This window comes from Chiloscyllium plagiosum, unplaced genomic scaffold (assembly GCF_037043375.1).
Source record: "Chiloscyllium plagiosum isolate Xiang-an unplaced genomic scaffold, Cpla_swu_hap1 HiC_scaffold_19, whole genome shotgun sequence".
NCBI lineage: Eukaryota > Metazoa > Chordata > Chondrichthyes > Orectolobiformes > Hemiscylliidae > Chiloscyllium > Chiloscyllium plagiosum.
In genome coordinates this window covers 15019873-15308230 of record NW_028270157.1, presented here as the reverse complement: position 1 = coordinate 15308230, position 288358 = coordinate 15019873, and the positions used below count along the sequence as shown (strand labels likewise).

At 43.1% G+C, this 288358-nt stretch overlaps 2 protein-coding genes across 2 annotated transcripts; one reads left to right on the top strand and one right to left on the bottom strand.

Annotated features, from left to right (window-relative positions):
- The first annotated feature begins 47475 nt into the window (after nucleotides 1–47475).
- On the top strand, nucleotides 47476–229710 carry stab2 (stabilin 2). The gene is made up of 68 exons (XM_043709921.2): nucleotides 47476–47621; nucleotides 48591–48727; nucleotides 48852–48967; nucleotides 73132–73217; nucleotides 76393–76462; nucleotides 78863–78958; nucleotides 80703–80828; nucleotides 82389–82585; nucleotides 84748–84881; nucleotides 87574–87707; nucleotides 90044–90126; nucleotides 91429–91578; nucleotides 94489–94632; nucleotides 97659–97721; nucleotides 97975–98091; nucleotides 99508–99561; nucleotides 101824–101904; nucleotides 104609–104767; nucleotides 110886–110948; nucleotides 112283–112378; nucleotides 118098–118184; nucleotides 120689–120800; nucleotides 120897–121077; nucleotides 122864–122957; nucleotides 124237–124395; nucleotides 126484–126579; nucleotides 129086–129181; nucleotides 132899–132946; nucleotides 133099–133235; nucleotides 135427–135538; nucleotides 140670–140747; nucleotides 141669–141767; nucleotides 141864–141971; nucleotides 146818–146949; nucleotides 148184–148312; nucleotides 149972–150028; nucleotides 150133–150228; nucleotides 152357–152552; nucleotides 159418–159513; nucleotides 162800–162845; nucleotides 162962–163038; nucleotides 166214–166339; nucleotides 167460–167533; nucleotides 170949–171020; nucleotides 171142–171261; nucleotides 171376–171423; nucleotides 173910–173993; nucleotides 174086–174232; nucleotides 176491–176631; nucleotides 178974–179033; nucleotides 181626–181802; nucleotides 183774–183863; nucleotides 184828–184974; nucleotides 186054–186110; nucleotides 187370–187493; nucleotides 192126–192275; nucleotides 195705–195809; nucleotides 199713–199820; nucleotides 203838–204031; nucleotides 207482–207623; nucleotides 212424–212557; nucleotides 214882–215047; nucleotides 215124–215230; nucleotides 216392–216511; nucleotides 221164–221430; nucleotides 224937–225074; nucleotides 226869–226982; nucleotides 228937–229710. The coding sequence occupies exons 1-68, from the start codon at nucleotides 47523–47525 to the stop codon at nucleotides 228976–228978; spliced, it is 7695 nt and encodes a 2564-aa protein (XP_043565856.2). The 5' UTR covers nucleotides 47476–47522; the 3' UTR covers nucleotides 228979–229710.
- A 2477-nt stretch (nucleotides 229711–232187) lies between these two features.
- nt5dc3 (5'-nucleotidase domain containing 3) lies at nucleotides 232188–268166 on the bottom strand. Its single transcript, XM_043709930.2, has 14 exons — nucleotides 267870–268166; nucleotides 265309–265493; nucleotides 260168–260242; nucleotides 256668–256723; nucleotides 253708–253798; nucleotides 251650–251787; nucleotides 251247–251307; nucleotides 247182–247284; nucleotides 246789–246890; nucleotides 246589–246670; nucleotides 243774–243860; nucleotides 242255–242395; nucleotides 236606–236670; nucleotides 232188–235127 (listed from the first exon to the last, which is right to left on the bottom strand). Exons 1-14 carry the CDS (start codon nucleotides 268141–268143, stop codon nucleotides 234866–234868), a joined length of 1722 nt encoding a protein of 573 aa, XP_043565865.2. The 5' UTR covers nucleotides 268144–268166; the 3' UTR covers nucleotides 232188–234865.
- Between the last annotated feature and the right edge of the window lie 20192 nt (nucleotides 268167–288358).

Here is a 288358-nt window from a genome sequence, read left to right as displayed (position 1 = left end):
CCCAAATGCAACAGCTTTACTGAGCAAATTCTATCTTTCAATCGACAGTTTGAATTCCCAGTAGTAGAATAGGATAAATAGACAAAGTCTTTTCTCTGGGGTAGAGGAGTCCCGAAGTTGAGGGCATAGGTTTAGGGTGAAAGGGGAAAGATATAAAAGAGACCTAAGGGGTAACCTTTTCATGCTGAGGGTGATATGTGTATGGAATGAGCTGCCAGAGGAAATGGTGGAGGCTGGTACAATTACAACATTTAAAAGGCATCTGGATTGGTTATGTGAATAGGAAGGGTTTGGAGGGATATTGGCCAAGTGCTGGCAAATTGAACTAGATTAATTTAGGATATCTGGCTGGCATGGGCAACATCCTCCACCATTTCCGCCACTTACAAGTGGACCCCACCACCAGACATATATTTCCCTTCCCATTCCTATCTGCTTTCCGTAAAGACCGTTCCCTCCGCGACTACCTCATTAGGTCCACGCCGCCCAACAACCCACCCTCCCCTCCCGGCACATTTCCCCTGCCACCGCAGGAATGGCAAAACCTGTGCCCACACCTCCTCCCTCACTTCCATCCAAGGCCCCAAAGGAGCCTTTCACATCAAAGTTTTACCTGCATTTCGAGGGGTGACCTTATAGAGGTTTATAAAATCATGAGGGGCATGGATATGATAAATAGACAAAATCTTTTCCCTGGGTTGGAGGAGTCCAGAACTAGAGGGTATAGGTTTAGGGTGAGAGGGGAAAGATATAAAAGAGACCTACAGGGCAATCTTTTCACACAGAGGGTGATACCTGTATGGAATAAGCTGCCAGAGGAAGTGGTGGAGGCTGGTACAATTGCAACATTTAAGAGGCATTTGGATGGGTATATGAATAGGAAGGGTTTGGAGGGATATGTGCCTGGTGCTGGCAGGTGGGACTAGATAGGGTTGGGATATCTGATTGGCATGGACGGGTTGGACAGAAGGGTCTGTTTCTGTGCTATACATCTCTATGACTCTATGATTCTAAATGGCATTTATTGTATCCGTTGCTCCCAATGCGGTCTCCTCCACACTAGGGAGACAGAACGCCTACTCGCAGACCGCTTCAGGGAACATCTCCAGGACACCAGCACCAACCAACCCCACTGACCCGTGGGCAAGTATTTCAATTATCTCTCCCATTCTGCCTAGGACATGGAGGTCCTGGACCTCCTCCATCGCCACTCCCTAACCACCCAACGCCTGGAGGAAGAACACTTCATCTTCTGCCTTGGGACCCTCCAACCCCAAGGTATCAGTGTGAATTTCACTAGTTTCCTCATTTCCCTCCCACACTTTACCCCAGTTCCAACTTCCAGCTCAGCACCGTCCTCATTACATATCCCCACTTATCTGCACCAACCTCCCTTCTGACCTATCACCATTACCCCACTTCCATCCACTTATTGCACTCTCAGCTACCTTTCCCCAGCCCCATACCCCTCCCATTTATCTCTCCACCCCCAAGACACTCAGCCTCATTCCTGATAAAGGGCTTTTGCTCAAAATGTTGATTTTCCTGCTCCTCGGATGCTGCCTGACCTGCTGTGCTTTTCCAGCACCACATAGCAGAGCATAATAGCCAATGGATACTTTTAGGCTGGAGAAAGGTTTATCTTGGAGTTCCCCAGGGGTTGATATTGGAACCTTTGCTTTTCCTGATGTATAAATTAAAGATATAAATCTTGGTGCACAGAAAACAATATCAAAGTTTGCAGATGAAATGAAACTTGGAAGAATTGTAAACTGTGGGAACAGTATAGATCTTTAAAAAGACATTGACAAGTTGGTGGAATAGTTGGATAAATGGTAGGTGACATTCAAAGAAGAGAAGTTTGGAGTGATGCATTTTGATAGGAAGAATGTTGAAAGACAATATAAAATAAGGGATACAATTCTAAAGGGGGTGCTGGAGCAGAGTGACCTGGGTGTATGTGTGCACAGATCATTGGAGATGGAAGTGCAGGTGGAGAAAGCAATTAATAAATCATGTAGTGTTCTCAACTTTATTAATACAGGCATAGGGTGCAAAAGGAGGGAATGTTGAACTTGTATAAGACACTTGTTCGACCTTAATTGGTATATCGCGTACAATTCTGGTGCTACCTTACAGGAATTATGTGAACATATTGGAGAGAGTGCAGAGGCAGTTCACAAGGATGGTTCCAGGGATGAGGAACGTCAGCAATGAGGGTGGTTGAAGAAGTTGCTATTAGTCTCCCTGGAAAGAAGAAGGTCAGGAGGAGATTTGATAGAAGTTTTCAAAATCATGAGTGAGCTGCATGGAGTAGATATGGAGAAATTGTTTCTGCTGTAAAAGGAACAAGAGTGAGAGGGCATAGATTTAAAGTCATGATGTGGAGACGCTGGTGTTGGACTGAGGTGTACAAAGTTAAAAATCACACAACACCAGGTTATAGTCCAACAGGTTTATTTGGAAGTACAAGCTTTCGGAGCGCTGCTCCTTCATCCGACAACCACCTGATGAAGGAGCGGTGCTCCGAAAGCTAGTGCTTTCAAATAAACCTGTTGGACTATAACCTGGTGTTGTGTGATTTTTAACTAGATTTAAAGTGAGTTCCAAAGAACCAAATTTGATGTGAGAAAAGTTTTCCAAAGTAATTAGGGTATGGAATGTAGTGCTTGGAGGTGTCGTGGAGACAGGTTCTACTGAGACATTCAAGAGGGCATTGGAGGATTATTTGGGTAGATATAATGTGCAAGGACATGAGAGAGAAACAGGAGGTTAGCACTAGGTAATGATACTCATTTGTAGAACCAGGGCAGGCATGATTTGCCAAACAGCCAACTTCTGCACCGTAACACCTCTATGATTCTGTATTCTGTGAAGTTACAAGTTTAGATAGAAAGCTGTCCATTTTCTGCAACTGTGCTTTGTAGAACATTGTATTAATTTGTGAGGGCACAGTGCTTCATTAACATCGCTGTAACAGAGTTTCTGGTCATTATCACATTGTTGTTTGTGACAGCTTGCTGCGTCCAAATGGGATGCTGTTTATTTTTCTACTTTACCAGAGTCACTACATTTCAGAATAGCACCTTACTGATTCGAAAGCAGTTTGACAAGTAAGTGGTGTTATATCAATGCATGTTATTTCATTCATTCATCTGCAGCCTTTTAGGGAGAGATTTGCAGATTTCCATTACATTTGTGTGGAACAAGTGTTGCCTGAATTCTGTCCTAAATTTGCTAGCACCAATTATTAGACTATGCCCTCTTGTTCTGCATTCCTCCACGTGGAATTAGCTACTCTCAACCTACCCTATTGATTCCTATTATGATTTTAAATGCCTTGATAAAATCATCAATTTCATAAATGTAAGAGAAAACAGATTATAAAACCTGTCGTCATAATTTAATCTTTTAAACCCAGCTGCTGTGATTTGTGGATCGTAGGACAGAGGAGATGGTTTATACTTTCTGTGCTGTCTTTCCAAACGCCCACGTCTCTCACAAAGGATGTGCATTTTGTGAATGGTGTAGTCCCTGTGTGCTTTTAGCACTCCTATTTTGTTTTAATTCTCTCATGGGATGTTCACTTCCTTAGCTGGGCCAGCGTTAGTTGTCCATCCCTAGTTGCCATTGAGAAGGTGGTGGTGAACTAATATCTCTAATTGCTGCAGTACATTTGGTGTAGGTAGACAAGTGGAGCTATTAAGGAATTCCAAGATTCTGACCCAGAGACACTGAAGGAGCGGCAATGTATTTCCATGATGTGGAGGAGCCGGTGTTGGACTGGGGTGGACAAAGTTAAAAATCACACAACACCAGGTTATAGTCCAACAGGATTACTTGGAAGTACTAGCTTTCAGAGCGCAGCTCCTTCATCAGGTGCTACCTAGTGCTTCCAAATAAACCTGTTGGACTATAACCTGGTGTTGTGCGATTTTTAACTAAATATATTTCCAAGTCAGCACTATGAGTGGCTTGAAGGGAACTTGCTGGGGGTGGTGTTCCCATGTATTGGTTGTCCTTGTCCTTCCAGATGGAAGTGTTTGTGGGTTTGGAAGGTGCTGTCTGAGGATCTTTGGTGAATTTCTTCAGTGTGTCTTGCAGATAACGCAAACTGCTGCGACTGAGTGTCAGTGGTGGAGGGAATGGATGTTCATGGATGTAGTGCCAAACTAGTGGACTGCTTTGTCCTGCATGGTGTCAAGCTTCTTGAGTGTTGTTGGGGCTGCACCCATCCAGGCAAGTGGACAGTATTCAATCACACTCCTGACTTGTGCGGTGTAGAGGGTGGATAGGTTTTGGGGAGTCGGGAGGTGATCTACTCACTGCAGTATTCCCAGCCTCTGACCTGCTCTTGAGCCACTGTGTTTATATGTGAGCCCAGTTGAGTTTCTGGTCAATGATAACTCTGAGGATGTTGACAATGGAGATTCACTGACGGTAATGCCATTGAATGTCAAGGAGCAAAGGTTATGTTCTCTCTTGTTGGAGATGGTCATTACCTACCACTTGTGTGGCCAAATGTTACTTGCCGTCAGTGATTTCACCATCATCTCGCCTATGCTTCCAAACAACACACACAGGTTAAAGGCATGTCTCCTTACAATGGTATTGGAAAACATATAGAAATTTCAATTCACATTTAATTTAAGTGAAGTATATTTGCTTCCGTCCCTGAGCTGGAATAATTCTATTCAGGTAGTAATACAGTCTCAAGTGTTACATCTCCATCTGTTGGTCAGGCACAGAATTGCACATTGATACTCAGTGCAGTGAACTCATGCAACAGCAACTTACGTTTATGTAGCCCCGGTTACATCCCAAGTTGCTTTACAGGTATGCTATCAGACAAAAGCTGACACAAAGAATGACACATTAAGACAGGACCAAATATTTGGCCAAAAAGGCAGGATTTGAGAAGGTGTTGTAAATGAGGAGGTGAGTTAAGAATTTTGGTGGGGAATTCCAGAGCTTCAAACCCATAAAGCTGACAATGCAACCACCAATGGGAAATGAAGGAAATGGAAGAGGTGTTAGACTTTGCTGTGATCAGTCAGCAATGGTAACGTTGGCATAGTTACCATCTGACCTCACATGACCACTGCATCAAGCTGAACTATGCTGTCTAAATGAGCCAATATTCATCTCCAAATATCCATTGTACAAGTTCAGTATGAACTAAGTTCTAGTGCCCTTAGAACAATGAAACTATATAAAGTTCTAATCTTTGCTGAGGTGATCTAAGAGTACATTTTACAAATCAGCTCTCCTGAAGCAATGTGTTGCGTTGCAACAGGAGTACGATTAGATATCAGAACCTGACTAGTAACTCCAATTCAGTAACTTGCTCTGAACCTAAACTACCTGATTCCCATTTCCATTACACTCCTTGGAATCTTTATGGGGTGAACACTTTGGCTTTGTGGAGTCAATTGAGGGGGTGGTGGTACAGTGATGAAATTGGGGGCTTGTGGTGCAGTGGCAGTGTTCCTATCTCTAGACTAGGAGACCTGGGTTCAAGTTCCACCTGATCCAGAAGTTTGCAGTACGATCTCTGAACAGGTTGGTTAGAAAATATCTATAGTGATGATGTTGGGGTGGTACAGTGTACTGTCCCTATCCCTGGCCTGGGTTCAAGTCCCACCTGCTCCAGGGGTGTGTAATAAAAATCAATATAATGATGAACTTGGTGAATTAGTAATTCAGTGACTCAGGTTAATGTTTTAGGACCACTGAATCAAATCCCAACATGGCAGATTGTGAAATCAGATTTCAATAAAATCTAGAATTTAAAGCATACCCCAATGATCATTATGAAACCCTTGCCCATTGTTCTAATAAAAACACTGATGCCCTTTTGGAAGGAAATGTGTCATCCTCACCTGGTCTGGCTTATACGTGATTCCAGATGCCAGATCCACAGCAATGCATGAGGGACGTTGGTAGGGTAAATAGACAAGACCTTTTCCCTGGGGTGGGGGAGTCCAGAACTAGAGGACACGGGTTTAGGGTGGGAGGGAAAAAATTTAAAAGGGAATTAATGGGCAACTTTTTCATGCAGAGGATGGTACGTGCATGAAATGAGCTACCAGAGGAAGTGGTGGAGCTGGTACAATTGCAACATTTAAAAAGCATCTGGATGGGTATATGATTAGGAAGGATTTTGAGCAATATGGGCTAAGTGCTGGCAAGTGGGACTAGATTAGGTTGGGATATCTGGTTGACCTGGACGAGTTGGATTGAAGGGTCTGTTTCCGTGCTGTATATCTCTATGACTCTATGCCTCTTTAACCGCCCTCTATGCACGTACAGAGGGTGACAAATGCTGGCTTGGCCCACAACATCCACATCCTATGAGCAACCTTTTAAAAGTTTGGGAACTGTGTTGGGGATGTATTGCAGAAACTGGAAAATCTTTGAATTTACCCTGAAACTCCTCGCAGAGATACCACAGTAAGATAGAACTGCATGTGTAACACTTTTTGTGACCATTCACCATCTCGAAGCATGTTCGAGCCTTAATGCTGAAACTCAATCGCTGCTAGAAGCAGAGCAGCCAATTAGGACACAGCAAGCTCATACAAACAGCAAAGTGGGAATGACCAGATAGCATATTTTTGTGATATTCATTGAACTTAAAAAGGGACGATTAACTCAAAGATTTGTGTCTTGCATTCATTAGGACTATAATACTCACAAACCAACTTGGAAAGGAAACACCAACCTTACAATTCAAAAGTGCAAATTAATTTGCTGGTAGGCGGCATGGTGATGTGGTTTTAACCGAGTTGATTAACTGGTCCAATTGAAACCAGGCAAATCGGTTCTCAGCATAGGGACACAAGAAGGTAATTTAGCCACTTGAGTCTACTCCAACATTTGATGAGATCATGGCTTATTTGTAGCCTAACTCCACATACCTGCCTTTGGCCCAAACCCCTTAATACCTTTGCTCAACAAAAATTTAATCTATCTCATATTTAAAACTAACAACTGATCCTCCATCTACTGCCATTTGTGGAAGGAAGTTCCAAACGTCTATCATCTCTATGATGGGGTGGCATCGTGGCTCAGTGGTTAGCACTGCTGCTTCACAATACTAGGGTCCCAAGTTCAATTCCAGCCTCAGGCGACTGTCTGTGTGGAGTTTGCACATTCTCCCTGTGTCTGTGTGGGTTTCCTCCCACAGTCCAAAGATGTGCAGGTCAGGGTGAATTGGCGATGCTCAATTGCCCATCGTGTTAGGTGCATTAGTCAGAGGGAAATGGGTTTGAGTGGGTTACTCTTTGTAGGGTTGGTGTCGACCTGTTGGGCCTGTTTCCACACTGTAGGGAATCTAATCACCCTTTGTGTGTGGAAGTATTTCCTAACGTCTCTCCTGAATGGTCTAGTCCTAATTCTCAGACTATGCCCCCAGTTCTAGAACCCCCAACCACTGGAAACAGTTTCTCTTTATATACCCTGATCTTTCCAGTTAATATCTTGAAGACTTCCATTGGATCACTGCTTAACCTTCTAAATTCCAGAGAAAACTGGCCTATTTTGTATAATTTCTTCCTGAAGTCCACGTATCATTCTCGTAAACCTTTGTTGTTCACCCTCCATGGCCAATCTATTCTTCCTAACATAGCGTCACTTGATTCAAAACGTAAACCCTGTTTGCTCTCCACAGATGCTGCCAGACTTGCTGAGTTTCTGGTATACTTTCTATTTCTGTCTGATTGTTCAGGGCATTGCCATGGGGATGCAGCAGGAACTGGTTATTTCCAAAGCCCTTTCCTCAGTGAAGGAGGTACAATATGGAGATGAAAATGCGACAACTCACCTGGAAGAACTCCCCTGTTCTTCTTAGGATCTTTTGCATTCAGATGAACAGACTGACAGGGCCTCAGCTTAGTATCTCATCTGAAATCCAGCACAAGAGAATCCAGCACTTGTTTGGTACTGGGCTGGAATATCAGCTAAAAACAAAATTGAAAACCAATCCTTCTTGAACAGATTTATGATTTATGTGTATGTAATGCATATATTCTAGTCCATTTCTTTATAAACAGATGTATTAACCATAATAAAGTGATAGTAGGGAGCACTTCTACACTCAAAAGGTGGCAGAGTTCCAAATCTCTTCCACAAATCCCGGACAAGCCCTTGGTTTTTGGGCGGCACGGTGGCACAGTGGTTAGCACTGCTGCCTCACAGCGCCAGAGACCCGGGTTCAATTCCCGCCTCAGGCGACTGTCTATGTGGAGTTTGCACTTTCTCCCCGTGTCTGTGTGGGTTTCCTCCGGGTGCTCCGGTTTCCTCCCCAGTCCAAAAATGTGCAGGTTAGGTGAATTGGCCATGCTAAATTGCCCGTAGTGTTAGGTGAAGGGGTAAATGTAGGGGAATGGGTCTGGGTGGGTCGGAGTGGACTTGTTGGCCCGAAGGGCCTGTTTCCACACTGTAAGTAATCTAATCTAAGAAAAATGGCAGCTGATACGAGGTTAGTTGTTAATTTAAAAATCTGAGCAGATACGTTTTTGTTTAACAAAGAAATTGTGGGCTATGGGCCAATGGCGATACATGGAGTTAGGTCACAGATCAGTCATGACTTCACTGTATGCTTGAGGAGCTAAATGGCCTACTTCTGTTCCTGTGTTCCCATGTTCCTATGTTACTGTACAGTTTAATTACAGATTATGTAGGAGGAGAAAGTGAGGTCTGCAGATGCTGGAGTTCAGAGCTGAAAATGTGTTGCTGGAAAAGCGCAGCAGGTCAGGCAGCATCCAGGGAACAGGAGAATCGACGTTTCGGGCATAAGGGCTTATGCCTGAAACGTCGATTCTCCTGTTCTCTGAATGCTGCCTGACCTGCTGCGCTTTTCCAGCAACACATTTTCAGTTACAGATTATGTACACAAGTATTATAAAACAGATCCTTATAAATTTATGACTGAGCTATAGACAGTACAAATTAAGGTGGTAAATGATTTCTTCATGAAGGAGTTTATGATTTAATTATTGAGACAACACATCGATTGTGAGTTGAATAAAGTTTTATTATTTTACTACATTATCACTGACAAAGATTGTAAATTAATTCCTAACTTAATTGATGGACAACACAGTTAGAACTTGTAACTGGGTCTTAACAAATGGCTTAGAATCAGCGAATTATCTGGACTGCACAGAGATCATTCTCAGTGTTGTTTCTTTAAAACAGCTCTCCATTAGCCCGACTCCTTTGTAACTGCTCCACAGAATGGTGTGGTGAATATTGTAGTGCCGGGTAACGAGGTCACCCAGGAGGTCACCCGCTCATAGAATATGAGTTCCCTGACTGGGACTGTTAGTCTGGTCCAATCAGGGAACCCTGGCTGACAGATATAAACAGGAATGTCAGAAGTTCTGGGTCGAGGGAATGGAGCTGGAAAAGCACAGCTGGTCAGGCAACATTCGAGGAGCAGGAGAGTCGAATTTTTCCTGCTCCTCGGATGCTGCCTGATCAGTTGTGCTTTTCCAGCACCACACTCTTGACTCTGATCTCCAGCATCTGCAGTCCTTACTTCCTCCCAGTGTCAGAGGTTCTGTCCACTCTGAGAGCTGGTACTGAGGAAGCCGGATCAGTGTCATATACTGTGCATATATAAATAAAGGGTGAATTGATGGTGGGATACTGGAGTTATTTCAATCATGTTACTGGATTAATGAAGCTAGGCTATTACTTTGGGGTCATGGGTTCAATTCCTGCCACAACAGCCACTAGAACTTAAACTCAATTAATAAATCTGGAATTGAAACTATTATCAATTGTCATAAAAACCCATCTAGTTCACCAATATCCTTGAGGGAAGACAATGTGACTTCTGCACTGAGCTGACATGTGTCTCCAAATTCACAGTAATGTTGTTAACCCTGACCTGTCCTCTGAAATGTCCAGGCCATATAAGGACAATGGGGTAAAAACAATGACTGCAGATGCTGGAAACCAGATTCTGGATTAGTGGTGCTGGAAGAGCACAGCAATTCAGGCAGCATCCGAGGACAGGCAAAATCGACGTTTCGGGCAAAAGCCCTTCATCAGGAATAAAGGCAGAGAGCCTGAAGCATGGAGAGATAAGATAGAGGAGGGTGGGGGTGGGGAGAGAGTAGCATAGAGTACAATAGGTAGGTGGGGAAGGAGATGAAGGTGATAGGTCAGGGAAGAGAGGGTGGAGTGGATAGGTGGAAAAGGAGCTGGGCAGGTCGGACAAGTCCGGACAGGTCGAGTTACTGGAGGTTAGAAACTAGGATGAGGTGGGGGAAGGGGAAATGAGGAAACTGTTGAAATCCACATTGATGACCTGGGGTTGAAGTGTTCCGAGGCGGAAGATGAGGCGTTCTTCCTCCAGGCGTCTGGTGGTGAGGGAGCGGCGGTGGAAGAGGCCCAGCACCTCCATATCCTCGGCAGAGTGGGAGGGGGAGTTGAAATGTTGAGCCACTGGGCGATTTGGTTGATTGATGCGGGTGTCTCTGAGATGTTCCCTAAAGCGCTCTGCTAGGAGGCGTCCAGTCTCCCCAATGTAGAGGAGACCGCATCGGGAGCAACGGATACAATAGATGATATTAGTGGATGTGCAGGTAAAACTTTGATGGATGTGGAAGGCTCCTTTAGGGCCTTGGATGGAGGTGAGGGAGGAGGTGTGGGCACAGGTTTTACAGTTCCTGCGGTGGCAGGGGAAAGTGCCAGGATGGGAGGGTGGGTCGTAGGGGGGCGTGGACCTGACCAGGTAGTCACGGAGGGAACGGTCTTTGCGGAAGGCGGAGAGGGGTGGGGAGGGAAATATATCCCTGGTGGTGGGGTCTGTTTGGAGGTGGCGGAAATGTCGGCGGATGATTTGGTTTATGCGAAGGTTGGTAGGGTGGAAGGTGAGCACCAGGGGCGTTCTGTCCTTGTTGCGGTTGGAGGGGTTGGGTCTGAGGGCGGAGGTGCGGGATGTGGATGAGATGCGTTGGAGGGCATCTTTAACCACATGGGAAGGGAAATTGCGGTCTCTAAAGAAGGAGGCCATCTGGTGTGTTCTATGGTGGAACCGCTCCTCCTGGGAGCAGATACGGCGGAGGCGGAGGAATTGGGAATACGGGATGGCATTTTTGCAAGAGGTAGGGTGGGAAGAGGTGTAATCCAGGTAGCTGTGGGAATCGGTGGGTTTGTAGAAAATGTCAGTGTCAAGTCGGTCGTCACTGATGGAGATGGAGAGGTCCAGGAAGGGGAGGGAGGTGTCAGAGATGGTCCAGGTAAATTTAAGGTCAGGGTGGAATGTGTTGGTGAAGTTGATGAATTGCTCAACCTCCTCGCGGGAGCACGAGGTGGCGCCAATGCAGTCATCAATGTAGCGGAGGAAGAGGTGGGGAGTGGTGCCGGTGTAATTACGGAAGATCAACTGCTCTACGTAGCCAACAAAGAGACAGGCATAGCTGGGGCCCATACGTGTGCCCATGGCTACCCCTTTGGTCTGGAGGAAGTGGGAGGATTCAAAGGAGAAATTGTTAAGGGTGAGGACCAGTTCGGCCAAACCATCATCTCCCAGACCATACACAACCTCATCACCTCAGGAGATCTCCCACCCACAGCTTCCAACCTCATAGTCCGGGAACCCCGCACTGCCCGGTTCTACCTCCTTCCCAAGATCCACAAGCCTGACCACCCTGGCCGACCCATTGTCTCAGCATGCTCCTGCCCCACTGAACTCATCTCTACTTACCTCAACACTGTCCTATCCCCCCTAGTCCAGGAACTCCCCACATACGTTCGAGACACCACCCACGCCCCCCACCTCCTCCAAGACTTCCGTTTCCCCGGCCCCCAACGCCTCATCTTCACCATGGATATCCAATCCCTCTACACCTCCATCCGCCATGACCTGGGCCTCCAAGCCCTCCGTTTTTTCCTCTCCAGACGTTCCCAACAGTACCCCTCCACCGACACTCTCATTCGTTTGGCCGAACTGGTTCTCACCCTTAACAATTTCTCCTTTGAATCCTCCCACTTCCTCCAGACCAAAGGGGTAGCCATGGGCACACGTATGGGCCCCAGCTATGCCTGTCTCTTTGTTGGCTACGTAGAGCAGTTGATCTTCCGTAATTACACCGGCACCACTCCCCACCTCTTCCTCCGCTACATTGATGACTGCATTGGCGCCACCTCGTGCTCCCGCGAGGAGGTTGAGCAATTCATCAACTTCACCAACACATTCCACCCTGACCTTAAATTTACCTGGACCATCTCTGACACCTCCCTCCCCTTCCTGGACCTCTCCATCTCCATCAGTGACGACCGACTTGACACTGACATTTTCTACAAACCCACCGATTCCCACAGCTACCTGGATTACACCTCTTCCCACCCTACCTCTTGCAAAAATGCCATCCCGTATTCCCAATTCCTCCGCCTCCGCCGTATCTGCTCCCAGGAGGAGCGGTTCCACCATAGAACACACCAGATGGCCTCCTTCTTTAGAGACCGCAATTTCCCTTCCCATGTGGTTAAAGATGCCCTCCAACGCATCTCATCCACATCCCGCACCTCCGCCCTCAGACCCAACCCCTCCAACCGCAACAAGGACAGAACGCCCCTGGTGCTCACCTTCCACCCTACCAACCTTCGCATAAACCAAATCATCCGCCGACATTTCCGCCACCTCCAAACAGACCCCACCACCAGGGATATATTTCCCTCCCCACCCCTCTCCGCCTTCCGCAAAGACCGTTCCCTCCGTGACTACCTGGTCAGGTCCACGCCCCCCTACGACCCACCCTCCCATCCTGGCACTTTCCCCTGCCACCGCAGGAACTGTAAAACCTGTGCCCACACCTCCTCCCTCACCTCCATCCAAGGCCCTAAAGGAGCCTTCCACATCCATCAAAGTTTTACCTGCACATCCACCAATATCATCTATTGTATCCGTTGCTCCCGATGCGGTCTCCTCTACATTGGGGAGACTGGACGCCTCCTAGCAGAGCGCTTTAGGGAACACCTCAGAGACACCCGCATCAATCAACCAAATCGCCCAGTGGCTCAACATTTCAACTCCCCCTCCCACTCTGCCGAGGATATGGAGGTGCTGGGCCTCCTCCACCGCCGCTCCCTCACCACCAGACGCCTGGAGGAAGAACGCCTCATCTTCCGCCTCGGAACACTTCAACCCCAGGGCATCAATGTGGATTTCAACAGTTTCCTCATTTCCCCTTCCCCCACCTCATCCTAGTTTCTAACCTCCAGTAACTCGACCTGTCCGGACTTGTCCGACCTGCCCAGCTCCTTTTCCACCTATCCACTCCACCCTCTCTTTCCTGACCTATCACCTTCATCTCCTTCCCCACCTACCTATTGTACTCTATGCTACTCTCTCCCCACCCCCACCCTCCTCTAGCTTATCTCTCCATGCTTCAGGCTCTCTGCCTTTATTCCTGATGAAGGGCTTTTGCCCGAAACGTCGATTTTGCCTGTCCTCGGATGCTGCCTGAATTGCTGTGCTCTTCCAGCACCACTAATCCATATAAGGACAATGCATATTGGCTCTGCCAGGCAACACCCTCATGAAATAATAAAAGAAATTCTGCAAATTCGTTCCTTTTGAAGTATTCATCCAACTCCTTTTCAGAAGTTGATGCAAAATATGCTTTTACTATAGGCAGTGAGCTCCAGATTAAATAACTGCAGCATAAAAATATTTCTCTTGCTGTCTTATCATTTTGTTTTTACTAGTTACCTTTGAAGTGTGCCCTACACCTATGGACTGTCCTACAAAAGGAAACAGTTTCTCCTGCTTTTCTCAATCAAAACTCTTTGCCACTTTCAACAGTTCTATTAAATCCTCTCTTAAACTTCTATAGCTTAATTGCAAATAATTATTTAATTACAGAAAATTATTTAATTATGGCTAAGATTACGATGAGTTCTTTCACTTAACGGCTGTTTGATCATTTGAATAATATTAAAACTCATTTTTGATGCGTTAATCAGCGAAGATTGGGTGAGCTGGGGCAGATGAGACTGAGGGGGTGACCTGCTAAGATTATGAAAGTTCTTGCTAGGCAAGCAGATAGAAGATGTTCCCACTTGTGGGTGAGACCACAACCTGAGGCAATAAACATAAAACACTGACTCATAAATTCAACAGCAAGTTCATGAGAAATGTCTATTATCAGAGAGTGGTGAGAAAATAGAATTTGTGACCACAAGTTCAGACACACAGCACTGATTGATTTAAAGGGAAGCTGGATAAGCATGTGGAGTGTGGGAAATGGGGAAGTGTTACACTGAAGCAGTAGGAAGTTTTGCAACACAAAAGAACCCCACAGCAGATGCAATGAAAACGGAAAGATTTTTATGTTCAGCAAATCCTTTCATAATCGTTGCGACGTCTGTTGAGCCTCAATCTTTTCTCTCCTGGAAGAAACCGGCAGATGTTTCTTACACCATTTTTGAAATGGAGCTGACCTCATCAATGATGGTAACAGGGACATTAAGGCTAGTGACCCCACTTTAAAGTCTGGTAATGCCCTGTTAAGGCTGGAAGATTTAAGTGGATGTTAACCATGATAACCCGATGGACACAGCATTTCAAAAGCGGCACATTAAGCTCCACCATTACTTTCTCTGACTACGTCATGCTCAGCCCCAGTGTGAAACAGATAAAGATTCAACGAGTGGCAGGACTATGTGTTAATCATTGTAAATGGGAGGTTTACTTAGGCCGTCTGTTCCAACCCTTGACCCTCAATGTAAACAGGAAATTAGAGGGAAAGCAGTGAAGCTTATCCAGAGGGGAGTCATATTTTAACCAGTACACTTTCAATTAAAGAGCAGGCCAGTGACCCTTCCTTTTCTTAAAAGCATGTAAGGCAGACTGCTCTTTGTACGAGTTTGATTTATGATCCCTCTGGATAAGCTTAAGCGAGAGCCACATTCCAACTCCTCATCCCTGATATACAACACAGAAACACAAGGCTGGTCAGCTAAAGGAGAAGTCATAAAGGCAGCAGTCACACTGATGAAGGTTGTTACTGCAAGGGAAGTGAGGAAACTACGATGGCAGGCAGGAGGATTCAGTTCCTCTTGAAGACAATGCACCAACAGACACTGCAGCAGTATACATCAGCAACTAATCCCTGGGAAAATGAATCTTGTGAAGGAATCCCCAGACTTATTTCTCATTAATTTATTCTTTCACAGGATGTGGGCGTCATTGGCAAGGCCAATGTTTGAATCCCATCCCCAATTTGTCTTTGAGAAGGTGGTGGTGGGCTGCTTTTATGGACCTGGACTGTTGCAGTATGTCTGAAATAGGGACAGTGCTAATAGGCAGGGAATTCCTAACCCAGTGACAGTGAAGGAATGGCAACATATTTCCAATGCACTTTGTTGCAACTGCTTGGAGGGGAACTTGCAATTGGTCATGTCCCGATGTGTCTGATGCTCTTGTCCCCTTCAGTGTTAGGGCTCACACAGTTGGGAGGTCTTATCAAAGGATGGTCAATGATTTGCTGCAGTGCATCTTGTAGACAGTACACACTGCTGCCACTTTGCTTTGGTGGTGAAGGGGATGAATGGTTAGATTACAAAGCCTAAAGTTTAGTAGACTGCTCTATTCCGGATAGAGTCAAAGCTTCTGGAGTGTTATGGGAGCTGCACTCATCCAGACTAGTGTTGGTGAAAAAACTCAGCAGGTCTAGTAGCATCTGTGGAGAGAAATCAGAGTTTCAGGCCCAGTGACCCTTCTTCAGAACTGATGGTAGTGAGGAAAAGGTTGGTATATCTGCCAGAGAAGGTATGGGGGGGGAGGGAGAGACAGTAAATGATAGGTGGAGATGGGTCCGAGAGAGAGAGAGAGAGAGAGAAAGACAGTTGGGCAGACAAAATACTGGGTAAAGGTCAGCCTGGGAGAATCTGGGAGCTGCTAATGGGGTCTCCTAGTGGCTGACAATGAGTGGCATGTGCTAGCAACTCATGTCAAGGTAAGGCCTGGTGTGTAGAGTTTGGGGTAAAATTATTGAACTCGATATTAAGTCCAGAGGGCAGCAGGGTCCCCAGTGGAAAATGAGATGCTGTTCTTCCAGCTTGCACTGGAGCACTGCAACAAGTCTGAGAGAGAGAGAGAGATGTTGGCCAAGGAACATGGTGATGTGTTGGAGTGACAGGCAACCGGAAGCTTAGGGTTTTTTTTGTGAACAGAATGCAGGTGCTTCACAAAACAATCACCCAGTCTACACTTCATCTCCCCAATGTAGGGGACACTGTCTTTTGAGCATTGAATACAGTCGACTCGACCGAGTGGGGTGCAGATAAACTGTTGCTTTACCTGGAAGGTGTGCCTGGGGCCTTAGATAGTGAGGAGGGAGGAAGCAAACGGACAAGTGATACACTTTCTGCGATTTCAGGGGAAGGTGCTGGGGGTGTTGGGGGATGGTGTTGGGAGTGAAAGAGAAGTTGACCAGCGTGTCGCTGAGGGAATAGTTCCTGTGGAAGGCCGACAGGGGAGGAGAGGAAGGTATGTGTCTGGTATGGCAGCTTGCTGGAGGTGATGGAAATGGCAGCTAATGATCTTTTGGCAGTGGATGCTGGTGGGGTGGTAGGTGAGGATGAGGGGGACTCTATCACTGTTAAGAGAGGGAGTGAGGGCTGAGGTGCGGGTGATGGGTCAGAGCCAGCTGAGGGCCCTGTCAACCACAGCAGGGAGGCCCCCTTGTCGAAGCTGACATAATCAGAACAGAGGAGAAAGTGAGGACTGCAGATACGGGACAGTCAGAGTCAAAATGTATGGCACTGGAAAAGCACAGCAGGTCAGGCAGCATCCGAGGTGGAGGAGAGTCAACATTTCCGGCATAAGCCCTTCATCAGGAATGTGATGCCCAAAACATTGACTCTCCTGCTCCTCGGATGCTGGCTGACCTGCTGTGCTTTTCCAGTGCCACACTTTTCAACTCATCATCAGAAGAGATACGATGGAGATGTATGAACTGGAGACTGGTATCGAGTCATTACAAGTGAAGCCGGGTGTGAGGATGTATAGTTCAAGTAACTATAAAGGTCAGTGGGTTTGTAGAGAATATTGGTGGCCAGCTTATCCCCAGAAATGGGAAAGGTGAGAGCAGGGTCAAAATTGGAAGTGGAATTGATAAACTGTTCCATTGCTGAATGAAACAGGGAAACAGCGTCGATGATGTCATCGATACAAGAAAGAGTTATGGGTGGGAGCCAGAGTAGGATTGGAACAAGGAGTATTCCGCATACCACACAAAAAGACGGCAAAACTATGGGTATCCATAGACCTTTGACCTGAAGAAAGTGAGAGGAATTATACTTGTTCAAAGTGAGGATGAGCTCAGTTAGGTGGAGGAGGGTAGTGGATTCAGTTCGGTTATGATGAGTTACTCATAAAAGGCAAGATTACTGTTCCTGTATAGGACAGAAGGAGTGTTGCAGCACTTGAAATGGTGTCTTTTGAGAAAACAAGATATTTCGAAGAAGCAACCGCGAGAGAATGTTTAATACCATGGCACTACTTTACAGAGGAGTTCTACTCTTTGGCTAATAATTACCCTTTCATTATTGCTGAAAAAGAACATATTTTGTTGTGGCTTTTCATCTTGCACTCAGGTCAATATGCAAGAAAATTACACCGGCACCACTCCCCACCTCTTCCTCCGCTACATTGATGACTGCATTGGCGCCACCTCGTGCTCCCGCGAGGAGGTTCAGCAATTCATCAACTTCACCAACACATTTCACCCTGACCTTAAATTTACCTGGACCATCTCTGACACCTCCCTCCCCTTCCTGGACCTCTCCATCTCCGTTAATGACGACCGACTTGACACCGACATTTTTTACAAACCCACCAACTCCCACAGCTACCTGCATTACACCTCTTCCCACCCTACCTCCTGCAAAAATGCCATCTCGTATTCCCAATTCCTCCGCCTCCGCCGGATCTGCTCCCAGGAGGACCAGTTCCACCACAGAACACACCAGATGGCCTCCTTCTTTAGAGACCGCAATTTCCCTTCCCACGTGGTCAAAGATGCCCTCCAATGCATCTCATCCACATTCCGCACCTCCACCCTCAGACCCCACCCCTCCAACCGTAACAAGGACAGAACGCCCCTGGTGCTCACCTTCCACCCTACCAACCTTCGCATAAATCAAATCATCCGCCGACATTTCCGCCACCTCCAAACGGACCCCACCACCAGGGATATATTTCTCTCCCCACCCCTTTCCGCCTTCCGCAAAGACCGTTCCCTCCGTGACTACCTAGTCAGGTCCACGCCCTCTTACAACCCACCCTCCCATCCTGGCACCTTCCCCTGCCACCGCAGGAATTGCAAAACCTGCGCCCACACCTCCTCCATCACCTCCATCCAAGGCCCTAAAGGAGCCTTCCAAACCCATCAAAGTTTTACCTGCACATCCACCAATATCATTTATTGTATCCGTTGCTCCCGATGCGGTCTCCTTTACATTGGGGAGACTGGACGTCTCCTAGCAGAACGTTTTAGGGAACATCTCCGGGACACCCGCACCAATCAAACACACTGCCCTGTGGCCCAACATTTCAACTCCCTCTCCCACTCTGCCGAGGACATGGAGGTCCTGGGCCTCCTTCACCGCCGCTCCCTCACCACCAGACGCATGGAGGAAGAACGCCTCATCTTCCGCCTCGGAACACTTCAACCCCAGGGCATCAATGTGGACTTCAACAGTTTTCTCATTTCCCCTTCCCCACCTCACCCCAGTCCCAAACTTCCAGCTGAGCAATGTGCCCATGACCTGTCCTACCTGCCTATCTTCTTTTCCACCCATCCACTCCACCCTCCCCCGCCCCCGACCTATCACCTTCATCCCTTCCCCCACTCACCTATTATACTCTATGCTACTTTCTCCCCACCCCCACCCTTCTCTCATTTATCTCTCCTCCCTTCAGGTTCTCTGCCTGTATTTCTGATGAAGGGCTTTTGCCTGAAACATCAATTTTACTGCTCCTCGGATGCTGCCTGAACTGCTGTGCTTTTCCAGCACCATTCTAATCTAGGCTGAGTCCACACCATTGGGGACACTGGTGTTAAGCAAACAGCTATTTGTCTCTTAATAAACATCACAAAAAGAATGATCAGATCATTATTACGTTCCTTTTTGTGTGAGGTTCCTAAGTGCAAAATTGGCTGCCATATTTCCTACTTTGCAACAATAAATGCTTCACAAAGGAATTCATTGGTTGTCAAGTGCCTTGAGACACCTGGTGGCAATTAAAGGTATTGCATAAATGCATGTCTTTATTGCTTCTGGGACCTCCAATTCTGGCCTTTCTGTGCAGTCAATTCTCAACAGTTTCATACTTGGTAGCTGTGCTGAGGCTTAAACTCAGGAATTCCCTCCTTAAACCTCTGTGCTTCTCTCCCCTCCTTTAAGGCAGCCTTGACCAAGCTTTAAGTCATAGAGTCATGAAGTCATATAACATCGAAACAGACCTTTTGGTCCAACGCATCTGTATCAATCAGACATCCCAGTCTAATCTAGTCCTATTTTCCAGCATTTTGAGTCATAGAGTCATAGAGATGTATAGCATGGAAACAGACCCTTCGGTCCAACCTGTCCATGCCAATCCAATATCCCAACCCAATCAATCCCACCTGCCAGCACCAGGCACATATCCCTCCAAACATTTCCTATTCATATACCCATCCAGATGCCTCTTAAATGTTGCAATTGGACCAGCCTCCACCACTTCCTCTGGCAACCCATTCCATACACGTACCACCCTCTGTGTGAAAATGTTGCCTCATGGTCTCTTTTCTATCTTTCCCCTCTCACCCTAAACCTATGCCATCTAGTTCTGGACTCCCCCACCCGAGGGAAAAGACTTTGTCTATTTATCCTATCCATGTCCCTCATAATTGTGTAAACCTCTATAAGGTCACTCCTCAGCTTCCGATGCTCCAGGGAAAACAGCCCCATCCTGTTCAGCCTCTCCCTACAGCTCAAATCCTCCAACCCTGGCAACATTCTTGCAAATCTTTTCTGAACCCTTTCAAGTTTCACAACATCTTTCCGGTAGGAAGGAGACCAGAATTACACACAATATTCCAACTAACCAATGATCTGTACAGCCGCAACATGACCTCCCAACTCCTGGACTCAGTACTCTGACCTATAAAGGAAGGCATACCAAATGCCTTCTTCACTATCCTAGCTACCTGCAACTCCACTTTCAAGGAGCTATGAACCTGCACTCCAAGGTCTCTTTGTTCAGCAACACTCCCGAGGACCTTACCATTAAGTGTATAAGTCCTGCTAAGATTTGCTTTCCCAAAACGCAGCACCTCGCATTTATCTGAATTAAACTCCATCTGCCAATCCTCAGCCCATTGGCCCATCTGGTCCAGATCCTGTTGTAATCTTCGCTGTCCACAACACCTCCAATTTTGGTGTCATCTGCAAACTTACTAACTGTACCTCTTATGCTCGCATCCAAATCATTTATGTAAATGACAAAAAGTAGAGGACTCAGCAGTGATCTTTGTGGCACTCCACTGGTCACAGGCCTCCAGTCTGAAAAACAACCCTCCACCACCACCCTTTGTCTTCTACCTTTGAACCAGTTCTGTATCCAAATGGCTAGTTCTCCCTGTATTCTGTGAGATCTAACCTTACTAATCAGTCTCCCATGAGGAACCTTGTCGAACGCCTTACTGAAGTCCATATAGATCACATCTACTGCTCTGCCCTCATCAATCCTCTTTGTTACTTCCTCAAAAAACTCAATCAAGTTTGTGAGACATGATTTCCCACACACAAAGCCATATTTACTATCCCTAATCAGTCCTTGCCTTTCCAAATACATGTACATCCTGCCCCTCAAGATTCCCTCCAACAACTTGCCCACCACCGAGGTCAGGTCACTGGTCTATAGTTCCCTGGCTTGTCCTTACCACACTTCTTAAACAGTGGCACCATGTTAGCCAACCTCCAGTCTTCCAGCATCTCACCTGTGACTATTGATGGTACAAATATCTCAGCAAGAGGCCCAGCAATCACTTCTCTAGCTTCCCACAGAGTTCTAGGGTACACCTGATCAGGTCCTGGGGATTTATCCACCTTTAACCGTTTCAAGACATCCAGCATTTCGTCCTCTGTAATCTGGACATTTTGCAAGATGTCACCATCTATTTCCCAACAGTCTATATCTTCCATATTCTTTTCCACAGTAAATACTGATGCAAAATATTCATTTAGTATCTCCCCCATTTTCTGTGGCTCCACAGAAAGGCCGCCTTGCTGATCCTTGAGGGGCCCTATTCTCTTCCTAGTTACGCTTTTGTCCTTAATATATTTGTAAAACCCCTTTGGATTCTCCTTAATTCTATTTGCCAAAGTTATCTCATGTCCCCGTTTTGCCCTCCTGATTTCCCTCTTAAGTATACTCCTACTTTCTTTATACTCTTCTAAGGATTCACTCAATCTATCCTGTCTGTACCTGACATATGCTTCCTTCTTTTTCTTAACCAATCACTTTAAATCTCAGCCCTTTAATTTTGTATTGTCCCATCCTAGAGTAAGGACCTTGGCAATTCATCCTATCTATGCCAATCATGGTTTTATAAACCTCTGTAAGGTCACCCTCAGCCTTTGACACTTTCAGGAAAAAAATGCCCCAGCCTACTCAGCCTCTCCCTTCAACTCAAATCCTCCAATCCCGGCAGCATCATTGCAAATCTTTTCAGTGCCCTCTCAAGTTTAATAACATCCTTCCTATAGAAGGGTGACCAGAATTGTATGTAGCATTCCAGAAGTGGCCTCATCAATGTCCTGTAAAGCTGCAACATGATGTCCCCACTCCTACACTCAATGTTCTGACTAATGAAGTCAAGCATGCCAAATGCTGACTTCACCGCCATCTCTACCTGCAACTCCACTTTCAAGGAACTATGAACCTGCAACCCTCGGTCACTTTGTTTGGCAACACTCCCCAGAACCCTATAAGCCCTGCCCTGATTCGCCTTATCAAAATACAACATCTCACATTTATCCACATTAAGCTTCATCTGCCACTCCTTGACCCATTAACCCATCTGATCGAGGTTGTGTTGTACTCTAGGATAATCGTCTTCACTGTCCACTATACCACCTATTTTGGTGTCATCTGTAAACTTACTAGCTATGCCTGTTATGTTCACATCCAAATAATTTATATAAATGACTAAAAGTAGTGGACCCTGCTCCGGTCCTTGTGGAACACCGCTGGTCACAGGCCTCCAGTCTGAAAAGCAACCCTCCACCACTACCCTCTGTCTCCTACCTTTGAGCCAATTTTATATTCCAATTAGCTAGGTTCCCCTGGATGTCATGTCATCTAACCTTACCAAAGAGCCTACCATGCAGAACCTTGTCGAATGCTTTGCTGAAGGCCACATAGACAATGTCTATCACTCTGCCTTCATCAATCTTCATTGTCACCTCTTCAAAAAAACTCAATCAAGTTAGTGAGACAAGGTTTCCCATGCACAAAGTCATGTGGACTATCCCTAATCAGTCCTTTCCTTTCCAAATGCATGTAAATCCTGTCCTTCAGAATCGCCCCCAACAACTTGCCCACCAGCGACATAAGACTCACTGTCTCATCTGACCAAAGTTATCTTTTTACTTCTCTTGGGATATTGGCATCATTGACAAGGCTAGCATTTGTTGCCTCTCCCTAATTGCCCTTGAAGTTGAAAATGGTTTGATAGTCATTTCAGAGGGCAGCTAGCCTTCACCTTCACCTTCATCTACATTGTTCTAGGTCTGGAGTCACATGTCGGGCAGCCCAGATAAGGATGGCAGACTTCCTTCCCTGAGTCTTTCTGACAATTGATGATGGTTTCATGGTCATCATCACTGAGACTGGCTTTTGATTCTTGTTTTTTTCATTAATTGATTTCATTTCCATCAGCTTCTTATCCAGAGAGCATTAGATTAGATTAGTTTTGATTCGCTACAATGTGGAAACAGGCCCTTCGGCCCAACAAGTCCACACCAATCTTCTGAAGAGTAGCCCACCAGGACACTGCCATTTGCCATCATCTCCCCATGTATGTCCTTATGTGGCTCACTGTCAATTTTTCCAGATAATCCTGCTGCAAAATAGCTTGGGATATTGAAGTTGTCCTTCCCATTCAAAATCCAAACCTCAACATTTACTCCCTCCGCCACTGATGTTGTGGGGGGTGTGTACCATCTAAAGATGCATTGCAATGATTCACTGAGGCTGCTTCAAAACCCACAAATTTAACAACAAACGAGGACAAGCATGGCAGATGCATGGGGATACCATCACCTACAAGATTCCCTCCAAGCCACATTCCATCCTGTCTTGGAAATATGTTGTTGCTGTCACTGCCATTATATTATTCCACAGATCTCAACAAGGCTCTGCGTCTTTAACACCAATAGATGACATCACGACATGTGATCTCTGGTGTAAAGATTTACAGAGACAAAAAAACTGCAGATGCTGGAGTCCGAAGTGGACAAGCAGGAGGCTGGAAGAACACAGCAAACCAGGCAGCACCAGGAGAAGGAGATGTTTGGGTATAACCCTTCTTTAGGAATGGAGGTGGGGTTAGGGGGGGAGGTGCAGATAAAGAGAAGGGTTATGGGTGGGGAGAGGGGCAGAATGTGAGGTGGTGATAGGTGAACACAGGTGCTAGGTACGACACGGTTGGTCAATAGGAGAAATTAATCCGGGTTGGTAGCTGGAAGGAAGGGTCAGTCGGAGAGATGGAAGGGAGGGGGAGAGGCTGGAAAGGGAGTTGGGGATGGGTGGAAAGGTTATTTGAAATTGGAGAACTCAATGCTGAGTCCTCCAGACTGTAGGCTGCCTGTAAAAGATTTAAAAGCAGTCTGTTCAAATCTTGTTGGTACAGTTCAGTTCACATGGTTAATTATGTGTTTAGTCTGAGTAATGGGGGAGGCAATGGTGGAGTGTGATTGACACTGGCTGGTATCCAGAAACCCAGGTCATTCTCCAAGGATCTGGGTTTGAATGTCACCACAGCAGATGGTGGAACTTGAATATAAAAAAAATCTGCAAGTAGAAGTTTAATATTAACCATGAAACTATTTTAGTTCACTCTAGATTACTTACAGTGTGGATACAGGCCCTTCAGCCCAGCAAGTCCGCACCAACCTGCCGAAGTGCAACCCACCCAGACCCATTCCCCTACATTTACCCCGTCACCTAACACTACGGGCAATTTAGCACGGCCAATTCACCTAACCTGCACATTTTTGGATTGTGGGAGGAAACTGGAGCACCCGGAGGAAACCCACGCAGACACGGGGAGAACGTGCAAACTCCACACAGTCAGTCGCCTGAGATGGGAATTGAACCCGGGTCTCTGGCGCTGTGAGGCAGCAGTGCTAACCATTTCTCTAGTCCTTTCTGGGAGGAAAACTGCTAGCCTGTATGTGACTCCAAAATGACAGCGGTGTAGTTGACTGTGAAATGCCCTTTGAAATGGCCCAGCAAACCAACTAGTTTGAAAAGTCTCACTAAAGGAATGAAAATGATTGAACAGCTGATTTCTCCATCCTGCATCCCCTCATCTGATGAATCAGCAACACTCGCCTCCTGTCTCCTGAAAGCCTGTCCACCATCCAAAGGCACAGATCAGGAGTGTGATGGAATATTTGTCTCTTGTTAGTGCACCTCCAACAGCCCTCAAAAAGCTTGACGCCATTCAGGACAGAGCAGCCTGCTTGATTGGCAGCAAATCCATGAACATACACTCTCTTCATCAACAATTCTCAGTAGTAGCAGGGTGGAGCAACTACAACAGGCACTGCTGAAATTGATGAAGGAGCCTTAGACAGTAAACCTGCAATCACTACCATCTAGAAGGACAAGAGCAGCAGATACAAGGGATCACCACCACCAGCCAGTTCCCCTCCAAGCCACTCACCATCCTGACTAGGAAATATATTGCCATTCCCTCAGTGTGGCTGGATGGGCAATAAATGTTGGCACAGACAGCAAGGCCCATATCCCGTGAATGAATCTAATTCAGCCTAGAACACTGACTGTACATGTAGTCTGAGATACTATATCAGCGTACATAGTCAGTGCTATTAATCAACTTGAAGACACCTGTCTGAATGAGATTGCAGCCATTGTGGTACCTGCCATAAAGGCAAACATATAGAAACCACCATCAGCTGGGTCAAAATCCTGGAACTTGCATCCTAACAGTACTGTGTGGGCACCTACACCAGATTGGCAGTAGCCATTCCCTGCCATCTTTGCAAGGACATTTAAAAATGAGCAAGAATGCTGGCCTTGCCAATGTTGCCAACATTCCATGAAGAAAGTCAACAAAAGAGTAAATGTGAGTAGTTGATGTCTTTAGATCTGGTGCAGTCGCTATGGCACAGTCTGTGGCCTCATGGACTGTATCAATTCTGGTGGTATGGGCTGTGGGCAATGTTGAGCATTTTCTAATCAATCTGATCGGAGATGTTACAACATACCTCTGAGCTCGGTGGGACTTGAACTTATGGCAGCCTGGTCCAGAAGTAGGGACACTACCACTGTGAAAGAAGAGTCCTTTGTTCTACGCTAATTAATTTCTAACCAACCTGTTGCAAGATCTTCTTGCACACACCTGCAGCAGACCAGACTTGAACATCAGTCTCCCAGCTCTGAGGTAGGAACACTACCGCTACACCACAAGAGGCAACTTTCTACTATGCTATCCAAATCCTCTTCATTTGCAGCACCTTTCAGAAATGCCAAGGAAAGCTATTGCCCACCTAATGTCTGATGGTGGGAATATTACCTCGACAGCCTCCTGAATGATAGGATGCAATACAATGAAGAGTAACAACTGAGAAAATCCAATATGTTTAAATTAAAAGTAAAAGTAAAGAAAGTTGCAGAAAAATATCAAGATCCCAGACAGGTTTAAAGGAGATAAAATTAAGTATTTAAAATAGTGGTGGAATTGGATTCTGATAATTATTTGAGGTGGGTAAGAGTGAAAGTTACAAAGAAAGAGAATGTAAAGAAAATTGTTTTATTTCATGATTTGGAGATGCCGGTGTTGGACTGGGGTGTACAAAGTTAAAAATCACACAACACCAGGTTATAGTCCAACAGGTTTAATTGGAAGCACTAGCTTTTGGAGCGCTGCTCCTTCATCAGGTAGCTGTAGAGGACACAATTGTAAGACACAGAATTTATAGCAAAAGTTTACAGTGTGATGTAACTGAAATTATACATTGAAAAATACCTTGATTGTTTGTTGAGTCTCTAGTCTGTTAGAATGACCATGGTAGTTTCACTTCTTTCATATGTAAATCACAAAACTTTTTTTATAAGTTACATTCTCAGGTTAACTCTAACAATTGGTCGGGACAGTGATTTCTCAATTTCCTGGTCTTAAAACGAGGACAACGAGATTCTCTTTCATGTACTCTTCAGGCCCAACATGTTAAGTAAACATGAAACACAATTTCCCTCCAATTGGAGGGAAATTGTGTTTCATGTTTACTTAACATGTTGGGCCTGAAGAGTACATGAAAGAAAATCTCGTTGTCCTCGTTTTAAGACCAGGAAATTGAGAAATCACTGTCCCGAACAGTATTACTGTGTGCTGAGGTCGTAATAGAGTGAGTTTTCTTGGTGGGATATAAATCCATTGAATCCTTTAACAATTGGTGTCAGCCCAGATATGTTGAAGGTGTTAGCCCCCTGTGTGCTGTTGTCTGTACCATAATGTTTAGACTGATTCTAATCTAAAAAATGAGTTAACAGAGTCTTACATGAATTATTGCAGTTTTTGAGCAATGTACATTGTAACTCTGCAAGTACAAATTCAACCCACAAACGTATATGTGTATGTGTGCATATGGGTGTGTGTGTATGTGTGTGTGTCTGGAGTGGCGGGTTGTGAGTGTCTGTGAGAAAGAGTGTATATGTGTGTGTGTGAGTGTAAAGGGGTCTAAGTCTGTGAGACAGTGCATTTGTGAGTGTGGGAGTGTGAGTGTCTGTAGGAGTGTGCGTGAGTGTCTGTGTGCGTGTCTGTGTATAGGAGTGTCTGTGTGGGAGTGTCAGTGTGTAGGAGTGTCTGTGTGTGTATATAGTGCAATGGTGGTCACCTATAGTGTGACATGAACCCAAGGTCCCGGTTGAGGCCCCCCCTATGGGTACCGAACTTAGCTACCAGCCTCTGCTCGGCCACTTTTTGCTGCTGCCTGTCCCAAAGTCCGCCTCGGAGGATGGTCACCCAAAGGTCTGAGCTCCTTCCTGATGAAGGAGCGTCGCTCCGAAAGCTAGTGCTTCCAATTAAACCTGTTGGACTATAACCTGGTGTTGTGTGATTTTTAACTTTATTTTATTTCAGGTTACCTTCCATTAGATCATTTCTCTGCACATTACTGGTCTTTGGCACCATCTGGTGGATTTGAGTTAAAAATCACACGACACCAGGTTATAGTCCAACAGGTTTATTTGGATGTACAAGCTTTTGCAGTGCTCCGAAAGCTAGTGTTTCCAAATAAACCTGTTGGACTATAACCTGGTGTTGTGTGGTTTTTAACTTTGTCCACCCCAGTCCAACACCAGCACCTCCACATCATGGTGGATTTGAGTTTGCTTACATAATTGAAGATACCTGAATCAAAGGGCTAAAAATTGGAGTTATACAGCTTTTGGGCATTGGCATCAGATTATGTGCCCCTTCCTGTTGATGCAGACAGCGCACAGACCGCGATTTACACTCATCCCTAACCCTACATGCTGGGGAATGCCTTTTCAGTGTGTAATATATCTTTAAGAACACAATGTGCTGGGGAGAATTCTGAAAGAGGATATTTTTCTTTGCCCGATTATGATATTATGATCTCAGAAATTTTCATCTGACCTGGGGTTGCCATAGTGATGGGCAGCAAAGAAGCAAAGGGTAAGCTAATTGCATGTTCTTGGGCCTTTCAAACATCCTTGTTGCAGTGAATGCAGGACCATTGGGATAAAAGCGAAATGGTTCGGATTGTGGAGATTTGAAATGAAAACAAAGTATTGGAAAAGTCTCCCAGCATCTTGGAGAGAGGGCTAAAGAAAATCCCTACAACACTGGGAATTGTTGCAAAGAAAAACTGGGCTCTCTCCAAAGGGCGAAGTTTTGTGTTTAGCAGTCTTCAAACAGATACTGGTATTGAAGCAGTTCTCTGAGAATATAATGGAGATTATGTTACTGTTGTGTTATACAGTTGGAAAGAACAGAATAAAGATAGAAAGAGCAAGAGATCAGGAATTCTATAATACAGATTGCTGCTGTTTTGGTGTTGCCTCAATGCACCAGAAGTCTTTGGACATTCTGCATCACCAGGAAACTTATGACCTGTGTAAGAAAAGGTGGCTAAGGAAATTCAGCATGTCCTTAAACACTTTTGCCAATTTTTATAGATGCGCCATTTGAAAAGTTCTATCCAAATACATCACGGCTTGGTGTGGCAACTGTTCTGCCCAGGACCGTAAGGAACTACAGAGAATTGTGAACGTAGCCCAATCCATCACGCAAACAGCTGTCCATTCACTGACTCCATATACACTTCTCACTGCCTCAGGAAGGTAGCCAACATCATCAAAGACCCCTCCCAACCCAGTTATAAATGCTTCCAACCTCTTCCATCAGGTAAAAGATACAAACGTTTAAACACACATACCAATTGATTCCAGAACAGCTTCTTCCCTGCTGTTATTAGATTTCTGAATTGACCTCTCAAATTTAAATTTAATATTGATCTCGCTCTTTGTGCACCTTCTCTGCAGCTGTGTCCTTCAAAGTTTGCGCGAAGACTTGTAGCTCGGGTGCTCATTGTTGTGGTTCTGTTCGCCAAGCTGGGAATTTGTGTTGCAGACGTTTTGTCCCCTGTCTAGGTGACATCCTCAGTGCTTGGGAGCCTCCTGTGAAGCGCTTCTGTGATGTTTCCTCTGGCATTTATAGTGATTTGTCTCTGCCGCTTCCGGTTGTCAGTTCCAGCTGTCCGCTGTAGTGGTCGGTACATTGGCTCCAGGTCGATGTGCTTATTGATTGAATCTGTGGATGAATGCCATGCCTCTAGGAATTCCCTGGCTGTTCTCTGTTTGGCTTGTCCTATAATAGTAGTGTTGTCCCAGTCAAATTCATTTGTAATCATTAAAAACACAGAAATAGGGAACACACACCGAATCATCAACGCCACACTCACAGGAATCCGATTCACGAGAGAGGAAGAAAAGGACAACCAACTCCCATTCCTAGACGTGATGGTACAGAGAACACCTAATGGAGAATTCACCACAAAAGTATACAAGGGAGCCACACACACAGACCAAGTCCTGAACTACGAAAGCAACCACCCCAACACACACAAAAGAAGTTGCATCAAGACACTATTCAAAAGGGCCACAACACACTGCAGTACACCAGAACTGCAAAAAGAGGAAGAAGAACACCTATACAATGTATTCGCCAAAAATGGATACCCGCGCAATTTCATCAACAGATGCCTAAGGGAAAGACAACGGAACGAGGACATGCCGCAACCCAAAGGACGAGCCACACTACCATACATCAGGAGCATTTCCGAACTGACAGCCAGACTACTGTGACCACTAGGACTCATAACAGCACACAAACCAACAGCCACTCTCAGACAACAACTCACCAGAACGAAGGACCCGATACCCAGCATGAGCAAAACTAATGTGGCGTAAAAAATCCCATGCAAGGACTGCACAAAACACTACATAGGACAAACAGGAAAACAGCTAACGATCCGCATCCATGAACACCAACTAGCCACAAAACGACACGACCAGCTATCCCTAGTAGCCACACACACAGATGACAAGCAACATGAGTTCGACTGGAACAACACTACTATTATAGGACAAGCCAAACAGAGAACAGCCAGGGAATTCCTGGAGGCATGGCATTCATCCACAGATTCTATCAATAAGCACATCGACCTGGAGCCAATGTACCGACCACTGCAACGGACAGCTGGAACTGACAACCGGAAGCGGCAGATTCAAACCACTACAAATGCTGGAGGAAACATCACAGAAGTGCTTCACAGGAGGCTCCCAAGCACTGAGGATGTCACCTAGACAGGGGACGAAACGTCTGCAACACAAATTCCCAGCTCGGTGAACAGAACCACAACAGCTGTGTTCCTTGTTCTGTTCTATTGCCCTAACACACTTTGTATGATGTGATCAATCTGTACACAAAACAAGCGTTTCACTGTACTTAGGTACATGTGACATTAATAAATCAAATCAAATCAAATCAAATTTGTGACTACCTTATGTTGATGATAACAATATCCAGGAACATTAGATTGAATATGATTACTGGTGAATGTTGCTTAAAGGCTGAAACAATTCAACAGAAAGTGAGACATTTTTCAAAATGGAGGCTAAGCTGAAAAGATTGTCACATCATGCAAGATTTGATATTTATGCAGACAGTAATGCGAGTGGTTGTAACTACATGTTACAACATTGACTATTTAATGCAACATTGATCTTTTTAGAAATATCATACACCGTTTAATTACTGTTAGATTATGTTGATTTTTTGGCTGCTTTGTTACTGTAAAAGTTTTAAAAAGTAAAATCTTCTCCAGCAGTTGTTGTCCACTCTCATCGCAAGGATTCCTTTCTTTTCCAAAAGTTGTCAGCCTCTGTGGGGATTGTCATACTCCCCATTTCCATGATTTCTACTTGAAGCTGGTTGTGATCCCCAATACTGTGTGCTTGCATGCAAATAGTTGGCCTATAACTTGTGTCTCTGATATCTTACAGCTCTTAAAGGTAGTCTGTCCTTTTAAAAGGGGCATTGGCAAACTGAAAACTGAACGTCACTGAAATGGAAATAAAGAAAATGGGACATCAGACAAGGGAGATGTGTCAGAGGTAATCAGCAAGAGTTACAATATGTCGACAGAAAGGGTAAGCAGTTGGACTAGAGCTAAATGCTGGGAGGTAAAAACAATGATTGCAGATGCTGGAAACCAGATTCTGGATTAGTGGTCCTGGAAGAGCACAGCAGTTCAGGCAGCATCCAAGGAGCAGCGAAATCGACGTTTCGGGCAAAAGCCCTTCATCAGGAATACAGGCAGAGAGCCTAAAGTGTGGAGAGATAAGTGAGAGGAGGGTGGGGGTGGGGAGAAAGTAGCATAGAGTCCAATAGGTGAGCGGGGGAAGGGATGAAGGTGATAGGTCAGGGAGGAGAGGGTGGAGTGGATAGGTGGAAAAGGAGATAGGCAGGTAGGACAAGTCCGGACAAGTCATGAGGACAGTGCTGAGCTGGAAGTTTGGAACTAGGGTGAGTTGGGGGAAGGGGAAATGAGGAAACTGTTGAAGTCCACATTGATGCCCTGGGGTTGAAGTGTTCCGAGGCGGAAGATGAGGCGTTCTTCCTCCAGGCGTCTGGTGGTGAGGGAGCGGAGGTGAAGGAGGCCCAGGACTTCCATGTCCTCGGCAGAGTGGGAGGGGGAGTTGAAATGTTGGGCCACAGGGCGGTGTGGTTGATTGGTGCGGGTGTCCTGGAGATGTTCCCTAAAGCGCTCTGCTAGGAGGCGTCCAGTCTCCCCAATGTAGAGGAGACCGCATCGGGAGCAACGGATACAATAAATGATATTAGTGGATGTGCAAATAAACTTTGATGGATGTGGAAGGCTCCTTTAGGGCCTTGGATAGAGGTGAGGGAGGAGGTGTGGGTGCAGGTTTTACAGTTCCTGCGGTGGCAGGGGAAAGTGCCAGGATGGGAGGGTGGGTTGTAGGGGGGGCGTGGACCTGACCAGGTAGTCTCGGAGGGAACGGTCTTTGTGGAAGGCGGAAAGGGGTGGGGAGGGAAATATATCCCTGGTGGTGGGGTCTGTTTGAAGGTGGCGGAAATGTCGGCGGTTGATTTGGTTGATTTGGTACGGTGGAAGGTGAGCACCAGGGGTGTTCTGTCCTTGTTACGGTTGGAGGGGTGGGGTCTGAGGGCGGAGGTGCGGGATGTAGACGAGATGCGTTGGAGGGCATCTTTAACCACGTGGGAAGGGAAATTGCGGTCTCTAAAGAAGGAGGCCATCTGGTGTGTTCTGTAGTGAAACTGCTCCTCCTGGGAGCAGATACGGCGGAGGTGGAGGAATTGGGAATACGGGATGGCATTTTTGCAAGAGGTAGGGTGGGAAGAGGTGTAATCCAGGTAGCTGTGGTAGTCGGTGGGTTTGTAAAAAATGTCAGTGTCAAGTCACTCATCAATAATGGAGATGGAGAGGTCCAGGAAGGGGAGGGAGGTGTCAGAGATGGTCCAGGTAAATTTAAGGTCAGGGTGGAATGTGTTGGTGAAGTTGATGAATTGCTCAACCTCCTCGCAGGAGCACGAGGTGGCGCCAATGCAGTCATCAATGTGGAGGAGGAAGAGGTGGGGAGTGGTGCCGGTGTAATTACGGAAGATCAACTGCTCTACGTAGCCAACAAAGAGACAGGCATAACTGGGGCCCATACGTGTGCCCATGGCTACCCCTTTGGTCTGGAGGAAGTGGGAGGATTCAAGGGAGAAATTGTTAAGGGTGAGGACCAGTTCGGCCAAACAAATGAGAGTGTCGGTGGAAGGGTACTGTTGGGGACGTTTGGAGAGGAAAAAACAGAGGGCTTGGAGGCCCTCGTCATGGCGGATGGAGGTGTAGAGGGATTGGATATCCATGGTGAAGATGAGGCGTTGGGGGCCGGGGAAACGCAAGTCTTGGAGGAGGTGGAGGGCGTGGGTGGTGTCTCGAACGTATGTGGGGAGTTCCTGGACTAGGGGGGATAGGACAGTGTCGAGGTAAGTAGAGATGAGTTCGGTGGGTCAGGAGCATGCTGAGACAATGGGTCGGCCAGGGTGGTCAGGCTTGTGGATCTTGGGAAGGAGGTAGAACCGGGCAGTGCGGGGTTCCCGGACTATGAGGTTGGAAGCAGTGGGTGGGAGATTTCCTGAGGTGATGAGGTTCTGTATGGTCTGGGAGATGATGGTTTGCTGATGGGGGTGGGGTCATGGTCGAGGGGGCAGTAGGAAGAGGTGTCCTCGAGTTGGCATTTGGCTTCAGTGGTGTAGAGGTCAATGCGCCAGATTACCACTGCGCCCCCTTTATCCGCTGGCTTGATGGTGAGGTTGGGATTGGAGCAGAGGGATTGGAGGGCTGCGCGTTGTGAGGGTGAGAGATTGGAGTGGGGGAGGGGGGTAGACAGGTTGAGGCGGTTAATGTCCCGGCGGCAGTTGGAAATGAAGAGGTCGAGGGCAGGTAATAGGCCAGCGCGGGGTGTCCAGGTGGATGCAGTGTGTTGGAGGTGGGCGAAGGGGTCCTCGGAAGGTGGGCGGGAGTCCTGATTGTGAAAGTAAGCTCGGAGGCGGAGGCGACAGAAGAATTGTTCGACATCATGGCGTGTATTAAATTCATTGATGCGTGGGCGGAGGGGGATGAAGGTGAGTCCTTTGCTGAGGACTGATCGTTCGTCCTCAGTGAGGGGGAGGTCTGGGGGGATGGTGAAAACTCGGCAGGGCTGGGATCTAGTGTGGGTGTGGAGCTGGGAGTGGGGGGTGGAACCTGTAATTGGAGTGGGTGTGATGGTGGGGGGAATGGGTGTGGAGTCATGAGCAGGGGTAGTGTTCTCCTCGGGGTTCTGGGGGGTGGGGATAGTGACAGTGGGGTCTGTGGGGGGTGTGTCAGCAGAATGCAGGTGAGTAGCGCTGGTGGGGGCGGAGTTGAAATACAGTTTGTTGAGAGTATGAATTCTCCTGAGGATGTAGTACAGAAGGGGTCCATTGCAATTCTGAGAGAGTGTGGCCCTCAGCTGAGGCAGGGCAGACTGTAGAGAGGTTAGGTGCCGGCGCATTGCTGCAAGCGTGGAGCGGAGGATCTTGAAGGAGAACTGTTGCTGGTGTTTTTGAATCTGCAGTCTGTACTGTTTGTCCTGTTCGGGTCCAAACTCTGCTGGTTTAAAGGTGATCCAGAGTCATCCCACGCAGCCACATTTGCTTCCTCAGTGCCAGCCTCCGTAACCAACTCATCCCACCTTCGCATAAACCAAATCATCCGCCGACATTTTTGCCACCTCTAAACAGACCCCACCCCCGGAATATATTTCCCTCCCCACCCCTTTCCGCCTTCCGCAAAGACCGTTCCCTCTGTGACTACCTGGTCAGGTCCACGCCCCCCTACAACCCACCCTCCCATCCAGGCACCTTCCCTTGCTACCGCAAGAACTGTAAAACCTGCACCCACACCTCCTCCCTCACCTCTATCCAAGGCCCTAAAGGAGCCTTCCATATCCATCAAAGTTTTACTTGCACATCCACTAATATCATTTATTGTATCCGTTGCTCCCGATGCGGTCTCCTCTACATTGGGGAGACTGGACGCCTCCTAGCAGAGCGCTTTAGGGAACATCTCTGGGACTCCCGCACCGCCCTGTGGCCCAACATTTCAACTCCCCCTCCCACTCTGCCGAGGACATGGAGGTCCTGGGCCTCCTTCACCGCCACTCCCTCACCACCAGACGCCTGGAGGAAGAACGCCTCATCTTCCGCCTCGGAACACCAGAGCATCAATGTGGACTTCAACAGTTTCCTCATTTCCCCTTCCCCCAACTCACCCTAGTTCCAAACTTCCAGCTCAGCACTGTCCCCATGACTTGTCCGGACTTGTCCTACCTGCCTATCTTCTTTTCCACCTATCCACTTCACCCTTTCCTCCCTGACCTATCACCTTCATCCCCTCCCCCACTCACCCATTGTACTCTATGCTACTTTCTCCCCACCCCCACCCTCCTCTCACTTATCTCTCCACGCTTCAGGCTCTCTGCCTGTATTCCTGATGAACGGCTTTTGCCCGAAACGTCGATTTCGAAGCACCTTGGATGCTGCCTGAACTGCTGTGCTCTTCCAGCTAAATGCTAGGAGTCTGGCTAGAAGGAACTGACAGCAGGAGCTGAAGAAGCGGAATGGCCTGACATGTGCGGTCACAATTAACAAATGCAATCTTCACTTCCCATCTCAAGACAATCAAGTCACCACCCTGTAATCGTGAGCAGAGTTTGAAAATATGTTCCCCCACATGCTGTCTGATTGAAAGGAGTATAATCTCTGCCTTCCCTTCTCCAGTGATGGGTTCTGTATCCATGAAGATAATAGTTACATCTTCTTAATGGCAAGACAGTGGGGGTTTCAGCGGACAGCCACAAGACTCACTGTGATATGTACCTGGTAACAAAGGCAACAGATTAAGCAAGCTGTGGAATGTTGCACAAATAGTACTTTCTACCAACAGGATGCTGCCATCAATCCTGGAAGATGCTCTGATCAGCACACAATTGGGTAATATTGCATATGAGTTTCAGTGCCAGTGTGATGCCAGGTACACTGGCCATATATCCCTATGAGTGTCTAATTGAACTAAACAAGATATTCCTTCAGTTGATGTAAAAGACAGATTATCCCAGTCAGCAGGTGTTGCAAACCCATGTTACAAAATGTCTGTTGTTAGATGTGATTCCATGATTGGATAGAATGTGCTGAATAATTCTGATTGTGTCAGTAACTACACCAATAACCAATATAAGACAATCAGACCATTTGGTAATTTGGCTCATGTACACTTTCTGATGCATTCACTGTTGGCAAAAGGAAAGTCTTTTGCCTTTTTTGAATTACCCGGAAGTTTAGGGTACCAATAATTCCCCTTCAATTTGTCTACAGCAAATCCTCAGGTCATCAGGGTAAACTTACCAAACAATTAGCACCTTTTTTCTTTTGAACGACAAATTGTTATGGTTGTTTGAAATTTGGCATTCTTGATTTGTTCTGCTGAGCAATAAGTGGAAGGTAACTTGTTGGAATTCTTTGGAGAGTAACTGTGGATAAAGGGAATGCCATGGATATACTATACTTAGACCTTCACCTTAATGAGATGCCACATCAAAGGTTATTGTGGAAAATAAGGGCTTATGGCATAGGGGTAGCATACAAGCATGGATAGGAGATTGACCAGCTAACAGGAAACAGGTAGGCATAAATGTTATGTTTGGCAAGATGAAATGAGTGGTATGCTGGGGTTTCAACTTTTTACAATCCTCATAAATTGCCTGCATGAAAGGATAAAAGTATGGTTGTTACATTTGCTGATGACACTAAGATTTGTAGTAAAGTAAGTTATAAAGAGAACATAAGAAGGTACCAAAGGAATACAGATAGATTGTCAAAGGACAAATGGACCACAATGTGGGAAAATGTGAAATGGTCCATTTTGGTGAGATGAATGAAAAAAGGAAGCATATCGCTTAAATAATGAGAGATTGCAAGAAGCAGAAGGATCTGGATGTCCTCATATAAGAATCACAGAAGGTCATCATGTAATTAGGAAAGAAAAGAGAATATGATCATTTACTGCAATGGCAATTGAATGTCAAACTGGAGGCTATGCTTCAGCTACATAGGACATTGATGAGACCACATCTGGTACACTTATGTTGGTCATTGGTGAGACCGCATCTGAAACACTGTATATTGTATTTGTCTCGTTATTTAAGGAAGGGTGTAAATTTGTTGGAAACAGTTCAGAGGAGATTTACTTGAGTAATTACTGGAATGGGCAGATTGTTATATAAAGGAAGGTCAGACATGGTAAACTTTTATTTGCTGGAGTTTAGACAACTTGATTTAAATGCATAAGATTCACAGGGGTGACAGATTGACAGAATGCATGTGGAAAGGATATTTCCTCTTGTGGGAGAATATAGAACAAGGGGTCACTGTTCAAAAGTAAAGACTCACCCATTTCAAACAGAGACAAGAGTAATCTTTTATTCGCAGAGCATTCTGTGTCTTTGGAATTTTATTCCACAAAAGACAGCAGAAACAGTGTCTTTGATTATTTTGAAGGCAGGGGATGGATAAATCCTTGATACTCAAGGAATTGAAAAGTTTTTGGGGTAGGCAGGCATCTTCAGATCAGTCAGACTCTTACTGAGTAGCAGAGCAAGCTCAAGAAGCCAAGTGGCCTATTCCTGCTCCCAACTCATTAAAGATTAAGCAACATGTCTTCAACACCATGTTAAACTAGAAAGATGCCAGAAAAGATTTACTATGATGTGACCTGGACTGGAAGGTTTGAGTTATAAGGAGAGGCTGGATAGGCTGAGACTTTTTTCCCTGGAATGTAGGAGACTGAGGAGTGATCTTATAGAGGTCAATAAAATTATGAGATGCATAGATAAGGTAGACAGTCGACAGCCTTTCCCCATGGTAGGGGCATCTAAAACTAAAGAGCATGGGTTTAAGGTGAGACGGGAGAGATACAAAAGGGCCCAAAGGAGCCAGTTTTTCACAAAGACGGTGGTGAGTAACTGGAATGGGCTGCCAGAGATAGTAGTGGAAACGAGTACAATTTGGTCATTTAAAAAATATTTAGACAGGTACATGGGTGGAATACATATGGAGAGATATGGACCAAATGCATGCAAATGGGATTATATTAATTGGAAACTGGGTAGCATGGAAAAGTTGGGCTGAAGGGTCTGTTTCCATGCTGCACACCTCTATGACTAGTATAAAATATCTAGTAATTGCAAGTGAAGCTCTAATGATCTTTTGAATTTAAAGGTGCAAAGTTGTGCTCAACCAAAGGACAACTATTTGGGTTACAGTCACACAGTTTAAAGGGAACCTCGGAAGAAAATTGTAGCTTATCTCAATGATTTGATTGTCAGCTTTTCTGATAGATATGGATGTGTATTGTATTTCCTGTTAGAGGTCAGCTTTATACAAAGAAGCAATTTGCTTTCCATGTCCTCGGGCTATCCCAGAATAAACAACATTACTTTTGAAGAGTAGCTTCTTGTTTGGTGGATGAATATGGCAGGTAAAGTAATTCATAAGACTGCACAAACAGTGGTGATAGGAATGATTTAGAACATAGAACATAGAATATTACAGCGCAGTACAGTCCCTTCGGCCCTTGATGTTGCGCCGACCTGTCATAGAACATAGAAGAATACAGCGCAGTACAGGCCCTTTGGCCCTCGATGTTGCGCCGATCCAAGCCCACCTAACCTATACTAACCCACTATCCTCCATATACCTATCCAATGCCCGCTTAAATGCCCATAAAGAGGGAGAGTCCACCACTGCTACTGGCAGGGCATTCCATGAACTTACGACTCGCTGAGTGAAGAACCTACCCCTAACTTCAGTCCTATATCTACCCCCCCTTAATTTAAAGCTATGCCCCCTTGTAATACCCGACTCCATACGCGGGAAAAGGTTCACACTGTCAACCCTATCTAACCCCCTAATCATCTTGTACACCTCAATCAAGTCACCCCTAAACCTTCTTTTCTCTAATGAAAACAGCCCCAAGTGTCTCAGTCTTTCCTCATACGATCTTCCTTCCATACCAGGCAACATCCTGGTAAACCTCCTCTGCACCCGTTCCAGTGCCTCCACATCCTTCCTATAGTATGGCGACCAAAACTGCACACAATATTCCAGATGCGGCCGCACCAGAGTCTTATACAACTGCATCATGACCTCAGGACTCCGGAACTCAATTCCTCTACCAATAAAAGCCAGTACGCCATATGCCTTCCTCACCGCACTATTTACCTGGGTGGCAACTTTCAGAGATCTGTGTACATGGACACCAAGATCCCTCTGCTCATCCACACTACCAAGTATCCGACCATTAGCCCAGTACCCCATCTTTTTGTTATTCTTCCCAAAGTGAATCACCTCACACTTAGCTACATTGAATTCCATTTGCCACCTTTCTGCCCAGCTCTGCAGCTTCTCTATATCCTGCTGTAACCTGCCACATCCTTCCTCACTGTCAACAACTCCTCCGACTTTCGTATCATCCGCAAACTTGCTCACCCAACCTTCTAACCCCTCTTCCAGGTCATTTATAAAAATGACAAACAGCAATGGCCCCAAAACAGATCCTTGCGGAACACCGCTAGTGACGGCACTCCATGAAGAAACTTTGCCATCAACTACTACCCTCTGTCTTCTTCCATCCAGCCAATTCCTAACCCAAACCTCCAACTCACCCTCAATGCCATATCTCCGTATTTTCTGCAGTAGCCTACCATGGGGAACCTTATCAAACGCCTTACTAAAATCCATATATACCACATCTACCGCTTTCCCCTCATCAACCTCCTTCGTCACCTTTTCAAAGAATTCAATAAGGTTTGTGAGGCACGACCTGCCCTTCACAAAACCATGCTGACTATCCTTGATCACATTATTCCTATCCAGATGTGCATAAATCCTATCCCTTACAATTCTCTCTAAGACTTTGCCCACAACAGAAGTGAGACTCACCGGCCTATAGTTACTAGGGTTATCCCTACTCCCCTTTTTGAACAAGGGAACCACATTTGCTATCCTCCAGTCTTCTGGCACTACTCCTGTAGACAAAGAGGACATAAAAATCAAGGTCAATGGCTCTGCAATCTCCTCCCTTGCTTCCCAGAGAATCATACCAATCTGAAGCCCATCTAACCTACACTATTCCATTTACGTCCATATGCTTGTCCAATGACAACTTAAATGTACTTAAAGTTGGCGAATCTACTACCATTGCAGGCAAAGCGTTCCAGACTACTGTCTGAGTAGTCTCTATAATTGTAATCTTCAGGCGCAATTTTGATCTCCCAGATGCTTACTCCATCATTTCCCATCCCATTCCCTCTCTGTTGCTTGTATCAGTTGGTTAGATGGCTAGAGTGTGGTGCAGAATAAAGCTGATGATGATACCCATCAAGTTATGTAGCTATTGTTCTCTTTCAAAGCGAGATGCTAATGGTCCCTTGTGCACTATGGCTAGTTATTTAACATTTAGCATCCTAGACCATTCCATCAAACACCATTGGAAACCCAAGAAACAATGCTTCATCTATTCGATATGCAGTTTACAACCAGCCAAATAAAAACAAAGTCAAAGCAGAATATGTTGGAGAAACCTAGCAGGTCTGGCAGCAACTGTGGAAAGAAACAGAGTTAACATTTCGAGTCCAACATGACTCTTTTTCAGAATTGATACATCACTGAGTTCAATAATTTCAAATTAAGACCACTGTTATTATTGTCAGACAGGAGATACAGTCATGGATTCTACTGTTGCCATTCACACCTTCTCTAAGCTCATCTAGGGGTAGCATAGCAACTCAGTGGTTAGCACTGCTGTCTCACAGCGCCAGGGACCTGGGTGTGATTCTAGCCTTGGGCACAGGGAGTTTGCACCATCTCCCTGTGTCTGCGTGGTTTCCTCTGGCTGCTTTGATTTTCTCCCAGTCCTGGGGGATTGGCCATGATATATTGCCCATAGTGTCCAGGAATGTGCAGGGTAGGTAGATTAGCCATGTGGAAATGCAGTGATAGAGTGGGTCTGGAAGGGATGCTCTTCAGTGTGGATTCGATGGGCTGAGGCCTTCTTCCACGAGGGTAGGGATTCTATCCTTTTGCTTGTTCCATTATCATCCACTGTGGGTTTGCACAATCAACCCCATCCTTCTTTACCATGCTCCTACACTCTACACTTCTGCCCTTTGCCCTATTACTGACCTTCTCTTTTATTCATACCTTTGCTCACCCCCTTCCCTTGCTTAAAAATCTGTTACATCTCGCCTTCTAGATTATTGGCCTGAAATCTTCTCTTTGGAGATTCTGCCTCATCTGCTGAGTGTTTTCAGCATTTTCTGCTTTTATTTCAGATTTCTAGCCACTGCCGTTCCTAATTTATCTATGAGATGTGGGGATGGCTGTTACACCAGCATTTATTGCCCATTCCTAATTATCCTGGAGGAGGAAGTGGTAACCCGTCTTCTTCAACTGCTGTTAGAAAGGGAAATACATATATTTTTTGGTGCTTGAATATTGGATAAGACACCATGGAGGACATCTTTTTTATCTTTATTGAATAATGCCATGTGACGTTTATGTCCATTTGAGAGCTCATTTGAAAAACAGCACCTCCAACAGTGAAGCACACTGTACTGCACTAAAGTGGCCTGGAATCTGCGCTCAAATCCTGGAGTGGAATTGAATTCCTAACCTGGTGACTGAGAGGCAAACATGCTGGCAAGAGGTAACCAATACCATAATTTATAAGCATTGATTTGTAGGATATGGGTATTGCTGGCATCTGTAATCCATTGTCCTTGAGAAAGTAGTGGTCAGCCACCTTCCTTAAGTGAATGTGCTCCCACAGTTCGGACAGAAAACCAGAAGAAAACGAGTAACACAAAAGCAAACTAAACGCTGTGGCTGCTGGAAATCTGAAACAAACACAGAGAAAGCTGGAGAAACTCAGCAGGTCTGACAGCGTCTATGGAGAGAGAAAAACAGAGTTAATATTTGGAGTCTTCTTCAGAACTGATGGGTGTTGGGAGATTTCTATTACTATTTTTGACAGAGGCAGAGGAGAGGGAAGGGGACAGATGGTGTAGAGACCCTATAAAAGGGGTTTGTTCATGGTAGCGAAAGAGAAAAAGAGACGTAAAATGAGTGTAAATTAGGATGTGAAAGGGAGAGAATGGGTCCTCTCTACTAAGAGTAAAGTAAACAAGAGAAGGTGGTGGGGCTATGGTGGGGAGTGGAAAGAATGTAAGAAAAATACAGAAAACAGGCATAAAATAATCAGTTTCTGAAGTTATGGCATTTACTGTTGAGACCTCGAAGTTGTAAAGCTGAAATGGAAAATTAGGATTTGTTCTGAGCTTGTGTTCTGCTTCTTTGGAACATTGCATCAGGCCCTGGTCAGTAATGCTAGTGCGAGAACAAGGTGGTTTATAGAAATGGCAAGTGACTGAAAGGTTGGGGGGATCTTCTTCTGGGCAGAGCAGAGGTGTTTTCAAAGTGGTCACCTAATCTACAGCTGATTTCACTAACGTAAAGGAGATTGCATTGAGAACAGTGAACACAGCATACTAGACTGAAAGAAATACAAATAAACTGCTGCTTCACCCTGAAGGTGTGTTTGGGCCCTTGGACAGTGAGGAGGAGGGAGTTGAATGGGCAAGTTTTAGGCTTTCAGTGATTGCAGAAAGAACTAGTAACGCTTGGAAATGAATGTACTGGTCATACAGGGGTTCCACTCTGAACAATACAAAATAAGTAGAACCAGTACATGCCAATCCCATGTTTTATTGGTTTTCCTAAGTGAGTCCCAGCATTTTGACCAGTTCCATTGCTTGGATGTCCTCTGGATTGACACCATCTGTACCGAGCCCTCAGCGGTATTTTAGATGGATGGAATTATACTGCAAGCCTTCCAGCACTTCCTGAACACCTACTTCCTGTGCTGTTTTCTGTGTTTACCATAGAGTTCCTGACAGAGGCATTCTGCACTCAGCAGGACCTTGAGGGATATTGCTCAGAGACAAAAACACTTAAAATAGAGCTTCCCGATATTTCTGGGTAACCAGCTGTAATAATTCTGAGCTGAGAGAAGCCATTTCTCTTGCAAAGTGAACTGAAGCCTTTTGTGTATTGTTCAATAGTGGCATAGGCACTGTGAATAATTACAAGAGTACAAGATAAACTACAGTGAAATTATGCCTTACTGCTGATTGCCAGCTCTGCCCACAAAGTACTGCTCCACAATAAATCATAATGCAAACAGTGTAAAGATGGGACAAATTACCATTTGATGCCGTTTCCACCCTTTATTTCTATCCATATCGATCTATTGGATCTAACAGGATCTTCATATGATTATAATGTTGTTGCCAATCACAATCAGGGAGCCTGGGTGTTGCTATGGTTTGGTGACAATATTTCTTTTAACAAGATAGCTACTGACAAAATTTGTGTAATTTCAGAATCACTCTTCCTTCCAACCTCTCCCTGGTGTCTGAACAAAATCTATCATTCAGCCAACATCACGGTGGCACAGTGGTTAGCACTGCTGCCTCACAGCGCCAGAGACCCGGGTTCAATTCCCGACTCAGGCGACTGACTGTGTGGAGTTTGCACATTGTCTGCGTGGGTTTCCTCCGGGTGCTCCGGTTTCCTCCCACAGTCCAAAGATGTGCAGGTCAGGTGAATTGGCCATGCTAAATTGCCCGTAGTGTTAGGTAAAGGGGTAAATGTAGGGGAATGGGTGGGTTACGCTTCGGCGGGTCGGTGTGGACTTGTTGGGCCGAAGGGCCTGTTTCCACACTGGAATTAATCTAATCTAATCACTCAAACAGATTATCTGAAATCAATCATATTCCTGTTTGCAGGACCTTGTTGGGTTTTCCCAGCAACTATATTTTAAAAGTATTTAATTGGCTGCAAAGTAGTCCTCAGATTTTAAACGACGCTGTATAAATGCACGTCTCTCTTCTTTTGATTCCTAGTGCAATAACTATCCGTCATAGCTTCATAGGAGCTGTGACAATACTACGACTTTAAGAGGTGTACTTTCTCCTGGTTGGTTGTATGAAGAAAGATTGAGACATAGGCTCGAGCAGTCTGCTCAAAGCCAAAAAAAGTATACAGCTTGTCGTGTCTTGTTTTTCTTAAAAAATTGGAACAATAGAAGCAGTCTGAATGGGTGGGGACCCACACAACCAGGGTTTTTAGTTTCAGCTTTCTGCAACTACTGCGGTCTTAAAGCTGGATGCAGAAGCTGTTATCCATCTCTCTGTTACAGCTAAAACCTGGGTTCTCTTCCTGCTGCTGGAATTGCATGTGAGACAATCTGTTTTACTGAATTTACCTTTTCCAAGTATTCTTTTATGAAATATTACTATACAGGAACAGTTAATTAGTAGTTCTTATTTAGTCAAGCATTTTATTAGAGTTACAGTTAAATCAATTCCAGGATTACAGGGTAAAGGCATCTCATTGAATGCTTAGCTATCATTAAAACATAACATAATAAAACATAAGAGCAGGAACAGGCCAACCAACACCCCCAAGCCTGCTCCAGCATGCATAATGATTGTAGCTGTTCCGATTGTGGACTCAACTCTATTCTGCTTCTCCACAAGCCTGGATCCCCTTGTCAATCAATAATCTGTCGAGCCCATACTTGAATTTACTCAATGACCCAGTCATCACTGCTGTTAGGGAAAGAGAATTCCAAGAAGTCACAATCCTCTAAGAGAAGAAATTCATCCTCTTCCACCTCTTAAATGATAGACTCCTTATTCTGAAACTTTATTCCCTTGTTTCAGATTTTCCAACAAGACGAATATCCAATCATACCTAGGAGAAAGTGAGGACTGCAGATGCTGGAGATCAGAGCTGAAAATGTGTTGCTGGAAAAGCGCAGCAGGTCAGGCAGCATCCAAGGAGCAGGAGAATCGACATTTCGGGAATGATCCCTTCTTCAGGAACCTGGAAGCCCTTCCTGAAGAAGGGCTCATGCCCGAAACGTCGATTCTCCTGCTCCTTGGGTGCTGCCTGACCTGCTGCGCTTTTCCAGCAACACATTTTCAGATGCAATCATACTTAGTCTAGTCCTTTCAAAATCCATTATCTTTCAATAAGATCATCTTGTGTTCTTCTGAACTCCAGTGAGCAAAGGTTCAACCTGCCCAATCATTCCCCACCAGACAACACTGGAAGAGCTGAGGATGAAATTGAATTTGCTGCATCCCAGACTAATGACGTCACGTAGACTTTGGGTGAAGAAAATGGACTGGCCTCTATACAACATCAGAGAGTCCTCAGTAACTATATCTTACTAGTAATTTAAATTATTGGAGGAGGAATTTAATAGTATTGGAAGAAGTTGGGAGGAGTTTCACTTGATTGATTCCAGAGATGAGAGGTTTGCTTTATAAAGAGAGACTGAGCAGTGCAGGCCTATATTGTCTCGAGTTTAGAAGATGAAAGGAGATTGATTTGAGGTGTATAAGATGCTAAAGGAGATGGACAAAATAATCTCGAGAGAATGTTTCCCTTGTGAGGCAATATAGAATGAGAGGTCATAGTTTTGCGATCAGGATTAGCAAACATAGGACCAAGATGAGGCGAAGTTACTTCTCTCAGAGAGTCATTAATCTGTGAAATTCACTATCTCAGAGTGTGGTGGATGTTGGAACATTGGGAAATTTAAGGAAGAGACAGACAGACTTTAATTAGTAAAGGGTTGAAAGGTTATGGGGAGAGGGCAGGAAGCAGAGTTGAGGCCAAGATGAGATCAGCCATTGTTGTATTAAATGGTGAGGCAGGCTCAGGTCTGAATTGCACACTCCTGCTCCGAGGTCATAGAATCCCTACAGAGTGGAAACAGGCCATTCAGCCCAACAAATCAACACTGACCCTCCAAAGAGTAACTCACACAGACCCATTCCCCTACTACTTTATATTTCCTCCTGACTAATGCACCTAACCTACACATCTCTGAACACTATGGGCAATTTAGGATGGCCAATTCACACAAACTGCACATCTTTGGACTGTGGGAGGAAACTGGAGCACCCGGAGGAAACCCACGCAGACACGGGGAACACGTGCAAAGTGCACACAGAGAGTCACCTGAGGCTGGAATCGAGCCTGGGTCCCTGGCACTGTGAGGCAGCAGTGCTAACCACTGAGCCACTGTGCTCATAAATGTTATTATATTCTTATGTCCTTACACTTAATGCTGCCATGCAAAAAACTATCTTGCTAATGAAGACATCTGCCACTTCCGTGTAGATGTCCCAGAGGTCTATCCCCTCTCACTAATGATTAGATAGGCCCAAGGCAAAAGGAGCATCAGTGGCAACAAACTACCTCACCCATCCTTAGTCCAATAACATATACTAACAGTGAGGCAAATATCACAAATATCTTCATTCCAGAATTCAGTAAGTGTTTTCTGCACTGCCATCAATTCCACCTTAAATACAGAGACCCAAAACTATATGCAGTGCTCTAGGTGTAGTCTCATTAATGCCTTGCACTGCTGTAACAAGGCATTCCTCCATTTAGACCTCTTGCAATGAGTTTAATTTTCAATGAGTATTGCTGTGCCTATGTGGTAATGTTTATGTATAAAGACACCCAGATCCCACTGTGCTGCCACATTCTGCAGTCTCACCCTGTTTAAATAATACTCAGTTTTTCTATTCTCCCCTCACATTCACCCATGGTCATAGCACCTCTGCTAACATGACGCCACATAGTCAGCCTTCTGATATAGGCTGCTGTCCGGACAATCTTCCCTCTGCAAACAGTGAGTCATCCCGCACCTTTCAGAGAAGTGAGCTGCCCTCACGTGATATCACAGGAAACAGCGTGTGTGTTTTTGGAAGAGATAATCTCTCCTTCGTGACTGGGAAGCAGAATTGCGGCATCTTTTACTATGATAGGCTAGCTAGAAAGCTGGGTTGTTGCCGTATGAGTTCATCGAAGAGAGTGGGGTGGGGAGGTGGTTACATCATTGGGTTGCACTGGGTTTCACATTTCCTGTGTTCCTGAGTTAGTCCAGCAGCCTGGAGCTCTCCGTAATGCCTGGCGTGGTTGTCCTCACTGGAAAACCCAGCAAATTCCGCACAGCCACTCGGCGAGGATCCCACAGTCCGCAAAGGGGCAGGGGGCGGTTTCCTGGAAAACTTCCAGCACCAACCCCTCCGCCTTTGCAGAAAAGGAAGATCCTGCATTAGCATAACGCCTTCCGCTGCTGTGGGCAGGGCCCCAAAGCACTGCACCTACTTTATGTTTGGACACGTTGTGATTCTAGAAAATAAATGGCGGCCAACTTGAACACAGCAAGATCCCATAATCAGCCATGTTTGGCAGTGTAGCATGCATTACCCTGACACACACACACACACCAGCGCACATACGTCCCACCCCACACCCCCTCCCCCCACACATCTGGACTGTGGCTGTCAGTTAGCATCATGTGTCTGAGCCCTAGAGTGGGATTTGAACCCCTCCAATCCTCCAACTCAGATGCGAAAATGTATTGTGAGAGCCTCAGCTCAGCTCCCAGCCAGTGTAACCCTCGAGGTATCCCAGAAACCAATGGTTGCCCTCCGCGTTGCCACCCTCCCACCCCGCCTGCCATTCAAAGCCACCTGGGGGGCAGGGCAAGTTCCCTCTCAAAATAGGCGGAGCTGACAAGGAAATCCTCTCAATTTCCAGCCTCAGTTCTGCCGTATTGTTTACAGTAAAAATGACAAAAAACTCACGAGGAGAACGAGGTGTCAGGCTTGCAGTTTCTGCAGCCTGTTGACAGCTAGCGAGTGTCCTGCAGTTTTAGATAGCAAGTACAGCACTCGATGGTACGTGTTTGCAGGAAAAGGGGGGGGGGGGCAGTTGATGTTTCAAAGGTGGGGGGGATGGGGGTTGGTGGGCGGAGGACGAGAGGGTAGACTGTAAAAAGGCAAGGCGATGGGAAGGAAGAAACTGCACAGGATGCCACAAAGGAAAGCAGCAGAGGAATTCAGTCCAGTTTAGTTTTGTTTTAAAGCGACAAGGAAAATAGAGAACGAATTCTAAAGGGGACTGGGGACACTGATGGGAGAAATGAGCGGACAGTGGATTGTGAGCTTCCCAGTCACTCTGACGTTACTTGTGATGACGGCTTGCATGCCTGGAAATTTACTTGGAGGTGCGGTAAGTCAGAATTTCATCTCTGGTGAGAGGTTGCTTGTTCATTAACAATATTACACCCAAGAGCCCCCCCAGTTAGGGGGCCACATTCTAACACTGCCATAAGCTGAAAGGGGATGAACACGGGCAAAGTCCATTTTAAAAGACAATTGGCTAAAAGTTCTGGTGGAGGCAGATATGGGGCATTTTTATTTTGTGGTCCAGAATACATTGCCTTAAGAGGCAGTGGAAGCAGTCTCATTAATAATCAATAAATGGAAATTTAGTTATATTTTTGAAAATGAAATGTTTGCAGGGCTGTAAAGAAATTGTGAGACTACATGAATAGTTCTCTCATAAGCACCAGCAAATGTGCTATGGGTTGTATGGCCTCCTAATGTGCTGCAACACTCTGCAATGTCAAGATTCTTGTCATTAGGTCCATGTTGCATTGCGTTGTGATTGTACATTTTCCAGTAGATTGTTTAATTTGTAATTGTTCTGTTTAAAATGAATCAAAGTTACTTGCATCCAATCATAGCTTTCTAAATACTTTGTGGATAAATTCGGACCATGTACCACAGTGAGTGTCTCTGTGTGTATGTGTATGTCTGTCTGTGTGTGCATGTGTGTTTGTATGTGTCTGTCAATGTGTGCGTGTGTATGTCTGTTCATATCTATCCGTATATGTGTGTGTATTTGTATCTGTCAATGTGTGTGTGCCTGTGTCTGTGCATATCTGTCCATGTATGTGCATGTATCTGTTTGTATGTGTCTGTCTGTTAATGTGCATGTATATCTGTTTGCATATGCTGTTTGTCAGTGTGTGTGTGTCTCCCACTGTGTATATATCTGTCTGTGCATGTGTGTATATCTGTTTGTAATGTCTGTCTTTCTGTGCTACATAACTAATCACCAATTCACACTCTGAGACATAAGGATTAAGTCCGATTAACGATGATGGTTACAGTGTACATCTCTTTATAACTTCAGCCTCAACCAAATCGCTGTGAGCGGCGAACTCTCATCACGAGCAAGACTGAATGTCACTCCTGCACCTTGAACACAAGGATCCAATGTCCAAACGGTTATACTAAGGTTACGAATAATACCGGTATTAAGGACTGCAGGTACAGTACCAGAGAGACATAGAGCATGGAAAAAAATCAGATGCAAGCGTTTGCTGCTAATGTTTGAGTTTCTTTTATGATTAAGTGGGCTGCAATGTTTCGTTTTTTTAAAATTCTGTGCAAGGTATTTCATTCCACTCCGGATTTATTCCCTGGCTGTGCAAGGCTGTCGTCACACATGCGTGAAGGATTTTGCAGACATTGAATGCTGTGCTGGCTATTGGGGACCTGATTGCATAGGTAAGGATCTGTTCATGACTGGTTCACACCAGATTTCATTATTACAAAATTGAAATCCCAATGATTTAACAGTGGTCCCCTCTGTCCCACTTTGAGTGAGAATAAAAGGGCAAAGTTAGGGATTTTCGTTGCCTGAAGGTGTCAGCTATGGCTCAATAGGTAAGACTTTCCTCCTTTGTGTTCAGGGTCCTTCCCAGAGACTTAAACACAACAGTCAAGACTGACATTTCAGTGCAGTACTGGAGGAGTGCTGCACACCCTAAGATGCTGTCTTTCCCCTGAGACATTAAACCAGAGTGTATGTGTTATCTCAGGTGGAAAGCAATTATCTGATGGCATTCTTTCAAAGAAACAATAAAGGTTCCTCGGTGTCTTAGCTAATGTTTATCTTTATCAACACAACTCGCATTTAGGTAGCCTTTAACTTTTAAGCTAACAATGTGTTGTCTAGTCATTGTAATTTTTCTATTAATCTCAGGGATGTGGGCATTGCTGACCATGAGAAGGTGGTGCTGAGCTGCCTTCTTAACCCGACGCAGTCCACCTGCTGTGAGTTGACCCACAAGGTCATTAGGGAGGGAATTCCAGGATTTTGAACCAGTGACAGTGAAGGAACGATGATATCTTTCCAAGTCAGGATGGTGAGTGGCATTGAGGGGTGGTGTTCCCGTATCTGCCGCTCTTGTCCTTCTAGATGAGTTAGTTAGTTGATAGCTTTTCACCACAATGTGGGAAGGTAACGTCTGCAGGTGATGGTTTTGGAAGGTGCTGTCTGAGGATTTTTGGTGAATTTTACTCATGTACCAGTTGGTAGGAGCTTGCTTTGCACAAATCGAGTGGGGCACTCTACAACCCACAACCATGACTACACTTCAGAAAGTATTTCATTGGTTAGGAAGAACATCGGGACTTCCTTAATTTGTGAGTGGTGCCTAATCAATGCAAGACTTTGTTTTCTTACTGATGAGCAGCCAGGGTACAGTTCAGGGAGAGTGCGGTCATTGAAGATTGGGTACAAATAGGGCAGCGCATTTTCCAAATTGGGGTTTGGATTGAGAATATCAAGTTGTCAAGTTGCACTTCATTGGGTTATGGATCTTTATGTCGAGTGAATATTTGTAGGAGTTGGTGACGATTTCTGATAATGCTCAGTAGCTGCTTGTTGACATTTTTCTTTGAGGTGAATGGTAACTGTAATATTTGACTGAAATGTAACTGGTCTCAGGGAATGGATGCACTGGTTACTTGAAGAGGCCAGGAGGCAACAGGAAGAAGGGATTTGGGGAGATTAGCACATTAGTGAAGGAGGCCATTTGGCCCATCACTCCCTGTACCAAGAATTGGGGCTGGAGTCTTCTGCACTTTAGCTCAGAGCATGACTCAGGACTTGGGCCTCAACCCCACTCTGACTGTCATCCAATTGGGAGGCTGCCTCTGGTGTCACCAACCATCTCAGGATGGGGCTAATGAGGAGGGGTGTGGGACCCTGAAGTTGGGAAATCAATTGAAAGTCCTGAACGTTTAGAAAGAGGGGAAGTTCACTTGCCAGTGGTAAGTGCCTTTGCTGTCATAGGAAATTACAAGGTCAGCTCCATCTTGAGGCAGCCCCTGACTAAGTTTGTATCTCACTAAGGCTAGCTGGTTGAAACCATGGTTTCAGTTGAGTTAGGGTTAGGGTTACGGATAGTTGGAGTGGGTGGGGAGGTAGGGAGGTAGTTGGTGATTTTAGGAAGCCTTGCCAAGACCCTAGGCCAGCCACCGCTGACCAGCTCCCTCCAGGCCCTACCTGGGTATGGCCTCAGTAAGAGGCTTCATATTCTCAATCAGCCTCCAAACACGAGTTGGTTAGTTGATAGCTCTTCACCGCAACGAGGGAAGGTAACCTCTGCAGGTGATGGAGAAAGTGAGGACTGCAGATCAGAATCGAGAGTGCGGTGATGGAAAAGCACAGTCCAAGAAGACTACATTATTATTAGAGAGAGGCAACTAATGTTGATTTAGCCTGAAGGTCACCATACCTCAGGCGAGGGGAGAGGTTGGGGCCTTCATGGTAACCTCAACTGATGCAAGGATTGAAGTCACACTGTTGGTGTCCCTCTTTATTGCAAACCAGCCAACAAAGCTAACTGGCAACTATAAAGTAAATGCAACAGAGTGACCCATAATACATGGGATCCCCAGTTTATGAATGTCCAAATTATGAATGCTCGTACTTATGAATGTGATCCCATACAGGGTCGTAATTTTAAAGATGTGATACACAAACTTTTCTGTACTTAACAACAGGTACATTATATTGTCCTGCACTGTGTTTCTGAATTGTGTACAAATTGACTATAAAATCATGAGGGGCATGGATAGCATACATAGACAAAGTCCCCCCTGGGGTGGGGGAGTCCAGAACTAGAGGGCATGGGTTTAGGGTGAGAGGGGCAAGATATAAAAGAGACCTAAAGGGCAACTTTTTCACACAGAAGGTGGTGCATGTATGGATGAGCTGCCAGAGGAAGTGGTGGAGGCTAGTACGATTGTAACATTTAAAATGCATTTGGATGGGTATATGAATAGGAAGGGTTTGGAGGGATATGGGCCAGGTGCTGGCAGGTGGGACTAGATTACGTTAGGATATCTGGTTGGCATGGACGAGTTGGACCAAAGAGTCTGTTTCCATGCTGTACATCTCTATGACTCTGACTGGTGAACTTTGTTTGCACAGAAGTCTAGTGCTCGCAAGGATAACTTTGTACTACAAGATATTATTGCACCACAACCCCTACAGGTATTCACATAGCTCTGCAATCTCTGGTGGCTCCTGCTCAAACTCCTGACTCTGTTACATCTCAAACAAGTTAAGAAAGCAGGAACAACCAAATGATCAGCTTTACAGAAGTAGGGCTGTTCTGCATGCTGGATTATTTTTAAAATATATTTGCAGGATGCAGGTGTTGTTCATTCTAAATTATTAATTGCCCGAAGGAGGACGGTACTGAATGCCGGTCTGGATCATTTCAGAGGAGAGTTCAGAGTCTATTACATTAGTGTGGAGTTAAAGTCACAGACTGGGGTCGATGGCAAATTCTCTTTTCTGGAGGATATTAGTGAATAGGTTTTTTTCTAACAATGCAGTAGATTCAGTGATAATTAATTTATCGTAAAAAAAATGTAAGCAGTCAAGTTACCCAGCTACTCACAGAGGATGAGAACTATGTACAGTAATTGTTTAGTTCAGGTTTCTGGATGACTACCCTAGTATCAGAACCTGAGGCTGCCATATCATTAAACAACCCATTTCAGAACTGATTGAGGAATCACTGATACGGTAACTGACGGCCACTTTTTGTGAAAATTATCAATATTATAGGACACAGTATTTATAATATACAGTCATATTCTGCTGGTAAACAAGTACACACTTGTTAATATCAGTAATTAAAATTAGGTGATTTCACACAGGAATACACTTGTTAAAATGAGGAAGGTACTATTAAATCTATCTATACTGTGTTACTATCTTCATTCTCTTATCCATTTACAAACTCTTTGATTCACATTCTTTAAGGATAAACTTTTGTAATCAGATTTGCCATATTAGAATCGTCTCATCTTAAAGCTCTTAAGAAACATAAAACCATAGAAAATAGGAACAGGAGTAGGCCATTCAACCCTTCAAGCCTGCTCTGTCATTCAATATGATCATGGCTGATCATCCAACTAAGTCCCCTGTTCCCACTTTCTCCCCATACCCTTTAATCCCTTTAGCCCTAAGAAACATGTCTAACTCCATCTTGAAAACATACAATGTTTTGGCCTCAATCACTTTCTGTGGTAGAGAATTCCACAGGCTCAGCACTCAATGGGTGAAGAAATCTTTCCTCATCTCAGTCCTAGTTGGCCCAGATTGTATCCTTAGGCAATGATCCTTGGTTCTGGACTGCCTGGTCATTGGGAACATCCTTCCTTAATCTAGTCCTGTTAGAATGTTATAGGTTTCTCCCCTCATTCTTCTAAACTCCAATGGACATTGCCCTAACTAATCTAGTCTCTCTTCATACCTCAGTCCTGCTATCCCAAGAACCATTCCAGTAAACCTTCACTGTATTCCCTCTACAGCAAGACCTCCTTTCTTAAATAAGGGGACCAAAACTGCACACAGTATTCCAGGAATGGTCTCACCAAGGTTCTAAGCAATTGCAGCAAAACATCCCCACTCCTGTACTCAAATCCTCTCGCTATGAAGGCCAGTATATCATTTTCGTCTTCACCACCTGCTGCACCTGCATACTTACTTTCATTGACTGGTGTGCAATATCACCTTGGTCTCATTGCAACTCCTCCTATCCTTCCTGGTGTAATGTAGAAATGTATTGTATCTATGTTATGTCTTTCTTGATTCTAATGAACCTTATCTAGCTTTAAAACATCTCTTACCAGCTTACAGGGGCAGCATGCTTGCTTCTAAGGATCGGCTCAAGTCTCACTGGATTGTTGAGTATATAGTCGTGAGTTTGGTGCTGGAAAAGCACAACAGGTCAGGCAGCATCCGAGGAGCAGAAAAATTGACATTTCGGGCATAAGCCTTTCATCAGGAATGAGGCTCATTCCTGATGAAGGGCTTATGCCCGAAACGTCGATTCTCCTGCTCCTCGGATACTACCTGACCTGTTGTGCTTTTCCAACACCACACTCTCGACTTTGATGTCCAGCATCTGCAGTCCTCACTTTCTCCTAGTTGAGTATATGTTCCAGGTTGGCACGTCAGTGCCATACTGAGGGAACGTGTCCTGCCTTTCAGATGAGATGTTAAATTGAGACCAAGGGTGGATTTGTACAGGGGTCTGAACACCATGGGAAATGATGAGATGTGTGTCAGAATTGGGAGAAACAAGAGACAAGACCCATTTCAATACTGAGAAGATCTCACTCCATCATCCATGCTTTTCAGGAATGGCCTGGCAAAATTGTCACTGGTCAGGATCCTGCTGAAGAAGTCACACCCGATTTTGAACATTAGCTTTGTTTCACTCTCCACCAGACCTGCTGAGTTTCTCTAGCATTCTCTGTTTGCTAATTTCTTTTAATGTGATACTTTCATGAAGACCTTTAACAAAAATTATGAACAGGAGGGCTCCTAGCTTGGAATTTTTGTAGGATTGCACTGTGATAGCCACTCCAATGGTCTTTTTTCTCTGTTCTCTACTAAACCAATTGAGCAACAAATTTATTATCCTGCTTTATTCTTTTTTAGTCTCAGGAAGAATCTTTGCAAATATACCCCAAAAGTGTAGTTCTATGGATCTCCATTCAACACTATTACTACTCAAAGATTTTCAACAAAACCTGATGGAACTATTTTAAATATAATTGATTGCGTCTACATTTGTCAAACCAATGACTTTTGTTTAATCAAACTCCAATACAATATATCTATTTCAAACACTGTTGCACAAGGTGTTTTAATATTCAGTCCTGAAGCTGTTGAGGATTGGGAACAGCTCTGTAGGGGGGAAGACATGAACGAGCAGGTAATAGTCAAGTGTATAAACTTGATAGAGGGTGTGGGTGAAAGCACTGAAGAGGGCAAGGTAAAGATTTTGAAGAATGATAGCAGATATAAGAGATTGAAAAGTCTCTTACTCGAGAAAATAGAAGAATAAGGTGTAAACTTGAAACAGGTCTTTACAATTATGAAGAAGTTTGATTGGTTAGAGGGAGTTTTCCTCTTGAGGTGGATTTTATATGTTGGGCAAGACCCAAACTAGATATGAGAAATGTAAGTTTGTCACTAATAAATCCCATGAGAATTTTAGGGGAAACTGGTTTATTAAACAGTGGTTAGACTATGGAACTTAGTACCACAAAGAAATAGATGGATTTAAGGGGAAGCTAAGTATTCATATAAGGCAGCAAAGAACAGAAACATGGGGGTGGGAGAAGTCTAACATGGAGCATAAGCACTTGGCAGAGAGAGACAGGGTGATTGTAACTTATTGATTGTAGGATGATCGTGGATCTGAGAGTGGTGTAAGATGGATGTGGGGCAATGGTGGTGTCGTGCTCACCTCACTGGACAAGTGATCCAGAGACCTTGGCTAAAGCTCTCAAGACATGGGTTCAAACCTCACTGTGGCAACTAATGGGTCTTAAGTTCAAATTCAAATGATTTCTCTGCAATTGAATGCTAGTTCTAGTCATTCTGACCATGAAACTATCAGCGATTGGTGTAAAGTCACGCCTGATTGACAGATGTCTTTCTGGGAAGAATGTCTGCCATTCCCACTTGGACTGGTCTACATGCAGACGCCACACCCACAGAAAAGTAATTGACTTTAACTGCCCTCTAGAATGGCTCAGTAAATCACTGAATCATGGGAAATTGGGGATGGGCAACAAGAGCTGGCCTTTCCAGTCATGCCCATATCCCATGGAAGAATGCAGAAAAAAATGGCATCTAGTCTCTTGGTGGGAGTAGATGAAAGCAGTATTGACAGGACCTGTTAGGTTGAGTGATGTGTTTCTATGTTGCAAGTAGTTTGCAACTTTCTTTATTGCAAGACTTAACAAAAATTGAGATGTAAAACTAGGCCTGGATCTCATGCAAGCAAAAGTCCATTGATTTGCACTGGGGAAGCTCCAAGAAAGACTGGCAGACCCAAGAGGGCTTGCAATCTCACAGAAAAGATTGCTTTTCCATTTTCCTGTCATGAACTGATTAAGGTTAATCCTCCAAGGGCATGGAAGTGGAACATGCTTCCCATGTTCCTTCCTTACAGTTCCAATATCATTGCCAGCAAAAGTTGAGGAATCTGGCACCTTTGTAACTGATTAACTCCATTCCAGAGCCTTGTGTTAAAATTCCAGGTTGACCGTTCCAGTGCGCTGTGCTCCACTGGCGAACATGCCATTTTTCAGATGAGGTGAAGGCGGCACGGTGGCTCAGTGATTAGCACTGTTGCCTCACAACAACAGGGACTTGGGTATGATTCCAACCTCAGGCATCTGTCTGTGTGAGGTTTACATTGGTCTCCCTGTGTCTGCGTGGATTTCCGCCTACAATTCAAAGATGTGTAGGTTAGGTGAATTGGCCATGCTAAATTGCCCATAGTGTTAGGTGCATTAGTCAGGGAGAAATATAGGGTAGGGGAATTGGTCTGGGTGGGTTATTGTTCAGAGGGTTAGTGTGGACTTGTTGGGCCAAATGGCCTGTTTCCACACTGTGGGTAATCAGATCTAATGTTTGCTTTTTCAGGTGGATGGGAAAGATCCCATGGGGATTATTTAAAGACTGGACAGGGAAGTTCTCCCTAAATACAGTCTTTGACTGTATTTAACTTTCAACCAACATCAGCGAGACAGTTGACATCATTGTTACTTCATCACCGTTTTGGGATCTCACTGTGCCCAAATTGGCTGCTGCATTTCCTTACATTGCAACACGTCAAAGATATTTAACTGACTGCAAAGCGTTTTGGGATGCTGTAGAAAAGTGCTATAGGAATGTGATTACTTTTCTTCATTTTTTTTCCAAACAAGGCATTTGTAAGCATAGGCTGAGCATGTTTAGACACAATCTCACAAACAATTGCATCAATAATTAACTTGGTGAGGCAGGGTGCACCATAGAGAGTTCTGTCTTCCTGGCCTTATCATTGTTATCCTACTTGATGTTTCCTTATTGATAACGGGGGCCCATTAATCCTTCTGTAGGTTATGTCTTCTACAGATTTTAAACATCCTGCTTTTAGGAAACAGTTGTAATGATTACTGTCTGTGAGAAAGAGCTGAGGGGCATGGGTGAACAGTTGTTAGCTGCCCATCATTGACCTGAGGAAGTCCTGGAAATCCTAATTCACAATGCTGGTGATTGCCACTGATGAATATTTGTCAGTTAAAGAGTTTTCAAGCAGTTGACTTTGAATTCAATTAATTTGGAATTAAAATGAAAAGCTAGTCTAATGGTGACTGTGGAATCCATGTCCAAAAGCAGCAAAACCTAGACAACCTCTAGGCTTGGGCTGACAAGTGTCAAGTTACATTCACGCTGTACAAAGGCAGGGCGATAACAAATCTCCAACAAGAGAGAATCCAACTATTGACATCCAATGGCATGACCATGGCTAAAACCACCGACATCAACATCCTAGGGGGTTATAACTGACCAGAAACTACATTGGACTAACCATATAAATATAATGGTGACAAAAGCAGGTCAGATTCTGGGAATTCTGTGATGAATAACTCTGCTCCTGACTCCTCAAACACAGTCCAGTATCTACAAGGTACAAGTCAAAAGTGTGATGGAATATTCCCCACTCACCTTGACGAGTGCAGCTCCAACACCACTCTGAAAACTCAACACCATCCATGACAAAGCAGACCACTTAATCAACACCCCATCCACCACCTTAGTCACTTTCTATCCCTGACACACAGTTGTAACAGTGTATACCATCAACAAAATGCACAATAACTCATCAAAGCTTCCTTTAGCACCTTTCAAACCTGTGATCTCTACCACCCAGAATGACAAGGGCAGCACAAGCATGGGAAGCGATCACCTGAAAGTTTCCTTCCAATCCTCACGTCATTTTGACTTGGAAATATGTCATTGTTCCTTCACTGCCGTTGGGTCAAAATCCTGGAGCTCCCTTCCTTATAGCTTGTGGGTATACCTACACTATGTGGATTGCAGTGGTTCAAGAAGGTAACTCAAGGGAAGTTAATGGTGTCTCAATAAATGCTGGACTAGCCAATAACACTTACATCCTATGAATAAATGAATTAAGTTAAACAATTTGTCAATGTATAATATATGCCTATAAAGTACTGAATCTACTTACAAATGAACCGTACAATATTCAAAATTGCTTTTTACTGTGGATCAAAATGAGGCATTGAACAGACTGTAACAGGTGTGCCACAGGGATCAGTGCTGGGACCATAATTACATACAATGTGTATTAATAACTTAGATGAGGGAAGTCAATGTACAATGACCAAGTTAATGGATGACACTGAAATAGAGGGAAAGAAAATGGTGAGATGACACAAAGAATCTGCAGAGGGATGTAGACTAGATTAAGTGAGTGGTCTATCACTTCACAGATGAAGTATAATATGGAAAAATATGAGGACATGTACTTTGGCAGGTGGAATAGTGGAATGGATATTATTTTTTTAAATGAAGAAAGACTGTGGAAAGCTACAGAACAAAGGGATTTTGGAATCCTCGTGCATAAATTTCAAAACGCCAGCATGCAAATTCAATGGGTAATAGAGAAGACAAATAGAATGCTGGCCTTCAAAAGAAATAGATACAAAACTATGTTTAGCTAAAACTACATAATGTGTCAGACTACAGCTGGAATCCTCTGACAAGTTTTGGGCCCCTTATCAAAGGAAATATATTTCTGGTATTGGAGACAGTCCGGAGAAGGTTCACTAGGGCTGATCCCAGGTATGGAGGGACTGTCTTATGAGGAGAAGTCAAGTAAGTTGAGCCTATAATCATTGGAATACAGAAAAATGAGAGGTGACCTAATTAAAGCATTCAAGATTCTTGGTGGACTTGACAGGATAGATGCTGAAAGGTTGTTTTCCCTTGTGGGAGAATCTGGGACCAAAGGGAATAAACTCAGTGTCAAGGTCATATATTGAAGAGGGAGATGAGGATGAATTTCTTTTCTCATGGAGTAGTGAATCCATGGACTACTTTACTATCGAGGATTGTTGAGGTTGGGACATTAAGTATATTCAAGGCTGAAATAGATTTTTTTTTAGTCAGTAAGGGAATCAAGAATTATGAGGAAAAGGCAGGAAATTGGAGTTGAGGGTTATCAGATAATCTCATTGGATGGCAGAGCACATTCGATGGGCTGAATGACCTACTTCTGCTCCTATAGGGTTTAGATTGAAATGCTTTTGCTCTAATCCAGCAGCTAGTGGATAGTGCTAAAGTGAGATGAGGCCATGGGTCAGCCATTATCTCATTGAGTGGCAGAGCAAACTTAAGACACTGAATAGTCTCCTCCTATAGTTGGTGGAAGAGGTTAGAGGAAAATATCAATCCATCCAGATTCACATCAACTTCTATTCCTGCTGTAATGTGCAGACGAAGATCCTGAACATGAGTAAAGGGGAGGCAAAGTGAAGACTGGTCCCACAGCCTGAAAACTTAGAATCCTTGCAGTACAAAATGAGGCCGTTTATCCTATTGAAGTCTTCACTGACCTGCCGAAGAGAATCACACCCAGACCTAGTCCTCCATCCCATCCAGGTACCCCTGCATTTGCCAAAGCTAACCCACCTAGCCTGCTCACTATAGGGTAAATCAACATGGCCAATCCATCTAACCTGCACATCTTTAGACCGTAGGAGGAAATCATAGCGCCCAGTAGAAACCTATCCAGACACAGGGAGAATGTGCAAATTCCACACACAGTTATTCAAGGCTGGAATTGAACCAGGGTCCCTGCTCCTGTGATGTAGCAGTGCTAAACACTGATCCGCTGTGCTGCCCCAAGTTATTGGATGAAGAGTTTTAAGAGTAGGGAAGAAAGTGGCAAGATGATTGGCAGCTGCAGCTAACATCACACTTAATAATCCAAAGGAGGAGTAAGAGATACTCAAGCCCTTAGACTTGTTTCATTACTCAATTCAATAACTTCTCAACTTTATCTCAACTCTAATTAGTCACATTGCTGTTCTTACCAACCAACAATCAACTGTAAAAGGCTGGCCGTTGAGGAAGGATATTAATACCTTTGTATAGAGGTACAGTGTACCAAAACATTGGAGCACAATTATGTCACTGAGTCACTTGAGCCTGCTCCTCTGTTCAGTCAGAACCTGATTACTCCACAGATCCGCCTACCTCAGCAACCCTCTTGCTTATCAAGAATTGATCGGCCTCTGCTTAAAGACATTCAAGGATTCTGCTTCCACCACCTTTTCACAAAAGTGATATAGAGGAGCTGGTGTTGGACTGGGGTGGAAAAAGGAACAAATCACACAACATTAGGTTATAGTCTGACAGGTTTGTTTGGAGGTACTAGCTTTTGAACTGCTGCACCTTTATCAATTGGTTGTGACACCCCTGATGAAAAAGCAATGCTCCGAAAGCTAGCGCTTCCAAATAAACCTGTTGGACTATAACCTGATGTTGTGTAATTTTTAACTTCTTCAGGAAAAGATTTCCAAATTTGCACAACTCTGTGTGAGAAAACAATTCTTCTCATCCCTCTCTTAAAAGGATGACCCTCTTGAATTTTAAAGAGTGACCCCTACTTCTAGATTGTCCCACGAGAGCACATCCTTGTAAATCTTTTCTGAACTCTTTCAACTTTCACAACATCTTTCCGATACGAAGGAGACCAGAAATGTACGCAATATTCCAACAGTGGCCTAACCAATGTCCTGTACAGCCAAAACATGACCTCTCAACTCCTGTACTCAATACTCTGACCAATAAAGGAAAGCATACCAAATGTCTTCTTCACTATCCTATCTACCTGTGTCTCCACTTTCAAGGAGTGCACTATGAACCTGCACTCCAAGGTCTCTTTGTTCAGCAACACTCCCTAGGACCTTACCATTAAGTCCCACTTAAGTGTATAAATCCTTAATGGTAAGGTCCTCGGGAGTGTTGCTGAACAAAGAGACCTTGGAGTGCAGGTTCATAGCTCCTTGAAAGTGGAGTCGCAGGTAGATAGGATAGCGAAGAAGGCGTTTGGTATGCTTTTCTTTATTGGTCAGAGTATTGAGTCCAGGAGTTGAGAGGTCATGTTGCGGCTGTACAGGACATTGGTCAGGCCACTGTTGGAATATTGCGTGCAATTCTGGTCTCCTTCCTATCGGAAAGATGTTGTGAAACTTGAAAGGGTTCAGAAAAGATTTACAAGGATGTTGCCAGGGTTGGAGGATTTGAGCCATAGGGAGAGGTTGAATAAGATAGGGCTGTTTTCCCTGGAGCATCGGAGGCTGAGGGGTGACCTTATAGAGGTTTACAAAATTATGAGGGGCATGGATAGGATAAATAGGCAAAGTCTTTTCCCTGGGGTGGGGGAGTCCAGAACTAGAGGGCATAGGTTTAGGGTGAGAAGGAAAAGATATAAGAGAGACCTATGGGCAACTTTTTCTCACAGAGGGTGGTACGTGTATGGAATGAGTTGCCAAAGGAAGTGGTGGAGGCGGGTACAATTGCAACATTTAAGAGGCATTTGGATGGGTAAATGATTGGGAATGGTTTGGAGGGATATGGGCCGGGTACTGGAAGGTGGGACTAGTTGGGTTGGGTTAGCTGGTCGGCATGGACGGGTTGGACCAAAGGGTCTATTTCAATGCTGTACATCTCTATGACTCTAAGAGGAAACATTCTTTCCAAACTGGTCCTGTGAAGATCCCTCCGGATCCGACACATTTCAGTCAGGATGGCCTTGAACTCTTCTAACCCCCAGCCTACCCTGTCTAACTTTGCCTCATAGTATGACCTGTTTTTAGTCCAGTAAATCTTCAGTGAATTGCTTCCAGTGTTCTTACACCATCTGTTGCATGAGCCTCGCTGCCTAGTTCTTGTTGACCAAGTAAAGTGGATCCATTAAAGTTTTGTGGAACCATCAACAAAATTTCACAATAACCCTGAGCCCATTATCTATATCAATTAGTGTGCTGCCTAAGCAGCTGCTGCTGGTGTTGTTGTTGACATTGGTGAGAGAGGCTTCCTTCCTCAGGACTGAAAGCCTGACTTGCAGTGTGCTTTCACAGTGGTGACGGTAACACTCATTCACGTCACCATCTCTATTGACTGACTGCCACCTCATGTTTCCTTATTGATAAGATCACTGTTGAATGCTCGCAAAGAGTTAAATCATCAGTAAAAAGACATTGAACCTGTTATGATTTTACTTGTGGATTGGCCACAAAGCCAGAGGACATGCAGTGTGAATCAGAGAAAGATTGAAGGAAATATTTTGCAACTCTGGCAGCTTCTGTGAAAGTAGAAGCTGCTAACATGTCATGGTCAACAGCCTGCAATGATTTGCTTTTGTATTTGTGAAGCAAAAATGCGTTTCTATAAAGTATTTCATGCTATGGGCTTTTCTTAAAATGGGCATCATCCGAACTCAGTGGTTTGTTTAGCCATTTTGGAGAGTTCTTAAAATCAGCCACATTGCTGTGGGTCTGGGGTCACATGTAGACCAGACCAGGTAAGGATGACAGATTTCCCTCCCTAAAGGACATTGGTGAAGCAGATGAGTTTTTATAATGATCAGTAATGGTCAATATTAGGCCAGCTTTTGTTTTTATTTTTAAGTCAGTTCAAATTTCATCATTTGACATTGTAGGACAGAAACAACAGAGTCTAAGAGCTGGAGTAGGCCATTCAGCCCTTTGAGTCTGCTTTGCCATCCAGTATGATCATGGCTGATCATCCAACTCTATACCCAATCCGATTTTCTCAATTCAGTGCTTTGGCCTCAACTGCTTTCTGTGGTAGAGAATTCCAGAGGCCCTTCACTCTCTGGGTGAAGACATTGCTCATCCTCTGGGTTCTAAATAGCCTACACTGTATCCTCAGACTGTGACTCCTGGTTCTGGACTCCATGGCAATGACAAACATTCTACCCTGCATTTACCCTTTCAAGTCCCATTAGAATTTTATAGGTTTCTCTGAGATCTTGCCTCATTTTCCTAAACATCAGTGAATACAGACAGTCTCTGGGTTGTGAATGGGTTCCGTTCTTAAGTCCGCCACAAGTTAACTTGTTCTCAAGTCAGAACACAATGCAGGACAATGGAAAGCAGCTGTCTGTAAATATATGAAACATTCATGTGTTGGGTCTTTAAAATTACACCCCTACATGGGATCGTTTGTAATGATGAACATGCATAAGCTGCAGATCCCCTGCATAGCCGCCAAACTAATCGAGTCTGTCTTCATACGTTGGTTCTGCTATCTCAGGAATCAGTCTGGTAAACCTTTGTTGCACTCCCTCCACAGCCAGAGCATTCTTCCTCAGACAGGAAACCAAAACGGCACACAAGACTCCAAGTGTGGCCTCACCAACGCCCTCAACAATTTTACAGTGCCAGGCTTTATCAACTCTGACTCTCCAGCATCTGCAGTCTCACTTTCTCCTCTACAATTGCAGCAAGACAATCTGTGCAAACTCTTTCTCGCTATGAAAGACAATATACCATTTACCTTCTTCACTGCCTGCTGCACCTGCACACTTACTTTCAGTGACTGTTGTTCAAGGTCACCCAGGTCTCATTGCACCTCTTCCTAGTTCCCTATTTAGATAATAATCTGCCTTGCAACCAAAGTGGATAACCTCACAGTTAATCACATTTACACTTTATTTACCACGTATTTGGACACTCACTCAATTTGTCCAAATCACACTGAAGCATCTCAGCATCTTCTAGACAGTTTATCCTCCCACCCAGCTTTGTGTCATTTGCAAATTTGAAGATATTACATTTAGTTCCCTCATCTAAATCATGATATATCAAGTTATTTGAACATCTGGAATTCGGACATAGTGATGTAGCGATATATCATTGGGCTATTAAGCCAGAGATAATGAGTCTGCTGCTCTGTGGATATGAGTTCAAATCCCACTATGACAGCTGGTGCAACTTGAATATAATGAATAAAATCAGCAATCTGAAGTTAGTTTCTAGAATGATGATCATGAAACTATCATTGCTGGTTGTAAAAATCAAAGCTCTCATAAAAATATTTATAAAAAAATACCAAAGCTCTGTCCTTGCCTGCTCAGGCCTAATGTGTCTCAAGCAATGTGATTAGCTCTGATTGTCCAAGTGTTGCTGAACAAAGAGATGTTGGAGTGCAGGTTCATAGCTCCTTGAAAGTAGAGTCACAGGTAGATAGGATAGTGAAGAAGGCGTTTGGTATGCTTTCCTTTATTGGTCAGAGTCTTGAGTACAGGAGTTGGGAGGTCATGTTGCGGCTATACAGGACATTGGTTAGGCCACTGTTGGAATATTGCATGCAGTTCTGGTCTCCTTCCTATCGGAAGAACGTTGTGAAACTTGAAAGGGTTCAGAAAAGATCTACAAGGATGTTGCCAGGGTTGGAGAGTTTGACCTATTGGGAGAGGCTGAATAATAGGCTGGGGCTTTTTTGCTCCTGGAGCGTCGGAGGTTTATAAAATCATGAGGGGCATGGATAGGATAAATAGGCAAGGTCATTTCCCTGGGATGGGGAAGTCCAAAACTGGAGGGCATAGGTTTAAGCTGAGAGGGGAAAGATATAAAAGGGACCTAAAGGGCAACCTTTTCACACAGAGGGTGGTGCGTGTATGGACTGAGCTGCCAGAGGAAGCGGTGGAGGCTGGTACAATTGCAGTATTTAAAAGGCATCGGGATGAGTATATGAAAAGGAAAGGTTTAGAATGATATGGGCCAAGTGGTGGCAAGTGGGACGAGATCAGGTTAGGATATCTGGTTGGCATGGATGAGTTGGACTGAAGGGTCTGTTTCCAAGCTGTTCATCTCTATGACTCTATGGCTGTACAAGTGAGCCACTCAGTGCAAGGGGCATTTACAGCTGGGCAACAACTGCTCACCCTTCCAGTGATGCCCCCATCTCATCATCAAAAAAAATCTAAATTTAGGATTAAATATGATTATAATAATTTGTACATACCTGAAGGAGGTAACCAGAAACATGCAAGTAAGTTATTGGCTGAATTATTCCAATTGGTCGTATTCCCAACTCTCAGTCAAAAAGTATCGGCTCAAAGTCCTATTCCATAACTAGAGAATAAAACACTAGGCTGGCACGACCAAGTGAGTGCTGCATTGCCAAGATGTTGCTTTTAAAGTGTGACATTAAAACTGAGGTTACTCTCCTTGCTGAGATGGATGTAAAGATCTCATGGCAGCATTTGGAAGTTAAGCAAAAGGATTATCCGCAGTCTCCTGGTTAATGCTTATCCCAATACCAACATACAAAAATTAACTATTTGTTATTATCTCATTGTTGATTGTGGGAACTTGCTGTCCATCAGATGGCTGCTGCATCAGACTGAGATTTTGTTGAGACAGATGCCTTGAAGTTTATTAACAACACTAACTATTTAGCCTCTAATGATATGTCAGACTTAAAGACAGTCTGGGTTGTGTGCTTCCTTGCTATTACAGTATTATTACGTGTACATAACTGACTGAATACATTACACTGGCTCCATCACGCTGAGCAGGGGGTTACAAGAAGTGAGGACATTTGTACTGGAGCATCACATGTTGTAAGGTTATGTCACTATCTTAAAGCTACATTCTTTTTCCAGGCTGGAATCTATGCAATAATACACCAGGGAATTGTGGAGATGAGGAAAGGCATTATGTAGAAACTGGATGTTTTTCTTTTCTTGAATGCTCACCACTGATTAGATTCAATTTTCAATTAACTATAAATGTGCGTTCTACGCATCCATTTCCACCAAGGTATGGAGTGCTGTGATGTGCTCAGAAGGTTTCAGGATGACCTAGCGACAGCCACATTCTTGGATACAGAGCAGGAGGTGCTGGTTAAGACACTCCAGGGGAAGAGGGCTATCCTGCAGTGGTACAGAAGTCCACTTCACCTTTCTGCCTATCCTCCAACAGCAGGACCTGATGATAGGTTGCAAACTAAGTGCTGATTCTACAGCATTGTGTCTGTTCTCAAAAAAGCCCGACTCAACTTCACCTCATATATTTTAAATGCACGTTCTCATTGATGGGTGACATGGTGGCTCAATGGTTAGCACTGCTGCCTCACAGCGCCAGGGACCTGGGTCCGATTCCAGCCTTGGCCAACTGTCTGTGTGGAGTTTGCACATTCTCCCTGTGTTTGCGTGGGTTTCCTCCGGTGTTCCAGTTTCCCCCACAATCCAAAGATGTGCAGGTTAGGTGAATTGGCCATGTTAAATTGCCCGTAGTGTTCAGGGATTTATAGGTTAGGTGCTTTAGTCAGCGGAAATCTAGAGTAATAGGGCAGGGGAATGGGTCTGGGTGGGTTACTCTTCAGAGGGCTGGTGTGGATTTGTTGGGCCAAATGGCTTGTTTCCACACTGTAGGGATTCTATGATTATTTTGAATTCATCTCAATGAAACAGCTGCTGTTAGTATAGAATCCCGACAGTGCAGATAGAGGCCATTTGGCCCATCTGGCCTGGACTGACCGTTTGAACAGCATCTCGCCCAGACCCATCCCATCACGGTAGCCCTGCATTTCCCATGGGTAATCTACCCAGCCTGGACACACTGGACAATTTAATGATGTCAATCCACCTAGCCTGCACACCTTTGGACTGTGGGAGAAAACCAGAGCACCCAGAGGAAACCCACGCAAACACGGGAAGAATGTGCAAACTTCACACAGTCACCCAAGACTGGAATTGAACTTGAGTCCCTGGCACTGTGAGGCAGCAGTGCTAACCACTGTGCCAGTGTGCCACCCAGTATGACCATTCTAAATTGGTTTATTATCCATCAGACTAAAATACCCCTTCTAAAAGCCTCACCCCATTCAATTCAAGCAGCAAAATGAGACATTCAACAATGACAAAAATAGGCTATATCAATGCAGTTTGTGTTGTTGAGTGAGAAACAATTGTTTAAGGAGATTTGAACTTTCTGAAGAATTGCACGTTGTACTTACTGCTCTTATTGTGAGGTACTGGGCTGCTGCACTGACGAAGGAGCCATATTAAACACACACCAGGCAAATACAAAGACTAAGAAAGTGATGATGGTAACATTTTGTGAAAAAGCAATAACCCGTGCTCCTTATCTTTGACACCACATGAGAAAAGGATTAACTGAGAGGTCATATGATTGGTAAGGTCTTTGTCGGAAGTGGTAAATCACTGATAAGGAGGCTTCTAAAGTGGCAAATCAAGGATAGAGATTCTTCCTTTTGATAGAATTGCTGAAAGTGATGACAAGAAAAGAGCAAAGAGTACAGAGTGAATAAATCAGAAAAGTTCCTGCTATGACTCAAGCTGTGTCAGCCTATTGCCAATCTGGGTGCCCCAGGGCTTGATAAGAAAGACTCCAGTACAGGATAGAAAACAGATTCATTTGCTTTAATGAGGATTGTTAACACCTTTTCAGCATTGCGATACCTCATTGATTTCAGACTGCTTAAATTGTTCAATGCGCATCTATTTCATATGAAATCGTTCAAGTGAGAATCGAAGTTTCAGCTTTGTCATTAAACAACAACTCAACGCATATGTTCAGGATCTGGATTAGTAGTGCTGGAAGAGCACAGCAGTTCAGGCAGCATCCAAGGAGCTTTGAAATCGACGTTTCAGGCAAAAGCCCTTCATCAGGAATAAAGGCAGTGAGCCTAAAGTGTGGAGAGATAAGCTAGAGGAGGGTGGGGGTGGGGAGAAAGTAGCATAGAGTACAATGGGTGAGTGGGGGAGGGGATGAAGGTGATAGGTCAGGGAGGAGAGGGTGGAGTGGATAGGTGGAAAAGGAGATAGGCAGGTAGGACAAGTCAGGACAAGTCATGGGGACAATGCTGAGCTGGAAGTTTAGAACTAGGGTGAGGTGGGGGAAAGGGAAATGAGGAAACTGTTGAAGTCCACATTGATGCCCTGGGGTTGAAGTGTTCCGAGGCGGAAGATGAGGCGTTCTTCCTCCAGGCGTCTGGTGGTGAGGGAGCGGCGGTGAAGGAGGCCTAGGACCTCCATGTCCTTGGCAGAGTGGGAGGGGGAGTTGAAGAAGATGGCCTCCTTCTTTAGAGACCGCAATTTCCCTTCCCACGTGGTTAAAGATGCCCTCCAACGCATCTCGTCTACATCCCGCACCTCCGCCCTCAGACCCCACCCCTCCAACCGCAACAAGGACAGAACGCCCCTGGTGCTCACCTTCCACCCTACCAACCTTCGCATAAGCCAAATCATCCGCCGACATTTCCACCACCTCCAAACAGACCCCACCACCAGGGATATATTTCCCTCCCCACCCCTTTCCGCCTTCCGCAAAGACCGTGACTTCCTGTCAGGACCACGCCCCCCTACAACCCACCCTCCCATCCTGGCACTTTCCCCTGCCACCGCAGGAACTGTAAAACCTGCGACCACACCTCCTCCCTCACCTCTATCCAAGGCCCTAAAGGAGCCTTCCACATCCATCAAAGTTTTACTTGCACATCCACTAATATCATTTATTGTATCCGTTGCTCCCGAAGCGGTCTCCTCTACATTGCGGAGACTGGGCGCCTCCTAGCAGAGCGCTTTAGGGAACATCTCCGGGACACCCGCACCAATCAGCCACACCGCCCCGTGGCCCAACATTTCAACTCCCCCTCCCACTCTGCTGAGGACATGGAGGTCCTGGACTTCCTTCACCGCCACTCTCTCACCACCAGACGCCTGGAGGAAGAACGCCTCATCTTCCGCCTCGGAACACTTCAACCCCAGGGCATCAATGTGGACTTCAACAGTTTCCTCATTTCCCCTTCCCCCAACTCACCCTAGTTCCAAACCCAGCTCAGCACTGTCCCCATGACTTGTCTGGACTTGTCCTACCTGCCTATCTCCATTTCCACCTATCCACTCCACCCTCTCCTTCCTGACCTATCACCTTCATCCCCTCCCCCACTCACCCATTGTACTCTATGCTACTTTCTCCCCACCCCCACCCTCCTCTATCTTATCTCTCCACGCTTCAGGCTCTCTGCCTTTATTCGTGATGAAGGGCTTTTGCCCGAAATGTTGATTTCGAAGCTCCTTGGATGCTGCCTGAACTGTTGATCTCTTCCAGCACCACTAATCCAGAATCTGGTTTCCAGCACCTGCAGTCATTGTTTTTACCTCGCATATGTTCAGGAGTTAGTTGAAGAAAATGTCCCAAGGGCTTTTACAGAGGACCGTTCTGAACCACACATACATTCAGGCAAAAAAGACATAGTAGGTAGCTTGGTCACAAAAATGGGTTGTAAAGGGGAGCTGAAAGGACAAAGTCGACATGGTGTCTTTTAGGGAGAGTCATGTTCACTCATCTGCCAAAACATTAATGAGAAATGCTGGAAAGCGATGTACATTTCCCTTATATGTATTACTTTGACCAAACTGGACACTTACCACTTTTTTTGCTTTGATAAATTTTCTATTATCTTTACATCTAATGAAGAAGATGGATAGATAGATAGATAGATAGACAGATAGACAGATGAATGGACAGTAACAAAAGACCGTACTACTGTACTGGGAGAGTCCGCCTATATTATGTGTTCAAAGCTCTGAATTGGGGTTTAAATCCATGTCTACATTAATGCAACAAAAACAGAAATTGCTGGAAAAACTCAGCAGGTCTGGCAGCATCTGTAGAGAGAAATCAGAGTTAATGTTAGTTCTGAGGAACTGTCACTGGACCCAAAGCATTAACTCTGATTTCTTTCCACGAATGCTGCCAGACCTGCTGAGCTTTTCCAGCAATTTCTGTTTTTGTTGCATTAATGTAGACATGGATTAACCCTTGTTAATCAAGGGTATTATTACGGCAGCTGACAGAATGTTCGAGGACACATCCACTGAGGTAGCTTGGGCTGAAGTTAGAAACAGGAAAGGAGAGTTCACCCTGTTGGGAGTTTTCTATAGGCCTCCTAACTGTTCCAGGGATGTAGACAATAGGATAGCAAAGATGATTCTCGACAGGAGCGAGATTGACAGGGTAGTTGTTACGGGGAATTTTAACTTCCCCAATATTGAATGGGAATACTATAGTCCAAGTAGTTTAGATGGGTCAGTTTTTTTTCAATGTGTGCAGGAGGGTTTTCTGACACAGTATCTAGACAGGTCAACAAGGGACGATGCCATATTGGATTTGGTACTGGGGAGTGTTAGATTTGGAGGTAGGTGAGCACTTTGGCAATAGTGACCACAATTTGATTACGTTTACAATAGCAATGGGCAGGGATAGGTATATACCGCAGAGAAAGAGGTATTACTGGGGGAAAGACAATTATGCTGTGATTAGGCAAGATTTAGGATGCAAAGGATGGGGAAGGATACTGCAGGGAATGGACACACTTGATATGTGGAGCTCATTCAAGAAACAGCTACTGCGAGTCCTTGATAAGTATATACCTATCAGGCAGGGAGGTAATTGTTGAAAGTGGGGGCCATGGTTTACTAAAGAAGTTGAAGCTCTTGTGAAGAGGAAGAAGAAGGCTTATGTGAGGATAAGTTGTGAAAGCTCAGATAGGGGGCTTGCGTGTTATAAGTTAGTCAGAAAAGATCTAAAAAGAGGGCTAAGAAGAACCAGGAGGGGACATGAGAAGATGTTGGTGGATAGGATCAAGGAAACCCTAAGGCTTTCTCTAGGCATATCAGGAATAAAAGAATAAAAGATCAGAGATAGTAGTGGAAAGTTGTGTGTGGAATCTGAGGACATAGGGGAAGCGCTTAATGAATACTTTTCGTCAGTATTCACATTGGAAAAGGGCAATGTTAATGAGATTACGGAGATACAGTCTCCAAGATTAGATGGGATTGAGGTTGACAGAGAGGAGGCTTTAGCAATTTTGGAAGATCTAAAAATAGATAAGATGGGATTTATCTTTGGATTCTCTGGGAAGCCAGGAAGGAGATTGCAGAGCCTTTAGCTTTGATCTTTATGTCATCATTGTTGACAGGAGTAGTGCCAGAAGATTCGAGAAAGCAAATGTTGTTCTCCTGTTTAAGAAGGGGAGTTGGGACAATCGTGGTAATTATAGGCCAGTGAGCCTTACTTCGGTTGAAGTAAGGTGTTGGAAAAGGTGATAAGAGATAGGATTTATAATCAACTGGAAAGGAATGATTTGATTGGGGATAGTCAACATCGTTTTGTGAAGGGTAGGTCGTGCTTCACTAACCTTACTGAGTTTTTCAAGAAGGTGACAAAACAGGTGGATAAGGGTAAAGTGGTTGATGTGGTGTATATGGACTTCAGTAAGGCGTTGGATAAGGTTCCACACAGTAGACCATTGCCCAAAATACGGAGTTTTGGGATTGAAGGTGATTTAGTGGTTTGGATCAGAAATTGGCTAGCTGAAAGAAGACAGAGGTTGGTGGTTGATGGGAAATGTTCATCTTGGAGCTCAGTTACCAGAGGTGTGCCACAATGATCTGTTTTGGGGCCACTGCCATTTGTCATTTTTATAAGTGATCTGGATGTGGGCGTAGAAGGATGGGTTAGTAAATTTGCGGATGACACTAAGGTAGGCGGAGTTGTGGATAGTGCTGAAGGATGTTGTGGATTATAGAGGGACATAGATAAGTTGCAGAACTGAGCTGAGAAGTGGCAAATGGAGTTTAATGTGGGAAAATGTGAGGTAGTTAACTTCAGAAGAAATAACAGGAATGCAGAGTATTGGGCTATTGGCAGTGTAGATGAATAGAGAGATTTCGATATCCTGATGCATAAATTCCTGAAAGTTGCCACCCAAGTCAATTGGGCTTTTAAGATGGCATATGGGTGTGTTGGTGTTTATTGATAGGGGGATTGAGTTTTGAATCCATAAGGTCATGCTTCAGCTGTACAAGACACTGATCAGGCCGCACCTGGAGTATTGCGTGCAGTTCTGGTCACTGCGTTATAGGAAGGATGTGGAAGCTTTGGAAAGGGTTCAGATGATACCTGATGTGGAAGGATGGTCTTACGAGGAAAGGCTGAAGGAACTGAGGCTGTTTTCATTAGAGAGAAGAAGGTTGAGAGGCGACTTAATCGAGACGTACAGGATAATCAGAGGTTTAGATAGGGTGGACAGTAGGAGCCTTTTTCCTTGGATGGTGAAGGCTAACATGAGGGGACATAGCTTTAAATTGAACAATGATAGATTTAGGACAGATATTAGGAGTAGTTTCTTCACTCAGCGAGTAGTAGGGGCCTGGAACAGTAGTAGCCTCACCAACATTAAGGGCATTTAAATGGGCTTGGACATATAGATAATAATGGATCAGTGTAGGTTAGGTGGGCATCAGATTATTTTCACAGGTTGGCGCAACATCGTGGGCCGAAGGGCCTGCACTGTGCTGTAACATTGTATGTTCTATGTTCTATGCTGTCGGACCTCTGAGCTTTTCCAGCAATTTTTGCTTTTATTTTTGATTTCTAGCATTAGCAGTTCTTTCAGTTTTTGTCTCCATTGATACAGCTCTTTTTGTAATTTATACTTTCCTCACACTTTTAAGATTTCCTAAATGTGAATCTTATTGTGTTCTGCAAAAATGTGCAATATTTGCGAACTTCCAGAGGAACTTGAGGATTTAAATAGAAATCTACATTGTAGCCAGTGTACAGTGTACAGGAATTAACCTCGTATTAACTAACGTTTGTAAATGTTTGTTCTACCCAGAGCTTTATTCATAATAAAATGCTAATTATATTTTCAATGATATGAAACCAGTTTAATTTTGAGCTGTTTAAACCGCTTGGAGAATATACAGAAGCACATGGCTGTAAACATAAGATAGTGATTGCTAAATCTGATGGAGAATCAAGGAAAAGCTTCTTCACCCAGAGACTGGTAGGAATGTTAAACTCAGAGACTGGTTAAGGTGAACACCCATAGATAGATAGATTCAAGGGGAAGTTGTGTGAGGGAGAAAGGAATAGAATGGTCATCCTGATAGGGGGGGAGCTTGACACCATCCAGGACAAAGCAGCCCACTTGACTGGCACCTCATCCATTCCACCAACACTCAGTAGCAGCAGCGTGTACTATCTACAAGATGCACTGCAGAAATTCACCAACGATCCCAGAGTGCACCTTCCAAACTTGCAACTACTTCCATCTAGAAGGACAAGGGCAGCAGGTACATGGGGACACCACCCCCTGCAATTTCCCCTCCAAGCCACTCACCATCCTGACTTGGAAATATATCGCTATTCTTTCACTGTCACTGAGTAAAAACCCTGGAATTCTGTCCCTTAGGGCATTGTCAACCTACACTACAGAGCTGCAGTGGTTCATGAAGGCAGCTCACCAAGGGCAACTAGGGACGGGCAATAAATGCCGGCCAGCCAGTGATGCCCACGTCCCACGAGGGAATGAAAATTAAACACCAACATTGGCCTGCTGGGCTGAATAGCCCGTTTCTTTGTTGTTGATTGAATGTAATCTGTCTAGAGGTCTGATACTTGGTTTGATATGATTACAGAATGCCCAGGAGGAGCAGCATCCCCTTGTAATAAGAAAGGAGTATGCTTCGATGGCATGGGAGGAACTGGCACATGTAATTGCATGGTAGGTTGGAGCGTTAACTGGTAAGTACAAACGAACATCAGAAATAGGAACTGGAGTAGCCCATGTGGCCTGCCAAGCCAACTCCGGCATTCTATAAGATTCTACCCAAGGTAGAATCCTCTCCTTTGCAGCTCCTACCAGCCCGCCTCTCTGATATTTCAATAATCTACTTCCTACTTTATGACTTCCAGTGATCTAGCATCCGCAACTCTCTGGGACACAGACTTCTAGACATTCACTACCCTCTGGGAGACTAAAGTCCTTCGCTTCTCAGTTTTAGATGGACTTCTCTTTATTCTGTAACTGCATCTCCAAGCTTGAGATTGCCTTGCTAGTTGAAACATCTCAGCGTCTACCCTGTCAAGCCCCCTCAGAATATGGTCTGTTTCAATAAGGTCAACCACTCATTCTTCTAAATTCTAATGAATAAAGGCCTTAGCTCTTAACTCCTTCTTGCTAAGTCAATCTCTTCATCCCAGCAATCATCCTAGTGAATCTCTTTTCAATTGCATCCATTGCCAGTGCATCCTTTCTTAAATAGAGCCCATTCATTGGACAACTATCACTGTCACACAAATAACTATATATGGTGTTGGTGAGGCCGCATCTGGACTCTACACAAGTCTACACTGTACTCCAGGTGCGGCCTCACCAACACCATATATAGTTACTTGTGTGACAGTGATAGTTGTCCAATGAATGGGCTCTATTTTATTGCAAAGATTGCAGTGAATGGTTAATACTACAGTCACGATAATGAGCTACTTTATCACAGTCATTATCCCCATTGCCAATACCACTCACAATACACTTCTGTTCAATCTCATTCTTCATCAATGCTCCATCGCTGTTGGCATGGTGAGGCACCACTGCGGGTCGCTAGACTCTGGCATTATGAATGCAGAACTTCGGAAATTGGCATGAGATAGTCTTCACCATGTTGAAGGGAGTGACGTTGAGAAAAGGGATTACAAACATAGGTGGACTGGCCAGAAAAGGTTCGCCTTCCCTCTAGAACCCATCAGGGGCTCCTGATTGGGAGAACACTGCAGGATAATGAAGATACAAAGGCCCCCCGTGAAAGCGATCAAGAAATGAGGGAGGAGGATAAGAATTCAAATGTAACATCTTCCCTTCAGCTATCCTGATCCACATCTCAGTGAAGCAGCTCCAACCAGGCTCTTAATGCAGCCCCTACGGACAAGCAATGTATTCCGACGAAAATCCCAGAAATACTCACCCAGTGAATGGCGATTCCACGATCCAAGCCCTTTTCCTGATCATTGTGCCCATGGAACCAAAGGTCAATGTGAGAAATTTTCAGCCATGTCGATTCCTTAGTTTGTGAGGATCCCAGACAAGGGCAGTGTTTATGGACTTACAAAGGCATGCAACGTTAAGCACAGTTCTGCTCTGAGGACAAGGGGAAACTGGAAAAGCTGTGAAAAAAACATTTTCAAGTATGACATAGGACTGGCAGATTACACCGATTGAACAGACTAACATTCTTTTATCTAGAAAGGGGAAGACTGATAGAGATCTTTAAAATTATGGGAGGATTTGATAGAATCAATGTAGAAAAGATGCTGGTATTTCTTGAGGGAGTCCAAAACCTGGTACTTTAAGTATGAGATGGTGATGTTTTATAGCTCACTCAGTGAGCCTAGGGTGCTCTGGCAGTATACACGTTCCCATGGATAGAAACATAGAAAATAGGAACAGGAGTAGGCCATTCAGCCCTTCGAGCCTGCACCACCATTCAATATGATTATGGCTGATCATGCAGTCTCAGTATACCACTCCCATTTTCTCTGCATATCCCTTGATCCCTTTAGGGAGTCAAGCTCTTTCTTGAATGTATCTAATGAACTTGCCCCAACAACTTCCTTTTGAGGAGAACTCCACAGGTTCGCAACTCTCTGAGTGAAGAAATTCTTCCTCATCTTAGTCCTGAATGGCTTACCCCTTATTTTTTGACTTTGACCCCTTGTTCTGGACTTCCCCAACATTCTTCCCACATCTAGCCTGTCCTGTCCCATCAGGATTTTATATGTCTCTATGAGATTGCCCCCTCAATCTTCTAAATTCCAGTGAGTACAAGCCCAGTCAATCCAATCTTTCCTCATATGTCAGTCCTGTCATCTGGGAATCAATCTGGTGAACCTCAATCAAAAGAATGTTCTTCCTCAGACCAAAACTGCACATAATACCCAAGGTATGGCCTCACCAAGGCCCTGTATAACTGCACAAGGCAGCTGTACTCCAATCCTCAAATCGTTTCGCTGTGAAGGCCAGCATGCCATTAGCCTTTCTCATCGCCTGGACCAATAGATAGTGATAGTAGAGGCTTCAATGTTCTTTCCATCAGACAGCTGATAGTCAAACTCAGACGTTTAGTGGCATTACCATATCATTGGGTCCTGATACGGGATTTGAACTGACAGCTTCAAGCTCAGAAACTGGGATGCTGCCCATGATGCCACAAGACTTCCCAAAATGGGATTCAGGGCATGCTTCTGTAATCAGTGGTGAGAAAGTGGAACTCACTACTACAGGGAGTGTTTCAGCTGAATAACAGAGATCAGTTTCAGGGAAGGTTAAATAAGTACACAAGGGAGAAAGGAATAGAAGGTTCGACTGATCGAGTTAGACGGAGAGGGAGGGGTGCAGTTCATGAGAACTGTAAATGCTGGGCTGAATGGACTGTATCAAAGTGAATTCAGTGGAATTTAGCGTGTTTGTAAGTGTTCGGATCAACTGACCCCGAACAGTCAATTGTGATCAGTGCTCCTTACAATGGTTTATACATTAAAGAGTGGGGGTAAGGGTTGGAGGAAGTGACTAAGTAGCTTGATGAGATCTGAATGAATTTGCAAGGGTCACCAAGTCTCAAAACCAAATCCAGCTTCCTGTTTTGACATGTTTCATTGAGTGTTTTCAACAACACTCATTGTTTTTCATGAGACCTGCCTTGAATTTTGATGACTTTACACATTCCATTACTTGTGAACCATCAAAGCAAAAGCAAAGACCCACACTGGAAACTCTGGTTTGAAAGGAATTTCTCTGTCCACCGCCTCCAGTTGGCTTATCAGTCACGTATACAATAAATTATTAACTATTATTCAATGCTAAGTGCCCCTACCTTACAATATTTTGATATTAATTATTGCAGGATGGCTATGCGGGATTAGCGTGTGAGAAATGTGCCAAAGAGACCTCATACGGACCTGATTGTGTTTCTGGTGAGATACAGCATTTTATACATTCTTTCATTTGCTCTTGGGTGTGGACATCACTAGCATGGCCAGCTGATATTACCCATCCCTGGCTGCCAATGGGAAAATGGTGGTAAACTGCCTTCTTGAACCACGATGGTCTACGTGTGTATCTGTTAGACAGGGAGCATCAGGATGTTAACCCAGTGACAATAAGGGAACAATGATCTTTTCCAAAGCAATTTGTTGTTTGACATGGAGGAGAATATTCATGTGAATAGATTCCCTTGCGACTGCTGCCCTTGTCGGTCTCGGCAGTAGTGGTCATGGCTTTAGTAGGTGCTGGTGAAGAAGTATTGGTCACATTTTGCCCTGCATCTTATAGATAGATGGGTGCACACTGTTGCCACTGTGCATTGGTTGTGGAGGGACTGAATGCTTAAGTTAGGGCATAGGTACCTACTGAACAGCTGCTTTCTCCAGGTTGATGTCAGGTTTCTTGAGTGTTGTTAGAGCTGCAAGTGGGGAGTATTCTATCATATTCCTGATGAAGGGCTTTTGCCCAAAACATCGATTTTCATGCTCCTCGGATGCTGCCTGACCTGCTTTTCCAGCACCATTGTAATCTAGACTCAGTATCCTATCATACTCCTGCCTTGTGTCTTGTACATGGTGGGCAAATAGCAGGTCAGTCAGTTCCTACAAAATTCATAGGCTTCGAGCTAAGTTTCTGAAGTGGCAGTCTAAACATGAAAGATAATAAATGTTAAAAATATATAAACACAGAAAATGTTGGGAATACTTAGCAAGTAGAAGATTTTTTGTCAGACCTGTGAAAAGTTAGAGAGGTAACGAGTTTTAAGAAAGTGGAAAGGTGAGGGGAGTAAGGAGGAAAATGGAGAGACTGAGATAATGGAGGGTATAATTGAGTAAAAACTGATGGAAATGGCAAAGTGATAATGGAACAGTAAAGATGCAAAAGATGGGTCTAGTGGAAGTGCAAATGACAATGCAGATCCAGTACAAGTCTGGAATGTGGATTTGCCGGATGTGTCAGCTGTGGTGCAGTAGGTATCATTTTAGTCTCCGAATGTTGAGATTCTGAGTCCAAGTCCCTCGCCAGGCCTTGACTGCAACGATCAACGGTTTGGCGGAGGCACTTTCTTTCAGACACAATGATAAACTGACGCCTTGTCTACCCCTCAGGAGGGTGTAAAAGATTCCCTGGCTCTATCTGATTGAAAGCAATGGAACTATCTTCAATATCCTGGGTCAGCATTGACCCCTCAATTAACACAATTTGTTCACTGCCACATTGTTGTTTATGGAATCACTCTGTGCACGAATGGGCTGTGATATTTCCTGCAAACTGTAATTCTGTTTCAGAAGTACTTTGAGATATCCAATGAGTGCAAAACTCAAAGATTCGTAAAGGTTGTAAAGTGCCTCATTGGAACATGAGGTGTCAGGACTTGACCTTCAAAAGTAGCAACATTAGAATTGGAATTTCTGAGGTGTCAGAGAGCATATTTCTGATTCTACTCATGTAAGAGATTGAGAATAATGTCCAGAGCTTGGCCCAGTGGCATTCCAGTCTACTTCAGATGGTCCACTAAATTCCATTTGGAGAGTACTTCTTAAGGAAATCCAACTGCCTCAAGTCATAGGGATGTACAGCATGGAAACAGACCCTCCGGTCCAACCCGTCCATGCCGACCAGATATCCCAGCCCAATCTAGTCCCACCTGCCTATGAAACATCACTGGGAAATATTTTCTTTTTGTACTCTTGACAGGCACATTGTGACTTGCTGTGAATCCTCTTGGAGGCCTTCTATAGGCTCTGTGCCTTTACAAGATTCAGATGTCAACTCTCCAGGGATTTTCAGGAATTGAACATAAATCTGCTGAACACTGTGGCAAGCAACATTTAGGAGAACATCATAGGGCCCTTTAAAAAGTGGGTTCCTTTGCCAGTTAGCTGTGGGGATGCAGGCGACTATGAGGTTGGACATGCAAGAGCACTAAGAGTGGATATGCTCAGCTGAGCTGCCTGAGATGGAACTTTATTGATGAAATCAACATAAACATGGCCCAGCAGAGTTTGAAGCTCCATTATTAGGTCAAGCTAATTAATGCTGAAGGACAGGTTGGCGGGGGGGGGGGGGGGGGGTGAGGGTTTGATACCTCCTCCAGAAGTGGCGTAGCGGTGGTGCAATTGAGACTGAGCAACATCTCATTTTAGCATCTTTCTCTTCTGTCCTTTTGAACGTCCTCAGGGATTCAGAGTGACAAGGATCCAATGAGTGCATTACGTTAATCATTGTTAAAGTCCCAAGAGACATCAGAGTGAGAAATGTCACATGCGTTGTAAAATGTTGCATCTATCTCTGTGATTTCAAAGAGCATCGATCTCTTCCTTTCGCAGAATGTGAATGTGTTCATGGAGTCTGCAAAAGTGGAATTGCTGCAGATGGCACATGCACGTGTTATTCTGGCTACACAGGAGCCAAGTGTGACCAAGGTAAGGACAATACAATGATCTGTTAGAGTAAAAACATCATGTACCATCAATGTAAGGTAATATTCGTGGGGCACATTTTATATCAGCATTTATCCTTAGTCAAAAAAACAGCTCAAAGGACCAATGCGTATGCTATTGAGCTGGGCTGTGATTACTCGGTGTGTGAATTTTTGTACCTGGAGGCAATCATTTATTAGCGTCTGAATGTTGCTAATAGTCTTAGGAATTCGTACTATATTTATCAGGACAAAGTTACATCATTGTGGGGTCACTCACAAGTTTACTTAAGGCTGGAGCCCATATTATGGGTTAGCATTAACACTCGTTCTGCTAAAGTGAAGCCAGATTCACGGAGCGCAAGAGCAGCTCAAGACCAAGAGAAGGTATTGTCAGTTACACTGAGAGTCACTAATAACTAGCAAAGACAGTATCCTTATGTATCAGTGCTCAGAACAAAGAACAAAGAACAAATCAGCACAGGAACTGATCCTTCGGCCTTCCAAGCCTGTGCCTAGACATTTTGCCCTTCCATATTAAAATGGTCTTCACTTGTAGGATCCATATGCCTCTATTCCCTTCCTATTCATGTATTCATCCAAGTGTTTCTTGAATGCTGCTATTGTGTCTGCTTCCATCACCTCGTCTGGCAGTGTGTTCCAGACACTCACCACCCTTTGTGTGGAAAACATGCCTTGCACTTTGAACCTGTGACCCCTCCATTCTGGGAAAAAGACCTCATAATTTCCACTCTATCCATGCCAATCACAATTTTATAAACTTCTATCAGGTCGCCCCTCAACGTCCTGCGTTCCAGTGAAAACAAAACCAGTCTACCCAAACTTTCTTCCCAGTCCAGTGTCCTGGACAAATATATCCCTCAGCTAACACCTTTGGAAAATCTCTGTTTGTGGAAGAGAGGTGTTTGCCAAAAATTGGTTACCACAATTCTTAAATTACCTCAATGACCAGATTGTAAATAAAAGTACAAACTGACTGGTTGTTTATGGTGCTATATAAATGCAAGTTTATTCTCTCTCTCTCTCATGCACCATCCAATACAAAAGAACAACTTGCCTTTGGTTAGCACATTTAACATGTTCTGAGACTTTCATAGAATCCCTACAGCATGGAAACAGGCCCTTCGGCCCAACAAGTCTATACCAATCCTCTGAAGACTAATCCACCCAGACCTAATCCCCTACTCTATTATTCTACATTTGCTCCTGACTAATGCACCTAGCCTACACATACCTGAACACCATGGACAACTTAGCATGGTCAAATTCACCTAACTTGCACATCTTTGGATTGTGGGAGGAAACTAGAGCACCCAGAGGAAACCCATAAAGATACGGGGAGTATGTGCAAACTCCACACTAACAGTCGACAGAAGCTGGAATCAAATCCGGGTTCCTGGCGCAGTGAGGCAGTAGTGCTAACCACTGAGCCAGCATGCCACCCTCAAGTGTGTTACCAAATGAAACGTTACACCAAGCCATGTAAGCACCACTGACAGCCAAACAAGGTGAGTTTTAAGGAGGGTCTTGAAGTTGGAAAGAAAGATCGAGATAGTGGACTGGTTTAGAGAGGGTCTGGGCAGCAGAATAAAAAAGTCTTTAGTGATGGAGTGATGGAAATCGGGGCTGCTCAAGAGGTCTGAACAGACGCAAGAATCAACTGGAATCTCTGCAACATTCCTGTTGCGTTTGCAAAGTGTGTCAAGTCTCTTTCTTGATCTTTTAAGCCATACCCGCTTGTCGGGCACTACAGTGTCCAGAAAATACAAGATGTTCTGAAGAAGCAGTAACTGGAAAGTTAGTGTGTGAATGTTTACCTGGCTATCATACCCAAGGAAGCACAACATGTGAACGTAAGTGCTTATTATGCTATTGACTACAAGCGAATGTGTAAAACCCTTATGTTTGTGGAAAAAAAACATAAATGGGGAAAAAAACCAGAAAGAACTGTGAATGCTGGAAATCAGAAACAGAAGCAGAAACTGCTGGAAAAGCTCAGAGGGTTTGGAGAACTGAAGAAGAGTCACTGGGCCCGAAACGTTAACTCTGATTTCTCTTCACAGATGCAGCCAGACCTGCTGATTTTTCCAGCAATTTCTGCTTTTGTTCCCATTAATAATTGGGTTTAGTAATTTTAATTGTACTAGAACATTTTAGAATGAGTAACATTTGCGCCACACATATGCCAAGCAATGGCCAACTCCAATGAGAGACAACCTAACCACTGCTCTTGGTTTCAATGGATTACCATTATCAACATCCTGGGGTTACCATTGACCAGAAACTCACTGGACTCACCAAGTAAACACAGTGGCTACTACAGCTGATGAGAAGCCAGGAATACTATGGTGAGTAATTCAGCCCCTGACTCCCCAAAGCCTGTCCACCATCTACAAGGCACAAGTCAGGAGTGTGATGGAATACTCACCACTTGCATGGACGGATGCAACCCCCACAACACTCAAGAAGCTTAACACCATCAATGACAAAGCAGCCCACTTGATTGGCACCACATCCACAAGCATCCATTCCCTCCACCACTCAGTAGCAGCAGTGTGTACCATCAATAAGATGCACTGCAGAAATTCACCAAAGATCCTTAGACAGCACCTTCCAAACTCCCGACCACTTCCCTCTAGAAGGACAAGGGCAGCAGATACTTTCAAGTTCCCCTCCAAGCCACTCACCATCCTGATTCGCTGTTCTTTCACTGTTACTGGGTCAAATTCCTGGAACTCCCTCCGTATGGGCATTGTCAGGTGGACCAAGAAGGCATCTCGCCACCGTCTCCTCAACAGCAACAAGGGACAGGCAATAAATACTGGTCCAGCCAGTGACAACCCACAGGGAATTTAAAAAAAAGGAACATGAAGTAATAAATGAAGGAATTAGCTTGTTTAGCCATGGCCTGTTTGAATTCAGTTTGCCTCTGAATTCCTTATCGAGTTCTGGGTTCAAGCAGCAGCCTGGGAGTTGAGCTGAAATGTTCAGGCTGACAGTCCATGCAATACTGAGGGACTGCGGTACTGTTGGAGATGGATTAGACAGTAAATCAACACTCTTTCTGACCGTCTAGGTTGATGTCACTGTCTTAAGAGCTCCCCCAGTGTCCTGGCCAATACTTATCCTCAGATGACAGCACTGAAACAAATGGTCATTATCATATTGCTGTTTGTTGAATCTTGCTGTGCACAAATTGGCTGCTGTATTGCAGCAACAACTACACTTCAAAAAGACTTTTGTTGGCTGTAAAACGCTTTGTGAGAGTCTGGCGATCATGTAAAGAGCTATAGAAATGCAATCCTTCCTTTCTTTTGACTAAGTGGGTAACACAGATTTAGTTCATTGTATACAGTTTGATGTCAAATGTGTACAAAAGGAATTAAATATAAGCAACAATATTTTTCTTTCAGCCATTAATCCTTGTCTTCAAAATCCCTGTGGCTCCAATGCTGTATGCATTTACCTGGCACCTGACACTTATACCTGCTCTTGCCATGAGGGTTACCGTGGTGATGGACAGATCTGCCTACCCATTGATCCGTGCCAAAACCATTTTGGGAACTGCCCGACGAACTCAACGGTTTGCCATTATGATGGCCCCGGAAAGGTTGGTTCTTATCCTGTTTACAGTGAGCTCCTGTGGTCCACTTCAGGATTCAATGAGAGTCTCCCTACGCTCCAACCAAGTGCTAAGTTAGGCAGAACACAATTATGTATGTGCCCGCTAATGGTTATTAAACCAGACCCTCCACCCACACTCATTAGGGCAGTGGGTAGCAGGCATGATGTTTTCAATCAATATCATATTTCCAAAAGTGAAATGGGCCCTAAATGCATAGCTGCTTGTATTGGTTTTCCCTCATGGTTTCAGAGTCTGTTATCTGTTGTGTAACTGCAACAGCTTCTAGTCTTCAAAGTCTGTGAGAAGATTTGTAGCTCGGGTGCTCGTTGTTGTGGTTCTGTTCGCCGAGCTGTGAATTTGTGTTGCAGACGTTTTGTCCCCTGTCTAGGTGATATCCTCAGTGTTTGGGAGCCTCCTGTGAAGTGCTTCTAGTCTATAGCACAGTTAAGTTGATTAAGATTATTCCAAGGTTTTTAGTGGAGGAAAATCAAGCAAAATTTGACACCGAGCTACATTAAGTCAGATGAACAAAAGCTAGGCCAAAAACAGAGGATTTAAGGGGTGCATGAAAAGAAAAGGTTGAGAGAGAGAAGACATTTCAAATGGGGATTCAAAACTTACGGCCTTGGGAGCAAAACACTGCCACTGTTTGTTGGGGTGGAGGGTTAATAATTGGGAACGACAAAGTCCTGGACTTGATTGAAAAGAATGATGCGTGCTTGAAAATGAAGGTGACTCCAGTCTGAGAGTCAATGAAGGCCAATAGAAGGCAATGGGTGAATGGGACTTAGTACAAATTACTGTATGTACTCAATTAGTTGTCAGCTTTCCAAGAAAAACGCTTTTGGCACAACATTAAAGGGTGGATTTATACACAGGTAATGTTTCTGAGGGGCTTGCTTAATGAAAAGGTAATGAAGGAAGCCATGATTAAGAGGAATGGACACTCCCAATCAGAACTCTCATTGTTTGGGTATGTTCTATACAAATGTGTTGATTCAAATGCATGGATCTTTGCTTCCAAACAAGGTACCAGGGCTCAATCAATCTGAATTTTCACTTTGTCAATCCCATGAGTTTTGAACTGGATGTGGGGTTCCCACTCTCCAGGTAGCGCAGGTTCCAGGTTGATCAGGTGTCCGGTGAATATAATGCTACTCACGGCAAAAACCCATCAAGGCATTGAGCTCCAGCCCACTTTCTGACACGGCAATGGCAAGCTTCAGGGAGCCCCTACCAACTTCCCCTATATCTCAGGAGAGGAAACATTTACTGGGCTTGTGATTTCAATGCTGCTCAGGGGTCAGGGAAAAGGGGAGGCCAGCATCATTGGAAAATTGTACTATATTAATGAATAATAAATTGAGGTTTGTGAAATATTAAGGACTTTAGGGCAAAAGTCAGAAGTTGTCTGTTACATGAGATTACATGAAATCAAATTTATAGCGTCTGGCTCCTTTACTCTTTCATGGGACGATCATCGCGAGTAATACCAATGTTTATTGCCCAATAGCCCTTGAACTGAGTGGCCTGGTAGGTCATTTCAGAGGGCAGTTAAAGGTTAACGACACTTATGTAGATCTGAACTCACATGTAAACCAGAATGGGTAAAAAAATGGAGATTTCCCTCTCTAAAGAGCATTAGTAAACCAGATGGGCTTTTGTAACAATTCATGATAGTTTCATGATCTTTATTAAGGGCAATTTTCAATCCCAGGCAGAACTAAATCCAAATTCTACCTGTTGTTGTGGAGTTTGACCTCACATCCCAAGATATTAGCCTGGGTCTCTGGATTACTGGTCCAGTGACATTACTGTTTGGCCACCATCCCGCTTTATTTAGTTGCTAGGCTGGCTAGGAGGACAATAGAATCCTCAAGTCCGTAAGTTAAAGGGAACAGATGAGAATTCCAGAAGATCCAGCTTTTTTCATTGTTTGCTGATCTATCGATCTGGAACTTTTTGTGTAAGCCTATACAAGATATTAATACAAATATAACATTTAAATGAAGAATGCTTTATACTAATTAAAACACCATTTTCATGTCCAAGGAAAGAAAGGAAGGCCTTCAAATTTTGACATACTTTCTGATGGAGAGTACACTGCAAGACTTAATCGATGTTTCATATTTTCGTTTCTTTTGCAGTCTCATTGTCAGTGTCAGGAAGGCTATGAGAATCTGTCACCCGGAATTGGATGTGAATTGACTGATGTCTGCAAGAGCAACAACACTTGTGACAAAAATGCCAACTGTGTTACAGTTGCCCCAGGCCAGATCCAGTAAGCAGTTCATGTAACGTCTGTTCAGATGGTAATGATGTCTAATGATAACTGGGGGGAGACGTGGGAGCAGCAGTTGGCCATTCAGCCCGAGGAGTCTGTTCCATCATTCAATGAAATCATGGCTGGTCTGATAATTGTCAGCTCCACATTCTTGCCATTTCCCATAACTCTGGATTACTTTAATGATTAAAGATCTGTCTATCTCAGCCTTGGATATACTTATTGATCCAATCAGGACAGAATTAACAGACTCGATACCCTTAATGAATATATCAAGGGTGTCCTGACACCTTGGTATGCAACCTGCCTTAAATCAAATGCATCTTTTTGGCTCGGGTTTGATGGTATAGCCTGGCCCTGGCAGCCAGGCTGGGCTTGTGACCTCTATCAGTCCAGAAACTGGTCCTGTTTTTGGGTCAGTGGATGTTTGCAGGGTTAGTAGGTATGACATCCTAATTTCTCAGGGAGGGTAATGGTCATTCACGTTATGTTGGGACAGCTCAGGTACATGCCTCACCCCAGATGGAGTGAACCTGGAGTTGAGCTACAAGGTTAACCGTGACCTTATTGCCCTACTCTGATCCTATTTTTTACATCAGTAGTCGTTTAGTAATGTGAGTATTGCTGAAAAAAAAGACACATTAAGTGCCAAAACTTTTCATCTCGCACACATCAGGATATTTTGCAAGAATACAAATTCATGTTGAAAACCAACATTTATACCCCATGAAAGGAGAGTGCTTGGCAAGTGAACTCTGATTGGTAGAGGCATTGCCATGGAGAATGCACCCATTAATGTAGATTGACAGTTAACAGCTGGGTTTTCTTAAATTGTAAACCAGGCATTGGTCAGGAAAATTGCCCTGAGAAGCAACGAAAGGCTGTCGTCTATTCTGTTGAAATAAGCACAGTTTTTTTTTTCATTTGTGGGCCTTGGGAATTGCTGGCTGGCCAGCATTAATAACCCATCCCTATAGGCCCTTGAGAAGGTGGTGGTGAGCTGTCTTCTTGAATCACTGCAGTCCACTTTTTTTTAGATTAGATTAGATTAGATTACCTACAGTGTGGAAACAGGCCCTTCGGCCCAACAAATCCACACCGACCCTCCGAAGAGAAACCCACCCCTCTATATTTACCCCTGACTAATCCACCTAACACTACGGGTAATTTAGCATGGCCAATTCACCTAACCTGCATATCTTTGGACTGTGGGAGGAAACCGGAGCACCAGGAGGAAACCCACACAGACGCGGGGAGAATGTGCAAACTCAACACAGACAGTTGCCCAAGGTGGGAATTGAACCCGGGTCCCTGGTGCTGTGAGGCAGCAATGCTGACCACACTTACTATGGGTTACAATTGATACAACTGAGTGACTTGGTAGGCCATTTCAGAGTCAACCACATTGCTGTGTCTCTGGAGTCATATGTAGGCGAGACCAGGTAAAGATGGCAGATTCCCTTCCCCTAAGGACATTAATGAACCTTAATGGGTTTCTCCAACAATTGGCGTTGGTTTCATGGTCATCAGTTGACTCTTAATTCCAGATTTCTTTTTATCGATTTCAAATTCCACCATCTGCTGTGACAGGATTCAAACGTGATTCTGGATTTAAGGATTAATAGTTGAATGATAATACCACTAGGCCATCACCTCCCTCTAGAGCATCTATATTAATCTATCTGGCTTCCAGTACAGCAAGTCCACCATCCTATGAACCTGACTGATAATTTAGGAGTTCATGGGTTGTAGGCATTGCTGAAAAGACCCGAATTTGTTGCTCTTTCCCAATTGCCATTGAACTGAATGGCATGCTAGGCCATTTCAGTGGGCAGTTACCAGTCACATGTAGGCCTGACTGGGTAATAACGACAGATTTTCTTCGCGAAAGATATTGGTCAACCAGATGGGTTGTTATGATAACCAGTGTTAATTTCACAGGTGTACTATCTGTACTGTGACATTTAAGGCTATGGGATGAGTGCTGAAAGTAGGACTGTTGCAGATTTAGAGTGGTTTATGTTGGTGCAATGTCTGTGGGCCAAAAGGCCTCTTCAATACTGAATAACTCTATGACTCCCACCATAACTGTGGCCAATACATCACATTGAAAAGGTGCAGGACAGAACAGTATAAGAGACAAGAATGAGAGAAGCTCCATACAGCCCATTATTCTTCCATTGCATCCAATCATGGCTGATTTTGGGTTTCAACTTCGCTTTCCCAGTCTCATCCTCAATCCGTTGACTCTCTGAGAGAAAAAAAAAATCAATGTATCAGCGACCATGTTGTGATGCTGGTAGTGTCACTAAAACCAGACATCCAGAGATCCAGGTCAATATTGGAGACCATAGCAACTAATGGAACTTTAATCTGAAGAATCTAGAGATTGACAACTAGCCTCAGTAATGGTGACCGTGTCATTAATTGTCATAAAAACCCATTCAGTTCAGTAGAGTCCCTTGGGGAAAGAAATGTGCCACCCTCACTTGGTTTGGCCTACATGTGACTCCAGACCCACAGCAATGTGGTTGGCTCTTAACTGCCCCTGAAATGGCCTTACCAGTCACACCCATATCCCATAAAGAATTTTTAAAATTCATGACATTTAATATGCAAAAAACAAGTAATTTTGATGTATGTTAATGCTAATGAGGGATTTAATGCAACAAATGATCATCTTACTCAGGTGCAGCTGCAGTGAAGGATATACAGGAGATGGCTTTGTCTGCTATGGAAGCATCATGGAAAGAATCAAGGACCTGAACACCCAGTCTAGGGGTCCGTGGCAAGGACAACTAACATCAGCCATGTTGTTTTTCGGTAACCTCCTTCTCCCTCAGTTTTTTGTAAAGATTTTATCTTCCCCAGATTTGGGGTAGACAGTATAAGTTTAATGGAGGCCATTGGCTAAATCATTTCTCTTTTGTCTGCTTGAGAAAGCCTCACAACACTTACTAGTCTGTCTAAAAACTGTAAAGATTTTATACCAACTCTGTGACCTCATTATAACCTATGGGCACATTTTGCTGGGATGGGGAATTAAGTCAGTTATACACCCATCCATTCCAAGGAGTGAGGCAAGTCATCACTCAGAACCAGATGAAGGGAGGAATTGTCTTCAGGGACTGTCTCCTGGTCGGGAAAGGGTGAGGTCCATGTTAGGGGGAAGGACCATAATAGCATAAGAATTAGGAATAAGAATAGGCCATTCAGCCCCTTCAGCCAATCGCAGCTGATCCGGCATTTTTTACGTCCACTCTCCTGCCCTTTCTGCATAACCCTTGGAAGTTGGAGTATGACTTGGTATTCCCAAACCGGCTCCCACCAACCGACAGGAGACCCAATGATTGCTATGGCGAGGGAGGCCTGACCAGATGAAATGCCTGTCAGTATCAAATCTGCCCTGGATTTAGGACCCCAGCCACTGAAATTCCACCCATTGAGAACTGCCAGCCAATTAGAGTATGGCAGTTCTCGAGTGCAGAAACACTATCTGCATTAATTTTATAAATTACATATCTCAAGTCAGTGATTCATACCAGACACTTCCACATTATAAACATTGATCGTATAGGAAATACATTCATGTAAAGTATCCGAATATAGCTTATCATCTCATCGTAACAACCTGCTGAGAAACTAATACTGCACTTTTATAGTCAGCAATAAGTAATCCTATTTATAAACTACATTGTTGGCATCAATGGTGATGAATGTGGAAATCACTATCATTATGTGACACCATATGAGTGATCAGGATGAGGGCTCTGTCCTGTTCCTTCACAAGGTCTTGACTGTGGTGCTGAGGGTCAATGACCTGTAGTTTACAACAGGCTGCAGATGTCCAGCACCACTGTTGGTCAATGGACCACACTTGAGAAATGTTGGGAAAGTGTGTCTTCAGCTCCCCATCTGTATCCTCATGGAGTTGCGTAGCTGTTAGTAATAAGGGGCTTGTCTAAACGTTTAGGTGTAATGATGGACTGTTTCCCTTATCAAGCATTCCTGGGCAATATTAGGAGGTGGTAAATTAGGAGGTATTGAGTCTGCAGTCTTTCGCTGTAAATTCCTGACAGAGTTTAGAGCTTGTTTAAAAAGAAAATCGCAACCTGGGATACACTGCCAGATGGATATGAGACTGGCATCTAGTGAGTGGACCTGACATGGGAGTAACAAGTCACTTTGCAGGCTTCCACCTCTGGAACTTTCCCTCACCAGGTATCTGGCTCTATTTTAGATATCTTTAACCAAAATTAAAGCAGCCATAGTCCCACCAGAGCGTAAGGCTGCTGTCTCATTAGGGAGACAACTGGTCGTGGTTTAACCTGACCGTCACCATGCCTTAGGCGAGGGAAGAGGTTGAGAAGGAGAGTAACCTCAGCTGGTGTGACAATTGAATTCATGCTGTTGGCATCACTCTAGATGGCATGCGAGCCATTCCAGCTAACCAAACCCCTTTAATTGGTTTAGGGTAAGAGGGGAAATAATGAAAAGGGACCTAAGGGGCAATGTTTTCACGCAGAGGGTGGTGTCTGTGTGGAATGAACTGCCAGAGGAAGTGATGGAGGCTGAGACAATTAAAACATCTAAAAGGCATCTGGATGGGTGTATGAATAGGAAGGGTTTAGAGGGTTATGGACCAAGTGCTGGCAAACGGGACTAGATTAATTTAGGATATCTGGTTGGCATGGACGAGTTGGACTGAAGGATTTGTTTCCGTGTTGTACATCTCTATAATTCTATCACTCTAATTAACAAGTTCAGATATATTATAGTACATCTCTGAATCCAGGTCTCCTCACTCAGAGGTACGGACACTACCACTGTGCTATACAAACCCTAAAACACCTTGAATCTACAATCTTCAGATAGCTTCCCAATTCACAAAATTTAGAAACCTCTTCCATTTGACCATGCAAGCTGTACCTTTGTAAACTCATTCATAGAGATCAGTTGCAACAAATAGTCAGTGACTCCATTGTTGTATTGGACAACCAGGAAGAGGAAAGTGAGTTAGATGGAACTCAGTCTCTCTCATCTCGCAGTTCCTGATTCTGAAAATTAGTTCCAGTTTTGATATACTCGTCAAAGAATATACATTTTCAAGTATCATTAGAATACAGTTTATAATTGTACATTTTTCTTTCTCTTACCAGGTGTTGGTTACTCAAAGCCACTGACCAATTTAGGTCCTTTTACTTTATTTGTGCCCACCAACAAGGCCTTTAAAGCAGTTGATGTAAGTTACTTGAAGTGAACTAATGACAATCATTCCTCTTTATGATTTTTCTTTGGGAGAATTTACACACAGCAAGAAGAGGGAAGTGACTGCTGGAGCATGGACACCTGAGCCCTCACTTTACACTGCATCATCAATAGCATGTAGGATGTGTTAGCACAGTCGTTAGGCCACGCACTAAATGTCACATTCCCCATCTTGTCAAATTTGGATGGTTGAGGGTCCACATGCAAACAGGGGTGAGGGGAGAGGTGTGCAGTTCTTAGCGAGTAACCATAATATATTCAGCCAGAAGCATTCCAAGTTGCAACTACATGCATGGTTATACTAAAAAAAAAGTATCCTTTTAATTTTATTAGACTCCCTCTGCTGGCACATGCATCTCTGATAGCCTCAAGTGGGCAAAATGCACAATGTAATACACTGGTGATGGGTGTTTGTATCAGAGAATATCATCGTTGAATCCCTTTTAGTGCAGAAAGAGGTCATTCAGCCCATTAATTCTGCACCAGCCTTCCAAAGAGCATCCCACCCGCCTATCCTATCCTTGTAATTTACCATGGTTAATCCACCTAGCCTCCACACCCCTGGACACTATGGGCAATTTCCCATGGCCAATTCACCTAACCTGCACATCTTTGGACTGTGGGAGAAGCCTGAAGCATCCAAACAAAACCCACACAGACGGAGGGAGAACATGCAAACTCACACAGACAGTCACCCAAGGCTGGAGTTGAACCTGGATCCCTGGCACTATGAGACTGCAATGCTAACCACTGAGCCAGCCCGGGAGAAGGAGGTTACATCAAGTCAGGTGAAGGGGTTCCATTTAAAGTTACAAAGAGCCAGACCTTCCTGACATCTTTTTGCAATCTAACATCTCCTGCTCACCCTAAGCATTTCCAATCATCATTGATTATTGGGTATTGCATTCGGGCCTAATCTATGCTCTTTGATGGCCGTATGAGAGATCCTATGACAAGTGGGATCTCCTTTGTGCTTTTTTAAAAATCCCTAAATCAACACCATTAAATAAAGCAAGTTACCTGTCACCTTGCTCATTCTGGAATCTTGCTGTGCACAATTTGACTACCACACTTCCTGCATTACAACAAAAGCAACTCAACAGCTATGAGGTATTTCAAGAAGCCACGAGATTGTGAAAGGTGTTACACAAACACAACATTTTTCTTTTTTTCTTATGCTAGTGTTCGACCCCACAATTGTACAGAAGCTCATCGGCTTGGTAACAGCATGTAATATAAATGTTTCTCCTAATAATTATCTCACATTTTAATCCAGTTAAACAGGATCTTGACAGACAAGGACAGAACACAATACCTTGCAAAGCTGCACATCATTGCTGGCCAGCTTAGCATTGCAGATTTAAACGCCACCAATTCATTTTATACTTTGACTGGGAGATCAGGAGTGACCATACTTAGAGAGAAGGTGAGCTTGTGATATGAAGGAAGTGTGTTTTAATAATTGCAAAGAAAACCATATTTACTGCTAATCTCTAAACTCCTTTCAGTGGAGAAGCAAGTTTGATGACTATTGGACTACTGCTGCTCCTGGTTCTTATATTCTTAATTAAATCACTATTTATTCGGGACAATAAATATTTTTTATTTATTCCAGTAAATATTTCTATTTTTGTACCTAATCTATTTTAGTGGCTGAGATTGGTACCTGGGTACTTTGTAAGTAAGATGGTGTTGCATGCAACAACATTATTTACATTTTACTGTACTTCTGTACTTTGTACTTGAGTGCACATGACAATAAACCTAATTCTAATTTCTTGATATTTGTGCCGAACAAATTCAACTGTGCAGGAACCTTTAATTGTGAGTGTCAGTCCAAATTCAGGGTTTATTTGGACTTATGAAAAGTGGGAAATGAAACTCCTGGCAGGGGATAACTTTGCTCCAAGTGCAATACCAAATATCAAAAGTAAATTCTACTGTCTCATGTCAGGCTTTATCCCTGGGAAAATTCTGGCAGATTTTGGGACAGCAACTGTAGGTGTTTTCTATTACACACCTCTGGAGCAGTTGGGACTTGAACCTGGAGCCTCCTGGCTCAGAGGCAGGGATGTTACCAGGGTTATACCAAGAGATTACAGTGTAAAGGAAGTAACTGGATTGTCAGTTTTCATGACACATTTCAATGTAATCATTTGGTCTCACTTTGAACATCTGAAGGGTCCAAAGAGGAATTCGGTATCCCTTTGGTCACTCCCACAAGATTCCAAGAGGTTGAGGTATGTTTTGTAGGGGATTTGTAGGAAGTATGCAGGTATGAGGGCATTATGTTTTGTGGGATAAGGTTGATAAACCAACTAGTTTTTTATCTAGCAGTTTCCATTCGATCAAATATCAGGCTGGTGAATAATCAAGAGTGCACAACAGAGATCCCAATGATTATTCTTATCCAGTGGTCATTGTGTGTTACCGTTCACTGACAGGGCCTGGGTATCTGTGGTACAATGGATAGTGTTGGTACAGGCTCCTCTCCATTATGCAGCTGACCAGGAATTCCTTACTCCCTGTCCTTGACATGTGTTGGGAGGACTTACAAGTTAATAACAACCTGTGTGGCTGCATTAACCAACGGTGGCATTGTGGCAACAAACTAGGGACAACAAGCATTTCAGAAGCTTCCCAGTCAGAATCATAGAATCCCTACTGTGTGCAAAAAGGCCCTGCGGCCCATCAAGTCCACACTGACCCTCCGAAGAATAACCCACTCAGCCCCATTCCCTACTATCCGATAGTTACCCTGATTAATGCACCAAACTTACACATCCCTGAACACAATTTAGCTTGGCCAATTCACCTAACCTGCACATGTTTGGGTTGTTGGGGGAAACCGGATCACCCAAAGGAAACCCAGGCAGACACAGGGAGAATGTGCAAACTCCACACAGACAGTCACCCAAGGGTGAGATCAAACCCGGGTCCCTAGCACTGTGAGGCAGCAGTGATAACCACTGAGCCACCGATTTGTATAATCAAATGCAAAACATGGGCCATTATCTCTAGATAAACAAAGCAAGGCTAAGCACTGATGGACTTCATTCACACAGTTTATCTCGATTGTATGTCTCGTTCTACAAGCTTAAGGATCAGGATAAAGTTGTAATGCTGTAGCATATTTGATTGATTGGAAATGTGTACAAACGTGCATTCACCTCGGGCTGTGTTCATACTACAACCATAATGGTGTAAAGCAGTTGGATTCACACAAAATTAAAAAAATGCAATTTATATCTAAATTCAAGGTTCAGTGGCTCAGATATGAAGAAGAGTGAGATTCCACAGAGGGGGAACAGTTGCTGTCTCACTCCTTATGAATAGGCTGTGCCCATAACACTACAGTTATAGTGTAAATGCAGTCCGAAAGAACAACAATGGGAATAGAATACAAGAGTAGGGAGGTGGTGCTGAATTTGTACAAGACACTTGTTAGATTTCAGCTGGAGTATTGTATACAGTTGTGGGTGCCACATCATAGGCAAGATTTGAATGCAATGGAGAGAAGGCATAAGCAATTGACCAGAATAGTTCCAGGAATGAGAAACTTCAGCCATGAAGACAGATTGAAGAAGTTGATTGTTCTTCCAGGAGCCTAGAAGGCTATCGGGAGACCTGATTGAAGTTTTAAAATCATGAGCAGCCAGACAGAGCAGATCAGCTGAAGCTCTTTCCACTTGTAAAAAAAAGTAATGAGAATGCGTAGATTTAATGAAATACAAGTGATATGAGGAAAAGCTTTCTCCCACAGTGGATTGTTGGGCTACGGAATGCACTGCCTTGAAGTGTGGTGGAGGCAGGTTCAATTGGGGCATTCAAGAGGGAGTTGGATGATTAATTAGATAGTAATGGTGTACAGGGAAATGGGGAATAGGCAGGAGATTGGCAGCAGGGGATAGTATCAGTGTCGGTACAACGGGCAAAATAGCCTTCTTCTGCACTGTAATAATTGTGATTCTGTGACTCAGAGGAAACTGTAAGTAAGACAATGTACTAAGAGTTGTAGGTGGATTCTCAAAATTCATGAACTTCCTTCCTAACCCCATATAGCCTTCATCAGTTCAAGAACACAGCTCACCCCCACCTTGTCAACAGCAATGAGGGAATGGGCAATAAATGTGGGCCCAGCCAGTGATACCCATTGCCTATGAAAGAATAAATAAAAAGCAGTCCCAAAGAAGACTGGGCTGAAAATGTTAACTGTTTCTCTCTTTACGCATTCTGCCAGATCTGCTGAGTTTCACCAGCACTGTCTGCTTCTATATGTATTTCTCTATGTGTTTTAGTTGTGTTTATGGTTATCTTTTGTGTTTTTCTTTTTTAGTCTAACCAGCTAAAGCTGCGCATTTACGGAAACAGTAAGAAAGCACGGATCCTGACTGGGAATGTCATTGCCTCTAATGGTTTGCTACACATTATTGACAAAGTGATGGATGGTATTGAACCCACAGTTAAAAGCAGCAAAGAGGTAAAGTCACATACCTGCTTTATGTCTTTAATTATAAGCATGAAAACTACTCTGTTTGAATGCTTTATCCCATTGCACCATAAGACATAGGAACCAAAGAAGGCCATTCAGCCTATCAAGTCTGCTCTGTCACTCAATGAAATGATAATCCTGATCTCTGCTTTCCTGCATTAACCCCATCATCCTTGATTCTCTTAATGATTAAAAATCTCTCTATCTCAGCATTGAATATATTTAATGACTCAGCCTCGACAGTCCGCTGTGTTAAAGCATTTCACATATTCACCACCACCTGAGAGAAGAAATGCCTCCTCAACTCTATCCTAATTGGATGACTCCTTTCCTTTGGTTCGAGACTGTCCTGCAAAGGGGGAGAACTCTTTGGATCTGCCTTGTCAAGCCCTCTATGAATCTTATATGTTTCAATAAGGTCACAACTCATTTTTCTACTGATTCAACAGTCTAACAGGACATTGCTTTACAGTGGCAACAAATATTCTCTTTTCAGGATGGGCATTATGTAGGAGATTTGACTTGATTTATTATTGGCACATGCACCTAGGTACAGTGAAAAGTTTTGTTTTGAATGGAGGACAGGCAGAATATACAATACAAAATGCATTAGGGTCATAAAACAGAACAAAGAATACAATGTTATGGCTGCAGAGAAAGTGCACAAAGAGTGAGATCAACATTAAATTTAAATTTAACAGAGACTAGTTTGGTGATTAAGGATAAAACAAGCAAACCTAAATTTATGGGTTTATAGTCCCACAATGATAAATGGTGAAGCTGATTAGGAATCAGCCAACACTAACAAAGAGTGGTGAAAGTTGATGCACTGTCATAAAAATCCAGCTGGTTTGCTATGTCCTTCAGGAATGGGAGTCTGTCCCCTCATTATTCTTTACATGATTCCCATCTCATAGCATGCAATTGATTCTTAGTCCCTATTGCTAATTTAAAGATTGGCAATAAATTATTAGTTTGACCCACATCCCACGACTAAATTAGAAGAACTACCTGGATGTGATTCATCAATGCGAATTAGTCTATAATCACTGATTAATGAAATCAAAAATTGCTGGAGAAACTCAGCAGGTATGGCAGTGTCTGTGAAGAATGTAACAGAGTTAACGTTTCAAGTCCAACATGGCTTTTTATCAGAACTGAAAGGTGTTGGAAAATTGTGCTTTTTATGTGATTGACAGACGGGGAGGAAGAGCGAGTGGAGCAGATTGTGAAGATATCCTGAGCAAAATGGAAAGACAGTGCTTATGGTAATAAAGGAGAGATAGAGTGTAAAATGGGTGCAGATCATGGGTTCTTTTGATGTTTCCTCTCTGATGACAAACGATCTGTGCTAAGCAAAGAAGTTTGTTCTATATCTTTACATCCCCAACTCAAAGAATTTTGGGCACCAAATAACACTGAACTCATCTTTCATCGTCTTCGCTGACCTCTTTGAACAGGAATCCTCCCCTTCCACCCTTTCACCCATCTCCATTATCCCCTGACCATGTGAACCCCACTCTATGGCCTATCGCCAGCCCATGATTTCTTTATTGTGACCATTATCACAGCCTTGGTCTTTAGCTCTGAGCACTCTCACAATCTGTTCCACTCATTCCTCCTCCACCTCTGTCAACAGCTTTAAAACCACCACTTTACAACCCCTTTCCATTCTGAAGAAGAGTCATACTGGACTTGAGATGTTAACTCTTGTCTCTCTGCCCACACATGCCGAGTCAAAAAGTGTGGTGCTGAAAAAGCACAGCAGGTCAGGCAGCATCCGAAAAGCAGGAGAATTGATATTTCAGGGAAAAGCCGTACATCAGGGCTTATGCCCGAAATGTCGATTCTCCTGCTCCTCGGATGCTGCCTGACCTGCTGTGCTTTTCCAGCGCCACACTTTGCGACTTTGACTCCAGCATCTGCAGTCCTCACTTTCTCCCTGTCCACACATGCTACTGAGTTTCTCCAACACTTTTAGATTTTATTTCAGATCGCCAGCATTTGCAGAATTGCGCTTGTATTTTTATGTGAGTCTTACCATGTCTTTTGCCACTTTAACTAAAGCAGACAGAAAATCTGAGTGCACCTCACATGCAACCTTTCCTGTTTGATTTTCTCTACCTGCTCAATGTATGTAGCATTACAGGATTAGGCCATTCAGCCCCTTCAGCTTGTTTTTCCATTCAGTCCAATCCATTTCCTTGACTTGGTAGTATATCCATCAGTGCCCTTGCACAGCAAGAAGCCGTTAGTCTAAATTTCAACATTTCCAATTGATCCAGAGCTTCAAGAGCTTTTTAGGAGGACAGAGATCCAGAGATTCATTACAACTTGTGTAAAGCAGTTCTTCTTGTCGCCCTCACCCAGAAACAGCCTGCTTTAAACTTGTATCTGTTTATTCTGGTCTGCCGCCTCATTGGGAGAACATCTTCTATCTTTCTCTCTCCTGTCAATTCCTGTAATCAACTTCAACACCTCGATAAGATCACCTGTAAATCGTCTATACACAAGACCAGCCTGTGCTCAAATTTAACCCTTTCATGTTTCAGCTCTGATCAATTCCACTTCCCTGAGCTAAAGAGGAAAATCTTTCTATCTTATAGGAATGGCTCAGTGGTTAGCACTGCTGCTCACAGCGCCAGGGACCTAGGTTTGATTCCACCCTTGCACGACTGTCTGTGTAGAATTTGCACATTCTTCCCATGTCTTATGTGGGTTTCCTCCCACAGACCAAAGATGTGCAAGTTAGGGTGGATTGGCCATGTTAAATTGCTCCTAGTTTCCAAGGCTGTGCAGATTAGGGGAGGATTACATGGATGGGGGTGGAGGTTGAAGGTGGTTCTGGGTTGGATGCTCTTCAGAAGGTTGGTGTGAACTCAAAGGGCTGAATGGCTTGCTTCCACACTGTAGGGATTCTATGATTCTTACGACCTCTTGATTTGTATCCAATATTGGGCAGGTTTGTTTGTCCAAGTGATTAATAAGGTTGTGTTTTTCCCTTGCTCCCTCAGAAAAGCCTGTACACAATAATTTCAGAAAATGGAAAGTTTAAGAGGTTCATGGAATTACTGCAGGTAAGAGTCCGTCAAACAGGATATCGCAACTTTTCAGAATAACTAATGATATCTTCAACTGTCTTCTCAAAAACCGCATTCCTTTTGGCTTCCTTAAGTCAGAACTTCAACCAGTTAATGCCACTCTTATACTGAAGTAAGAAAACTAATAATGGCCACAGCTCACCTACACAGCTTGTTCTGCTCAGTACACAATGCCTCGTGGTGGCTTTCTGTAGAACTCCCTTCATTCACAATATCCTCTTACAAACAGAAATGTGATCTTAACCAACTCCTCGAGACCTCTGGACCACATACAGTTTTCGTCCCAAGCAGTAGTGCCCTGGACGGGATGGAAGATGGAGGATTGGATTATTTGCTTTCAGCAGAGGTAACAAAATTATAGATTTCTGACATGGAGATTTTATTGCAATGCGTACCTCTTCGCAGGGAGGTCTGTTGGCATATTGTCTGGCACTTTGGCAAGGGATCAGCTTTTGCAGAAGCAGCAAATTGCCAGTTTGTGTAATCACAGAAACTATGGTTTCTCTCACCCCTTGGAGTTATTTAATTGCATGTTTAAAATGGGGTGTCTGAGTACTTTATTTTGGTATCAACCTTGACTTAGGCACAAAAGGTCATGATTCAAGACTCACTTCTTTAGATTAGATTACATTACTGTGTGGAAACAGGCCCTTCGGCCCAACAAGTCCACACTGACCCGCCGAAGCGCAACCCACCCATACCCCTACCCCTACATTTATCCCTTACCTAACACTACAGGCAATTTTAGTATGGCCAATTCACCTGACCTGCACATCTTTGGACTGTGGGAGGAAACCGGAGCACCCGGAGGAAACCCACACAGACACGGGGAGAACATGCAAACTCCACACAATGGAGCCTGAGGTGGGAATTGAACCCGGCGCTGTGAGGCAGCAGTGCTAACCACAGTGCCACCGTGCTGCCCACGCCACCGTGCTGCCCACTTCTGAGCCTTATGCACGTAACCTAGGCAGCCATGACTAATACACTGACACTATCTCACTGTCAAAGTGCCATATATCAGATGATACCAAGACCTATCACCCTGTTGAGATAGATATAAGAATCTCAGTACATGGAAGAAGAGCAGTAGAGATGCCCCATTGTCCTAACGAAACTTATCCCTTGATCAGCCCTCCCGAAAGGAGGTCCTTCCCTCCTATTATTAGACTGCTCTATGCACCTCCTCTGCATTCATAACCTTTTATGCCTCACTCTGTCTAAACACCCTCTGATCTGTATGTCCTTGTTTGATATGATCTGCCTGTACTGCTCGTAAAACAAATATTTTCACTGTACTTAGGTACATGTGACAATAATAAATCAACAAATCAATAATTGTTGCTGTGGGCAATTTTATTTGGTCAACAAAACAGCAGAGACTGTGCTTCAAAGATAATTCATTCACCATGAGGGACTTTAGCATGTTATAAGGATAAGAAAGGCATTCTAAAAAGCACCAGCAAAATACCTCAGATGCTGTAAATCTGAAATAAAACAGGAAAATGCTGAAAATACTCAGAAGATCAGGAAGAAATTAGAGTCAATTCATTTCAGATGGATGGCCATCAAAATGCAAATCTTTTGTTTAAATGGGATTCTTTTCTGAGTTTGTGAATATAAGTGAATGATAAGCTCCATGAGTCTGCCTACTGAAAGTATAATTTTGAAATGTGCCCCTCTCTATGTATGTAGTAATCTGTTCTATGCAGTATAAGAACTTTTTTGTGCGCATTGGTAACATCATCTCTTTCCTGTTCAGGGAAAGCAGAAGCTTAAGGAGTTGGTGAAACATCACATTATTCCTAAGACTGAGGTGAGTTCTTCTCTACTCAGAAAACATTTGTGGAAATAAAAAGCCAAAAGAAAAAAATACCATGGATACGGGAAATCTGCAATTAGAACAGAACATGCTGGAAAAACTCAGCTGGTTAGGGCAGCATCTGTGGAGAAACAGAATTATTTCTCCCCCCTTCCCCCGAGGCTCCCAGCCTCATTCCTGATGGAGGGCTCTGGCCTGAAATGTCGATTTTTCTGCTCCTCGGATGCTGCCTGACCTGCTGTGCTTTTCCGTAACACATCCTCAACTTTAATGTTTCAATGACCTTTCATCGGAAAGGAAAACTAATTTAGAAGTGGACAGAGAACTTGGGTAAAAGATGGGGAGGCAGGAAAGTGTGATGAAGATATTAGATGAAGGAACAAGAGGGAGATGGCCTTTGGTAAAGAAGAAAGGCAGGAAGGGTTAAATGACAAAATGGATGATTGCGTGAGCTAAAAGGAACAAAAAACAAGAGGTAATCACAGAACAGTTCCATACAGAAAGATGCCACACAGCCCATTGTGTGTATGATGGCTCTCCAAATGAGCATTCACTCAGTGCCATTGTAGTTTTGTATTTTCTTTCTTTTCAGATAACCATCCTATTCCCATTTGAAAGCACTAATTGAACCTGCCTCACCACACACTCAGGCTGTCCATTCCAGACCCGGATCACACATTCAATGAGGAAGTTTCTTTCCCTCATATCACTTCTGCTTCTTTGATGAATTACTTCAAATCATAGAATCCTGCAGTGTTGGAAGTAGGCTATTCAGCCCATCAAGACCACACCGACCATCCAAAGAGCATCCCTCACAGACCCACTCTATCCATGTCACTCTGTATTTCCGTGGCTAATCTACCTATCCTGAACATCCCTGGACACCATGGCCAGTCCACCTAACCTCTACCTCTTTGAACTGGGGGAGGAAACTGGAACAGCCAGAGGAAACTCCACACAGACATGGGGAGAATGTTCAAACTCTACACAGACATGGGAAGAATGCCCAAACTCCACACAGACACTCACCTCAGGCTGGAATTGAACCCAGGTCCCTGGTGCTGAGAGACAGCAGTGCTAACCACTGAGCCACTTTGCCACCCCAGTGCAAACATTTACTCACTATTTTCTCTGTTGTGCAAACCTTTTGTGATTTCGAATGCTTCAGTCATTTCTGCACACTGTCATCTCTTGTCCAAGGAAGAATTGTCCCAGCTTCTATAATCTTTCTTCAAATCCGAAACTCCTCATTCCTGGAACTATTCCTGTAAACTTTTTCTATATTCTCTCCAATGTCCTCACGCCCTTCCTATAGTGTGGTGCTGATAACTGGTCACTCGAGTCAAGCTGTAAACGGCAACATCAGAATCAATGCTAGTATGCACTGTCCGATGAAATGGGATCAGTGGCTATGGTCTAAAATTATTATGTGCTGTGAAGACTATACAGTACCTTCAGAATGCATGCAGTATGAGGAATTAATTTTTATATAGCGATCAGAAATACAATGTTTGAAAGGCTAGAGGTTTTTTTACGACCTCTACCATCGGGGAGAAGGTACAGAAGCCTGAACACATGCACCAGCCGGTTTCGAAACAGTTTCTACCCAACTGTTGTTAGAATACTAAATGGACTCACAAACTCTTAACATTCGCCTGTACCTGTGTTTTTGTTTTTGCCGCTGTTTACCTATTATCTACTTATCTATGCTACTTAACTCTGTGATCTGCCTGTATTGCTCGCAAGGCAAAGCTTTTCACTGTGCCTCAGTACACGTGACAATAAATTCAATTCAATAGAGGAAACAGATCTTGCAATGCATTCAAAAGAGCATTTGGGAAATACTTGCAGTAAAAAGTCAGGGGATTAGGGTCAACTGTAAATCTTTATCAAAGATCTGACATTGTCATCGCTGATTATAATGGATGGCAAAGACAGAAATGTCACAAATTGCAGTAACCCAGTGGAAGGGTAATGCTAAAATTGATCCTGAGATTGTTCTTGTGTACAAGATCAGGGACAGGGATGTTGAAGGGAGAATGAGGCAGAGGTGTTTGTTAAAATGGGAAGTTACAAACAGCTGAGCACCAGGGCTATTGCAGACAGGATGAAAGATTTAGACACAGCTAACACCCATTCTGAATGTGGTCTCCCAAACATAGAGAAGGTTGCACATTAAGCAATGAAAACGGCATATTGAATTAGCTGAACAAGAGTGATTTATTCCTCACACTGTTTTTCTTCTGTATAAACCAGCTGGAAGTTTCAAGTCTTCTCTCTTCACCCACCATCCTGAGCTTAGCAAATCAGCGGGTGACATTGAATGTGAGCTACAATGTAAGTCAATCCTTTCCTCAGTACCAAGCCTACATTCACTTGTTTTAATGTACTTTATTTTATCAGAAAAGATTGTAAGTAAACAACACAGGCCATCTACTTTGATATAACTTTAGAACTTTGTGTGATGGTACAGTGTGAAATGTAAATGACAGCCTATCTAACCTCTCTCCGGATTCTTATTCCCATTGATTTCAACAAAAATCAGGAAAGATGAGGAACACTAACAAATCTGTCAATAATAGCTCATCCATAGTTGTCACTGGGAAAGTGGGAGTCTGCCATCCTGAACCTTAAACTTCCTCCATCACTGATGCTCAGTAGCAGCTGTATGTACCATCTACAAGATGTACAGCAGAAATTCACCAAGACTTCTTCAAAACCATCTTCCAAACCTACAACTTCTACCAATCCAGAAGGACAAGGGGAGAGGATATTTGGGAACACCACCCCCTGCAAATTCCCTTCCAAGCCACTCACTGTCCAGATTTGGAAGCATATTGCTGTTCCTTCAGTATCACTGGGTCAGAATCCTGGAACTCGCTCCCTAACAACCCTCTGGATCTATCTAAATCCCAAGGTTCAAGAAGGCAACTCATCACCACCTTCTCCAGGACAATTAAGGATTGGCAATAAATGCTGACCTCTTCAGAGATACTCACATTTAGTGAATGAATACAAAAATTACTTAGCTCCAGTACTGAAGGTGTTCTAACAGAGATATTCATGAGGAAAATACAGGATTTTGATCCAGAAATTACATTTATTGAGTCAACTGTTAGTTTTTTTTCTCTTACCCAGCTGGTGCCACACAAATTGTGGTTAATGAAGGACCTGGAGTACCCACAAGCTCTCGCAATTCGGCCACCAAAGCCCAGGAATCTCTATCTGTGCTTGTATTTCTCATTCTCTGCTTCATTCCCATTTGAATTATGAGGGACCTAATACATCCCACCATGATCTAATGCTGTCAGTGTTTTGAGTGGTGTGCAGTTTGCTGAGAGTGTGAAGTTAAGGTGGTCCTTGAGGCTCCTTTGTATAACCACCAAGCATTTTACATACATACATACACATATAAATAACAATATACACACTGAGAACAAAACATGAGCACTCCTTGTGTATTATTTCTCATGTGAAACATAAATAAAGAAATGGAAATGTACAGTGCCTTAGGTGCTCCCAAGATAATGTGACCACAGTGATGCTTTTCCATTCATGGATGAATCAAATATTGGTGGAATGTGAGTGCAGCAATCTTGTTGATTTGCTTCAAAAATGTAGCATTTATCATTTGTGTCAGCTGTGGCTGTGTTGACAGCAGTCCCAACTCTGAGCTTTCCAAGTTCAAGACCTGCTCAAGGCCTTTATCATAAACACAATAGGCTGGCATTGAAAAGACCAGCCTGACTCACCATTGAAGTAGGGTCAGCACAGAAGTCCGAGCCCTGCTCTTGACTTACTTGCCAGAGGTAGGAAATGGGAGTATTAGTCCTGTATTTTGCCACCAGGAATGTTTCTTGGTGCCTTGAATCGACTGGCCTTTATCTCAAAACCTTCCCTTCGACATTGCAGCGCTGTTGGGCATGCTGCTTTTCAGATGAATGAGGAGGATTCTGTGGGACTGGTTCTGAAGGAGAGCAAGAGAGTTATCCATGGTGTCCTGGCTAATATTCATCCTTCAATCAATATGACGCAGACAGATTATCTTGTCAATGAACACATTGATGCTGGTGGCAGCACACTAAGTCTTTCCTATGTTATAGCAGCAACTACCCTCCAAAAGTATTTTATTGACTATTGTATTGTTTGGCTGAAAGTGCCTAATAGGTTCTTTTAAGGTCTTATCAAAATGAATAAAAGAAGACATGTGGACTTCCATACAAAGCAAATTTATTAGCTTACTCTGTTTTAGATTGATGCAAACTATTAAGTGAATCTATGTCTGCTTTACACATATGCAACAAGTGAGTCTCACTGTCTTCTGCCCACTGGCTTACAGCTAGCACTTGGAGCTCTATCTCAGTTTCCACAGGTCCACGAACCCCAGTCCAATAGTAAAAGGTCCCCAATATCAACGTTATTCTGAATCTCATATTACGTGCTGTATTTCCAATTCTAAGTCCCTTACCTAAGCATTCGTTTGTGAAGCAAATAGGCCCAGGTGTGTTACAAAGCAGGCCGAAATGTGTACTGCAGTTGCTGGAGATCAGGGTCAAGATTAGAGTGATGATTCCGAGATGCGGTAGTGTGCTTCCAATTAAACCTGTTGGACTATAACCTGGTGTTGTGTGATTTTTAACTAGATTAGAGTGGTGCTGGAAATGCACAACCGGTCAGGCAGCATCCGAGGAGCAGGAGAATCGACTTTTCGGGCAAATTCCTGATGAAGGGCTTTTACCCGAAACGTCAATTTTCCAGGTCTTCTGTTGTTACAAATCAGTCTGTCCCCAAGACAAGGCAAGATCACTGCAGTTACCTTCCAGCCAAAACAGGCTGCTTTTACACTGAGCATGTTTTTAATGTATATTTCTCCAATTGATTATTGCCATGTCCAATTAATCCTTAATAATTAACCCTTAACAATCTAATTTGGAGATACCATTTTTAAGCCTAACATGGCAGCTATAAAATGCTTTGAGCAATGTTCAGAGATCCTGAAAAGTGCGATATAAATGGTGAGTCTTTTTTATCTCTTTCACAGGGGCAGATCTTGCTGGGGGACCATGGTGCAGCTGTTGATGACACAAATATACTTGGCAAGAATGGCAGGATATACTCTTTGACTGGTGTCCTAGTTCCTCCATCCATCGTCCCAATCCTTCCACATAGATGCGATGACAAAACGTACAGGGTTACCAAGGTAACAGCTGGAAACGACGCAACATTAGTTGAAGTGTGCTTGTCATTTTCTGAAAGGTCAAGAGTGTAGTTTGGGAAACAGTCCAATTTCCGCGAACTGTCTGTCTAGATCTGGTGAGTGGACAGAAGCAGGAACCGAAATCCACTTTGTCAGTTACCTCAAGGCCAGGTTTGAAATGAAACTTCTGTCTGTGTTGGCAATGAGGGATTTCCTGAGCTAGGATCTCTCTTTTGTCCCTGATCTGAGACCAAAGACCAACTCATCATGAGGGGTCCAATCATTGACCTTGACTTACCTGCCTGAGGTTAGAAAATGTGGCAGTAGCACCTTCTCATCACCAACCCCACCCAAAGCAAAAGATTTCTGGGACGTTGTGAATCACCAGGCCTTTGCCTATGTTCCCTGGCTCCCATGATAGTGGCTTCTACAAAGCACAGACATCCACCAGGTAGAGAAAGCTTTAGCCTTTTGGTGCTCTCCCTAAAGGAAGATTTTATGCTGCACCAATATAACAATACTTGGACAATATCCAGGGCTGACAAGTGGCAACTAATATTTGTGCCACACAAATGCCAGCCAAAGACCATTGCCAATGAGACAATCTAACCCTTGACATTCAATAGCATGACCATCACTGAATCCCTCACTATCAACATCCTTGGGGTTACCATTGACCAGAAATTGAACTGGACTCATCATATAAATACAATGGGTACAAGATCAGGAAATGTTTGCTGTCTGACAAGACCATTCCTGAATTTGAATGCCCCTACCAAATCTCCTCTCGGTTTTTCCTTCTCGAAAGAGAACAGCCCCAGTTCTGCAATCTATCTTTGGAACTGAAGTTCCTCATCCTTGGAACTATTCCTGTGAATCTCTTCTACAATCTCTCCAATGCAACATTCCGAAAGTGCAGAATCCAACATTGGTCGCACATTCCAGCTGAGGCCAAACTAGTGTCTTAACAAGTTCAACATAACCTCTTCAATCATGTGACCCTATCAATAAAGCCTAGGATACTGTCCAATTTATTAACTGCTGTTTGCTACCATTGATGGCTAATGCACATGTATAAAGGTCCTTCGCTCTTACATTCCCATTACAATTGTGTCCTTTATTTCATTATGTCTCTCCATGTTTTTCCTCACAATGTAACACATTCCATTTCTATGCACTGAACTTCACCTGCCCCCGTCCATCCAATCCACCAATTTGTCAATGTCCTTTTCAAGTTTAATGCTATTCTCTTCACAGTTTACAATGCTTCCAAGTTTCATATTATCAGAAAATTTTGAAACAATGCCCTGTACTCCCAGATTTAGACCATTAAAATATATCAGGAAAAGCAAGTATTTCAACACTAACTCAGGAAAACGTCTCACTGGTTAGCATTACTGCCTCACAACGCCAGGGATCCAGGTTTGATTCCAGCCTCAAGTGACTGTCTGTGTGGAGTTTGCACATTCTCCCCGTGTCTGTGCGAGTATCCTCCGGGTGCTCCGGTTTCCTTCCACAATCCAAAGATCTGCAGTTTAGGTGGATTAGCCATGCTAAATTGCCCATAGTGTCCCGGAATATGTAGGCTGGGTGGGTTAGCCGTGGGAAATGCAAGGTTACAGGGATGGGGTGGGTCTGGGTAGGATGCTCAGCCCATCGAGTTGGCATGAACTCGATGGGCTGAATGGCCTGCTTCCACATTGTACAGATTCTATGATTCTATGAAGTCTTCCTCCAGTCTGAAAAATAATCTGAACCATTACTCTCTGTTTCCTATCACTAAACCAATTTTGTGTCCATGTTGCCTCTGAACCTTTTATTCCATCAGCTCTAACTTTATTCTTATGTCTGTTGTATGGCACTTCTTCAAATGACTTCTGGAAGTTGATGTACATAAATCTAACTATTCTCCTCGGAACAGCTTCTTCCAGAGGCAGTGGAGAGAGAAACAGAACTAGGGGGGTATATTTTTAAGGTGAGTGGAGAAGGATTTAAAAGGGACCTGAGAGGCAATGTTTTCACACAGAGGGTGGTTTGTATGTGGAATGAACTGTACCTGCATCAACTGTGCAGTTACACCTTTAAAAGACATTTGAACAGGTACATGAATAGGAAAGGTTTAGAGGGGTATGGGCCAAATTAAGACAAAATGGATGAGTTGAGTTTAGGGAACTTGGTCAGCATAGACTGGTTGAACCAAAGGGTTTGTTTTTATGCTAAATGACTCTATGACTCTTAGTCCAATGACTCTTCTTCAGATCAAAAGGCAAATTTGGACATTCCTTCCAGAAAGGACATTAGTGAACCAGATGGCTTTTAATAATAATTAATGATAGTTATAACTCCAAGTTTGTATTGAATTTAATTTTTACTTTTTGCCTTGATGGACTATACCTACCTTACTGCCTCACTCCCAAATCAAGATTTGTACTAATGTATTTAACCAGCCAACAGTTACTTGCAAATGTAGATAGCTAACACATTCTTGAGATGCCAATAACAAATGTGATTCCAGTAGATTCCAAAAGTCAAAATAATGAAGCATTTGGCAATTTCTGTAGTATGCAAATACATATCCATATAATATCAGTGAATGGTTACTATTTTAATAGGTTAGTGTCATCTTCATACAAGGCCAACCTTGTAACATTCTTTTAAACAATGTTTATTAACAATTTTTACTTGATGATAAAGCAGCAGAGCTCTTTGCTCACAGCTACATTAATTCCAACCATTTGGCAGAGTCCTATCACATGACTACTGAGGTCACAGTTCATCACAGCATATCTACGTATTCATTAGACACTATTTCTACATCTTCAGCACAGCAGGAGGCAATTTATCCCATCATGACCGTGCAGGCGCCCAGGAATCACAGATCTGCATTGAACCTGCAGATGGTCAGACGTGGAGCAGACACACACCCAAGGAACATTCACAGTGCAATGGCCATCGGCTCTCTAGCCCACCCTAGTTCCCACTCCGCTCAGTACAATATTGCCTGTTCCAGTCACTATTCCACCTCAGTCCCCACTCCGCTCAGTGCCCTACTGCCTGTTCCAGTCACTGCCTAATGGGTGGCACGGTGGCACAGTGGTTAGCACTGCTGCCTCACAGCGCCAGAGACCCAGGTTCAATTCCCAACTCAGGCGACTGACTGTGTGGAGTTTGCACATTCTCCCCGTGTCTGTGTGGGTTTCCTCCGGGTGCTCCGGTTTCCTCCCACAGTCCAAAGATGTGCACGTCAGGTGAATTGGCCATGCTAAATTGCACGTAGTGTTAGGTAAAGGGTAAATGGAGGGGTATGGGTGGGTTGCGCCTCGGCGGGTCGGTGTGGACATGTTGGGCCGAAGGGCCTGTTACCACACTGTAAGTAATCTAAATCTAAATTTAGTCCCCACTGCGCTCAGTGCCTTACTGCCTATTGCAGTCACGACCCCACACTTGTCCCCACTCCGCTCAGTGCCCTACTACCTGTCCCAGTCACTGCCTGACACTAGTCCCAACTCCGCTCAGTGCCTTACTGCCCATTGCAGTCACTATTCTACCCTAGTCCCCACTCCACTCAGTACCCTACTGCCTGTTCCAGTCACTAAATGACACTAGTACCCAATCTGCTCAGTGCCCTACTGCCTGTTCCAGTCACTGCCTGACACTAGTCCCCAATCCGCTCAGTGCCCTACTGCCTGTTCCAGTCACTGCCTGACACTAGTCCCCACTCCGCTCAGTGTCCTACTGCCTGTTCCAGTCATTACTTGACACTAGTACCCAATCCGCTCAGTGTCCTACTGCCTGTTCCAGTCACTGCCTGACACTAGTTCCCCACTCCATTCAGTGCCCTACTGCCTGTTCCAGTCACTGCCTGACACTAGTCCCCACTCCACTCAGTGCCCTACTGCCTGACACTAGTCCCCACTCCACTCAGTGCCCTACTGCCTGTTCCAGTCACTACGCCACACTAGTCCCCACTCCGCTCAGTGCCCTACCGCCTGTTCCAGTCACTGCCTGACATTAATCCCCACTCTGCTCAGTGCCCTACTGCCTGTCCCAGTCACTAAATGACACTATTACCCAATCCGCTCAGTGCCCTACTGCCTGTTCCAGTCACTGCCTGACACTAGTCCCCAATCCGCTCAGTGCCCTACTGCCTGTTCCAGTCACTACCTGACACTAGTCCCCACTGCGCTCAGTGCTTTACTGCCTATTGCAGTCATGACCCCATACTTGTCCCCACTCCACTCAGTGCCCTACTGCCTGTTCCAGTCACTGCCTGACACTCGTCCCCACTCTGCTTAGTGCCCTACTGCCTGTTCCAGTCACTACCTGACACTAGTACCCATTCCGCTCAGTGCCCTACTGCCTGTTCCAGTCACTACCTGACACTAGTACCCATTCCGCTCAGTGCCCTACTGCCTGTTCCAGTCACTACCTGACACTAGTACCCATTCCGCTCAATGCCCTACTGCCTGTTCCAGTCACTGCCTGACACAAGTACCCAATCTGCTCAGTGTCCTACTGCCTGTTCCAGTCACTGCCTGACACTAGTCCCCACTCCACTCAGTGCCCTACTGCGTGTTCCAGTCACGACCCCACACTAATCCCCACTCCACTCAGTGCCCTACTGCCTGTTCCAGTCACTACCCCACACTAGTCCCCACTCCACACAGTGCCCTACTGCCTGTTCCAGTCACTGCCTGACACTAGTCCCCACTCCACTCAGTGCCTGTTCCAGTCACTACCCCACACTAATCCCCACTCCACTCAGTGCCCTACTGCCTGTTCCAGTCACTACCCCACACTAATCCCCACTCCACTCAGTGCCCTACTGCCTTTTCCAATCACTGCCCCACACTAGTCCCCACTCCACTCAGTGTCCTACTGTCTGTTCCAGTCACTGCCTGACACTAGTCCCCACTCGATTCAGTGCCCTACTGCCTGTTCCAGTCACTACCCCACACTAATCCCCACTCCACTCAGTGCCCTACTGCCTGTTCCAGTCACTACACCACACTAGTCCCCACTCTACTCAGTGCCCTACTGCCTTTTCCAATCACTGCCCCACACTAGTCCCCACTCCACTCAGTGTCCTACTGCCTGTTCCAGTCACTACCAAACACTAGTCCCCACTCCACCCAGTGCCCTACTGCCTGTTCCAGTCACTACCAAACACTAATCTCCACTCCACTCAGTGCCCTACTGCCTGTTCCAGTCACTACACCACACTAGTCCCAACTCCGCTCAGTGCCCTACTGCCTGTTCCAGTCACTACCAAACACTAGTCCCCACTCCGCTCAGTGCCCTACTGTCTGTTCCAGTCACTGCCTGACACTAGTTCCCACTCCACTCAGTGCCCTACTGCCTGGTCCAGTCACTGCCTGACACTAGTTCCCACTCCACTCAGTGCCCTACTGCCTGTTCCAGTCACTGCCTGACACTAGTTCCCACTCCACTCAGTGCCCTACTGCCTGTTCCAGTCACTACCAAACACTAGTCCCCACTCTGCTCAGTGCTCTACTACCTGTTCCAGTCACTGCCTGACACTAGTTCCCACTCCACTCAGTGCCCTACTGCCTGTTCCAGTCACTACCAAACACTAGTCCCCACTCTGCTCAGTGCCCTACTGCCTGTTCCAGTCACTGCCTGACTCTAGTCCCGACTCCACTCAGTGCCCAATTGCCTGTTCCAGGCATTACCTGACACTAGTCCCCACTCCGCTCAATGCCCTACTGCCTGTTCCAGTCACTGCCTGACACTAGTTCCCACTCCACTCAGTGCCCTACTGCCTGTTCCAGTCACTGCCTGACTCTAGTCCCACTGCACTCAGTGCCCTACTGCCTGTTCCAGGCATTACCTGACACTAGTCCCCGCTCCGCTCAGTGCCCTACTGCCTGTTCCAGTCACTGCCTGACACTAGTCCCCACTCTGCTAGTGCCCTACTGCCTGTTCCAGTCACTACCCCACACTAGTGCGCACTCTGTTCAGTGCCCTACTGCCTGTTCCACTATCTCTTGTGCCTTGACCTTCTTAGGAACGACAGGGTTATCATAGTAAGGTTTAAAAACGTGTGTGGCTCCTGTGCGATAGATTGCATTACACTCGTTATTATATTTTTGTTGTTCAGGGTTCCTGTGGAAGTTGTGCTAAAATTTTTCTCAGCTCTTGTCCACCTGGAATGGCTCCAATGGTAAGTGATAATTTGGGTAATTACAGTAAACAAATGACATGCTGATTTAATCAGTTAGTTAATGGTTTCTAGGCTTGTGCACATTTATCTGGTAAATGTGTTTTGTTCTGAACAAGGTGAAGGTGGAAGTTACAGAAGGATGTCTGACTGGTCAATGTTTGTAATGATCCTGCTATCTACAGGAGAATTCGTATTCTAAGTGTTTACATAGGAGGTTTCAATATTGATCATTGACCTGAAGACCAGCATAGGTCTTTTTACATGTTCTCCCCCTGTCTGTGTGGGTTTCCTCCGGGTGCTCCATTTCCTCCCACAATCCAAAGATGTGCATGTCAGGTGAACTGGCCATGCTAAACTGTCCATAGTGTTAGGTGCATTTGTCAGAGGGGAAATGGCTCTGGGTGGGTTACACTTCAGAGGGTCGGTGTGGACTTGTTGGGCCGAAGGGCCTATTCCCACATTGTAGGGAATTTAATCATAAGAGACGGAAGCATCTCATTTAAAAAAAATTAAGAACAAACACTCTCCATTTAGGCAGCACCCTCAAGGTAGAAACACATGTAATTACAGAAAAACTGACGGCAAGCATGGAAGGAGATTTGACCCCTTTCATTTTGGTGAGTTTGCTAGGGGCAGGGGAGTATTTATTCAGGGAGGAGGAGGAGATTCTGTCTCCCTCCATCTCCATCTTAAACCTGTGATGGAAAGTGAACAATCTTCCTTTCTCCTCCAACAGTTAAGGTTCTTAAGAGGGTAGTTAATGCCCACTTAGGGGCTTCAACATGCTGTCACCAATATTAGGCCTATGGTTGGGAGGGGCTAATGTCTCATTGAAAGGCACTTGATGCCTGTTTGAGGGGAAGTTGGGGGCCTCACTCCTGAAAGTCAAGCCATTGCCCCAGTTGCTGATTCTACTATCCCTTCATTTACCTTCCGCCATCGCGGAATATTGTTTTCTAAAGGAGGGGAGATAAAAGAGAGAAATGGAGCAGCAGAGAGATTGAAAGAGAGAATTCCAGGGCATAACATCTAAAGGGCTGAAGGCATGACCACCAATAGTGGAGTGAAGGAGATCTATGTGTGTTATTAATTTCATTATAAATGAACTTTCTGTCTTCTCCCTCATATTCTTCCCCCTCCTCACTAAGGATAGCCCCACATGCATCAATAATCTAATCAAGCCTATTCTCTTTACGTTCTTGAAGTTATGAAGCACTTTGTATCAGATATGTCTTCCGTGTAACTAAGGTAACGCAGATATCGGGATTGTTATGTTGTTTCTGTGCAATTCAAGAACTTAAACTGCCGTTTTTGTGATTTACTGTCTGATTTAGGACACCTTTACCCATGGCTGCGTTTACATGAGCAAGTTTATAGAATTGAGACTGCCAACACAAGGCTGCAGCAGAAACTGCAATGAAACAGTAATTGTAAGTAGAAACCAATATCATGAACATTCAGAATGTAAAGTGCCAGGGTAGAACTTGAACTCAGAGGACAGGATTTTACGGGTCTCGTTATGACACTGATACAGAGGATGACAGGAAGCACCATTTATGAGTAAAAATATTGTATTCAGTCGGGTTTAGACAGATAAGAGGAATCTGATTAAAACGTAAAAATTCGACAAAAAGAACTTGGAGCACAGCATCATAGTCCCTTGAAAGTGGAGTTGCAGGTGGACAGGGTAGTGAAGAAGGTGTTTGGTAGACTTGCCTTTATTGGTCAGTGAATTGAGTATAGGGTTGGGCTGTCATGTTGCAGCTGTCCAGGACATTGGTGAGGCTGCTTTTAGAATACTGCATTCAATTTTGGTCTCCCTGCTATAAGAAAGATGTTAAAGGGTTTAAAGGGTTTAGAAAAGATTTACAAGGATGTTGCCAGGGTTGGAGGGTTTGAGCTACTAGGGGAGGTCAAATAGGTTGGATTTGGAGTGTCGGAATCTGAGGGATGACCTTGCAAAGGTTTATAAAATCATATAGGCATTGATAGGGTGAATAGCCTTTCCCAATATAGGGGAGTCCAAAACTAGAGAGCATAAGTTTAAGATGAGAGGGGAAAGGTTTAAAAGGGACATAAGGGGCCTAAGGGTGGTGTGTGTATGGAAGTGGTGGAGGCTGCTACAATTACAACATTTAAAAGGCATCTGGATGGGTATATGAATAGGAAGGTTTAGAGGGATATGGGCTAAATGTTGGCAAATAGGTGTAGATTAATTTAGGATATCTGGTTGGCAAGGATGAGTTGGACCGAAGGGTCTGTTTCCATGATGTACAACTCTATAACTGTATAAGAAGGCTGGCCAGACTAAATGCAGGGATAATGTTTCCTCTGGGTGGGGAGAACTAGAACAAGGGGACACAAACTCCAGATATAGGGTAGGTCGTTTAGGACTGAGATGAGGAAATACTTCTTCTCAAAGGATGGTGAACCTGCGAAATCCTTTTTTTAAATAAGGCGACCAAAACTGTACAAAATACTTCAGATGTGGCCTCACCAAGGCCCTAAACAGTTGATGTAAAATGTCCCTACTTTTATATTTCATTCCCTTTGTAACATCCTATTGTCTTCCTAATTATTTGTTAGGCCTTGGGTTGTTTTTGGGATTCAGGTAGCAGATCCTGTGTACTCCAATGTTCTATATTTCCCTCTTCAGTTAAACGATACAGTTTGCTTATTGTTCCTGCCGTGCTATGATTGCCCCGAATTTGTTTCCACTGTACAAACCCCTGAGCACAGCAACGACCTCCAATGTAAAAGTCAATGCGTTAGCCTGCTAATTGCCACGTGCAGGTCCTCCGGGCAGCTGCAAGGCTCTCAGAGGGAATGATGATGCCAAAGTAAAACAACTATTCTTGTTTTTCCACATATTACTCCATACGCTAAATTTTTGCCCACTCACTTAACTGGGAGAAAGTGAGGACTGCTGCTCCTGTATTGGTCAGAGTATTGAGTGCAGGAGTTGGGAGGTCATGCGGCTTTATAGGACATTGGTTTGGGCCACTTTTGGAATATTGTGTGCAATTCTGGTCTCCTTCCAACGGAAGAATGTTATGAAACTTGAAAGAGTGCAGAAAAAATTTACAAGAATGTTGTCAGGGTTGGAGGATTTGAGCTGGAGCGAGAGGCTGAATAGGCTGGGGCTGTTTCCCCTAGAGCGTTGGAGGCTGAGGGATGACCTTATAGAGGTTTATAAAATCATGAAGGGCATGGGTAGGATAAATAGACAAGATCTATGGGTGGGGAGTCCAGAACTAGAGGGCATAGGTTTAGGGTGAGAGGGGAAAGATACAAAAGGAACCTAAGGGGCAACTTTGTCATGCAGATATGGTGCATGTATGGAATGAGCTGCCAGAAGAAGCGGTGGAAGCTGGTACAATTACTGCACGTAAGAGGCATCTGGATGGGAATGTGAATAGGAAGGGTTTAGAGGGATACGGGCCAAGTGCTGACGAATCGGACTAGATTAGATTAGGATATCTGGTCAGCATGGACGAGTTGGACCGAAGGGTCTGTTTCGGTGCTGTACATCTCTATGACTCTGTGATTCTATGACTGCAGATGCTAGAAAGTCAGAGTCAAAACGTGTGGTGCTGAAAAAGTACAGCAGGTCAGGCAGTATCTGAGAAGCAGGAGAGTCGATGTTTTGTGCACAAGCCCTTAAACGATCAATATTCCTTTGCAGCCTTCAAATGGTTTCATTGCAGATCACTCTCCTACCTTTCTCTATGTCATCAGCAATTTAGCAACCATTCCCTTAATCCATCATCCAAGTCATTAATATAGATTATAAATACATGAGGTCCTAGCACTGATTACTGTGGTACTCCACTTACCCATTCTGCATCCTGTTAGCTAACCAATCCTCTATCCATGCTCATCCTCCCTACATGGTGAGGACTTATTTTGTGTAATAACCTTTGATGTGGCAGCTTGCTGAATGCTTTCTAGAAATCCAAGTATCCTATATCTATAGGTCTCCTTTTATGTCTGCTGCTTGTTACTTCCTCAAAGAATTCTAATAAATTGGCCAAACACAACTTCCCTTTCAAACAACTATGTTAACTGTTCCAATTGCACTGAGATTTTTCAAGTCTCCTCCTGTAATCTTTTTATAATTGAATTCAACAATTTCCCTCTGACAGATGTTCAGCCTCTAGTTTCCTTCTGTGTCCCTCTTCCATCTTGGATAGAGGAATTCCCTTTGTTATTATTCAATCTGCTGGGATCTTTCCAGAACCTAGGGACGTTTGGAAAATTAAATCCAACGCATCCATTATCTCAGCAGCCACATCTTTTAGGCCCCAAGATGAAACCCATCAGAGTCTGAGCAGTTGTGAGGTTTCAGATCTAATAATTTTCTCAGATCCAATACATCTTTGAGAAATACTAGAGAACTGAGGGACCAATGAGAATGAAGAGGTGAAAGAATTGAATTGAATTGAATTTATTGTCACGTGTACCGAGGCACAGTGAAAAGCTTTGTCTTGTGAGCAATACAGGCAGATCACAGAGTTAAGTAGCATAGATAGTAAATAATAGGTAAACAGCGGCAAAAACAAAAACACAGGTACAGGCGAATGTTAAGAGTTTGTGAGTCCATTCAGTATTCTTACAACAGTTGGGTAGAAACTGTTTCGAAACCGGCTGGTGCGTGTGTTCAGGCTTCTTACCTTCTCCCTGATGGTGAGATTGTAGAAAAACATTGCCAGGGTGGGATGGATCTTTGAGAACGCTGGCGGCCTTTCTTTGACAGCGGGCCTGGAAGATGGATTCTATAGATGGGAGGTTTGTCCGGACCGAGTTCACCACTCTCTGTAACCGTCTCCGATCTTGAATGGTATAGTTTGCATACCAGGTAGTGATACATCGAGACAGAATGCTCTTGATGGTGCATCTATAAAAGTTGGCAAGGGTATTCGCCATCATGCCAAATTTCCTCAGCTGCCTCAGAAGAAGATACGTTGTTGGGCTTTGTAACTCTTGAAGAGTCCAAGAAAGCTTATTGTGGGTGACCATTCCCAGGAGCTTGATGCTCTCCACTCATTCCACCTCTGTGCTGTGTAACATCCCACCGAAAGTCAATAAAAAGTTCCTTGGTTTTGCCGGCATTGAGAGCTAGGTTGTTCTCAGGCACTATTTTTCCAGGTCTTCCACCTCCCGTCTGTAGTTTGTTTTATCACCATATGAGATTCGACCGACTATGGTAGTGTCATCAGCTAACTTGTGAATGGCATTAGTCTGGTATTTGGCAACACAGTCATGGGTATACAGTGAGTACAGCAGAGAGCTGAGTATGTGCCCCTGGGAGGTTCCAGTATTGAGTGTTAGTGAGGATGAAATATTGTCCCCAAACTTCACTGATTGTGGCCTGTGAGTCAGGAAACTGAGGATCCAGTTGCAGAGAGTGGGGCTTAGTCCAAGATCACTAAGTTTAGTAATCAGTCTTGAGGGGACAACAGTGTTGAAGACTGAACTCTAGCCAATGGGTAGGATTCTTATGTAGTTGTTCTTGGTGTCAAAATGTTCTAGGGAGGAGTGAAGGACAAGTGATATGGCATCTAACGTGGATCTGTTGGTCTGATAGACAAATTAGAGTGGGTCAAGAGTAGTGGGGAGACTGGAGTTGATTAATGCCATGACCAGCCTCTCAAAGCACTTCATGACCACCGAAGTTAGGGCCACTGGGTGGTAGTCATTGAGACATGCTGCATGAGCTACCTTAGGCACAGGGATGATATTGACCCTCTTGAAACAGGCAGGGACCGTGGCTGCTGCAGAGAGAGGTTGAAGATGTCTGAGAAGACCTCTGCCAGTTGATCTGTGCATGATCTGAGCACACGGCCTGGTACTTCGTCTGGTCCCATTGCTTTCTTTGTTTTCACATGAAGGATTCACTCTGATCCAGTGACCGTTGGAATAGGTTCGTCATGACTTGTCAGAATAGGTGTTACCTCTCCACCGAAGTTCTGCTCAAAGCGAGCATAGAAGGTGTTGAGACGATCTGGGAGGGATGTGTCATTGTCTGCTATCTTGCACTGTCTCTTTTTAGAACCTGTGATGTCATTCAGACCTTGCCATAGTCGCCGGGTGTCTGTCTGGGTCTCTTGTTTGGATCAGTATTGGTCCTTGGCTGTCTTAATGGCTCTGCAAAGGTCATACTTGGATTCCTTATAGTTGAGTGGGTCTACTGATCTGAAGGCCTCACACCTGGTTTTTAGCAGGTTCTGTATGTCCTGATTTACCCAGGTTTCCTAAAGGGGAACACCCGCATTGACTTCCTCAGTATGCAGTCCTCCACACACTCGCTGATAAAGTCTGTGATGGTGGTGGCGTACTCGTCCAAGATACCTGTGGATTGTTTGAACATGGCCCAATCAGCCAATTCCAGACAGCACCGGAGTTGATCCTCTGCCTCCTCCAACCAGCACTGGACCTGTATCTGCGAAGGTGTCTCCTGCTCGAGCTTTTGCCTGTAAGCCGAGAGAAGAAACATGGCATTGTGGTCGGAGTTCCCAAACTGAGGGCGGGGGATGGAACAGTAGGGATCTTTCACAGTGGTGTAGCAGCAGTCTAAAATTAGTCTTAGTGAAGAAAGAAATACTACTAAACAACATGATGGGACTGCAAATTGACTGGGACCCGATGATCTTTGTGTTGAATGTGGTAGTGAGACAGGGTGGATACAATAGTGATCATCTTTCTGAGATTGTGCGCGTTTGCAAGTGTAACCCTATTATTTAAGAATAGAGAGAGATAGAAGGACCCTACAGGCAAATTAGCTGGGGAACTGTGGACCTGTTAGCCTGACATCCATATTGTAAAGGATGTGATAACTGCACTTGGAAAATTGCAAGTTGTTTGGGCAAAGTCAACATGGATTTACAAAAGAGAAATCATATTTGACAAACCTGTTTTTTGTAACTCCTTGAACTCCAAGAAGCTGAATCGTGTGTGTGTCGGTCTGTGTGTTTCTGTGTGTGTGTGTGTGTGTGTGTGTGTTTCTGTCTGTCTGTCTGTGTGTGTGTTTCTGTCTGTGTGTTTCTGTCTGTGTGTGTGTCTGTGTGTGTGTGTGTGTGTGTGTGTATGTGTGTAGTATTTACAGAGTATGACCATTCTTCGCAATTGCTTTCCTGACGTGGTTTCTAGATACCAAAATGCTGCAAAGGATTCTATGGTCCAGACTGCCGACAATGTCCAGGTGGATTCCAAAACCCCTGTTCAGGCAATGGTCAGGTAGGAATTACAGAACAAAGCATTTCTTAATGTGAATTTATAAACCCAATGTTTCTTGGGGGGCCTGACGAGTAAATATGCAAAGGTTATTTTTCCCTTTGAGGGAGAGTCTATGACCAAAAGCTGTAATCTCAGAATAAGGAGTTGTCCATTTAAGACCGAGATGATTGATTTGCTTGGGGATGGTGTGACGATGATGTCTGGTTCTGAATTTCCCAATCCTAGTCAAGCACTTGAATTCTTCACTCATGAATTGGGAGTCATTATCACTTATCACAATATACGCTTTCAAACATTCTACAAAATCACTGGTAGTCATTCAGGTCAACTAGTCTAACTCCAAGCAGCCAGAATAATAGTCAAGAGTGAAGAGGTCTATTCCAATCTTCAACCATTCTTGTCGTATATCATGAACTAGCTCTTTGATTGTAATGAAGAGCAAGCTATTACACTGGCTGGTATGGTGCCTAATCTCATGATTCTTGTCCGTCCAGGAAAGCGCTTCTCTTGCTTTCCTCAGACTAGATTTAACCCTTCAATGGCTTGCATGGATGTGCTTCAACCATCCATTATCAAAGAGTCATATAGCATGAAAGAAGACCCTTTAGTCCAACCAATCCACATCAAACAAAATCCCAAACTAAACTAGTCCCACTTGCCTGCACTTGGCCCATATTTCTCCAAACATTTCTTATTCATATACTTAGCCAACCACTTTTAAATGTTGTAACTATACCTACATGCACCACTTCCTCTGGAAGTTCATTCCACACACGAACTATACTCTGTGTAAAACAAAAATGCCCCCTTGTCTTTTTTAAATCTTTCTCCTCTCACCTTAAAAATATGCCCATGGACTTGAAATCCCCCCACCCTGGGGAAAAGAAACCAAAAATACATCCTAAAACTAAGACCTCTTGTTCTAGGTCGCCTGCAAGGGGAAATATCTGCTCAGTGCTATTTTGTCCGTTCCCTCTTGCATTTTATGTACATCTATTTGCTCCTCTCATTTTTCCATAATCCAGCCAGTTTAGGCCTAAACTGTTCAATCTCTCCTCATAAGACATTGTGTTACCTCATATCCTTGGGGTTGGCATGGTGATTAGCACTGCTTCCCCACAACGCCAGTGCCACCCTCGGGTAACTGTTTGTACATTCTCCCTGTGTCTGAATGGGTTTCCTTTGGGTGCTCTGGTTTCCTCTCACAGTCTAGAAATGTTCAGGCTAGCCGTGGGAAATAGAGGGATAAGGTGGGTCTGGGCAGGATGCTTTTCAGTGGTCAGTGTGGACTCAATGTGCCACATGGCCTGCTTCCACACTGTGGGAATTCTATGATTCTAATGGACACACACCATTTTGACCTGAACTGTCCAAACCTTTCTATGGTGGAGACTGGGTTGTCCAACGACATCCTCCAGCATCCACCTTTATAAGTTTTTCCTTGCTTCTTTCTAGCTCGGCACTTATGTGAAAAGTTATTCCATTTCTTGCAGTTAGAATGCTGCTTCCCTCATGCTGGATAAACTTTCCTTTCTTTTGGGTGATGGCCCCTGCAATATTTACAGCCTGCCCTTGATCTTTCTGTTGGCTCTTCTGAAATCTGTCTTCCTTTTGTTCCCCATGATGTTGTTCTCATTTGGCCTGGAATATAATACTATTCTCATCCGTTCTCCCATTAATGTACTACAGCTGGTGACTGATGGTCTCAGAGCTTCTGCACATGTTGATAGCTTTCTGAGAGTAAGTTTCTCCTCTGTCAGCAGATATGCTCTCACTTCAGGATCTCTCAAGCCTATGATTTCTTAGGTCATCTTTCAGTTGTCCAAATTCATAGGATGTAGCTGGATCATAGAATCCCTACAGCATGGAAACAGGCCCTTTGGCCCAAAAAGTCCACACTGACCCTCCAAAGAGTAACCTGCCCAGAGCCATTCCTCTGACTAATGCACCTACATATGCCTTAACACTATGGGCAATTTTTTTTAAAGCATGGCCATTTCATCTAATCTTCGGACTTTAGGAGGAAATCAAAACACCCAGAGGAAACCCACGCTGATATGGGAAGAATGTGCAAACTCTACACGGATAGTCGCCCGAGACTTGGATCAGACCCGGGTCCTTGGCGCTGTGAGGCAGCAGTACTAACCACTGAGCCACCGTGCTGTCAGTGTATCAATGTGGTTATACACTCCATCTTCCAAGCTCTGTACACATACCCTTTATGTATCATATTTCAAAGTTTGTCTTCAAAGCTTTCAGAATCCTTCCAATCTAACAACTCTATTCCTCAGTGAGATTTAGGTGACAGTACAGCACTGATAGCAGAGTTGCTACATAGCTCCTTCCTTCCTATTTAATCCTGAGTATCCCTCCATTCTTTCATCCACTTAGTTATTTATCTCGACTCCCCTTAAATGAATCTATGCTTTTTACCTCAGTGGTTCTTTGTGGTGATAAATTCCAAATTCTAATGTCTATCTGTGTGCCCATGTTGTTTTGCTCAGTGTGCAGACGGTTTAGATGGAAATGGCGCATGTCTTTGCGATGACAAATTCACGGGCTCCAGGTGTCACCTGTGTTCAGACCCTCACAAATATGGACCAAACTGTGACCAAAGTAAGTTTGTTCCTGATGCCTTGAGCTCCGTAATAATCCTCGATTACTTTTTCCACTGAGCTCTCAAGCTGGTCTTTCTTTTTAACCTTGTTGTAGCCTGCCAATGTGTTCATGGGAAATGCAACAACAGGATGACTGGCAACGGTGCGTGTAAGTTTAACTCCTGCGTGCCGGGATACAGTGGAGTCTTCTGTGAGAGACAGACCACGCCTTGCGGACCCAGTGTTCAGTTCTGCCATGCCCATGCCAACTGCGAATACAAGAATGGGAGCCTCAGGTACTGTGGGCTGAAGCGTCGGAGAAGCGTTAACTAATGTGAAAGGCATAATTTTTCTTTAATAGACTACTTACAGCATGGAAATAGGCCCTTCGGCCCAACAAGCCCACACCGACCCTCCGAAGAGCAGCCCACCCAGACCCACTCCCCTACATTTACCTCTTCACCTAGCACTACGGGCAATTTCCCATGGCCAAGTCACCTAACCTGCACATTTTTGTACTGTGGGAGGAAACCGGAGCAAACCCACACAGACACGGGGAGAATGTGCAAACTCCACACAGACAGTTGCCTGAAGCGGGAATTGAACCCAGGTCTCTGGCACCGTGAGGCAGCAGTGCTAACCACTGTGCCACCGTGCTGCCCATAATCTTAAGCAAATGGAGACAACAGAGCTCCCCACACTGTGCTCATTTGGAGCAAAACACCTTCAATGACAATGAGACTCAACCTTCAATACCTTGTGCACCACAGGCTTAGCCATTTAGAAATTATTTCTGTGCCTACCCATTCCCCAACAACTCATCACAGGCCTCCTGGATTCATGTTTCTAGGCTTGCTTGGACATTACTCTCATTTCTGAGACTTTGGTGAACTAATTTCTTGGAACTGTTGCCAGTTCATCAAGAAGGGTCATACTCCAATGACAAGTAATTGAATTTAGAGACATAGAGCCACAGTGATATACAGCATGGAAACAAGGCCTTCAGTCCAACTTGTCCATGCTGAGCAGATTTCCTAAACTGAACTCATTCCATTGGGCCCATATTCCTCTAAACCTTTCCTATCCATGTACCTGTCGAAATGTCTTTTAAATGCTATAATTGTACTACCACTTCCTCTGGCAGCTCATTCCATATTCGCACCACCCTCTGTGTGAAAACGTTGCCCCTCAGGTCTCTTTTAAATCTCTCCCCTCGCACCTTAAATTTATGCCCTATAGTTTTGGGCTCCCCTATTCTGGGGAGAAGACCTCAGCTATTCATCTTATCTATGCCCCAAATATCACAGAATCCTTGTAGTGTGGAAAGAGACCATTCAGCCCATTGAGTCTGCACTAACCTTCCAAAGAGCATCTCGCCCAGACCCAGCCCACTTATTAAACATTGCTTATCGTACTAACCTGCACACTGTGGACAATTTAACATGGGAAATCCACCTCGCCTGCACATTTTTGGATTTGTGGGAGGAAACTCATGCAGATGTGGGGAGAATGTGCAAACTCCACACAGACATTCACTCACAGGTAGAATTGAACCCCGGTCCCTAGTTCTGTGAGGCAGCAGTGCTAACCACTGAGCCACCCAAATGTATTTTGGGGTATTTCAACAACATAACAAGGTGTCATAAATGTATTAGTCCTTTAGTTAGATTTTAGCATCACACTCCTGACTTGGGCCTTGTAGATGGTGGACAGGCTTTGGGGAGTGAGGAGGTGAGTTACTTGCTGCAGTTCCAACATGCACATCTTCAAAACTCTTACCATGGGATCTACTACATTCACCTGAGGGGGCAAAAGGACCACTTTTTAACTTCCAGTCAGAAGGGCATGCTTCTGACCTTGCAGCACTCCCTCAATACTCCACAAGAGAGACAGCTTTGATTTTTCTGCAAAATTGCCCACAATCTTCTGACTCAAAAGTGTGAGCGTTGGCAGCTGAGCTGAGTGAGAGTTGGATAATTGCTGCAAGCATCAATTCTGACCAAAGTGGCAGTGAGCACAATAAACCGATTGATTCAAGGTACGCTTTCACTTTTAAATGGCCGCTGCTTGATATCCCTCTAGCTGTGTTTGCAAGCCAAACTATGAAGGTGACGGATCCTACTGTGAGGAGGCAAATGTGTGTCGTCAGCCAGATCGAGGTGGCTGCAGTAACAATGTAAGTAGAACTGACTATCTTTGCTGATGGTTATAGATTCCTGCACTGACAATAAGGAGTTACCAGCTTTCGCTGTCTGCCCTGAAGGGTCCAGTAATTAAGTTATCCCATGATCTGAATGGAGGAACTGATGGCATTGTTGCTAAGTTTGCAGATGACACAAAGATAGGTGGAGGTATAGGTAGTGCTGGAGGTGGTGTTTATCATACAGAAGGACTTGGACAGTGGGCAAGGAAGTGGCAGATGGAATACAATGTGGGAAAGTAAGAGGTTATGCACTTTGGTAGGAAGAATAGAGGCATAGGCTATTTTCTAAACAGGGAAATTCTTTGGAAATCTGAAGCACAAAAGGACTTTGGATGTTCTTTAGGTTAACATGCAGGTTCGGGTTGGCAGTTAGGAAGGCAAATGTAATATTAGCATTCAATTCAAGAGGGCTAGAACACAAGGGCAGAGAAGCACTGCTGAAGCTGTATAAGGCTGAAGTCAGACCATATTTGGAATATTGTGAGCTGTTTTGGGCCCTATATCTAAGGAAGGATGTGTTGGTCTTCGAGGGGCTCCAGAGGAGATTCACATGAATGATCTCGGGGTTGAAGGGCTTGTCATATGAGGAGTGGGTGAGGACTCTGGGTGTGAACTCGATGGAGTTTAGAAGGATGGGGGGGATGTGATTGAAACTGACAGAATACTGGGAGGCCCAGACAGAGTGGACATGGAGAAGATATTTCCACTAGTAGGAGAGACTAGGACCTGGGGACACAGCTACAGGCTGAAAGGATGACCCTTTAGAACTAAGATGAGGAGGAATTTCTTCAGATAGAGGGTGGTTAATCTTTGTAATTCATTGCAGCAGAAAGCTGTGGAAGCCAAGTCATTGAGAGAGAGAGATAGATTCATGATTAGTAAGGGGATCAAGGGCTTTGGGGAGAAGGCAGGAGAATGGGTTGGCAAAACATACCAGCCATAATTGAATGGCAGAACAGACTCAGTGTCACATCCAAGGGAGAGGAAACCCTCACAACCATCACCAATGCAAGCACTAAGGCCATGTGCTGGAAGGGAATTGTAGTCTTGACTACCCACTATTCCAAGCTGCAACATTCATGTTGCTATAGCAATGTGGAACCCCTTCATGAACTGGAACTCACTACTGCCACCAGATTTGTTGACAAGGCTACAATTTTTTCAGCTCATCACCTAAACCAACCCCCACTCTAAGTGTGTAATAATGACTTTGTCAATAAAAAAACTTTTAATGTGCACAATTTGCCCACAGGCTGAATGTATTATGACAGGAATGGGGTCGTATTTGTGTCAATGTTTACCTGGATGGACAGGAGATGGCGAGGATTGCACTGAAATCAATAACTGCTTGCTGGAAAGTCGAGGAGGATGCCATATCAACGCAAACTGCATCCACCTGGGGCCAGGCCAGGTAAATGTGCCTGATTCCTGTCTCAATTTTCTTGTCCTCTCATCAATACTGTCAACTCCTTTCCTAGGACCCTCATGTCTCAGTTGGTCGCACTCTGCAGCCTGGGAGTTGAAATCACAGGATGTGAGTGTAATCGTGAGGGAGAGTGATGGTTGGGAAGATCCCAAGTCTGAAAGATAGCTTTTCTAAAGATGCATTGCCCCTAGCCTCACTACTGCAGTGCAGGGGAGACTGAGTGCTGGAGTAGGAACTAACAGTGCAATGAAGCCTACATTGATAATGATGATGGTCTTGTGGTATTATCACTGGGTTGTTAGTCCAGAGACCCAGGTAATGTTCCCAGGACCTTGGTTCAAATCCCACTGGAGTAGATGGTGGCATTTGAATCCAATATTTTTTAAAAATCTGGAATTAAGAAGCTAATGATGACCATAAATCCATTGCCGATTGTTGGGAAGAAACCCACCTGGTTCACTAATGTTCTTTAAGGAAGGAAACTGCCATTCTGGCCTACACGTGACTCCAGACCCACAGCAATGTGGTTGATTCTTAACTGTCCTCTGGGCATTTAGGGATGGGTAATAGATGCTGGCCTAGCCAGTAATGTCCTTGTTCTATAAATGAATAAAACAACACCATTCAATGCTTTAGATCTGATGCACAAGCATAAAACAGGCATAAGAATAACCAGTTTACCAGGCCACAGAACTCACTGTGAGTGTGTGTTTTACTAGTTTAACCAGAGCCTTTTTTTAAGGCAGCCCTGTTACTGCCTGAAATTAGCACAAGGACCCTGTCCTTTGACCATTCTGGGAAGCCCATTTGCAGCAGGCAGAGCCTTCTAGCCAACTCCACTTATCCACCCAATACCCATGTTCCATTTCTATGGTGGTGCCTAAAAACGTATTGATCCTAGTCTTGAACTTGTATATAGTGGATGTCTGACCAACCCCCAACTCTGTTAGGGAGAGAATTCCAAAGTGAAAAAGTTTCCTTCACCTCAGTTCTAAGTGGGCAATTTTTATTCAGAAATAATGATCCCTAAAACTTAAGGCGAGAGAAACAGAGTTAATGTTAAAAGCCCAATATGACTCTTCTTTCAAACATCTCTGCACAGGTGCTGCCAGACATGCTGAGTTCCTTTCGCATTTTCTGGTTTTATTTCAGATTTCCAGCATCTGCAGTATATTTTCTTTTTATTTTACCCCCAATCCTAAACTCTCTGGTCAGAAAAAACACCCTTTTCCTCCTTATCCCTCGATGCTTTTTCTTCATGGTTACACCAAACTGGTTTTCAAAAATGCACATTCGAACCAGTGTTGAATAGTAATTGAAGTTGAAATTAATATTGCAAAAGAATATTGCAAACAAAAAATGTCACCAGAATTCCATTATTATTTTATGTGATCCTTTCCACATGAGATATAGAGTCAAAGAGTCATGCAGCACAGAGACAGACCCTTTGGTCAAACTGGTCCTTACCGACCATGTTTCAAAGCTAAACTAGTCCCATCTGCCTGCACTCGGCCCATATCCCTCCAAACCTTTCCTATTCATGTACTTATCCAAATGTCTTTTAAATGTTGTAACTATACCTGCCTCTGGCAGTTCGTTCCACATACTAACCACTCTCTGCGTAAAAACGTTGCATCCTCCATGTCCTTTTTAACTCTCTCCCCACACCTTAAAAATATGCCCCCTAGTTTTGAATTCGCCCACCCTCGGGAAAATACTTTTGCTATTCACCTTATCTGTGCCCCTCATGATTTTATAAACATCTATAAGATATCCCCTCAACCTCCTATACTCTAATGAAAAATGTCCCAGCCTATCCAGCCTCTCTAATGCAAGCCCTCCAATCCTGACAACATTCTGGTAAATCTTTTCTGAATCCTCTCCAGTTTAATAATATCCTTCCTATAACAGGGAGACCAGAACTGCACAATGTACTCCAAAAGAGGCCTCACCAATGTCCTATAAACCTGAATATGATGTCCCAACTCTTATACCCGTCTGTACAATGAAGGCAAGTTTAACAGTAGTAGATGACAAATAGCTAATTTTGTTGAGTCTTTCACTTATCAACAGAATGACTGTGAGTGCAAAAAGGGTTTCCGTGGTAACGGCATTGAATGTGAGCCAATAAATCCTTGTTTGGAAGAAAATGGAGGATGCCATTATCTGGTGAGTTGGTTTGATGTTAGAATCTGTTGAGTTCTAGAATCATAGAATCATACAGTACAGAAGGGGCACTTCAGTCCATCAGTTGTGTATCACCTAAAGATACAGTCCTACCTTCATTGTCCCACCTTCCTATGCTTAACCCATTACCTTGAATGTTATGGCACTTCAAATGCTTATCCAAATACTTTATAAAATTTGTGATGTTTGCCTCATCAGCTACCCTCCCAGGCAGTGCACCTCAGACCCCACTACCCTATCGGTGAACAAGATTTCCCGTAAATCTTTTCTAAACTTCTTGCCTTTAAAATTATACCCTCTTGTTTCATCAGGATGGAAAAGCATGCCAACTAGAATTCCCAGCAGCATAATTGCAATGCCAGTACAAGTTTAACATGGGTACAAGGGTGCAGGGTGGCATGATGGCTGTGGTTAGCACTGCTGCCTCACAGCGTCAGGGACCCCAGTTTGATTCCACCCTCAGGTGAGTGCCTGTGTGGAGTTTGCACATTTTCCCTGTGACTGTGTGGTTTTCCTCCAGTCCACAAAGTCCAAAGATATGCATGTTAGGTGGATTGGCCTTGCTACGTTGCCCATAGGGTCCAAGGATGCGCAGGTTATGAGGGGTAGCCATGGGAAATGCAGGGTTGTAGGGGAGTGCGTCTGCGTGGGAGGATTAGTGTGGACTCGATGGTCTGAATGACCTACTGTAGTGATTCTACGATGAATGACCAATTTACTGAAGAGATAGAACTCACTTTGCAAATGCTTATTTGGCTGGTTTCGTGAGAGCCTTTTGCTTTCGGTAGCCTTGTCATCTGCCTGAAATGAGTGCAAGGACCCCATTGCTGATCACATTGCAGGTCCTAAGGCCATTTATGGGAAGGCTCTTTAAAACAGTCAGAGCCTGAAGCACTCAGAACTATAATTGGATTTCGGGCTCTATAGTGCCAACCCAGGGGTCCTCAGAGGCAGCCAGCAGCAGGTTAGTCTTTCTATTGGAATAGAGCCCAAACCAGCACAAGGTTATCCCCTGCCTTTACATCGATCATGGGCACTACATTCTGCCCCTTCATATTTGCCTCTCATCCCACCCACCCATATTCCAAATTTACCAATATTTCTCTCAAATTCGGTTCAACAGACAAATGTGAAGTAATTTGCGAGTCTCTCTCTTCTGGTACACATGTCCAATGCATCCACCAACTCACAAATGATATTAAGCTTTATCAAGATTGCATCATCCCAAATTATGTTCTTGAAGAATTTTAGATTGAATTGCTGGGTGGGAATTAGAATCCCTACAGAACTTAGAACTTAGAATCCCTTCAGTGTGGAAACAGGCCCTTCGACCCAGCAAGACCACACCGACCCTCCAAAGAGTAACCCACCCAGAACCATTCCCTGATTTCTCTACATTTCCCCCGATTAATGCAGCTAACACTCTCCATTTAAATACTCCCAATTGGGTGGATGGATGCCGCTCCAACAACACTCAAAAACTCAACACAATCCAAGACAAAGCAGTCCATTTGATGGGAACCTGATTTTCTGCCTTAAACACACACTCCTTTTGCCATCGATGAACAGTGGTAGTAGTGGGTGTCACCTACAAGGTGCACTGCAGCAATTCACCAAGGCTCCTCCGACAGCACCTTCCAAACCCATGGCCTCCATCAGGACACCAGCGCCTGCAAGGATACCTTTCATCCAAGTCACGCGCTATCCTGAAGATAGACAATAGACAATAGGTGCAGGAGTAGGCCATTCTGCCCTTCGAGCCTGAAGATATCACCTTCAGCGTTACCAGGTTACAATCCTACAAGTCTCTCCTTAACGTTACTGTGGATCTACCTACACCAGATGGGCTGCAGTAGTTAAAGAAGACAGTTCACTACCACTTTCTCAAGGGCATTTAAGGATGGGAAATAAATGCTGGCCTCAGCAGAGACACTCACCTCTCACAAATGAATGTTTGAAAAAGCACAAAACCCTTCGTAATTTTGAATGCCCCCATTAAGTCTCTTGGTTTCAGGTGAACAATCCCAATCTCTTTCACCTTTTCTACTAACTGAGGTCTTTCATTCCTGGGACCACATCAGTAACGCTCCTCTATACTCTCTCCAATGCCTTAACATCCTTCCGAAAGTGTAATGGCTAGAATTGGACACATCACTCCAACTGAGGCTCAAATAGTGATTTATAAAGGTTTAACGTCCTTGCTATTTGTACTCTATATCTTTAATTATGTGCCTGGTGGATTGATAAGTTATGACAGTGATTATTCAGTTACCATAAGGATTGTATAATTGTCCTATACTCAGAGCTGGTCGCTGCTATTTCAAAGTAGACCTGAAACAGATTGTGATTTCTTACTCTATTATTCAAAAAGAAAACATGAAAATCTGCTGAAGAGCGGCAACAAAATAGATAGGATTCTCTTCATGTTTAGAAATAAAGTGTGTATTTTTACTGCTCATTTGCTGATCTCCTTCATATATACTGGCAGGCGACTTGCATATATATATCTCCAGGAATCAGAGGCTGCACTTGTCAGAAAGGATATGATGGTGATGGTCTGATCTGTTATGGAAACGCTGTGACGGTAAGCTCACTAGTATGGTTATCTGTTCAAACATTTTCCTTCGGGGTACTGGGCTCATTCAGATCACACACACGTTGAGTTTGGTTCAACATAAAACCTACAAGACAAATGACTATGAAAAGTGTTGTTGTACAGCTTTAGGAAGATAGTAGCGCTTGACCATTGGAAAGCTCATTCAAAAGCTCTAGGGAATATGATGGTGGTAGTACACAGAGCCCGAGTCACCGTGGCAACATGGCACTTCAGCAACATAATATAGCTTGGACCCAACGGTGGTGGTGGAAGACAGTCCACCCTTCTTTCTGTCATATGGCAGAAAGATTTATAAGTTGCTAACAACCCTTTGTTCAGGTTATGAGTGCACCTTTCATGGATGTCAAGTCCTTTGGTGGGAACTGGTCCAGGCACGATGGGCTGAATAGCCTCCTTCTGCTCTGTAGCAATTGTATGATTTGTTTCAGACACTGAAGCAGCCTATGTTCAAATGCAACAAGATCTGGACAATGTCCAGGCTTGTGCTGACATGTGGCAAATAACATTTGCTCCACAAAATGCCAAGCAATGACCATCTCTAATAAGAGGCAATCTAACCATCACCCCTTACCATCACTGAAACCCCCACTATCAACTTCCTTGGGGTACCATTGACCAGAAACTCAAGTTGACTCACCAAGTAAATACAGCAGCTACAAGAGTAGGTCAGAGGCTAGAAATACTGTGGCGAGTAACTCATCTCCTCACTCCCCAAAGCCTGTCCACCATTTACAAGGCACAGGTCAAGAATGTAATGGAATACTCTCCACTTGCCTGGATGGTTGCAGCTCCAATAACACTCAAGTAGCTAGACACCATCCAGGACAAAGTGTCCTGCTTGATTGGCACCACATCCACAAGCATCCACCACTGACACTCAGCGGCAGCAGTGTGTACCATCTACAAGGTGCACTGCAAAAATTCACCAGCGATCCTTCGACAGCAGCTTCCAAGATTATAAGCCCTTCCATCTGGAAGGACAAGGGCAGCAGATATATGGGAACACCACCACCGGCAATTTCCCCTCCAAGCCAAGCACCATCCTGACTTGGGAAAAGATTGCCATTCCTTCTGGATAAAAATCTTGGAATTCCCTCCCTAAGGGTGTTGTGGGCTACCTACAGCACATGGACTGCAGCCATCCAAGTAGCTAACTAACCACCACCCTCTCAAAAGCAGCTGGAATGGGCAATAAATGCTGGCCAGCAAGTCATGTCCAAATACTACAAACGAATAAAAGGAACCTTTCCATAAATCTGCATTACATCTTTCACCAAATCCCAGATTGGCCTTCAGCTTATTTTCTCCGATGAAAACACATTCTGTTCACATTTTCAGTCAATGACTGGCCCTTTAGAATTGTCCCATCATCTTCATACTAAAGCAGGTGGCTGGTGATTCCCATTCGCTGGTGTATCTAATTTGACTAATAATGGATTACAGTCAGCCCTAATTGATTAAAATCCTACTTCCATGTCCTCAGTAAAACAACCGAAGTGCAAGGAATAAATCCCAGGAACATGGAGAGGTTACAGCATAGTATGAGGCCATTCAGCCTGCCATGAATGTGCTGGTCTCTGCAACAGCAATTCAGCCAGTCTCACTCCTCCTCCTTTTTCCCATAGTTCTGCAAATTTAGTTTCTTCCTTGGGTAATCGAAACCCCTCCACTCATCATCCTGACTTGGAAATATATAACCATTCCTTCACAGTCACCAGGTCAGAATCCTGGAACTCCCTGTCTAACAGCATTATGGGTTTCTCTACAGATGACACAGGTTCAACAAGATCACTCACCACCACTTTCACAAGGGCAATCAGGGATGGGCAATAAACATTATCCAAGCCAGTGACACCCATGTCCCTCGAATGAATAAAAGATTTCTCCTTTGAAACCAACAGTTGAATTTCCTTCACCACATTCTCAGGCAGCCCATTCCAGACCCTAACTTTTGTCACCTTTGTTTCTTTTGCCAGTTACCATAGATCAGTGTCCTCTGGTTCATGATCCTCTCATCAATGGAAGTCTTTTAGAGAGCATTGGAGTCTGGATCAATGAACAAGTTCAATGCTGAGTTGGAGAGGGAGATGTTGACGAGGGAGACAAGGGTTCTGGGAGACTGATAGGAAAGTTGTGTAGTAGCCGCAATCAGTTTAGCTATGTTCCTAATGCACATTAGAGCAAACTTGAGGGTTTGAACAGCTGACTCCTCCTATTTTATATACTATTTATGTTCACCATAACTTCCTGACATTTCTTCCCTCTGCCTTTAATTATAAAGTCTGGGATCCTGCATCTTTTATGCTTCCTTAACCCTGTCCCACCATCTTCAATGATTTTTTCATGTGTAGCTTCAAGTTCCTCTGCTCCTGCACCCACTGGAGTGTCATACAGACCCTTCGGCCCAACAGTCCATGCCGACCGTGCTCCCAAACTAAACTAGTCCCACCTGCCTGCATTTGACCCATATCCCTCCAAACCTTTCCCATTCATGTACATATCCAAAAGTCTTTTCAACATTGTAGCTGGACCACTCTTTGCATTAAATAAATGTCCCCCATGTCATTTTTAAATCTTTCTCCTCCCACCTTAAAAATGTGTCCCTTAGTTTTGAACTCCCCCAACTTAGGGAAAATACATTTGCTACTCACTTATCTATGCCCCTCATGGTTTTATAAACCTCGATAAGGTCACTCTCAATCTCCCACTCTCCAGTGAAACAAGTCCCAACCTTTCCAGCCTATCTTTATAACTCAAACCCTCCATTCCTGGCAAAATTCTGGTAAATCTTTTCTGAACCCTCTCCAGGTTACTAATATCCCTTCTATAACAGAACCGTACTTATTTCAATCAACCTTTCTTGGCCATACTGTAACACACACCTAGGACAGGTGGAAATTGAATCTGGACTTCCTGGCCCAGGGCTAGAGATGCTACTGTTGTGCCACAAGACGTTAGCACTGTGTCCTTTATTTTATATTGCCAGTCCTCATTCTTTCTGCCTGGAATGATATATAAGGGTGATTAAATTCCATATAGACACAGATATGTAGATTTCAGATCTAAATAAGAAGAAATAGAGACTGCTCCACCAGTCAGTAATATCATGGCTGATCTTTTGCTTACTTACTTCATCCGCATGTCTCTTGGTTCCCTTACAGCCCAAGTTTCTCATTTGTGAATGTACCCAATGATGGAGCACTAACAGTCCTCTTGGGAAGACAATTCCAAGGATTTAAAACACGCTAAGTGAAGAAGGCTGTCCACACCTCAGTCCAAAATCTTCAACTCTCACCCTGAGCCTCGTGCTCCCTTGGTCCAGACTCACTAATCAGGTGGAAGCAGCCTCTCAGTTTCAGTCAAATCCTCTCATGATTTTATACGAGTCAGTCTGCAGCAGCATTGTCTACAGAGAGGGAAATTTTCCTCTGAGTCCATTAATTATGTTATAGGTGAAATTTTTGAGGGGGGAATCTGCAGTGGAGGAAGCTCCATCTAGTGGCAGCACAGTTGAGCTGCAGGTGTAACAGTTGTCACATAATAGTGATGTCCAGCTAAAGAATACCCTGCCACATATAGCGATTAGAATATGTAACCAAGACACAATAAAAGTGTCTATCACTATTAATAAATCATGAGAATGATTTGTGATGTGTAAAAATCCATTTTCTCATTTCTTTCTAGGCTCTCTCCCTCATTCCAGAAGCAGCTGAATTTCTCAAGTGGGTGAATGTAAGTTGCAAACCTGTAATTTGTCGTCCTGAGGTTGCATATATAAATACAAGCTCTTCCTTTCTCCTGAGAGAAGGAGAAGGTGAGGGTAAAGTCCCCTTAAATTGAAAATTCTTTTAAACTAAAATTTTTTGATTCTCTTTTTTTTTCAGGATGCTTCTCAAAACAAGTTGCTTTCAGAATCCACCAATATCACACTCCTTGTGCCCACTCAGAAGGCAATTAATGGCATGGATAGTGACAAACAAGCATTTTGGCTCAAACCAGAGCAGCTTCCAAACCTGGTGAAGTGAGTTAATTATTTTAATATCTTGAAACATCAGTAGGTGTGGAGGCTGCCCCTTTTACTGGCAGGATTTAAAATAGCTGTACATCACTATCCACGAGAAGGCAGTATGTAAAGTGTAATCTCATGCACAAGACAGCACAGAGTAGCAGATGGAGTGGCGTGGTGGTTCAGTGGTTAGCACTGCTGCCTCACAGCACCAGGGACCTGGGTTCGATTCCAGCCTCGGGCAACTGTTTGTGTGAAGTTTGCATATTCTCCCTGTGTCTGCGTGGGTTTCCTCTGGGTGCTCCGGTTTCCTCCCACAGTCCAAAGATGTGCAGGTCAGGTGAATTGTTCATGCTAAATTGTCTGTAGTGTTAGGTGTATTAGGCAGGGGTAGATATTGGGTCAGGTGGGTTGTTCCTCGGAGGGTCGGTGTGGACTTGTTGGGCTGAAGGGCCTGTTTCCATACTGTAGGGAATCTGATCTAAAAGGATGTGGTTTACAAATGCTCATTAGTTCAGCCATCTCAAGGCCATTGGCATACGCAAACAACAGCAACTCCAGACATATTAAGGAACAATATACAAATTTACATCGCATTATGCTGAAGCCGTAATATTGTACTGAAGTCTAAAAGGGGGAGGTGATGGCCTAGTGATATTATCACTGGACTGCTGTTCCAGCGACCCATGTTCAAATCCCACCACAGCACATGGTGGAATTACATCCAATAAAATCTGGAATTAAGAAACTAATAATGATGATTGATCGATTGTTTGTAAAAGCTCATCTGGTTCATAATGCCCTTTAGGAAAGGGAACTGCTATCCTTACCTGGTCTGGCCTACATGTGACTCCACTCCCATAGCAATATGATTGCCTCCTTACTGCATTTGGACAATTAGGGATGGACAATAAATGGTCATCTAGCCAGAGATAGGGTTGGGGTGAGACCAAAAAGGGATTTAAAAATAAGTGTGAGAATTTCAAGATTGAGTCTCTACAGCAATAAGTGAAAACTACTCAGAGCCCCACAATGTACATTTGATATGTTTTAGGGAAGAGAATCGTTGTAGACCAGGTAGACTAATAAATGTGCAGGCTTCAGAGAGGATGTAAGACCCAGAGTCTTCAATGTTTTGGAGTTGATTTGGGTGATAGTGTTGGGCAGACAATGAGATCTCTGCAAAAGTGAACTTTGGCATGATAGGGCGTGAATAACAACTGAAACAATTCCTGCTGATTTCTCAGTTCAGATTTACCACTAGGCATGCAGGATGGGTATGTGTCCCCAGTCACCCAATATCCACGGGTGTGGTGACTGTGACTCCTGTGTTCAAAATTGTCAGCCCTTTTAAATGTGGTCTCCTTTTCATTCTGAACCAAAAAATTTGAGGTTCAAGTCTCCCTCCAGATCTTGAACACAAAAATAGAGGCTGATGGTTTCGTGTTAGAAAGAGGTGCTGTCCTTCAAGTGAAATTGTAAAGTCATTGCCTTATAGGATGCTAAAGATCCCACAGCATTAGTTTTAAGATGACCAATTAAGTAATCTTTGGCGTTGTGATCAATATTATCCAACAATTAACATCACAAAAAAGCAGATTGGTCATTTTTACAGTGATGCTTATGGGAGTTTCATTGAATCATAGAATCCCTACACTGCAGGAACAGGCCATTCAACCAATTGAGTCCACACCAACCCTCTTAAAAGCATTCCACCTAGACCCTCCACACCCCCATAACCCTGCATTTACCATGGCTAATCCACCTAACCTGCACAACCCTGGATACTATTGGCAGTTTAACACAGACAATCCACCTAATCTGCACATATTTGGACTGTGGGAGGAAACTGGAGCACCCGGAGGAACCCATGCAGACATGGAGAAAATGTGCAGTCTCCACATAGACAGTCACCTGAGGCTGGAATTGAACTGTGAGGCAGCAGTGCTAACCACTGAGCCACCATGCTATCCTTTACTGTGTGCAAATTGGCTGCTGAACAATGATGACATTTCAAAAATACTTCCTAAAACACTTTGAGGTGAACAGTAGGTGTGAAAGGCATTATTTACACACAAGCGTTTTATAAACCTGGTGATTTTATAGTGTTATAATTAATTTATTTTGGTACAGATTTGAATTATCCCTACTCATCCAGATTGTTTTAAAACACATTTTAAGACTTTGTATTTTATTTGTGTTCTAGGTATCATGTGATACAGGGAGTGTACAGCCTTACAGACCTTCTGAATTGTTCATCTTCCTCCCTGGCAACAATCACATCTGGCGTCAGCTTATTCTTCACCATAACAAACCAGGTATTCTTTGTCCTTCGGATTTTAAATTTCATATAGCAATATTTTTATATTGACACCTGCTTTCAGGATCTGTAATTCCAATAATCTTCAGCTGTCATTATTTGAACTGCACTTCCTAGATAATAGCTCAGCATCACCTTCAGAAAGAGCTATTAGATTTAGCCTTCATTGTCATGTGTACTCAAGCACAAAAGTACAGGAGTGCAGTGAAAAGTGTACAATATTGATACACACAGTGCCGTCATAAGTATAAGTACCTAGGTATAGAATCTTAAGAACAAAGTAGAAAGAAATAAAGTACAAAGTTAAACATTATAGTCATTCTTAGTACAGGAGTCCCCCACTTTTTGAAAGTTCGCTTTATGCTGCCTCGTTTTTATGAAAGACCTACATTAGTACCTGTTTTCGCTGACCGAAAGAAATCCGAAAAGGATTTTCGCTTTTGTGAAAAAAGGAGAATTTTTTCCCATGTAAATTAATGCTTCTTCGCTTTACGCTATTTCAGCTTACAAAAGGTTTCATAGGAACGCTCTACTTTCAGATAGCGGGCGATACCTGTATAGTGTGAAAGAAAGAAGGAAATAAAGTTAAAAGTTACATGTAACGATCTTTTTTACGTGTGTGGCCATTCAGGGACTGCACGTCCTACAAGGGCTTGATCTCCTCTTCTCTGGCTTGCCTTCCCCACACAGTCTACTCCAGGAATCTCACTTTGGGGCCACCACCACTACCATGCTGCCAGAAGCAGCACCCAGGCTTACCACACCACCGACAAAGCATTCACCACATCCAGCTATTAATCAGGAGTACCAACTGGGGTCTACCACACTACCGCTAAAGCACTCGCCACCTCCCGGCTATCTGCCAGGACTACCAATTGGGGCCTACCATATTGCCGCAGCTGACCGACACCAACTGGCTTCTCTGTCGGCAGCAGAGGCTGCCCTGCCATCACCATCGCCTCGAGTCACCGTGCTCCTGCACCATCACAATCATTGCCGTGGCGAGCTCTCCGAGGGCCCGATCTCCCTGAGGAGCCGACTCCTGCCATCGCTGCTTCACGTCTCGGCAGGCCGGGTCAGCTCTGGCCCTGCTGAAGACACAGGAAAGACCACCAAAGAGGAACAAACAAAGACAGGAGAGCAAAAACAAAAGGTTGAAGCAAAGACACAAAGCAAGCAGATGGAAGCAGACGAGCCCCTGGGCCAGGAGTTTGGACATAGCCCCTGCTACTGGCACTGCCATCTGCCGCTGTTAGGAACAGACAAAAATTATTTCCCTTTGTCGACAATTTTCACATGCCGAGAACAAATGCATTTTCTAAAAACAAAACTTTCTTGGCCGAAAGCTTTCCACTCTGAAGAAGAGTCATTAGACTCCAAACATTAACTCTATTTTTTCTCTCCACAGCTTAGATTAGATTACTTACAGCGTGGAAACAGGCCTTTCGGCTCAACAAAGCCACACCGACCCGCCGAAGCGCAACCCACCCAGATCCATTCCTCAACATCTACCCCTTCACCTAACACTATGGGCAATTTAGCATGGCCAATTCACCTAACCTGTGGGAGGAAACTGGAGCACCCGGAGGAAACCCATGCAGACATGGGGAGAATGTGCAAACTCCACACAGACAGTCACCTGAGGCGGGAATTGAACCGATGCTGCTGGACCTGCTGAGTTTCCCCAGCATTCTCTATGTTTGCTCCAGTAGCCGCAGAATTTTCGTTTACTTTTTAATTAATAGGAAAAGTTCGAACCCCAATGCTGACTTAACCTTCTGCGTTTCCATTTAACCCTTACTGGGTGGCCAAACAAAGTGCTGAACTGTGACAGAGTGCCAAATTTAAGGTGTTAGGGCAGAGTGCTATGTTAGCGTGCCAGGGTTTCCATCTCAGTTCAGCCTGTATGCTGAGGAAATTGCTAGTCTGGAGGAGAACAGCTGCCCCATCTTGAATTGTAACCAAAGACATCCCCCATCGCCTTGCAATCAGGTCAGATGAGATGTTAAACCTAGATATCCTCTTAGACGGACCTGAAAGATTCCATAGCTGCTCTTCCAATAGAGAGCAAGGGGAATCTTCCAGTGTCCTGACTGACCTTTATTTCTTTATCATGATTATCTCTCCGTTATCGAATTGCTTACAGTGTGTGAAATATGCTGCTGTTTCGAACGTTACAGCATTGCCTAAACATTTGAAGCATTTCTTAGGCTGTGAAGCACTTCAGGGAATCCTGAGGCTATGAGAGGTGCTACATGAAGGCAACTCCTTATTTTTAATCTCAGAATAAACATGATGAAGACTCTTATTCAAAGTGTTGTGCTACTGAACCCCTGAAAGAAATGCATCATGTCAGATTTAGCTCTACTGTTGGCAGCGTGAAATGTCCCAGTAATAGTGAAGGAAAACCGCAGTACAGCAAGGATTACTGAGTGCATAGTGCCTGCAAAGCGAAATTATCAAAGCATAGAACAGAACATCAAACAATACAGCGCAGAACAGGCCCTTAGGCCCTGGATGTTGCGCCAACCTGTGAACTAATCTAAACCCATCCCCCTACACAATCCCATCATCATTCATGTGTTTAACAAAGGATTGTTAAATCTCACTAATGTGGCTAAGTTAACTACATTGGCAGGCCGGGCATTCCATGCCCTTATCACTCTCTGAGTAAAGAACCTTCCTCTGACATCTGTCTTAAATCGATCACCCCCCAATTTGTAGCTATGCCCCCTCGTACAAGCTGACTTCATCATCCTAGAAAAAGACTTTCACTGTCCACCCTATCTAATCCTCTGATCATCTTGTATGTCTCTATCAAATCCCCGCTTAGCCTTCTTCTTTCCAATGAGAACAGACTCAAGTCCCTCAGCCTTTCCTCATAAGACCTTCCCTCCAGACCAGGCAACATCCTGGTAAATCTCCTCTGCATCTTTTCCAATGCTTCCACATCCTTCCTGTAATGGGGCGACCAGAACTGTACACAATATTCCAAGTGCGGCCACACTAGCGTTTTATATAGTTGCCGTATGACATTACGGCTCCGGAACTCAATCCCTTGACCAATAAGCAGCTGCAATTGTTCTCCTTTGAGTAGAGAACATTAAAGGGAGATTAATAGAAGGGGTCAGAATTGTGAGGGGTCTTAATACAATAAGAAGGAAGTCATTGTTTTCACTGCCTGAAGAATTGAAAGCCAAAGGGTTCAGCGTTTAGGAACTTGAAACAAGATAAGGAGGCAATTTTGACAAAGTGGATTGTTTTGATTTGGAATGCAATGCATGAAACAGCTGTGGAAGTAGATTTAATCTGAACTTTTAACAGAGACAAAAATCACACAACACCAGGTCACAGACCAAAAGGTTTATTTGAAATCACAAGCTTTCAGAGCTCCCGTTCCTTCCTCAGATACAGAACACAGAACTTATAAGTAAAAGATCTAAGGGTCGTACAATTTATGCAAATGTATTGAACAAACCTAGATGGCTATTAATTCTTTGATCAGTTAGAATGGAGGTGCAAGTTTTGAATGATTAATATGTAAATCCCTGCCCCAAGATAGAATCAGACAAATCTTTGAAGGGGAAAATCAGTAAGACAATTGAAAGAAAGCCTGAGGGAAATGGGATAAATTAAGATCATAAGAAATTGGAACAGATGTAGGCCATTCTGCCCCTTAAGTCTGTTCTGCCATTCAGTAGGATCATGGCTCACGTTCACTTTCCTGCCCTTTCTCCATAACCCTTGATTCCAGACTGACCAATAATATATCTATCTCAGCCTTATGTTATACAGAAGGACTCAGCTCCCCCGGTTCTCTGTGACAAGGAGTTCCAAAGGTTCACAACCTTCTGGGAGGAGTAATTCCTTCTCATCTCAGTCTTAAATTGGTGCACCTTTAATCTGAAACTATGTTCTCTGGACCTAGACTGTCCCATGAGGAGAAACATCGTCTCTGCATTTACCCTGTCAAGCACCTTAAGAATCCTTCCAAAAGCCAGCACAATTGTCCAAATGAGCTTCATTCTTGTGTTGTATCATTCTATAAGTGTTGGGATCGTGTTTCATTCCTCAGCTCCAATGGTTTCCTGATTTCAGTCATGTTTCGATCAAATATTTCCTATATTTTTCTTCAAGGAGATGAGTATTCCTGACAATTATTGCCCATTACTAATTGTCCTTGGTGGTGTTATTTTAATGATAACGGTGTGATCAAACCCTCACAAGAAATTGATAAACTCAATAGGTTTTAGTTTATGTAGAATAATAGAACACATTGTATCATAGGAAGACACAGGTCTTATGAAGAAATTTTGAGGGAGCTAGGGCTTTCCTCATTGGAGTGAAGAAGGATGAGAGGTGACTTGATAGAGGTGTACAAGATGTTGAAAGGCATAGATAGAGTGGATAACCAGAGACTTTTTCCCAGGACAGAAATGGCTATCACATGGGGCATAATTTTAAGATGATTGGAGGAAGATTTAGGGGAGATGTCAGAGGTGAGTTCTTTACACAGAAATTGGTGGGTGCATGGAATGAACTGCCAGCAGTGGTAGCAGAGTCAGGTATATTAGGGACATTTAAGCAACTCTTGGATAGGCACATGGATGATAATAAATGAAGAGTATGCAGTTAGTTTGATCTTAGAGTAGGATAAAAGGTCAGCACAACATCAAGGGCTGAAGGGCCTGTACTGTGCTGTGCTGTTCTATGTTCTACATACATTACTAGTTATGAAGCAGACATTACAGCAAACCAACCAACTTTTGTGTGTATTGCAGTTTGCAAGCCCACAGCAGACAGTCAGGCAGAATCACAACATTGTATACACACAGCACATGACAAAATGAATGCTCTTCAAGGCAAAGTGCATGTACAGCAGGTGATGAGCTGCCAATCCACAAGGAAGGTAAATTGAAGAGAGGGTAATCACTGAGACAGATACATTTATCTGACAGACTTGTGAGAGCCTTGACAGAGAACTCTCTGAGGCAAAGATAAGATGTGGGTTAGAAGAATGTTAAGGAGAGAATGTGCAAGAGGCAAATAATCTAATACACTTCTTTATTAAATTATTATAATTAAAAAGCATTACTCTTTTAATCCTAACAAATGTTCTGTTTTCCTAGAACCCTGTAATTGGAGGAGCAAGCATTCTCAATCCTGATATTGCGTTAACAAATGGGGTTATGCACATTATTGATAAGGTAAGGTCAACTTCATGAGTACAATTTGCATTTCAAATTTTATGTTGCCATATTTCCCCAATGCAGTAGAATTGATGTATATTGTGAATAATGTTATATAAAGATGTCCTCCTTTGGACTTATTTGGTCAAAAGAAACAGGTGACAAAAGTGTCAATTTTGCAAATTCATGTCTTGCACCTCCAGGAGCACCTGAAATGGGTCCACCTTCAATGTTGGGTCAGCCAATGTTTCAGGCATTCCTGGTGGTCACCTATGACAGGCCTTGCTCATGTTGTGTCAGATAATGGGGATGCCTTATTGTGGTACCCCAAGCAAAATGAATCCTGGGCCTACTATGTTCAGGATTACCCGCTGTGGTGGTGGCCTAGCAAGTGGCCAGCATCAAAAGTGCTTCAGGGAAAAATATTTTTAACAGTTTGAGGTAGAGCCAGGACCATATTCAAATGAGACCTGATACCCAATTTAGTATGAGATATGGCTTCCTCTTCCAAACATATTCCATCTGTATTCCTTTGGATCTACATGAGAGATCAGACTATAACTGTATCTACTTATTTATACTCTTTGCAGTATTAAACTTGGTTCTTTTCTTTCTTAACGCTGGACATCTTTCCCTGTTTAAATTTATTCCCATATCCATTATGACATGTCACCCTTATGAACACACCACAAGTTGATTTTTGAACATCAACTGAGGCATTCAAGAGGGCATTGGATGATTACTCGGTTAGGAAAGGTGTACGAGGATATCGGAAGAAGGTAGAGATTAACACAAGATAATAGACCCAGTACAGGTACAATGGGCAGAATGGCCTCTTCCTGCACTGTCACAGTTCGTGATTCTGTTAACACATGTTAAGTTTTTCTATAACTAGCCAATGGATTATTAATATATATAATACCAATTGTTATGTTCTAGGTTCTCTTACCTGAACAGCCTATGAGTGATGCACCAATTAACCTACTGTCGACTCTTGGCCAGATGCCTGACTATGCTCAGTTTAGAACTTTTGTAATTGTAAGTTCTGTGGAGAATCCACTTAATCATTAAATAATCATTAAATCAGTGTGTTGAAAATGGTGTGTCACTAAAGCATATCTCTTTCTGTTACAGCAACAGAACTTGACCCAGCAGATTGAGAGTGCCATCACCTATACTGTCTATGCCCCGAACAATGAAGCCATTGAGAAGTATCTCAAAGAGAAATCTGTTGATGTAATGGTATGTGTGTGAGTTCAGAACTCACTTGGGCAAGTTGAAAATTTACTGTATTTACTGCTTCAGTATTTACTATGCAGAGCGACATGGAAGTTAGGAAACTTGAGAAAATAGTGATATCGTGAAAAGAGTTCATATTACAGAAGAGGGGGTACTGGAGGTCTTAAGATGGATAACCGTAGATAAATTCTTGGGACCTGATCAGGTGTTTCCCAGAACTTTGTGGGAATCTAAGGAAGAGATTTCTGGGCCCACTTCTGAGGTATTTGCATCATCAACTGCCACAGGTGAGGTGCTGGAAGACCGGAGGTTGGCTAACGTGGTGCCATCATTTAAGGAAGGCAGTAAGGGAAAGCTAGGGAACCATAGACCAGTGAAAGCTTTACGTTAGTGGTGGGTAAGTTGCTGGAGGGAATTCTGAGGGACAGGATTTACATGCTTTTGGAAAGGCAAGGACTTATTAGGGATAGTCAACATGGCTTTGTGCATGGGAAATTGTGTGTTACTAATGTAACTGAGTTTTTTGAAGAGGTGACAAAGAAGATTGATGAAGGCAGAGCAGTAGATGTCTACATGGACTTCAGCAAAGCACTCAATAAGGTTCAGCATGGTAGACTGGTTAATAGGTTTAGATCAAGTGGATCCCAGGGAGCTAGCCAATTGGATATAAAATTGGTTTGAAGGAGGGAGACAGAGGGTGGTGATAGAGGACTGGAGACCTGTGACCAGTGGTGTGCCACAAGCATCAGTGCTGGGTCCATTGCTTTTCATCATTTTATAAATAATTTGGGTGTGGATATAGGAGGTGTGGTTAGTAAGTTTGCAGATGATGCCAAGATAGGTGGTGTAGTGAACAAGATTATCTCAGAGCACAATAGGACCTTGGTCAGGTGGACCAATGGGCCGAAGAGTGGCAGATGGAGTTTAATTTAGATAAATGTGAAGTATTGTATTTTGGAAAGGCAAACCAGGGCATGACTGGTTTACACTTAATTGTAAGGTCCTGGGGAATGTTGCCAAACCAAAGACCTAGGGATGCAAGTGCATAGTTCCTTGAAAGTGGAGTCACAGGTCGACAGGGTGGTGAAGAAGGCATTTGGCATGCTTGCTTTCATTGGTCAGAATGCTGAACATAGGAGTTGGGAGGTCATGTTGTGGATGTACAGGACATTGGTGAGGCCACTTTTCGAATACTGTACAATTCTGGTTGCCCTTCTATAGGAAAGATGCTGTTAAAAGTTTGCAGAAAAGATTGGCAAGGATGTTGCCAGGGTTGGAGAGTTTAAGCTATAGGGAGAAGCTGTATAGGCTGGGACTTTTTCATAAAATCATGAGGGGCATCGATATGGTGAATAATAGCCAAGGTCTTTTTCCGAGGCTGGGTGGGTCCAAAGCTAAAGGGCATAGGTTTAAGGTAAAAGGGGAAAGATTTAAAAATGACGCGAGGTGTAACTTTTTCACGCAGAGGGTGGTGCACATAAGGAATAAATTGCTAGAGGAAGTGGTGGAGGCTGGTACAATTACAACATTTAAAAGGCATCTGGATAGGTACTTAAATAGAAATAGTTTTAAGGGATATGGGCCAAATGCTGGCAAGTGGGACTAGGTCAGATTGAGATGTCTGGTTAGCTTGGATGAGTTGCACCGAAGGGTCTGTTTCGTGTTACATAACTTTATGACTCTATGAGAAGTTGAAATCCAAAGATTGTGTGTATTGGAACAAAGAACTTTTACTCTTTTTAACGATGTGGATGCCACTGACACAACCAGAATTGGCCTATCTGTGATTTTGTTTCCATGAATTGTGCAATGTGGGCATCGCTGGCTGGGCCAGCATTTATTGCCCACCTGTTGTTGCTTTTGGGAAAGTGGTAGTGAACCTCTTCCTTGAACCACTGATTGCCCTGAGAAAGTTGTTTGCAATGTCTTGTTAAACAGCCACAGTTCAGCTGGCGAGGGTGCTCCCATAGTGATGTTGGGAAGAGAGCTTGAGGATTTCAATACAGCAACACTGACAGAGTAGTAGTATAGTTGCAAGCCAGGGAGGTGGGTGGCTTGGAGGGGAACATGCCATTATGAAGTATCCATACATCTACTATCCTTGTCCTTCTGGGTGATAGCAGTTGCATATTTGGAAGGTATTCATGAAGGAGTCATTATGAATTATTGCAATCAATCTTCTACATTGTATATGTTGTCTAAGACAGTTAGTACCTGAAAGAGTTAACTACCATCATTAACATCAAACTGCACCCAGCAGATATAAAGGATGGATTCTCCAAGAAACTAACAGGAGTCTAAGCTGAGTACAATGTGCTTTCATGAATATGCAGTACCTGTAGCTAGTGGTAATGTGCCCTGACTCCTAGGTTGAGTCTGAGAGCTTGGCAAGATACGATCATGCATCTCAGATGCTGTGTGAAAAAATAATTCATGATGAACCTATTTACTATTCATCAAGACTGAGCCTGATCTAGTATCATAAACTTCATGTGGACATCCTCAGGCACCAATAGCTTAGACTAGCGCCAACAAAAAGAATTGGTGTCAGTGAATCTATCCTAAGTTTTTCAGCCTCACCATGTTAAGAATGCAACTTGCTGCCCCTCTACATCAGTCATGGAGGGAGTTAATATTGAAGCTAGTGGGTGTGGTGCCAATCAAGTTTGTCCTGGAAGGCATCAAGATTCTTGGATGCTGTTAGAGCTGCACCCATCCAGGCAAACGGATGGTATTCCATCACACTCCAAATTTGTACCTTGCAAATGGTTTTGGGAAGTTCTGGAATGACTGAACATTCTACAGAATGGGGGAGACCATGGTAATGGGCTCATTATCAAGGGTCCCAGGCTAATGTACTATGGATGTGGCAGATGGTGCATTCATAAAAATCTGGAACAGCCAAGGTCTTTTTACCAGGGTAGCAGATTCCAAAACTGGAGGGCATAGGGTTAAGATGTGAGGGGAAATATTTAAAAGGGACCTAAGGGGCAACTTTTTCACACAGAGGGTAGTGCATGTATGGAATGAGCTGCCACAGGAAGTGGTGGAGGCTGGTGGGTTCACAACATTTAAAAGGCATCTGGATGGGTCCACGAACAGGAAGGCTTTAGAGAGATATGGGCCAAATGCTGGCAAATGGAACGAGATTAATTTAGGATATCTGGTCAGCATGGACGAGTTGGAGAGAAGGGTCTGTTTCCATGCTGTACAGCTCTATGACTACAACTCTATAATAGTTACCATGTAACTACTGTCAATTGTTGCAAAATCTCATCTAGTTCATTCATATCCTTTAAGGAAGGAAATCTGCTAATCTGGCCTATATGTAACTCCAGATCTGCAGTAAGGTTGTTGACTCTAAACTGCCTTCTGGGCAATTAGGGATGGGCAATAAAGCTGGCCAAACAAGTGACACCCCTATGTCATGAATGAATAAATGGGACTGAGATAATTAGTCTCCAGCATTTGCAAACGTTTTCTTTTATGCTGAGTATGACACAATCTAGTGAAGAACTTTTGCCAGGGTGACGTTGATGCCACAGTCGGTCAAATACTGCTATGATATCAAGACAGTTATTCTCATACACCTCTTTGAGTTGAGGTCTTTCGTTGATATTTGAACGAAGGCCGTACTGAGGTCAGGAGGTGAGTAGACCTAACAGAACCTAATATGAGTGGGTTATAGTTTTGCAAGTGCTGCTTGATAGCACTGTGAACTCACCTCCCATCATTTAGCTTATAACCAATTGATGCGCCACTAATTGACTGGACTGGATTTGTCCTGATTTTTGAGAATGTACTTATCGGGGCAATATTCACTATTGGTGGATAGGTGCCAGAGTTGTAGTGTGCTGGAACAGGTCGTCTAGGGGACCAGTTACAAATTTTCAGCACGATTGCTAGGATGTTGTCAAGGCCCATAGCCTTTGCAGTATCCAGTGCCTTCAGCCATTTCTTGATATCAAATGGAGTCAAACAAATTGCCTGCAGCCTGGCATCTGTGGTGCTGGAGACCTCTGGAGAAGTCCCCAATGGATTATCCAGTTAACTCTTTTGATTAAAGGTGTCTGCAAATGAGCTTTGGTGGGAATCGGAATTTTCATGGTGCCTCCTTTCTTCAAATTAATTCTTGGGATGTGAGCGTCACTGGTGAGGCCACATCTATTGCCCATACAAAATCAAAATACTGCAGAGGTTGGAAATCTGAAACTGAAACAGAAAATGTTGGAGAAACTCAACAGCTCTGGCAGCATCTGTAGAGAGAGAAACAGAATTAGCATTTCGAGTCCAGTATGAGTCTTTTTCAGAACTGAAAGTGTTGGAAAATGGTGTTTTTTTTATACAAAGGCAGAAGATGGGTAAGATGGTGTGGAGGCCCAGTGCAAAAGATAAAGGGGTTACTAATTGGGTGAAAGAGTGATAGAGCTGTAAAATGTATGTAAACTAAGGTGCGGAAATGGTGAAAATGGATCTTTAATTGGCCTTGAAGATTGTGGTTAGCAAAATTTTTGAACAGCTGCAGTCCATGTGGTATAAGTACATCCACGTTGCTGTTTGGGATGGAGTCAGAAGACTTTAACCCAGTGAAGAAACAGTGATATAGTTCCATGTCGGAATGGTGTGTATGTGTGGGGCTTGGAATGAACATTTAACTGGTGGTGTTCCTATGTGACTGCTGTCCTCGTTTTTCTAGGTAGTAGAGACTTCAGGGTTAGAAGATGTTATTGAAAGAGCCCTGACAAGTTCATGATACTCTCCATGAGAATGTTAATAGGTTTTCATCTTAATTTTGAACTAAGTCAATGGCTTATGATGTAACAAATGTGTGATCTTTCATTTCCTCCAGGATGAAGACCTAATCAGATACCACATCATTTTGGATCAAAAGCTAATGAAAAGCGATATGCATGATGGGATGCACCGGGAGACAATGCTCGGATTTTCCTTCCAACTTGGCTTCTTTTGCCGAAATGATAAAGTATGTGTGTGTTTCCTGGAGTTTCCTGGCATTTCCAGAAGGCTAGAGGGAAACGGGGAGCTTTTGATTGTGAGATTGGGAGGATGTGATCAAGGGTAGTTATAATAATGGGCAGCATTAACCCCTCAGCCAACATCGCTTTAAAAAATTGCAAATTACCTAGTCATTACCACATCAGTGTTTTTGTGAGTTTGCAGAGCACAAGTTGACTGCTGTATTCCCTACATTACAACAGTAACTGCACTTCAAAAGTAATTCATTGACTGTAAATTGCTTTGCGATAGCTGGTGATCATTAACGCTGCTAACTAAATGCCAATCTCTTTTCTGCTGTTGACATTCTCTCTTTATTTCAGAGAATGGGACTGCTAAATTACTAAGACATCTACTATGTGCTTAAGCCTGGGAATATCCATTGGCAACTAATAAACTTTGATTGAAGATTGAAGTCTCAACTCACCCAGGGTTTAAATGCAGTCAATGTTTCAGTTGAAATGCTACATCTTAATTATTTGTTGTTAAAATCTAATACATTGGAATTGTAGTCCATAAAGGCATATAGTAGTAACAAAGGTTCAAATCTCCGGTCCAAAAGATCTGGGTTCAAGTCCAACCTGCCCTTGGTGATATGTCACAACACTTTCAAATCAGTTGGTTGAAAGCATATGTGTATGGTTTTAGAAGCTTTCATTTAGTCAAAGTTAATTCTTACTTGAAACTTCAGGTGGAATTGTAGAATGCCTACAGTGTGGAAAGAGACCATTCAGCTCACTGAGTCCACAGCATCTTTCTGAAGAGCATCCCACCTCACCCCGACCCCTGTAACCCTCCATTTCCTAAGGCTAAATGACCCAGATTTCACATCCCTGGCCTCTAAGGGGCAAGTTAGCATGGCCAATCCATCTAACCTGCACATCTTTGGACTGTGGGAGGAAACCGGTGCACTCAGAGGAAACCCACGCAGACATAGTGTAAACTCCACACAGATCGTCTCCTGAGGGTGGAATTGAATCTGGGCCCTGGCACTATGAGGTAGCAGTGCTAACCACTGAGCCACCCCTGGTGTTGTATAAGTAGCTGCATTCTCTGTTTAATGTGGAATGCGCTGCTTGGGTCCCTGTGATTGTTAACCATGGAAACAGTTTTACCTTCTTTACTCCAACAAACCATGTCATTGTGGTTTTAAACAACTCACCTCAGTCTCCCCTGTGATAACACACTGTCTACCATTGCAGCTTTCTGTGAATGATGCACTAGTCAATTTCACTGATATGGAAACGGACAAAGGAGTAATCCATGGACTAACAAAAGTTCTGGAGATCCAGAAAAATCGTTGTGACTCTAATGAAACGACGGTATTACAGGTAAGTGAGTAAATGTTTGAAGCTGTTGGAGCTTGAACCCACAGCACCTGACTCCCAGGCAGGAAGTTTCCCCTTGGTGATAGTTTGCACAATAGGCTATATGATAAGGTGCAAAACAAATGTATATTCAAAACACCAAGGTTACATCTAGAACATAGTAAAATAAGAGAGATATGACGTGATAACATGATCAGGATTGCAAGTTTTTCACTTACGAATGGCCTTACAGTAATGTTTGAACATGCCAGTCTTGATCCAAGAACATTATAACTCCCATACATCAGTCTTATATTCTCTAAAGTACTTTTACTGTTACTTAGTGTCACAGAATGTTTAGAGCATGGAAAGAGACATTTTGGCCCATTGGTCATCAAAATATAAGTCTATTCAAACTTTTAGTCAAATCCTGAAACGTCCTCCCGAATGACATTGTGGTCTACTTACACCACGTGAACCACAGTGGTTTAAGAAGGCAGCTCACCACCACCTCCTCAAGGGCAGCAAGGGATGGGCAATAAATTCTGATCCAGTCCACAACGCCCACTTCCCATGAACAAATAAAAAGTGTTTTGTACAAAAATAATGTATATATATTTCATATTTGTGCATCCAAACTTATTAAGGGACGGGCAATAAATATTGCAGACCACATACCACAGCTGGAAACAAAAAATGCTGGAAATTACAGTGGGTCAGGCAGCGTCCATGGAGAGAGAGCAAGCTAACGTTTCGAGTCGAGATGACTCTTCATGAGTATTCACTCTCCAACTGGATCCCTTTCTCTGGCCTCTTACCCACCCTCGATCTTTTCATTGAAAACTACTGGCGCAACATCGACCATCTCAATGTCTCTGCTCCTCTCAACCTATCCCCTTCTGAAATTGCTGCACTTCACTCTCTCAGGTCAGTAGCTCCGATGAAGCGTCATCTAGACTCGAAACATTATCATGCTGTAAACCACCGAAGCTGCCTGACCCGCTGTGATCTCCAGCATTTTTGTGTTCAATGTAGATTCCAGCAATAATTTGCTCCTATATTATGTCCACATCCCATGATAGAATCAATTAAAAATCAATTTTAAAAAAACACCTAACACTATGGGCAATTTAGCATGGTCAATTCACCTGGCCTGTACAAGGAAACCAGAGCGCCCAGAGAAAACCCATACAGACACAGGAAGAATGTGCAAACTCCACACAGACAGTCACCCAAGTCTGGAATTGAACCTGGATCCCTGGCACTGTGAGGCAGCAGTGCTAACCCCTAAGCCACCATGCCGCCCTGTAGTTGAGCTTATTGCTGTTATGCAATAAACCACCTTGTTAACTAAGAACAGTGCCTCCTCTGTAAAGACTTAACACCGACATATCGCCCGAGATTGAACATCAGAGAGACCATAGCCAAAGTGTGGACAAAGGATGATTGGTGGCAGCAAATACACCCTAAGCATCCCTTATTCAGTGCTGCATGTGGCCAAAGTGGCAGATGCCATCTGGTGCCACCATGGCAATATCACACCTCCCCAACAGAGTAAATTGTTTCTCTCCAACTCCCCTATCAATTATTTTCCCTTTGGATATTTTGATAAGGCATGCAAATTTTGGAATGTTTGACTTTACAGTGGCTGCATGAAGATGAATATTTGTTTTTTTTTTGAAGGGGAAGTGTGTAAATTGTCAGTACAAACCTGAATGCCCTCCTGGATCCAGGCCTTTAGTGAGTGTTGACTTTTTGAGTTCGAAACTCAAGAGAACTATTTTACAATTATGGAGAGAATTTTATTTTGTTTCAATTCTAAAATTGTTATTTGCTTAACGCAGGTGGGAAAAAAGAAGAACTGTATCTTTGTGCGATACCTGCTAGGAAAGAGGTTAATGTATCTCGGCTGTCAGACAACCTGTGTAAAAACTAACATTGTAAGTAAACTTCAGACCTGGTTTAAAGTGGATATGATGGCAACATAGCCATCCTAACAACCAAAATGGCAGTTTAATAACGTTTCTTTTGCAAAATTTAGGTCAAAGTCTGATGAATTGTCCTCAGTGTTATTTAGTTATATAGTCAACAGAACAGAAGACCATTCGGCCCCTCAAGTCTATTCTATTGTTCAATTTGGGTTAGCCACCAGGGTTAAGCCAGAAAGCAGAAGTTCAAACCAGAATTAAGTTCAGTGTCAATATTTTCCTTAAAGGACATGTTTAAAAATTAATTCATGGGATAAGGGCATCACTGGCGAGGCCAGTAATTATTGCCCATCCCTAATTGCTCAGAGGCCAGTTAAGAGTCAACCACATTGCTGTGGGTCTGGAGTTACATGTAGGTCAAACCAGATAAGGATAGCAGTTTCCCCTCCCTAACGGACATTTGTGAACCAGATTAGTTTTCTCCGAAATGGATTAATAGTCATCAGTAGATTCTTAATTCCAGATGTTTATTGAATTTACATTCCCCCATCTGCCATGGTGGGATTCAAACACAGGTCCCCAGAACATTATGTTGGTCTCCAGATTAATAATCCAGTGATAATACCACTAGCAGAAAGTGAGAACTGCAGATGCTGGATATCAGAGTCAAAGAGTGTGGTGCTCAAAAAGCACAGCCAGTCAGGTAGCATCCGAGGAGCAGGAGAATCGACGTTTCAGGCATAATCCCTTCATAATACCACTAGGCCAACACCTCCTTTCTCCCATGCTCCCCACTAAATAAAGATACAGAGGTCTTTTGATCCAATATAGTGTTCCCTTCCCTGTTTTAGGCCCTGTTGAAGGCCTTACTGTCACTGATAAATTGGCTGCAGTTTTCAGTGCACATGAACATGACTTCTGGCTATGGCAATGTTCACAGTTCATCATCTCCAGGGTAAGGATGCCACTAGGAGGTTTCTAATTGTTCATGAGACTGGGTCATGATCAACGTAGGGGTAGGATAATGGAGCTCCCACGCCACTCTAGAAGCTGTGAATCGAACAGTCCAACCCTTGCTGCCTGGTTGTTTGAAAGTATGTTTTGTTTTGACCAGTTGTGGTGGTGGTGGGTTTCAGCTCACTCAATGTGTTTGAGTTTTTTTCCTATTTGCACATGTGCTGTGGGCATCATGGCTCAACCAGCATTCATTGCCCGTCGCTAATTGTTTTGAGAAGGTGGTGATGAGCGGCCTTCTTCAACAGCAGCAGCCCATGTGCTCTAGATACGCCCACAATGACCTCCGGGAGTGAATTTGAGGATTTTGAACCAGTCACACTGAAGGAAAAGGCAACATATTTCCAAGTCAGGATGGTTAGCTGCTTGGAGGGGATGGTATTCCCATGTATGCGCTGCCCGCATAATTCTAGATAATAGTTATTGTGGGTTTGGAAGGTGCTGTCTCAGGGCCTTGATGAATTGCTGCAGTGCATCTTGTAGATGACACACACACTGCTGCTAGTGAATGGATGCCTGTGGATACATCCATTGTTCTGGATGGTGCTGAGCTCTTTGGGTGTTGTTGGGCCTGCATCCATTCAGGTATGTAGGGAGTATTCTATTACACTCCTGAGCTGTGCCTTGTAACTGATGGACAGGCTTTGGGGAAGTTGCTATGGCAACATGCACTTTTTCCCAGGTTTGTTGCGGGGGGGTGGGGGGGCGAGTGTAGTCTGATGGTGGTAAGAGGCTTCAATGTTCTCTCATTACATGGTTGACCAAGAAACTCTCCTGTTCTCACTGACCACTACTGCTTTGTGTTGGAAGCATTTGCAGATTTCCAATCAACCTGTTTGCCTTTTATTATGAATGCCTTGGCCAGTAAGTCCTGGGCTAGGTCTCAAACACAGAGTTCCTGGCTCAGAGGCAGGGTCATCATCCATGCTGTGATAAGGTCCCCACTGTCCACCGTGCAGAATAATTACTCCTCCACTGCTACATCAGAAGGTTACAGTGTAACCTTTTCTTTCCAAGGTGTGTGCTGAGAGAAGCCATCACCAGTGACAACACTTAAAATATCCCTCTGTTTATCAATTACACTGCTGCTTTGTTTTAGTTTTTTGCTTTGGTGGGTTTCTTCCAGACTCGAGAATGCTGTGCTGGCTACTTTGGGAAGCAATGCCAGGCCTGCCCAGGAAAATCCACAAACTGGTGCTTTGGAAACGGTATTTGCCTAGATGGCATTAATGGCACAGGGACATGTGCCTGTGAAGAAGGATTTACTGGAACAGCATGTGAGACCTGTATTGATGGACAATATGGTATACATTGTGATCAAGGTGTGTTCTGCCATTGTTTTTCTTTACTATGTCTTTATCTTAGCTTGGTTATTGGATTCACATTGCCCGCGCCCAAAAGATGCTTAGCTCTCCATTAGAGACGTGCCCCCATTATCTCAGACAACAGTATCATATTAATTTTCCAAGATCGTCTCTGACTCAGAGCTCATCTCCATTTGACTGAATTTACAGCACAGAAAATGGTAATACCACTATTGTATAAAGAGGAGAATGAAAGGTTATCGGGGACAGGCAGGAATGTGGAGCAAACAGAAAAGCCAGTCATATTGAATGATGGGACAAGCATGAGGGGCCAAGTGGCCTATTCCTGCTCTTAATTCATAAATTGGCAAGGTCCCTGTTAATTGTGCTTCTTACGTGGTTCCACAAACCATTTTTCATCTCATCCTATCTGCACATCTTCCTAATTGTATCTCCCTGTCTTAGAAAAATCTATAATACATTAATATGCATTATTATCCTAACAGGAAAATCTTCCATTTCCCATTTTTGAAGAAATTACAAATGGGTTACTAAAGAGCTAGCAATCCATCGCTGTGGTCCCATGGTGCTGACCTATAGTGGCTGCTGGTCAAACAGAGCCTCAATTTGAAAATTCTCTACCTCTCCTCAGTCTTAAACCCCTCCTACCTCAGGCAATCTCTTACAGCCCTACAAGCCCCAATAACTGTAGCATTTCTCCAATTCCTGAGTCTTGCACATCTTCCTCAACTTTAATCATCATGCCTTTAACTACCAAAGACCTATTCACTGGAACTGCCCGTTTACAGCATTCATCCTTTCCCACTATCATTCCTCCTTCAAAATAACTTTTGACCAAGCTTTTGGAGATGTGCCTTGGAATGTTAGACCACATTAAAGGTACTGAGTAAATGCAGGTTGTTGTTATAACACTGAGCATCTAGAGGAAATTGCCCTCCTCACTATTTTGAATAAGGTAGAGGAATCCAGGAGGTAGAGTTGCATGAGCCTCAGCCCTTGTCCTTATCCAACAGATTCAAGAGATTTGCTCCCTATGTAGACAGGAATGGGGACTGCAAGAAGGATGAGCCGACTGATCGCAGCACTGTGGCGCAGGGAACCATTCAAGTGGTGGGGAGAGAAGAGAAATGTTGTTGTAATTGGGGATAGTATAGTTAGAGGCAGAGACACTGTTCTCTGTGACCAGGGTTGAGAGTCCTGAAGGTTGTGTTGCCTGCCTGGTGCTTGGCTTCGGGATATCTCATCTGGGCTGCACAGGAACTTGGAGTGGGAGGGTAAAGATCCAGTGATTGTGGTTCACATAGTTACCAATGACATCGATAAAACTAGGGCGGATATTCTGCTAAGGGAGTATGAACAACTAGGAACTAAATTCAAAAGCAGAACAGAAGAGGTAATAATCTCTAGATTACTATCTGATCCATGAGCTAATTGGCGCAGGGTCAATAAGATTAAGCAGATAAACGCATGGCTCAAAGATTGGTGTGAGAGAAATGGGTTCGAATTCATGGAGTAATTCAGGAGACACAGCAGAGATTCATCCCGAGGAAAAGAACCATGGTACAAGGAGGAGGAGGCAACCATGGCTGAGTAGGGAAGTCAGGGACAGTATAAAAGCAAAAGAGAAAGCATATAATGTGGGGAAGGGCAGTGGGAGACCAGAGGATCGGGAAGCTTACAAACACCAACACAGGGCAACAAAAAAAAATAAGGAGGGAGGAGATTAAATATGAGGGAAAGCTAGCCAGTAATATAAAGGAAGACTGTAAGAGTTTCTTTAGATATATGAAAGGAAAAAGAGAGGCAAAAGTGGACATTAGGCCACAGGAAAATGATGCTGGAGAGATAGTCGTGGGGGACAAGGAAATGGCTGAGGAACTGAATAATTACATCGCATCAGTCTTCACAGTGGAAGACACAAGTAATATTGCAAAATTTCAAGAGAGTGAGGGGGCAGAGCTGAGTCTGGTGGCCATCACCAAGGAGAAGGTGCTAGAAAAACTGAATGGCCTGAAGGTGGATAAATCACCTGGACCAGATGGACTACACCCAGAGTTCTAAGGGAGATATCTGAAGAGATAGTGAAGGTGTTAGTGGTGATATTTCAGGAATCACAAGAATTGGGATGGGGGGGACAAGGGACTGGAAAATCGCTAATATAACACCCCTGTTTAAAAAGGGAGTAAGGCAAAAGGTGGAAAATTACAGACTGATTAGCCTAACTTCAGACAAGGGTAAGATCCTGGAATCCAATATGAAGGATGAGATTTCTAAATACTTGGAAGTGCATGGCAAAATAGGGCAAATTCAGCATGGTTTCATCAAGGGGAGGTCATGCCTGACAAATGTGCTAGAATTCTTTGAGGAGAATCTAATCTAATCTAATCTAATCTAAACGTAATGAGCAGATTAGACCAAGGAGAGCCAATGGATGTTATCTACGTGGACTTCAAGAAGGCCTTTGATAAGGTGCCACACAGGATGCTACTGAGTAAGATAAGGGCCCATGGTGTTAGAGGCAAGGTGCTAGCATGGTGGCACAGTGGGGGGGTGGCACGGTGGCACAGTGGTTAGCACTGCTGCCTCACAGCGCCAGAGACCTGGGTTCAATTCCCGCCTCAGGCGACTGTGTGGAGTTTGCACATTCCCCCCCTGTGGGTTTCCTCCAGGTGCTCCAGTTTCCTCCCACAGTCCAAAAATGTGCAGGTTAGGTGAATTGGCCATGTTAAATTGCCCATAGTGTTAGGTGAAGGGGTAAGTGTGGGGGAATGGGTCTGGGTGGGTTGCTCTTTGGAGGGTCAGTGTGGACTTGTTGGGCTGAAGGGCCTGTTTCCACACTGTAAGTAATCTAAAAGTAAAAAGCTTAGCTGTCTGGCAGAAAGCAGAGACTGGGGATAAAAGGGTCTTTCTCAGGATGATAGCAGTGACAACTGGTGTTCTGCAAGGGTCAGCGCTGGGACCACAACACTATACATTGATGATCTAGATGAAGGAACTGAGGGCATTCTCATTAAGTTTGCAGACAATATAAAGATAGATAGAGGGACAGGTAGCATTGAGGAGGTAGGGAGGCTGCAGAAGGATTTGGACAGGATTAGGAGCGTGGGCAAAGAAATGGCAGGTAGAGTACAACGTGGGAAAATGCACTTCGGTAGGAGAAACAGAGGCGTGGGCTATTTTCTTAATTGGGAGAAAATTCAGGAGTCTGAAGTGCAAAGAGACTTGGGAATTCTAGTCCAAGATTCTCTCAAGGTAAACTTGCAGCTTGTGTCAGTAGTTAGGAAGGCAAATGCACTGATGGCATTTATTTTGAGAGAACTTGAATATAAAAGCAGGGATGTACTTCTGAGGCTCTATAAGGCTCTAGGAGAAATGCAAAACTTGCGCCCACACCTCCCCCCTTACTTCCCTCCAAGGCCCCAAGGGATCCTTCCATATCCGCCACAAATTCACCTGCACCTCCACACACATCATTTACTGCATCTGCTGCAACCGATGTGGCCTCCTCTATATTGGGGAGACAGGCCGCCTACTTGCAGAACGTTTCAGAGAACACCTTTGGGACACCCGGACCAACCAACCCAACCACCCCGTGGCTCAACACTTCAACTCCCCCTCCCACTCCACCAAATACATGCAGGTCCTTGGACTCCTCCATCGCCAGACCATAGCAACACGACGGTTGGAGGAAGAGCGCCTCATCTTCCGCCAAGGAACCCTCCAACCACATGGGATGAACTCAGATTTCTCCAGTTTCCTCATTTCCCCTCCCCCACCTTGTCTCAGTCAAATCCCTCAAACTCAGCACCGCCTTCCTAACCTGCAATCTTCTTCCTGACCTCTCCGCCCCCCCCCACACACTCTGGCCTATCACCCTCACCTTATCATCCTCACTGAACCTCCTTCCATCTATCACATTTCCAATGCCCCTCCCCCAAGTCCCTCCTCCCTACCTTTTATCTTAGCCTGCTGGGCACACTTTCCTCATTCCTGAGGAAGGGCTCATGCCCGAAACGTCGATTCTCCTGCTCCTTGGATGCTGCCTGGCCTGCTGCGCTTTTCCAGCAACACATTTTCAGCTCTATAAGGCTCTGGTCAGACCACATTTGGATTTTTTTTGCCACTTTGGGCTCCATTTCTCAGGAAGGATATATTGGCCTGGGGCATGTTCAGAGGAGGTTCACGAGAATGGTCCCAGGACTGAAAGGCTCAACAAATGAGGAACATTTGAGGACTCTGGGTTTATACTTGATGGAGTTTAGAAGGATGAGGGGGGATCTAATTGAAACATACAGAATACTGAATGACCTGGACAGAGTAGATATTGGGAAGAGACTAGGTGGGAGAGACTAGGACCTGAGGGCATAGGCTTAGAGTCAGGGGAAGACCTTTTAGAACAGGGATAAGGAGAAATTTTTTTCAGCCAGAGAGTGGTGAATCTGTGGAATTCATTGCCACAGAAGGCTGTGGAGGCCAGGTCTTTGTGTATATTTAAGACTGAGATAGATGGCTTCTTGAGTACCAAGGGTGTCAAGGGTTAGGAGAAGAAAGTGGAAGAATGTGGTTAAGAAACTTATCAGCCATGATTGAATGGTGGAGCAAACTCGATGGGCTGAATGGCTTAATTTCTGCTCCTATGTTTTATAGTCTTATGGTCTAATCTCTATGAATTGTGCATGATGTATTATGGAAAATTATTTATGTCCTTAATTTGCCATTAAGCACTGCAGAATTGATAAGCTAATATCATTATACAGACTAATGACTGTAGTCTTCAGTGTAATATCAGTTAGGGTTAAGTACATACAGAGGAAGGGCATTGATTTGATGGTTACTTAAGCTCATATAAAGAGACACTCACAGAAACAGGAGTAGACTGGAGTCAGGAGATAGATATCTGTCTGTCTGGTTTAGTGAATAAATTCATTACAAGGAAAGACTCACTCTGATTTCTTCCTTCGGTCAAGAATACACCATTCTATGGGCAAAAACTGTGGGTGGCACGGTGGCACAGTGATTAGCACTGCTGCCGCATAGTGCCAGAGACCCAGGTTCAATTCCCACCTCAGGCAACTGTGTGGAGTTTGCACATTCTCCCCGTGTCTGCATGGGTTTCCTCCAGGTGCTCCGGTTTCCTCCCACAGTCTAAAAATGAGCAGATTAGGTGAATTGGCCATGGTAAATTGCCTGTAGTGTTAGGTGTAGGGGAATGGGTCTGAGTGGGTTGTTCTTCGGAGGGTTGGTGTGGACTTGTTGAGCCGAAGGGCCTGTTTCCACACTGTAAGTAATCTAATGCTGGTTTCAATACTAAGGCTGGATTTTAAATTCCCCTATAAAATATGAGGATAGCAAACAAACTGAATGGGTATTTTGCACCATGTGTGGTGATCCACAAAGATCATTGCTGGAGCTGCTACCTTTTACAACTTGCATGAATAATTTTAAGAAGAGACTGACATTATTACTGCTAAATTTGCTGATGATTGAAAGGATAAAAATAAAAATCATGTGGATTATCTAAATGTCAAACGATTGCAGAGGTCCGAGATGCAGAAGAAATTGGTGTTCCCAATGTACCATTGCAACTACTACAAATAGTTCGGAAAACTAATGGGACATCATCACAGGTTGTGAGTGGAATTGAACATAAAAGTAGAGACATTATACTTCAGTTATATAGGACACCGGTGAGACTAGAACTGGAGTAGTGTGTCAGTATTGGTCTCCTTATTGAAGGAAGGATGTAAGTACATTGGAAGCAATTCGGCAATTACTAGATAAACACCTGGAAGAGGGTGTTGTCTTGTGAGGAAAGGATGGATAGGTTAGGTTTGGATATCCCTGGAGCTTAGAAGAGTGAGAGATGACTTGATTGAAACATGTATGACCCTGATGGGCCTTGACAAGGTCAATGTGGAGAAGATGTTTCCTCTTAGGCAAAATCTAGAATTGGGGTCACTGATTAAAATAAAGGGTCACCCTTTTTTAACCTCATGGAGGGTCATTGAGTCTTTGGAGTCCTCTCAAAAGTCATTGAATCAGATTATTTTAATATTTTTAAGGCAGAGGTAGATAGGTTTTTGATAAGCCTGGGGGTAGGCAGGAATATAGCATTACCAGGTCAGCCATGATCTTATTGATTGGGAGAGCACGCTCAAGGTGCTGAGTGCCCTACTCTTGTTCTTATTTCTTATGATCCTAGTTCTCATGAAATCAGCCTGGTATCGCTTATGTCCACTTTTCTACATTTTCAATATAACCCTTGATTCTCCCACTGATCAAGAATCTATCTATCTTAGGTGAAAGTGAGGATTGCATATGCTGAAGTTCAGAGTCGAAGAGTGTGGGTGCTGGAAAAGCACGGCAGGTCAGGCAGCATCCGAGGAACAGGAGAATGAACGTTTTGGACATAAGCTCTTTGGCAGAGTTGATCTAGGGTCATATGATAGAGGGTAGGCTGTTTTGGACTGAGCTAAGGAGACGTTTCTTCACTCAGGGAGCCTGTGAAAGCGGTTGGGGCTAACACATTGAATATTTTCAAGAAGATGTCAGTATTGTTGCAAGGGCTAACGGGATCAAAGGGTATGGGGAGACAGTAGGAACAGGCTACTGAGTTGGATGATTAGCCATGATCCTATTGAATGGAGGAGCAGGCTCAAGGGGCCAAATGGTCTACTCCTGCTCCGGTTTTCTGTGCTGTCTATGTTGCTATGCAGTGTTTCAAAGAAAAAGATTCCCTTCATCTTCTAGAAGTAGCCTTGCCAGGAAAAGTCATTTTAAAAATGATGTTTGTTGCTATGCTACAGGGTGTTTCTAAACTTCTATTGCAATTATCAACATGTTATTCTTAATCACTTTCTAGAATGTAGGTGTGTTAATGGTAAATGCAACGAAGGAATCGATGGGGATGGAACTTGTGAATGTGATCTGGGATGGAAAGGAATCAACTGTGATGTTCGTAAGTTGGAATTAACTCTGTTAAGCAACAATGAGCTCGTTTGTAACAGAGACAATAGCTATCCAGCACAATTAAGGAGTCAAAGGCAACGATATTTTCTCCTGAGAGCTGATGGTAGAATGAAAATTATCGTTATCCTAGAAGACCATAGATTGCTTTCTTATGAGATAGAGAGAAAGAGGGAGAGAAAGAGAGAGAGAGAGAAACAGCTGGTGATGAATTTAACCTGATGGTCCCCACACTTCAGGTGAGATGTGAAGTTGAGATGGTGGGACTTTCATTGTGACCTCAGCTGGCATAGGAACATTGCTGTTGGCATCACTGACAAACCACTTGTCCAGCCAACCGAGCAAACTGACCCCCATTTCTTATAGCTACTGCCCTGTTAAAATGGTAAATAAACAGTATTCTTCTGGTTGCTGAAGGTGTCAATCAAAGTGGTGATCCCAAATTGTCTTCGAACAAATAACACATCGCTTCTAATGTCTGTGCTGCCTCATTGAAAGAAATTATATAATTAATCCCACTCCTCTGCCTTTTATGTAAACCTCTGAAAATATTTCTCTTTCAAGTATTTTTCCCCATCAAGAGCTGAATGTTTATCACTTCATTGGTGTATCTGAAACCAGTGAATGGTTGTAAGTATGACATTTCGAAAGTGGGAGGAAAGTGATATTCTGTTCTGGACCCTCTGTGTACAGATTACATATAAGTTTAGTCCTAGTTGTGCAGGTGAGGAAAGGATCAGGAAAATACATGGTAGCCAACTACAGGGTTCATTGCAATAGTCCAGGGTTTCATGATGCAGCCTCTTTGGTTATGCCTCTACCAATCAGAGTCCACTTGCCAACTAATCAGCATCCTTTCATCATGCAGAATAAGTTGTTATTCCTATTGAGATATTCTATTCTTGCAATTCTGCCTTGATGAATATAAGGTGAAAATTTTCAACAGCGCATCTCTTTGTCAGCCAAACCAAAAATAAATGAAGATTTAGAAAGTATCACCTTCATTTTGAAATTGGCAGCAAAATGATGTTGCCTAATTTTGGAATGTATTTAGCATGGCACCTTATCTCAAGACAGACCATGATGAACGATGAATTAATGATATAATTTTCAATTGCATAGCTTCCACAACTTGTGAAACCATCTGTCATTTCTTGATATCACGTCAAATGTAGAGCAATAGGTTAGGGGATTGGGTCTGGGTGGGATACTCTTCGGAGGGTCGGTGTGGATTTGTTGGGCCAAATGGCCTGTTGCCACACTGTAGGGATTCTATGATTCTAAAGAAAATGAGCATTTCAGAATGATGTCCAACAAGACCATGAGTACGAGATGAAAATTGAATAAAGGTGAAGATAAAGTTGCCATTGGCCCACTCTCCCATTACAAAGAGAAACAATTAGTAATGGTTTCACCTGAGGGTTACCACACCTCAGGCAAGGGGAGAGGTTGACAAGGAGAGTCCTTCATGGTCACCTCAGCAGATGTGGGAACTGAACCCATGCTGTCGGCATCACTCTGTACTGAAACCTAACCAGCCAGAGAACTAAGCTAACCTAGAATTAGAATTAGGTTTACTATCATGTGTACTCAAGTACAGGAGTACAGTAAAACATTTACAATGTCGCCCCCACATGGCTCCATCTTAGGTACGTAGATATGTAGGTACAAATATTAGATCCAAAATAGGAAAAAAAAAGTGATGTTACCTTACAGTTATTCATTGTATAAATTAGATAAATAAGATAAAGTTCAAAAGATAAACATTACAGTCTTTCTATAAAGGGCCACCTATTGATTGGATACATCCTTTCCAATTGTTTTTGGCTATGATATCAGAGGACGATGTGTTGCCCTGATTTTTTAACAATTTTTCTCAAAATAGTAATCCACATATCTATGCACTTTTAATATAAAACACTTTTAAAATGTTTTTAATGATTGTTTTTAAAATTATAGCATCAGGTCTCAGACCTGCCATAATTATGGAGTTATATGTCAGATCTGGCATAATTTCAGCAAATTCTAGAACAGGCTTGAGGGATTAAAAGGCTTGCTCCAGTTCCTATGTTCCTGTGACTTGTGAGATTAAAGTCATCTCAGTTAGATTTAAAATACCCCACAACAGTATTTTGAAGAGCAGTGGGCAAGTTCTCCCCACTGACCTGGCCAATATTAATCCCTTGAGCTAAGGTTTGGAAATAGATTCTCTGATCATTATCACATTATTGTCTGTGGGACTGTGTTTTGTGAAAACGGTTGCCCACGATTTCAATATTACATTCCCCCAGAAAATTCCAATTTGGCTACAAAATGCTTTGTGATGCCCTAAGGCCAAGAAAAATGTATTTGTTTTATAAACTAGTGTTACCAAACATGACATGTGATTCTCTCCTATGTTTATTCGTATCACATGTCAGGATATCCCAGTATACATCACAATGAATTATATTTTCCCAAGTGCTATAGCAGCAATGGGTTAGTCAATTTGTGCTCAGCAAAGCCCAAGTAACACCATTTCCTCCTTTAGCTGGTAGCAAGGAGCATCAGTCAGTACATGCTTCTCAGCTTCCAGTATTGCCAAAGTGAAGAATAAACAGCGGGTCTTGGTTTAATCCCTCAGCTAAGAGATGGCACATTTGCCAATGCAGCCGTCCCATGGCACCGTAAAGGTAAAGCCGCCATACTCCCAGAGGATTGTTGTCGTACTAGTGAGAGACAACTGGTAGTGGGGTTAATATGAGGGTCACTGAAATAACTTCACAGAGGCTGGTATCCTGTCACCAAGTCATCCTTTATTTACGCGTGGAGAGTCCTTGACACTGCTGGAGCTCCCTCAGAGCCAGCTCTCAGAATCTCAGACACTCCTATTTATATCAGTGAGCCAGGACTCCCTGATCCAGACAGGACACTCCTATTCCCTGAGGTCCACCAGACTGACCTTGTTAATATCACTACAGTCACGTGTCTCCTGGCAAGGGGCGAGGTTGAGAAGGTAGGAACTTCATGTTAACTTCAGCCGCTGCAGGAATTGAATGAACACTGTTGGTGTCACTGTACATCACAAACCAGCCGTATAGCTAATGGGGTTAACCCGCCCAGTGTCAGCTGTGTGTGTGTCCCTACTGGGTCTTGCAGCCAGAACTGTTTGACTCAAAAATGATAATATCAAGATTTTGATATATTCTTTCTATAATAAGATTTCTAATATTTAGTATGACATGAGTTAGAATGCTAAATGTGAACATCTGCATTGTGCCTTTGATTTTTATTTGCAGAAATCACTGACGACCTGTGCAACATGACCTGCCATTCGAGTGCTAAGTACGTGCCCCTCCACCATTTTCCTTTGGGTAACAGAACAGTTTCAACCTTAATCAGATTCATAGGTAGCCAACTTATTTGGTGTTAACATTTTGAACTTTTAATCCTCTTCACAGCTGCATCTCTGAAATATCTGGCAACCCATACTGTAAATGTGTAACTGGCTTCAAAGGCAATGGCACATTCTGTGAAGGTAAGGTAGGACTCTGAGCTCTTACTGTTGGAACCTCTTTCCCCACAGATGAACTATAGTTGATAAATACTTTATTTGAAGAGGTGCATTATAATGGAATGGAAAAAGGAATAATTGAGCACAGTACGCTGATATAGTGAGATTAAACTGAATGAGCAAAGTGCCTGTGGATGATAAATACAGCAGCGACCAGTTAAGACATAAATTCAGGCAGTAAATTCTTTATAATTTTATAAGTCATGTCAATATTTCCATTCCATCAGTTCATTCAAACTCCTAAAAAGAGAGGCAGGTTCTGGTTTCCATTCTGTCTAGCAATTAATCTTTGAGCTAATTCATCAGTGTTTAATCAATATCAGCTCAAAGCCTTAAAGTGGGCCATGTTTACATTAGTACAGGGAACAACATGTTAGATGGTACCATCTTCACTTCTACAACACAGCACACCCTCTGACTTAATTATAAATCACAAATAGGACATACACACCATTCATTTTCTACTCCAAAGTGATACATTTTGAAAGTGCAAAATAATTTTAAATAAAAATAAACTATTTAATTTCCCTCACTGAAACTTTAAATTTATAAGAAATTTGTAATCTGTAAAGTTTCTGCTTTCCCACACAGCAGTTGCATTCTGGCTGACCCAAGGCTGCATTCACTCAGTGGCAGCAGATTATTGCATAATGCTTGTTCTGGCTGGTGTTCCCATTGCTGTGCAAAAGCACATCATCTGACTTAGTGTGAGTGTGGTAAACCTCTTCCTACTGCTCCCTCGACCATGACCCCCCCCCCCTTCACCAAACCATCATCTCCTTATCACAGAACCTTATCACCTCAGGAGATCTCCCACCCACAGCTTCCAACCTCATAGTCCAGGAACCCCGCACTGCCCTGTTCTACCTCCTTCCCAAGATCCACAAGCCTGACCACCCCGGCCGACCCATTGTCTCAGCATGCTCCTGCCCCACTGAACTCATCTCTACCTACCTCGACACTGTCCTATCCCCCCTAGTCCAGGAACTCCCCACATACGTTCGAGACACCACCCATGCCCTCCACCTCCTCCAAGACTTCCGTTTCCCCGGCCCCCAATGCCTCATCTTCACCATGGATATCCAATCCCTCTACACCTCCATCCGCCATGACCAGGGCTTCCAAGCCCTCCATTTCTTCCTCTCCCGACGTCCCCAACAGTACCCTTCCACCGACACTCTCATTTGTTTGGCCAAACTGGTCCTCACCCTAAACAATTTCTCCTTCGAATCCTCCCACTTCCTCCAGACCAAAGGGGTAGCCATGGGCACACGTATGGGCCCCAGCTATGCCTGTCTCTTTGTTGGCTATGTAGAACAGTTGATCTTCCGTAATTACACCGGCACCACTCCCCACCTCTTCCTCCTCCACATTGATGACTGCATTGGCGCTACCTCGTGCTCTCACAAGGAGGTTGAGCAATTCATCAACTTCACCAACACATTCAACCCTGACCTTAAATTTACCTGGACCACCTCCCTCCCCTTCCTGGACCTCTCCATCTCCATTAATGACGACCGACTTGACACTGTCATTTTTTACAAACCTACTGACTCCCACAGCTACCTGGATTACACCTCTTCCCACCCTACCTCCTGCAAAAATGCTATCCTGTATTCCCAATTCCTCCGCATCCACCGTATCTGCTCCCAGGAGGACCAATTCCACCAAAGAACATACCAGATGGCCTCCTTCTTTAGAGACCACAATTTCCCTTCCCACGTGGTTAAATGTGCCCTCCAACGCATCTCGTCCACATCCCGCACCTCTACCCTCAGACCCCACCCCTCCAACCGTAACAAGGACAGAACGCCCCTGGTGCTCACCTTCCACCCTACCAACCTTCGCATAAACCAAATTATCCGCCGACATGTCCGCCACCTCTAAACAGACCCCACCACCAGGGATATATTTCCCTCCCCACCCCTTTCCACCTTCCGAAAAGACCATTCCCTCCGTGACTACCTGGTCAATTCCACGACCCCTTACAACCCACCCTCCCATCCTGGCACCTTCCCCTGCCACTGCAGGAATTGCAAAACCTGCGCCCACACCTCCTCCCTCACCTCCATCCAACGCCCTAAAGGAGCCTTCCACATCCATCAAAGTTTTACCTGCACATCCACCAATATCATTTATTGTATCCATTGCTCCCGATGCGGTTTCCTTTACATTGGGGACACTGGACGCCTCCTAGCAGAGCGCTTTAGGGAACATCTCCGGGACACCCGCACCAATCAACCCCAGCACCCCGTGGCCCAACATTTTAACTCCCCTTCCCACTCTGCTGAGGAGATGAAGGTCCTGGGCCTCCTTCACCGCTGCTCCCTCACCAGCAGACGCCTGGAGGAAGAACGCCTCATCTTCCACCTCGGAACATTTCAACCCCAGGGCATCAATGTGGACTTCAACAGTTTCCACATTTCCCCTTCACCCTCCCCACCCCAGTTCCAAACTTCCAGCTCAGCACTGTCCCCATGACTTGTCCTACCTGCCTATCTTCTTTTCCACGTATCCACTCCACCCTCCCCCCCACCGACCTATCACCTTCATCCCTTCCCCCGCTCACCTATTCTACTCTATGCTACTTTCTCCCCACCCCCACCCTCCTCTCACTTATCTCTCCACCCTTCAGGCTCTCTACCTGTATTCCTGATGAAGGGCTTTTGCCCGAAACGTTGATTTTACTGCTCCTTGGATGCTGCCTGAACTGCTGTGCTCTTCCAGCACCACTAATCCAGAATTAGTGTGAGTGTGATCCACTTGTATGGTTAAAAGGTATTGTTAACTATCACACAATGGCACCCTCAGAATAGATTTCACTGAATGTCTGTCTCTAGCAATCCCTTAATCTATTGTGCAAGTTAAGAGTGGGTTGAGAGTTGTCAAATTAAGGAGCAGGAGTTGGCAATTCAGCCCCTCGATCTTGCTGCACTATTTAATGAAATTGTGACTGATCTCATCTCAGCCTCAACTCCATTCCCTGGAACCCTTTCACCGTTAATAATTTAACCTATTCCTCTTTAAATTTATTCATTGATCCTTGTGCTATTGAACAAAAGTTAACAATATTGAGTGTACCTTAGTGATGTTACTATTAGTTTACAATGACAATTCTGATCTATAATGTGTATCACAGCTGTTAATGCCTGTGAGATAAATAATGGAGGTTGCTCACCAAATGCCGACTGCAAGATAACGCTCCCTGGGAGACGGGATTGCCTTTGTCAGACAGGATACACCGGTGATGGGCTTATATGCATTGGTAAGAACAATGTACATCTTTTTTATATAGCCGCCCATTCAATAAGATTCACATTTCAAATATGGACAAATATGGTCCAAAATTGACTAAAGAGTTGAATTCCAGAGGTGGGGTGATAGTGACTGCTTCCACACTGTAGGGATTCTACGAAATTATCATCATTAAATACTTCACCTTCAATATCCCAGGGTTACCATTGGCTGGACACTTATATCCACCATATAACCGCAGTGGTAACAACACCAGATTTAGGGTGTTTTGAGTGTAACTCATTCTTGTCCTCCCAAAGACTTGTCCACTATTCACTTGCCTGGATGAGTGCAGCTCCAAATCCACTCAAGAAAGTCAACACCATTCACCACAAAGCAGCCCACGTGGTTGTGAATTACCTTAGACATCTACTACCAGTGCACAGTGGCAGCTGTATATACTATCTTTAAGATCCTTTGCAATAATTTTCAAAGCCTCTATCAAAGGTACCTTCCTAACCCACAACCTCCATTGCCTGGAATGACACAGCCAACATGGCAAAAGCACCACCTGCAAGTTCCCCTAAATCACACACCATTCTGACTTGGAATTGTATCACTGACTTCACTGTTGCTGGTGTTGTAATCAATACTGCCTGCCTGCAGTGATCTTTGGTTGGAGGTCATCCAACTCTAGTCTAGCTCATAGAGATGTCAAGAATCAGGTAAAGTTTACAATAAGATGTGCATTACTGCAGTTTATATCAATTACACAAGAACTTCTGTATCTTTTTCTCAGCTGTCAGTGTCTCAATCTTTCTAAGACTGTCCATGTGACTCTCTGCATGCCAATCACACACTTTCAGATATTAACCCTTTCAGGCCCATTAACAATAGCAAGGTCAAAATCCTGGAACTATGTTCCCATCAGTTCATTTCTGACTATTTCTCATGGACTACAGTAGTCTAATAAGGCAGCTGTCAAAGATGATTAGGGATGGATAATAAATGCTGAGAAATTCATATTTCATGTGCAATTTTAATGTTTTTGTTTATATAACTACCTATGCAAGTTTTTATATAAACAAAAACTCACAGTGACAAAATTAATTTATAAAAGGCATAATTTCACTTTTTTATTAAAACTAAAGGAATCAACCCTTGCTTGGAGAATAATGGAGGATGCCATACAAATGCTGAATGCACTCAAACTGGGCCAAACCAGGTCAGTAAAGCTAATTCTCCACACTTCAGGTCAAGCTCAATTCACCACTTTTGTAGCTCCTCATAACATGGGGTTCATTGTACGTTGTTCTGACCCCTAGGAATTTGCTCCTGTCCACGGCCAGCACTGTGGTTACCCTACCTGTTAGCCCATAACCAGTAAGGGGCAATAGAGAGCCAACAATTACAGAAATCAGGCAATTGGTCTACTTGCATTCTCTGGAGGGAACTCAATGAAACATCAAGAGCATTTAGACAATAGACAATAGGTGCAGGAGTAGGCCATTCTGCCCTTCGAGCCTGCACCACCATTCAATATGATCATGGCTATCATCCTTAATCAGTATCCTGTTCCTGCATAATCTCCATAACCCTTGATTCCACAATCCTTGGGAGCTCTATCCAACTCTTTCTTAAATGAATCCAGAGACTGGGCCTCCACTACCCTCTGGGGCAGAGCATTCCACACAGCCACCACTCTCTGGGTGAAGAAGTTTCTCCTTATCTCTGTCCTAAATGGTCTACCCTGTATTTTTAAGCTGTGTTCTCTGGTTCGGCACTCACCCATTAGCGGAAACATGTTTCCTGTCGCCAGAGTGTCCAATCCTTTAATAATCTTATATGTCTCAATCAGATCCCCTCTCAATCTTCTAAACTCAAGGGTATACAAGCCCAGTCGCTCCAGTCTTTCAGTGTAAGGTATTCCCGCCATTCCAGGAATTGACCTCGTGAACCTACACTGCACTCCCTCAATAGCCAGGATGTCTTTCCTCAAATTTGGAGACCAGAACTGCACACAGTACTTCAGGTGTGGTCTCACCAGGGCCCTGTACAGCTGCAGAAGAACCTCTTTGCTTCTATACTCAACCCCTCTTGTTATGAAGGCCAGCATGCTATTAGCCTTCTTCACTACCTGCTGTACCTGCATGCTTGCCTTCATTGACTGGTGTACAAGAACACCCAGATCTCTCTGTTCTGCCCCTTTACCTAAATTGATTCCATTTAGGTAGTAATCTGCCTTCCTGTTCTTGCCACCAAAGTGGATAACCATACATTTATCCACATTAAACTGCATCTGCCATGCATCTGACCACTCACCTAACTTGTCCAGGTCACCCTGTAGTCTCCTAACATCCTCATCACATTTCACCCTGCCACCCAGCTTAGTATCATCAGCAAAATTGCTAATGTTATTACTAATACTATCTTCTATATCATTAACATATATTGTAAAAAGCTACGGTCCCAGTACTGATCCCTGTGGTACCCCACTGGTCACTGCCTGCCATTCCGAAATGGAGCCGTTTATCACTACTCTTTGTTTCCTATCAGCCAACCAACTTTCAATCCAAGTTAGTACTTTGCCCCCAATACCATGCGCCCTAATTTTGCTCACTAACCTCCTATGTGGGACTTTATCAAAAGCTTTCTGAAAGTCCAGGTACACTACATCTACTGGATCTCCCTCATCCATCTTCACAGTTACATCCTCAAAAAATTCAAGAAGATTAGTCAAGCATGATTTCCCCTTCATAAATCCATGCTGACTCTGACCTATCCTGGTACTACTATCCAGATGTGTCGTAATTTCATCCTTTATAATAGACTCCAGCATCTTTCCCACCACTGAGTTCAGACTAACTGGTCTATAATTTCCTGCTTTCTCTCTCCCACCTTTCTTAAAAAGTGGTATAACATTGGCCACCCTCCAATCCGCAGGACCTGATCTCGAATCTATCGAACTCTGGAAAATAATCACCAACGCATCCACGATTTCTCGAGCCACCTTCTTCAGTACCCTGGGATATAGACCACCAGGCCCCGGGTACTTATCAACCTTCAGACCTAACAGTCTCTCCAACACCAATTCCTGGCAAATATAAATTCCCTTCAGTTCAGGTCCTTCAGCCACTGTTACCTCAGGGAGATTGCTTGTGTCTTCCCCAGTGAACACAGATCTGAAGTACCAATTCAATTCTTCTGCCATTTTTTGTTCCCTGTAATATATTCCCCTGTTTCTGTCTTCAAGGGCCCAATTTTAGTCTTAACCATTTTTTTGCCTTTCATATACCTAAAAAACTTTTACTATCCTCCTTTATATTATTGGCCAGTTTACCTTCATACCTCATTTTTTCTCTGCATATTTCCTTCTTAGTAATCCTCTGTTGTTCTTTAAAAGCTTCCCAGTCCTCCGTTTTCCCACTTATCTTTGCTTTGTTATAATTTTTCTCTTTTAACTTTATATGTTTCTTAACTTCCCTTGTCAGCCATGGCCACCCATGACTCTTCCTAGGATCTTTCTTCCATTTTGGAATGAACTGATCCTGCAACTTCTGCATTATACACAGAAATATCCGCCATTGTTCCTCCACTGTCATCCCTGCTAAGGTATTGCACCATTGAACTTTGGCCAGCTCCTCCCTCATAACTCCATAGTTCCCTTTATTCAACTGAAAAATTGTCACATCCGATTGTACCCTCTCCCTCTCAAATTGCAGATTGAAGCTTATTGTATTATGGTCACTACTTCCCAATGGCTCCTTCACTTCGAGGTCCCTGACCAATTCTGATTCGTTGCACAATACCAGATCCAGAATTGCCTTCTCCCTGGCAATTCTCTATACTGTTAAAACTTGAGCAAATATTCTATGAGTTAATAGTTAATAATAAGTGTTCAAGTCAGGACTTTAGAAATTCCTGAGAGCTTTGGAGAAGAGGAGACAAGAAGCCAGAGCAGTTTATCACAGCTGAGAGTGGGTGTTGAAAAACCCTCAAGCAGCATTTGCTTGATGCAACTGAGTCAACGTAGAGCACAGAAAACCAAGAGTAGCTCTAGCATGGTGAAGCTAGCTGTCTGTCATTGAAAAGTTGATGTTGTGCCTGGTCAATGGTACATTTTCTGATGTCCAGGGAGCACAGACCCAGGAAAAGAGAATGACATTCCAAAACAAGAACCTTTCATAACAGAATGGCTATTGAGAGGAAATTTCAAGATCAAGTTAGCAAATATCAGGGATTGTAATCCCTTGTGAAGTTTAATGAGATTTGATGACCCACCATTTATTAATGTCTCAGGAGACTTACTGAAAAATCTATGGCATTTACCTTGATCACACTTGACATTTGACATGAGCTATCTGATCATAGTCTATTACCCAAATTTATCAGATGTTAATTGGGGGTATTAAAATATAAATTGCACATGTATTGTACAGTGTTGTACTGCTGTAATGTGTATAATAAAGTTTATTGTTGTTTGCTTTATTCTCTTAGTAAGTCCCCTGGATCTCACACTTTTCCACTTCAAAATAATGTTACCAATTCCTAGCCAGCTCATAACATCAATTTGACAGAATTGCAACATCCTTGATTATCTTTTAGACTTAACTTTTTAAAACTTTCATTTGTGATTTTAGGCAGCATGCAACTGTTTGACTGGATATCAAGGTGATGGAAAGACCTGTGAACCAGTGAACCCTTGTCGAGTGGTAAGCACAAAATCGGTTGTTGTACAAAACTTCATGAATACAAATTAGTTAGTAATAACTCAGATTCAAAGTTAGAATGAGGTGTGATTTTTAAAAAACTTCTCCTTTTACCTTATTACAGGACAATGGAGGCTGCAGTGATTTTGCTACTTGCAATCACACTGGGCCAAATGAGCGAGTGTGTAGCTGTTTGACGAGTTACATTGGTGATGGGTTTACCTGTAAGGGGACTATATACAAGGTGTGTTTTCTGATGTTATTGCTACGGATCAGTGCTTCAACAAGAGTCATGTTTCCATTCAGTGTTCTCTGCAGATCAACCACTAAGGAATAATTTTTCACTCTTTCTTTCCAGGAGATGACAAGAAGCACAGCATATTCCCGGTTTTTCTATCATCTTCAGGTAACATTTTCTTAGCAATTGGTGTAATGGTGCATAAATATTTTTTATTCTTTCATGTAATGTATGCATTGCTGGCAGCACTTGTTGCCCACCCCTACTTGCCCTTGAGCTTTCTGGGTCATTTGAGAGCATAGTGGCTTGGATGGCAATGTGGCTCAGTGGTTAGTACTGAATGCCTGCTAGCACGAGGGACCCAGGTTCAATTCCAGCCTTGGGTGACTGTCTGTGTGGAGTTTGCACGTTCTCCCTGTGTCTGTGTGGGTTTCCTCCCACAGTCCAAAAATGTGCAGGTTAGGTGAATTGGCCATGCTAAATTGCCCATAGTGTTAGGTGAAGGGGTAAATGTAGGGGAATGGGTCTGAGTGGGTTGCTCTTCAGAGGGTCGGTGTGGACTTGTTGGGCCAAAGGGCCTGTTTCCACACTGTAAGTATTCTAATATAATCTAAATTACCCCATAGTGTCCAGGGATGTGGAGTAGCAATGGGGAATGCAGGGTTATGGGGATGGGTGGTGTTCCCTTTCAAGAGTAGGTGGCGCCAAATGGTCTGCTTCCAAGCCATAGGGATTTTTTTAGAAAAAAGCAATTAAGTATCGACCACATTCCTGCAGGTCTGGAGACACATATCGGCCAGTCTCAGTAAGGATAGCAGATTTCAGTGGTGGCACAGTGGTTAGCACTGCTGCCTCACAGCGCCAGAGACCCGGGTTCAATTCCCGCCTCAGGCGACTGACTGTGTGGAGTTTGCACATTCTCCCAGTGTCTGCGTGGGTTTCCTCCGGGTGCTCCAGTTTCCTCCCACAGTCCAAAGATGTGCAGGTTAGGTGAATATGCCATGCTAAATTGTCCGTAGTGTTAGGTAAGGGGTAAATGTAGGGGTATGGGTGTGTTGCGCTTCAGCGGGTCGGTGTGGACTTGTTGGGCCGAAGGGCCTGTTTCCACACTGTAAAGTAATCTAATCTAATCTAAAAAAATCTAATTTCCTCCTCTCAATGGGATTAGTATATCAGTTGGTGACATTCTCGCCATCAATGGAAGTTAAAATTAATTCAAACAGTTTTACAGTTCAGCGAGTGCAAGGCAGCACCGTAAGGAAAATTACAATCATGACCCAGAAACACAATCTCATAAGTAGTTGAAGTAAGGGTAATTCACCAGTCCCCTCATCTCAGTCAGTATCTTCACTTGGAGGAAACGTGGGTTGGAGATAAAGCTACAATAATTGCAGCATCAGCATGTTAGGTCACACTCCCCATGTGCCTGAATCGCTGCTCCAGTTGAGGATGGAAACATTGGATTTGCCCTGTCATGTTCTCTGAAATAGAATGGATGCCACATTAGGTTGTAGTTCTGGATAAGGAGTGATGGTTGAGGTTCTGACCAAGTGAGCTGCTTTGTCCTCAATATGATAGGGTTAGGGTTACAATTAAACTGTTGAGCTTCTGAAATGTCGTTGGAACAGCAGGCATGGACCACTGATCAATTCTGAGCTTTTGTGTCGAACAGACAGTGGCAAACTGGGGGTATATATTTTTTCATTACTCATTCATGGGATGTGAGGGTTGCTGGCTTGGCCAACATTTATTATCTATCCCTAGCTGCCCCTGAGTGGGTAGTGGTGAGCGACTTTCATGAACTGCTGGAGTCCATTTGACGTAGTTATACATGAGGCACCCCAGCCCTTGGCAATCATGAACAGCTCAGTCCTCTTTGTCTTTCTGTCTGTCTCCCTTGCTAGTTTATTCCATTTCAATTGTAGGTTTTGGAGAGGCACAATTCATTAGAGTTTTTGCCTCATTGATGTATAACGCAGTACATGAAAGATCCATTCATTCCTGTGTGTGAGGGATTGTGCAAATGAATGGAAACGTGGATTAAGCATTTCTATATGCAGTCTCTCCAGCTGGGCAAGCCTTACAAGGAAGTGGGTCTAAACAGGAACTTGCAGATTGGCTGTGATGCCGTTTTATGTATGCCTCAATCACCATCAGCAAAGCAAATGATCTGGTATTATCTATCCATCAGGACCTGAAATGGGTCATTAATCTGGTATTATCCATCTATTAGGACCTGGAGTAGGTCATTAATCTGGTACTATCTATCGATTAGGATCCACAGTAGGCTATTCAACCCGTCGAGCCTGCTCTACCTTTCAATAAGATGAGATCAGATTAGCTCTTGGCCTTCCACTCTCCTATACACCCTCGATAACATTGAACCCTTGTTTGTCAATACTCTATTTATCTCTTCCATAAAAATGACCTCCCCCTCCCTGTCTGCGGAAGAGAGCTTCACAGACTCAGAGTCCTAAGGGGAAATAAATTCTCCTCATCTCTACCTTAAATGTGAGATCCCCTTATTTTTAAACTGTGTTGGGTAGTTCAAGTCTCCCCCACAATGGGAACCACCCTTTTAGCCTCCATATAAAATGAAAATTTTAACTGGAACTGGATGTTTCAAAGTAAGATCTTCCTTTCTTTCCGTACAGCTTAATGGTGTCACTGAACTGGGTGGTTCGGGCCCTTTCACTGTGTTCGTTCCAAGCAATGAAGCATTTAAGAATGAAGCTAAGGTAGGTGCAGGTGGGCTTTTGAGCTGTGTGCAGGTGGTTTGAGTAATTTTGCATGAATGTTCAATCATCTCCATGTTCTCTTTAACATTTAGATACAGGACTGGACAGCGAATGGACAAATGGCGCAGGTCCTCCGTTATCACATTGTGGCATGTAATCAAGTATTGTATAATCAGCTAATCTCTGGGAAAAGTCTTATCACTGTTCATGGAGAAACTATAAAGTTTTCCTACGTAAAGGTGAGAAGCTGAGCTGCAATATTGCACAAGCATTGGATGATGTAAAGTGTAATTCAAGTTAATTTATGCTTAACGAGTTTTGAGAAGATTTTGTAGCTCAGCTACAATTAAGCTCAGCTATGATTGATGCTTAGATTGTAAATTAATAAGGTGAGGAGGGAGAGAAAACTGAAGCAACAAAGGGATACTTTTAGCTCAGTTGGTAGCAGAAGGTTGTGAGTTCAAGCCCCTTCCCAAGACTTAAGTCCACATGATATGCTGGCAATCCAATTAGTTATTACCTATGAGTCGAAGCTACTACCTGTTGAATGAAGTGTTAACCTGAGGACCTATCCACCCTCTCGGGAAGATCCCACATTCAAAGAAGAGTTCTGTCTGTTCTCTGGGCCTCATATTCATCCTTCAACCAACATCACTAAAACCAATCACTTGGTCATTCATTTGAGTATCTGTTCATTGCAACTTGCTGTGCATAAATTGAGTTCTAAAGAGAGTTCTAAAAATTTAAAATCCTCTGTCAGAAGAATAATTCTTTTTATCTCTTCTTAAAGGGATTACCCTTGTTTGTAAACCATGTGTCCCTGTCGCCCCCCCCCCCCAGTTCTAGATTCTGTCGCAAGAGGAAACATCCTTTCCATATTCACCCTGTCAGCGCACTCAAGATCTTGTTGAATATGGTTCAGTCAAGTTATTTCTCACTATTCTAAACCCCCAGTGGATACATGCCTGACCTGTCCAACGTTTCATCAAGACATAATTTGCCCATTGCAAGTATTAGTCGAATAAACTTTCTCTGAATTCCCTCAGTGCATTTACATTGAATCATAGATTCCCTACAGTGTGGAAACAGGCCATTTGACCCAACACAAGCCCTCTGAAGAGTAAATCTCCCAAACCCATTCCCCTACCCTATTATTCTACATTTCCCCTGACTAATGCACCTAATCTACATATCCCTGACTACTATGGGCAATTTAGCATGGCCCATTCACCTAACCTGTACATCTTTAGATTGTGGGAGGAAACCGGAGCACCAGGAGGAAACCTATATAGACACAGAGAGAGTGTGCAAACTTCACACAGACAGTCACCCGAGGCTAGAATCAAAAGCAGATCCCTGGTTCAGTGAGGCAGCAGTGCTAACCACTGAGCCACCATGCTGCCAGGATAATAAACAGGGATATTATCAATGCCAACAGTGTGGTTCATTTCATCGACAAGCTCTTCTCACCTCAAAATATGCAGATCAATCCAAAGAATGGTGGGGGCTACACATATGTAAGGATGTCAATGTTCTTTATATAAAGAGTTCAATATTGTATTATATAATTCGTGCAGTGCAAGTTACTCAGAACCGTTCTGTTATGGGGCCAGTACTGTCTTTAATCGATGCAAAATTACTGCCCTGTATTTCTCCAATCAGCTATGATTTCATTGCATGGTGAAGCAGACTCAATGGGCTGAAAGGCCGACTTATACTCCCACCTCTTATGGTCTCCTAGTAACAGCAAGTTTCTGTGAATGTTCCTACAATAATCTGAGTTTCAAATTCACAATCTTTGTTGTTGAATCCATACCTTCCCTTTTTCCAACCTTTGAGACCTCCAGCAGTCACACAACCCACTAGATTCCCCCAACCCCTGATGCCATGTGGAATTCCCTGCTTCCATATCCTGTCAGAAGAGGGAATGCCTTCAGCTTTCCAGGCCCCAAGTTCTCTCTTTCTCTCTCTCTCTCTCTCTTTCTCTCTCTCTCTCTTTCTCTTTCCCTCTCTCTTTCTCCCCCTTTCTCTTTCTCTCTCTCTCTTTCCCTCTCTCTTTTTCTCTTTCTCTTTTTGTCTCCCTTTCTTTCTCTTTCTCTCTGTCTCTCTTCTTTTAAGATTCTACATAAAGCCTACCCCTTCGACTAAACTTGTCCTTTCTGGCTCAGTATCTGATTACACTCCTGTGAAGCCTCTTGAGTTGAGGGTGCTACATAGATGCAAGTTGGGTTGCTGCTACCAGGTAGATTTCTGCCTTCACGACATAGAGTGTCACTGGGCAGAGTGGGTTGCTCCCTGCTTGAGAGTAATAAAAACTGGCAGATTCTATAAATGGCATTGAATCTATCCCACCAGATAATCATTGAGATCCTGAAAGTGAAAATTTGTCACCACCAGTTGTTAATGATAGATTTGATTGGAATTTATTTTGACATGTATTCCATGTTATTTTTGACGGCATTCTAATAGAGACTTTTCCATGCCTTTTCATTCACAGAACACCTTGTATCTAAACAACAATGCCAGGATAATAAACAGTGATATTATCAATGCCAATGGTGTGGTTCATTTCATCGACAAGCTCCTCTCACCTCAAAACATGCAGACCATTCCAAAGGAAGATGGAGGCTACAAATATGTAAGGATGTCAATGTTCAGAAAATTAAAACTCATGTTAATTCTGGAAACTGCTTGTTAAATTAATATAATCCTGTACAGTAGAATGCGAACAAATATATTAATGAAGATGATGATGTGCAGGACAATGCCTCTGTGATGTCGAAACACAGAAAAGAGAAGAATGGAAACTGTCTTTAAGAGCTGTATTCAGTATTCTGTATATTAGAATGTAGATGAAGAGTTTATAGGGCTTAAAGAAAGTAAAGAGAGAGTTACACTTAGTTAAAGTAAAGGTAGAGATGTTGTCAGAGCAGGAGCAAGCTACAGAGGTAGAACAGCCTCAAGATTACAGTGCTGATACCCAATGATAGGTCCCATGGTATTAGAATCCATGAGGGTATAATGTCGCGAGGGTATAATGGCCTCGTGGTATTATTGTTGGAGTATTAATTCAGAGAGGCAGGAAATGTTCTAGGGACCCAGGTTTGCATCTTGTCATGGCATATATTGGAATTTGAATTCAGTAAAAATCTGGAATTAAGAGTCTCAGGATGACCATGAAACCATTGTCGATTGTTGTGAAAACCCATCTGGTTCACTAATATCCTCCAGGGAAATAAATCTGCCATCCTTGCCTTCTCTGGCCTACATGTAACTTGAGATCAACAGCAATGTGGTTGATTCTTAGATGCCTTCTGGGCAATTAGGGATGAGCAGTAAATGCTGGCCCAACCATCAATTCTCACATCGCATGAATGAATAAAATCAAAATGCAGTGTGGTCAGCACAAGCAGGAAGACTAAGTGATGACATTGCAAATAATTGGTAGGATTATATTAGAGAATGAATCAAAATCATGATATTTGTTTTTTCTGATCTTGCCAATTTCTGGAAAGCTGTGTTGGATTTGAATAAGCACGGCAGCCTTTATACGAAATGGGCTCTGATTTGCAATTACTTCATGTGATAAGTTTTTGAAATAAGACTTTGGGTTTCAGCACCACTGGATTATTGAACAATGTATAATTGTCACAGAATCAATTGACACTGAAACCTTAACCTAAACAGTTTCTGTGGGTTGTTAATAGTCCTTGGTGACTGTAAATAGCAGTTTTCAGTTTTAATTCATTTAACAAACCTAAATGAAGAATTCTGTTAAAATAGAACACAGGATAAATCTGTTAAACTGAAAGACATCTGATGTTGACACAGTCAGGTATATACATTTCAAACTGTAATTGCACGGTGACAAATTGTAACTTTCTTTAATATTTAATTGAGAAGGTGGTGTTGAACCACCTCCTTGAACTGCTGTAGTCCATGTTGGTGTCAGTACACCCAAAATGAAGATAGGTCACAAGTTTCAGTTATTTGACCCAGTGGTGATGAGGGAAAGGCAATGGACATCTTTATCAGGATGGTGTATGTCAGGGTGGGATACTTCCAGATTTTCCACTTATTTGCTGTCCTTGCTCTTTAGGCTTTTGCACATCTTGTGTTTGGGTAATTCTAAACTCTTTCAAAATGCCAAATGTAAAGCAACCAGTTAAACAATTAACAAACAAAGTTCACTACAAGCAGTGTAATAATAACAAAATCAGAAAAGGGAGATGGGGTGTCAAGGGAAGAACTAAATGTAAAGGGTGTTAGTAAGGAAGGTACTGCAACCCAGTCCCCGTGGGGTTCACCTATCTCTCAAGCGTTGAGATTACAGATAGACACTGCAGGGACAAAGGCATGGACATTGCCGTGAAAGAGAGAGAGGCAGTTGGGAATTATGATCCCCTCCACGGCTCACAGCCTGGACCTGTTCATGCAAGGATCTAGCTCTTTTTGCTTTTATTACGTTCAGAGGAGAAGACATAAACTGAAATTCCCAATTCTCTTCGCTTACTTTTGCAGTCCTGTTTTTTTTTGAGAAGAGAAATGTGTTTCTAAGTCAGTTTTTTCTGTGGTTAGTTTAACAAACCAACAGCAGACTTTGGGGTCAAAAATAAAATTTATTTCTTTATCCGGGTCTGAATCCTATGCCACAGAATCACACGCTGAAGGTGGATCCAACTAAAGAAGATGGTCTGCTTTTACACTTCTGCTTTGGGGCAACTAAATGTGTGAATGAAGACAGATGGGGGATCAAAGCGAAGGATTGTAGAATCCTGGTGTTTAACTGAGGCCTCTGCATTGCTTTAAGACTGAACATCACAAGACTGTTTTTTTAATGTATATTTTCTAATAAGAACCTAGCTCCTAAATACTAAATCCAATGAATATCACCTTCTCTCAGTCAACTCTGGAACTGTTTCAATTTACTCTAAAAAGGACCTGCATTTTTAACCTTATCGAACTTTTTTCTCTATTCAGCCGAATCTCACAACTCTAGCAGCAGAGAATGGATATTCCATCTTCACCAATCTATTACAGGTAAGCAACATTTGTTTACCATAACCGAACAAACATTGCTTACTGTTTTGGGAGACGTGGCATTACGGAACCATGCAGCAAGGATGGAGGTCGTTTCGTACCTATGCTAACTCCATGATAGAGGCGTCCATTTTGCCTTATATTTTTACCTTCACTCTGCAAATATTTTCTCCAATGACCTTTCTCAAATTCCCTCCTGGATCTCCAATTGAAAAAGCTACCAGCGCTTTTTGAAGCAGTAATTTCCAGATTGTATCGGCTTGTTTTGAAGTGCACTGGAGTTATGCCATAAAGTGCCAGTGTACCACTATATCATATGGGATGGTGTGTATCAGTATGCATTAACTGGGGTTGAGGTGATGGTGGGTTGTGGTAATGTCACTGGATCATTGATCTCTAAACCCAGGATAAAGCTCTGGGCACAAAGGATAAATTCCACAATAGCAGCTGAATCAAAATTAGTCCAAAGAAAAAGAACTGGCAGGAAAACTACTATCACTACACAGTAGTTTTGAAAAATTATCATCAGTTGTAGCAAAACCCATCCTTGAGGGAAGGAAATCCTCACATGGCCTACATGTGACTCCAGACCCACAGCAATGTGGTTGACCTGCAACTGCCCTTTGGACAATTAGAGATGGAAAACAAATGTTGGCCTTGCCAGGCACACTCACATCCTATGAAAAAATAAATATATTTTAAAAAAGGGGTGCACGTTAAGTTTGTCCTTTGTATTGAGCATCTCTGGGTTTCTCTGAAGATTGTTGAACCCAATGCCTGTCACAATGATCACAGCACATTCTGAATTTTTTTAAAACATTGCTCCTCCATACATTCTCTCTGTTTGATACAAATCTGCCATTTAGTTGCTTCCAAATACTGTGTCTTAGCTGCAGCATAACAGCCTTTTTGCTTGCACATCTTTACCATAAAACTGCATCAACCTCCTTTCGAGGGACTATTGGACATACATATTTCTGAATATTGTTATTGCGTGCCACTACATGCAATGTTATCTGAAGTTGAATTCTAATCTGATTATCTGTTTCTTAGGAGGTACATCAACTGAGTGGAAGTGTTCATCAAAGGTGCATTGGCTCAGTTGATATAGGTTAGATCTTTACAGACAAAGGCTGCACTTGAGTACTGTAGCTATTATCGCAAAGTGAACAGCTGATCATTGAGAGTAATAGAGTTAGATTTAAATTTTATGTGTACTCAAGTGCGGGGTACAAGACTACAGTGAAAAGTGTACAATGTCACCACACATCTTAGGTACAAAGTGCCTCGATACAAAATCTTAGTTACAGAAATAAAGAAATAAGTTAAAAAGTAATAATGCAATAAAAAGTGGGGAAAAAAAACACACACGTAGGTGCTTGTTAACTTGCAATTCAAGAAGAAAGGAATTTATTCACCATGTTTATTAAAATTAGATCTGCTGTAGGTTCATTTAAAATTGTAGCCTTCCAAAGAAAAGGTGATAAGAATTTTGACCTTTCCATCTGAATATTGTAATTAACAAGACATTGAAAAAGCAGAAACTAAGAGTGGTGAAAGTCAATGGGAAAATGTGATTCATCAGGAATGCATCATTACATTTTTTATTGAGAACCTGGTTTGAGCACTTTCCTTTACCCCCAATTTAAAGGGTCACTCTTTAGAAAGAACAATTAACCGTGAAAATTCAAGGTCAGATAAGTAGTAAGTGTGGATGCTTTGGTTTTATTATGTACTTGAGCATCACAGGGAAGGTAGTAGTTTTTCATTCACAAGAGCAGTAAATGGGGGAGAATGTCCTACATACAGATGCAGAAATGAAAGGTAAAGTCGCAATAGTCTTACCTGACCATAGGCTGCTCTCTAATTAGAGAGAGGCATCTGGTAGTGATTTAACCTGAGGGCCACTACGCCTCTGGTGAGAGGAGAGGTTGAGAAGGAGAGTCCTCAGCCCAGTGTGGGAATTGGCATCATTTTCCAGTGCAAACCAGTCATCCAGCCAACTGATCTAGCATTTCCCCAAGAAATGTGGAAGTAACATATTAGAGGAGATAAATTATATTGGTCAAGACTGTCAGAATTTATGTTTATTTTAGTTTATTGCAACTAAACATTAATACACTTTCAAAGAGCCAGCATCAGCACAATAAACCAAATGTTTCTGTGCTGTACGTTCCTATGATTCTATCGTAGTAAATGCATACAAAAGTTGATATTGAACCTGCTGTTTAATGTATCCAATTCTGTACCTGGAGCACATGGCTCTGCAAAGAATTTTCAATTCATTGATTAATCCCAGTCCAGGAATACAATGGGATGAAATGCATGTGGGTTCTGTAATAGATAGCTTATAAGTGATGCAATTAACCTAACAATGTGCTGAGTGAGCAAAGCATAGGGTTTTAACTCTAATCCCTAGATTTACTCAACTATATTTGCCCCAATCAGTATTTACTAGTGTTTCTGCTCCACACAAGCCTCATTGGCTGTATAGTTGACTAGTGATGTTAGTGTAATAGTTTTTATGACACATTGCAAAATCTTGCCGCAATTAATCAATGAAGTTTATTGTATTTATTTCTATCATTCCAGGAGACAAATCTACTGAGTATGATAAACGATCCATTGCACAAACCAGTCACCCTGTTCTTACCAAAAGACACTGTCATGAAATACTTACCAAAAACTCGAAAGAACTACTTATATAATAAGGACAACCGAAATATTCTGATTGAATACCTTAAGTTTCATATTATCAGAGATGCCAAGGTAATCTCCTCATTTCCAGACAGAGTTCAGACATTGTGTGATGTAATATACATAAAATGTTTGCTTTATTTTGCAATGCATGTTGTTATGGATCTAACTGCGGTTTTGGAAATGTGATATTGTTTACATTGAATAATTAAAGAAGACTATGTTTGATGCAAGTGCTTGTAAATCCTTTATACTACACTCCAAAACAGTTTTATTGCACTGACATATGAGCTAGAAATCCAACATGGAATACATTCATGTGAACTTCCCTTATCAGCTCCTGACTCTTTTATTGTGTGGTTTGTTGCCACACTGGGTTCAAGAAAGACTGATTGAGGTGAAGGCAAGGTCAACAACTGTCTCTTGGATTAGACTTCAAAGTGACAATATTTGTTATGCATTGATATTAAATACTGCTGTACATGGTAATCATAGATATATTAAGTAAGGACTAATGTATCTACTTTGTGCTCTTAAGGTGCTATTAAGTTCTAGTCTAGTGTATCGTATGCACGCGGAATGTGCTATTTATGCTCAGCGATGTGCAGCTCTGTGAAATCATTAACAAAAAAAAGTAAATAATGTAAATCATTGTAAGTTTTCTCCAAGTTTCTAAAGATCTTACACACTATTAAATTAAAATATTATGTTAAATTTATCCTAAATGGATTCACACTGTTAAAATAGCAGACAAAATGGAATTTTATGATTATAATATATTGAATTTATACAGTGTCTTTAACATAGACAATGTTCAGAAGTTGTTACAGAGTGACATTAGTTTCATCTTTGATACTAGAGTTTACAGAGTTCAATTCTGAGGGCAGGTTGCACAAATTTGGAATGGATTCCTTTTGCATTTGAAAAATTGAGAGATGATTTGATTAAGATATTTAAAACATTAAAAACATTCAGTCAATAGACAGAGGAAAAACTATTCCCTCTGGTAGAGTGATCAAGAATGATGGGGCACAGTCTTAAAATTAGAAATCAATATAGAAAACATTTGTGAAAAGAGAAGTTGAGCTCACATTTTCACCTTTCTTTGGAACTTAATAAAATCTTAACATTTTTCTGATGCTACTAGATCTGCCAAGGTTTCCCCCAGTTGGTCACGTAGACGTGAAATCAGGGTACACTTTGAAACAAAGGGAAATTGGAATGAGGAACTCTTTGCCCATAAAGCTGTGGATACTGGAGAATAAATGAGATTTCGCCTGAAGACTGAATGTGATAAACATTAATGATGTAGGACATCAGGGAAAAGGAGCAAAAGTGGTAAAATAAACTGAGGTACTAATCAGCCAAAATCTGGATGGATAGGCAGACCCTATTTTGATAATGATACAAATAAAAGAATTATAATAGACATAGACAATAATTATTACAAAAATGTACAAAATAATAAAAAGATTGCACAATTGTGATCATTTCAGCATATGAATAATTATCATAAATTTCTAAATCTAACTCCCTTTCATTTACTGAATATAAATGTCTGCAGCAGTTCAGCATGTTCTATTAAAGTTTGTTAAAGATTTGTCATCAGGAGTTCATTAAATCCCCAATCTTTTGTGGATTTTGATAAAGTCAGTGACTGAGCTTTCTGTTTGTTCTATTTACTATTCCCGGAATGGTGTATTCTGTCTTTAATTGCATCGCTCATTTACTGTTGTTCAGCGGGCTGAGAGATAGCAGTGTTGGGATTCAAGAGGTTTGTAAGAGTAGTTGAACATTGGAACAGGCCTGAGGAGCTAAATGGTCTTTCCCTGCTCCTAAAGCTCCTCTGGGCTCTCCAGTGAGGCCAAGGTATCCAGATTGTCATTGTGTTGGATAATGGGTTTCATCAGCAGTTTGCTGGCCTCAAAATAACTGCAAAATCTTGTGATAAGGGTGAGGCAAAGTTGCAATATGTGTTGTCTATTCCTCGTTGTCTTTGAGATTATTGTTCAAAGGATTTATTGCATACCATTATCTCTCCAGATTTTGGCAGCGGCTCTTCCTAAAGTCGACTCATTGAAGACGCTACAAGGCTCTGATGTCCGAGTATCATGTGCTAAACGAAGAAATAAAGTGAGTATAAAATAATCTTTCTGTTGGTCATGGATATATTCCAGCCATTTCGACAGCAAATGCAAGTCGTTTCCAAGTGAAACTTTGAGGTGAATTTGTGAAGCCGCATTTTCAGTGGAGAGTGTTATTGTCAGGCAGAGGGGTGAACAATAAGAAACCTTTTCATTCAAAGGTTCATGAATCTTTGGAATTCTCTACTGGTTGTGTATGTTGAGACTAAGATCAATAGATTCTCAGTATCTAAATTAATCCTGAGACATGGGATTGGGTGGAGTTGAAGGCTAAACTTTGCCACATTGAACAGTGGATTTCTAAGAAGGAGTATTAACACTTGTGAAGCCAAGGTGTACAAGGCTGTGGCCCAAGTGCGACTCTCGCTCTTGCTCTCTCCTTCCCTCTCTTTTTCTCTCCCTTTCTCTCGAAGACTGTAAAGAACTCAATCAAACAACAAGACGCAGCCCCTTGAACTCCATTGGTGCAGTTCATGTGATCAGGGTGATGGTGTGATAGAGAATGGAAATGACAAGCACATGAAAGACCCACCTAGAAGGCTTCCCACACTGAGAGACACTGTTTATTTTTCCCAGAGCAAGTTACGCTCCTGAAGCCATAATTTGAGAGGGCTTAATTTCTATCAAATATGGCTGACCAGGGGTCTTTCCCACTCCTCTCTTACTTGCTTAGATGTGCTCGAAGGGTTTGAAGGTTGATACTTTAGCCATTTTATGAACTCACCTATCATGCCCTTCATGTGCCCAGCACTTCTGGCTCAAAAGCAAAGACACTACTCATAAAACACCCTGATTGGAAGCTCAGGGTTTCAATAATTTAATCAGCCAATCACCTATAAGGTCAATGCACAAAAACCAAAAGCATATCTTTCTAGTTTGATGAAATCCATGAGCTATTGTTTTCCCACGTTTTGCCACATCTATTTATTACGTGCTGTGCTTGTTGCCCACAGGGTCAATTGTACTTAAACAGAAGGAATTGTAAGATTACACAGAGGTACCTGGAGTTTGATGCTGGCGTGGTCTACGGCATTGGCTGTCTCCTGACACCTCAAAATATTGGAGCTCGTTGCGATGAGCTGTCACTAGTTGACGTTTTGGTTTGTATATGCATGAAGTTGACACCATTTTTAAAATGATTCATTTTTGGGGAAAAATAAATCAGGGGTGGCTTGGAGGAGAATGGTATTTGTCCATTATAGCAGACTGGAAGGATGTGCTGTTGGGTCAACACCCGCAGGTTCCTACACCCGAATCATCTGAAGATGGATCCCTGAAAGTTGGCCTCAGAACCCTTGAGACTGTTAACTCTTAGCACCCTTACAGGAGCCATTTCTTCTGCAGAGGTCATAGTGGAGCTGTGGGCCATACCACAGAAGGTCCTTCTTCCACAGTGCTGCCCTCATAGTCTCATATCTGCCACAATCAACTGTGTGAGTGACACATACTGATCTATGTTGGTGTTTTATTTTCTCCATCTGGGTACCTGTCCTGTCGGAGCTGCCAGTTGGGAATCACTTTGAGTTCCCCCACCGCCCCAGCCAAATGTTGCTTCACCCATTGTTCTTAAATGGACAGTGATCCCACAACAGCCTCATAGTTGGCCATGTCCAATAACACCGCAAGGCACCTTGGGAGTCTGGGGGTGGGGGGGTGGCCAAGACACAGGGGCAATCAACCATCACCAAGGGGGTTGGAGACAGTTTTTATTTGATCTCCACCTCAGAACATCTTCAAAGGCATTCGGATTCCACTCCTTACCTTTCATTTAATGAAGTCTTTTTGTGAGTAATATGCAAGACACCAAAAGCAATATTCCGCCAAATCAATGTTACAAAAAAATAAATTGCTGGAGAAGCTCAGCAGGTCAGCTGTACCTGTGGAGAGAAAGCGGGGATGACGTTTCTAGGAGGGTCACTGGACTTGGAACGTCAACTCGGTTTTCTCGCTCCACAGATGGTGCTAGAAACCTGCTGAGTTTCTCCAGCACTTTCTGGTTTTGTTTCTAATCTTTAGCATCTGTAATTCTTTGTTTTGTTTTGATTCAGTGGCCCTAGCGATAGCAACCGGGGCTACGTTTCGCGATAGGTGTGCTAGGCCACCCGACATAAGCTCATTTGTTCTTGTTTGAAGCAGCTGTACAAGGACAATGCAAGGTATTTGTTTGTCTTTCACACAGGGAGAATGCGACAGCTGTATAAACACTCCAGCCTGTCCTTCTGGAAGCCGGCCAAAGGTAAAGCAGCTCATTTCTCAGTCAATTCTCAGCCCTCAGATGTCAGTCTCTGCTAGTCTATAAACTCCGGATCTTCGATTCGATCAAATAATGGAAGTCACCAGACTAATTACTTCAGCATCGCTGCAGAGTTCTGTAGTGGAGTGTCTTATGCCCAACCACCTTCAACTGTGTCACCAGTCACCTTCATAAGGTCAGAGTGGGGACTTCCACTGATGATTGGGTGATGTACAGCACCATTCACAACGCCTCAGATACCGAAGAAACTTGTGTCCAAATGCAGGAAGACCTGCAATATGTCAATAATATGTCCAAATGCCAAACAGCGACCTTGGAGTGCAGGTTCATAATTCCTTGAAAATGAAGTCACAGGTAGACAGGGTGGTGAACATGACATTTGATACACTTGCCTATATTGGTCAGTGCATTGAATATAGGAGTTTGGATGTCAAGTTGCAGCTGTACAGGACATTAGTTAGGCCACTTATGGAATAATGCGTTCAATTCTGGTCTTCAAGTTATAGGAAAGATGTTGTGAAACTTGAAAGGATTCAGAAAAGATTTGCAAGGATGTTGCCAGGATGGGATGCTTGAGTTACAGGGAGAGGCTAAATAGGCTGAAACTACTTTCCGTGGAGCATCAGAGCCTGAGGGATGACCTTATAGAGGTTTATAAAAATTACGAGGGCCAGATAGGGTGAATAGCCAAGGTCTTTTCCCCAGGGTAGAGGAGTCCGAAACTAGAGGGCCTTGGTTAAATGTGAGATGGGCAAGATATAAAAGCCCCAAAATGTACTTCTAAATAAGAATGGTTTGCAGCGGCCTATGCTGGAGTCGACTTGTAACATTTAGGAGGAAGTTTAGTCACATAGCTACCTAAAGACCAACAACTCACAGCATAGAGATGCAGAAGACCACTCATTCCACTTGTGCAAATGACTCCTTTCCCAACAATTGGCGCAGAGTAGCATGTTCCCCTCCCCCCCCACACACATCTTCCCTGTTTTCCGACATGGATTTTACTGCTCAGAAAGGAGGTCATCTGACCCATTGTTCCAGTGCTGGCCCTCTGAAAATCTTATTCAAATTGCTTAATGACTCTTGCAGCTTTCAGAAATCCAGAATATTTATCCACTCCACCAGCAGGTCTCTCCTTGGCAAAATAGTGTTGTTGATCACTTATTTTTAAAATTTAGTTAGTCACCTTTAGCACTTGAGAAATACAATTGTGGATTAACTCTTTATCTTGCAATGTTCAGGAAGAGAAGAAGTGTACCTACCAGAACCTTTTCCACGCAGATATCGATGGTTGTCAATATGAATGTACCTTTGTGATCTGGAAACCTAAATGCTGCAGTAATTATTTTGGAAAAAACTGTAAAGGTGGGTGACAAATTAAAATTGCTGCTTTTGATTTCTTCCATTGATTCCTGGGTTACAGGTGACATGGGCAAGGAGGGTATATTTATTGCCCATCCCTTGTTTCCATATCCTCCTGTGGCTTTGCTTACCTCCAATCTCTGTAGCCTTCTCCAGATCAATGCTTTTAGACAGTGTTCTTCCAGTTCGGGTTTCTTAAAACATAGAAACGAGGAGCAGGGGGAGACCATTCACCCTTCAAGCCTGCTCCGCCAATCAATATGATCATGGCTGTTCCTTCATATCAACACCATATTCCTGCAATCTTCATATCCCTGTGGTAGTGAATGATCACCCTCTGAGTGAAGAAATGTTTCCTCATCTCAGTCCTGATTGGCCTTCTCCATATCCTGAGTCTTTATTTACCAACCCCCCTCCCCCAACCTTACCCCCCACAGGTTCTGGACTGTCCAACCAGGGAAAACCATCCTTCCTGCATCTAGTCTGTCTCTCCCGTTTGAATTTTTTTTGTATTTCAATCAGATCTCCTCTCATGCTTTTAAACGCTAATGAATACAGGCCCAGTCGAACTAATCGCACTTCATGGTACTACTAACCCCAATGCCAGCCATGTGAACATCCAACTCATTCCTCTATGGCAAATATATACTTTCATAGGTAGGGAGATCATCACTGCAGGTGTGGCCTCACCAAAGCCCTGTATAATGGCAGTAAGACAACAGTGGACACATGTACTCCCCCTGACTTTCATCACTCCACCGTTGATAGCCACTGAGTCTCTACACTCTGCAATTTCAGCCAAGTATCTCTGTCATTCTGTCTTCCCTTCCTTCTTTAAGATGCCCTTTAAAAACCGACCTCTCAGTTCTTTTTCGCAATATGTGGCTCAGTGTCAGGGCCTTGTCCTATAAAACACCTTTTGGAAAATTTTAACAATGTTCTGAGGTCTGTATAAATGCAACTCATTGTTAGCCTGAGCAGGTGATGATGTGGAGGTGCCAATGTTGGACTGGAGTAGACAAAGTTAAAAATCACACGGCACCAGGTTATAGTCCAACAGGTTTATTTGGAAGTACAAGCTTTCAGAGCGTTGCTCCTTCATCAGGTAGCTAGTGGGGCAGAATCATAGGACACAGAATTTATAGTAAAAGATCAAAGTGTCATACAACTGAAGTGATGTATTGAACAAACCTAGATTGCTGCTTAGTCTTTAATCACTTAGAATGGGGATGCAGGTTTCAATTCATTAAATCCCAGAATTTCTTTCAAGTCACATTCCTGAGATAACTTAAGGTTATATATTTAAAAAATGACATCTCCGTTCAGACAATGCATTAAAGATGTGAGGTTGGAGTCAGTCTGTATCCCAATGTTGAGTGGGACTGGTTCTATTTCCAAAATAGGAATTGATAAAAGGTCACATGGACTGACTGCCTACCTACAGATTGTGCGCTTTTTGAATAGGTGATGTTAATCTTTACTTTTTGAATCCATTGCTGTTTCTTATGGCGAAGATGTTCCTGCAATGGCTGTTATCAACTTGAATGTTGACCCAATGACAATGAATGAACAGCAATAAAGGTCCAAGGTGGGATGGTATGTCACTGGAAGGGGAACACAACAGGAATGGTGTTCCCTTAGCAATCCTGCTCCTGACCTTCTCAGTCATAGATGCCACAATGTACCCATGTAAGTCTTCTACGGGTCTACACGTATTTAACAATACACATGGCCTTCTTACAAAAATAACTTCAGCAGTTAGGCCCATTTTTTTTATGACATGAAATCAGCAAATGACTCTTCCATTTTGTATTAGCATTCAAAGCTCTTTATCCCTTCGCTAGTTGTCACTGCATATTCGAATCTCAGCAAGGTGTCAACACAAACAAATGTCTTGCAAGATCTAATTTTGTATGAAGTTTTGTACAGGATGACATAATGTATTGTTTTAGTCATTTCCATACAACACAGAAAAAGACCCGTCAGCCCATCAAGTCTGCAACAGTCAAAAACGGTCATCTAACTATTCTAATTCTATCTTCCAGCACTTGGCCTACAGCCTGGTATGTCTTGAGCACATCTAAATACTACTTAAAAGTGATGAGGTTACTGCCTGTACCACCCTTACAGGCAGTGAGTCCCGGATTGCCATTAACCTCTGGCTAAAATTGTGTTTCATCACATCTCCTCCAAGCCTTCTGACCCTGACCTTAAATCTCTGCCATTGATCTTTGATTCCCTCCACTAAGGGAAAGTGTTCCTTCCTGACCATGCCCCTCATAAGTTTATACATCTCAGTTATATACTCCCCTCAGTCTCCTCTGCTGCACGGAAAGCAAACCCAATCTATCGAAACTCTCTTCATAACTGAAACTTTCCAGGCCAGGCAACATTCTAAAATAGGATCATAGAATCCCTGTAGTGTGGAAGAAGGCCATTTGGCCCACTGAGTCCATGCCAACCCTCCAAAGAGCAGCCGACCCAGTCCCACCCCAATCCAGACATTTCTCATGGCTAATCCACCTAACCTGCACATCCCTGAACACTGTGGGCAATTTCCCATGGCTAATCCACCCTGACCTGCACATCTTTGGACTGTGCGGGTCCAAAACACATGAAAAACACCTTTTCCGTGAGGTGTTGCTGGCATCATTTGCTATCCATTATTAACTGCCCTTATTGTCTTGCTTTGCCATTTCAGAGAGCAGTTCAGAGTCAATTACATTGTTGTGTGTTTGGAATTACCTGTCGGCTATAGAGGGTAATTACAGCAGATTTGTCTCCCTGAAGGACTTTCATGAACGAGAGTTTTCAACAGCAATAGATAATGGCTTCCTGATCACTGTTAGTAAGACTAGCCTTCAATCCATATTTTATTCAGTGCATTTAAACTCTCCCCAGCTGCTTTGATTCTGCATCCCCAGCCTGTGTCCTCAGTTCTCAGGAAGGCTCTCTCAACCGGAAACATCAACTCTGCTTTCTTTCCACGGATGCTGCCAGACCTGCTGAGTTTTTCCAGCAATTGCTGTTTGTTTTCCCCCAATAGTTTGTGCCCCATAATTACTGGGGCAGTGATGTTACCGCCACATCTCTACCTCTGGTACATCAAACTGAGGCCCTCAGTGACACCTCCGATAGATATAAAAAAATCCCAAAGCATTATTTTTAAGGTGAGCAAGAGTCTCCTCCTTGCATGCTGCCCAATATACAGCAGCTGAAGCAGGAGAGACAATGGTAAAGCAGGTGGGGCAATAGGACCAATGTTGGATTAAGTGATTAGGGCACTATCTTCTCAAGAACTGACAATTTCACTGCCAAAATCACAGGATTCACACCACAAACTAGAAGATATATGGTTAGTGAAGAAACAAAGCAAGTACGTGTGTAAAAAAAAACCAACCTGTATTTATATAGTATCTTTCACAAACACGCTATCCTTTGGATAAAAAAGTTCCAGGTTTCCACCATAAATTTTATGGTTATCCCTGATCTCCCTTTCAAAGTGCTTAATCCTAATTTTGAGAACAAGTCCCTCACTCCTGAATTCCAACTCCATCTCCATATCTACCTTATTGAATCCTTTAAACATTTCAAATCGCTTGATGAGACCATCCTCATTTCTCTCAAGAGAATGCTAGCCAGTCATACAGGATTCCATTGTCTGTGGCTTACTAAAATGTGGCAAAGCACAATTCTGGTAGGAAATAAATATAAACACAAACATTTTTATTTGGCCCATTTGAGTATAGAGAATGCATCTGGAAATATATATATTCAAGTGTAGAGCCTTGTCTTTTGCAAATAGAAAGGATGTGCCTGCGTATTTCACTTTTTAATTTTCATGGATGGCCATTCAGTAGACCAATCCCTTTGGCATTGGGCTTTGATCATTCAAAGTCAATTTGTTTATTTACATTTAAACAAAATCTTGGCATGTAACAGTTCTCTGGTGCACTCTCTGTAACAACGCTCTGCCAGTCAGAGTCTAACTTACAAGCCATTCAACATAATCTTCTCACGCTGTGTAAGCTGTTGTTCCCGTTGGTAGTTGGTATTCTTGTGATTCTGTCCTGATGCGTGCAAGATGAAAAGCTTCAACAGCATGGCCCTTTGTTCAGAAATATTCAACTCTTCCCTGAAGCATCAGAGACTGAGGGCTCACCCTACAGACGTTTATAAAATCATAAGGGGCATGGAGAGAGTGAATAGCCATAGTCTTTTCCCTAGGATAGGGGAGTCCAAAACTAGAGGGCATAGGTTTAAGGTGAGAGAAGAAAAATTTAATAAAGGAGCTGAGGGGCATGCAGAAGGTGGTGAGTGTATGGAACAATCTGCCCGAGGAAGTGGTGGAGGCTGGTATAATTACAACATTTGAAAGCCATCTGGATGAGCATATGAATAGGAAGGGTTTAAAGGGTAAATGCTGCTAAATGGGAAGAGATCAGTTAAGGATACCTGGTCAGTGCAGACGAGTTGGGTCTGTTTCATGCTGTATGTTTCCGTATTACCAGGTGACTAATAGATCCGATAGCTTGTTTTGTCCATTCTGGAGAATAATTTCAGAAAACGTGTAATTTATCATTTTAACAATTATAGGTGATGCAAATGTTGTAAAAGATTGCTGTTTTGTTTCAGCTTGCCCAGGAGGTCCTGAAACCCCGTGCAACTCCCACGGTGAATGTGACGATCAATACACAGGGACCGGTAACTGCACCTGTTCAGCTGGTTTCAGTGGCACAGCGTGTGAGCTCTGTTTGCCTGGGCGATGGGGATCAGAGTGTGCAGGTACGAGGATGTTTAACAAGCTACAGTTTCATCACATCTGCCTCATGCACACAATATTTATTCTAGTTCTTGTCCCTACCTCATAGTGTGCAGTAGTTGTCCCTTAACTTTCACACTCTGCTGTTGTTTTGCTGGGGCAGGTGTAGAGAAGACACTTCTACTGACAGGTAAGACCAAAACCAAGGGGCCATAAAACCACAGGATGGTGAAAGCACAGACGTAGGCCATTTATCTCATTGTGAACAGGTATCTGTAAGAATATCTCAGCTGACCTTGTTCCACCTCCTTTTTGTCATTGACCTGTAAATGTGTTTGCCTCAGATTTGGACCCCCCCGCCCCTTTTGTAAATCATGATTTAATCCACCTCCACGATACTCCCAAGCAGTGCATTCCAGATCCTAACCACTCGCTGCAGAAAATAGGTTTCCCCTCATGTCACCATTGGTTGTTTTGCCACTTTATAAATTGGTGCCTGTCGGTTCTTCATCCTTCCACCAACATAACCAGTTTCACCCTGATCTATCTGTACGGACCTCTCACTGTTTTGAACATTTTGACCAAATCTCTTCTTAATGTCCTCCTCTTTGAAGAACTGTCACAGTTTTGTCAGTCTGCCCACTTATTGTTGTGCAACCCTCATAAATTCTACCTGCACCCACTACAGTGTGTTCACAAATCACGAATAAATCCAATAGGGATTTCAGGAGAAACTTCTTTACCTCCCTCTGCCATGAAGAGTAGTTGAGTTGAATTGCACAAATGCACTTAAGTTGAAGCTAGAAAAACACGGGGGATGAGTAAACAGAAGGTTATGGTTGGATTTGAGTGAAAAGAGATGGAGGAGGTTTGTGTGGAACATAAGTTTCGAACATTGGGCCAAATGACCCACCTCTATCCTTAAATCTGGGTTTCTCAAACAGCTGCTCCTAACTTCCAGTGGGTAAAAAATGAGTTCGCAAATTCCAAAGCAGAAATTATTGCACTGGACTGATTTTTCCACATGCGAAGCCATTTTAAATACTGTTATTGTTGTTGGTGGCCAATTGCTGCATCCTAAGAAGCCTCTGGATATGTAAATGTGCTTATTCTTAGAGAAACCCTCCTGCTTTGTCATCATCCCTCTTTGAGACCCAAAATTTTGCTTTGTATTTGTACAAGCATCCAAGTTGATATCATTGTGCACACAAGCACTTAGATGCCCTGACATTTTCATACATCACCACACGTCCTGTGCACACACAATTCACAAAGCAGTTTTCTTAGAAACTGAAGCATATTCAAACCCTTGGGCCTATTTTGCTACTTAATCTGATCCTGGCCAATCTATGAATGCTGCCTGACCTGCTACGCTTTTCCAGCAACACATTTTTCAGCTCTGATCTCCAGCATCTGCAGTCCTCACTTTCTCCTAGTTGATTTTAATCTACTGCGAATCCTCTTGCAAGGATGCCTTCCTTGAAGAAGCTCTTTTCCTCCCTCTTCAAGGATTTCAGTGAGTCCTTCTCTCACTGCACCCCCAGGTCATCTCCTCTGCCCTGAAGTTCTTCAGCCACCTCCATTTCCATTTTCCCCACATTTGCTCCATATCTCGTGCACAACACAAATTCACCAATCTGTAACTTGACAAATTCAATTGCCTTGCAGCATCTACAGCTTTTTGGGCTTTTTGTTCTTGATTGACATAATTTTTAGCTTGGCGAAAGTGAAGACTGCAAATGCTGGAGATCAGAGTAAAGATTAGAGTGGTGCTGGAAAAGCACAGCAGGTCAGGCAGTATCCAAGGAGCAGGAAAATCATTCTTAAATGGCCTAACTTTAACTTAAAATGATAAGATCCTTATTCCAGACTGATGCACCGTAGGAAATAGTTACTCTGTTATTAAATCCTTTTCAATATTTGAGTGGGTTTAATTCTCAAAACTCTAAACTCAACTGAACATAAACGAAGATTACTAAAAACAACCAAATGCTGGAGATCACAGCGAGTCAGGCAGCATCCTGAGAGAGAGCAAACTAATGTTTTGAGTCTAGTTGACTCTTCATCAGAGCTGATGTGAATTGTGGAGGGGACAGCATTTATTCAGTGGTGGGGGAGGGAGTGAGCTGGACTGCTGGGGGAGAAAGGATGTTGATTGGAATGTAAAACTGACAGAACAATGGTGTGTCTAACTACCGGACTGGAAAGAACAGACAATCCCACTAGGGTGGGGGAAGGAGCAGAGAGAGGGTGACAGAGAATGTAATAAGAGATGCTAAAAGAAAGGGAAGGAATGGGTTCACAATCTGAAGGTATTGAACTCAATATTGAGCCCAGGAGGTTGTAAAGTGCCTCGTTTGAAGATGAGACATTATTCCTCCAGTTTGTGCTGTGATTCACCGGAACATAACAGAATTCCCAAGACAGACCAATGGACATGCGAGCAGGACGCTGTGTTAAAATGACTGGAAGGTCGGGGTCATGCTTGTACACGGACCGGAGGTATTCAGCAAAATGATCACCCAGTCTTCATTTGGTTTCTTCAATGTAGAGTTAGCCACATTGGGTGAAGCAAATGCAAAACACAAGATTGAAGGAGGTACAGGTGAAATGCTGCTTCACCTGGAAAGACAGTTTAGGTCCTTGGATGGTGAGCAGGGAGGAGGTAAAGGGGCATGTATTGCACATTTTGCAGTTATATGGCAAGGTGACGTGGAAAGGGAAGGAGGTGTTGGTGGTTGTGAAATGGACTAGGCTGTCCCAGAAGGAACAACCCCTGTGAGATGCAGACAGGGGAGAGAGGGGAAGATGTGTTTGGTGGTGGCGTTCAGCTGAAGTTGTCTGAAATGGTGGAGAATGATCCTTTGAATGCAGAGGCCGGTGGGATGAGAAGTGAGAACAAGGGGGCACCAATCACACTGTTGTGACTGATGGGAAGGGGCAAGGGCAGAAGCACGGGTGATTGGTCGGATGCGGTTGAGGGACCTGTCAACACAGTTATACAGGGAATAAAACTGGTCCTTGAACCAATCATGAGTTTTCTAAAGCAAGGCAGTCAGGTTTAATTTACCTCCAACTGTACTGCAACCACTGGAACTATCATTAAACATTTTTAAGCTGGAGAATTGAAACTTGATTCCAATCCAACAAACATATGACCATAAGAAATAAGAAAAGCATTAGAACCTTTGAGACTGCTCTGCATTAAATCACATGCCTGATCTTCTAACTAACTCCACTTTCACCCCAAATCTTTTAATCCCAAAACTGTACTGATTTTTATTCTCCATGTACTCAGTGATCGAGCATTCACTGCTCTATAAACTGACGAATTCCAAAGCTTCACAACTTTCTCAGCGAAAGATCAGTCAGAGCCCTATCCTGTCAAACCCTTTAGGAAATGTATGTGTGCCAATTACATTTTCTCTCAATTTACTGAAATGTTCCCTCAGCCTGCGATTGCACTGAAAATGGAGTCTGTGAAGATGGCATCAATGGCCAAGGGATATGTTTCTGCAACGAGGGCTGGACTGGAGATCGATGTGAAACACAGCTAGGTAAGGCATAGTGAGTGAGCTGCACTGTGGATTGTAAGTAAATCTGTGCACCACCAGCTCTCGTTAAATTGTAACTGCCCAGTTCTCCTTCGAAATAGTCCACTTTGAGGGAGCAAGCCGGGCCTCTGTTTATATCTCATCTGAAGGACAGCATCTTACCAATGCACTACTCCCCCCGGACTGCTCTGGGAGTTTTAGTCCAGAGTTTTGTCTTTTGAGGAGGTGACCAAGCATGTGGATGAGGGTAGAGCAGTGGATGTCGTATACATGGATTTTAGTAAGGCATTTGATAAGGTTCCCCATGGTAGGCTTATGCGGAAAGTCAGGAGGCATGGGATAGAGGGAAATTTGGCCAGTTGGATAGAAAACTGGCTAACCGGTCGAAGTCAGAGAGTGGTGGTAGATGGTAAATATTCAGCCTGGAGCCCAGTTACAAGTGGAGTTCCACAGGGATCAGTTCTGGGTCCTCTGCTGTTTGTAATTTTTATTAATGACTTGGAAGAGGGAGTCGAAGGGTGGGTCAGTAAATTTGCAGATGATATGAAGATTGGTGGAGTTGTGGATAGTGAGGAGGGCTGTTGTCGGCTGCAAAGGGACTTAGATATGATGCAGAGCTGGGCTGAGGAGTGGCAGATGGAGTTCAACCCTGCCAAGTGCGAGGTTGTCTATTTTGGAAGGACAAATAAGAATGCGGAATACAGGGTTAACGGTAGGGTTCTTAGTAAGGTGGAGGAGCAGAGGGATCTTGGGGTCTATGTTCATAGATCTTTGAAAGTTGCCACTCAGGTGGATAGAGCTTGTAAGAAGGCCTATGGTGTATTAGCGTTCATTAGCAGAGGGATTGAATTCAAGAGTCGTGAAGTGATGTTACAGCTGTACAGGACCTTGGTAAGGCCACATTTGGAGTACTGTGTGCAGTTCTGGTCGCCTCACTTTAGGAAAGATGTGGAAGCTTTGGAGAGGGTGCAGAGAAGATTTACCAGGATGTTGCCTGGAATGGAGAATAGGTCGTACGAGGATAGGTTGAGGTGCTAGGCCTTATCTCATTGGAACGGAGAAGGATGAGGGGTGACTTGATAGAGGTGTATAAGATGATCAGGGGAATAGATAGAGTAGACAATCAGAAACTTTTTCCCCGGGTACAACAGAGTGTTACAAGGGGACATAAATTTAAGGTGAAGGGTGGAAGGTATAGGGGAGATGTCAGGGGTAGGTTCTTTACCCAGAGAGTGGTGGGGGCATGAAATGTGCTGCCTGTGGGAGTGGCAGAGTCAGAATCATTGGCGCACTTTAAGTGGCAATTGGATAGGTATATGGATGGGTGCTTAAGCTAGGACAAATGTTCGGCACAACATCGTGGGCCGAAGGGCCTGTTCTGTGCTGTATTGTTCTATGTTCTATGTTCTATGGTGTTGAACATGCCCCTTGTGAGCCAGAGTTGAGAAAGCTACCAGTTGAGACATGGTGGAAAAGTCTCCACACCTGCATTGTGCCCGTGCCTGAACTGAATTTGCTTTTTAGTGGAAAATATTTCCTCGCCTATTCTCAAGCTGGTCTTGATCCTACAAAAAAAATGTTGTCCCCCTTTATGCCTTACGTCATCCATGTAACGAACAAACTCTAATGACTGTAAGACTTTGGATTTTTAGAGCATGAAAGCTTTAATTTGATAATTGGTTTGTTATTCTGCTCTGTTCCTTACTACTATTTATTCTGCTTGCAATGATTGTAAAATTTGTCTCATCTGGACCCGTGGCCATGATGCAAGTTGATCTTTAGGTAAATAAACCTTTGAATTAACAATTTGAAATTGGGAACTCGCCAACCAACCAGCAGCTCTCTCAGCAGTTTAACTGGAAGCGGTTATCTTTATTTATCCTCCAATGGGATGTGGTCATATCATTTGTCCTCCATTTCTAATTGCCCTTGTACTGAATGGCTTGATATTTCAGAGTGTCACTGAGAGACAACCACAATGCTGTGCCTCTGACTCACATGCAAATTAGCCCTGAGTTTATTTCCCAAGTTTTATTCATTGGATGTTGGCAGCGTGAGCTAGGCCATCATTTATTGTTCATCTCTGATTGGACAATGGCAATTAGGAGTCAACTGCGTTGCTGTGGGTCTGGAGTTGTGCGTAGGCCAAAGTTTATTCATCATCAAAGGAACAGGAGAATCGACGATTCGGGCATAAAAACGCCGATTCTCCTGTTCCTTTGATGCTGCTTGACCTGCTGCACTTTTCCAGCAATACATTTTTAAGTTCTGATCTCCAGCATCTGCAGTCCTCACTTTCTCAAAGTTTATTCATGTCCATTATAGAAAGAAATATCAAATTTTTACAACAAACAGTGGTTACATGGTCAGATTTTATCCCAATTGCAATTGATTTCCCTCCAAAGAGACAAATAGATATGTTTTTAAATAATAATTGATGATTAGTTTCTTCGTTATCTTTACTGAGACTAGCTTTCGATTCCAAATTCCAACTACTGTGGTCTGACCTGAACTCGTGCCCCCAGAACATTCATCTTGATCATTAGTCCTGTGACATGACCACATACCATCACCCCCAAGTTGAACTGTACAAGGGTGGGAGAGTCCAAAATTAAAGGTGACAGGTTTAAGTGAAAGGGGCCTGAGGGAAACCTTTTCATGCAGAGGGCGGTGCTTGTATTGTTATGAAGGTGTAAGGGGTACCGTACCTTTAAGATAGTTAAAAGCTAGCAGAACGACCTGACAGCACCAAGTGTTCTGAATAAAATATAATGTGACGTGTGGTCCAGCAGCTAGGGTAGATGGTTGCCTGGAGACAAAAACAAACTTGAATTAGGCCAATCAGTTTAAATTATGCCCCCTCCCAAAAAAAACCAAACTCCAATCAAGTTTGAATTTAGTATGTTGACAATATTAAAAGCCAATGACACAATCCGATGCTTTGGGGTTATAAGACCGGGAAAACTTGAACAGTTGGGGAAGAACTGCCAATTGACCAACAGATATAGGCTGCTAGTCAGAACTCTCTGGGAGGTATCTGTCTAGAGAAGGAATTTACACAGAAAAAAACATTAACATCAACCTGGAGAGCAAACCTGCAAAGAGAAGATTTGACAGCTGGCTGGTTTTGAAATTTGGATTTTTCAGTAAATCTTAAACAAGGAGTTTTATCGGACTAGTATTATGGAAGGGAAAGTAAAAGATAGGTTAGAGGAAGGACTTATAAATAGTTGTTAGTTAATTATTCTCTGTTATACTTTAAGAAATAAAGTGGATAATTTTTACTTTAAATAGTTCTTGGCCTCTCGAATTTTCACAGATTATTGCACGGGATAAATCTTCTGTGTTTCTGATCTAAATTAAGCAGGAAGGTTTACCCCATGACGTAACAGTATGGAGGAGATGATGGAGGCTGGTACAATTATAACATTTAAAAGGCAATTAGATGGGTATATGAATAGAAAGGGTTTAGAGGGATATGGGACTAGATCAGTTTAAGATATCTTGTCAGCATGGACGAGTTGGACCGAAGGGTCTGTTTCAATGCTGTATAGCTCTATGACTCTAATTGATCTTATCGTTCTAACAGTGACATCATTTCACCTTATGTTAGCCACACTATGTAAGGATTGTCATTTTTGCTGTTGTTATTCAATTGTGTGTCTCACCTGTCCTTCTCATCTATTCTTCTCCCCTTCATTCTTTGACCCTCTCATCCCCCACTGCAAATTGGCACAACTCTTGGACCGACTACTTCATTGACCAAAGATGGCCTCTTGCTTGGCTGTCTCTGGGATGCCACAGACTTTCAGCCAGAATTAGCAAGGGCCATACCAAATCTCCATGGCTAGTTAGCAGTATGGTATTGTCATGTTATTAAAATGGTTCTCTTCATTTGTTGGGCAGCCACGAAGCCAGTGTGTTCACCTCCTTGCTCTAAAGATGCAATCTGCAAGAGCAACAACACGTGCGAGTGTAAACTATACTACGAAGGTGATGGAAGGACTTGTGACGGTGCGTTAAGGTGTTCTTTTTGCATTTCCAGCAGGGGTATGCATATATGAAGTGTCGTGAGCGAATTACTATTAAAGGCCTAAGAAAGCGGCTAACATAAGAGGGAACATAAGAACTGGGTGGATTTAGCTGTGATAACCTAACTCTCATTTAAATAAGGTCTTGGCTGAGCTTCACACTCTGTGTAACCCAATAACCCTCTCACACCATCAATTAGAACTCTTTTTGCTTTTACCCTAACGAATGGTTAAGTCACCTCTACAGGCCACATGTACAGTTTCATAGGATCCCTACTGTGTGGAAACAGGCCATTCGGCCCAACAAATGCACACCAACTCTCCAAAGAATAACCCACCCAAACCCATTCCCCTACCCTATATTTACCGCTGACTCAGGCACCTAACCTACACATCCCTGGACACTATGGGCAACTTAGCATGGCCAATCCTCCTAACTTGCACATCTTTGGACTGTGGGAGGAAACCCACGTAGACACAGGGAGAATGTGCAAACTCCATAAAGACAGTCGCCCAAGGCTGGAATTGAACCTGGGTCCCTGGCGCAGTGAGGCAGCAGTGCTAACCACTGTGCCACCATAGTTTGACTCCATGTCCCAATCAGATTCATCTCAAGCTCATGACAGTGACGAGTTCTGAGATTTCTGATTCAGGATTAACCAGCCAAGGAGAAACAAAGTTCAGCCAACCAACATGTAGCTACTAAATATTGAGTTGTCTGGATTTTCTGGGCTACGTTTAACCAGCCTGTGGATTGCTATCCCTGAGTATGGTACATGTGGATGCTGAGCTCCCCACAGGTTTCAACTCCAGACTCTGAGGTTTTTGAGTCAGCTCTTCAATCACAAAAATGAGTTGATTCATTCAGGTTCCAGCAAAATAAAAACATAGAAAATTAGCTTTGTTTGGTATATAAACATGATTAGTGATCTCCTGCAAGATTGTTCGGGTATGTCATGAAACACATTTCTGAAGCCATCACATCCAAGATGGAATTTGCACCCTGCCCTATTGGTCCAGAGGTGGGGACACTTCACACAGCACCACACGACCCTTCAATATTACTGTATTTTTAGATGTGTAAGACCATACAACCTCGAAGCAGAAGTAGACCATTCAACCCTTCGAGCCTGCTCTGCCACTCAGTGAGATCATGGCTGATCTGATAACCCTCAACTCCACTTTTCTGCTTTTCCCTGTTGTCCTTGATTCTTTTACAAATTAAAAATCTGTCTATTTCAGCCTTGAATATGCTTAATGACCAAACCCTGGCACCCCTCTGCGATATCCGCTATCCTCTGAGATAACAAATTCCTCTTCTCCGTCTTGGATATGCATTCCCTTATTCCGAGATTATGCCCTCCAGTCCTGGACTGTCCCACAAGGGGAAACAACACACTGCATCTACCCTGTCAAGTCCTCTAAGTCCCACATTATATATTTCAATAAGGTCACCACTCATTCTCCTAGATTCCAATGAATACAGGCCCAACCTACTCAATCTCTCCATGTAAGAAAACCCCTCCATACCCAGGATCAGCTTAATGAACCTTCTCTGGACTTCCTCTAATGCCAGAATATTTTTCTGGAGATGAGGTCCCCAAAACTGTTCACAGTATTCCAGTGTGGGTTGACTAGACTTCCTTTTTTTAATGTTCTATTTCCTACCTACCCTATTTTTATACTGCATAACCCATCATTATACAGGACATTAATGAGGCCTGAAATTACTGGCCAGCTCCTTTCTCGGGCTGGACAATTTTATCCCAACCCATGAAGTACTTGTTGAATAACTACTGTATCATGTACATCTGTTGGAATATTGGGAAAGAATCAAAGGATTGGGAAAGTTTAATCAGGTCCTAGTTTGGGATTGTCCAATGTGAGTATAAAGAGGAACCTCGATTATTCAAAGGACATGGGTGGGGAATATTTCGTTCAGTTAATCGAAGGTCGGATAGTCGAATGGTGGATAACATAGTTTAGCCAAGCATCAGGACCTTGCGATCTTGTTCAGATAATCCAATCTTCGGATAATCGAGGTTCCTCTGTAGTTGATGGAGACACAGTGCTAATAGGGATGTTAATCTCTAGGCTCAACTAATCCATGACTATCAGCATAAAAGTACTTAGTACTTATTCTGAAATATAATTGCATTTGATATTTGTTTTCTTTGACCTTCCTGTATTTTAAGAAATGATTTAACCCAATGTTTTGTTTGATTGTGGAATTGCTAGAAAGGCCAGTGTTTCTTGTCAAATTCTCAACATCCACTACCAGCTCTCTTTAGGCTTCAATTTAGACTGGAATGGAGTGACCCCTTCCCCCAAGGTCAAACTCAGGCCATGCCCATATCTGATTGTCTAGCTTGGCCCACAGCCATTGATTTTAGCGCCTTGTGGCAGACCTTTTCCCAGCCCACCCCGAGGAAGGAGCTGGCCAATCTGCTCTTCCTTTAGCCCTGTGTGGGATGTGGGCATTGTCAACAGCGCCAGCATTTGTTGCTGTTGAACTGATTGGCTGTTTAGTACGTTACAGAAAACAGTTAAGGGTCAACTATGTTGCAGTGAGACTGAAGTCACCTGTAGGCCAGACAGGGTAAAGATGGTAGATTCCCTTCCATGAAGGGCATGAATGAACTGGATGGATTTTGACAACAGTTGGCACAAGGTCACCATTAGACTACTTTTCTTTAATTCCAAACCTTTTTTTTTCCAATTGATCTCAAATTTCATCATGGTGGGTTTGGAACCCATAACTCCGGACAATTAACCTCGGGCTCTGGATTACTAGGCCAGTGATATTAACATAGCAACCACCATCCCCTCATCAAATGGTTGGTAGTTCTCTGTCCCCAGGGCGCCACCAGCAGTGGTGACCACTGCTGGAACTGCAGCTTCCAGTCAATGGGCTGTGGTGGAGCTCAGGTTTACATTAGATCCATGTGATAAACCCCTGTGAGGCAGGAGTGCTTAAGGACTGGAGTGGACAGGACCTGGGGACATGTATAGGCCCTAAAAGGAGATGCACCCCTAGCCCAGCTACCAGTCCCCACCAGGTTTCACTCACAAGGGGTGCTGGAGACTTGAATGTTGGCCCCCACCCCCCGAACAAATTCCAGAGGAGGTAAAAGGAGGATCAAATGGGGCAGTAACTGACCACTTGAACACCTCAATTGATTTATGCTGCTGCCTCTGTACCATTTGTAACTTGCAGCAGAAGCAAAAGGTAGTGTGAAGGCAGCTAGAATGGCATGGTGCCCAATTTTATTCCCTTACATCATTGCCCTAAAGAGCTGTAAAACTCTGGCCTTTGTTAATGTCTGCTTAGTTTGCTTCTGTTTATTCAAGGCGAGGAGAAATAGCGGTAGCCATTACAAAAGCAAAGTACCTCTGGTACCAGAGGTCTTGAAGTAAAACCAGAAATTGCTGGCAGCAACTGTGGAAAGTGAAGCAGAGTTCACGTTTGAGTCCAGTGTGACCCCTGTTTGGAGTTTGTCCGAAGAAGAGTCATATTGGACTCAAAGCATAAACTCTGTTTCTCTCTCCACAGATGCTGCCAGACCTGCTAAGTTTCTCCTACTTTTTATTTTAAGCAGTAGCTATTAATCTTCCGAGTATGTACACATGGGAGCAGCTATTGGCGCTGGATGTGGGCTGGGAGTGGTAAGACTGAGGAGGTCAGTAAATTCTCTCAATGGAATGTAATGATATATATGTCCTGTTTTCAATCTTCCCAACTGACATGGAATCGGTTCATGGGTATTTGACACTGATCTGGAGCATGTCTGGAGCAGTGAATTTTGTCCTGTCTGCCAGGATAATAGTTTGCTATTTGCCACATTCTCTGATACTGTTGGGTTTATTTTGAATGTGTGATAGCGCAAACATAATCGATCAGCTCGCCAGGGAAATACATTACGGCAATATCAATTAATGGTCTATATGAAATGGACACTGTCACATTTTGACTCAATATGTTTCATGTTTTGCAATGCAGTTGCCGATCAGTGTGCCCAGGATAATGGCGGCTGTTCAGAATTCGCCAAGTGCTCTCAAAATGGGGTGAAAGTCCAATGCAGCTGTGAGAAGGAATATTCTGGAGATGGCTACACGTGTGATCCAATAGACCCGTGTGCAGACGGGATCAATGGAGGCTGTCATGAGCATGCCATCTGCACAGTGACGGGAGCAGTAAGTGAAAACATCTTCTCCTTGAATTCTTTGCAGTTCTTACCCATGGTGCCATGCCCTCTACCACAGATGACGCAGGAGGTGGGTCCCCAAATCCAACTCAGCTGGAGCAGCGATCAACCCCCACGCTGTTGGAACCAATCTGATCCATGCCAACTGATTCTCCCGATCCAACCAGGAATCCAGGTTGCTATGGCAACAAATATTTTGACATGCATTTTGTAGCCTGGGGCTATGGACAGTGATAGTAGAGGCACCACATCATCGCACAGCTGACCAGGCATCTCTCCCACTCTTACTGCTTCCCACTGGCATGTGTCAGGAGGATTTACAAACTTATACTTGGTCTACTCGGTTCATTAGGAGCAAATTGGACATCAAACCCTGGACAGAGACTTGAACCTGTGGTGCCTGGCTTAGAGACAAGGATGTTACCCATTGAGTCACAAGAGCTCCAAGTAAAATTATTCCTGGGTAAAATTCAACAATGAAGTTTAACAGCCAGAGTGTACATAGCAAAGGCATCTAAGTCATATGTTATGATGGGCTATAAAGTACTGGTACTTATCGCAGGGCTTTAACTTCTAATATAACAGACTGGACCTTCCAAGCACTAAACAATGCTGAATCCAAGCGTGTCATGGCGTGGCACATTAGCGGTTTTCTTAGACTTGAAAGCTTCTTCTCCCAAATTCTCAACCTCATCTAACTGTTAGGAGGAGGGCATAGGAACATCAGCATCATCTACAAGTGTCCCTTCCAAGTCACACACCATCCTGCCTGGACGGTGACCGGTCCCTTCATGGTCTTCGATTAAAATCAAGGGAAGACAGATATGGGCACACCCACACACATGGGCACACATGCACACACCTTATAGAAAGATTAAGGTCATCACATTGTCACCCAATAATGTTGACCTGGGGCCTGGGGCAACTCAGCCAGGATCTTGATGAATGGCAAAGCAGGCTTGAGGGACTGAATGGCCTGATCTTGCTCCTAGTTTGTAAATTCTTATGTACAATCAATCATACCTGAGAAGCTTGTGCCTGGGAGGTGGATATATGTAGCAGGGGCACATTAACGATCTGTTCCTTTTGACCCTGTGAGATTAGAGGTTAACTTTTTTTATTTGGAGAAATTATGGAAGGAGACATTAGCAAGAATTTTAAGTTTAATCTTTACAGCAATATAATGGACAGTGTTTAGCATTGCTGCCTCACAGAGTCAGGGACCTGGGTTCAATTCCAGCGTTGGTAATTGCCTGCATGGAGTTTGCACGTTCTCTGTCTGTGTGGGTTTGCTCTGGGTGCTCCACTTTCCTCCTACAGTCCAAAGATGTGCCGGGTAGGTGGATTGGCCCTGGGAAAAGAGGGGCATGGGGATGATAGTGGTCAGTCTGTGTTAGGACGTACTTCAGAGGGTCAGTGCAGACTCGATGGGCTGAATGGCCTCTTTCTGCACTGTAAGAATTCTATGAAATCCACAGATTCACAACCTTAGTGGGCGGCACAGTGGCACAGTGGTTAGCACTACTGCCTCACAGCGCCAGAGACCCGGGTTCAATTCCCGCCTCAGGCGACTGACTGTGTGGAGTTTGCACGTTCTCCCCGTGTCTGCGTGTGTTTCCTCCGGGTGCTCCGGTTTCCTCTCACAGTCCAAAGATGTGCAGGTCAGGTGAATTGGCCATGCTAAATTGTCCATAGCGTTAGGTAAGGGGTAAATGTAGGGGTATGGGTGGGTTGCGCTTCGGCGGGGCGGTGTGGACTTGTTGGGCCGAAGGGCCTGTTTCCACACTGTAAGTAATCTAATCTAATCTAATCTTTTGAGAGAAGTAATTCCTCCTCATCTCTGTTTGAAATCTGCTGTCCCTTAACCTAAAACTAAGACCTCTTGTTCTAGTTGATGAAACATTTGCTCTAGTCCATTTTGTCAATCCCCTTCACAAGGGGACAATCACAAAGGCCAACCTCCCATCTATAGAATCCATCTATCAGGCCCACTGTCAAGGAAAGGCCGTCAGCATTCTTAAAGATCCATCCCACCCTGGCAATGTTTTATTACAATCTCTACCATTGGGGAGAAGGTACAGAAGCCTGAACACACGCACCAGCTGGTTTTGTAAGAATTTCTACCCTATTGTTGTTAGAATACTGAATGGACTTACAAACTCTTAACATTCGCCTGTACCTGTGTTTTTGTTTTTGCCGCTGTTTACCTATTATTTGCTTATCTATGCTACTTAACTCTGTGATCTGCCTGTGTTGCTCGCAAGACAAAGCTTTTCACTGTGCCTCGGTACACGTGACAATAAATTCAATTCAATTCAATTCAATTCCCTTCAGGATCTAGTATACTTCAATCAAATCTCTCATTTCCCCTGGTGTGGTCTCTCCAAAATCCTCTTCAATTGTAGCCAGATTTCCTTATCTTTGTACCCCTATCTCTTACACCATCTGCCTTTCTAATTCCTTGTCGTACCCGCATGCTAACTTTCTGCATTCTTTGTACAAATACAGCCAAATCTCTCTGAGCATCAACAATAAATTTAGAAAATATTCTGTTTTATGTTTCTTACTATCAAAATGAATAAACTGACACCTTCTCACATTACACTCCATCTGCCAATTGTTTAACCCATCTATATCTCATTGCAGTCTCTTTCTATCCCTTCTGAAATATTTATATTACAGGCCTTTTGGGTCCAACTTGTTTATGCTGCATAAGAGCATCTTTAGCCCTATTTCACCTCACCCTTCTCCCTCATGTATTTACCTAGCCTCCACTTAAAAACATACTATTCTACAGGCAAGGGAGCTTTTGTCTGAACTCGTTATACAGTTGTATAACACGGAAACAGGCTTTTCGGTCCATCCCGATCAGATAGCCTAAATTAATCTAATCCATTTGCCAGCACTTGGCCCATATCCCACTAAACCCTTCTTATTCATATACCCATCCAGATGCCTTTAAAATGTTGTAATTTAAACAGTAGATTTGGATCAGTGCAGGTTTGGATGGCTGAAGGGCCTGTTCCTGGGCTGTAAATTTTCTTTGTTTTTTTGTACCAGCAGCTTCCCCTGGCAGATGATTCCACACAGGCACCACTCTCTTTGTGAAAAAAGTTACCCCTTGGGTCCCTTTTATCCCTCTTGATTGTATTTACTGGTGTAAATTTAGAGCAAAGTGTAAATTTTTCTTTTCTCCACTTACTCTGTTAAACCCCATTCATCACCTTAAAGGCCTCTGTCAAGCCACATCAAGCCTAAGAGATCCATCTATCCTTGTTTCCTGATCGTGTCTAATGTCTCAGTTCTGGTGCCATTCATATAAAACATTTAATGAGCTCTTTGATGTATGCCAAGCATGTGTATCCACCTGAAATGGGTTAGATATTGCTAGTGCGTGCTGTGGTTAATTAATGACTAACCTAGAATACTGTTGCAACAGAATAAGCGGAAATGTGCATGCAAGGACAATTATATTGGAGACGGAACTAATTGCACTGTAAAAGAGCTCCTTGTGAATCGATGTCTGCAAGACAATGGCAAATGTCATGCGGATGCCAACTGTGCTGACCTGCATTACGAGGGTAGGTATTGTTCATGTTTTAATGTACACATCTGTTGCAGAACAAGAGTTACCAGTAGAACGGTGACCATTTCTATAGAGGACTGTTAGTTACACTATATTCTGCATTGTTTTAATCTATAATTCCAAACAGCCTTTAAATGTACTGAGAAGCAGGCACATTGTGTCAGATTATAGATCATATGATGGGGGTTACACTGCAACCTATTTTGAAATAATGGATTTTTGGGAAGGGCATCATGCTGTCCAACCCTGCAGCCAAAATGTTGAGAATGCCCAACTCCCAGTGACTCCCGCAGCAATTCCTCATTCTTGCATGGGATGTGGGCATTGCTGACAGGGCCAACATGTGTTACACATCCCTAATTGCCCTGGAACTGAATGTCCTGCTAGGCTATTTCAGAGGGCAGTTGAGAGACAACCATGTTGCTGTGGATCCGGAGTCACATGTAGGCCAGACCAGGTAAAGACGGCAGGCAAAAACAATGACTGCAGCTGCTGGAAACCAGATTCTGGATTAGTGGAAAAGCACAGCAGTTCAGGCAGCATCCGAGGAGCAGTAAAATTGACGTTTCGGGCAAAAGTCCTTCATCAGAAATAAAGGCAGAGAGCTTGAGGGGTGGAGAGATAATTTAGAGGAGGGTGGGGGTGGGGAGAAAGTAGCATAGAGTACAATAGGTGAGTGGGGCAGGGGATGAAGGTCAGAGAGGAGAGGGTGGAGTGGATAGCTGGGAAAGAAGATAGGCAGGGAGGACAAGTCATGGGGACAGTGCTGAGCTGGAAGTTTGGAACTAGGGTGAGGTGGGGGAAGGGGAAATGAGGAAACTGTTGAAGTCCACATTGATGCCCTGGAGTCGAAGTGTTCCGAGGCGGAAGATGAGGCGTTCTTCCTCCAGGCGTTTGATGGTGAGGGAGTGGCAGTAAAGGAGGCCCAGCACCTCCACGTCCTCGGCAGAGTGGGAGGGGAGTTGAAATGTTGGGCCACGGGGCAGTGTGGTTGATTGATGCGGGTGTCCCGGAGATGTTCCCTAAAGCGCTCTGCTGGGAGGCGTCCACTCTCCCCAATGTAGAGGAGACCGCATCGGGAGCAATGGCTACAATAAATGATATTAGTGGATGTGCAGGTAAAACTTTGATGGATGTGGAAGGCTCCTTTAGGGCATTGGATGGAGGTGAGGGAGGAGGTGTTGGCGCAGGTTTTGCAATTCCTGCAGTGGCAGGGGAAGGTACCAGGATGGGAGGGTGGGTTGTAGGGGGGCGTGGACCTGACCAGGTAGTCATGGAGGGAACGGTCTTTGCGGAAGGTGGAAAGGGGTGGGGAGGGAAATATATCCCTGGTGGTGGGGTCTGTTGGAGGTGGCGGAAATGTTGGCGGATGATTTAGTTTATGCGAAGGTTGGTAGGGTGGAAGGTGAGCACCAGGGGCGTTCTGGCCTTGTTACGGTTGGAGGGGTGGGGTCTGAGGGCGGAGGTGTGGGATGTGGGCGAGATGCATTGGAGGGCATCTTTAACCATGTGGGAAGGGAAATTGCAGTCTCTAAAGGAGGCCATCCGGTGTGTTCTGTGGTGGAACTGGTCCTCTTGGGAGCAGATCCAGTGAAGGTGGAGGAATTGGGAATATGGGATGGCATTTTTGCAGGAGGTAGGGTGGGAAGAGGTGTAATCCAGGTAGCTGTGGGAGTTGGTGGGTTTGTAAAAAATGTCGGTATCAAGTTGGTCGTCATTAATGGAGATGGAGAGGTCCAGGAAGGGGAGGGAGGTGTCAGAGACGGTCCAGGTAAATTTAAGGTCAGGGTGGAATGTGTTGGTGAAGTTGATGAATTGCTCAACCTCCTCGCGGGAGCACGAGGTGGCGCCAATGCTGTCATCAATGTAGCGGAGGAAGAGGTGGGGAGTGGTGCCAGTGTAATTACGGAAGATCAACTGTTCTACGTAGCCAACAAAGAGACAGGCATAGCTGGGGCCCATACGTGTGCCCATGGCTACCCCTTTGGTCTGGAGCAAGTGGGAGGATTCGAAGGAGAAATTGTTAAGCGTGAGGACCAGTTTGGCCAAACGAATGTGAGTGTCGGTGGAAGGGTACGGTTGGGGACGTCGGGAGAGGAAAAAACGGAGGGCTTGGAGGCCCTGGTCATGGCGAATGCAGGTGTAGAGGAATTGGATATCCATGGTGAAGATGAGGCATTGGGGGCCGGGGAAATGGAAGTCTTGGAGGAAGTGGAGGGCGTGGGTGGTGTCTCGAACATATATGGGGAGTTCCTGGACCAGGGGGGATAGAACAGTGTTGAGGTAGGTAGAGATGAGTTCAGTGGGCCAGGAGCATGCTGAGACAACCATAACAAGGACAGAACGCCCCTGGTGCTCACCTTCTACCCTACCAACCTTCACATAAACCAAATCATCCACCGACATTTCCGCCACCTCCAAACAGACCCCACCACCAGGGATATATTTCCCTCCCCACCCCTTTCCGCCTTCCGAAAAGACCGTTCCCTCTGTGACTACCTGGTCAGGTCCACACCCCCCTACAACCCACCCTCCCATCCTGGTACCTTCCCATGCCTCCGCAGGAATTGCAAAACCTGCGCCCACACCTCCTCCCTCACCTCCATCCAAGGCCCTAAAGGAGCCTTCCACATCCATCAAAGTTTTACCTGCACATCCACTAATATCATTTATTGTATCCATTGCTCCCGATGCGGTCTCCTCTACATTGGGGAGACTGGGCGCCTCCTAGCAGAGCGCTTTAGGGAACATCTCCAGGACACCTGCACCAATCAACCACACCGCCCTGTGGCCCAACATTTCAACTCCCTCTCCCACTCTGCCGAGGACACGGAGGTCCTGGGCCTCCTTCACCGCCACTCCCTCACCACCAGACGCCTGGAGGAAAAACGCCTCATCTTCCACCTCGGAACACTTCAACCCCAGGGCATCAATGTGGACTTCAACAGTTTCCTCATTTCCCCTTCCCCCCACCTCACCCCAGTTCCAAACTTCCAGCTCAGCACTGTCCCCATGACTTGTCCAGACTTGTCCTACCTGCCTATCTTCTTTTCAACCTATCCATGCCACCCTCCCCTCCTGACCTATCACCTTCATCCCCTCCCCCACTCACCTATTGTACTCTATGCTACTTTCTCCCCACCCCCACCCTCCTCTCATTTATCTCTCTACCCTTCAGGCTCTCTGCCTGTATTCCTGATGAAGGGCTTTTGCCCGAAACATCGGTTTTACTGCTCCTCGGATGCTGCCTGTACTGCTGTGCTCTTCCAGCACCACTAATCCAGGTAAAGACGGCAGACCTCCTTTCCTAAAGGACATCAGTGAACCAGATGGATTTATACAACAACGGTGACATGGTTGTCATTAGACATAGGAGCAGAATTAAGCCATTCAGCCCTTTGTGACTGTTTCACATTTGATCGTGGCTGATATGTTTCTTAACTCCATTTTCCTCCCTTCACCCCGTATGCCTTGATCCCCTTATTAATCAAGAAACTATCTACCTCTGTTAAAGACACTCAATCATGTGGCTTTCACAGCCTTCTGTGGTAATAAGTTCCACAGATTCACCATCCTCTGGCCAAAGAAATTCCTTCTCATCTCAATTCTAAGGGGTTATCCCTTCACTCTGAGGCTGGATCCTTAGGTCCTAGCCTGTCTTACAAGTGGAAACATCTTCACCCCATCCACTCTCAGTGTTCTGTAAATTTCAATGAGATTCCCCCCTCATCCTTCTAAATTCCTTTGAGCAGAGACCCAAAGTCCTCAACTCCTCCCCATATGACATCCCCGGGATCATGAATGCCATCTCCACCTCCTCCAAGGCTATCACATCATTCCTTCGAATCGGGGTCCAAAACTGCTCACATTATTCCAATTGCAGGCTAAGCAGAGCCTTATCACAGCCTCAACTGTACATCTCTGCTTTTGTATTCTAGCTCTCTTGAAATGGATGCTAACACTGCACTTGCCATTACTGTCATCCAGCCTTTAATTCCAGATTGTATTAAATTCAAATTTTGCCTTCAATCATGATGGGATCGACACCCATGACCCAAGGACTTTAATCTAGTCTTCTGTATATTACCAGTTCACTGACACTGTCACCACGCCAACACCTTTCAAATGGGAATAATGTTAGTTGTTTTGACCCAAGATCTCTGTCCCCATCTCAATTGGAGGTCCCATCTCATCAACTTAGCAAATGGAATATAATGCAGGAAAATGTGAGTTTATGTACTTTGGCAGAGAGAATAGACAGACTGCATATTATTTACAACAAAAACCCATTCTGAGGAAAGGTCAATGGACCCAAAACATTAACTCTGCTTTCTCTCCACAGATCTGCTGAGATTTTCCAGCAACTTCTGTTTATATTTCAGATTCTCATTGGTACTTTTGTTTTTTTTTGTCTACTGAATATTATTTAAATGTTGAAAGACTGCAGAAAGCTAAGGAACAGAGAGATTTGGGAGTCTTCTGCCTATGAATCACAAAAAGCTAGCATCCAGGTTCAATACGTAATAGGGAAGGAAAATGGACTATTGGTCTTGATTTCATAAGGATTGCAGTATAAAAGTGGGAAGAGTTTGCTGAAATTGTGGTAGATACTTGTCAGACCACAACTGGAATAGTTAAACCATTTTAGGCCCTTTTTCTAAAGAAAGATATACTGTGTGTGTGTGCCATTGTGTTCAGTCAAGAGAAGGTTTACTCGACTGATACCAGGAATATCTTATGGGAAGAGATGTTAGGGTGTAAATGCATGCTGATAAAACTTTTCTTTTTCCTTCAGATAAAACAGTGGGAGTGTTCCATCTACGATCTAAGAAGGGACAATACAAACTGAACTATTTAGCAGCACAGAAACTGTGCAAAGCAGAGGAAGCTGTATTGGCCACCTATAATCAGCTTGCCTACGCTCAGCAGGTCTGTGTTTTTTTAAAATACTTTAATGAAAAAGTTTTCTTCACAAAATTAGAAAGTTACAAAAATATGAAAACATAGCATCATAACAACAATAAACATTAAGCCAACTACTATACCACTCTACAAAAGAAATCAAAACTACATTTATTACAAATCAGTAAATGAACAAGTAGCACCGCTCAGCGCAACAAGACCATAGCTCTCAGCCTTCGAGAGCATCAATTATTGTCCGAAATTCTTCCTCTCATGGCATTAGGTTTATCAGACCAAACCATCATGGCTAGACAAAAGCCCGATTCAAAATGGCGAATGAATCTGCTTCCAAATAATTCAAAAAGGGTTGCCACGTCTTGTAAAGGCTCTCCTTTCTCTGGTGCACCATATTTGTAAGAAAGTCGAAAGAAATGTGTTCCATAATGAACTTAGGCCACCCCGACAAACCTGGGACACCCAGCACATCAGAATGTTCTACCCCGCACAAAAAGTGAGAATGTTAAAAACCTTTTTCCCCTGTACATCTAAGGGAGGTAAATCCAGGAGCAAAGAGACTGGGACCACTTTGACTCCAGTACCTGAGGCTCTCTCTATTACTCCTGCCACAGCACTCCAATACGCATGGAGCCTGTGGCAGAACCACAGAAAATGAGTGAGGGTACCGGTATCTATTTTACATTTGGGGCACATTGAAGATGCACCCTGCTTAAATTTTGCAAGATGATCTGGGGCCAGATGAGCCCTATGAAGAATCTTTAACTGTATAGCATGGGTCCTATTGTTGGTGTGTATTTTGTTCCACAAATCCAGACGACACGTTTCTGTACAATAGTAGATGCTTTATTATTAGACAGCCGGCAAGAGATTCAAAATGTCCCCAAAGTAGCCGTGTGTCTACTTGTGGTGACACTTCACTACGAATCTCTGCCCTACACACACAGACAGTATATTTTATAGGAATTAAATTATCGTCGTCACTTGGTTTAAAGTAGGTAATTATGAATTTACAAAGCCCGATGAATGTCGATGTCCTGTGATCACGTGTAAATGGATTACAAAAACTGATTATTGTATTCTTCATGATTATGTGGTGATGGGAAAGATTAAGGCAGAAGGGTTTGCTTGCTGTAAATGGGGGATTCACATACCCATGCTAATATGGAGGGGAAGTAAGACAATGGGAGCAGGAGGCAGTTTAACAGGGTTGTGGCCAAGGCTATCAGTCTTGCCTGGAAAGGGCAAATACCTCTGTCTGGGGCTATTGGGGAATCAACATATATGGCTCCACTCGACTCCTCTTCTGGGATACAGTTAGCCTCCCCCCTACTGAGATGTTCTGTCTGTATTGTAAGAGTACAGACTCTCTGTTGATATTGCGATAAGTCCTTTGGTAGTGAAATGTTTAACCCTTGAGTCCCCAATGTGTCCAGAAAACAGAAGCAAAGCATGGAACTGACCCCTCTGTGGCATTTTAAAAACCTCACTATTACATATTGAAATTCTTCTCACATTCTCACAAATGTCTTCCCATGTTTCTGAAGTGACCTCAACTCCTAACTCTCTCTCCCAGACCTCACATGGACACTCAATGTCACCCGAGGGATCACCTCGCGCCCTCCCCCGCGCCCTCCCCCCTCACCACCACCCACCACCACCAAGTGATACTCACTGAAAGAGTGCTTTTAGCCTGAAGCACCCTCTTTTCCATATCAGATCTTTAACACTCAGTCAAGAGCATGCTCTCTTTTCGGATAAAATCTTGAATCTGAAAGAAATGAAAGAGGCCCCCTACTCGACAACCCGTATTTCCAAGTTAAGCAGGACTGTTTAATCTTGGCACATGTTGTCAGATAGGTCATTCACCATTGCTCACAAAGAGCAGGGACAATTGGTTATGTGGTTTGAGGAACATCACTCTGCAGGGGACAGGGCTATCGTGAGCTACCACAGTGAGTACACAGATTGACCCCACAATGTTGGTGTGTCCCCACTAGAATAGCATCATTACATTGAATAGCTTATATTTACATAGATTACGTTCGATTTTTTGAACACAAACAGGCCATTTGGATAAGTTGTCTGTGCTTCACACAAGCCAATATCCACCCCTCTTTATCTAACGCTTATATATCCTTCTATTCCTTTCACATGTACTTATTTAGCATCTCCAGAAATTTATCAAAGCTGTTTCTCTCATTCACTACTTCTGCTATTACTCATTACATATGTTTATTACAACAGTGATATTAATATAAAGTAACTTACCATTAAGAAAACTTTGCATAAAACTGGACCTTTTGAGAAATTGTACCATTGATTTCTGGTTTTAGGCGGGTTACCATTTGTGTTCGGCTGGTTGGCTGGATGGCCAGAGAGTGTCCTATCCAACCAGTTTCTCCAATTCAAACTGTGGCTCTGGGCACGTGGGAATAGTGGACTATGGCCCCCGAGTCAATATTAGTGAAACATGGGATGCTTTCTGCTACCGAATGAAAGGTAACAAACACACTTGTTTTGCCACCATTGAAGTCTTTTGTTTCAATGATTAAAACTCCAATGTTTTTGCACACAGATGTACAATGCACATGTAAGAAAGGTTATGTGGGCAATGGCTATTCATGCAATGGGAACCTGCTGCAAGTTCTGACCAGCATTGACAAGTTTTCTACTTTCCTTACAGTGAGTAGCTATGTTTTACCCTTTGAGGAGAATATACAGGTGTACAGCATAGAAACAAGTTAATTGGTCTAACTGGAACCATAGGCAGAATCCTCATACACTGTTTGTCAAAAGTCTTATAAAAAAAACACAGCTTATCTTTTTATACAAGTTTTCTCTGTGAAACACAGTGAAGCTCTCCCTATCTATCATGTTCTCCCATCATTGCTTCACGTGAGCATCTTAATTCATTTAGCTCGATTAGTATATTCTCCTGTCAATTTTCCTGATGTACTTGTCTAGCGTCCCAACCCTGTTCAATCGAGCAGAACTCGAATATTACTGAAAATTCACAATTTGTTGAAACTTTTTCATCTTGTGATCATCAGAACAATTCACACGAACACCAATATTTTTATTGAAGGAGCTGTCCCACTTTAAATTGGTATTCTTGCAAATTGGCCTAATGTTTTTAATGTTTCTACCAAATTGTCCTGATGAGCCAATGATTGATATCTCCGTAGGTCATAACCTGAACAAACTTTTCCAAAACACTTCATTCAATCACTTTGGGATGACCTGCGGATGTGAAAGACACCATGTAATTGGAAGCTCGTTCTTTCTTTTATTTGAAGCAAAGCACTATTGTTACATTGTCAATGGCTAACACAATAATCCTTCAAAAGGGAATCAGATATGTACTCTCAAAGAAAACATCCTGACTATGGGACAAGAGCAGGGAAGTAGGAATAATTGGATAACTAACTCTTTAAAAGGGCCAGCACAGATGAGATGGAGTGATTAACCTCATTCTATTATTCTTGATGCTATGATGTAAGAGATCTAACCAGAATAGGATGAAAATGTATCAGTATTAAATATACAAATGTAGAATCCCTTCCTTTAATTAATGTGCTTTAATTTCTGTTCCTTCATTAAAGAGCAAATTATATACCAGCAATGTAGCGTATCCAAGCTTATAATTAATGTTATATACTTTTCACTTTCTTGACAAATATAGTTGAAGGATTTGAGGCAATTGCACTGTTAGATAATCATCAGTAACCAATTAAAGGTAATTATCGGACACAAGCTTTAGTTGTACTTTAGATTTGAAATGGTCTAAAGCTGACAAGGTGAAGACTGGAGATTGAGGCTTAAGTGTCATTTTTCTATTTCCAGAAACTTCTCAATTATTCAAACACCACAGAGAATGGCAGAAGGTTTGTGGAAGTCCTCACAGATCTGTCAGTCAAAGGCACGCTATTCGTCCCGGTGAACTCTGGATTCCATGAAAATGTGGTAAATGTCAGACATGTTTTCATATCCAGCCACAATGAATTGATTTCTCTTGAGAATCGAGCAGAATCTACACTCTTTTAACCATTCAAGTTTTGATTTGATTCGGATTGCAACAGACTTGATTTGAAAACTAAGGTTACAGTCCCAACCAATTAAAACATCCACACTTAACACTGCTGGCCTTATACACTGACCAAGAACAAAATCAATAATCCACATAATCAATAATCAGCGTTGATGCTGATTTTTTGAATGCTGCCAGTAATGGCATTCCAGAAGTGCTACATTTAGTTTGGGCTGAAGAAGGTTGTCATATTCCCTTGTTGGTTAAGGCATCCTAGGTAAAAACAATGACTGCAGATGCTGGTTAAGGCATCCTGTATACTCAACGAATGAGAATGTTCAATATGCCTTGAGACACTTGGGAATTGCAAATGGGATAGAATTCCCTCAGGAACTACATGCAAACAGCCATTTACATGACTTTTCTAAGTATTCCAGCAGATGCTGGAGATTAGAGTCCAGAGTGTGATGCTGGAAAAGCGCAGCAGGTCAGGCAGCATCAGAGGAGCAGGAGAATCGGCGTTTCGGACAAAAGCCCTTCATCAAGTCTGACCTACTGTTCTTTTCCAGCACCACACTCTGAACTCTCCACTATCTCCCAAGGAAGAAAGAAAAAGCATCAAAAATTCCAGTTGACTATATATATGTCACACTCCACCTGTTGTATAAGGTAATGGACATTAAAGAGTCCATCTGAAACATTGCCCATTCTGAGAGATTACACAGCTACTGCATGGAGTATTGTAGAGTTAGAGACCGTTCAGGCAGTTATCAGACTGACTAGGTCTATATTTTTTTAGATTAGATTACTTACAGTGTGGAAACAGGCCCTTCGGCCCAACAAGTCCACACTGACCCGCCGAAGCGCAACCCACCCATACCCCTACATTTACCCCTTTAACCTAACACTATGGGCAATTTAGCGTGGCCAATTCACCTAACCCTGCACATTTTTGGACTGTGGGAGGAAACCGGAGCACCCGGAGGAAACCCACGCAGACACGGGGAGAACGTGCAAACTCCACACAGACAGTCGCCTGAGGCGGGAATTGAACCCGGGTCTCTGGTGCTGTGAGGCAGCAGTGCTAACCACTGTGCCACCGTGCCGCCCATATATGTTCTACCTATCATTTGTTCGTGATAGTCAATATGCTTAAGAGTTCATGTAACCCATGTACACAGTTGCTCAGATGTAATAAACAATATTCTATTATCAAAAATAAGAGCATCATCTGCTAACTCTGATTCATGGTCTGTCACCCAACACCGAATACATTATCTTTGGGCTGGGGACTGGGGGAGTTGATAGCGAATCTATCCAGGCTTCACTTCGTATTACATCACGACAGGCTTTCACATTACTGTAATAAAACCAACCTGAGGTCAAATCCAGATAGGATCAAAGATACGCTTCCACTGACTGAAAAGTAGATTTTTTTTTCCCTAGTGAATCACAGCAGATGGATGACTGCAACTCCAAACTGGCTAATACATGGCAGTAATTGCTCAAAGAATGGTTTGTTTCCACAGTACCTCAATGCCATCAGTGTCTGTTCAGGAACTCATTTACCAGTAATTATCAGGTCTTTGGATTTTCACATGGAACATGTATGTTGCTGCCTAAACCAGCATAGGTCAGCCCATCTGCTGTTACCCAGACACAGTTACAAGTCAGCCACATTGCAGGTAGGTCTGGAGTGTCAAGTAGGCCAGATCAGGCAAGATTTCCTTCCCGAAAGAGCAGTGGTGAACCCAGATGGGCTTTTTAACCAACAGTGGGAACATGGTCATCATTGGAGGGACTGAGAGATTGTCTATATGATATCCCCAGAAAACGAGAGATTTATGATAGCTGATTAAGCTTTACTAGCCAATTGCAGAAGTAGCCTATATAATAATAATTTTATTCTGTCTCACTTGCACTCTATTATGGCTTTTACAGTGTTCAATGGGAGTGTTGTCTAGTTAGTGAAAAGAGAATTTTAATCCAAGCTATTAACATTGTGACTCAAATGAACAAATCAGTATGTCAGGAGAAGGAATTCTTTGTTCAGCCATTGATCTTGCCTGACAATTGGATCAATCTTAGTTTGAATTTAAAAATGGAAAATCTCAATTCTCTTTTCAAGAACATTTTTTCAAGATGTTTTAGAGTCCATCCTGTCACTTTCCAAATAATCTCCTTCCTCTTCCTGACTTCTTCCTGGGGAGAATATAAATGAAGTTCTCATGGTACCAATGTCTGCCTTGGCTTTTCGGGTCACTCCCTGGTACAACAGCCAATCCAGTCACATTAGCAACATGTCCCCTGTGGCGACTGGTCCTGACCTTGCCCTGCAGGGGGCAGTGTGTAGGGGCAGTGCACCTCTGTAGCTGCCCCTCTATTTTCACTTGCCTCTTCATTGGGATTTACCCTGATTAGTTCCATCTTTCCAGCCTTCCTGGACTTGGCTGTTTCTGAGTACTGGTCATCCTTTTCCTACGCATGGGCTTTTCTCTGGAGTACCCATGATTCCATGTGTGTATCGTTGGCGAGGTCAAAATTATCACAATACTTACCATTCTGGTCATGTGTAAACCTATGGTCCTAGTGCAATTGGCCTTATTCTGTACCGTAAGCTGGTATCTATCCAGCTGCCTGAACACAGCAGTGAAGAGCTTCTAGATATAAGTGCCTGGTAAATGTGGTTAAGTATTCCATTTTCTTTTGTCAGCAGTTAATTAGCCCGTCCATAGGGTCCTCTCTCGTGTAACCAACCACAGTTTTCATGTCCTCGGGTTCCCCTCTGCCCACATTTTATTGATGGGGCAAAGCGATGAAGACTGCGTGAAGCACATTAATATCAGCTTGATTTTCTTGGGGTTGCTCAATGCGTGCAAAGTTCTGTGTTGGTGGGAGTTGTGGTAGAATTCACAGGGGTCAGTGGTGGGTTGGCAGACAAGGAATTTTTTGGCTATCTCTGCTAGTGAATGGGATGGCATGGATGACATTGGCAGCCCCTTGCCTATCTTGGTGACTGGTGGGTTCATCAGCACCAGAAGGTGAAGTGGGGCTGGGGGAGCTGATGGTGTGGGGGTGAAGGAGCGTGCTACCAGGGATAGAGGCTCCTCCAGGAAGGGAGGTGGGCTCCGGATCCCTCATGGTTCACAGCATACCACTGTGTTTCCTCCTCTATGCTCCCCCCACCACCATGGCTCTTCTCATCTTGTGCCCCTCAGCCCTAAAGCTGCATTTTATCCCTTTCTGGACCACAAGGTGGCACTTTGATCTAGCAATCTTGTGCTGGCCCTTTGATCTGTAGCGCTGGCCTGCGCTCTCTGTTTAACTTCATAGAGAGCCATGACCACTGTCTGCAATTGTCTCCATTTCTCAGCTAGCTTGGTCACAGCTTTCCCAGCCAAGACATGATCCAGGATCACACGTTGTTCCCCTTCATGGGCTTCTCTCTCTGAAACTGCCCCTTGTGCAGTAAATTCTCCTGCTTCCTCTGTTAGTCTTCTTGAATTTTGACCTGGATTCACTTGATTCTGTCCTTTTTATTAACTTTTCTTTGCATTTAAGCTTTTTCAACTTCTCTCCTTTTTGGCTTGTGCCATGTATTACTGTACCCTTACTTTATTTTGGGGCTTACCTATCTCTTTATGGCCCCCTCCCAACTATTTTGCCCTTCAGATCCCAGACCTGAAACTAATGTAGTGCAGTATTTAGGCCACTTCTTATTCAGGTATTTCCTCAGAGCTTACACTCACTCTGAGCAGTCTCCCATTGCTTTCATCTCTCGTTCCTCTCAAGTTTGTCCGAGCAGCTGAGAAGTGACGGGGTATAACGCTAAATTCCCTATGAGTGCCACTTACAAGAGGCGAGACATACCATATCCCCGCAGCAGCAACCTCCCCCCACTCAAAGCTGACATGCAGACTGTACCATTCCTCCTTGACTAACCTAGCTTTGAAACCATGCTGTCATCTCACTGCACAGACCCTGTGCTGTCAAGTGGGGCAGCTGCCTCTTAAATCAGGCTCAGGCTGGATGTTCAGATTTTCCATTCATTGTCTGTGACACCAGCTGTTCAGCTCTCCAGGCAACTGAATTAGAATTCCTCACAAATAGTTTGCTGCATATGTACTGCTCACCGGAAACCTCCACCGTTCAAATCTTCAGTACAAGTTGCTATGTTTCCACTATTTAGTTTTTTGGACATGGGCATTGCTGGCAAGACCTGCATTTATTACCCGTTCCAGTGTATCCAGTGTGCATTTTGATCCAACCGGTTGGCTTGCTAACATCGGTCAGCCATGTTAGTTTGGGGGACTGGAGTCACATAAGCGAGACCATGAAGGGTTTCCCTTCCTCAAGGGTCATGTGAAGTAGTGGCATTTTTTTTTAGAAGTTTGCCGTCACTTTTTACTGAGAACAGTGTTTCATAAATAGAATTTATTCCAAACCGATTGTAAATTCTCAAACTGCTGTTGGTTGGAATTTTAACTCTCCAATAATTAATTCAGATTATCAGCAACAAAGCACTTACTAAACTCTCCGATGTAATATAAAAAAGTTGATTAAACACTAGTATTGTTTTTATTCGCAGACGCTATCTGGACGGGACATTGAATACCACTTTTCTAATCTCAGTACCTACATCTACCACAAAATGGAGAATGGAACCCTCATCCGGAGTACAATTGGTCACACACTGCTCATCACGATGGCGAAAAATACCCACCCTCCAAGCCCTGAGTTCAATCAGCAGGTTGGAAAGTTGGTGAATGACCGGCCAATTGTGGCGTGGGACATTGTTGCATCAAACGGGATAATTCATGCCATTGATAAGCCTTTACAGGCACCCCTTGAACCAGTAAGTGAATGCACAATGTAGTAATATTACAATGAAGGATCTCATGTACAATTAGAATGCGGGTTTTTTTTTATTCATTCATGTGTTGCAGGCAAGGCTGGTGTTTTATTGCCTATCCCATTTTCCTTGAGAAAACAGCAGTAAGGTCCTTCCTTGAATGACTGCTGTCTGTGTGGTGTTGGTGCACCCCAGGTGATGTTTGCAAGGTGATGTTTGATTTGGAGTTCTAGGGGATTGGCCCAGCTACTGGAAAGAAACAGCAACACAGATCCACGCCACTCAGAGGGGTGCCTGGAGTTGGTGGTCTTCCCTTGTCCTTCCAGGAAGTGCTGATTGCTGGTTTGGAAAGGGATACCAAAGATGCACCAGCAACTCACTGTATTTATACACACACCATGCTAAAATTGCGCTATTTATCACTCAAGGCTGTCAAAACCGCAGCTAGCAGTCACTTATGCACAGTGAGCCCCAACAATCCAGCTCACGAACCTCAGACCCAGCTGCAGGAATATTTTTTATGCGTTATCTAATAACACAGCAGGTCCCAGCCAAAACCGATGGTTATCCCTGTCTGGGGTCAGCAGAAAGGATTCATTGGGGTGGGGGGGGGGGGGGGGGGGGGGTCCCATTAGGTTATCCTGCTCAGGCCTTAGTTTGGACATGGGCATTACTGACAAGGCCTGTATTTGTTACCCATCCCAGTGTATCCAGTGCGCATTTTGATCCAACTGGGTGGCTTGCTTTACTACTTGAGTGCAGTTTAGGGAAGGGTGGGTGATCTGGAGCTTCTCTATTACTTGGCTTTTTTCCAAATTATCCCATCCTATAGTTTGCACCTGCAAGTCCTCCGCTCCCCATCTGCCCCTCAAATCACAATGCAAACTACCCTCAGCCACACTTCCCCGGGATTTCCCTCCCCTTCAGGACATCAGACACTAGATTGCCAGTCTCCAGGGCCTCCAGCACTTTCACTCTGGGAACTGCTTGCAGTCCCAGCAGTCACCACCACTCCCACTGGCGCTAGCTTCCTAAGGCAGAACTTCTGACTAATTGATGCCTATGGGGGTATTACTGACCAGCAGGAGGTGCAGTCCCCATCTATTTCACTGACAGAGGAGTGGAGAAGTAACTGGCACAGAAGGAGACCATTCAGCCTATCTAGTCCATGTTGGTAATCTGTAGAGCAATCCAGCATGTCCTATTCTCCTGGCACCCTGCAAGATCATCTCCATTTCCCCCACTGTACTACACAACAAAGTTTGAGGTCATTATCATTCATTGCAAGAACAGGCTGTCTTCTCAATCCCCCAATGCATCTCTTGCCCAGAACTTCAATTCTGTTTTCTTTGTGGTTTGTACCATCAATTTATAGAAACAGATTTGTTTCGCTACTTGGCATCATCTTGTACCCCATCATCAAATCTCTGTTTAACCTCTTCTGCTCCAAAGACAGCTTTTTCAGCCTAACCACATATCTATAATCCCTCATACTTGGAACTATTCTGCTGCGTCTCCTCTGCACCTTCTTGAGAACCCTCACATCCTTCCTAATATGTGGTGACCAGAATGGTCACTAAGACACAATGCCCTAGTTGTGGTCTAACCAGAACTTTCAGTATACATCCCCCTTCCTTTTATACTCAGGACCTCTCTTTACAAAGGAGAAAGTGAGGACTGCAGATGTTGGAGACCAGAGGCGAGAGTGTGGTGCTGGAAAAGCAAAACAGGCTAGGTAGCATCTGAGGAGCAGGAGAATCGATGTTTCTTGTAGCAATGATAACCTCTGGTGAGCTTTCATATCATTAGCTGATCAGCTTTGATGAGAAACATGTAAAAATACATCTTTACAAGAACCTGTTTGAACAACCTGGGTTTGATGATAAGGGCAGTTCTGGTCTCTGGTTGCTAAGTTCTGAATTGGAGTGCCATGGTAATAGCTGCACATAAACACGAAGATGGGTTTAAACTTTACATCTGCAGTCCCGTGATTCAAACCTGGCAGGCCAATGAAGGCAAGAACTTCAAAACTGAGTTATGTTTGAGTATACGGAGGAAAAGTCAAATTTTGTCAAAAACTTTTCATCTTGCTCTCATCAGGACATTTTGAAAGGATACAAACTTGTGGGGAAAGCCAACATTTAAACAGCATGGGTTCCAACCAATCAGCACTCTCATCTCACGTCGTATATATGTTAGGTTTCTCCTTGAATTTGCACTCTTGTGAAATATCCTGATGAGTGGGAGACAAAAAGCTTCAATCATGTGTCCTTTTTCAGCAATGAACTCAATTTATTACTAGATCGATCGATTGATTTGATTTGATCATTGTTACATTCTGCTCCTTCCTTATTAACTTATGAACATGTAAACTGGGGGACCTTGTGGTGGCTCAGGGGTTAGCACTGCTGCCTCACAGCACCAGGGACCCAGGCTCAATTCCACCCTCGGGTGACTGTCTGTGTGAAGTTTGCGTATTGTCCCCATGTCTACATGGGTTTCCTCAGAGTGCTCTGACTTCCTCCCACAATCCAAAGACGTGCAGATTAGGTGGATTGCCTGTGCTAAATTGCCCATTGTGTTCAGGGATGTGTGGGCTAGGTGGATTAGCCATGGGAAAAACAGGGATGGGATGGGGGGGTTAGGTCTGGATGGGATGATCTTCAGAGGGTCAGTGTGGAATTGATGGGCCAAATAGCCCTGTTTCCTCACTATAGGGATTCTATTACTGAGATAGAGTGAAAAATGTTGTTTTGTGTGCTATACCGGAAGATTGTACCATACAAAGTGCATTAGGGCAGCAGAACAGAGTGTAGAATACAGTGTTACAGCTGCAGAGAAGGTGCAGAGAGAGAGATAGAGAGAGAGAGATCAGGTTAACACTTGAGAGATCCATTCAAAAGTCTGATAACAGCAGGGAAGATGCAGTTCTTGAATCTATTTATGTAACTGAATTATATCATTGAATGCTCATTTCTTTTATGCTGCAGTTGGACAGGCAGTTATAGTCTTCTCATCTCTCTCTCAAGATCATGACTGATCTCTGGTTCAGGAAAGAAAATGATAAGAGAACCACAAAAAGTCTATATTTTTCTCATCTGCAGCCACACTCTAGCTGTCACTGCTCTCTCCTTTAAAAGTCTCCATAGTCGGTCAGTACTGGGACTCACACTAGGTTGAGCCTTAGAGTCGCACACAGAATGCACACCAACTTTCATTGTGCCACTAATGGGATAACCTATTATCATGCTCAACTTCCTTCAGTCTAGAGTGTGAAATTCCATCTCTCAACTTCTCTTACCTCCTGTGAGTGACTCCTCCTTACAAACCCACCTTCCTGATCAATGTTTGGGTGATCCAATCAAATATTTCCTTTCGTGGCTAACCTAATCTGATGACACATCCGAGGACATAGTTTTATTATGATTAAGACTACGGTATAAATCCAAGTTGATGTCACTGTTCACTCGATGTGGAAATCTAACTTTTTCTTGTCCATTATCTATTAGGTTAAACCACATGCTGTTCACACAGGAGCAGGAGTGGGAATTTTCTTTGCCTGCGCCCTGGTAATAGCTGCTTTGGCCGTGGCTGTGTATTTTTACCACAAGCATCGAAGGGGACCCTTCAGCTTCCAGTATTTCAAGGTAACAATCTACTGTCTGAAGACATTTGAAAATGATGCTTTTCTCACCTTGTTTTTATAGTCTGCACCTATCATATTATCAACTGCTACAGTCTAATTTTTAAAACTCTTTATCAACTGTGACTCGTTTTCACTGGGTGAGTTGCACCCTCACTCCTGAACGTTAACTGATATGAAAGCAAGGGGCATGAACAAGCCATTCAGTCTTTCAAGCCTGCTGGGCCATTGAATGAAATTGTGACTGATCTGATTGTAACCACAAATGCACATTCCTGCCCACCCCTACTATCTACCTACTCACCTCTGCCTTAAAAATATTCAGAGACTCTATTTCCACCACCTTTTTAGGAAGAGAGTTCCAAGGGCACTCAACACTTTGAGAGGAAAGAAATGCCTAATTTTGTTAAAAATGATGATTCCTTATTAGATTAGATTACTTACAGTGTGGAAACAGACCCTTCGGCCCAACAAGTCCACACTGACACTCCGAAGAGTAACGTACCCAGACCCATTCCCCTACCCTATATTTACTCGACTAATGTACCTAATACTATGGGCAATTTAGCATGGCCAATTCACCTGGCCAGCGCATCTGGAAGCCAGAGCACCTAGAGGAAACCCATGCAGACACTGGGAGAACAAGCAAACTCCACACAGACAGTCGCCCAAGGCTGGAATCAAACTCTAGTCCCTGGCACTGTGAGGCAGCAGTGCTAACCACTGAGCCACAGTGTCACCCCTAGATCACATTTTGCAATCAAGTGACCACTTACTCTTCTGAACTCCAGTGGATACAGACATTGCCTCTCCAACTCTTCCTCATTAGACAACCCTGTCATTCTGGTGAACATCTGAATATGTCCGAAGCATCCCTGTCCTTCCATAAATAAAGTCACCAATACTTTACACAGTACTCCAGATTTGGCTTCACAAATTCCCTGTATTAGAAGCATAACCTCACTACATGTGTATTCAATTCCCTTCAATAAATTATAACATTCCATTAGCTTTCCTAATTACTTGTTATAGCTGTTGAGTAGTATTTTGCAATTCATGCATTAGGATCCCCAGTCCCCTATGCATCTCATTGCTGTGTAATATCGCACCTTTTAGAAAATATGCTTTTTTAAAATTCTTCCTGCCAAAATGAGGCAGGAAGACACCTTTGTGATGACACCCATTTGAGCAAAGTACAATCTGATCTCTCAGCTGGAAATTTTCACCAGAGAGCAAACAAGGCTTGGAGAATTGCAACTATAATGTTCTTGCTATTTTATTCGACCTGTTCAGGAGACCCTCTGGGGCAAGTGGAATCTGAACCTGGACTTTCTGGCTCAGCGATAGGGATACCACCACTACACCACAGACCCTGACTACATTTTTATATCACCATCTTCATCCATGGTTGCAGCAAGTGGCAGAACAACCCCTTTCGATGAAAAAATAAAAATGGTAACGCACCAAACTCAAATATCATTCTGCTGGGAGTTACTGGACAGCAATACTGTGATCCATCTTGTTCATCCTCTGCCAGCCTGGACACTATAATGAAGGGGTTACTGACTGTTCACAGCAATTAATCCTCATCAATTAGCCGACAGGGAAATGATACAATACTCCCATCCTTCTAAACAGCGAAGTTTTTGAAAATATTTTCTCGTTGGATTTGCAAGTTGTGGTTGGGGCCTGCATTGCTTGTCTATTCTTAATAATCCTTAGGTACTGCAGAGTCAAAGGTAACTCCTGACAACTTTGAATCAGGATATTTGACATGTTTTCCCGTTTATATTTACAGTCTGAAGAAGGAGAAGGTGTGTCCTCATTTGACGACTCCATACCCAACAGGTTCAGTAACCCCATGTACAACAAGTTCACAAATTCCACAGACAGTGACAAAGATCCTTTCTGTGTAAGTTTTCTTCTCACTAACTGTGTCTGTGTGTGTGTGTGTGTGTGTGTGTGGGGGGTATACCCCCATTATCTTTAGTTACCATCTAAATGAAGTTAAAGAAAGCATAAACATTTCCAAAAAAGAAAGCAATTGCATTTTACCACTGGGGAAGTGATGGCCTAGTGGTATTATTGCTGAACTGTTAATCCAGAGACCCAGATAATGTTCCGGGGACCTGGGTTCAAATCCTGCCTCAGTAGGTGGTGAAATTCAAATTCAATAAAAGGAAAAAATCTGGAATTAAGAGTCTAACAATGACCAGGAATCTATTGTTGATGGTCAGAATAATCCATCTGGTTCAATAAAGTCCTTTAGGGAAGGATACTGCCATCCTTACCTGGTCTGAGACCAAACATCTGCAGATGCTGAAATCGAAAGTAGACAGGCAGGAAGTGGTGAAGTCGGCGTTTCAGGTGTAACCCTTCTTCCTGGTTTGGCCTGCATGTGACTCAAGACCCACAGCAATGTTGCTGATGCTTAACTGCCCTTTGGGCAATTAGGGATGGGCAATAAATGCTGCCTAGCCAACGACACCTTCATCCCGTAAATGAAGAAAGAAAAAATCTCGAGCACTTCACAACCAGTGAGGTACTTTCAAAACGCAGTCGCTGCTGGAATGCAGAAAATGTGGCTGTCACTTTATACACTGCGTTACTGTATTTTAGCTTTGTTTGTTGAGAGGCAAATATTTGCCAGGGCGAGGAATAACCTGGCATTCAATGTAGTAATGCCCTGAGGGGGCAAGTGGAGCCCTGAGAACAAAAAGAAAGGAGCACCCTGATGAAATTTGCCTCCCACTGGCACATTGCTTCTATCCTTGATTTTGAGTCAGTGCATTTTAGTGAATAGATTGTTTGAGACTTCGTCAATGTTGTATGTGTCATACACTGCCTGTCCCTAGGGATCTGAAAGTCCTTGGGTCTTTCCAACCTATCCCAACTCTTCCAGCCTCTGGTAAGTGAGGTCTGTCCAAATGTCTATCCCACCGCCCTGTGGCCAAACACTTCTACTCACCCTCCCACTCTGCCGTGGACATGCAAGTTCTGGGCCTCCTCCACTGCCAAATTCTAGCCACCCATCACCTGCAGGAAGAACACCTCATCTTCCGCCTTGGGACCCTCCAACCACATGGGATCAATGTCGACTTCACCAGTTTCCTGATCTCCCCTCCTCCCACCTTATTCCAGATCCAACCCTCCAACTCAGCACTGCTCTCTTGAACTGTCCCTACCTGTCCATCTTCCGTCCCACCTATCCGCTCCTCCCTCCACTCTGGCCTATCACCTTCAACCCCACTTTCATCTACATATTGCATTCCCAGCTATTTTCCCTTCAGCACACACATCCCCCTCAGCCTACAAGCCTCATTCCTGATGAGGGGCTTATGCTCGATACGTCAACTCTCCAGCTCCTCGGATGCTGCCTGACTGGCTGTTCTTTTCCAGTGCCACACTTTTTGACCATGGTGATTTAATCTTATGTTATTGGAGCCAAGAGAAGCGTTGTTGCATCTGGTAAAGCAGCCTCTTGGATGCAAAAATCAATCTCCTCCTCAGTGAATGTGATTGAGAATTTTGCAGCTTGTGTAGATTGGACAATTACTTTGGCCTTTTTAACGGGAACTTTCCAACCAATCCGATGGGGTCATTAAATTCTGCCTTTCAGACAGAGACCAATGTCTTATCTGAGGGAGATTACATTACTGCTGCCTAGACTATAAGCTCCAGTCTCTAGAGTCAAAAATCAAACCTAAATTGTCTGTCTAACTCAAAATGTGAGAGTGCTTTACCCACTGTGCCATTCCTGACACCTATTACAGCACAGGTATGATCAAAAACTAAAGACCATAAGTGGAACTAGAACTCTAAGTTGATAAGGCACTTCCAGTAATTACCTGTTTAATTTTCCACAGGATGAATATCACCTAGGAACAAATAATGGTGACCAACAATAGCAAGACTGTCAACATTCTGAGTGTACACCATTACCAAAGAAATGTTAAACATTAAACATTTAGTGGTCACTGCAAGTTCTCTTAACTGCAGCATTCCAATCTCTTAACCACAAACGGTGAAACCCACAGAGTCAGGTGGCATCTTTGATTGACCAGGAGGAAGGACGAATGAAAATTAAAACCATATTGTATATGCATTATAGCCTTCTTTGGAAAAAAAATTAACTGGAATAGAGACTTTAAGACTGTAATATTTAGCTATTTTAACCTAATGAAGTTGAGACGTCCAAACAAGTGTCTTAAAAAACTGATGCGGGTAAAGAAACCTTTGGGAAATATTGTCTAAAAATAGACTTGGCCAATTATTTTGATCTTGAATTAAAAGTCTAAGATGCACCTTTAAATACAAACATATATTTTTCCTCTGTTTAGAAAATGTAAGATTTTGGAGAGTTATGAAAGACATCAAGTGTTCCCAGCCCTCCAGAAATTCTAAATTGTTCTCCCAACACTGACATTGAGCAACACTTCAGAAAAATCACAGGAGTAGTAAAAAACAATGTTTTGCTCTTCATTTTCTTGAAGGCTTGTTTATTGAAGTGATTAAACAATTACAGGCAGCACATGAACAGCCAAATCAAGAACAGGGCAATTTGATGACAAAGAATCTGCTCATTCTCCAATTGGTGCTGGGGAGGGATGCATTGTGGGATTGACATATCAGGTGACCAGTAGGAGCCAGAGTGAAGTCACGACGACAAAACCTCCAGGAATGCATCCAAGCAGAGTTGGTAACAGGCCTCTGCCTTCAACGCCCACAAACCAGGAGCAGATGGAACAATTCTGAGCGTGCTCTCATGAGTGACTCCCTCAGGCAGCCATGTCATAATCAGCTTTCATTTGTTCAGGATAGATTATTGAAAAAAAAAAGCATGTCCTTTCAAAAGATTTTCAATTTGTTCCGGAGTGTGCAGGAGGCGCCACAGTAGTAAGAGACTGGTGATAGAAAAAGTAGTTGCAATTCTCTGTTCTAAAGCAGATGGCGGTAGTGAGAAGAACATAGGAATTGGGAGCAGGAGCAGGTAATTCAGCCCTTTGAGCCCACTCTGACATGTCACATAATCATGGCTGATCTTATCCTGGTCTCAACTCCACTTTCCTGCCTGCTCCTCATAGCCCTTTATTCTGCTTTTCATTAAAAGCCTATCTATTTCTTTCTTGAATCAGTTGATTGATTCTGCCTCTACTGCACTCTGAGGCAGTGACTTCCACAGATTCACAACCCTCTGGGAGAAATAGTTTCTCATCTCAGTTTTGATCCTACTTCCTCTCTCTCTATATCAATGCTCTCTTGTTTGAGACCGTCCTACAAGGGGGAAAACATATGTTGAACGTCTACCTCATTGATCCCTCTTAGCATTTTATATACCTCAATCAGATCCCTGTCCTCTTCGTTCTTCTGAACTCCAGCAAGTACAAAGGCCAAGCTATTCAACTGCTCCTTGTATGACAGGCTTTTCATGCCTGGAGCTAACCTGGTGAACCTCCTCTGAACTGCCTCCAGTGCCACCACAGCCATCCTCAAGTACAGAGGCCAAAACTGGACACAATACTCCAGGTCATCTCACCATTGCCTTACACAATTGTAGCATCACTTCCTTACTTTTATAATGCAGGCCTTTTGGAATGTATGCCAGGATTCCATTGGCTTCCTTATTATACACTGCATCTGCACACCCACTTTGTGTGATTCATGCACAAAGATACCCAGATCCCTCTGCACTGAATCAGTTTGAATCTTCTTCCCATTTAAATAATAATTTCCCCTTTTATTTTTCCGGTCAAAACGGACGACCTCATATATATCCCCATTAAACTCCGTCTGCCAGGTTCTGACCCATTCTCCTAGCCTATCAATATCCATCTGTAAACTCTATCTCGTCATCACTGCCTGCTTTCCCACCTATTTTAGCATCATCTGTGAACTTTGTTATGTTACACTCTGTCTCTGCGTGCAGATAATTTATATAGATTGTTGAGGTCCGAGAGCTGAACCCTGTGGCACTCCTCTAGGTACAGTTCACCATCCAGAGAAGGACCCATTTATCCTGACCCTCTGCTGTCAGTTGGCTAATCCCCTATCTAAGCCAATACTCTACCCTTATGCCTTGGGATCCAACCTTCTGGATCAGTCTTTTATCTGGCACTTTGTCAACTGCCTTCTGAAAGTCTAGTTGTACCAAACCCTTAAAGAACACCAGCAAGTTTGTCAAGCACAACTTGCCCTTCATGAAACCAAGCTGAGACTGGTGAATTGAGCTTTGTTTTTCTAAGTGTCAGGTACCTTCACCTTTACGATTGACTCCAGCAACATCCCCACTACAGAGGTCAAACTAACTGGTCTGTAGCTTCCCACATTTTTGCCCATCTCTTTTTTTGGAGAAGGGTGTCACATGGAGAATTTTGAAGTTACAAATCTGTTAGTTTATAAGAAGGCAATGTAAGCCTAGTCTTAATTAAGCATATTTTTTCAAAGTTTTATTTCCAACTGGATCTTCAAACCTGAAGGATGCTGCAATCAGTATTTTACCGACTGCTAATGAATGGTTAAAATCGATTTGCAAAGGAACTGGAGTCCGCTCCATTGTTCTGGTCCTCCTACAGTTGCTTTATTATTGGCACTGCATACATGAAAGAAACCCCACTACAGATTTATTGTAAAATCGTACATTACATGGACATTCTAAACTTCTCAGTTTACAGAACTCCTTTCTACAGCAAACCTCGGAGTACACTGAAACTACACTAGCCACATGTATTTGAAACAGAGCAACCTTTTGCTGCAATGAAACATTTTGGGGGAAAAAGCAGTTTTAAAATTATCTGCACTTATCTCTTATTGTTAGAGAGGAACCCAACTTACTTGCATGACATTTAAACTAAAACATTTAACACAAAGTGTAGATTCTTAAGATTTCACTGCACAACCACTGCTTAAACGCTTTGAGACTAGCGAGTACTACATAACATGGATTACAATGCAATGGCATGCTGTAATCACCTTAGATTGTACCACTTTTCCCATAAAACACACTTACACCATTAGAAAAATAGAGAACCATAATTACAATTGTTAAAGGATTTTAGTGTTGAATAGTCTGATTTTTGTCTTGCATTTAGAAAACAACTCAGAATTCCTTGAAACAATCATTAATTAAGATCATTTTAATCTCTTCAGATGCATTCTGTTAATGTCAAACACATTCAACTATTCAATTCAGTAGATTATTGAACAATCATTCAAGACCACTTACTCACAAATGGCATTTCAATTCAGTTGGGAAGTAAGTTCGAGTTTTGGGGCAAGATTTTAAATCTGTGGATCTTTAAATTTCCCTGAATTTTTACAAACTGCAATAGTGAGACCAGTTAGAAATCACAAGCAAAATTTTCCCAAGTATGGACATTGCAAGTCATCATAAAATAGAAGCTCATTGTTTGCAGTTCTCTGTTCAGGGGTATGAATGAGCAAAAGACTACCGACTGTAGAGAAGGTCTCATTGTTGGAACAGGACACTCAGAAACCAATCAAACACAACCCCACCCAGTACAGCCCAATATAAAGACACACTCATATTTTTAGCAGGCAGGACCAAGCCAGTAATAAACAAAGAAAATTATCAAAAAGCTTTAAAAGGGTAACAAACCACAAACACTCAAATCACAAGCAGCATAAAGTTAACTTAAGAAATTAAATACAGTTGTTTCTCCTACAAACTACCTGCAGTGCTCACAGGGAACAGAAGGCAATAACATTCTTCAAACAGTTACTGCAGTGCCAAGAGTTGTGGATAGATCTAGTTAAAACCGTTTATGTGTTTTGTTCAGATCCAGCCTGAACAATTAGAATGAAGGTCTGTTGCTTCTATGGGATGGAACTGCTCTTAATGTAAAATCAAGATTCAACAGCCCAGTCCCTGGAGACTGAGACCAGAAGACAAATTTATGAACTAATTCAACACATAAGACAATGCAAATTCTGGCTGAAGAAGGAACCATGATAAGAAGTGAATATGTGTGAACATCCTTTGATATGGATGGAGTCTTCAGTTAAGTAGCAAGACTAGAGATGTTGAAAACATTCTCCTTACTTAAGAGGAGGCTAGCAAGAGATTTAACAGAGGTGTTCAAAATGAATTTGGGTTTTAACAGAGTAAATAGGGAACGTTTCTAGCAGAAGGGCATTGATTAAGGAACAAGAGGAAATGAGGATTTTTAAAAACATATGTCACAAATTATGATGATGTGGATTACAGTTCACATCAGAATGGTCAATTCAAGAAGATTCAAGAGTAACTTCCAAGAAGGAATTGGAATTAAAGGCCAAATTCAGTTAATGTAAGTATAAGAAAGACTTGAAAGTGCAAAGTTTCCCATGGAGTGAGAGACTGGATTGGACCTAATTCTTTCAAAGAGTTGCACAGATGGAATGCACCCAAATGGTCTCCCCCGGTATTCAATAATTCTATACAACTATAATCAGCCAGAATTTAGTTCTTGAAGTTTAAATTTGCAAAACATTTCTGTAGATGGTAATGATGCAATTATATTTTAATACTCACTCCAGATCAGTAACAGTGTAAATAAAACATTATGTTCAAGTGTATTTCTGAAGGAATACTATGCACAGCATAAAGCTTGATACTAAAGGGATAACACGAGGAGCCACATTCGAAAATCAGTGGCAAATGTTTCAGCAATCGGGCCACAGAATGACCAAATGCAAGGTCTTACACGGCTAATGTCAAGATGTTAATGATTTTCAAGCCAGCACTTCACATCAGCTTGCTCCCTGACTCTAACTCTGTGCGTATCCCATCAACTTCCCAGCAAGCTCTACTCAGCAACACAGTTTCCAGTGTCGGGACCTTCCCTTCCCTAATCTCCTTCACCTATCACTGCCCTCCTCACTTTTAAATGCCACCTATTTGACCATTTCTCTCAGCGGTGGGCAATCCGTTCTCTTAGATGCTAATTATCATTTTATGCATTTGCTTCAGAAACCTATTGAACAACATTTATCACATATAAATACAGCTTGTGACTTACGGAACAGATCAAGCCAATAATATACAAAACACACAGATGCAAGACAGGAATGATTCTATCAATACTGACTAACTCGGAGTTGGCAAAGATGTCCTTATAAGGGATTTGCCAATACTGCACTTGCTAATCTACGACTAGCACGCTTTAGAGAGACAGCAGAGTTAATATTGCAAGTACATTTTGCGCATGTTCTAACCTTAAGTCAGTCTCTATGTATTTACTTTACGTTTACAGAAACATTTCATAATAAAGCACACTTCCTGGCTGTAAATATTAAGTAACCTCAATTCTCCCACAGTACTAACACTTAGCAATCTGCTTTACAAGCACATCTAGTGAACTCAGAGAGGAGTTCTGGGCCAAGTGAATCCAGGGAATCTTCACTTCCAAACCCCAATCTTTCTAGTCCTCTCTCTCGTCTGTATCAGCTAGACTTTGCCTGTATCTCAACAAATATTGAGGCTGTGAGCACTTTCACTCCCATCATCACGTCACACAAATGCATGCCATGGTGTTACCCAGGCAACCAAAAACCACAGACAGTATGTTATCGCTCTGTGGGAAGAGACATTTTGGCGACGATTTGCCCTCTCGTTGTGGAAAACAACACGAAAGCCTAGTTGACCACACTCTAGCGATGTTTAGCCAGTAGCTTAGCGCTACAGCCACTGAAAGCCCAGATACAATGAGAGACTCACAAAAATAACTAAAGCAAAGTTCTGAACTGTTTTGTGTTGGGCTGAAGTTTATGACTCAGTTAGAAGGGTCCATGCGGCCATCACTTAATCTGAGCCAACCCCTCGATATAGGGGGACTTGGATGGGCTGGCACCAATCTGGTCTGACCAGAGTGAGGCTTCATGCTGCAGTGGCGTTCTCCGAGGGTAGAATGTGTTGTGCAGGTTGTAGCTCAAGATGCAGCTCAGGGATGCCATGTATATATCAGCGAAACGAGAGAGCCGTCGGGAGAAATAGGTGGGATTATGGTGGGTTCTAAAAATGCTCCCAAACTGGGGGTTAAAGATGGTCTTGGTCATTTCCCTGAAACATCAAAAAATAAATGAGTGACCAGTGTTAGCAACACAAAGGAACAGACTTCTTAATACAACTAGTGGGGAGATGGTGGTGTAGCGAAAATGTTTCCGGGTTCGTAACCCAGAAGAGCGCAGCAGGTCAGGCAGCATCCAAGGAACAGGAGAATCGACGTTTCGGGCATAAGCCGTTATGCCTGAAACGTCGATTCTCCTGCTCCTTGGATGCTGCCTGACCTCCTGCGCTTTTCCAGCAACACATTTTCAGCTCTGATCTCCAGCATCTGCAGTCCTCACTTTCTCCTCGTAACCCAGAAGCCCAGGTTAATGTAATCGGGAAATAGGTTCAAAGCCCATCATGGATTTTAAATACAATTAACAAAACCTGGAATTGAAAACTAGTCTCAGTGTGACCTCCAAATCAGGACTTGCTCCTAAGAGGAGGAGTGGCATTCTTACCTTAAACACTTAACTCTGCTCCAGGCACTAAATCGTGGCAGGGATCTGGTGGATTTATAGCACCCCACACAAAACCAAGCCCCTCATCCCAGTTCCCAACAATATCCTGAAGTGGTATTGACAATTAACAGGTAATTCAGAGACAGAGGCTAATGCTGTGGAGACATGGGTTCAACAAACCAACTGGGGCAACTGGAGGAATTGAAAATCAATCAATAAATTTGTCACAGAATGCTGGCCTCAGTGATGGTGACCATGAAACTGCTATCCACAGATTAACCACACAGATGCATCCATATGGTTCAATATCATTCATCAGGGAAAGAAATTTGTCATCTTTACATGGTCTGCCCTACATGTAACTGCAGACCCACAACAATGTGGCTGACTAACTGCCCCCACGAATGGCCAGGGTAACTATACAGCTCAAAGACAATTTGGAATGGATAACAAATGGGTAACGTTCCAGAGAAGGATAAAAAGGAACAGGGATCATAGTAGAATACAAAATGCCTTCGAGCTGACAACATTTAGTGTAAAGGGAACATATCCCAACATGGTCCAACCTTCCTCTTTCTTCTTACTACTACCTCACCCATGTTCAAGTTCCATTCTAGAGAGCCGAGTGCAGAATCGAGGCAGACACTTGTGCTGGGAGTGTCGGTATTGAGGGACCGCTGCACTATTGGAAGTGCCACCTTTGGAACCAGCTGTTAAACTGAAGCTGTGCCTGCCCTCTCAGGTGGATGGAGAAGATCATGTGGCACCATTTCAAAGAGGTGCAGAGAATATAGCCTCAGAGGCCCATGGAGTCACATTGTCTGCAAGTGGCATTAGATTCAGAGCAGGGGAGGTGGAACTAATATTGGGAATGATATACAATTTCTTCTCCAAAACTAATTTAATCGATTTTAGCATACAGTGAGTCTGCTAAAAAAGTAAGCGTGTGTGACTGTATTAGAGACACTTTATCTCATGCGTGAATGATGACTTTACATAATCATGTCTTTGGTGGTTATTACAACTCACCGTAACTCATTCCTCTCCTTGATCCATTCTTGTAGCACCATCCGTGACTCTGCATCTTCGTAAATCTAAAATAGTTTCATAAAGGAAGGATAAATGAACACCAAGTGAATCTTACACTTTTGACAATAATTAAAATTCCTTGGAAATGTCAGTTTTGATTAACTTGGACCAAAATGCAGCTATCATCTGAGGAACACAGTATTGATTAAGTACAAAAACAGAAATTGCTGGAGAAACTCAGCAGGTCTGCCAACATCTGTGGGAAGAATCAGAGTTAACATTGCGAGTTCAGTGACTTTTCATCCGAACTCGATACTGGACTTTAAACGTTAACTCTGCTTTCTTCCCACAGATGCTGTCAGACCTGCTGAGTTTCTCCAGCAATTTCTGTTTTTGTTTCAGATCTCCAGAATCCGCAGTCTTTTTGTTTTATTTACCCATTATGTTTTAAAGTCATAGAGACGTATAGCACAAAAATAGACCCTTCAGTCCAACTTGACCATGCCGACCAGATATCCTAAATTAATCTACTCCCATTTTCCTGCATTTGGCCCATATCTTTCAACTGCTCCTAATCATGTACCGTGCACTTGCCTTTTAAAATGTTCTAATTGAATTAGAAACGCTCTGCTAGTATTTCAGTTTTCCCAGTTTGAGCAGTATCGCATTGTTTGAACAACAGAACAATCCCTGTGCAGAAATCAATATTTTAATAAGAAATAGGAAACAGTATTTGTTCTAGATTAAAGAACTATCATTAAGACCACTCTTTTTCAAAACTGATTTTCGGTTGAAATGGATTCTAAAGTTGAAGGGCTAAAACTTACATACACTTTAGATTTAATTTCCTGACCTTATTCCCCACAAACTGCACTTGCATCAGTTTGAGGGAATGAAACGGAATCTCAAACCTATAGAGTGGAGCACTCAAGCTCAAACATCCTATGATCTCTCTCTTAATAATTTCACCACACATCATCATAAGACTATAAGACATAGGAGTGGAAATAAGGCCATTCAGCCCATAGAGTCCACTCCACCATTCAATCATGGCCGATGGGCATTTCAACGCCACTTACCCGCACTCTCCCCGTATCCCTTGATTCCTTGCAAGAGTAAGAATTTATCAATCTCTGCCCTGAAGACATTTAACACGCTGGCCTCCACTGCACTCCATGGCAATGGATTCCACAGACCCACCAGACTCTGGGTGAAGAAATGGCTCATCATTTCCATTTTAAATTGACCCCCTCTAATTTCTAAGGCTGTGCCCACATGTCCTGGTATCCACATCTGACAGAAACAAATTCCCAGCCTTCACCTTTTCTAAACCTTGCATTATCTTGTAAGTTTCTATCAGATCTCCCTCAACCTTCTAAACTCTAGTGAATACAACCTCAGGATCTTGAGACGATCATCGTATGTTAGGCCTTCCATTCCAGGGATCATCCGTGTGAATCTCCACTGGGCATGCCGCAGTGCCAGTATGTCCTTCCTGAGGTGTGGGGCCCAAAATTAGACACCGTATTCTAAATGGGGCCTAACCAGAGTTTTATAAAGTCTGAGTAACACATCGTTGCTTATACATTCCAACCCTCTTGAGATAAATGACAACATTACACTTGCTTTCTTAACCACGGACTCAACCAGCAAGTCAACCTTTACAGAATCCTGGACTAGCGCTCCCAGATCCCTTTGTACTCTGGCTTTATGAATTTTCTTACCATTTAGAAAATATTCCATGTCTGTATTCTTTTTTTCCAAAGTGCAAGACCTCGCATTTGCTCATGTTGAATTTCATCAGCCATTTTTTGGACCACTCTCCTAAACTGTCTAAATCTTTCTGCAGCATCCCCACCTCCTCAGAACTACCTGCTTCTCCACCTAACTTTGTATCATCAGTGAACTTCGCCAGAATGGCCCCAGTCCCTTCATCCAGATCATTATTATATAAAGTGAACAGCTGCAGTCCCAACACTGAACCCTGTGGGACACCACCTGTCACTAGCTGTCATTCCAAAAAAGAACCATTTATCCCAACTCTCTGCCTTCTGTCAGACAGCCAATCCTTAATCCATGCCAGTAGCTCACCTCGAACACCTTGGGCCCTCACCTTACTCAGCAGCCTTCCGTGAGGCACCTTATCAAAGGCCTTTTGGAAGTCTAGGTAGATAACATCCACTGGGTTTCCCTGGTCTAACCTACTTGTTATCTCTTCAAAGAATTAAATCAGAACTTCTTAATTGTTTTATTAAGTCACAGGACATGGGTTTTCCTAGCAAGGTCCGTGTTTATTGCCCATCCCTAATTATTATTCAGATGGTGGTGGTGATCTGTCTTCTTGAATCACTGTACTTCATGTGGTGTTAGCAAGACGATTATAGAATATTGGCCCAGCAATTGTAAAAGATCATACAGCTCACAAGAAATAGAAGCAGAATTAGGCATTCAGCCCATCGAGTCTACTCTGCCATTCGATCATGACTGATACGTTTCTCAACCCCATCCTCCTGTCTTCTTTCAGTACCCTTGATCCCCTGGCCAGTGGAGAACCTATCCATCTCAATCTCAAATACACTCAATGACTTGGCCTCCACAATCCTCTGTAGCAATGAATTCTACAGAATAATCACTGCTGAAAATGTGTTGCTGGAAAAGCGCAGCAGGTCAGGCAGCATCCAAGGAGCAGGAGAATCGATGTTTCGGGCATGAGCCCTTCTTCATTCCTGCTGCGCTTTTCCAGCAACACATTTTCAGCTCTGATCTCCAGCATCTGCAGTCTTCACTTTCTCCTCCACAGAATAATCACCCTCTAGCTGAAGAAATTCCTCTTTATCTGCATTATAAAAGGTTGTCCCTTCACTCTGCAGCTGTGCCTTGGGTCCTAGACTCTACTACTCAGGGAAACATCTTCTCCATGTCCACTCTATTCAGGTCTCTCAGTAACCTGTAAGTTTCAATCAGATCTCCTCTCATCCTTCTAAACTCGGAGTACAAACCCAGACTCCTCAGCCACTCCTCATTTGACAAGCCTTTCGTCCCAGGGATCGGTCTTCAAAACCTCGTCTGAATCCCATCCAATGCCAGCACATCCTTCCTCAGACATGGGGCCCAAAACTGCTTTTCCAGCCTCAGCTGTACACCTCTGCTTACATCTCCTTGCCCTCTTAAAATGAATGCTAACATTACATTTGTCTTCCTAACGGCCAACTAAACCTGCACATTAAACCTTAAGAAAATCCTGAACTAGGACTCCCAAGTCGTTTTATGCTCCAGAATTTCGAAGCCTTTCCCTGTTCAGAAAATAGTGTACGTCTCTATTCTTCCTACCACAGTGCTTAATCTCACACTTTCCCACATTCATACAATCCCAGAATCCCTACAGTATGGAAATAGGCCATTCGGCACAACATCTCCACACCGACTCTCCGCTGACCATAGATCATAGGTTAGGAACCCCTACAGTGTGAAAGCAGGACATTCAGCCCAACGAGTCCACACCCACCCGCCGAAGAGTAACCCATCCAGACCCACCCCCTCTACCCTATTCGTGTAACCCAGCATTATCCATGGCTAATCCACCTAACTTGCACATCCCTGGGCAATTTAGCATGTCCAAACCACCAAACCTGAACATCTTTGGATTGTGGGAGGAAATTGGAGCACACAGGGAGAATGTTCAAATTCCACACTGACAGTTGCCAGAGGCTGGAATTGAACCTGCGTCCTTGGCACTGTGAGGCAGCAGTGTTAGGCAACTGAGCCATCATGCTGCCCCATTGTATTCCATCTGCCACTTCTTTGCTCACTTTCCAAATCCCTCTGTAACCTTCCCACCTCCTCAACACTGCCTGTCCATCTACCTATCTTTGTGTCATCTGTAAATTTAGCATCAATGCCCTCAGTTCCTTCATCCAGATTGTTAATGTGCAACATGTAAGTGTGATTCCAATACAGAACCTTGCAGAACTCCACTAGTCATTGGCTTCCATCCTGAGAAAAACCCCTTTATCCCTACTCTCTGGTTCAACCAAATCTCTATCCAAGCCAGCACCTTGCCCCTGACATCACAGGCTCTTATCTTATTTGGTAGGCGCCTGGGTGGCACCTTGTTAAAGGCCTTCTGGAAATCCAAATAGATCATGTCTACTGGCTTTCCTTTGTCTAACCTGTTTGTTACCTCCTCAAAGAATTCTAACAGATTTATCAGGCATGACTTCCTGTTGACAAAGCTGTGCTGACTCAGCCGAACTTTATCATGCGCTTCCAAGTAATCTGCAATCTCATCCTTAATAATGGACTCCAAAAGCTTACCAACAATTAAGGTCAGGCCTACCAGCCTACACTTTCCTATCTTCTGCCTCACTCCCTTCTTAAACAGAGGTATTACATTAGCCATTTTCCAGTCCTCTAGGACCCCTCCCTGACTCCAGTGATTCCTGAAAGATCACCACCAATGCCTACACACTTTCCTCAGCTATCTCCTTCAGAGTTCTGGAATGTAGCCCATCCGATCTGGGTGATTTATCCACCATCAGCCCTTTCAGCTTCCCCAGCATTTTCTCCTTAGTGATGGTCATTACACTCACCTCTGCCCCTGCCGGTCTTGAAATTCTGGTATGCTGTTGGTGTCTTCCACTGTGATGCAGTTTCAAGTAAGGATGGGGAGTGGCTTGGAGGGGTACGTGCAAGTGCGATGCTCCCATGAACCTTTGTTCTACGTATTAAGGGTAATGGGTCTTGAAGGAGATATCAAAGCAGCCCAGTGAACGTTGAAGGTTTTAAATGGCGTGCCAATGAAGTGGCTGCTTTGTCAAATTTCTTAAATTTTGTTGGAGCAATTATCCAGACGACTGCGGAGTATTCCATCACACTCCTGACCTGTGCCTTGTAGAAATGGATAGGCTTTGGGGAGACAGGAGTTGAGCTACTGACTAAAAAAACTCATGGCCTTTGATCCAGGCTTGCTACCACTATATTTATAGGACAGGCCCAGTTCAGTGTTTTTGTCCCCTAGGTTGTGACAGCAGGGGTGTTCAATGATGCAAAAGAAAGTTAGCTCTGATTGAAGAGCAGACATTGACTAATGGGCTGAAGAACCACTTTCTAGAATTGCTATCATTTAGAAGAGACCAGAGGTATGATTTTTAAACTTATAAAGGGTGTTCAAGTTTTCACATTCTGACAAAAGGATTGAAAGACATTCCTCTGAAGCAGAGATAGCTTTAGAAATATCAGGTTTCTCTTGACAGATGCTGGTATTTTGCTAGAGATGTACATGACAATAAGATTTGAAATTGACCAAGGAGAGCTGTTTCCATTAGCTGATGGTGCAGGCTTTAGGGATTTAAGGTTTTGGACAAGTTATGACTCTAAATGCTGGAGGAGTGAGAGGAAGAAAAGTTTTCACAGTGAATGATAATGGCTTAGAGCTCTTGGCCTGCGAGAGTAGTGGAAGCAGAGAATGTGGAATGATTTGAAAAAAGTAAATCAGGATAAGGACTTGAGAGAAATAAACTTTTCAACCTAAAGAGACAAAGTGGAAGAATGGGACTGATTGGATTGCTCCACAGAGGGCTAGCATGGCATCAATGGGATAAGTGGCCTCCTTCTCTGTTGTAACAGCTCTATCAAAAGGGACACACTTACCTGCATGCGTTCAAGCAGCCCAGTGAGACCCTGCAACCACACAACTACCCGATTGTACTGGTCTGTATTCATGGTTTTAATCTCTGATCGCAGCTCTGGAATAATTGCACCTGTTCTCCAGCCATGCTTCAAGGTCAGATCCTGAATTGACACAAAGCACATCGGTTTGTTACGCTTAACTAATTTACATTTACAGAAGTATAAACTAGATGCCTTTCTTCGGCTTTATTGCATTTTAGTCTTTTCCTAAAATTATTTCTGCAACAGTAAAAACCTGACAGAGAAAAACACTTTAAGAAGAAGCAAAAGCAATTTACAAAAATGGTTCTAGGAATGAGAAACTTCAGATCTGAGCATAGGTTGAAGAAGTTGGGATTGTTCTCCCTGGAGGGAAGAAGGCTGAGAGGAGATCTGATAGAGGTTTCCAAAATTATGAACGAGATGCACTGAAGAGGTAGGGAGAAGCTCGACAAAAGATAAAAAGATTTAAAAGTGATGTGCAAATAACGTTAGAGTGATATGTGAAAATAATGTGAGAAAAAGCATGTGGTTAAGGTATGGAATGCTCAGAAATGTGGTGGAGGCAGGTTCAATTCAAGAGGGTATCAGATGGTTGTTTGATTAGAAGCAATGCCCAGAGATATGGGGAAAAGGCAGGAGATTGGCTCTAGGTCGTAGAACTGATGCAGGCACAATGGACTGAATGGCCTCCTTCTGTGCCATAACTATTCGAAGGGTGCAGCACAGTGGCTCAGTGGTTAGCACTGCTGCCTCTCAGTGCCAGGGACCTGGGTTCAATTCCACTCTCAGGTGACTGCCTGCGTGGAGTTTCACATTCTCCTCATGTCTGTGTGGGTTTCCTCCGGGTGCTCCGGTTTCCTTCCACAGTCCAAAGATGTGCAGGTTAGGTGGATGGCCATGGGAAGTGCAGGGTTACAGGGATAGGGTAAATGGGTGCGTCTGGATGGGATGCTGTTCAGAGGGTCGGTGTGGACTCGATGGGTCGAATGGCCTGCTACCACACTGTAAGGATTCTACGATTCTGTGAAACGAGCTTGGAATATTCGATTTTGGGGGATCCACACATTTGTGGGTTCAGATAAAGCACAAGAGAGCAATGCAGAATCTCCACATACTTAACATTGATCATTTTATAAATTAAACATTCCAGCCTCTTTCTGTCCTTCCCGTTCTCCTACTAATGCCCAGCAGATTTTCTTCCCTAGAGGAAAATAGTGGACCAGAAGATTTTTATGGCAATCAACAATGGCTTCATGGACACCAGTAATTGAGCTTTTAATTCCAGATTTATTGATTGCATTTAGAATTTCACCATCTGTCACGGTGGGATTCGAACCTATGTCTCCAAAGAAATGGCCTGGGTCACTGGCTTACTAGTCTAGTGACAATACCATTACACCAGTGCTTCGTCACAGCACAAATTAAATGTTCCATTATATTTAATATAGTACAGGCTACTTGAATTTAGTTAATTTAATAGTGGCACCATTATACTTACAGCCAGATCACTGTAAATGTGATCCCCAAAATAAAGTACCTTCGAGCCAGTCCATCCAGTGAGCTTTAAAAATTCGTACAGGTTGCCCTGGGTGTAAACAAAGTTTGAGATTAAAATGCCATTCAGACTGAAGTCTAAAGCCTGCAGCTTACCTTTCCCAAAATAAATTTCTGGATGGTAAATAAACATTGATACAAGTGCAAACCCTAACTAAACAAGAACCAAGGAATAGGGAGATGTCCATTAACAGCAGGACTGATAATTGCATCAGTCCAAACTGTTAAGACAGAATCTCATAGGATGCCAGATTATAGTACAACAAGTTTATGTGAAATCAGAAGCTTTTCAGAGTGTGGCTCCTTCATCAAGGTCAAATGCCAGATTGTCCAATTTTCATGGGGCTCAGGAACTTAAAAGCTCGCAAAGTAATCAATAAGCTGTCAATGATTTTCGGTAAAAGGATCATTTAAAAGGATTTTTTAATTTCTTTACGTTTCTATATTTTCTTCCTAAGAACTTGTACTTAAGAATTGGTACCTAGGTATCTTTGTACTCAAGATGGCACTGTCAGTGATGGCTAGTAAACTTTTCACTCATTTGAGTATGTGACAATAAAGATAATTCAATTCAATTCATTTATTACTTCAGTGAAGAAGGGCTCATTCCATCCTAAGAAAAGTCTAAATTAATGTAGGAGGAATTTTTCTGTTTATTTTATATCTATCTACTTTGAACATAGTAATATGCAAAACAAGTGACAAATCAGAAAACGATACACCATTCCATTAACTGCAAAGAATTATTATTTGTAAATCTCTATGAAATGAATTATGCGCTACATCACCGAAGTCACTTCATTCAAACAATAAGATCATTTAAATATTTTTACACATTACACTACCACCTTGCTGCATTGTTAATTTTGCTTAATTCAAATGATTGGATCATTACATTTAGTACAAAAACACTTCAAACAATCATGAAAAAAAAATTAAACATTTGTCCCTTGTGTCATTAAAATAATTTGACACGCCTTCTATTAAACAAATGTCCTGTTACGGCACAGGGTAAACCCTCCTACTTAATTTAAAACCAGCAACACAGAAAAGAAAAGTAATCTGCAAAATTTCGAGTGGCCAAAAACTCTCTGAAGTAAAAATTAACAACTTTATTTCTTAAAGTATAACAGAGAATAATTAACTAACAACTACTTACAATTCCTATTGTTTACCTTCCCTTCTATAATACTTGTCCAATAAAACTCCCAATTAGGATTTACCAATACTCAAATTTTTAAAACCAGCCAGCGATCAAATCTTCTCTCTAACTTTGTCAGTAGAGTGCCTCTCCAGGTCAGTGTTGAGGCTTTTCTCTGTGCAAACATCTTCTCTAGACAGGTATCTCTGCTAGACAGAGTTCTGACTAGCAGTCTACAGTGTTGGTCTGGTGACAGTTCACCTCCCAAATGTTCAATTTTCCCCAGTCTTATACTCCAAAGCATCGAATTGTATCATTGACTTTTAAGATTGTCAATATACTCAATTCAAACTTGATTGGAATTTGGTATTTTCCGGGGTATAATTTAAACTGGTTGGCCTATTTTGAATATGTTTTGTCATTTCCTGGCAACTAGTTAACCTAGTAGCTGCAGCACACTTGGTGCTGTCACTGCTAATTTTAACTATCTTCAAGGTATAGGACACCCACATCTTCCTAACAGTACACGAAGGCTGCATGGAAACCACTAGTTATACTGTGGATTATGATATAGTTTATACAGTCATATACTTGACAGAATCCCCAGTGTACTGAGCTTTGAAATTAAGCTTAGTGGCCTTGTTGTCAATTTTAGTAGATGATCCAGAAATTTCAATTATTTGAGGGGCAAAAACAAAAGAATCATTCAGGTAATTTTTTTGTTGATAATAATTCTGATTTATTAACATTTAAATCGATCAGAGGAATTAGAATCATGTAAAAATGATCCTTATTATTCAGAGTCAGAGATATACAGCACAGAAGCAGACCCTTCAGTCCAACTCGTCCATGTCAACCAGATATCCTAAATAAATCTACAGGCCGTTCCGCTATAACACGCGTTTTGTTAACGCAAATTTGCTGTGTAGTGATTGACAAATTGGGGACACTTTTTAAAGTGCGAACTTTTAAAACATGTGTTGGTTGTAACACGATTACATTAGAAACAGTGCTTAAAGTGTTGCCAAAGCACAATTTTTCTATAATGTGGGGTTGCACAAGAACGCAACCATCGCGTTACAGAAGAACTAGCCGTAGTCCCATTTGGCAGCATTTGGCCCATATCCCTCTAAACCCTTCCGATTCATCAACCCATCCAGATGCCTTTTAAATGTTATAATTGTACCAGCCTCCACCACTTCCTCTGGCAGCTCATTCCATACATGCATCACCCTCTGCATGAAAAAGTTGCCCCTTCGGTCTCTTTTATATCTTTCCCCTCTCATCTTAAACCCATGCCCTTTAGTTTTTGACTCCCCCACACCAGGGAAAAGACCTTGTCTATTTACTCTATCCACATCTTCATGATTTTATAAACCTCTCTTAGGTCACCCCTCAGCCTCCGCGCTCCAGGGAAAACAGCCCCACTCTATTCAGCCTCTCCATATAGCTCAAACCCTCCAACTGTGGCAACATCTTTGTAAATCTTTTCTGAACCCTTTCAAGTTTCACAACATCCTCCCTATAGCAGGGAGACCGGAATTGCACACAATATTCCAAAATAACATGAAATTAAGATTCTGCACAGTTAACAGTCAGACATAATGAAGGCATTTACCTGTTTGTAGATCTTGCCTTTCTCTAATTTGCTGATTTTGTCCCAATGCAATTTATCTCTCTGATTTGCTCTCCTGAATGGTCTACGGAAAAATCGGAGAACTTTAGAGGTAAGTTTTCAAACAGCACTAAAGATCAATTTTCACTCCCACTGAAAAACACGGCAATGAACCTGTTCCACTGAAATCCTACTGCACTGACCTTCGGTTATCGTTGAAGAAAGCTGGCTTCTCAGCCTGAACAATGATGATGTCAAATAGGTCTCGCCAATCTTTGCCGACCATGTACTGCATTCCTTTATCACTATCACAAGGGGAACACAACCATCAATAATATAACCACTGGGCTCATTTTAAATCACTGCCAGTGCATATTTCTCAAAAAACACATTTTGCTCTACCAAGGCATTTCAAAAAATTATTTTTTCATTCATCAGATGTGGGCATCACTGACCAAGACAGTATTTAATGCCCATTCCTAATTGCCCATGACCAGGTAACAGCAAGCTACCTTCTTGAACCAATGAAATCCATGCATTTCTATTCAGTCAGATTACCATCTTCACATGACATTAGAATCAGGAAAGTCACTTACACAAAACTGAAAGGGCTGTTTGTTATTAGGAAAAGTTTCTTGCCACTGTCAATCAATCTTCCCAAAACAGCACTGGTTTTCTCCTCATGAGATATGTATTTATCTGATTTAAAGGAAAGGTATTGGTAAGTTTTTTTTTAACACAGCAGTATACCAGACACTACATTTTAATTTCAGCAACACCTTAGAACACAACATGGTACACAAATCAAATCCAGGTAGATAAGCTAGAAGTGAGCTCTATTTTAACTGCAATAGGGTGACAAGCCAAAATGTGTTGGGCTTGTCTAAAATGACCTCCTTTCAGGCAGGAAGTGAGCTGTCTCTGAACACAAGTTCTATTTCACTCCATTGTAGGCAAACTGCACACCACATGGGAAGTCAAGCAGTTTTAACTTTCTGGGCTGATGTTGGGACCCCCTTTTATGCCCTCACAGCCCATAACAGGCATTCATCTCCCCACCTCCCAGCCCTATTCCTATCCTCCAGATCAACCATAAGACTTAGGAACAGAAATAAACCATTTGGCCCATCGAGTCTGCTCCATCATCCAGAGATCATGGCTGATCTGATAATCCTCAACTTCACTTTGCTGCCCTATCTACATAATCCTAGAATCCAAATGTGATTAAAAATCCATCTATCTCAGCCTTGAATGTACTTAATGGCCCAGGCTCGAAAGCGCACTGCAGTAAAGAATTCCACAGATTCACCACCCTCTGGGAGAACAAATTCCTCCTCATTTCTGCCTTAAAATGTATCCTTATTCTGAGATTATGTCTTCTGGTACTTGAAACTTCATCCCTCAGGTGCTTTGAAAAGCTGCCTTCAATTGCAAACCCCATCTCTCCAACTCTCATTCCTTAACACACCCCACCCCCACTTCACTGTGACCTTGCACTCAGGAGTCACTCTGGGATCCTCAGCGTTGGGCACAGCCATTGACTCAGCAGCATCTCCCAGTGGTAGGGCTTTTCACCATCTGATTGGTTGGCAGCTCTCCAAGGCAAGATTTCTCCCAAGAAAGGAGTGGCAGGCTCTCAGTAAAGAAATTAATGTCCATTTCCCAGCATTAAATTGCTGGGAGGACACTGTTGGGTGTGCGTGTGTCTGTGTGCGTGTTTGCGTGTGTCCCTGTGTGTGAGTGTGTGTCTCTGTGCCTGTGTGTGTGTGTGTGTGTGCTGGGAACCACAGCCCATTATCATGGTGTAAGAAACAAACTCAATGAAATTATACGAGACGACCAAAGCTGGAAACAAGACAATTTATTTTACGATCTTGCAAGAAAGGACCCCAATTGCAGAAAGCAATTGAAGTGATGATTATTCAAACTACTACACAGTTATACTTCTGAGCTGCGTGAGGTCACCTCTCCCGACTCCTGCATTACCCAATCTCTCTTAGTATTTTGCCTCTGCCCATCTATGCTCCACGCCCATTGCCCCCTTCCCCAGGTTAGCAACCTTCCTCTCTAAGTGCTGACACACACATTATTTTGTCGACAGTACATCAAGATCTGGTTAACATTTTGTATCAATTCTGCTGGTACATTCCATCCTCGGACATTTCATTAACTTGTATCATTTTGTATAGCCCAAGCATTTCGGTTATCTCAGCTTTTTGCTGAAAACATAATTTTTAAAAAGAACTTATTTGCTATAATAATTACACTCTACAGTTAGTATTTAATTAACCACAATTATACACTGAAAAGTAGAGATACTCTTCCCTAAATACCTGCAGGGTTAATAGTTCTCTTGCTGTACCCCTTTTCTGTATGCTTTCCCTATATCTGCAAAAACAACGCTTTTCCCCATTTCTAACAATAGTTTCCCAAGAAATTGAGAGTACCCCAGGACTAAATTTAGTTTCAGTGTTATTCATTCCACTGATTCCTGACACACTGAGAAAACATGAAAGATATGCTCAATGGAGGGAGATAGTGGTGTAATGATTTTGTCGCTGATCTAATAATCAAGAGATCCAGTCTGATGTCCCAGGAACAAAAGGTTCAAACCCCAATATGGCAAATTCAATGAATAAAAATCGGGAATTAAAAGCCAGTTTCAGTAATGATGACCATGAAACTATCATCAATTCTCATCAAAACCCAGCCATGTGGGCTTTGGCCTATTAAAGTACATTAGTGAACCTAAGGAAGGAAATCTGCCATCCTTACCCAGTCTGGCTTATATGTGACTCCAGATCCACAGGAATGTGACTGACTCATAACTGCCCTCTGAAATGGCATCACAAGCCACTTATTTCCAAAACAAATTGGGAAATCAATGTTTGACTGACCACATCCCATGACAGATAAAAGAAAAAGAAGAGAATTTAGAGGAAACGCTGTAAGTAAGCTCTTGATCAATTGTTTCTACTTTTAACTTGTACTCCAGAATATTGCTGCCAATCTTTGATGCAACATTAAAAACGTTAGAAGAGGGAAGTAAGAAATATTGCTTTAAAGAAAGAAAGAAAGAAAGAAACAAGTATTGAATTGGTCAATATCAAAGAGGAAACTGCAATTTCAGATAGGCACAGAATAATGAGAGCGCACGGGGAAAGAGAGAGAAAGGCTGGCAGCCTGTAGGTGAATCAGAAGCTATTTTGGCCATTTAAAAATAGCTCTCTTTTCAGTTAACCTAGATTCCATTTTCTTCATTTACTCCTGCACTTTATATAAAACAGAGTCAAAATTGTCTAATAGACAAAGCTATCCACTAGCCTACTAAAACAACCACCAACTTGCATTTCCGTTGTCCATTGAACATTATAAAATGTTCCCTGAGACACCTCATTGAGATATTATTAAACAAAACTTGACACATAAGGGGATGTTAGGGCAAATGGCTAAAAGCACAGAAACATGTCTTCAGTGATTAACAAAAAGCATGGAAAGGCTTGGACAGAGTATTTTAGTGCCGAGATCTTAGCGACTGAAAGCACAGCTGCCAATGATGATGTGATGGAAATCAGGGATCACGTAACACTGAGTCCATCTCAATTCCTCTTTGTGCGATAAACAACTTAAATGGAAAATAAAATAATGGGGAGAGTTTGAACTTTTTAGGTGGTTTCTGATGCAATCACAAAGTATTATAATTTAAAGTTGTTCTGGGTACATGAACATCATTAGCCTTGGTCCATTCGCAAATGCCTTTGAGAAGGTGAGTGGTGAGCTACCTCCTTGAACCACTACATTCTATTGGACTTATCTCAAGTGGTTTGATAAAATGGAGTGGCCTACTCATCCATTCAAAAAGGTTGTGGGTCAGGAGTCATGTGGAGGACAGACCAAATAAGATAAACAAGCTGGGTTTTAATAATCCAGCAATCAAAGTAGCTGTAATCCATAGTTACATACCCTATATAGTATAAAATTAGAATAGATTTATATTAAATTTATTAGAGTCATAGAGATGTACAGCACGGAAACAGACCCTTCGGTCCAACCTGTCCATGCCGACCAGATATCCCAACCCAATCTAGTCCCACCTGCCAGCACCTGGCTCATATCCCTCCAAACCCTTCCTATTCATATACCCATCCAAATGCCTCTTAAATGTTGCAATTGTACCAGCCTCCACCACATCCTCTGGCAGCTCATTCCATACAAGTACCACCCTCTGCGTGAAAAAGTTGCCCCTTCAGTCTCTTTAATATCTTTCCCCTCTCACCCTAAACCTATGCCCCCTAGTTCTGGACTCCCCCAACCTCAGGGAAAAGACTTTGTCTATTTATCCTATCCATGCCCCTCATAATTTTGTAAACCTCAAAAAGGTCACCCCTCAGCCTCCGACGCTCCAGGGAAAACAGCCCCAGCCTGTTCAGCCTCTCCCTGTAGCTCAGATCCATCAACCCTGGCAACATCCTTGTAAATCTTTTTTGAACCCTTAGCTGAATTTAAACTCCCCTCCAGTTTCCGTGGTGGAATTTGAACTTCCATCATTTGAGTATCAGTCTAGACCTCTGTTACCAGTCCAACATCATTACTGCTATGCCACCATATCCATCGTGAAAAATCTACCATGAGTTGTGCAACGCAATTGCTGATATACATACCAATATCTTGTTCAACTGCTCCATACAATATTCCTTTAACGTGGACATCTCGGATTACCTCCTGTCAATGATGAATTGAGAAGAATGTGAACTTTCACCCCGGTTGCTGCTAAATGTTGAATTTCAAGATCAGATTTATCAGTCATTCCTTTTGCTTCACAATTAGTTATGGGCCAACATTTCATTCTGGAACCCCAACCGAGCCAATTTTGATGAACAGCCATCAGAAACCTGATCTCTCAATCTCTGCACCTCAACGCACCCATTGAAATATCAGCCAAACCTCTCACCTGGCAAACCACTTCAACAGTCTGGAGGTCAACTGGCTCAAGGTGTTCATAGTCTCCTAGGAAGGCGAGCAAGGATATCACACTGGGAATAAAAAAAAACTCTCGTATCTTACCTTAACATCCTTGTAAAGATAAACTGGCTCAAAGTCGATGTTCTGCTTGATAAAATAGTCATTGACACAGGAAAGCAGAGTCAGCTCTGGCAGTGAAAATATGTCCATGAATTGTTTCATTGTGAAGCCATGAGAACTCTAATTAAAGAAATGCAATGAAAATCATTGGATGGCATGAAAAGCACAAAACAGCTTTTAAAATATTCACCACTTTAAAAAAAAATGCCCAAATTTGCAATTTAATAGCAAAGCCATGTATAAAGTTAAATCAAACAAAACCAGAGAAGTACTGGGATTCAATGCAAACACTCAACTCTGCACCTGAACAGGTGGGGCTTTATTTCAAAGTTTTCACATGACATAAAACCCAAAAATGTATATAAACAGCAAGGAGTTTAGCAACAATCTTCAGAAGGATAGGAACAGGCTGCTGGAGTAGGGAGAGACAGAGGATAAAATATAATGTCAAGAAGTGCTTGTTTTGGAAGGAAGGTAATAAGGAAAGCAAAATGATTGAATTTTAAATAAGGAGTGAGAGTAGAAAGACCTGTGGCAGTGGGGAATTCAACTACATCTGATATACTTATAAAGACCAGGATGCTATAAGTGGCAGTATCACAAGATTATTAATCCAAAGACAGCTGTAATGTTCTGGAAATCTGGGCACAAGTCTTGGAGAGGGTGGATGCTAGGAAATTGTTTCCGTTAGGCGAGAAGACTAGGACCAGTGGACACAGCCTTAGAATTAGAGGGGCTAAATTCAGAACAGAAATGCAGAGACATTTCTTCAGCCAGAGAGTGGCGGTCCTGTGGAATTCATTGCCGCAGAGTGCAGTGGAGGGTGGGATGCTAAATGTTCAAGGCAGAGATTTATAAATTCTTTATTACACAGGAATTAAGGGCTACGGGGAGAATGCGGGTAAGTGGAGTTGAAATGCCCATCAGCCATGATCGAATGGCTGAGTGGACTCGATGGGCCGAATGGCCTTACTTCCGCTCCTATGTCTTATAGTCTTAAGTCCTGCCTTGGCAACTGATGAAATTTGATTTAAATGAAAATATGGAATTAAGAGTCTAGTGATGACCATGAAAGCATTGCTGAGTGTTAGGAAAAACACATCTGATTCACTAATGTCCTTTAGGGAAATGAATTGCAGTCTTTACTTGGTCCAACTTAATTGTGACTCCAGACCTACAGCAACATTGACACTTAATTGCCCTCTGGGCAATTAGCAATGGGCAATAATGCCTCTCTGTTGACATTTAACAATCAACACATTGGCTGGCCTAATCAGTGATGCCACATCCTGTGAATGAATTTTTTAAAAATGAGAAGTGCACAAAAACATGGATGTTATGCCAAATATTTGTGTCTCCAGTAGGGCTTCAGCTTGAGATCTCATCCGAACTGAGCAGATTCAGGCGAGGTTTACTTGAGATGTTCAAAATTACAAAGGGTTTAAATAGGAGAAGTTGCTTTCACTGGCAGACAAGTCAGCAGTGAACGAAACTTTAACACTAATGCCAAAATAAATTGAGGGAAGAGGAATTTTTTTTTTTTAAATATACAAGCACTGTAAAAGTAGATTGAATCTCAATTTTCAAAAAGCAACTGGGCATTAGTAATAAAGTAGAGCCACAGGGAAACAGCAGGGATTGGAAAATTAACTGGATAACTATTACAAAGTGTCTGCACAGGCACAGTGGGCAGATTGGACTCCTGTCCTGTTTGATTCTAAAGGAATAGATCACACTAGATCTCAACTGTTCCAAAATGTGTTGACAGGAAATCAAGGGTGCAAATTTAAGTTAACAAAGTTCAGCCTAAAATGATGTTTTGCAAGTTAATTAAAAAAAACAGTAGCTCCTGCGATGCCCATCTGTCACAGAAAACCTCAGGCACAGTAACAGACACCAGATGTTTCTGCTCCAAGGCACAAACACAACCACAGAGGAGGTGCAGGCAGATATCTTTCATTGTACAAGTTCAGGTAATGCAGCCTGCCCCAGCAGTCACATAGGGAACAGGCTGACATCAAAATATTTCAATACATTCACCTTGCCATAGAAATCACTCATGTGCTCCAGAGGAACATGGGTCCCTTCATACATTTCGATGATTTGTTCGTCTGGAACTGGGCTGAGTCCCCTGTGGTTAAAAACAAAAGATCTCAGCTTTAATTCGAGGATGCTTGTTTGGTGGAGACGACAGGAAGGGGGAAGTGGGTTCCATTAGGATCATAGGGACAGAAGGAGGCCATGTAACCCATTACATCTGATCAGCTATTCGACAAAATTATAGCTGATCTGTGACCGAGTGCCACATGCTCCATATCCCTCGATAGGTGTTGACAACAAACACATATCACTTTCAGATCTGAAATTACAACAGAAACTGACAGGGGTTTTTCCCAAAGGTTTGGCTCAAATATTTGGACAATGCCCCCTAGTCCTCAGGCTGGATTGTTACCATTCACAAAATGGCATATGATTAAGAAACCCTAACATCATCTACACTCCCCAGCAATGGAGATGGGTGCAGCTACTGATCACCAGCCACTTGCTGTTTAAAGGTACTAGCAGTCATTTGAAAGACGGGCTATTCATATAGATTTCCTTCCAAGCCACACACCATCCTGACATCCTGAGCTACAATCACCGTTCCAGGATTTAAACCCCTTTGGGTTCAATTCTCTCGATGCAGAGGTCAGAATCCCATTTGCCTTTCAGCACCTGTTCACAATGTAATCTACCCCAGGATTAAAGGTCTCCTTGGGCTCTCAATCCTGCTCACACCAACCAGACTAATACTGGGCAGGTTCCACAATCAGCCTGCGATTGGCTCAAAATCAGGTGACTGGTAATGGAAAGATCCCCTTTCCGTACAGAACAAGCTTGAGAGCAAAGTAACTACTGGTAGTTTTTCTTTCCCTGTGAGGGAATGCAGGGTTTAAAATCCTGCAAACTCTTTTATAACAGATCAGGAGCAGCACAGACTATCCCAGATCAGCAGAGATTCAGTGCTCAGTTCAATATCAGAGCATTACATTAAAATAAAGTATTACCTGTAGCCTCATGATGGCAAATATTGCATTGGCACATTGTATTCAGATAATTCTAACAGCGTGTGGTGAAAGAAGGGAAAGGAGGTGGAAAAAGTAGTAAGGAGGCAGAGTGAAACGAACACATTTGCCTCGTTATAGCGTTTCCAAGTGTTCTACAGCCAAACCTCGATCACCTCTCAGTCAGTCCTTCTGGATCAAGATAACTGGCTTCCATTCCAGACACAACTAACAAGTGCAATGCACAGTCTGCAGACTCCGCCACATGTGGGGCAGTTGTCATTGAAGACTCGGGTGGTCAAGATTTGTGTTCCCTCTCAGACTCCAACTCTGCGTGTTACTAATGAAATCCCTTGATAAGCTTGGTGCCTTCTGAATCAACCTTCGCCATTTTGGGTACTCATAAGTCAAAGTCCAGTGAATCCCAGATGTTTGATCTCTTCAGTGATGTTTCAAGAACACCCTTATTGTGCATTGCACTGGGAATCTCCTGCAGCTACCAACAGCCATTGCTTCGGGAGTGTGGTGTCAGGCACACAAACTCACGCCCCACAAGCAGTCGAGCTGGTTTTCAGCGATTAGGACCTTAATAATGGGCAAATTGGATTGGATGGGGATGCTGCTGTTGGACCATCTTTCTTACCATCGAACTTGGAGGAACTTGCAAGTGGCTGGCACTTCTCAAGACTCTAAGGCCATGCAATATGGGAGCAAAATTAGGCGATTTGGCCCATCAATCATGTCGGATATAATCAGGGTTTTGAGGTGCTTCTTGTAGGTTGTCCCAATTTCCAAAACGTGCAAGAGTGCAGGAATCACTATGGTCAGTAAGTCAGAACGTCAGTCTTAGGCTTGAGATCCCAATCCTCAAATACCTTTTTCCTCAGTTGGCGGAAGATTGAGCTGGCACATTGGAGGTGACGATGAGTTTTGTCCAAAATGCACTTTCAAAATGAAGTCATTGTTGTATTTTAGTAAAATGTGGGAGATAATTTAACATAGCTAGATGTATACCTGCTGTCCACTGGCTCTTGTTTCAATATGACTGAAGGAACTTTAACACCCATCTCAAAGAAGTCACCTCTGTCTATCAGTGCTCCCTGTGTGATGATCTGAAATGTCAGTTTGGATATGATCAAGTTTCTGACATATAACAGGAACACATGGCCTTCTGACAGAGATGTGAGAATGATGTTAATGGTATGCTAATTATATCGTTAAGACTCAGCGGTGAAGGATATTGTTCAATTGAGTAATTGGAGCACTTGGAAAGAGAGACTGCTGGGACATTGACAGCTCAGAAGTGAACATATATAATTCTTCATTCTGCAGATAAACTCTTTATCAAATAAAATGTCTGGTTTCATTCTTTACCACCAAGTTTGGGATTGAGATTACAAATGCTACCATTTAGCTAAGGCTGATAGAGTTAAACAGATTGAGACACCTCACTTCAGAGTGGGATTTCCTGGTATTATTTTAAGAAAAGTTTAAATGGCAAACATGGATCTAATTGTTTACCTCAGCATCTAGAACATCCAAGTTTGGGCTGACAAGTGACAGCCAACATTGATGCTGCTGGTACCTGGTTCCAAACTTCTTCAGAAAGGCCCCTGGAATTTTACCACGGAAAAGAGATTTCTACCCTCGACTTTTGGGGTTTACCAAGGCTTAATCAGCCCAGAAAAATTAACACATCTAACATTAAATAAATCCATTAGTTGCTGTAATCTATGAAATGTAACTTGAAATTTAATGTTAAGAATTCCAAAGTGTGCTGGGTCACTGCAAGATTACATTTAACCCAGAAATTAGACTGGGGAAACGATTAACACTTACACCATGAAATTCTTCAAGGAAAAAAGGTATTACTTACAAACCATGTGAATAAGGTTGACTTACCTTAGCCAGTTTGAGACAGAGGGAGACAGAAAACAATTTGAGAAGTGATAATACCTGTATGTGGTTCCCAGTTGAATGTAGTGAAAGGCATCAATCTTCATCACTATTCCCTTAACACAAAATGGGAAAGAAAAATTGTCATTCAAAAATATACGGTGATTCCCTGAAAAAAATTTAATGCCAAATACTTTTAAAACATGTTTAGATATTCGTAGCCTAAGCTTTCAGAGAGGTCAGTTTGCAATTGCTAACAACATCAAGAATTAAGATGTGGGGTAATGGAAACAATTTTTTTAAAAATCATCTTTGGGATATAAGTATCACTGGCAAGATTAGCGATTATAATTATATCCTGAGTTGCCCTTGTAAAGATGGTGAACAGTCTCCGGAGCACATCTCCAGACAGTGTGGTGAAGAGATTCCTGCAGTGTGGTTAGTTAGGGAGCTTCAGGAGCTATCTAACAAACATGTAAGAATGGGTGATCATATGGGAGAGTTGGTTGGCTTAGAGTTGTAAGAGGTAGACAATCAGAAGGCTGGAAGAACACATCAAGCCAGGCAGCATCAGGAAGTTGAGAAGTCAACGTTTAAGGTGTAACCCTTCTTCAAACATTGACTTCGGCACCTTCTGATGCTGCCTGGCTTCCTGTGTTCTTCCAGCCTCCATCCTGCTTGTCTACCTTGGATTCCAGCATCTGCAGTTTTTTTTTGTCTCAAGTTGTAAGAGAGCTGGAAAGTTGCTAGATGTTCCCATGCATCTCTCATCCTTGGTCCTTCTCTGTAGGAAGAAATACGGTTTTGTTGTTAAGATTGTGGCCTGAAGGAAATACACGTATTTCAAATCCAGTTTCTGATCAAACATCGCTGTGATGTCGAAGTTTTGGGCTCACCCACAAGGGGAACCATTCTTTCCACGTTTCACCTTGTCAAGACCATTCAGAATCTTTGATCAAGTCACCCTTGACTCTGCGAAACTCCAGTGGAAACAAGCCCAATCTGACCAACCTTTCCTCATAAGACAACCTACTCATTCCAGATGTTAATATAATAAACCAAAAATAAGAAACTTAAATAAGAAAACCAAAATTACATGCTGTGAGCTGTAGTATCACCAATGCCCTGTATAATTGAAGCCTTACTCTTACTTGCTTTTATGCTTAATTTCTCTTGTAGGAAAACATTGCATCCCATTAGCCTTCTCAATTAATATGCAGGTGCAGCATGTAACTTTTTGAAACTTGCACACTAGAACACTAAATTCCCTCTGCATCTTCGAATTCTGTAGTTATTCTCTACTTAAGGGATATTCTGCTTTTTTAATCTTCCGGCCAAAGAGAACAACTTCACACTTTCTGACATTATATTCTAAGTGCCAGATTCTTGTCCACTCACTCAACCAATTCATACCCATCTGCAACGTTCTTAAGTCCTCGTCAGAACATACTTTCATGCCAATGTCAGTGTCATTTGACCCAACTGTTGCAGCATTCAAGAATATCTTAGCAGTTCTTCTACCTAAGTTCACATCCCATCCTATAATTGTATCTTGTTACACTTAGAGACCAAAAAATCCATCAACTTCAGTCAACGATGGAGTATCCACAGCTCTCTGGGGAGAAGAATTCCCATAATTTACAACATTCATAGCAAAGAATACCCTTTATCTCAGTACAAAATACCTGACCCCTTGGGAAGGCTCCCAGCGTAAGCCCTCTCAACATCCACCTTGTCAAGATCACAAATATTTTTATTTGTTATTTCAGTTACCGGTCATCTGGCTGGTCAATTACTTTCTGGAACGATTGGGTAAGGAATGAGAAGTGCCTCATGATTGGTTTAACTGCACCAACATGTTCACTGGCAAGGTCACTAATTTGGCAGCATCTTCCAAGCCCGTGACCTCTGCCACCCAGAAGGACAAGAACAGTGAATTCATGAGATTACCACCTCCTACAAGTTCCCCTCCAAGCCACACACCATCCTGACTTGGAACAATATTCCGGTTCTTTCACTGGGTCAAAATCCTGGAATTAACTACACAGGGACTGCAGCAGTTCAAAAAGGAGGCTCATTGCACCTTCTCAAGAGAATAGACAATTAAAGCCAGCCCAACCCGCCACACCAATGACTTTTTTTCCGCAAAATGAGCATCTGGCAGTGGGCTGGGAGGACTAAGAACCGGAAATCATAGAATCATAGTATCCCTACAGTGTGGAAAAGGCCATTCAGCCCAACAACACTAACCCTCTGAAGAGTAACCCACCCATACCCATTCCCCTACTCTATTATGCTACAGTTCCCCTGACTAACGCACCTAACTACACATCCCTGAACACTATGGGCAATTTAGCATGGCCAATTCGCCTAACCTGCACATCTTGGACTGTGGGAGGAAACCAGAGCACCCAGAGAGAACGTGCCAACTCCACAAAGACAGTTGCCAGAGGCTGGAATTGAACCTGGGTCGCTAGCGCTATGAGGCAGCACTGCTAACTACTGAGCCACTGTGCCACCCATTGATAGACCACAGTGCAACACACAGGCAAAAAAAGAACATCTGAAATCACAAAAGACTAAAGAAAGAAAATCATAAAATTAAACAGATATAGTAAAGAGCTCATTCTTTACATCTCTCTTCTGCTTCTGAAACTACAATCATTGATAGCTGCTTTTCAATTATTTGTTGCCAAGTTATGTTTATGTTAACAGAAGTGAAGATTATTTCCTCTGTTCTCCTGAACAATATGACTGAAAAGAAGTTCTGGGATTTACATATTAATGAACTGAAACCTGCAGCCCAATCTAAAAGATGAAATACTTAACAGCAATCTAGGTTTGTTCAATATATCATTTCAGTTGCATGACCCTGTAATCTTTTGCTATAAATTCGGTGTCTTTTGATCCTGCTCCACAGCTACCTGATGAAGGATCGTCGCTCCGAAAGCTAGTGCTTCCAAATAAACCTGCTGGACTATAACCTGGTGTTGTGTGATTTTTAACTTTGTCCACCCCAGTCCAACACCGGCTCCTCCACATCATGGCCCCTGAACAAGGACATTGGTGGGCAGCTCCAACAAGACTCCAATGAGAAGCCACTGCTTTAATTACCGGATTGATTTGCAATGAGAAATACAGTGAGGTAGAGCTTCTCCAACAAGTTGGTGAGCTTCAGCTACAAAACCATGAAGTGTTAAAGCAGACGGTAATGGATTCCACTGCTGGCTTACAATGGAATGCGATTGTATGTTACGGGTGACACAGGGAGAGGGAGGAAAGAAGCAGCAAAATTCCCTGCTCCTATGATCACTGGCAGGAAAGTGGCCTCTGGAAGAACTTTGGCAGAAAACAGAAAAGTGGGCCCAGGGGAGATACCTCAGCAGGTGAATATCATTGCCCATGCTACGTTTCTACACTCACATGCCGAGATATCAACGAATTAATGGTATCCATGGAATCAGGCTGGAGACTTTAGGAGGATCAGAGAATGGTCATGTGAATGAGGTGGAGAAAATGAAGTAAAACATAGAACCAGCCTAAACACAAAAAACACTAACCTTTTGTACATCGTAATGAAGTCCACGTATCACAAAGTTGGGATTGTAATCATACTTCCTCAGGTCTTCAGGATACTAAGGCACAAATCAGAAACATTTCATTGCAGCAAGTATTACCTTCCACAGGAGACAAGCTTGGGGCGGTCTCTATAAAAATACATTGCATTGCTGTATATCTCTTGGCTTGGGCTTATTACATTTTAAAGTAAATCGATCCACAAATATTTTGTACAATTAAATATTCAACAATAATGTGTTCAGCACCAATGCAAATAATCTCTTTAAGTAATTCCATTAACCTTTCCTATGCTGAAAAGATTAAAGTAAAAGCTCACGAGTAACACATCAACTTGCTCCTGGTTCAACATAGGATCTTAGCAATTGCGAGAGACTTTGGCCTCGTGCCCATAAATAGTTAAATTTCATCTGATAGATCTTTAACCAAGGACTGTTATCTGGGTCTACTAACAACAGCTAGAATTGATGTAGCACTTTTAATGTAGCAATATGTCAAATGTAGAGTGTCAAATAACAACATATGATGTTGAGCCACTTTGCTTTTGGTTAAAAAGGTTTAGATTGAGTCTAATTGGGCATCCTTCTCTAGTGGCACCAAGCCTGTCTTGGCAGTATTGGCCAGTGACAGGAATGGGATCAGGAAACTGACATACCAGCCACCATCTCCCTTCTTGACCTCAGCAGAGCTTATAAATTCAGCCCAATGGTCACTGGTTTTTAAATAACATATCAGGTACCATTCACATCTTCCTTTGGGATGCTGGATACTGCTAAAATGCATTGGCAGACCTTTGGAGAGGCTTCAACTCCACAGAAAACTATTATCTTCTAAAATACATGCATCCACAGCCCAATCTCTCAGCTCCTTTTGGGTTTTCAAAGCTGTGCAAAGTAAGTAGGTTGAATGTTATTTAATAATACTGACAGCCCTAAGCTAACAGCACACCTACTGATAGATCAATACAAAACATTGATTGGTAGACTTTGTAACTAATCCTAAAATAGTAGTTAGTCATATCTCACCAGCAGGGTAATTTATTAAAAATTACACTCCACCTCAACAACAGCCCTTCAAAGCTGCTTGTTTTGATTGAGGTGCACTTTGAACTGGATGTCATTGTACCACCGACTCACCCACTTTACCCAATAGACTTCTGAAATATATTTGTAACACTTTTCATTGAAAGGGCACGTTTCTGGGAATGCAGAGTAGAAAGTTGGACACTGGTCACGAGAAGCCAGAGATGTGACTTGATACCCCCAAAGTTAATTTATTCAGTTTCTGTGTATTGGCTGTCAAGAAAGATATCTTAACATTCTCTGCAGTGCAAACACACAAGGACAATATCCAGGCTGAACTTTCTCTTTTCATCCATTCACAGGATGTTACTGGCTAGGCCAGCATTAATACCCATCCCTAATTGCCCAGAGAGCAGTTAAGAGTGAACTATGTTGCTGTGGGTCTGGAGTCACATGTAGAACAGATCAGATAAGGAAGACAAGTGCCAGGCAATGACCATCTTCATCAAAAGAGAATCTAACCATCATCTTTGAAACTTAATTTGACATACCATTGTTGAACCTGTCGCTGTCAAAGGGTGTTACCATTGACCATAAACAAAATAAATTGGACGAGCCAAATATAGTGGCTACAAAAGCAGGTCAGGATGCAATCCACCTCCTGCCTCCTCAAAGCCTGTCCATCATCTACAAGGCACAAGGCAACAGTGTAATAGAATACTCCCTATTTAGCTGGATGAATTCCAACAACACTCAAGCAGCTTGACACTATCCAGGGCAAAGCAGCCCGCTTGATTGTTTATGGATGTGGTGCCATTCAGGCCCTCCACCACTAATGCTCAGTAGCAGTGTGTACTATCTATAAGATGCACTGCAAAAACTCCAGAAGGCTTCTTAGGACAGCCCCTTCCAAACCTGTAACCTCTACTGCTTAGAAGGACAAGAGCACCAGCTACATGGGAATGCAGCCACCTGCAAGTTTCCCTCCAATCACACATTATCCTATCAATGCAAACATATCGCCATACCTTCATTGTCACTTGAGCAAAATTCCTGCAACACCCTCCATAACAGAATGTACCTACACTCTAAAGACAGCAGTTCAAGACTCAGAAGCTCACTGTTACTTTCTCCAGGGCAGTTACGAATTGCCAATTGATGTTGGCATGACCAGCAAGGGCACATTCTGGGAATGAGTTAAAAATAAACAGAAAGCATCTTACATTGTTACAATGTTATTTCCACTGGTAACAGGCTTCCATTATAAGTTCAAATCTAACAACTGTTCACAAAGCGTCACCAGGCAATGAGGCCACTAATATAAACCTGCCAGAGTAAGGTACATATCATCGTGGGAGGGAGTCACACTCCAAAGGACAAATATCAAGAGTCTATTCAGAACTGAAATTCAATGTTAAACATTCTGCACGTATCCTGTGGATAAATTCACCAAAGCATTCATCACCAGGGTAATGCTACAGGTTTCTGTTTAAGCAACACATGCTAGCAACAATTATGTCACTGCGATTGGTTTGAAGTTTCAGGAGTTGCGCCAAACCAATCATGATCACAAACAAGTCTCTTTCTCCCCCCACACCATACTATAATGGAGGGACTCGGTCAAAATGAATTCTGCAGCAGATCAAGAAAGCAGCTCACCACCATCACCTCTACAGGGGGTTACAACAACAAATACTGGCCTATCCAGCAACATCCACATCCCCTAAAAGAACATTTTTAAAGTTACTTTTAAGTCAGTCTTCTTTCAAAGATAGTGTATAATGAACATCATTATAGAAGAGAACAGGTAATTGTTTCAAAAGATCTCTGCAAAAGACACAAAGTTAAAGTGTAACACTCCTTTTATGAAAATCTTATAATGTGAGTGACACGGTAGCTCAGTGGTTAGCACTGCTGCCTCACAGCATCACACCTGGGTTCGATTCCAGCCTTGGGCAACAGACTGCATGTGGAGTATGCACATTCTCCCCATGAGTGCGTGGGTTCCCTCCGGATGCTCCGGTTTCCTCCCACAGTCCAAAGATATGCAGGTTAGGTGGATTGGTCATACTAAATTGCCCATAGCATCCAGGGATGTGCAGGCTAGATGGATTAGCCATGGGAAATATGGGGTTACAGGGACAGGTCTGGCTGGGGTGCTCTTTGGTGGGTTGGTGTGGATCCTGCTTCCACACTTCAAGGATTCTATTAGTGATATAACTGTTACAGACAGGGAGATCACATGGTGATTGGGTGGTCTTGGGGTATAAGGAGTGGCTGGGGTAGGTGGAGATTAGTTTTCATCCAGATGGGTATGCATGGGTCTAGGAAACACTCACAGATGATGAATGAAGACAGCCATCCCACAGTGAAGGAAAGGGGGATGAAATCTGGAAAGACAGCACAAAGCCACACCAAATTAACACTGAGCAGGATATCCTAAAGTCATTAACCTCTCAAATTCCCAAAGCAGGATTGGCTATTTTGGGTTTTTCATGTGTATAAAGCTGTATGAACGTCTACCTGAAACCAGTAATCTTCAGAAAACCAGGTGTTAGAAAAGTTAAAAACTTTGGTTGACCTCATCTTCTTTCTGTGTTTAGGAAGATGAGAGCTGGAACACATTTCTCAGCAGCCAGCTGCCAGGTAAGACCGTGAGGTTGAGGGGGTTCATTCAGCAAGTACCTACTCATATCATGCCCCAGAGAAATTTTTCCCAAGCAAATTCTGGGCCTTTTGTTGATAGGTCAACTCTGCAGGCTTGCTCACTTGGCTGATCACTATTCGGACAAATGGACAGAACATTTGATTATACAGTCTGTCTGATAAATGCAATGGGAGTTTTGCAATCAGTGAAAAACACTGATTTGCACAAAGCCTGTTTAAGGGAAATGGTGTTGACATGCTAATATCAATAAAGCATTAATCTAGATGCCCAGGCTAATGCTGGGAGCATGGGTTCAAATCCCCCATAGCATCTAGTAGATGTTAAATTTAAATCATTTTGGATTGAAATGCAGTGGTGACCATGGTCACCAGCAGTGGTGACCATGAAGCAGTCATCGAATGTTGTAAAACATTCTCTAGGGAAGGAAATCTGCCATCTTTAACCTGGTTTGGCCTACATAGCTCCAGATCCAACTGTTTCAAGGGCAATTAGGGTTGAGCAACAAATGCTGGCCTTACTGGCAATGCCTACTTCCAGCAAAAACTAAAGACATGCACACAACTCAATCATTTACAGGCCTGTGAGAAATAAACAGGTTTTGGTGTACAATGGTCAGATAAAATGCCTTCCAATATCTTCCAATCCTCAGCCCCTCCATAGCCACACTTGGACTTTTAACTGCTGGACATCCATCTTCAAGCAAGAATTGAAGTGCTTAATTTGTATCGTGTGAATCTAGTGGCAAGGTGCAATCACAGAATGATGACTTCAAGATATCTTACCCTGTTGTACCTGGTACAAGATCTGAACTGAACTGGATCCAGTTATGGCTTTGCTATTACACTCTAACTGACCTGTCAGTCTGAAGCGATGGTAGCTGTACAAAACCTAAGTGAGGCAACTTAATAAAAAATTAAGCACTGTATTACAAATATAGTCTAGACTTTTGGCCATACCACTGAGCCCATGCCAAAAAGACTAGCATTTTCACAGTACCTTTCAACATCTAGAGGACATATCAATGTTCTTATAAACCAAACACCGTTGCAACACAGCAACAGCCAGTTCCCATAAACAGTCATTAAATATAACCACCCAGTCACCCAGTTCAGATGCAGTTTGGGGAGATTAATATTGGCTCGGACACCACAGAGACATCCAGAGACCTTCTTCAAAATAGTACTATTGATCTTGCAGGTAAAAACAATGACTGCAGATGCTGGAAACCAGAGTCTAGATTAGAGTGGTGCTGGAAAAGCACAGCAGGTCAGGATCTTGCAGGTCAGACAGGACCTCAGTTTAATATCACATTGGAAGAGTGGCACATCTGACAGTGCAATGTTCCCTCAGCACTGCAGTCTGATTTTCACACTGCAAGCTACGAAGCAAGACTTTAAAACATTTTAAAAGCATTGCCCACACAATGAGTACTCACTTTATGCTGCTGGATGAGAATTTCCCGTGCTGCATTGAAGATGAGCGTGTGCAAGTTGCTGGAGTAAAAGGCTAGTGTATAGTCGTAGTCAAAGCCATAAATCTCAATGTCCGAGAGACAGACCTCGTTGTTAGCAAATATTCCATCCGGATTTAGAAAATTCAATCTTCCTGTAAAGGTCAGGTCTGTGAAAGTGAGGATGCAAACGTGCCGTTAGATACAATTCCTATAAAAGGGATGCACCACATAGGAGTGGTGGTGAAACAGTGCTATTGTCATTGGGCTAATAATCCAGAAGGCTAGCCTAATGCTCAAAGAACACAAGTTTCAACGAGCAAAAATTCAATTCAATGAATAAATTTGAAATCGAAAGTTACTCTCATGGTCACTAACACTGAAACATTCACTGACCACCACTGGTTTACTGCTTTAGGGAAGGAAATTTGCTGTTTTTACCTGGTCTGAGCCACGTGTGACTGCAGACCCACAACAATGGTGGTTTCTAACTGCCCTAACCTCTGAACTGGCTTAGCACGTCACTCCGTTCAAGGGCAATTAAGGATGGACAACAAAAGCTGGCCCTGCCTGCAATACCCACATCCAGACAATACACACACAACGAACAAATGAGGTTAGATCAGCCGTGATCCAACCGTATGCCAGAGAATAACCAACATTTGCTCCCATGATCTTCCTTTCTCTTCACTCACATGATGTGGGTGTCACCAAGTGGGCCAGCATTTATTGCCCTCCCCTAATGTTTGCAGTCCATGTGCTGTAGATTGACCTATAATACCATCAGGAAGGCCATTCCAGGATTTTTGCCCAACGACATTGAAGAAACGGTGATATGTTTCCAAGTCAGGATGGTGAGTGGCTTGGAGGGGAACATGTATGTGGTGGTGTTCCCATGTGTCTGCTGCCCTTGTCCTTGTCCTTCTAGACAGTGGAGATTGTAGGTTTGGAAGGTACGGTTTAAAGAGCCAGATGAGCTGTATTTTTAATATGGTGTAACAGAGCACCCAGAAAATAAGAAAACCAATGAGTGTGTTAATCAAGGGGTAGGGAAAAAAATTAAAGTTATGCTGATAATGTTCAGTGACATAGAATGGAATCATTGGTTTGACTGGATTATTACTCTGCTGCTTTTCCGATGTACTGAACATAATTTACTTTAATTGCACACTTCTTTTCACTTAGTCTTTAGTGTTCAGCTGAATCAGAGGCCTGGACTTGGCAAAATGCTAGTTTGCAACTGAGTACAGATGGCACACTTGTGAAATCAGAACACACATCACAATTAATCATATCTCCCCACCCTCTCACAAAAGACCGTAAAAGGAGAACAGATAAAGAATCTCTTACTGCTTGTTAGGAAGTGTAAGGCTAGGGGTTACAATCTAAAACTTAGAGCCAGACCTTTTAAGTGTGAAATGAGAAAAGATATCTTCGCGCGGGCACACATACACACACACACACAGTGTGCTTCTTCACTCTCTTTCTTTCTTTCTTACACACACACACACACACACACACACTCTCTCTCTCTCTCTCTCTCTCTCTTACAAACATCATCACTTTGTCTCACCATCACACACAAAGGCTGGTCAATGTCTGGGATGCTTGTAAATGGCAAGTGACGTTAGGTCAATTTTCAGTTGTAAAGGAAGTTAACAGAATCTTGTTAACCAAAGATATAGGAGATACGGGGTTGTATTCAGTCATAAGTTACCCAACATCTCACTGAGGAGCCAAATTGCACAATCCTGTTCCCAGCTTTCAGTTTAATTCCAGACTTTTGCATTGCCTGGTGCAAATCCATTGTTCCCAGATTCAAAATAGAACGTCATAGTGCAAAGCCTGAAAGGAGACAGGTTACCTAATGGGAAACCTGATCTGTGATCAGCAGTTTAGGAGGATCATGTGTCTCAAATTCACTGTCAACATCCCTCTCTAAAAATGGAAAAGGCAAATGTCATATGGTTTCTCAGCCAAAAGGCCAACACTAATCTGTCAGAGTTTAAAAAGATATGACCATCTTTTTGTATGGTTTGTGCCAATGGTACTCAGAATAGTCCAGCACTGAGCATCAGCCAGTCGTGATGTAACCACACTGGCTGGAAAAAGGCTGATTCAATCCTAACATTTGGGGGAATTTGCACAGAAAACATTAACCCAAGGCCCTTTTGCTAAGGGCTTACTCTCATGCCAATACTTTGAAGCGTCCTCACCAATGAACATCCTCAAACCATATCATAAAGATAGATCTGGCCACGACCCCATTGCTGTTTGTGGGAGCTTGCTGTACGTAGATTGATTCTAGTCCATCCTCGCCCCCCCAAGAGCAACTACAGCGACTAGGGCTTACGGGGGTCCCGAAAGGCGCTACGGAAATGTAAGTCTTTCAAGCCGTTCCCCTCACGCTAGGGGTAACACTATGATTCAGCTGCAGTGGTTTGATTTGCTACTGCCGTGGTAAGCTTGGGGAGTTGAAGACGGGCGTCACATAAATGCAGTGGAGAGATGAGCTCCTCTTCCCCACCCTCCCCTTGCTCTCTCACCTTCGCTGACTTTCTTGGTCTCCTTGTACATCGCCCATAAGTAGCTCCTCATGTCCACGGCGCTGCTGCTGCTGTAAGGAGCCGCCGCTATTGCGGCGATGCGGCGCCCGGGCGAACGCTGGTGCAGCGCCGGCCCTGGCCCTGGCCCCGAGCGGGAGAGCAGCTTGCCCAGCGGAGCAGGGTCTCTCCGGCTGCAGAGCAGCTCCCTGACAGCGCTCCCCGGTAACCTGGCCGCTAGCACCCGCGGACCCATCCTCACTGTTACCGACAACATCAGACTCAGCTGAAGCCGGTAACACTGCAGACTATCCCTAACAGCCTGTCGTCACTTCCCTGTGACAACTGGGGAGGGAACACTCAAAAACCTGGCACTAATTTATTTAAATGTTTCATTTGAACGAACAGCCCCAAGTCAATAGAGTGTGGAGTCTGCAGAACAGGGTAAGAAAATGGGAAGGGCGTTGTGAGGTGGATTTTTATTTATTCATTCACAAGATGAGGGCATAACTGGTTAGACCAGCATTTATATTCCATTCCTAATTGCCCAGAAGGCAGTTAAGAAGTCAACCACGTAGCTGTGGGTCTGGAGTCTCATATAGGCCAGACCAGGTAAGGATGGCTGTTTCCTTCCCTAAAGGACATCAGTGATCCAGATGGGTTTTTACTATAATTGACAATGGATTCATGGTTATCATTAGATCCTTAATTCCAGATTATTTGTTATTGAATTCAAATTCCACCATCCAGGTTCCCCAGAACATTACCTGGGTCTCCAGATTAACAGTCCAGTGATAAAAAGGTGTAGTAAAAGAAATAATATCTTTTCATGCATTTAAAGTTATGTACGTTTAATGCATGCCAGAGGAAGTGTTGGAGACTGATACAGTTACATTTAAAAGGCATCTGGACAGGTATGCAATAGGAAGGGTTTAGCGAGATATGGGCCAAAGATTAATTTAAGATATCTGGTCGGCATGAACGAATAAAACTGAAGGGTCTGTTTCCATGCTGTACAGTTCTGTGACTCTATGTAAAGTCATGCATATTTAATGCTTACACAGTTGACTGGGATAATACATCCATCCTAGGACAGGCCAAGCAGTAACATGCATGGGAATTCCTGGAGGCCTGGCATTCAAACCAGAACTCCATCAATAAAGTTAAAAATCACACAACACCAGGTTATAGTCCAACAGGTTTAATTGGAAGCACTAGCTTTCGGAGCGTCACTCCTTCATCAGGTGGCTGTAGAGGACACAATTGTAAGACACAGAATTTATAGCAAAAGTTTACAGTGTGATGTAACTGAAATTATACATTGAAAAATACCTTGATTGTTTGTTGAGTCTTTCGAATACCATGATAGTCTCACTTCTTTCATGTATAAATCACAAAACTTTTTTTTAAAAGTTACATTCTCAGGTTAACCAAAGAATGTAACTTTTAAAAAAAAGTTTTGTGATTTACAAAAATTATTTTTCAATGTATAATTTCAGTTACATCACACTGTAAACTTTTGCTATAAATTCTGTGTCTTATAATTGTGTCCTCTACAACCACTTGATGAAGGAGCAGCACTCCGAAAGCTAGTGCTCCCAATTAAACCTGTTGGACTAAACCTGGTATTGTGTGATTTTTAACTTTGTACACCACAGTCCAACACCGGCACCTCCAAATCATGACGTCCATCAATAAACACATCGATTTGGGCACCATTTACCAACCTCTGAGAAAAACAACCGGAAATGGTATCACCGACATTAACAGATGAAGACATAAATAGAAAGTGGGACAGAACACCAGCACTTCATCCAGAGGCTCACTGATGTTACCCAACATGGTGATAAAATATCTGAGAACAAACCTACCAGTGAGCAAACTTACAACCTGAACCTCAATCTAAGCTACAAATCTCAAAAGGTGTATACACAGTTGTGTACATTTAATGAATATGCAGTTGTATATATCTAATGTGTTAAATAATTACTTGCATTTGTAATTTTAATTTTAAAAGAAAATTGGGCAAGTGTAGAAGCTAAGTAAATTGCAGGATTAGGGATTTTAAAAGAATGGCGATTGGGGAAAAAAGGCTGCTTTTCTGGGCATACAAAGTATGATGGATGAAATAGCCTCCTTTTGTGCTCTATGTTCCTATGATGCCATGTACAGAGTCCTTCAGGAGCTGAGGACATCCTTGAAATGCTTTGCAGAATTAGTGACATCACTTGACTGAACGTGACATCAAGGAGCCAGACCTGGAACCCAAGTCAATGGGGTTTGGGGGAGGTTGGAAATACTACCCATTCCTCATTCAAAGATGGCTGTGGTTGTTGGAGACTTATCATCTCAGATCCAGGACATTCCTCAGGGTAGACATTTTCCAAATCAAGTTGTTCAGAAATGATGTGGCACATCTCTGGATCAGGTAGGACTTGAACTGAGGATTTTTAGCTCAGAGGTAGGGACACTACCACATCTTAAGGGTAGTTTATGACACAGAACCCACACTTTATGGGACAAAGATATGGACTGGGTCACAAGGCCCTTTTTTTTAACTACACGTAATATTTCCAGGTAGTATCTCATCCAAGTACTACCCAGACCCAAGTCTGTTTAGCTTCTGAGATCAGGTGATTCTAGTCTCATATAGCCACCCACATGGGGGTTAATGTCCTCGGGGTATTTTTTATATCAGCCTGCTCAGAGATGTTATACTGGAGCAAGTGGGATTTGAACTCGGGCCTCCTGGCTCAGAGGTAGGTACATTACCACCATATCACAAGAGCCCCATCAACTTCAGGATATTTTTCTAGGCAGAACCATCTTCGGCTGCTTCCACAACAACCTTCCGTCCATCTTAAGATCTGAATTAGCAGTTTTCACTGATGATTGCACAAGTTCAGTATTGTGCAGGGACTACATGGATACTGAAGGATTCTGTGACCATTTGCATTATTACAAATATATCCCAGATGCAATTCCCAGATTATTACAATTTCAAACATACGCTCCAAATTGTCAAGTCCCAGGTGAGGAGTGAATGTTTTCATATTTTTATACCCAAAAGAGTTATCACATACAACTGAGCACTTTCCCACCACCGAAATCACCATGACATTTTTTTTGTTCTTCTTATAACTCGTAAACACAAGCAATAAAAATTCCAATGTATCTAAATGAGTATTAACAATCAATGCCCATTATGGGCAATGTAAACTATCAAAGGTGAGGGAGAATTAGGGAGATTATTCACTTGCCCCCTCAATTGGTCACAAAGTTGAATTTAAAAAGGATCCCTTCCCTTGCTGATGCCGTTCTTAGATAATGCTACAGCAAAACCCAAATTATTGTTTTTCACCTTGGTGCTCCTGTTCCAACCAGGTGTTCAATTGCAACAGGAACATTAAATTGTCTGTTCTGCTTGTTCTAGTTGAATCTATGATCTGTCACCATGACCCACCTATGTCAATGCATGGTTCTGCATGTTTCTACACCTTGCCAAACACATTATGCAATTTTTGAGCTGTTTCTCTGATTACACTAATCCTCCCAATTTCGGACCATTTCCTCATTGGCTTTGAGTTTCTGACTTCAGGCCATTCATGTAAATTAAGAACAGTACTTGTCACAGAACCAAGTTTTGAGGCTTTTTCATTCAGTATTTTGAACTATCTTCTTTATGAGCTTTCTATCTTTCCTACCCTGAGTTTCTTATCCATTCTCAGGGTTTATCTTCATTTTCAATTATGCAAGATTAATTCTAAGCCTTTCATGTGGAACTTAATTGTAAGCTTTTTGGAAGTGGACATAAACCACATTACAGTCCAGTTGAAGGCCTTGTCCTCCCAGAAGTTGAAGAGGTTGGTCAAGGCATTCTCTCTCTTCATAAAAAGATAATGACTCTTGTCAGCAAGGATTCTTTTAGTGCAATTGATCCTCAGGGTCACATCTGCTAATCTTTCCCATAATATTAATGTGTGGAGGTGCCGGTATTGGACAGGGGTGGACAAGGTCAGAAGTCAGACAACACCAGGGTATAATCCAACAGGGTTTATTTGAAACCACAAGCTTTTGGAGCATTGCCCTTTTATGATTTCAAATAAACCTGTAGACTATAACCTGGTGTTGTCTGACTTCTGACCATAATTTTAATACGTATTTTATATGGAAGGCCAGTAAGTCTGTAATTGTCTGGATTTAGTCAGTCACTATTTGCTCTCCTTAGATCAGAGCAGGTTAAGAACAAATTTGATGGAGGTATTCGAAAAATTCATGGAAGATTTTCCTGGAGTAAGGAAAGAATATTTTCAATGGCAGAAGCCAGTCAATCACCAGACATGGATTTAATATAATTGGTGAGAAATGAAGTAATATTCGGGTTTTTTTAATGCAGCAAGTTGTTATGATTGGGCATGCTTTGCCTGAAAGGACAGTTGAAGCAGATTAGATATTTACTCTCAAAAATGTAAAAATTGTGTATTTTTACTTTATTCTTGATTGTGAACTGAAATGAGAAAATTACATCCAAAAACTGGTGAAGGATTATTGCATGTTTTGAAAGCAAGTAACTTGGAACTCATTGTAAGCACTGTTAACATAGCTGCTGGTTCAAGCAGTAGTAGGAAAAGGTGCAGATGAGCTGGAGCCAAGGATGTGTACAAGTGAAGATTCAGCCAGCAACAATAGCTGATTGGTCTGTGGATTAGTGAGCAGCTATCAATGACAAAGATCTCGGTCTGCCACTCTGCAATTGGCTGCCAGGTAACTGAAAAGCTTGGGGCTGTGAACAAGATAATGAGAAACTAACAGACAAGCTCAGAACCTCTCTCTGTTCCCTACAATTAAAGATTGAAAAAGCCCATTATTTGTCCTCCAGCAGTTGCTGTAAGTGGTGACTCTTAATTAATCATAAAATTAATTGTATACGTGTCAACAAGCCATCCTTTGTCTCCTGCAAAAAAGGGATAGCACCCAAAGAGAGAAGACTGAGAAGCAGCACATAAACCATCTGAGCAGATCCAGTGAACAAAGACCACTGAACTGCTTTCTCAATTTTCTTTCCATCTATAACACTGATGTATCTGTCAGTTCATTTGAGTGTAAGAGAGACCGGGTATAAGGGGGAATTTATAAAGGGAGTTAGAGTTTTAAACAGTAGAGTTTTATACTGATAGTTCATAACTGTTTACCCATAGCTACAGTCTCTTTACTCGTAATAAGTTGGAATTCCTGTTAAGTACAGAGACCTAGCCCATGCTTTCTGTCAACCTGGGTCTGAATGTCAGGTGGGTTGGAAATTCTGTGTACTTTTTAAAAAAATCCTTAACTTTTTGTGACAACTCAGATAACACGGTGGCATGGTGGTTCAGTGGTTAGCACTGCTACCTCACAGCGCCAGGGACCTGGGTTCAATTCCCGCCTCGGGTAACTGTCTGTGTGGAGTTTGTACATTCTCCCCGTGTCTGCGTGGGTTTCCTCTGGGTGCTCCGGTTTCCTCCCACAGTCCAAAAATGTGTAGGTTAGGTGAATTGGCCATGCTAAATTGCCCGTAGTGTTAGCTGCATTAGTCAGGGGTGAATGTAGGGGAATGGATCTGGGTGGGTTGCTCTTCGGAGGGTCGGTGTAGACTTGTTGGGACAAAGGGCCTGTTTCCATACTGTAGGGAATCTAAACAGTAGAGCTTGATTTTCCTGTGAGCTCCCCTGGTGAAATGTAACTAAAGGGACGTAGATAAATGCATGAAGGGGATGATGTTTAGTAGGGTTAGAGGAGTGAGATTGATTGAGCAGTTCTTTCAAAAGCATCATGCGGTGAATGGTCTCCTTTAGCACTGCATCATTTTCTCATCCAAGATTTTAGAGTAAGGATATCACAGAAAAATAATTCCAATTTATTAAATCCTCTTCCATGTGCCCTGCAGCTCACCATAATTTGCCGGAGATTCTCACACCTCCTTTTCTGAAATAAATGTCATTTAGCTTTGGAGATTTCTTTGTTGTGCATCCTGAAAATCAAGGATGTACATCTCAACAGGCTCATCTAACAATCAGTCACCTTTCTACGTTTAACACTTCTTTACGATTGATTCTAATTTGAATTCAACAATCTTCTTCAGATCATCTTCCATCAGTGCACATGACCCTCACTTCGCCAATATCGCAATGGCTAAACCCCCTACTCCTTTAATCATACAATCCCTACAGTACAGAAGCAGGCCATTCGGGTCTACACTGACCCTCTGAAGAGCATCCCACCCAGACCCCCCCCCCCCCATCTTATCCCTATAACCCCTGCATTTCCTGTGGCTAACAGTTATGAAGGTGTAGGTGTGTACTGTACCTTTAAGCGAGAGTGGAAGCTGGCATAGACCAAGAGAGGCACAGAGTATGCTGACAAATTAAAAAATGTAACATTTGGTTGAAACAAATAGTTGGAGATGTGTTGCCGTGGTACAAAAACAAATTCACATTCAGCCAATCAGTTTAAATTATACCCCAGATACCAAAATCCAATCGAATTTGAATTTTACTGTTTCAGATGACATCAAACCAATGAAATGATCCAATGTTTTGGTGTATAAAATCAGACATTTTGAACAGTTAGGGGGAGAACAGCAAAGAGCTGTCAAGCATCAACATAACAGCCAATAGAATAGCTCTCTGAAAGGTACCTGTCCGTAAGAAATTTGTGCAGTGAAGACCGAAGCCGACCTAGAGAAATCTACGGAGAAAGTTTGACATCCAAAGACGACAACTGGGTTGGAAATTGATTTGCCAAAGTTTAAGAGGGAATTTATCAGACCAGAGTGGGAGGTAGAAATAGGCTTAAGAGAAAGAAGTTACAAATAGTTGATGTTTAATGTTCTCTTTTGGACTTAAAGAATAAAATTGTTAAATATTTCTTTAAATAGTGATATTTGGGGTAGTTTTTTGCCACTCGAAATTTAACAGATTATAGCGTGAGGTGAGCTTTTCTGCATGTCTGGTTTAAATTATCAGAGAGGTTTACCCCGTGTCGTAACACTAACCCACCTAGCCTGCATATCCCTGGACACGTTGGGCAACTGAGCGTGGCACATCAACCTAACTAACCTGCACACCCTTGGGCTGTGGGAGGAAACCGGACCACTGGGAGGAAGCCCACGCAGACACACGGAGAATGTGCAAATTCCACACAGACAATTGCCCGAGAGTGGATTCAAACCTGGGTCCCTAGAGCTGTGAGATAGCAGTGCTAACTGCTGAGCCACCATACTGCACTCTGCTTCTTGATTTCCTTCATGTTCTGCAATTGGTCAATTAGAATGTTGATTGTTTCAATTCTTTTAAGTACAGCTTTATTACGTGTCTTCCAATTTTGGGCGGCATGGTGGCACAGTGGTTAGCACTGCTGCCTCACAGCGCCTGAGATGGGTTCAATTCCTGACTCAGGCGACTGACTGTGTGGAGTTTGCACGTTCTCCCCGTGTCTGCGTGGGTTTCCTGCGGGTGCTCCGGTTTCCTCCCACAATCCAAAGATGTGCAGGTCAGGTGAATTGGCCATGCTAAATTGCCCGTAGTTTTAGGTAAGGGGTAAATGTAGGGGTATGGGTGGGTTGCGCTTCGGCGGGTCGGTGTGGACTTGTTGGGCCGAAGGGCCTGTTTCCACACTGTAATCTAATCTAATCTAATATCTATATTTCGATCTTTTATTTTTGAATGTTCCACTTTCATGATTAAAATTGTTGTGGTTGTACAACCTCAAAAGAACCTCCCAAATTCTCTTCCTCGCTGATGCTATTTCAGATCTAAAATGCCCTTTGATTAAAGCAACTTTTAATTCAATGAAAACTGAATCAACTCAAACTTTGCTGTGATAACAATGGCATGGTCCAACATTTCTCTCCAATTCCACAACTTTGTGCAAGAAAAATGTTGAGAATTCTTCTCCCCAACAGTTTTTGTTTCTCTGAAAATCACACTCTTTTCCTATTTTATGTCTAAGTTAATAATCAATCCTCCTCTCATTGACCTTAAAAATTAAAAATGCCACAATCTTGCATATTATTTCCCCATCACTCCACATTCTCATTGTGCCAAATTGAAAAGTCGGGTTTACAATTGTTTTGTTTATCTCATCCTTCGTGAAGCAGATGGATTATTTTTTGCTGCCTGACAATAATTTCAGAATCATCAGATTTGTACTGAATTCAAATTCCACTATCTGCTGTTGCAGGATTTGAACCTGAGTCCCCAGAACATCACTTGAGTAATACTCTAGCAACAATACCATTAGGCCATTGCTTCCCTATATAATGAATCTTGGTTCTTTACCTCTCTACCTTTTGGTAAGATCTATTTGTTTACATATTATATAACTACACTCATATAATTATACAAATATATATTATATAATTTACATATAATTATGTGCACACATTTTCTGAGTACACAAACCTCACAGACCATTCACCTGGTTGAAGTGAAAATAAGAATTGTGCGCATTAATTCGAACATCAGCTTATGATTCTATATAGGGATTCTATGATCAGCCATATTCTCTGTGTTTTTATTTCTTTTCAAGCTGATTTCCTCTCACCCTTTCCAAAAAGTATTAATTCTGTCATGGATTATGGTTATGTGGGTGCGAGAATGATCTTTTATGACAAGTTCCTATTCCTAATTTGTTCGTGAGTTTTAAATTACATTTCAGGCAACTTTACTCAACAGAATACTTCAGCTAGTTTAGAATAAAGGAAAATATTGAAACACATTATATATTAGATGGCCCCAGTGGCCTCCATATTTATCTCTGACAGCACACAATGCTTTTTGACAAGGAACATCAAAACCACTTCTTTAGTTGAGCTCCCTCAGTCTGGAGTCTGAGTTGACTGACTGAAACCAGTGGCTTGGTTCCATTGCCTTTAATTATACAGTTTTGACTTCTTTCCTCAATCTGCTCTTTACACCAAAACAGTCAACAATAAAGCAGCTCCAAGCTTCGCTACAACTGGTCTCTAGTCTCAATCTCTTTCAACATCTGCTTTCCAGAAAGGACCCTGTATTTTGCCTGGAATGCATACCAATTTCCAAGCCTAACCCCATCCAAACTTCTATGAAAAAGAATTCCGCTAGACCAGCCAACTGCAAAACCTCACTGGATGTTGACTCAGTGGACCCTAATTCACATGTCTTAATGCCAAAACTATTGATTTTTTAAGTAATTCATAATTGTAACTTCTCACCACTCCTTTTTCTTTCTTTCTTCCTCGTATGCTTGCATGTGAGTGTGTCATTAAAAATATTCTCTGCCCAGTCCTCAGTTTTGAATGCATCATAAACTCTACTTAGTCTTAACACTAAAGAATTTGTGGTGGTTTTTTTTTTAAATGGACTGTAAAACAGGTTTTGGGGAAACACACCATCACCTAATTTTAAAAGGAGAAAAATAGGCAATAAATTTAAAATGACTTCTATCACTTTAAAAGAGAGAACCACCAAAAATAATTTACTTCTCTTCTTGCTCTTGTCCATGATAATAATCTGTTGATGCTTGAGTTCAAGGAGTATATCCAAATGCTGTGTTTTTGCTCTAATGATGTGTAAGTGAACACCTTAAGAATTATTATTTCTAATTAGCATATCTGTAAGATTAAGTGATAAAATTATTTTGTTACTGAAGCACAGAGCATCCTATTCTTGCCAAGTACACACTAATTACTGAATTCAAATATGTCAACTAGAAAGTTAATTACCATGAATTAAATCATAACATTTGACTTGCATAACAGAAAAATTGCCAAAGGATATTTAGATGCCCTCATTTGTAGGATCATTACTGAAGCAAAACAGCAAACATCCCTAAAACCATGTACACTATCAACTGCTCTGTTGTCCCTGCCAATTAAAAAAGATAAGCATGATGACAAAGTTTTGAACTTAGTTTCTTTATTTATAATTTGTTAGTTTGATGACTGTATCAGAAGGAATTGGGAAATGGTGTCGTTGGAATGATAGTGTCCTGGGCCTTTCTGTAGGCTGCGGTGATATTATTGCAATTCCAGTGTGTGGCAAGTTCATATTGCTTGCACCATTCAGTAAATACTATGTTTGCCAAGAATGTACACTGTGATCATTGCTCACATAGCATTCTGCCTCTACTTGTTTAGTCAATTTTAATGTGCTTTATTTAAATTCATTTCTTCCAAGAAATATACTTTAATCAAGGCTTAAAAACATCACAAAACATTTTGACTTGAAAATTTACAGGCAGTGCAATAACATTCAACTTTTTTTCCATATATATTTCACTCTTAAATATCTCAATACAATTGTAATTCTCTTAGTATTTAAACATACATTCAAATCCAGACCAGCCTGAAAGCAATTAATTTCAAATTAAATATTGCAAGAAGTGCAATACAATTAAACACTTCTGCAAATTCAATTCTAAGGTCCCTCAAACAATTTTATCAATACTCTTGATATTCACCAAGTACCTTTCTGGTCAAGCATACAGGTCATGAGATTCATTTTCTAGTCTTTAGTGTACTATGGTTAAAAGACCTTTAAAAGCAGCAATTTTACATCTGCAGTGGCTGCTGCAATGTTTCGTGCATCCCTCAGCATGTAGCCCTGAACTTGAATGAATGTACTAGTTTCCAGGACTCAGTGAGGGATACTTCTTTGGCCTGGGAAACCAGCAAATTTTGGACAGACCAAGGATACTCGTTCACAGAATTGATGGTCCTTCGGCATTCTCACCCCTAACCAAGTTTCATCTTGATACATATTCAAAGGTGTAGCAGTTAAGCATTCTGACAAATGACTTTGGCAGTACGTTTGGGGAACCATCCAAAAGTATCTACCATCTCCTGTTTCTGTAGGGGCCTCGAGGATGTTAAGAGCAGACCATTGCCTGAGGGAGTTGTGGTCAAATCTATTTTTCCTTCATAAACCTTTTCACAAGGGGTAGGTCACAACATGACCAATGTTGAGAATATTAAAAATCACACAATAGCAGGTTATCGTAAGAGTACAGGCCTTCAGTTGATACTGCATTTTGGCAGGGTAACGATTAGATTACTTACAGTGTGGAAACAGGCCCTTCGGCCCGACAAGTCCACACCGACCCTCCGAAGAGCAACCCACCCCCCTACATTTACTCCTTCACCTTACACTACGGGCAATTTAGCATGGCCAATTTACCTACCCTGCACATTTTTGGACTGTGGGAGGAAACCGGAACACCTGAAGGAAACCCACGCAGACACGGGGAGAATGTGTAAACTCCACACAGACAGTTGCCTGAGGCGGGAATTGAACCCAGGATTCTGGCGCTGTGAGGCAGCAGTGCTAACCACTGTGCTACCATGCCACCACTGTTATAGTCCAACAGGTTTATTTAGAAGCACTAGCTTTCAGAGTGCTGCTCCTTCATCAGGTGGTTGACAATCAGCTGATGAAGGAGGAGTGCTCTGAAAGCTAGTGCTTCCAAATAAACCTGAAAGGACTATAAACTTGTGTTGTATGATTTTTAACTTTGTACATCCCAGTCCAACACCGGCATCTCCAAATCAATGTTGAGAATGTATATTTAAAAACAATTTTTAAAAAAACGTAGATATTGAAAGAATTTGGGCATTTTCTGCTTTAATAGGGTTTACAATATGGTTTTATTAAAAACTGAAATCAACAGTACAACATGTGATGTTTAAGGAAAACTACGTGACTTTGGAGAGAAGGCAAGCAAAGCTTTCAATGAGATAAGAAACTGGGTTTTTGGCCCTTAATTATTGGAAAACCTGGTTTTGAAAACTAGCCAAGAGGCCTCTTTGCTAATGGTTGCATAGCAACCCTTTTCAGACTTAGCTTTCCACTTCATAAGCCTAAACTGTAAGTATGGAAGGCTCCCTGAAGGTGAAGTATCTCTCCTTTTCACAGTAGAAATTCCAGGGAACCTGATAAGTTAAGATTTCCAAATACCACTATTGTAAAACCCAGAAACCTGGACTCACCACTTTGCAAAAGCTAGGATCCGGGTAGATTATAACCAGAGCTGAAGCTCTTCCATCAGTCTATAACTGTCAAGGGGAGAGGTGAGAAGCCAAATCTAGAAAATTCAGACAAGCACTATATACATCTGAATGTGATAGCGTGACATCTGGATCAACTTAGACTGGGCTATCACCAGAAGGCCCAGAGTCAACTGCCTATCTGAGAAGGGGTTGGGAATGATGTTCACAGCCACACAGTGAAACACAGTGTGTTTCAGATTGCCCAGCTGTCAATTTCCATGTATGGGCTAGAAGGATATCTGATCCCCTTGGCTCCACAAGGAAAGTAAAAACAAAGCAAATACAAGAACAAAATACTTTAGATACTAGAAATCCAAAGTAGAAACAAGAAATGCAAGGAATACTTAGCAGGCCTGATAGTGTCAGAGGAGAGAGAATTAGAGTCTATCGTTCTCACTCTCCACAGATGCTCACAACATTATTTGATATACTCACCATTTTCTGCTTTTATTAATTAATTAAAAGCATATTTGAGTCTCTTCTGGATTGAGTCCTCTTCCTAAATTCTTCACCTGCTGTTAAAATTACATCAGTCTCAAAGGACCTATTAAAATTTTGTTCCAGGCTTAATGATGTAATTGGAACCCAATTAACATGATTAAAGAAAATCCAAGCTTGCTAGAAGAGGGTATATTTTCCATTTGCTCACTAAAATAGGTTAAAATTCCAAGCAGTCGGATCAGGGTGCAACATCTGTGGTGTGTATACCATGGTTGATTGCTGTACCTGTCAGTCAACCCAACCTAAAATGTCTCAAATTACAAGCTATTTTGGCAAACTGTTCCTCCTAACGTCAGCAAGAAAAGTTTTATTTATTTTTAATAAAATAGTGATACTTATTTGCAGCCGAATTGTTGTGCAAAATAAATGATGTATAATGTTCTTAGGTTACATTCTCCACATTTACACCATGGAAAGGTTCAAGGATCAAGTAGAACTAGGGAATGCATAACTTGTCCCAAGATTACCACTGAAATAACTGCACAGAGGCCAACATCCCAGCACCAAGTCACCCTTTACTTGTGGCTGGTCAGCTCAGAGTCAGTCTCTGAACTGAGGATATGCTGAATCCCCTGTTTATATTTTTTTTAAAAACCCACACTACTAATAGCGGTAGTGCTTATTAAATCCCCATGTCACGTATGTGCAAGTGTAGGACACAGTGATGAATGAGTACATAAATCTTTATTCCCAATCCACCATCAGGAAGAAAAGAAACACCAGAGTGGCTAGTGACAAGCAGTGCCCTTTTCAACAAAGGATAATGCTAAGTGATCAAAAAAGTGAAGGGGAGGACAGGGATTAAATCAAAAATAGAGTCAGAGGAGGAAATAAAACACTCCGCATCCCAGAGTGTCCACCTCTCCCTGAAAGTCTCGAGAGTGTTGGTGGTCACCGCGTGCTCCTTCTCCAGGGACACCCAGGCCTGCGGAAGAGGGACCCCTGCTGGTTTTTTCTTGACCCTCCACCCCAGATCCCCGAGAGAAAGGGGGGGGACTCCTGCGTAGAGAGCCCTCCACTGGGGATCCCCACCGCCCGGTGGCAAATTGGTCAAATCTCCTGTTTAATTTTTTTTCCCTCTTTTTTTTTCCTTTTTTTTAACCCCCACACTACCGCCTAAGTGCGGTAGTGCTTATTTTATCTACCCCTGTTTATGTTGGTCAAAAAGGGCTTCCTGATTGGCCTGGGTAAACAATTCCAATCAAGGATCTTGTAGTCAATGAGATACAGCTGGTTCTAAACACTACACATTCAACACGTGAACGAAATGTGCATAGTTAAAACAAAATAAACCATATAGTTTGTGATTATGAGGAAAGGAATTGTCTTAGAATATATTTGATTATAAACAGTGTGACAAGCTGCTACTTTGACAAGATTATTCTGTCCTTTTGTTTCAAGAGGGATCGTAAATGCATAAGTTCCAATGTGTCTGGTTTGCATTGGTTTTAAGGCCAATTTCATTATAACTAACAGGTACTGCCTCAGAAAAAACGGCTTTCAAGACTTAAAAAAAACACTTGTACAATAAAAGGGGAGTGGCTAGGTCTCCCAGTTCAGGGTTTGCTTTGTTTTGGTTTTAGCAAGCTGTTTTTGTTTGCAGTTGCTGGTCAAGTTTTAGCTGGGAATCCAGAGAAACTGCTGGGGACCCAAAGAAACAGCTCCATGCTGATCCCCCCTCCCTCCCTGACATCTGTTCTGTAAGAACCTATGTTTGATTTTACCTTTTTTGCCAAGGCAATGTGTATGGGATGTTGCAAAAATTTGGAACAGCATCATTAAGTTGTGATGGAGTCGATTGGTTTTCAGATAAGTTATGTTATACAATATTTTGTTCTCTTTTGTTCATATATAAATAAATTCTGTTTTGTTTAAAACCGAAGTATTCTTATGAATACTTCAAACAATGAAAGAAAACATTTTCATACCTGATAAGAGACACACTGAAACAACAGAAATGTGCAGCTCAAACACAGTGATATTGCAACAGTGCTGAATCTGCAGGAATAGTCCCAAGTCAGGAGTTCAGCTGGTGAGCAATTAAATATTGAAAATTGGTCAAATCTTTGGTTCAAAGATGAAACTTTAAACGCCACTGTAACTCAGACAGAAAGAATTTTGAAAATAAGTTGCAGCTCAGATTAGACACCAAATGGATACTAAACAGAAACAGAATGAGTTTGGCCAAGGGTGAATCTTACATAATTCTGGAGTGGAAAGCCAGCAAAATCATGAAACCGATCTCTTAAAGTCAATTGGCCTGGGCAATTTAAAGAAGCAAACAATTCTGATTTGGAAGATTTTCTAGAAGATCCTATTTTATCCACAAAAGATGGGAGATCCTCCATTGCAGTCACAAAAGTGCAGGAATCTTCCATTAAAACTGCAATGAGCGGGAAAACCCTCCGGAACAGCCGCAATGCTTTAGAGAACCAGCATTATAGCAAAACAAAAATCTTCAAATAAGGTCAAATATTTAATCACATGAATAAGGATTGGCATCAGAAACAGTATTTACAGGAAGATTTAGTTTTAGAGGTGGGCCAGATAGAGCTTAAAATTGTTCTGGAGATATAGAATAGCTTCTAAACTGAATACTAAGTCAGAAGATTTACAGGAAAATACATTTCCGTATACAATTAGGAGTATAGCATATATTGTTTGACAAGGATTAAAAGGCAATAAACACATTTGAAGAGGTACTAAAAACCTTTAACAATAATTTAAGCCTCCAACTAAATCAAAGATCCCTCCCACCCCAGTTATACTCTCTTCCACACTCTTCTGTGGGCAGAAGATATAAAGGTTTGTATACACATATGAATAGATTCAAGAACAGATTTTCCCCCACTGTTATCAAACTTCTGAATGGACCTCTCAAATTTTAAATTTAATGCTCATCTCACTTGCTGTGCACCTTCTCTGCAGCCATAACATTGTATTCCTCACTCTGTTCCATTACTCAATGCACTTTGTGTTGTATGATCTGCCTGTACTGCATGCAAAACAAAATGTTTTACTGTACTTAGGTACAAGTGACAACAATAAATCAAATCAAACAAGAATAGGTCCTCCCATAAGTCTTTGTAATAATGTAAAACATATTCTTAAAGCCTATGAATAGTTGCAGATATGCATTAAACTAAATCTTGTTTAATATACAAGATTCTTGTTAAATCAGAAAGTGGCTGGTCTCTCACACATTTGACCATATAAGCCTCTAAAGGACTCACATACTTACTAAACGGCATGGTGGCTCAATGGTTAGCACTGCTGCCTCACAGCGGCAGGGACCTGGGTTTGATTCCAGCTTTGGAATTGGAGTTTTTCTATTCTCCCCAAGTCTGCGTGGGTTTCCTCCAGGTGCTCTGGTTCCTCCCACAGTCCATAGATGTGCAGGTTAAGTAAATTGGCCATGCTAAATTGCCCACACTGTTCAGGGATGCCGAGATTAGGTGCATTAATAAGAGGAAATGTAAAGTAATAAAGTAGGGGAATGGTCTGAGTGGAATACTCTTCTGAGGGTCAGTGTGGGCTTGTTGGGCCAAATGGCCTGTTTCCAAATCTCCACATAGGGATTCTATGTTTCCATGATATGGATGGAGTGCACACACAGCCATCAAACAAAAATTGACACAAATCCAAAGAAGTCAAAAGATGTGGTGCTGGAAAAGCACAGCCGGGCAGGCAGCATCCAAGGAGCAGGAGAGTCTACGTTTCGAGCATGAGCTCTTCATCAGGAATGAGGGGGCAGCCCAAGGGAGCTGATAGACAAATGGAGGTGGGGGTGGGAATGTGGGGCTGGGGTAAGGTAGCTGGGAATGTGATAAGTGATGGTGGTAGGTCAGAGCAAAGGGTGGAGAGGATGAGTGGGAAGGTAGATGGACAGGTAGGACAGTTCAAGACGGTGGTGCCGAGTTGGAAGTTTAGATCTGGGATAAGATGGGGGGAGGGGAAGTTAGAGGACTGGTGAAAACGACGTATATACTGTACAGTTATTGGGTCATAAGACAGAAAATGAGGTGTTCTTCCTCAAGGCATTGGGTAACTAGAGTTTGGTGGTGGAGAAAGCCCAGGACTTGCATGTCCTTGGCGAAGTGGGAGGGGGAGTTGAAGTGTTAGGGCACAGGGCAGTGGGGTTGTTTAGTGCGTGTATCCCAGAGATGTTCTCTGAAACGTTCTGCAAGTTGGTGACCTGTCTCTCCAATGTAGAGGAGACCACATCGAGAGTAATGGACACAGTAAATGACGTGTGGAAGTGCAGGTAAATCTCTGTCAGATGTGGAAGGATCCTTTGGGGCCCTGGACGGAGGTGAGGGAGGATGTGTGGGTGCAGGTTTTGCACTTCTGCAGTGGCAGAGGAAAGTGCTGGTAGTGGAGTGTGGATTGGTGGGGGGATGGACCTAACAAGGAAGTCGTGGAGGGAATGGTCTCTGCGGAATGCAGATAGGGGTGAGGAGGGAATATATATCCCTGGTGCTATGATCTGTTTGTAGGTGGCAGAAATGGCGGAGGATGATGCGTTGTATCCAGAGGTTGATGGGGTGGAAGGTGAGTACCAGGAGGGTTCTGTCCTGTTGCAATTGGAGGACTGGGGTCCAAGGGGAGAGGTGCGGGAAGTTGAGGAGATGCGTTGAAGGGCATCGTTGACCACCTGGGAGGGGAAATTGCGGCCCTTGAAAAAGGAGTCCATCTGGGATATTCTATGGTGGAATTGGTCCTCGTAGGAGCAGATGTGGCGGAGGTGGAGGAATTGGGAGTAAAGGATAACATTTTTACAGGAGGTAGGGTGGAGGAGGTGTCGTCTAAGTAGCTGTGGGAGTCAGTGGATTTTAAGGAGATACCCATGTTGAGGCGGTCACTGGAAATGGAGATGGAGAGGTCCAGGAAGGGGAGGGAGGTGTCCAAGATGATTCACATAAACTTGAGGTCAGGGTGGAAGGTATTAGTGAAGTTGGTAAACTGTTCAACCTCCTCATGGGAGCATGAGGTGGTGCCGATACAGTCATCGATGTAGCGGAGGAAAAGGTGGATAATGGTGCAGGTGTAGTTGCGGGAAGATGGACTGTTCCACATACCTGACAAAGAGGCAGGCGGAACTAGGGCTCATGCAAATGCCCTTTGGTCTGGAGGAAGTGGGAGGATTCGAAGGGCAAACTGTTGAAGATGAGGACCAGTTGAGCCATTTGAATAAGTGTATCAGCGGAACTCTACTGGTTGGGTCAGCAGGAAATCCGAAGAAGTGGGCACTAGAAAATTGACCAAATGCTTGTTAAAATATGTAGATTTTAAGGTTTTTTTATTTGTTGTTTTCCTTGGAATATTTGGTTGTAACTGTTAATACTTTTTTTTCAATTATTACATACCTTAGTGTGAAGTGTGGTCAATTACATTGTTAAGATTTGTTAATATCATTGTTAAGAGAAATAGATGGTATATATTAACTGTCTTTGAGCACTATAAATACAGCTAGAGAGTGGTAAATTATTTTTAGTCAACTTATTCCAACATTATGGCACATCTCCAGAGTAGGCGGAGTTTGAACCTTCTGGACCAGAGGGAAGGACACTACCACTGTACCCCAAGAGTTCTCTTTGAGTGGGATAGTTGAGTTGTCAGATTGAACAAGTCAATAATACTCTTCACAAAGAAATGTTATGTATCTGGTTTCTATCCCACCAGTCAGCTTGGATTCTATTAATTCTATTAACAGTGCACACATAATACATGAGTCTGTGTTTGCCATCTCATTGAATTTAATTAAATATGGCTCCTATTGGATGTAATGATGTATTTGCACAATCAATTGTTGGTCATTTTATAAGATAATGAGTCAGTATGTCTGGTGAAATTAACATCTCTTTTATGTTTTCAGAAGAAATTTGTTGATTTTTCCCCACCACCATGTTTGCTTTTATCTAAATAATTGCCACAGTGGTTCATTTAAATGTGTCAAATTAAATTTTTAAAATCCTATTTGATTCACTCCCTCATAACACACTGAAGCTTTGTGATGGCAGGAATTATTTGATTGCTTTGGTTTTTTTGAGGATCAGCTGTGATACCTGATTCATAAATGGTGTGTCCTAGAAATGTGATAGTTGGTTGCTAGAGCTTATATTTGTTACTGAAACCTTGCTTCCTCAAGCATTGCAACATGGCTGCCACACTGTCACCATCCTGGGTTTTCTTCACAGATGCAATAAAATGTTGCTGGATTTGCTTTTAGCCTATTACTATTACTTTTAGTAGGGCTAAAGAACTAGAAAATACCACAACCTGAGTGCATCATTTAGGCTGTAAAGCGACTGATTTAACCTCAATTTCCTTTCTGTATCTCCAGTTTCTTGTGGAGGATTTAAAAGTACTTCTCAATAAAACTTACGAAAATGGTGCTTTTGACATCAATGGATACACAGCCGTGAGTGTGTCGCCAATAAAGTATTAGGAAAGTCTTCAAAGTCACTTTTCTGACTGTTTGGAGAGTTTTCTCTCATTCGCTCATCACCCAGTTGTTCCTGAAATTCCTGAACTACAACTCTCACCTTAACTTTAAACTCACTGTTAGGAAGTATTTCTCTTACATATCCACCAATGGGACAATGCGAGTTGTCTTTTATCTGGCCCCTCCATGTATACCCACATTCTCTCCACCTATCACACTCTTTCTGTTCTCCTTTCTCCACCAATTTCCCATCCGGCGTGTCAGCAGCCATAAGGGCTATCACAAGGAGTTCTACTTCTTCTACATTCTTTGCCTGTCCTTTGGTCCTTGCTTTTGTTAAACTACGCCCCCTACTGGGTCTCATAGCCCTATTTGGACCACTATGATTCCAGCTATTTCCCCTGCCATCAAATGTCCTTTCAGAAGTTTTTGATCTTTTTCTTGAGCTAAGTTCAGCATACCGAGCTTAAACTACATATTCTGGCTTTTACTTCCTGTTTCCAATCCACACACTTGATATTCTGCCCTTTTTCTTGCACATTCAGGCAGTTTTTGTAATCCCTGTAGCCATTCCTGCCCTTCCCATTGTCGTGTCCTTCCACACACTAGGTCCTTTCACACACTAGGTCCTTTCACATATATTGCCAACCAAGTGCTGCTCAATCTGGTGGTGAATCTTTGGAGTAAGTGGCCTTATCCTAAACTTCACTATTAATTTGTCCACTCCTAGTTAGCCCATTATTTGTCAACATCTGTTGTTCATAAAGATCCAGCATATGTGTATGAAATGCATAATGTGTCATCATTTTCCATCAGTCTACCTGGCTCTGTCAATATGTAATCTTTGCCAGTAAGCTGCAATGAATGTACTTTAATAATTTGAATACAATTGACTAATATTTCCCATATGTTGGCTTGGTTTCATAGAAGGTTTCCCTCTGTGAGCCCTGGCAACTTTTCTCAAACAATTCTATGCTACCCATCTCATTAATTATGCACCTGTAGTGACTGTAACGAGGTCAGCCAGGTGGACCTCATACAATATGAGTTCCATAATTAGGGGTCCAATCAGGGAGCCCTGGCTGACAGATATAAACAGGAGTGTCTCACTGTTTTGATCACACCGCACTGCCCTTAAAAAAAAAAGAAAAAAAAAATGAAAAAAAAAAGATAAAAAAAGAAAAAAAATAAACAAGAGTGTCGACTGCCTGCCCCTCTTTCGCGGTTACGTTAGGGCCCGGGTGTCCTTGGAGAAGGAGCACACGGTGTCCACCAACACCCTGGAGTTGTTCAGGGAGAGGTGGGCGCTGCAGAGAGTGGAGTGCATTATTTCTCCCTCCAACTCTATTTTGATTTAGTCCCTACCCTTCCCTTCACTGTTTTTGATCACACAGCACTGCCCTTTGATTTGAAGGGCAGTGTTTGTCACTGGCCACCCGGGTGTTTTCCTATCTTCCTGGTGGTGGAATTTGAATAAAGATTCGT

What these genes read in the sequence shown, in the direction of transcription:
- nt5dc3 (XM_043709930.2), bottom strand. Translation starts at nt 268,143, where the DNA reads ATGTTGTCGGTAACAGTGAGGATGGGTCCGCGGGTGCTAGCGGCCAGG. An exon ending in AGCAGTTGAACAAGATATTG is followed by an intron (nt 247,285 to 251,246) that starts GTATGTATATCA and finishes CCTTTAAATCAG; the next exon opens with ATAAATACATATCTCATGAG. An exon ending in AAGGCAAGATCTACAAACAG is followed by an intron (nt 243,861 to 246,588) that starts GTAAATGCCTTC and finishes GTTTACACCCAG; the next exon opens with GGCAACCTGTACGAATTTTT.
- stab2 (XM_043709921.2), top strand. Translation starts at nt 47,523, where the DNA reads ATGGGAGAAATGAGCGGACAGTGGATTGTGAGCTTCCCAGTCACTCTG. An exon ending in TGGACCAAACTGTGACCAAA is followed by an intron (nt 120,801 to 120,896) that starts GTAAGTTTGTTC and finishes ACCTTGTTGTAG; the next exon opens with CCTGCCAATGTGTTCATGGG. An exon ending in ATGAAACGACGGTATTACAG is followed by an intron (nt 148,313 to 149,971) that starts GTAAGTGAGTAA and finishes TTTTTTTTGAAG; the next exon opens with GGGAAGTGTGTAAATTGTCA.